Source organism: Cuculus canorus, chromosome 4 (assembly GCF_017976375.1).
Source record: "Cuculus canorus isolate bCucCan1 chromosome 4, bCucCan1.pri, whole genome shotgun sequence".
In the NCBI taxonomy this organism is placed as follows: domain Eukaryota; kingdom Metazoa; phylum Chordata; class Aves; order Cuculiformes; family Cuculidae; genus Cuculus; species Cuculus canorus.
In genome coordinates, this window is record NC_071404.1 from 53,748,259 (window position 1) to 54,021,578 (window position 273,320).

Sequence of the window (273,320 nt, forward strand, 5' to 3'; positions counted from 1 at the left end):
TTTAAGATATGTGCACAAAGAGCCAGAATGGAGCTTCTGGAGGTTTTTTCCATTAGAAGTTTTAGGAAAACATCCCACAAGCTGTCAAGCTCCTATTTATTCAGAGCAGGGTATCGCTGCATTGTGGCTTGATGAACAGAAGTACTGACCTAGGCCCACACCACAGTGAGCTCTTATAATGCACCACATCATGCTGTGGGAATCTTGCTGTGTATTTCCATTAACAATTAAAGCACTGAGGCTGGAGATACGATCAAAAAAGCACTAAACCAAGAACCTCAAACTGATTCTTAAAAGCTGATTTCAGGGGTTTGTCCTGAGTGCTGATCATGCTTCCTGTTGCTTTGACAGTGACTGCACAGATTTATCTGGAAACACTTCAAATGGATCATTATGATTTAGATATCCTTTCTTATTTTAATCTTTTTTTTTCCCGGAATGTGGACAGCCCTCAGTCAAGTTCAGTTTTACATTCTAAATAAATTACAGTGAACATCAAAAACTGAAATAATTCTGAACTTGATCTGTTCTTGCTCTGGTTTTTTTGCTATTGTGCTGCAGTAATAATCACCAGAAACTCGTGGAACACAGCAGAAGTTGTGACAACAGAAACTATAGATTTTCTCTACATCTGATGCAAAATGGATTGTTCAGAAAGTTAAACTGCCCTTGATTTTAGATTTTCTGCCACAGCTGTAAGTTTCTGGTGTCATCTCAGGGACATGGTGTAATGGTTGATAGGAATGGTTGGACTCAATGATCCTAGAGGTCTTTTCCAACCTAGTGATTCTATGATTCTATGATCTTGAGATGTGTTTACAAACTTGGAAAATAATGTGCAGCAAGTTCCAGGCAGCATTCAGAGATTTTGTGGACTGCATGGGGGATAAAAATCTTGCCTCCACACAGTGGCGTATAAAATGTCTTTTCTCCCTTTTCTCCTCCCTTCCTCCAACTAAATGACAGGAATGGAGGGGCCCATTAGTTAACTCAGGTTGCAGTACTCACCCAGCATCACAGCTTTCCGCTCTTCTGGAGCACATCATCTCCTTGTACAGGAGAGCAGTTCTGGACAAGCTGCCAAAGGCAGAGTCTAACCTTTTCCTGTCTTCAAAAGATTCCAATAGCTACAAGCAAAAGACAGCACAAGTTAATTGTCTGGGAGGTGCTTTTCTGTATTTAGGGATATGAAGCAGCCTGATGCCCCACTTAGAGCTAGGCTGTAATATGTACATTATGCAAAGTCTGCAAAAGTTTCCCCATAGACTCATTTAAAAGCAACTGCTATAGAAATTTTTCAGTCATCCATTTACACTTGCTGTTTTTATAATACAGAGGAGTGCTAGCAAATCAGTGAACTTCATTACGCACTACAGGAGAAAACACTTGTGACTGACTTAACCTGTGACCTGCAGCAGTACTTGCCAACATTCCAGCTTGCGTGCGCATGTGGAGAGTGGCATTGTGCCCTCTGGGCTAGATAATACAATGTTATTTGCCAGAAAGACAGGAGCATGACTTACTCCTCACTTCCCTTTCAGGTGTGCAATCATAGAATCATAGAATCACGAGGTTGGAAAGGACCCACTGGATCATCGAGTCCAACCATTCCTAACACTCGCTTAAACTATTTCCCTAAGCACTTCATCAACCCGTTCCTTAAACACCTCCAGGGAAGGCGACTTGACCACCTCCCTGGGCAGCCTGTTCCAGTGCCCGATGACTCTTTCCATGAAGAATTTTTTTCTCATATCCAGCCTGAACCTCCCCTGGCGGAGCTTCAGGCCATTCCCCCTTGTCCTCTCCTCTGTTACTTGGGAGAAGAGGCCAGCTCCTTCCTCTCCACAACCTCCTTTCAAGTAGTTGTAGAGAGTAATAAGGTCTCCCCTCAGCCTCCTCTTCTCCAGGCTGAACAACCCCAGCTCTCTCAGCCGCTCCTCGTAAGACTTGTTCTCCAGCCCCCTCACCAGCTTTGTTGCTCTTCTCTGGACACGCTCCAGAGCTTCAACATCCTTCTTGTGGTGAGGGGCCCAGAACTGAACACAGTACTCAAGGTGCGGTCTCACCAGTGCCAAGTACAGAGGGAGAATAACCTCCCTGGACCTGCTGGTCACACCATTTCTGATACAAGCCTTCTTGGCCACTTGGGCACACTGCTGGCTCATGTTCAGTTGGCTGTCAACTATTACTCCCTGGTCCTTCTCCTCCGTGCAGCTCTCCAGCCACTCGTCCCCCAGTCTGTAGCACTGCATAGGGTTGTTGTGCCCCAAGTGCAGGACCCGGCATTTGGCATTTGGCCTTAAATGGTTAAACCTCATGCCATTGGCCTCAGCCCAGCGGTCCAGCCTGTTCAGATCCTTTGCAGAGCCTCCCTACCCTCCAGCAGATCCACACTTCCACCCAGCTTAGTGTCATCTGGAAACTTGCTGAGGGTGCACTGAATGCCTTCATCCAGGTCATTGATAAAGACATTGAACAGAGCTGGACCCAGTACCGAGCCCTGAGGAACCCCACTTGTAACTGGCCTCCAGCTGGAGTTAACTCCATTGACCACCACTCTCTGGGCCCGGCCATCCAACCAGTTTTCAAACCAGGAGAGTGTGCGCCTGTCCAGGCCAGAGGCTGACAGTTTCTGAAGCAGAATGCTGTGAGAAACTGTGTCAAAGGCTTTACTGAAGTCCAAGACGACTACATCCACAGCCTTTCCCCCATCCAGTCGAGTCATTTGTCATAGAAGGCAATCAGGTTAGTCTGGCAAGATCTGCCTTTCGTAAACCCATGTGGACTGGGCCTGATCACCCGGTTCTCTTGCATGTGCTTCATGATAGCACTCAAGATCACCTGTTCCATGACTTTCCCCGGCACTGACGTCAGACTGACAGGCCCATAGTTCCCTGGATCCTCCCTGCAACTCTTCTTGTAGATGGGCACAACATTAGCCAGTCTCCAGTCTAGTGGAACTTCCCCAGTCAGCCAGGACTGCTGGAAGATGATGGAAAGGGGTTTGGAAAGGACATCCACCAGCTCCTCCAATACTCTTGGGTGGATCCCATCCAGACTCATAGACTTGTGGGTGTCTAGGTGGGCAAGCAAGTCTCTAACCGCCTCCTCTTGGATCATGGGAGCCTCATTCTGCTCCTCTAACTCCTGGGTTTGTACACAGAGGGAACAACTTTCCTTGTTATTAAAGACTGAGGCGAAAAGGCATTAAGTACCTCAGCCTTGTCCTTATCCCCTGTCACTGTCATTCCTTCTGCATCCAATAGGGACTGAGTATTCTCCCTAGTCCTCCTTTTCTTGTTGATGTATTTGTAGAAAGATTTTTTATTATCTTTCACAGACTTAGCCAATTTGATTTCTAGTTGTGCCTTAGCCCTCCTGATTTTTTCCCTGCACGATCTCACCTCCTCCCTGTAGTCAACCCAAGACATCTGTCCCTTCCTCCAAAGCTCACAGACATTCTTCTTTTTGATGCATCTCAAGATCTCCCTGCTCAACCAAGCTGGCTTTTTCCCCCGCCGGCTCCTTTTCTGGAACACAGGGATGGCTTGCTCCCGAGCTGCTAGGATTTCATTTTTTAAGAGTGCCCAGCCCTCGTGGGCTCCCTTGCCCTGAAGGACTGTCTCCTGTGGGACTTTGCCAACCAACCTTCTGAACAGCCCAAAGTCTGCCCTCTGGAAGTTAATGTGCCTGTTTTGCTAATCCCCTTCTTTACCCCACCTAAAACTGAAAACCCTATCATCTCATGATTGCTCAGTCGCAGGCGTCCTCTAACTGTCACATCCCCCACAAGACCTTTTCTATTCACAAAGAGCAGGTCAAGGAGGGCACCCTCCCTTGTTGGTTCACTAACCAGTTGTGTGAGGAAGTTGTCTTCCATGAACTCCAGGAACCTCCTAGACTGCTTCCTTTCTGCTATATGGTACTCCCAGCAGATATCTGGAAGATTGAAGTCACCCACGAGGACAAGAGTTAGAGATCTAGAGACTATTCCCAGCTGTTTATAGAAGAGCTCATCAGCTGCTTCTTCTTGGCTGGGTAGTCTGTAGCAGACTTCCATCACAATGTCTGCCTTCTTGTGGGCTCCTCTGATTTTAACCCATAGGCACTCAGTCCCTTCCTCATTGTAATCCATCTCAAGGGTATCAAAGCACTCTTTTACATAGAGGGCTACCCCGCCTCCATTTCTACCCTTCCTGTCCCACCTGAAGAGTTTATACCCCCCCATATCTGTACTCCAGTTATGTGAGTCATCCCACCACGTTTCTGTGATGGCAATGACATCGTAGTCACCTTGCCCTACAACAGCTTCCAGCTCCTCCTTCTCATTGCCCATGCTGCGTGCATTAGTGTAAATGCACTTCAGCTGGGCTGACAAACCTTCAGCCCTCATAAAGGGAATAGAGTTCATTCCCAATTGACTGGTCCTTGGAATAACTAACTCCACAGTGCCAGTTTCATTCTTGCGGTCCCCAGTTGTACTCGCCCCCACTTGCTCTGTGGTGGGGTACTGGTGGTCCACTCCAGCACACCATATCTCAGTCGCTGGAGTCCCACTTCCAGGCTCATTTCCAAATAGCCTGGTCTCCTCCCCCTCCCTCTTCACATCTAGTTTAAAGGTTTATTTAAGAGCCTAACTAGATTTTTAGAAAGTACTTTAGTCCCCCTTGGAGACAAGCATGTCCCATCCCTAGTAAGAAAGCCTGAGGGTGCATGGCTCACTCCATGATCAAAGAATCCAAAGCCTCTCTCCTCACACCAGGCTCGGAGCCAGGCATTAATCAGCTGTTTGTCCTTGACCTCCTGCTCCATATTTCTTAGTGTTGGGATGGAACTAAACACCACTTGTGCTCCAGAGCCCTCCATCATTCTCCCTAGAGCCCTGAAGTCTCTTTTGATGGCTTTCAGCTTTCTGCGCTGTAAGTCATCACTGCCTATTTGAAATACTAGCGGGGGTAATAATCCGTTTCCTTCACCAAGGAAGGAAGTTTTCTAGTGACATCCTTCACTGATGCCCCCGGTAAGCAGCAGACCTCCCTGTGGAGCGGGTCTGGTCTGAAGATGGGTTACTCCGCTCCTTTTAGAAGAGAATCCCCCCAAGACAATCACTCTCCTCTTTTTATTTACAGAGGATGTTTTTAAGGTCCTCTGAGGATGCCAGAGCCTAGGGAATGTTTGTAGGCTGTGGGAGCCATCTTCTTCTTCCTTAGGGATAGGTTCCACCTGCAGCGGTTCATAATTTATTTTTGAGGGTGATTTGGGGGTTTGTTGTCTGGGTGGAGGGAGCAGGTTTCCCGCGCCGGACAGGGACTTGCTGCCATCCCCCATCTCTTGATCCCCCAGCCTTGCAGTTGGTACGATGGAGCTGCTTAGCCACACTGGCTCCAGCAGCCTGCCGAGTTTGGGAGAGGGCGCTGCTCCAACGATCTATTTCCCTCCCACATTCCCTGATTATCCTTAACCTATTTACTTCCTCAGCTCTGCCACCATGCGAAGGAGTTTCATGGAACAGGTAATCTTGAGTGCTATCATGAAGCACATGCAAGAGAACCGGGTGATCAGGCCCAGTCAACATGGGTTTACAAAAGGCAGATCTTGCCAAACTAACCTGATCACCTTCTATGACAAAATCACTCAACTACTGGATGGGGGAAAGGCTGTGGATGTAGTCTTCTTGGACTTCAGTAAAGCCTTTGACACAGTTTCTCACAGCATTCTGCTTCAGAAACTGTCAGCCTCTGGCCTGGACAGGCGCACACTCTCCTGGTTTGAAAACTGGTTGGATGGCCGGGCCCAGAGAGTGGTGGTCAATGGAGTTAACTCCAGCTGGAGGCCAGTCACAAGTGGAGTTCCTCAGGGCTCAGTACTGGGTCCAGCTCTGTTCAATGTCTTTATCAATGACCTGGATGAAGGCATTGAGTGCACCCTCAGCAAGTTTGCAGATGACACTAAGCTGGGAGGAAGTGTCGACCTGCTGGAGGGTAGGGAGGCTCTGCAAAGGGATCTGAACAGGCTGGACTGCTGGGCCGAGACCAATGGGATGAGGTTTAACAAGGCCAAATGCCGGGTCCTGCACTTGGGGCACAACAACCCTATGCAGCGCTACAGACTGGGGGAAGAATGGCTGGAGAGCTGCACAGAAGAGAAGGACCTGGGGGTGCTGGTTGACAGCCGACTGAACATGAGCCAGCAGTGTGCCCAGGTGGCCAAGAAGGCCAATGGCATCTTGGCTTGTATCAGAAATGGGGTCACCAGCAGGTCCAGGGAGGTTATTCTCCCTCTGTACTCGGCACTGGTGAGACCGCACCTCGAATACTGTGTTCAGTTCTGGGCCCCTCACCACAAGAAGGATGTTGAGGCTCTGGAGCGTGTCCAGAGAAGAGCAACAAAGCTGGTGAGGGGGCTGGAGAACAAGTCTTATGAGGAGCGGCTGAGAGAGCTGGGGTTGTTTAGCCTTGAGAAGAGGAGGCTGAGGGGAGACCTTATTACTCTCTACAACTACCTGAAAGGAGGTTGTGGAGAGGAGGGAGCTGGCCTCTTCTCCCAAGTGACAGGGGACAGGACTAGAGGGAATGGCCTGAAGCTCCGTCAGGGGAGGTTCAGGTTGGATATCAGAAAAAAATTCTTCACAGTAAGAGTCATTGGGTACTGGAACAGGCTGCCCAGGGAGGTGGTCGAGTCGCCTTCCCTGGAGGTGTTTAAGGAACGGGTGGATGAAGTACTTAGGGACATGGTTTAGGGAGTGTTAGGAACGGTTGGACTCGATGATCCAATGGGTCCTTTCCAACCTTGTGTGATTCTGTGATTCTGAGTTCCCCCACACGAGCACAGCTCCCACAAGTGTAGCGGTACCAGAGGCGTGAGCTGCTGTGGGAGGGGGGGCACTGCCTGCAGCCCGGGGTCTGCGGAGCTGCATGGACCCACTGAGGCTCTGTCTGGGTGGCAACATCCATCCTGTTCGCTGCGGCACCCGGAGCAGTTTCATTCTTCTGCCTGGTAGCCACTATGGCCCACGGCCCCGTCTGACCGGCCACCAGCCTCTCCCTGAGCCCTTCCTGCTCACCCTGCCCGCTCCAACTGCCGCTCCAACTGCCGCTTTGTACTAACGTGCCTCGCTCCGGGTTGCTGTGCTCCCAAGGGACCGTTTTAAATCTCCCGCGGTATCCGCCGGGACCGCCCCCTCTCGTCAGGCCCCGCGCGGGACCGTCCGCTGCCTCGTGTCCGCTCCCGGTTGGGTTTTCCAAGGCTTTTCCCGTCTCAGGGAAGTGCCCCACCGCCTCAGATGGCCACCCCACCGCAGTACTCACCGTCCTGCCGCTGGATGTCGCCGAAAAAGCGACATCACCTAAGTATCTTCTTGTTTTCAGCATCCCAGGCAAGAAACTACATTGGGCCACAATATAAACCAAAAGCTGTGGCCAGAGTGCTTCCAGATGTGTAGCAGATGGTTAGATACACAAACCAGATCACTGTCCTAAGCATTGGGCCTGCTTCTTCATGGGAGCTCCTCTGCTGTCCTCAGCTCCTCACCTGTGAGCGGGCTGGGCAGTCCAACAACAGCTTCCTACCATCCCACCTGTACCATGGAATGACTTTTAACAAAGAGATAAAGCTTTCCACTTTCTTTTGGGGGAAACCACCCGAGGGCTTTCAGGGGAAACCACTGCACTGAATGCTAAATCAGGGCTTTCATTTCACTGTGTTGTAACACCTGACTGGAAAGAGTCAGAGTTACGTGAACCCAAATCCTTGAATGGAACATGTCCTTAAACATTCAAACCTCAAGTTCCCAGATGACTCAGTTTATCCCTCAGAGAGTACGAAAGAAAATAGTGATGCTGACAACATAAAGGGTGGCTTGTAAGCTACAAAACTGAACTGTCCTCTGTCAACAAAGAGAAACTTACTGGCCTGTTCCTCTGCACCTCACACTGCTACAGATCGCTGAAATGGTCTCTGCTGCACAGCTCCAAAACCAGAAGGGGGACTAATAGAACTAAAAGTACTGAAGAAAGATGTGCCTCTAAGGCAGAAAAATTGTTCATTTGCAAAGGTATGCAAACAGCAGGTAACAAAGAAGACAGATAAAGAGTTATGAACACTTACTTAAAGAGGAAATTTGGATCCATTCACATACTTTTTCCTTGGAACTATGCAGAACAACTTCAGAAAGCTTCCAAAGAAGAGCTCCAGTAAACTGGAGAAAAATATGTCTTCCTCATGCAGCAGAAAGAACCAACAAACACATGCCTTCTAAAATTCAAAATTGTCTCTGAAGGTCCTAAAGGGGTTCAGAGACAAATCTCTGTCAAAGACCAAGACATAAAATTACCTAAAGCCATACAGCTTTCTTCCAAAACCTGCTTTCAAGCCCTGTTCTCAAAGAGCATTTGTTACAGATCCTGTCGAGGGTGCCTATGACAGCTGCTTTTGCCATATGTGAAGAACAGCTCAGAAAGAGCCTGGAAACAAACAAAAGCCATCAGTGCAAGCAAACCCAGTGATCCCTTGAACAGGACATTGCAAGGCTGCACACTACAAGAATACTGAGGAGGAATTCCCCTCTAGTGTTGCCAACAACTTAATGACACCACGGACAAGCACCATGACACTTATCAAATGCTTTTCCTAATGTTCCTGCTGCTGATCTCCAATTCCATCAGGTACAACTGGCAGTACAGGTGCTGCCAAGTAGCTGCAACAACTCTCAGAAGCCTACAGACAGAAGTGGCGATAGGAGCGTTGGATACTCTGTCTGAAGATTTCTTCACTGTTGAATTCCTATTTCACTCTGATCTGAGACAAAGGCAGAACAATGGAACCAAGTACAGCACAGTACTTAATGGCAAAAGTACCAACAGTAAATGGTTAACCAAGGTACAAGTTGTGGCTGCTACTGCATGGGGAGAGAATCACAGAATCAGAGACTCATAGAATAGTTAGTGTTGGAAAGGACCTTAAAGATCAGAACGGGAAGAAGCATCCAGAGGCGATGTGGTCTAGCCCCACTGCTCAAGCAGGGTCAGTTAGACCTGTCTTTCCAGGGCCATGTGCAGACGGCTTCTGAATAATTCCAAGGATGGAGACTCCACAGCTGCTCTGAGCAAACTGTGGCAGTGCTTGGTCACTCTAAGAGTCAAAAGAGTGTTCTTGATGTTGACCCAGAATCACCTGTGTTCATCTAGTTCAAATTTACTTCCAAATTTACTTTGTGAAAAGCGGTTGGGGTACTACTGCCAGGTGATCGCTGTGGCAGGAGGACCCACAGCCATGGACAATTCTTATTGAGGTGGATTCACTTCCATTGGCTCCACGCCGTTGTCCGGAGGATACACCTCCATGGGTTCCACGTCATTTGTTCCAGTGTGGTCGCGTCTGCGTCTCACACTCACACCGTGCCTCCACAGAAAGGCATGCCAGGCCTCCATCCTCTTCCACCACCTGCTCACAGGCGCAGACTGAACAAGATTGGTTGCAGGAGCACAGGCAATGCGTCTCTTGGCAAGTGACGTGAGGACATCCTTGGCATCCACGGTATTACCTTGTGGACCTAAAGCCAAGGCTGCCTGTTTCAAAGGTGGGCAGCCACTCGCCTGGCTGCTCTGGCTGGTCCCTGGCACGAAGACAGGCTGGACCTCAGTGCTCCTCCCATCTGGACCTGAAGCCGATGCTTTGCGCTTCAGAGCTGATCGGCGACTCTCCTGGCTGCTCTGGCTGGTCCCTGGAAGGGAGCTATTCCTGGGATGCGTGATGGCCCCTGCTGCATTTCCAGGCAATGCTGTCTGTTTCGGAGATGAGCTGCTATTTGCCTTGTTGCTCACTGGCACGGGGGCAGGCTTAGACTCCACTCTCTTCCCCCCAGGACCTGAAGCCAATGCTCTCTGCTTCAAAGGTAAGCAGCCACTCTTCTGACTGCTCTGGCTCTTCCTTGGCAGGAAATAGGTCCTGAGGGACCGGCTGGCCCTTGGGCACAGGGACCGCCTTCCACCAACTCTATGTTCTACCTGCGTGTTCCTTCCACTTACGTCCGGGTGTTATTTGCTACACACGTGTCATTGCTAATTGTGGTGGTGTACATGTTTGGGTGTTGGGTCATACATAGGGTTGTGTGGCGTGTTTAAGCAACTGGTATCTTATCCCCAGTCATCATCAAACCCTTATTCAATTAAGAGCTGTTGTAATCGCTTATTTTTAATAAAATTGGCCTGTTCGAACATATACAAGTCTCAGGAATGATACAAACTCTTAAGAGGGATTTCAAGAGCCTTTCTGGCTTAAATAAAGTAAGGTGGACATCTATTTTCATTCTTGCAAAATTGTCTTGGAGAAGAGGGGGTTTTAATCCCGAGGAAAGCAGTGCGGAGAGCAAACTGGACAAGCTCAATTGCCCTTGCGTGACTGCTCAGTGTTTGCTGTTCTCTAACAAGCTGGACGGTTTCTTTTCGTTCTCATTTTATCTAGATATTGCTGGAAGAGACATTTCCATATCACTATAAGATAAGACATCAACCGAACTGCCCTTTTCCTAATGCATGGAACCAATATTTATTAATCATGTTTATTGCATATTCCCTCAACATTTTTCCATGCTTACCTTATATTGACTCCATTGCTGCTTTGATTCAAGTTTAATTCCTGGACACTGAAAAAAACTGAATTATTTTTCTTGTATTATTGGCCCAGATAACTTTTATATTCCTTTATCAATATCTACATTTCCTAACTGTTACGTTTTATTCATGACTATCATTTTCCCTATTTTATATAACCTATGAACATTGTCACAAACATTTTGATTACTGGACAAGTTTTTAATCAGAAAAGCACTCCTGTGGAACTGCATTTAGTTGTTTTGGTGATCTGATACAGCATTTGTAAGAAACTTCCATTTATCTTTTCCCCTTAACCTTCGAGGTTTTCGTCTTGCTCAGGAATGCGTCAGTTTTGGTTAACGCACAATTCAAAACACCCTGGAGATAACTGGGCAGCAGCCAATATGCTCATCTCTCTACTCATTAAAACTGTGATCACTGCAAGAGAACAATCACCCATTCCAAGTTCTTTTAACTGACCACTGGAACACAAAGCCAATCTCCTCACACGTGCTGCAGACCCACAGTGACACCAGCAAGCATGACCCACATGGTCCTTTGCTGCAAAATGGACATCACCAGTAAAGCTTGTTCAAACACCTTCTGCCATAAAGTGCCGGTTCTGCTAAGTGCTTTGCAAGAAAATTAATACTTGCTTGGACTGCGAGAGGATCCTTGTGGAACCCCAGCAAGATCCCAGCTGCATTTCAAACCATACCTGACACAGAAGCCCAATGTTTAGCAACCTGCTCACAGCGCAGTTCAGTGGCCTGGATTTCCAAACCCTCGGGCTTTCAGTTCCACCAGCTACAACGCTTCCCCCATGCTGAAGTAAGCTTTATTGTCTTTATATCAAGTGCCACAGCGCAATGACACTTCTACGGGAAACCTAAAGATTTAAAAAACTTACTTGGAAACAGAAGGTAAAGCACCATTATGTTGTATGGACTAAGTGTGCCACCAGATGTAACCATAAGCCAGTGTCTTCTATGGGGAACCCACACACAAAAAAAGCAAAATTATGATGTAGAGGTTTTCCTTTGTTGGAAAGAGAGGAGAACCAGAGTGGAGCAGAGGGCCACTCATGTGGAATGCCAGGAGGCAACAGAGTGGCTGTGCAGCAATATCAGTGTGACAACAGCAGTCCCTGCACCGTGCACCTACTAGAGAAAAAGTAGCCACTTAAGCGTGGTCCTCACATGTGATCATTTTTTCTATACCACTTTCTTTGATCAATTCTTCTCCCCGTTCATTTTCTCACAGCCATGCACACCTCATACTACACCACCTTATGCAGGATCCCATGCAGCAGTAAAAGGTTTGTGACTGCACCTTCAGCATCTGAGAAGAGACACAGCTAGATGCAGAGTTCTCAAGGTTACCACTCAATGTTGCACGAGAAGAGAGAAGAAAAAAATTCTCATACCCAATTCCCCTTTCGGGAGGGGAACAGATTTGCCTGATGTCTGATTAGGCAGCCCAGGTTTCATGTCTATTTGGAAGCCTACTTGGCATGAGGCAAGCAGGACAGCCATAGATCAGCAAAGGTAGGACTAGTGCTCCCACAATGTGGGTGTAGATAGACCAAACCACTTCAAGTCGGGGCGTACCCCCACAGAGATGATCCCAGCTTCACTCCCTGCTCTTCCCCTTGGCTCCCAGCACACCTTGTTGTTGTCCTAAGATGAATTTCTACTTATGGCATAGTGAAATTGGAAAAAGTATCAATTTTTACAACCATAGTCTGGAGGAGTATACTTGTGTTGCCTCTTAAGATGAATTCACGATCCAGTAATTCATCTCACGTGAATTGGAGAACTCAGGCTAGCTCTCTTGCACTGACTCACCCCTCCCGCTTTATACGTGGGATATTTTTTTTCCCATTAATTGAGAAAGGCTTACTTTCAATGCACCACGTACATTATACACAAGTTTTGCTGTTGACATCTTTACATTGAACCAGCAGTTAAAATTTACATGACAGGAATAGACAGAACGTTCACCAGTCAGTCCAAACTGTACATCAACTTCAGTTAAATTCTTCCAATTCTTTCCTCTTCCCGTTTCACTCCTTATCTAGGAGGAAATCAAGTATCTTCACACAACATCCACCAGAGAGGTCAAGGTTAGTGACTTTTCTAGTTCTTCAACACTGGTAGGTTCCCAAGGATAAAACACAACCACTTTCTCCTTCTCAGTCATGAGGAAACCATTATCGCTAAATCTGCCTTTTATGCTGCCAACATCCAGAGAAACAAAAGGGGCAACTGCAGTGGTCTGAAGAACAAATCTATAAATGTCATCTTGCTGCAATACAGAGGCCTAGAAGAGAAACAAACAAATAAATAACTAAATAAACAAAAAATATACATGTTAAATAAGAACTCAGTTACACCCAAACTGGGAAAGACCTGCAAGTCAGTAAAACAGACCGAACAATCACATTTGATCAAAATTGCTATTCTCTTCCAAAAATTTCTTGTGGAACAAAAGATCTAACCACAGGATTCATATCTAAGAATCACAAAAAAACCCACAAGTGTTGTTATAGCCTTCCTACAGAACACTATAGAGTGCAGAAAATTGCCATGAAGTGTTGTCACTCTACCACCTTCTTATGAAAATAACCAAATAAACGGTAAAGTAACTTGTGGGTTGTACTGGTACCCCACACTACTGCAGCGAGAGATTTGTGCTTTCGCCAACATACTTCCCTCAACCCATAAATCTGCAGCTACTAAAGTAGCTCGCCTTTCCAATTACATTCAATGGAAATACCCAGAAGCAAAAGATATTAAAAATCACTGTAAGAGGTCACCTCATCTTAATGGGACACCACAGTGAAGTCCCTACACTACATTTAGAAGGCAGTTACGTTGTGAAATATCAAGACAAGGTATAACTATCACTATTAACCATCACTAGTTAATCTCAGAGAGGCTTAAATGCACAAGGATGCACTTTCATGCAGCACTCCCCATTCACCATGATGAAATATTCCACATAATTTTCAAATACCAATTAACTATATAAAAAAACCAAATTATGTTAAGTGCAGAAAACACATCCTGCTTACAAGACACATCACACTTCATTTTAAGAAAAAGTACACATCCTTTACATTTTGCATATTCGGTAAAAACACTAAAGTCTTCATGTTTTTTAAAAGCAACAGTAAGAGTTGCACTTGGATCAGCAATGTATTTGAAACTCTAGTTAGTTTATTAGTAAATATGTATTGATGCACCAGCTTCTCACAAAACAGAATTATTTTCTAAAATCACAGCTGCATACTTTCTTAAAATAACCACTTTGCATTTATCCTTGCTAGCTATCCTTATTAGTTAGCACTGCAGAGACAATACAGCCATGGGAAAAAAGGAGTGAAGTTTCCCAATGATGCTCCAGTTACAGAGCTTTTATTACTGATGATGCCATCTAGAAAAAAACCCAGCATGACTCAGACTCCAGATTGTGCCACCAGCTAAAAAAAAAAAAAAAAACAAAACAAAAAAAAAAAACAAAAAAAAACCAACCCCAGGCTGATTTCTTTTCTTTGTAAACTCAGGAGGCAGACCATGCTGCCCTGAAAGAGATAAGAAGGGAAAATCTGGCCTATTTTCCTTTTGTAAAGCAATTATGCTGGTCCAGATTCAAAGAGATTAAAGACCTTGTTTAGATTAGCTTTAAAGAGCAAAGCTGCAGTTTGGAAGCGAAATGTGAGAACATACAGGTCCCCATCCTGCCAATCTGCTGATAAAGAATTTTGCGATAAGATTTACATGCTAAAAAGTAAGTCGTAATAAAATGAGCACACACACACAGAGAATGCCATGCTTGCTCTCTATATATAGAGCATGCCTGCTAGGAGCGCAAAAAAGCTAAGGAAAAGCAACAAAGGGACTAAATGACAGTGTTATACAACACTGATGCTTTCTGTGCCTGTTCAGAAGACAGACACATTTGCCAGATATTAAGAAACAGTCACTATTATGCAAATCCAAATCCTTAGCTGGAGGGCAGGGATTTGCAGAAGGAGGAAAGGAGCATGCAATTTTTGCATGTTAGCAATGGTACACTGATCTGAGACTCTGAGCACTTCAAGAGGAAATACTGCTGTCAAAAATGCAGTCCACACTCAACTGAACTGGCATGACCCAATACTGACACACAGAGTACTGCTTGCAAGCCAAAACACTTGCCAGGATGTTATTTGCTACCTAGCGTCAAAAAGAATTAAAGGAGCAATGCTACAGCAGTGTAAGTGAAAGACAATGAAAACAATTTAAAGGGAGACTTTGTTATTCAAAACAAAAAATCCACACATACAAAACAAAACAAAACCAAAATAAAGAACACCAAATGACCAGATGTTACTTATATCTAAGTCACAAAGAGAAAAAAAAAAAGCAATTTGAACTCAACAGGAACACTAGAATTCAACAGTTAAGGAGAAAGAACATTCAGTGAAATCAGACATTGCATAGCAGTCAAAGAACTCCGAACAGTAAGACTAAAAAAAACAAATGCAATAATTTAGCATGAATGATGCTTACACTAAGCTGGGTCTTTTCTAGTCCTACAGCATCCTTCAGTGATGAAAGGAAGTGATAGTTCGTAGGACTCTGGAGCCCATCTTCTCCCACGAGATAGAAAGTAATTACGCAGCTCTTCCTGGTACAATTTCTGCATCTTTCCAGCAAGTCATTTATGGACACTTTGTAGATTGGGACAGCACTTTGTGCTTTAACGATGACACCTTCATTAGAAAGGGTGCATACCGGCTCCAAAGAACTCCAGGTGTGCACAACAACCTAGCAAGTATGTCAAGAGAACACAAAGCTTAGGAGAGAAGTTACATCGTGAAAACAACCCAGCATCCTAGGTTTCGGATTGCTGATTGCAAGAGATATTCTCCTGACAGCATCAGCTGATTTCCATCCAGCAAGAAACTCCAAAAAGATTTAAATAATCAATATGACATAATAATTAGATCATGATATAAACCTAACAAGAAATTTGTTTCAAGCACTGAATCTGTTGTTCTTGAACTGCAAGGCTTTGTGATTTCTCCAGGCGCTTTGAGAGGAGGGGATTGCCAATTCCTGGCAAGGGAGTCCTGGGAAAAGGAACTAGTAAATTACTAATTTGTTGACCCTTTTTCCTCCCATCCCTGATTAAGAAAAGTCAAACAAAGGATTTTCTTGAGATTGCTCAGTGTTACCTGATGTAACTCAACTGGGTAATGTTCTGCACCATCATTTTTAAACAGAAGCGAGCTGCATCATCTTTAAACTGATCATGGAAGTTATATTAATGTAGTAAAATATACCCCAAACCATAATTTGGAAGATAGATAGGCGTTTATTGAGATTACAGCATTTGATCTGTTCATGTATCTTAGGTTGGTTTTGACCTTAACAGGGGTCTGCTGTCAGGAAGAGATCTTAGCCCTCCAATAGTTTTAAGTATCCAATTTTCTTGAAGCATGAAATAAAGTATTTAATCAGCACTACTCTGTTGCCAATGCTTCTCTGATGTTACCAGAAAATCTGAATTTAAGCCTGTTACAATAACTCAGATGAGAAACAAATAATTACATTAAATGCAGTCCTACTCTAAGAACTATCTATGCAGAAATCGCAACCATTTTCTACACTGGAGGTCATCTGCTGCCAAAACTCTCTCTAGAGCAGAAATAAGAGCAGATTCTTTAATTAACTACTAACCCTATAGATTTGAAAATTCATTGCAGCCCACCAGAAAGAGCAGTGAGCTAGGAATTAACATAGGCTAACTACTAGTTCCAAAATGACTACTGAGTAATTTCAGGTCCACTATTTTTCTATCCTTCCCACCCTTTTCACATGGGATGCACCTTGCAACAGGACTTGTATCTCACAGGGAAAAATGGCCCCTCACTTTCCTTGGGATCTGGTTGCCATATGATTAACAGCAACAAAACATAAAAAAATTGAAAAGCAAGACTGTGTTCAGCAGAACATCTCGGCAGCCCAAATACTGCCTCAGAAATCATATCAGTTTCTATAGCATTGTAAGAAAACAGTTAAGGCATCAGTTGTAAAATGGTGACATAGAATCATAGAATCATAGGTTGGAAACAAGGTTGGAAAGGACCCACTGGATCATCGAGTCCAACCATTCCTAACACTCCCTTAAACCATGTCCCTAAGCACTCCAGGGAAGGTGACTCAACCACCTCCCTGGGCAGCCTGTTCCAGTGCCCGATGACTCTTTCTGTGAAGAATTTTTTTCTGATATCCAGCCTGAACCTCCCCTGGCGGAGCTTCAGGCCATTCCCCCTTGTCCTGTCCTCAGTCACTTGGGAAAAGAGGCCAGCTCCCTCCTCTCCACAACCTCCTAGGTTGCATAGGTGACCTTGCAATTGAAGTACACCTAGATATTCTGTTGATGTTTCAGAAAATAATCTAGGGGTTTTTTTTTCCCTAAAGCAGTGTAGTTTTGAGTACTGGCAAGCGCAATCCCTTCCTCTACCCACTCCTCCTTTTAGTCAGTTAATCTAGTTCCAACACTTTTATTAAGTAGTAAGGCACAGTTTTTCACACTTTGTTCTATTTAAACATCAATCTCTCTAAGATTTCAGCAGAACAGTTAACTTCCTGCCTGTACCTACAGGCTATAAGCAAGGCAATTAATACCTCATTCTGTGAAGCTGTATGTACACTACTTCTTAGTGGCAACACTATCCTTTATTACTACAGGAATTGTACCTTGTTGTTTGAGCATAGACCTACTGAAGCCTGTCTATACAAAGATGTGCTCATTTCAGCTTCTCATATTCTTGTGGGACAGACAAGGGTGGTGTGAGAGCTGTCACATACCCTCAAAGTCAGCTTGTGGTCCTCATGAAGATCTGAGACACCATAGATGTAAAGCGCGCCTTCATCTTCATAGGCCACAGGCAGCAGTGGTGCAAAGAAATTCTGGGCAAAATAATGGAGCAGTTTCCACTTGCCACCATACTCTGAAAGGGGTTAAAAGGAAGAAAGAGTCAGTTTGAATCCAATATTGCTTTGGCACACGCTCCCTTCCTGTGCTTTCTGATCCTGCTATGGCAATATAATAACCCCGCTCCACCCTTTGCCACCTCTATCAGAAGCAGAGAATGACTGAAGCTACTCTTGTTTTCTTCCAGCCAAGGCTCTGCTCTGGATGCTCTTTCAAGTTTTTTATTGAGCTTCACCAAAAGGTCACATTTTTTAAACACTGGTTCCATCATTGCTAAGCTGTTATTCAATTTTAAAAAGCCTTAAACACAGGAGACATTAACAAAAGTAACACAGCATGCTACATACTAACCAAGCAGCTGGAGCATTCACATTATTGAGAGCCCACATAAACATCTGGATATTGGTGGCATTGCCACAAACTACCACCACTGTAAAGAGACAATAGAGTCTGACTTTTGGTGCTTATGCAAAGCACTCTCTTTCCTTTTCAGTCCTCCTCTCAGTTCTTCCTCAGAAGAACACCAATAACAGTGAAGACCAAAAGAAAACAAGTTCTCAAACTAAAGACAGCTCTGAGTTAGGCAAAATGAATTTGCAAAGAGATGGAGACAATGCTCACTGCATTGGGTTTTGTAGACACATGATGTAGACATATGCCAAAGAGTTCGCTTTGCCTATTTGACGGAAAACTCTACGACATTACTTTTGATACTGATACTCTGCCATTAACAGACCACCAAACATGTCATCTCCAAAAGAATGCAGTTTTGCCAAATGCAACACTGCCATATAACCATTCTGACAAAGAAGATGCTTCCAGTTCTTTCTCTATTCATTTTCCATCTAGCACTGAGTCTCAGCATTTTAACTCTTTACTGCACTATCATCTAGTCACTGGAACGGTACAAAAGAAAAGAAGTAGCAAGTCAGCTGCATCATCTCATAAGGAAAGAAGGATTAGACAGGAGTTTCACTCTTGTTTCTGGCTCTTTATTTCACTCAACAGGTTTAAAGTAAGACAAGGAATGTTGAAAAATATTTTCAGTAATACGTTTTTGTTGCAACTAATGACCTCCCTGTGTTTTGATGTTTGTGTAAAGCTCATAGCACTTTCAAACATTTCATAATTACGAACTTCATTCAGAGTGATGTAGTCTTTAAAGGGTGTGTTTGTAGCTTTCATAGGCAGACCTGAACATGGTCTGCCTGCATTCCTCAGAGACACAAATGAACTTCCTGGACAGCAAAGTGCATTAGCTCCAGCTTAGCACATTGCATATCAACTTGTTTTCAGCAAGCTCACAACCAGCTTGATTGGAGAACAGGCAATAAAATGAGCTCGTATCTGCCTGGAAAACCCATAAAGATTCAGCTATGCTGAGATCAGACTGTTACCAACAAATTTAAGTTAATAGCACTGAAGCAAGCTGAAGAGTTGAAGTGTGAAAGAAAACTTCAGGAGAGGCCGCCAAGTTTCTTCAAAACAGACTGATAAACTGATGAGCATACTCAGATATTGCTGCTGTTCTGTACATAAAGGTAGCCATGTTCTTCCATTCCAAGGACAATGCCTGGCAGAAAACATTGGTGGTCTAAAGAGCAGTTTTGCCAAAACAAAGGAGTGCTAACAAATGACGTTTCAGGGCCTTGAAACTTGGGAAGATGAGAGATTTGGACTAGGGGTGGATTACTCAAAATAGAGTAAACTGTGGGGAAGCATCTGATCTCAAAAATGAAAGCAATGGGCCTTGTATGAAAAGTGGGCACTGCGCCTAGCCTCAGGCTTTGGATGGGGCTGGATTCTCTGAAGTCCTCAGGACTGCCACAAAACTTGGGAATTTCAATTTGCAAGGCAATAGATGCTGCGGGCCACAAAAAGAGCCCACCAAAAGCTAAGTTACCCAATATGGGCTGAGCTTTCAGTGCCCGCTGACTCTACTTTTTACCTCAGCTTAATTTACATAATGAAAATCTAGGCCTCGACTGCCTTAAATACTAAAGTGAATAACGCAATTGAACTAGAGCAGTTTCTGTTACTTAGTGTACCATAAAATGCTATCTTTTTCAAATGGGCCCTACCCTCAATTTCTGCTGTGCCTTGATTTCCAACTGGATTATGTAACTACATTGCAGAGGCTACTGGATGGAAAGAGAGAAGGTTTGCTACCTAGGCAGCAGGTACAGAGATCCTCAAGAAACCTGCGCAGTGGAATAACCAAATCAGACTAAAATTGGCATTATACTTCTGCAGGGAAAAATAAACAGTCAAAAAACCTCGAGCAACAAACAAAAAAGTAAACAAACCACACACAAGTTTGTATCATTTCAAAACTCATTCTAGGGTTCAACTACTACAGTTATTGTTTTAGGATGTTTGCAAACATCACTAGTCTGTTTACCTCAGATCAGCTTTTTATTTCCCTTCCCAAAAAGCCTAAAGCCATTTTGAAAAAAACAGCTCAACTGCTGGAGCAGTTTCACACAGGAAGGGTCTTCCAAAGGTAAATTTTCCAGCAACAGCATCTTGTTAATACAACTATCAAAATAACTTCAGGCAGCATAATAAACGGAAGCTCACTGACAAAAGAAAGCCACATTCTTCAGCTCATCTGTTGTCTTAATTTCCTTTAAGACCACAGTCACATTTCTTGATTTAAAAATAGGCAAGCTGCATATAAAATACTACCCTTGCCCCCAAAACAGGTGTAAGGAATCTGGAGATCGGGTAGCTACTGTGAGAAAACTCTAAGCTTAAGCTTTTCTGTTACAAACATCCAAAAGTAACAGTCAAAAGTTATTTAAAACAGCCCTAGAGTGTTTTTCTCTTCTTCCCCCCACATTTAAATTAATTTTTAAAGAAATACAAGTTCCTTGGGTTTTTGGTTTTTTTTTCTGATAATAACATGGGGTCTGCACTCTCTGTGGCATCAAATTTTAGAACAGGAAACTAAAATTAGGTTTGTAATGAGATTCCAGTACCCTTTTTTCTGACTGTTCCCTGAAGCCTTCTACACTGATAGCAGGAGCAAGAACAAACAGTTCTCCCTGGAACAGATTTTAAAATTAATCACTTCACACCATTAAATGCAACCTGAGAAATAAGCTACTAGTCCTTTCCTCACCTCAGCCTCGCGAATTCACATCTATTATTCTCCATAATAGCCTGTGGTTTCAGCTCACCAGGATCTCTAAATATTGAGCCTGCAATAAAAGCCAGTTATCTGTTCAAGGGAATCTCATGGCAATCAAATAGGATACCTCAAGTTGACACTTGGCATGGGAATGAGGTAAATTGACATGCGTATCGCAGTGCTCTTCACCAAAACACACTGCACAGATGCTAAAGCTTTCAATACGGCACAACCGGCTTCACAACTAGGTGCTAACAAACAAACTTGGTTACAGTAAAAGTTGTTTTGTTCTGAACCGGAGGGAAAAATACCATGGCAGAAGTGACATGCTGCACTCTCATTCAATCCCAAGCAAACATCTTATGGGTAAGTTAAAAGGAGAAACATTTGCGACCTCCCTCCCCACTTCATGAGGAAATACTTCCGCTTTGTGCAGGAAATTATGTAAGCCCTGCCACGGTTTTCTGTGAAATAACAGATGTAAATAAGCAGCACTCATTTGTGATAATGCTGTGCCATCTAACAAGATGCAGAAACGCATTTTTGAAGTGCAAATAAAACTAATTTCTCTGAAGTTTTGCATAATTTCAGTCATTAGCATTTCAAAAATCCCTGTACCACGCTGACTAATTAAATGAATATTAAACCTTTCCTCATTCCGCTGAGGGAACAGAACAAGACAAAGGAACAGCTGTAACTCTGCTGAGCTTCTTTTCTGTAAACTAAATCCAACAACACATGAATAATTCAAGTATTTGATATATCTTCTACAATGACATCACCTCTGTTCTTAAAAAGACATTTATGGTCTCCACAACCACTTCATCTATCAATACACCTGCCTTTACAAAGAGACGTTTTTCCAACCATCTTTTTCTCTTGAGGCACATAAAATCTAAGAGCATCAGCCATAGCTAGAATCATAAAAATGAATATTGGGATATTCCATTTCCTAATAAAAGTCTAGAAAGTTCAGAAAGATAAGCATTACAGTTGGACTCTTGCCTTAACCTTTAAAATAAAATAACCTGTTTCTTCCTCTCATTTGCTTTCCTTTATTGGTTGCAGTTACTTTGCTTGGATGAATAAAGAATAAAAAGGGAGAGGGACAAACATCTCTGAGAAAGGGGGAGAATGGGGCAGGCTAATTTGTTTTGGAATAAGCCCAAATGGCATTTTGTTCTAGGGACAGATTGAGAACTTCATGCTAACTCTTAGCTTTCTCTTGTTCACTTGTATTTCTTCACACATGAAATTCTTACAGATTTTCAAGAACAGAATATGTGAGCGATAACTAAAATTAAGAGAGATTCTACCCAAGTTCTATACAGCTGTCATAGAACAGCTTCTCCTGTTCAAAATAACTTCTAGACAAAATGTTCGGAACATCAAACACAGCCATTTCTCTCATAATGCACATTCTTCCCCTGTTTCTTACTGCCTAAGTGCCTTATCTTTATATATATACGATTAATCCTCTTTTGTGTCCTAAAAGGAAAAAAGAATAATATATAAGGATACATTATGTACATAAATAGCATATCAGCAGAATAGTTTAATGACAAAGAGAGATTCACCTCATCTGACACTGAGTTAGACACCAAATCTCAGCTAGTCATCATCTCCTAAAAAGAGCTTCTCAGAAGGTATGTCGAGAGAGCTGTCACACAAAGTTCTATGAAAATCAAATTCAGCATGGAAAAGATAACTTATCCTACTTATTAGACAGCTAAGGACACAATGAATCACACTCTGGAGATAATCACCTCTACCCCAACTGACTACAGAAGAAAATTTAGATACTTAGCCTTACATATCAGATCCCATCTTGCTCAGAACACGATCACAGTTCTATAGTAGTTTTGTCAGTGCACTACGGCCTACTGGGAGAGGTTTTGATCATTTTACCATGGTGAGCAGAAGGGAGAGGAAAAAAAAAAGCGTAAAAAACATCAAGCAAATTTGTTGGGATTATGGAAAGGATGATTATACATGGGTGCTCCTTCTTACCCTTCCTTATCCCACCAGGTTCCTCTCTGTCCATTCTCACCTCAAGTGGCTGCGTACATGCATGCATCTATACAGCTGAGTCAACAAATATAATCATGGATTTCTAGGACAGGCTCTTTTGGAAACAATTACATAATTATAAAATAATTTCTTTATCTAATTTTAAAAGACTAAAACTTGCAAAAAAAATACAGAATTTCTCTGGGAAAACCCAGATGATAACCTAGAGCCAGTTTTGGGAAGATCCAGCTCTACATAAGAAAAGCAAGGGTAGTTGGACATTTACCTCACGAGGGGGTTGTGCCCTCAATCTTAAATCATCATTGCTTCCTAATAGGCAGATTTGTCTGGCTTAAATGATATTAACTTGGTGGGAGAAATAAGAATACTGCTTAAACAATAAAAGGTATTTTTAAGAAATTAGGAGTTACATACAATTTTGATTTCTCCAAAGTAAACTTTGCTAAAACAAGAGTAAGAGTTGGTGGCTCCTAAATTTGAACGTAACCAGCAAAATTCGCATAGGAAAAGTATTGTTTTGTTCTTTACCCTCTTCCACTTCCACAGACTATTAGGATCATCCTGAAAAACACTTTTCTGGAAAGCATTTCTACAGGATGGACAGAAACATGTTCAAAGCTTGCAAAGTTGCCTGAGAGTGAGCAAAGACATACATATTATTCTGATACCTCCAGATGAGGAAAACAAAACATGAGTGATTGCTAGTGCCTTTTACCAGACTGCCACAAAACTTACCCAAGGAAGCCCATGAAGGTGCCTGCCAAATGTCATTGAGTTGCCAGTACAGAGCTCCCATTGTGTGTCCTTCTCCCTTGATTATTTCACTTTGACTAAAACGATAGAATTCGGTTTCTGTCTTTACACACTGAGCCTGCATTACCTTGGTCAACAAACACACAAAAAAAAATATTTTTGGTGTATTGCATTTTGTATTTTACTTTACTATCAAAGCATGTGTGTACCCTCACTCCTCTCCTTCACCACTTTGTCTTTAAAAAAACATTTTTCAGAGTTTTCCTTTGGCCAAGTACTCAGTAGAAGCCAAACAGCCTGTTATGTTGTTCACACAGTATATTACTAAGCTGGGAAGGTATTAAAAGAAACTCAAAACAAGGTAAAAGGTTATTCTTGAGGACAGCTCAAAAGGTAAGGATAATACTTCTAGTTAACCACTAGAGCCAAGTTTACTCTCCTTATCCATTTTGCTATCCTTAAATAGTTTAACCTGTTAATAAGGCCCCAACAGACTTGAACCCACAGAACCTCTCCAAGCTTTTTGAGTCAGGACCTCACTGCAGAAAGTTCTACCTATTTCCAATTTCCAGCATAACCTATCCTTTTTCTCTTGACATCAATGCCCGAAGTTCTCCAGTTGCTTTGTTTTATATAAAGCTCATTGATAGCAGCCCTTAAACACTAAAAATTTAGTGAATGTGCAATTAATACCATCAAGAATTCTTGGAACACATAAAAAAGTAACCGGACTTTAAACTTACCTAATAACATTAAAAAGTTACTTAGCATCATTTGAAAGAAACAAGCATGAGGTAAGCTACTATAGATGAAGAGCAAAATATACTGATTTAAAAAAAAAACCAAACAAACTCAAAATACATTCTCTAAAATATCAATATCCAAATGCATGACAAAATAAAAGCTACTAATAACCTCATTCACAGAGAGCTGAATTCTCTAGGAACAACCTTGTTTCAAAAGCTCACATATTCCTTGTGGCAAAAATCAAAGCAGTAATCCTACAGGGGCCACGTGAAGAGTGAAACACATCCACTCTGGAACACGGAGTAACAGCATAGCCCTAGGACAATCAGGCACCGGGGAAGGCCAGCACATCCCTATATCCCCAGCCAGCTTCATGAGTGGGTCCAGCTGGAGACAGGGACCAAAGCAGCCCATGCAGCCAGACTTTCTCTCCCAATTAAGCCAGTTTCTGGGAAAGTCTCCAACAAGTATTCCAGCCCTTCCATGACAAAAATTGGAGTCTCTTTCCAATAAACAAGAGACAAGCTAGTTCCAAGTTAAACTGGGCTCACCAGCGCTTCAATGCATTAACTTCCTGAACAACTGAACATTACTTAACGGAACAGGCCCATCTTTAACTGCTGACAGTACCAAACGGAACAAGCACTGACAGCTACTTATATTGAAGCCATCACCATTACCTGAGTGAGGTAAATCGTATCTTTGAAATTCTTTATGGGATCTGAGCTCTGGGGAAGCCTGAAATGATACCCAATCTGCTGAAGCATCTGATCGTTGCCATTTTCATGGTGTTGTCGATGGAGAGAAAAATTGCTTGTGTAGGACCAGTCCTCAGCAGAGGAAACCTTTTAAAAACCACAAAAGTGAGAGATGAGGATGAAAAGGCAAAATGTGTATTTAATGACTGACAGGACATTCAGGGAAGGATATCCATTACAGCCTGCTAAGATGACCCAAAACCTTTAAAATTGCTAGGATATTTCTATACTGCATGAGGCACTCATGGAAGGATTTTGACTAATTAACACTCTTTGATTATACTCCTTATACAAATAAATGAAAATAGACATTGATGTTGAACCCAGAAGAGCAACCTTTGGCTCAGTGACATTTAACTTATTTCTCCTAAACTTCAGTTTGGCCAGGTAACCTCAGAGGTTTGCCTGTGTTCACAGTTAAGTCAGAAACACCCTAGATTAAGATGAAAGAATGTACTGTAATCAAACATATTTAGGTATAAGTTACAGGTAGGGCTATAAACTCTAATCACAGAATCATAGAATAGTTTGGGTTGGAAGGGACCTTAAAAATCACTTAGTTCCAACCCCCTTCAATGGGCAGGGTCACCTCCCACCAGCCCAGGCTGCCCAAAGCCCCATCCAGCCTGACCTTGAACACCTCCAGGGATGGGGCAGCCACAGCTTCCCTGGGCAACCTGTGCCAGTGCCTCACCACTCTCATCGTGAGGAAACTCCTCCTTATGTCTAGTCTAAATCTGCCCCTATTCAGTTTATATCCATTGCCCTTGGTTCTATAACTATGATCCTTCCTAAACAGTCCCTCCCCAGCTTTCTTGTAGCCCCTTCAGGTACCGGAAGGTCGCTATAAGATTTCCTCTGAGCCTTCTCTTCTCCAGGCTGAACAAGCCCAACTCTATAAATAATGTCTATACTTCAAAACCTGCCTCTGACAACAAATTATCATGAAACTGTTTTTTTCAACTAAGGACAATGACACGGCATAGCTCATACAGTTATTATTGTCAAGCTTTCATTGTAATCACAATCTCTATTAAAATTTGTTCCTTTTTGGGCTGGGTTGAATAATTTTCATTGTCATTAATATGGACTAATGTACTGAATATCTCAGCTAATATGCTTTGCCCAGCAAATTGAAAAGAACATTATGAACTTTTTAGTTGTATGCATGAGTATCAACATGATATTCACCTCTCTGAACAAATGGACAAACATCATGAGATGTCTCTGCTTCAACTGGATAAATCAGACAGAACACACAATATCTAAATCTAACAGGAGACAAACCCAAATCCTCTTATATGCAACATGCAAAGAAACAAATTATTTAAGTAAAAATTGGCAGTATATAAAATCAAAACACATTTTAAAATCTGCATTTGTCATGTTTCTTCTGCTTCTAAATGAATGCATGTCCTTAGACATGGCAACAGTAAACTGATGCTAGGCGATCATTGCCAAGCTATGTAATACATAGAATTAATATTAAAATTAAGTCTCACAACAGCCTCTCATCTAAACTTGGTTCTTCATGCAACATCAAGATAAATATATTGAACACTGAGGAGGAAAACTGTCCAACCATGCACACACCTCTATCCCACCTGTGCCATACTTCACCTAACAACGTATTACCTTAACTATACAGTTTGGATGGCTCGCTGCCCTCACTAAATAAAAGCAGAGGGGATAATAAGGTGTGGAAGCCCACCATTACCTTTTCGATTGTACTGAAGGAAGGCCAGGATTGAAATCCATATTCTGAAGCAAAACGAGTTTTAGGATACACTGTCCAGTTCCAGCAGTCACTAGTGTAGTCATAAAAGTGAGTATCACCATAATGGGTATCATAAGGATTCTGGGAGACCCAACCTTCTTTAACTGACTCCAAGCCATTGGTGGGACTGGATGTAATAAAAGGACGGCTCTTATCTTCCTGGGATTAAAAAAAAGCCACAAAGCAAACCCATAATACCATTACAAAGTGATTGGGCTTTATCATCTACGCTCATGGTTCACATTTTGAAGAGGAGGAGGTGTGGAGAAGACACCTTTTCCAAATTTCTGAGTCACCACCCTAGGAAACACTCCTCTCCATGCCCCAAAATTCATCATCTTTACTTGCTAATTAGCTTCTTATTCATGTTCTTGGAGGACAGTTCGGCATGATATTGCTTGCTCTGCTGTTCTGAGAGATTCTTTCCGCAAATCAAGAGGTTTTCTATCTTTAAACCCTTTTAAATTCTTAATGTGTTTAATTCTATTTAAAGTGTGCCTCGTGAAAAATAAACTCAAGGAACATTAATATTGGAGTACTGAGCCTTCTTTATGGAAAATCATTACAGTGTTTTTTACAGGGACAATACCATGATTTTCCCATCTTATTAAGCAGTCATCTAAATATAGCCCTAATAAAGCCAAGGTCCTCTGCTACTAATGCTTGCTTGGTAGCATTGCAGGATATTGTTATTTTGGCTGGCTCTGCACGTTAAGATAGATGAGATTATAAGAAAGGTTGCATTTCAAATTGTTCAGAGTTGCCTTTATTTATAGCCTCAGTAGATTTAGCATACTAAATCCTTTAGCAGGACCCTATAAAGTACTGAAGGAATCCTTTTGCAGGTATAATTGATTTAGCACCGTACTTGTGGAAAGACAGAGATTCAAGTTAGTTACCAGTCACAAGTAACAGCAATTGGCTCCAATACAGCAAAGCACTTAGAAATGTGCTTCATTTTAAGAAACAGTCCCATGCTCTGCCCTCTCTCTATTCTTTTTAATATAAGTAATAATTAAATCACTGAAACAATTTACTACAGGATATCCTGAATTCTCTGAAGTCTTTTCCTCAAACTTAGAAGTCTTTTTAAGCTAGACAGTCCAGTACTGCTAGCAGTAACAGGTTTCCTCAGCTGGCCTGCATTACACAACTTGAAATTATTTCCCAAAATTTAAAAAAAAAAAAAAAAAGGAAGAAAGTAATCCCAAGTTGCTCAAATTGCAAACATTAAAACTTTTAGCCAAGGCATATACCTCTACAGCTTCTTGAGACCACTTACAGTAAGAACTATTTCTTGGATGTTCTTCACATAAAGCGTCACGTAGTCTTTGATATAGACTTCTCTGTCAGCATAAGGTATGGAGAACCAATTGCTTGCGATTGCTGCTTCATTTTCATTGTTACCACTCCACAGAATAATTGACGGATGGGATTTTAAACGCCTTACCTAAAATACAACTTACAGTCCCATAAGTCAAGCAAAATTTAAAAACAATTTCTCTTAAAAAACAATTTTAAAAAATCACTTTATTACTACTTGAATTACAAGTTGACATGCATATAACAAGTTGAGCCTACAGTTTCTGGTTTTACATCCACTGCTCCCTCAGGTGTCCACCAGGCTTAAACTTTTCTAATTCACACTTACAGAGGGGAAAACTTTTAATATGCCGACCACTGCTTGTACACGTGTACCTTCATCCCCATCTGCTCAGCCACACGCAAAGGGCAAATGCTGCACTAACACATGTTGCAACCATCAGAACTCACTTTCAGTAAATGGTCTTAAACATCCTTGAGAAGAGAACAGTTTGGACATGAGGAAGCCCTGTACCTCTGTTTGACTGACTACTCCTGCAAGTAAATTAGAGGATTTAGCAAGGTTACATTTTGTGTCTGCTACATAAAGCTACACTAAAAACACTTCCAAATAAGCACTTCTGAAAAGCTAACTTATACAGTCAGTCAACCAAACCTAGGAAATAGAGCTTCAACACACAGACAAAATACCTGATGAGAAACTTCTGCTCTTACGGATTCTAAATAATTCTGGTCCGTTGGGTAAAGCGCACATGCAAACATAAAATCCTGCCAAATCTACAAGGAAAAGGAAAGAAAATATATAAAAAAATAAATCTGTTATCAAATAATGTCATACTTGAAAAATACAAGGTTGTTGGGATACACAATCCTTTGTTCAGACAAGTTATCTTAAAAGAACCAAGCTATAAAGCATTCTATTTGTTGTCCTTGGAAAGTACCACCTGAACAATCACATCCTCCATGGAGTTCAGTATGTGCATATTCCACTGCAGTTTTCTTCAATATCAGAGTTACAAAATATTTACTCTGAAGAATCAGAACCTGATAGCCTTCATTGATCAGCGGAATATTGCTCAGTAGCTGGAATTCAATACATTTTAATGAAATAATTAGAACCCATGCACTGCTCAAATGCAAACACAGGGCAATTTCCAGCTGAACAGAACAGTTTTATATTTACTACTTTGCAGGTGTAACCCCAAATCCTCAGTATTTATTAAAAAGAGACAGTAATTCTTTTGAAGTGGTATTGAGGACACTTAACAGGTGTTCAAGTGTAATTGGTATCAGAACATTTCCATACTACATGTACAAACTGATCTTAAAAATGAGCAAATCTTACTCAATAAGAGAGGGGGAAACAAAGGAGATCCTCTAACACCACAGTGATCTTTCAAAGAAAGATCAAGTAAATACAAGCAGAGAACAGCAAGCCTTTCAATTCAACAACGAACTCCATTTGTACTTTCAAGGAAAAGAATTATAAAAAAGGAGAAAGGAAGATGAGATGGCCAAGATTTCTTGTTTTACCCATCCTGTTTCTTACACTGCTGTAACTTAAAAATGATAGACACTCATTGTCTATCTCAAATATTAGCAGAAAGATGTCTTGAAGGTGCACATTAACTCAAAGGAGTTTGTAGGAGATGACGCCATACTACATAAACAATACAGGGTCAGACCAGCTCCTCATACAATTGCATTTTTCTTGCAGTGAGAAGATGCTTTTCCATGACTCTCTTCAGCACACATTCCTCAAGAAAACAGAAAATAGGAAACAGGACAGTGAAGGTATTGGATCCAGTAATAATTGTTACACCCCTAGCACGGTACAGCAAAAGCAAAGTTATTGCTGAAGAATCACTTGGAATCCTTCAGTGACTGCGTAGAGTCAAAACTCTATTGAAAGAAACTTTCTTTTGCTATTTCCCTCAGTGAGCCATCACTGTTTTTCCTTAAGCACAGTTTGCCTCTAATGTATTTTTAAGCCTCTGCAAGACCGTCAGAAGAAATAAACCCAGAAGCCTCTAGCACCACCACCCCCAGAATACAGGTCTGATTTTCTGCATCTAGTTGCTATTTTGGCTGCTAAGTAAGGTCTATATCTTGCATCAAGCACTGTACAGGCACAGATCTAAGTGGCCTACTTTGGAGTCCTGTGTCAAAAATGAAAGAACTGTAAGTACTCAGAAGCCCTGAAAATCAGGGCACTCATTCAGGTGACTAAAATAGATGTGACTTTTTTTTCCAAGCACATACAGAGCAGAAGGCAGCAAAGTATCAATTCTGTTTCCCTGTTTTTTATGCTGTAGAGTAAATCCAAGCATACTTCTTGGGATTTTAATTCCAGATGCAACTTGGCCTTCACTCATCCAGTTGCTATTTCATCAAAACTTAATAATATGTGCCTTCAAGCTCATATAATCAAAGGTGCTCATTTCAGATTATCAGTGTTTGCAGCAGGTGTTCCCCTTACAGCCATGTTTATACTCAATTATATCTTCTTCAAATTGGCCCTTCAGATAAGGCCTTCCACACTTGGCTTCAGGCCAAGTTTAAAAAGTTTGAACCAGAGGAACCCCAAACCTTTTGAGCTATTGCTATAACAAAGAAGAAAATATTTCTAAAAGAATAAAAGAATTAAAAAAAAAAAAAATTTATTGCCACACCAGAGAAGAACGTGACTACCTTCTTTGGTGTTTTGATAAATCAGAGGTGGCTCAAAGCACAGACCTCAGAGCAGGAGTTAAATCCTCACTGAGGTCAGATTGCAAGGTCTTTGCTTTCAATCTGGGGCATATACGTAATCACCCAGATTCTTCAGCAGTCCCATTCTCACATAAGTAAGCCCTAAACACAGCCACAGGGCCCCACAGTCTGGCTGCAACAGAAAAAACACTATTTGGTCATGTGAATAATCCTCCTCCCATGTACCAAGTGTTTCACAGCTGTATGACCGAGTGTTGCAAGATACCTACAGTCCAATGAAGTTTTTCTGTTGTGCTCATCATTACAGTATAAACATCATCCTCCTGCTATAAGTGACATCGCTACTACCAGTCCCTCAGCTGTTCATGACTTCCCTCTTTCTTTCCCAAGAGAGTAGGAAATGTAGAACTGGGAGAAAGGTATAGTATATAAAGACAAGAATTCTGGTCTGAAAAGACAGAGAAGATAGGAAGTTAAAACCACAGTCCTGTTGCTCTGATCTGGGAAAATGTAAGTGAGAGGGAGGGAAAGAGATAGTGGGGACAAAAGGAAGGGGAGATGAAGGGAAGCTTCTGGGCAAGTAAGGGAGGCAAGGATGAGTCAGGAACACAGCTGTAGCCTCAGGTACAAGAGAAGATACAACCTGAATTCTAGCATAAAGTTTCCAAAATATAATTTCCAGTTTCAGACAGTCCCAGTAGTCAAGAACCATTCAACAAAAAGAAAAAAAAATAAACTCAGGTTGATCTGACTTCTCAGGTGGTACTTTACCATGTCCTTTGGTAAGATGGCTAGAACTTACGTATTAATTCTCTTATTTTGTTCATTTAGAGTGGACTTTTATTTACAAGTTCTTCTGAGTTTTTAAATAAGTGTTCTGTGTTTATTGCTTTTACCATTATTCCTAGTTCATCACAAATATCATAAAATTCATCTTGTTCATATACTCCTCCTCCCCAAACCCGAAGTGCATTCATGTTAGCATCTGCTGCAGACTTCAAGAGTAGCCATAATCTGTCAAACACAAAATGAAGATTAATACAAGTTTTGTGAAACTGTATCAAGGTTCTACACCACACCACCCCCCAGAAAAACAAACCCAAATGTTCATCATTAGGAGGCAATCTTAGACTTACAATTTTGATAGAAACCAGGCTATTTCGATGCCTTCTAACCCTGCATGCCTGGACAGAGCTCTCAAAAAGCAGTTTATTGTATAGAAGAAGTTACTCAGTCCTGTTAACACTTACGAAATAGATAAACTGACACATGGACGTAAGCACTGTTACAAAACTATTGGCAGAATCAGATTTAGAAATACTACATTTTATTAATCACCAGGTTTATTAATACCAGTTTGGAAGGGACAACAAGGATCATCTGGTCTAACTTTTCTTGGGAAAAGCACAGTCTAGACAAGATGGTCCAGCACCTTATCCAGCTAAATCTTAAAAGTATCCAATGTTGGTGAATCCACCACTTCCCCGGGGAGATTATTCCAATGGCTGATTATTCTCATTGTGGAAAGGTTTCCCTGATTCCTATTTAAACACATTGAGGAATATATATTCTCTTCCTGAATTCTAAAATGCATAGTGAAAAAGGCAAGGGGGATGGACACAGAGAGGGGGAATAGAATGACTGAGACTCAACCTCATTTTAAGGGATTCAAGCTCCACTATTTTTTCTTTAATCATGTTGGCAGCCTCTAAATCGCACGTGAGCACGCAGTGCAGCATGCCCTGTTGTCTCAGCTCCTCGACTACCCAAAGCAAAGCATAGTCAAAGTACAGCATGGCCCCCATTCCATCTGCATCTCTGAAGTGCTGTGTCATTGAAATCCAAAATGCCTGGACCAGAGGAGAAAAAAAGGGAGAGAGGCTACTATGCACTTATGTCTCCCTGCATGAGATAGGTTAGAACGTGGCTAAGTGCACTTCCTTCTGAGTACCAATACACGTGTCCCAGACAATAGGATCAGATAACCTGAGGATCATCCCTAAAAATGAATAAGAGGCCAGTAACCTATGGACAGAAAACCATTGCCTCTTCCCATCACCTGTTGCACTTACATGCCTTGAACATCACTCAAAACTATTAATATTAATTAGGCCTTAATTCTGAGGCCCACAACCCACAACAATTAGCGTCCTATCTTGAAAAGAGTTCCACCTCCAAATGCCATCCTTTGATAGAGGGTGGATATAGAATCAGGAGGAGGTAAACACAATACTTCCTCCTCAAAGAACATCAAAAGTGGCTTACGTGTCATAGGTCACTCTGTCCTGGAAAGAATCTGCTGGAATCCAGTTCGAGCCCTTGATGAAAATGGGTCGGCCATTGATTCTAAAGTAGAAACTCAGACCTGGTGAGCCAGGAATAGGCTCCTGAACAAGTTCTACTGTCCGAAAATAGGCCTGTGAAAACAGGAAACTTAGGTTTAAAGCAGCCAACAATTAATTGAAACAAAATAAATCAAGGAAATCATTACAAAAGGGATTCAACTGAACACTAACAGCTTAGAATTCGTCAAGGAGTAAAAAGACATGGTCTCATCTCTGAATTCCTGTTTGATTAGAGCACACTGTAACAGGGCTAAAAGAATCCTTCCGATAAAGAGAAAAAGATTGTATGCGTGCAGACACAAATGCCAGTTTGGAAGTGAAAGACCCTCTGGCTATCACAGCTGTGTTTGCATAGCATGATCAACAGTAAGGTTTCAGAGAGACCAGGTCAGCTAAATAACCACTAACTCTTTGTAAGTTATTAAAGGTCATTTCAGATCAAAGCACATCTCAAGCAGAAGCCAAACTTTTACAGCTGGTCTTTTAGCCTAATATCTGGTACTGCGTACTGCAGATGCTGAAAAAAAAACCAGCCCTCCTTTATGCTGTAGCTGGAAGAAAAATTCTCAAGAAATCATTCTGGACATTTTGGGGGACTTTTCAGTCAAACCAACAATGCTGCTATGACAGGTATCCTGATTGTGGTGACATAAATGCAATCAATTCCACTGTCATGAGAGAAGTTAGCTGACTCCAATAATACTTTGCACTGACCCCTTATTTGTAGAGGTGTCTTCCCCACCTGCCATGGGGCAGATGTGGAGCAATTGCCACGTTCTTATGCAGCTGCAAAGTGTTACAGAAAACATCTCTTTCAGGGAGGCTCTATACTTCTTTTTCTTCTCCATCCTTGTTTCAGTTCAACTTATCTAGACCAGAAAGAAAACTGTTGCTCGTTGTCATAGGCAGATAACCAGGAAATTAAATAAAGTGAAGGAAAGCTAATAGCAAACTTCAGCCAACTCACACCAAGAAACAAGTTTCGGGCAGGAGGGCAGGAAGCTCCTGTTTTTCTAGACTACCCCAAGATAGCAATCACTCCTCCCTCAAATGACTATTTGCTCTACCTTTTCAAAAGGTCAGCTTATAGAGCACAGCCTGTTCTCTCTCTGCCATGAGCAACAGTTGAGACACGTATCTGTCAGTAAATCAGGCTAAAATTAACCTAGTGAAGAGCAAGTGGTATACCTGTCTTTAAGATAAAATGCAATTCCTTATTTCAAAGATCAGACAAGGATGAAGTTCAAACGGGAAATGACTAATCCCACTGTGGGACTGTTTTTTAAACTTTCAGCTTATCAAAAATCATACAGATAGAATTCCTAGTGGTAGAGAAAACAAAGAAAAATCACTGCTCTTTTTGCTTCCTCTTTGGTGCTTCCTGGCCCAACTGGACAATTATTAAACACCTAGACAGAGACAATACATATGGCAAACTAGATGCGCAAGTGGAGACTGCAGATCACTGCCCTCAGACTAAACCCCTCTACATTATGGCAATGACCAAAACACAGAAACTGAATCAATAAAGAAATGGGGCTTTTCCCAACTTCTGCAGTGTTTTACAATGTTGCCCCAGGGGCAACAGATTAGTGGCAAGTGGGGCTCAGCATCTGTACCAGTAAAATTCCTGGCTAGAGAAAAACTACAAAGGTCAGACCACTGATAGGACATTTCAGATGCCCTGTCCAATATTTCTGTGCATGTACATGTGCTGAGGACAGTGTGCCTTGACTTTTTTCTAACATGATCCCACTGCTCTCTGGGTCAGTTGAATATAGACTAGCACAATGGACTCCACTTTAGAACAAGTCTTACAGCCATTCCTAGAATTCTGCAGATTTAATTAACACGAGGAATTGAAATAAAGGAATAACTAATATTTCATACAGCTTTCATGGTTATCCTAACTACTGAAGGCTACAAAAGAGACACTACATTATGAGTACTGTACTACCAAAACAGTTCTGCCATGATATTAACTACTTGGAGAAAAACTCCTCAGTCTTCAGTGCAGCTCTTTTTTTTCAGCAAAAAACTGAATGGGATTTATAATTGGGACTCCCAAAGTATTTGGGAGGTCCTCTTAATGGATGTCACCAGGCAGGTTAGGACTGTCTCAGAGTGCATTTGTAATGGAGTATTTACATTAGTAACAGAAGTAATGTGATATTGCTTTATTCACGCTCAAGCGGAGCTCATGCAACCGGCCAAATCTGAGGCAGTCTGAGATGCTGAAACACCCAGCCAGGACCACACACACAGCACAAGCAAGAGGAAAAGCTCCTCATCCCCATCTCACATTCCCAGGTCTCCAGGTCCAGTGTCTCTGTTCCCATTCCATTGGTCCCCAGGGGCCCACAGCACTTACTTCTCGTTCCTACAGCTGCTTCCTTCTGCCTTGTGGGGTGAAAGAAGAGCAAGGGGAGACAATAACTTCTGGCATGCTTGGTTATGTGCTTTTTTGGCTATTGAGACCTCAGCCACCTTGAAATCTGTCTGACAGACCTTGCTGCCTGAGGACTGAACCTTTCTCCCAGCCTTGGAGCTCCCAGACAAGGCTCCATAGCCACCACAGACTAATCAGCTGGTTCCATGCACAATTAAGAAACAGATACTATCTTTTTGAGTCACATACAAAGTCTTTGTACCCAGCTCAATGACCTGTGGATCACATTTGGCATTTCTAGATTTAGCAGTAAGAAAAGTAATTAGGGAAGAAGATGCCCAGAGCTGAAATAAGATCACAGAACACCCCAGCAACCTAACAAATTAGCACATAGCATGAAAATAGTGTGAAAACTACGAAGCCAAAAGGAAAGATTTCTGGAAGTCATGCTGAAAGGCCTGTGGAGAAAAGAGGGTGTAGAGGGAAGAAGGGAAAACCAGCTAGAGCTTAAGATCTTCCAAGTACTAAAGTAGCATCATGAAATAAAAAACTCCAATTACAGTGTTGAAAAAATAAGCATACACAAAGATGGGAAAACAGAACTGAAAAGCAAACGTGTCTCAAAAGGCAATGAAAGAGGTAACAAATTCCTTGATGTAGACATGACAAGAAGAAAAGCAACTTATCAATAGCAAACAGGACTGAACAGACCCTCCCTCACCAAAAAACATTTCATTCTGAGATAATTTCTGGCTATGACTTTCACATTCACCTCAGAAACAAACTCTAAACCAAAGCATTCAAACAGAAAACCAAACCAAAACCAACCCTGTCCTGGATGTTGGCTTTATTTCAGTTTGGTTTTTTTGCTGCTGTCAACAGGAACGAGTAGGTACTTCCCTCAGTCAAAGAGGTTCCCAGCAAAGCTAGCTAGAGCCCTGTACGACTCCCACAAATCCATACTGGGAGGCTACCCAGAATTTTTTCCAAAGGCTTAAATAATGTTTTGGACACTATTCTGACATATCAGAAACTATACAGTAGTTCAAGTTAAGGGTAGCAGAATCTGACATAAGACCAAGCTGCATATTCTCACATAGACAGTTCTTCCCCTTTAGTCCTGTCCAAAGTTACATAGAGACACTATGGAGACAAACCACTTGTGAAATGTCCCAATCTTTGTGGTTTTTGCTATTCATGCTAACATGAGAGCAAATTGTGCTGCCACATGAAAAAACTGCCTTTTTCCACTCATACAACTCAGGGCAGGGAATGGGGAGGGTAGCGTCAGAATCTAAGACAGCTTCACAAAATATATGAAGAAAGACTAGACTTTACACTATGAATCCGTAAAGGCTTCATATGTTGGTTAATTTATAACGCTATATGGTACATTTGTTTTTTTCTCCCCTTTCCTCTTAAGGAGGGGAAAAAAGAGGCAGCTCCTAGATATCTTTTGTAGACCATGAAGTCCCTATGATCATATCCCACAGGGCTGTAATAAATATCCTGATGCAACTACCCAACTGAAATCAATATTTTTTCCCTGTCATTGTGCGATTTTCACATAGTTTTCCTATAACCAGTTTTCCCAAACATAATAGGGTTTGTTTCTTTGTTGTGGCTTTTTAATTGTTTCAAAATTAAATCACTAATAATAGCAAAAAGTTATTATTTTGACTTCACAATCAAACTAAGGACTAGCCCTATAAAGAATAGGACTCCAGAAGCTACTGCTTTTCACTGGATTTTTCACATGAAAAAAATGTTACAGCAAATAGCAGTTGTTTTAGATGCCTGGTGATCAGGGTAATTTTTACTGAAGCAATACACATAAGAACCACCCAATAAATGTGTAAATTTACTTGGTTGTTTCCACATCTTGATGGCATAAAAAGCCCAGTCTAATTTACATGATTTTTTTTTCCATGGACAATTGAAAGTTACCTTTTCCAGACTTTTAAGTAAAAACAAACATATAATTATACAGCATGTTGCAGGAACTGTTATGCAAATATCCCTGAATATTACTTCCATGGTCATATTTAAGATGTTATTTCTTCTTCAACCTGAAGCACATCTATCACATTCTCATAAATAAATGTACATTAGCTTTTCAGGAATGCTTCTATCACAGAAATTATTTGAAAATTGAATTAACAAGAAAAATGTCAGTAATAAATCTTCTCATAACCTAAAGAAATCTGTAAAGTTTTTTCATCCATATAAAAACATCAGCATGGTATATCAAGATTAAAAGTGCTTTTGTTAACAAGATAGAACACGTTAAAAGTAATTATCTTTCCCTTTCTAAGGTTTCCAACTAACTATAAGCCATCTTCCAGTCTTAATACAAGATGTCCATACAACCTAAGGCTACCAGAAAACAAGTAAACATATTGTGACATTAAAAAGCCCTCATTTCTCATTAGTATTTTCACATATATATTACAATCCAGAAAAATGTTTAAAAGCTTTAGGTACCCAATATGCAGAGCATGTCCTAACAGCAGCAGTACAATATCAGCTGTAATCAAGCTGAAGGGCTCACCTTTGAAAATTTCTCAATCTGGTATCCCGCCTCCATGATGAAAGTTGTGGTCATGTTGTATCCAGTTTGCTTTCCATGTCCATTTGGCCACCAAGCCTCTACTGTTGAGCTCTTGAACAAAGAAAAAGAGCACTGCATGTAAAAAGAAACATAATGTGCACCTAGGGGCTCAAATATCTAATGAGTTTATGCGGCTCAGCTGAGCCATGGTAACTTGAATCTCTCCAGCTCCAGCTTTGAGGTGAAAATTATTTAAAGAGAGAAGTTTCTTCCACTGAAGTTCCGTCTGTCACTTCCTCTTATGTCCACTGTGGGCTGTGAGCACACTCACATTCTCATTCTATTTCACATTCACGTTCTCACATTCACATACATACGCATATACATGTGCTACCCCTCAGTTGAGGTACACTGACAGAATATTCCTCCAAAACTCAAATATCTGAGTGTCACGAGCAGGCATTGTTCACTAGCCTCTGTATCACACTCCTCTCACAGACCCTTTTACCTATCACATAAAACATTCAATATACAGAGGTGATGCTTTTCAACTGCGACCTTGGTAATATGTGGCCATACTGATTGCTTCACTTACATTAAGCTTTGAAATCAAATTGTAAGTTTAATCTCTCCTTTCAGTGTTTTCTGCTTTTTCTTTTCCTCATCACTTCATTAGCACTCCATACTTTTTACAAACAAAAAAACTACCTCTAGGATGACAGAATTATTTCGATTTTTACTTTTTCTCGTCAAAGAGTAGTGTTTATAGCTTCATTCCAGCAGCCTGCATCTGCTGCTCATTCCAGCAGCCTGCTTCTGCTGCTCAGTCCTGTCACCAACGTTTGCCAGTTGAGTGCACAACACAAAAACCGTGGAAAGCAAGCGATAATGCATGCAAAAAAAACAATGGAGGGATCAGCACTGAACAGAGAGTCATGTAAGGAGCGCCTCAATCTTTTCAAATAAAATGAGGCCAGAGAGCAGCTTAACAATAAGTTTTGCTGTAGCCATACTTTGACACAATCATGAATGTATCTACTAACATTTCAGCTTCTCCAATACAGAACTATCATAACCACTTGTGCAGAAGTACTAATCTCTGTGTTGCACAGATACAAATGGAAGCACAGAATCAGCGTGTGCCTCGACAACAAGGGAGTGTTGTTTGCAGCCGCCTGGTGCAGCTGGAGCATCTCATTGGCCACTAGTGATGTCACCCCCACGCTAACCATGAGCTGATAAGCAAAATGCTGTCATGTGAGCAACACAGCACTTTGTGTGGCAGTTGCAGGAAGACGGCTACATATCTTGGGTGATAACACACCTTTCCAACATCTACTGACTTCACAACATAATCTGAAATCAGCTCCCAACTGCAAATACATTTCTGGTGACGTCTCACTATCTCACGCACCACACAAGTCTGTCGTACAGACTACGGGCTCCATTAGGTTCATCCATACATAAGAACACATCGCAGGGCTTCTTGTGAAATCAGCTGATGTGGATTTGTGCAGCAAAACCTTTTGTGCACAAAGAATAATAAGGCACAGTTGCCTCTGTTCTGAAGGAAGTACTTCCTCGCAAACTTGCAGTCATACCCCACTAACAGATTTCTTCTGAGGTTGGGGGTGGCGCGATAGTTAAACTAAAATAATTTTTGACATTTCACAGTTCAGTGCCTGCTTAATGTAATTATCTCTGAAAAGGCTAAGCATAGACTACTGATGGTTTTAAATGAAGCTGAGTATTTGTAATTATTCATGCAACTTGCACGTCAGATGACACCAGTAGCAAAAATCACGTTTGTATGCTTATATGCTTTTGTGTCAAAGTAAAACAAAGCACATAAGTATGCAAGTCAGTGAGTGTGCATACTAGACCATAAATGCCTTGCTTGCCTTTAACACATGCTTTTTCTCAACTCAAACAACTGACAAGAGAACGTGAGAATACACTCATAATGCATTCAAGCTGGGGAAACAATTGCAGAGTTACACAGTAAGTGAAAATCAGTAGAGCCAGTCAAATATATAAAGGGGTCTGCCCTCAAACCTTATTAACTGTCAGAATCCCCAAATTCCTGCTCTCAGCACATCACTCACCCACAAATCTAACTGTACCCTGTAGCAGTGAAGCAGACGGCAGCTCATGTCACGCTGTTAGCTCCAGTGGGGAATACCATCAGCTGTGGCTGCTGCTGCACCTGCCAAGGCTCCCACCCTGCCGTTGTCAGGTTCATTTCTGCACAGTCAGCTCTACTAGGGCTCTGCCCTCTAAGCAAGAAGCCAAGACAAAGTTCATGTTTCTTTTTACCACGCTGGGCTCACTTAGCTATTTGTAACTCAATTTGTAATTCAAGACCTATTTGTCAACTAAAACAGACACATTGATTTGCTTTACCTCTCAAGTCTATATATCTTTTCTTAATTACACCTGTGTGATAGAACTCAACAGTTTCTAAAAGAAAAAACTACAAAGAAAACACATTCTACAGAAGTAAAATAATGTTGGTGAATTAAGCCTACAACCAGGCAGTTTCCCAACACCCTCTAAAGGTAAACAGACCAATTCTTTCCTCTTTCATCACTGGGGTGTATACCAAATTCATCGTCTTTTGGATTTAGTTCTCTCTTTATTAGAGCATTCTTTACCTCTCTAAAATTCCTCCTGAGTTTTGCTTATCCAAGGCACTACAAGCCAATGTGAGGAAGTACTATTCCACAAAATTTCCTCCAACCTTACTGCCAGCAGAGTTCTTTATAGGGGCCTTTTGCCACTATTTACCTGAAAGAACATCTGCTGAGAGGTTTGAGGAATGTTTCCCCTCTTTCCTGGAGAGCTATGCATATTGTAGTACACTGTAGTCCCAGTCAGACCAGTATGGGAAATAGCGTACCTACAGCCAGCTAAGTTAAGTGACACGAGGTATCCAAAGGTTTTCTACTCAAGTAGCTCATTTAACAGTGGCTGGTGATGATGTGACCTTTTTGTCTTGCAGTAAAGGAAAGAATTCACCGTCTTTTTTGATACCGAGCTAAGTAGCTCCACAAACATCAGTTTTTAGAGAGGAAAAGAACTGTTCTCCTATCCTGTAAGGTGTACAGAGCAGTTGTTAAAGGTCGGGAACACAGTATGAAAGGGTAGGGAGGCATAAAACTGTCATGGAGTCAGAAAGACACACTGGAAACCAGAAGAAATATTTTGCAGTTGGCTAGGGTCACACACACACCTCCTTACCTTGTTGATGTTTACAAGCAGCACAATGCTGCCTTCTCCAGGTTGAAGCTTCACATTGAACGTTTGCTGTGTTTGCAGTTTGGGAATGTTGACAGTCACAAGACCTGCAATTGGCTTGGAGCTGACTACATCAAAAATAGACTCGATTTCAAGACGCCACTGCGAAGCACTCTTTACTAAGTGAAGGGGAAGAAAAAAATGGGAATTTAGGAATTGTGTTTATATACCTATTAGTTGATGCGATCTCTCACTAAAGAAACAATTAAAACGCCTCAGATTAAATTTAACAGTCTCAGGGCTGTGTTTGAACCAGACCTACAAGGTTAATATTCTTGTTTAATGCATTTGATATCTGTGTTTACATTTGCCAACTCAGAAAAGAACAACATTGTATGATTTATGTTTTGTAACACTTTTCATTCAAAAGCCATCCAAAGTCAGAGACCATGACACTAGTCACTTCACTGGGGAGGATGATTTTCCCCACCAACTCCCATAGACATTATATTTGCTTTTAGTCAGCATTCATATGAACATGGCACTGTTTGGGAAAGATCGTAATCACAAGGCAGTACAATCACTTTTGTCAATGAAACAAAACCAGTATTAACAGAAAACGAGCTGAATTCATCCCAGAGTCACTAGACAAAACGGATGGAGTTATGCTGACAATGAAGTGGGTCCATTGTGTCTAGAATTCATGGGCTTTATCTTCCATGTCCCTTCTGACACCAAAGTGTGGTGGAAGAAACAATTTAATGACTTTCCTGAGATCTCTCTCCAGCTATCTCAGACGGTTCTCTCCTGTACACAACTTACTGAATAAGGCAAGCCAGGGTCAAGAGTTCTCAAGATTAACATGTAAATTTCCTACTAATTTCAGCAATTAAATCACCTATCTACAAACACAGCCTGGCTAATCCTATGCTTCAAAGATGAACATCTAAGGAAAAGTAAATAAAACAGAAAACAAGGAAAACTAGAACTAAGACACATTTTGTATACACAAGCTACTAATCACTTACTTTCTCTTTCCATGTACATATTCTAGCTGTCCTTCCTCCAAGAAACAGATCTCCCTCCAAAAGCAAAGAATTAAACTCAGCCCTGATGTGATTTTCACAGTCTTTTGTAGAATGAAGAGCAATGAATATGTTCCTAAGATTATATTACACCTGGCATTATGCAGGCAAGACCAAGTCAGAAATGTTGAAGGGGCTTAAAAAAACACCACAGCACACTTCGCAAGGGTCAGCTGCTACAGTTTGTTTGCCCTCCCCTCCAAGGGCATATAGAAATTCCAACTCACTCTTAACTGCATGAACTGTGAGGTCTAGGCATGGAAAGGAAGAACAATGAATCTTGAACAGACTCAGTGGCCAAAAGGCTTATGACACCAAATCTGATCAGCAACATAACTCCATAGGCAGCTTAAATTCAAGCTCTTATTTACGCTTTTTCAAATGTTATTATGTTTTAATACGAATAAGCTCTGGCTCTGGTTCCAAACCACTCTTTGCTAAATAAAGTTTGCTCTCTCTGCTCATTCAGAGAACAAAACTTTACCTACCAGAAGGTGGAGTTGTGGGAATGTGGGAGGGACCAGAAAAGATTTTTACTGTCACTAAATTTTAGAGAGCACACAGAGTCTGTGCTGGGGCTTTCCATGGAAATTCCAGTCACGTTAATTCTAGCTAAGACCTGCAGCTATTTCAGGAAGCTTTAAAAGCAGCCAGGGAGTGACGTCTTTGTCTTTTATTCATACACAACAAGTCTATTCCCAAGGGCTGAAATTCAACCCAGTGCAGAGGACTCACGTGCTAGCTTTTACTCCACTGAGGACTGGGCTCAACAGGCAGTGAAAGAAAGCATGCGGGTGGTCTGCAATGGGGCATATTACCATTTACAGAAAGTTTCAACAGAAAGCTAACTACTTTTGCTCAGCTGCAATCATCTCCAGGACAAAAGAGAGGAAAATCAAAGACCATGGCAAGGAAGAAACCGGTTAGGTAAGTCAGGTAGCAGGAATGCAGGAGGCTATCCTCTCAAATTGCAGCCTTAACAAATTATCTCTGCATAACATGACTGCTATTCTTGCTCAGACTTCATGTTGTGTCCTGATACTCAGTGCTTTTGAAACTTTGCTCACAGTGCATTTGTTTTCCCAACACAAAACTAAATTCCTGTAACAGCTTTGCCTTTGTTTTAAATCAAGGTGAAACAAAAGTGAAATGTATTTATTGGGAGTCTTGGTGAACACACTTTCCAATAAAAAAGAAATTGTTCCAAGTAGGAGAAAAGGGGCAAACCTCAACTACACTCCATATATTTCTGCAGTTATTCAGGGATCTTCAAGTAAAAAAAGATACAGAATTCAAACATGTTTCATTCCTATTTTTCGTACTGAAGTACTGTTTCAAGACCTAAAAGTGTGTGTTGTGTTAAGAACTACACAGAAAGTAATACTAAAACACAGAACCTTTCCTAACCTAAAGGTTAATTGAGCTTAACAATAAAATGGCTTATATTCCAAAGGTGAAACAACAATAAAAAGTAGTGACAGGACTTACCAAAGAAAGAAGTCGAAGAAAAGTAAATCAGGTGATAATGGTTGTAGGCCTCAATCCTAACATCTTTCCAGATCCCTTGAGTGGGAAAAGAAGGGCCCCAGTCCCAACTAAATGAACACTGCTCCTGGAATATGGAATGATTTTGTTACAGTGGCCTATTTTTCACACAGACATTGATGCTGTGCCAAAAATACAGACTAATTGCTATGTATTATAGAAATAAAATATTGCCATGCCCTGAAAGAATTCATCTAATTTCAATAAACTGAAAGAGCCTATAGTATTTTCTCTCTTATTTCTTGACCAGAACTCTGCTGCTACTACCTATATAATATAAAAAATAAGATTTTCTATGAAAAGGCAATGTACTGCAAAAGTTTATGTTAGTGAGAGAGCAAAACACCATCTAGACCACCACTTAAAAAAAAAACTAGTAAAAGTCAAAAAAAAAAAACAGGCAGCAGGTTACTCTCAATTCGGCTCTGAACTATCTTAGTTTGTAATATGAAAGACAAAATAAGAAGAAAACATTAAAGTATTCTAAAAGAACAATATCCAGTTAATTATCACGGGTATATCTGAAATACTTCATCTCCACAGATTAGTATAAGGAAAGAGATGTGTGCGTCTGGTGCATTTGTGTAGTTCAGCCATGTTCACTGTTTCTTCCCTTTTTATGGCTCTGTTATGTGAAAACAAAGGGAACAAAAACATGGTTGAGAAATAGCTTAGTTCTGGTTCTAACATCAGAATAACTGTCAGAATTATAAAATGCTGCTCAGGCAGAGAAGTACCTACGCTTTTCATTTAGCTGTTTTCAAACCTGGTCAGACCTCTTGTTAACAAATCCCTTGAAGACGTCTATTCAGCTGCCCTCCAAGCTTCACAAAGCCACAAAGCAAATACAATAGATCTCCTTAAAGTCTTGGACAGTGACCTACAGTTCTAAATTTAGAGACTAATAACTTACAGCCGAGGCATACTAATTTTGGCAAGCCACATTGCACAAGTGTGGCCTATCCCTTGCATCGCTGGAGTCTGCACGCCCGCCTATCGAGTTGCAAAAGAGCCTTCCAGGAAGCAAGCACTGTACCTATTTCCAGTGTAAAAACAGGGACAACACATTCTTAGAAAACAAGTCAGACTGAGAGTAATTTTCCCTTTATAAAAAATAAACAAATGAATCACTGACACATCGTCAGATCGCACTAATAATATTGCAGAGGCTGCTATCAGAAATAGTGAGTTGTACGAACAATAGGCTTGTACCGCTGAAGTACATTACCAGTGAAAGGCTTGTCTTTTGCCACAAAATCCTATTAAGATTTGAATACATTTACTGAACTTAATACTGAACCTCAAACACGTAAACAGCTCTCCATTACGTTAAGATGGTAAGCAGCCAGCTTACTTCAGCAAGGCCCTAGCATGTGTTTACTTTTGAATGTGACAGCGCTGCTGTTGTTGCCATATATTTGGAACTAAAAATGTTTCTGGAAATGTCTGGAGCAGCTTCCAAGTACAGTCAAACAAATCCTTTGAGGAAAAGCGCTAGGGCAGTTTCTTACAAATTCAAAGGTATGGTTCAGTAAAACAAAATCATTCCTGGTCATTTTTGTTCTATAAATAAGACTACGGCTGTTTAATTGCCTTCTTCCTTCCAAGATCCTTCCTGCACTGATTTCTAAGAAACAGAGTGGACTCAGAAGAATTAATCAACTTTCTAAAATGTAGTGAAAATAAAAGTAGCAGCAAGTAGTTATAAAGACATTATCTTAATCCTGAAGGATCTTCCCAGTACAACATGAAGTCCATGTTTCTATTAAATTTTAAAGGAAATTATATCCAGGTTTAGATTAACAGGATTCTAATAATTTTTGGAGGAGGCTCTAAAAGAACATTATTAAAAATAAAAACAAGAAAAGCATTTAGGTGGAGACAAACATGTAAAAACACCCAAAGAAGAGAAATTTCAAAATAAGATCACCATTGTCTCCAGCTGCTGCAAAGCTATAAGAAATATCTGAGATGCTGCTCAAATGATAGTTTGCCTTGAGTAAGTTTTAACAGCAATGAAGCCATGTCTTAAAAGAAAATTTCTGAGCTTCATTCATTGTATATTATATTGTTGTTTGGCCTGAATATGTACTAATAAGTCACACTTACAGTGCAGTAATAAGATAAGAACAGGTCCTCTGTTAGATAACACTGCTCGGACATGCCAGAGCTGCCCAGTATAAATAGCACAGCACAAGAGCAACAGCAAACACTCACAAAGCTGCTTGGCTGAGATTTTTACAGCCCTGGCAATATACACTGGTATTTGCAACAGTGAACTCTATGGTCAGCACACATTGCTAAACCCACCCAGTGGATCAAAATGGAATGATTACACATTTCCCAATATTATCCTGCTCTCCTGAGCAGGCAAGTCTCCTTGTTTACTCCTTGATGAAAACAACCTTTTAAACATTCTTATCACCCAGATATGAAGCCTGGCCTTCTTATGGCTTTTATATTATCCACATGCTAGATTACAGGTTTCTGCAAGGGACAGGAGAAGGAGGCTGCAATGAAAAATATGCCCTACTTAAAAAATTGCACTGCAGGTTTGGGAATGCATCTGTGAGGACAGCACGTGGTGCGTTCCTTTTTCCAAGCCTGAAGCCAAAGACAAACAATTCTGTCCTTACCTTTCTGATGAAATTAGCATGGCACTCTCCTTTCTGCACAGGTGGAGGACACGCCGGGGGGATGCTGTATGCTTTGTGACATCTGCTTTGCTCTGCTGCATATGAAACTGCTGATAAGAAACGGACTTCAATAAAATTGACCTCCTTGATCACACTGGTAATATCAAAGCTCTAGGCCAAAAAAACAGAATAAAATCATTACAGTGCTGACATTTATTTATGAGATTTACAGTCACTGTTAGATTGGGATTTTAATACCATACATGTATTATTCAAAGGCATTTGAAGTACGGTCTCAACAGGCTCTAGTTTTGAAGGAAAAAAAAAGTTACTTCTTAAGATGAGAAAAAGAAAATACACAGTCACATTCTACATGCAAGGAGATGTTTATGGACAAACCACTTTCCTCCTACTGAGCCTTCCTTGTAGGTTGCAGCACTCTGTTTGCACACAGAAGGGCTTGAAGGATAATGACAGCAAGAGAATATCTACCCTTCTTCTTCATTCAGAACTCATCTGCATCTTTAGAAAGACACCTTGTTCCAACTCGGAAAGCTGGCATATACAGGAATCCTTCCAACTCACACTGTGCTACCAGCTTATCTCCTGCAAAGCACTGAGCTGCCTTTCGCGTGAATGCTGCAAAGCTGTATTTAATGCCACCTGCATGCTCATCCCCAGAATGTACAGATACATATTCCATCCCAGCATCAAATAAAGTATTTGGGGGCTTCCTCACTGGGTCACCAAATCCTCTTCAATGTAGCTGGACAGAAGGATAAATGTTCCATTTCAAAACTACCCTGTGCTATCAAGATAATATGGTTCCAAAGGCCAATATCCGTTTCCTCTTCACAGTGTTCATTTGCGACCAGCCAAGTCTTGGCAATTGGATTCCAATTTGTGAGCAGCCCAGCTAGCATCACTTACATCTTAGCATTCAGCAAAAAATTACAAAGCAAAGAGCATCCCCCATACATGGCCTTCAGCAGTCCTTCCTGCAGACATTGTTGCCACATGGAACAGGTGAACAAAGCAGAAGTCTGGGTCACAGTAATCCTAGACTCAATCTGATACAGTATGCTCTGGTTTTACAGTGAAGGCCATTTCACGAGCTGCTAAAATCTGAGAGAGAATGAAGTTGCAGAAATAACAGCAAAATAATATCACTTCCCAACTCCACTAAGCCTGCTACTGTCCATCCTTCAGGTATTCTTCAAATAGCAAATAATTACATAAAAGGTTTATGAGATTTCTTATTGCACTGCTGGCAAAAGTAAGTCACAGAGAAATAAAGTGATTTCTCCCAGGTCACACAGACACAGGCTGCAGAATCTAGCTCTCATGTCTCAGGCCAACACCTTTGCAATAAAACTTTCTAGGATGGTAAATGGTGACATACGAAGATGCCAGATTTCCTTCGTAATTCAGTTGCTTCACTAACATTCTTAATTTCATTTTTCCTTTTTTGACTCTTTTAAGAGAAAAGCAAGGACCGTCCCTTATGCTAGTACCCAGAATAGTTTTTTTATTAAAGCTATAAAAGCTATAATTTTATTATTAAATCTATAAAATCAGTTTGAATGTTTTTGCCACTGTCAAGATTGTTTGATGGTCCTTACTGTTGTGTGAAAATAGGCTAATCTCAAAAATGCAAGACAATGTTATCAAAAGTCCACTATTAAAAATCAAAAACCCTATTTAAAAAACCCAAACAAATACAGAAACACACAAAGGCTATGCAACACATGCATTTTCATTTCAGTATTCACATGTAAACCATTCTAATACCAATTAGTAAACAGATTTGCAGCTAATATAACAGATTTAAGCTTACGTTTTCTTGGAGCTGTGACAGATCCCAAGAAGCAAGACTTATATTATTAGCTGAACTGATCCTGTTGCATGGACCCACTCATTTAGAACAAAGCACATTCACCTCTAGATCTGACCATGTTGTTATTGAAAAACTAAGTATGCTTCTCTTTCTAATACTTATCTGACTACACATGCAGTCCTCAGGCCAACACTTTCTGCGTTCAAGCACCTGGTTTTATGTGTACTTGAATATACAGAAAGTGCTCAGCATAAAAGGGCTTTGAAGAAAAGAAAAAGAAGTACCTTCAGAAATAAGCACATTACTTACATATCTGTTGAACATGTTGTCTGTTCTCCCAAGAGTGACATTGTTCATTACGATCTGTGCTACTGTATCTACTCCCTCAAAAACCAAATTCACTTTCTGCCACTTTCTACAAAAGATAACACATAAAAAACTCAATACCTAGAGTTAACAACACGCAGGAGACAGACAATATAAAAATGTGTATCACCATTATCTTTAGCCTCAGTTGCATCAGCTACCTTAAAAAATGTTTGTCTTGGTGTGGCTATACTGTATCTTTAAATAGACAAATTAAGATGACAGATGAAGTAGCTCAAGTCTGCAACACAGCATGTTCACATACCCACCAGATATCAGACAGGCTAGTTTCCAATTAGCCTAAGTATTCCTTATAAGCAATTTTTAACATTTAAAAAAAAAAACAAAACAGAAAAAAGCAACTACGGAAGTGCTCTTTGGCAACAGCTTTGCAGCTGCACATTATTGCTTAATTTATTAGATACAAAAGTATTAAGCAGATTTTGAGCTGATGATTCAACTCACAGCTCTGCACGAAATATGGCACAGAACTTTTTTTGACGTATCTTTACTACATACCTGATGTCAAAAGGACTTTTGAATGTCCTGCTGTAAGTCCAGTTATCCAATGAGATCCACCTGTACATCACATCATTAAATCTATAGTACGGATCCTAATAGCCAACAAAAAGGAATTTACAAGACTTATTAAGCAATAGTGTTACTACATTAAATGCATCATAATATACATTAGATGAGCACTTCTTATTTCAGACAGTCTGCAAATGCAAAATCCACGTTATTTAGTTAATCCCAATATTCCTTTTCACCTTTGAAATAATAGGAGCAAAGAAAGCTTTGGCAATATTTAACTTTATTTACATAGGTCAAAACCTGTTTGCTATAATCATTCATACTCAAACTATATATATTGAACATAGAGGTGTTGGAATGGGTCCAGAGGAGGGCTACAAGGACGATCCCAGGGCTGTAGCACCTCCTGTACCAGGACAGGCAGAGAGACTTGGGGTTGTTCAGCCTGGGGAAGAGAAGGCTCTGAGGAGACCTTATAGTGACCTTCCAGTACCTGGAGGGGCTACAAGAAAGCTGGGGAGGGACTTTTTACAAAGCCTTGTAGTGACAGGACTAGAGGCAATGGGTGTAAACTGGAGAGGGGCAGATTTAGACTAGACATAATGAAGAATTTCTTCATGATGAGGGTGGTGAGGCACTGGCACAGGTTGCCCAGGGAAACTGTGGATGCCCCATCCCTGGAGGTGTTCAAGGCCAGGTTGGATGGGATCTTGGGCAGCCTGGGCTGGTGGGACGTGTCCCTGACCATAGCAGGGGGGGTGGAACTACATGATCTGTAAGGTTCCTTCCAACACAAACTATCCTACGATTCTATAGAGTGCAGGATTTGGTTTTACATAAGAAATGACTGGACTGGAAATTTAAGAAATATCAAGACAGCTTGTGACATAATGAGAGGAACAGAAACATGATCATCTCCATAATGCAGAAAGTTTTAATAGGTTTTTAAAAGGCAAAGAAACAGTATTTTACGCCTCTAGGAACAACAGTGAACAAGTGAACAGTTTAAAATAACCACAAATATAGTTTCTTGTCAACTAATCTTGATGTTGTAAGGCTAGATGAAATTGTTACACTTGGAGGGAGGGAGAAAAAGAAGAAGCAGAAGCAACATAATTGGTTGTATAAAATAAAACAACTACTTTTGAGAATAAAGCTGTGTTTATACTGAACGTGTTCTCTTCCCTTTAGTCACACTAATGCGGAAGAATAAAAGGTACAGCTGGTCTCAGCTATGTCCTCGACCTTTTCTTGCCTTCATGTTGTATTTATCACATTCCAGTGGGTCACAATGTTACTCATCTAGGCTGAAGGAATCAGCTACATGAACCTGACAACCCACCACCTTGCACCTCATACAAAAGCAGCAGAAAGGTACAGTGTTACAGCCCCATGTCAGATAGTTCAGAGTGCCACTATGCGGGTCAGTGACTGACGGATCAGTTCAATCCTGTTCAGCAGCTGCAGAGCTGAACCGACTTCCCAAAACAAAGACCCGGCTTTTCTGGACTCCATGACTCAAACCCAGCTAAGAGAAAACATAGCTGCATTGAGATTCCCTTTGGTGCATGTATTCTACAGGACAAGCACGGCTAACTCGCTGCCCTGAATATCCAGATTCACACTGAAAAAAGTCTGCCCAGCTTTTTATACTCTTCTGGTTGAAGGTCAAATTTTCCCCCTTTTCAGAAATCAGTATAGACAGTAATGACACTTCTGGGTTTGAAATGTTCTGAAAAACATTGTTTCATATCTCATATTTGTTTTACAAATAAAAGAATGGGACTCTGTGTTATAAACACAAACTTATTCACAGAGCGGAGCGAAATGATAACATCTAAGAGACTGTCCTCTGCAGCATAATCCCTTCTGGAGTCCCACAGCAATATAAACATTATTCCTGGAGCCCATACAGAGGGAAAGTTGTTGTCTTGTCTCTACGTGTTATACTTTATCAATCAAATTTCTTACTACAAGGGAATAACAGTCAAAGGTCTTGTTACCTCAGTAAAATTATGACCTCTATATTGGTAATATAGCATTTTCTCTAAAGGTTAAGTCATCATGAGCTTACCAGAACAATTATTGAATTTTAGGATATCCATACCACTACCTTCACTTGCAAAATGTTTTGGGAAATATATCTCAGACTTTTACTAAGATGCAAAATTTAAGGCACATTAAAATGCAAAATTTAGGCTCATAAAAGAAACTCTGCTAAGATTACTGTATTGAGACAAAAATGGCAAGTGTCACATGTCAGAGACCATGAAAATCCGCAATATGTCCCTAAAAAGCATAATTTAACAACTGTCTTGTTTAAAACATTATATAATATTTTATTTTAGGTTATGCTTTAGAAAATATACATGTTAAATTTCAATCATGGTCACTTGTACATATGAGATATTTAACAAAAGGCAGAAGATGCAAGTTGTAAATGCACTATCAACAGCAGACTGTAAAGCCAAAACCAATTTGGTCAGTGGTCAAACAATCAACATCCGTGTCTCATCAAAGATCAAGACTCTGCATAAAAGAAACTTGTACTCTTTCTCAGACAAAAGCATGGATACAGAGATGTTAATGAAGGAAGACTTGATGTCTGGAGAATACAAAACTGGTTGTCTAGCAGCAGAGAGAGAAGTAGGAATGTTTTACCAAAGGCAGAAATTACATCATCAGATGGGCTCTTACAACAGTTTACAAATAGAGCTGCGCGTTTAAATCTCCTCAGAGCCTACTGCAGATCCTTTTTCTTGAAGGGGTTTACTTCTGTGTTAGTCTAAAGCCTTCAAACTTCAAGAACTGCATTGACTACTAAAATACGTGTCATAGAAGGTGCTAATTAGTCCTCCTGACTCCTACCAAAAATGCTATTCCCTCACAGGCATCCACTATTTAGATTGGAAGCTCTTAGTGCTGTGTACCTTTGTATAAAACTTAACAGCTTACTGATATCAGTGCTACATAACCAGTAAAACAGCTTCTATATCACACAGAAAAGCTGTTAAATGCTAATAATGATTAGTCATTTTAAACATGACAAACGCTGCTTGCTGTAAAATCAGTCCCGTAGCACTGTTCAAATAATGTTTTTAAGGCAATTCTCAAGGTTCAGGAAAAAATGCATGGCCACAACAAAGCCCTATAAGAAAGGAAAACGACTTCTCTAATACACTGGTGAGACTATTGACTTTCATTGCTAAATGCAACTGTTGTGTGCTGGAAGATGCAACTATAGAAGTCAAATTGCTTGGATTTATCTGAAACAATTTCATCCCACATTACACCACATTCAAATTAAATTTTTATTTCAGAGACTGGATAAAAAAAAAGACAAATTTAAAACTCTTAAGGGCATTGAAATAGACTGCATGTATATTAAGTATACTTCACGTTTATTAGCTCAACATGTTACTGGAAACAAGTTACAGAGGAGTGGAGTCAACTACAGTTATTTTTAGATCCTACCAAACATGACAGCCTCGCATTTTCCTGCTCCCTGAACTTTGGGGAAAAATCCCGGCCTGCTCGAGCTCCCTGCCTGTTTATTCTCTGTTCCCAACTGCAATCCTCTAAGCAAGCAGCAAATCACATGCTAAGATGAGGTAGAAAGCCCTGCTACAGAGCATCAAAAGGAAGCAATTTCCAGTTCGGATAACAGGACAGCAGCAGGACTTCAAAAGCGCTGGCAGCGCTAAACCAAAGGCGCTGCCAAGCAGCTCGATGGAAGCTCCTCCCTGCAATGATTTTAAGGGGATATTGAAAAGCTACAGTCATATAAGCTGAGAGCTTCTCCCGTTAAGCAAGAAATGGATGAGACATGAGCAGCTCAGAAGTGAGGCTCAAAGCCCTGGTAAGAGAGCTGTGCCAGGCAGACCCTGGCCCCAAGAAGGACCAGCTTCAAGCCCTGCGCAGCCAGGAGCTCAGGGGAGCCCAGCACAAACACCTCAATGACACCAGACAAAGTCATATGGATCCAGGCAGAAGATCAGCATGTAACAGAGAGAACTAAAAAAACCAGATTCCTTTGCCTTATCCTACTTTTGTTACAATCTAATTTGAAATTGTCTTGCACGCTCTTCTCTCAAAAATCAACTCTGCTGATACTTCACAATGTATATTGCAAGAAAATCCTGCGAATGGAACAGATCATAGAATCGTAGAATAGTTTGGGTTGGAGGGGACCTTAAAGATCATCCAGTTCCAGTCATTCCATTCCATCCCCTCCCATTAGACCAGGCTGCCCAAGGCCCCATCCAGCCTGGCTTTTAATACCTCCAGAGATGGGGCATACACAACTTCCCTGGGCAACCTGTGCCAGTGCCTCACCACCCTCATCATGAAGAATTTCTTCCTAATGTCTAGTCTAAATCTTCCCCCTCCAATTTAAAGCCATTGATGACCAAATAAGACTTGCAGGTGATGTTTCATGATTTTCAAGACTTCATGATGTTCAAGACTTGCAGGTGATAGTTTAATGATTTTGCTGTTGCAAACTTCACAGCGGAAGCTAAATAGTTAAGATGCTTATCAATATCCATGCACTCCTTGATATCTCAAGCAATAGCAGTCAGGACATTTATTCAATTTTCAGCAAGCCCAGTTTCACATATTCACAGTTTGATGTCTAGCTGGATTAACAGTAGTGACGAATAGATCATACTCTTGGAATATGAGTTATGAAAGTTCATCCTGAAGTGATTAATTTTCAGTAGTTACTCCAACAAAGCAGTGAACTGAACGTCACCTTATGCTCAAGATGTGTTACAGCTCAACACTGAGCCAAATAGTACTAAAGAATTAATTAACAAGATATAAATGCTCATTGCTTAACATTCTTCGAATGCTCTGCTCTATTTAAAAGGCTACTATAACTTCCATCTATTTTAACTTCACAAGCTTTCAAAAGATAAAGTTGAATGCCTTTCAATATACATCTGAAGTTTAACTCAGCCTTTTGAATGCCTCACACAACTCGGCAGAGCACATATGTTTTAATGGAAAAGAATATGTTTATATTAATCGACTATTTCATCAATGAATGCCATTTAACCTGTTAGAACCATATGAGACCCAACAGAACCATTACCTGGCTTACTCTGAAAAATCTGTTACAACAAAGCGTCTGAGAATACACAACAGCTTATTTTACACAAATGCAGAACAAGCTACAAAAAAATACACACTACTTTAGAGAACCGCAGAACTATCACTTGAGATACGTAAGCTTCTGTCACTTCTAACCAAGAATGACCAAGACCACCGTAACCTCCTGGGTCAAGCACATGCCCTTTCTGGAGCAGAAACTGCATCATTATCCAGCTCCCATATCAGCATCACAGTAGCAGGGCCCCAATAATAGACCTTTAGAAATCAAAGTGATAGCTAATAAGACAAAACAGTCTTTCTGTATGAATGCAAACAGCTGGCAGATGAGAAAATCCAGCTACAATAGCCATATTCATCAGAACTGAAATTTTATAGGAGTCACCTGCCAGCAGAAATAGTGTCACACAGTACTTGGACAGTACATGCTAGAGGACAAATACTTCTATCACAAAATTTTAATGCAAAAGTTACCTGCTGATACATCTTATCAGAACTGTGCATAAAAGAAAATACTACGCTGAGAGTAGTTAAAAACTAAATATTTAGACAAAATGGTTTCTGCAGATGTTTTTCCAGAGAAGTAGAGTTAGCAATAGATTCGCTAGAAGTTTGTAAAATGCCTGTGTTTATGCTTGAGCTTTATTCACTTTATGCAAGTGAATATTACTCTTGTTTATGTGCATCTCTCACATCTTTTTAAATGCTACATGTAAATCGCAGTAAAAGCTACAGTCGTAATGAAATGCTGTTAAAACAACGCAGCTGAACACATACTCTGATGCTATCTCCTGCCCTTAGTGCTTTTATCATAGTTAGTCCAGCATATAAAATATGTTAGTTGAACATGGAAGAAAATAACACATTGAATAATACATCAGTAGGACACTCCAAAGTATCTTCACCAAGAGCGTTTTCTAAGATAACGTTCATTTGGTGAATTCAGAAAGATGTGTTCATCCAATGTATATCTCATAAGCCAAAGAATGAATGCCACACATTGATAAATAGATTGCTTGCAGCCTACTACTGCAATCTAAGCCACATTGAGCAGGCTTAATGTTCAGAAGCTTATTCTTGCTGCTTTCCTTCCCTTCATTTGCAAGATGCCCATTAAGATACGTTGTTGGAGTAGGCCCTCCCAATTTTTGTTCTAAATTTGTTTTGGTTGCTAACTCATGAAAAATTCCCAAGTATACAGAAGCAACACATGCAGTGCTATTTGCCTTTTGCAAATCACACAGAAAGGCAGCACATAGATTTCACTAAGTTGCTGAACATATGGGTCTTGCTATCCAGAATAATTCAGTTCCCAACAGCTTTGTTCTTCTATTTTTCTCTAAACTTCAGGCTGTGTGCATGCTTTTGCATAGACAGGAATATAGGAATATGACTTTAAGCAGCTGTATTTGAAAACATTTGGTCACAGCATTTTCATCACATTGAAGAGATCTCAGGACAAACAGCCGGCAGTGTGCGCTCCCAGCCCAGAAGGCCAACTGTATCCTGGGCTGCAACAGAAGAAGCGTGGCCAGCAGGTCGAGGGAGGTGATTCTGCCTCTCTACTCTGCTCCTGTGGGACCTCATCTGAAGTATTGTGCCCAGTTCTGGAACCCTCAACATAAGATATGGAGCTCTGGAATGGGTCCAAAGGAGGGCTGCAAGGATGATCACAGGGCTGGAGCACCTCCCACACCAGGACAGGCAGAGAGATTTGGGGTTGTTCAGCCTGGAGAAGAGAAGGCTCAGAGGAGACCTTATAGCGACCTTCCAGTACCTGAAGGGGCTACAAGAGAGCAGTGGAGGGACTCTTCACAAAGGCTTGTAGTGATAGGACTAGGGGCAATAGGTATAAACTGGAGAGGGGCAGATTTAGACTAGACATAAGGAAGAATTTCTTCACAATGAGAGTGGTGAGGCACTAGCACAGGTTGCCCAGGGAAGCTGTGGCTGCCCCATCCCTGGAGGTGTTCAAGACCAGGTTGGATGGGGCCTTGGGCAGCCTGGGCTGGTGGAAGGTGTCCCTGTCCATGGCAGGGGGCTTGGAACTGGATGATCTTTAGGGTCCCTTCCAACCGAAACTACTCTATGATTCTACACTTTGCAGCATGAAGCCATGTGTTGCAGTAAAGAATGATGCCATGACTCTCTCCAAATAACCCAGGCTTGCTGCTTTGCAGAATGCCAGAACTGTGGCGGCAGGGGCTGATTACATTTAACACTATCTGTGATAGATTTGAAATCTAAGGCTGCTCCTGTATTTTGGTATGCTCTCCATTCTATCTCTTAAACAAAAATGTGATTTTAAAACAGTTCAGTTATCCTGGTGCAAATTCTTATGTGAAAGCTTCTTTCTGTAAACTGGGCTTTGCTAAACTGAGTAAGAATGGGTTTAATTTGATTAGCTGCACACACCTATACACAGAAACAAGTTAGCTTGTTCTGAGCTTGAAACCAGCCAGACACCAGCTGGGCCTGGTGCCGAGGTCAAGCAACCACGCTAGTGAAGTATTTTGGTTATCTCAGCTCCTCAGCAGAGTGCACTAATTCTACCACCACAAACTTAGCAACAGTTTCTAGTCTACAGCGGGTTCATTCCCAGCTATATCAGCATGTGTTTGGAGCAAGTTCATACTTGTATTCACGTAAACATGTTCAAAGTGTCCACAAGCAACCATCATCGATTTAATTAATCAAGCACCCATCTCCCTATTAGCAAAACTTGTGCTGCTGGCCAACAGGCTGACTAAGCTTTCACACCTCTGTGCAGGCTTGGGATTCTGCCCAGGCACATAAGAGTTCACCTCATTTCCAAACACCATACTGCTGCTTAAAATGGCTAAAATTACAAGTCGGTTTACAGCAATGCAGCTAAACTAGCAATTGCATTTTCTCACTTCGTAAGACCTCTTATGTGAGTCTTTTGTTACGTCATTGTCTTGTGTGAGTCAGTGCATTGGTCACAGTTTCTCCTGAATGGTTAATCATACTTCTTATAGCAACACCTCCCAGCACAGCTGAACATCTGAGACATTCAGTTTATCTTATGCACTTCTGCATGGGAGAAACTGGCACAGTTCTCTTCACTGATCCTCTGTACACAGTCTACCTGCTCATTGCGTTTTTCAAAACTTTAGAAAAGCCATTTTAAAAACTTAATTGCATATGTTCAAAATGCCTTGTCACTTAGTACACAGCTGTTGAAACAACAGACCATCATGGCTCAACTTCTACATTCTTAGAGTATTTACTTTTCTAATGTTGACTATTTCTTTTATTTGACAATGACACTCTTTCGAATCTAATAGTAATGGGATTCCCAACCTAGGCCAACACAGAATAATGCTAAAATTATCCTGCCTGAAGTGGAGTCACTTTCTCCTTCTACTTCTCTAACTTCCATCAGAGCAGAGCAGGAAAATAATTTGACTAAAAAGAATAAAAATTAAAGAATAATAAATATAAAATGCATGCATCCAGAACATCTTTAAATAAATGCCATACAAGAAATGCGACATTGGGCCCACAATAAATACAGATATGTCTGATATACTCAGACAACATATGACAGTACTTCACATTTCCTAGCACAGTGTTGTATTTATCAGTTTTATATATGATTTTATTAACTTCACTACGTTCCATTTCTTTTCCTTGTGCCAGGTACACATTTCACTTTCCACATATTTCCTGTTAAAAGGCATCTTATTCTAATAGTGACCCAGTTAGTGCCATTTTTCATGTCAGATCTGAGTGAGAAGCAGCTTATGATGGTATCGGGTCAAACTTTGCTAACAATCTACAACAGCAGTTTCGACCACTTGTGTCAGAAAGCGGTTGCTATGTTTTCGTAAATCTAAAAACTAGAGGAGGCAATAATAAATAGAATAATGGAATCATAGAATCACTAGGTTGGAAAAGACCGCTTGGATCATCGAGTCCAACCATTCCTATCTGCCACTAAACCATGTCCCTGAACACCTCGTCTACCCATCTTTTCAATACCTCCAGGGATGGTGACTTCACCACCTCCCTGGGCAGCCTCTGCCAGTGCCCAATGACCCTTTCCGTGAAAAATTTCTTCCTGATACCCAGTCCGAATCCCCCCTGGCGCAGCTTGAGGCCATTCCCCCTTGTTGTATCACCTGTCACTTGGGAGAAGAGGCAGCACCCAGAAGCAGCAAAGCTTCCTGGAAGTGTTAAGGCAGGAACTAGTCTTTTAAACGTAACAGTTTTACTCATGTTTCATGAATACCCTTCTCTTAGGCAGCATTGGAATACGCAATTTCAAGCATTCTGATGTGCTCTTACAAGTGTTAAAAAGGGATTTTTAATGGACCGAAATGCCTGAAATCCCCAGACTTATTGCATCAAAAAGTCAAACAGGTCGAGCTTTTCATTCTTTTGAGGTAATATTGTAGGTAAACATGACCTGCACGCCATAATATTGGTGTCAGCCCCTTGGCTCCATGCGAAAACCCTAAAGACACTAAACCACACTTTAGTGGCAGATAGGAATGGTTGGACTCGATGATCTGGGAGGTCTTTTCCAAGACCTGGTGATTTCATGATTCTATGATTCTAAAACCCACAGAACCTCAATAATGCAGAACACAGGCTTGCATTGTGTCCCAGGCCTGTGCCAGGACTGCTCTGCCACAGGCAAACACACCTGAGAAGCTGCAGCTCCAAAACTCCTGGCTGCTGGAGGCGTGAAGGAAACCAAGCCTGACAGCTGTACTAGCGATGCGAGCAAAGCCTGCGACAGTCAGGGCAGCTCCTGAGGCAGAGAAGTGTTTCATGGGTGTGGAAGGACCTTTAACCATGCTTCTCACGCTGAAACTGCACATGCTGGCAAATAAAACTGTTGTTTTGAGTTTTAGAAAGCAAAGCATCCTTCATCAGGCCTGGGCAACATAAGGCAGCGATCTCCATCATCATGTGCAGCGAGACAAGAGCTGGGGACAGAAGGTATGCCTTGCTTACATGTGTATGGATAAATTTTCCCAGGAACCTTACGCATATTCTACTACTTGCCAAGTACTACTACTAGTTTTAATGTTATTATGAACCTGGCAACAGTCAAAACTGTTGCTGATTCGGAGCTGCCTCCAGCTCTGCCTGACCGTGCCTTGAGATGGGGAAAGGCTGCAGAGGGGATTGCAGGAGAAGAGACACCAGTTTAGCACAGACCAGACTGAACACAGGATGCTAACATCTACAAAGAAGGAACAGTGTTTGGGAAAACACCGTCTGAAAGAAAACATGCAGTCAGAGAGATGTTCTGTCCAACTTTCAAAGAACACAATTGCATAGATGAAAGTTAACTCTATCTTAAATCAAAGATATTCCCCTTTTTGCAATAGTAACTGCTGCTGGTATCATTATGAATTATAGAATCATAGAGTAGTTTGGGTTGAAGGGACCTTAAAGATCACCCATTTCCACCCCCCCGCCATGGGCAGGGACATCCCACCAGATCACGCTGCCCAAGGCCCCATCCAACCTGGCCTTGAACACCTCCAGGGATGAGGTATCCACAACTTCCTTTGGCAACTTGTTCCAGTGTCTCATCACTGTCGTGGTGAAGAAATTCTTCCTAATGTCCAGTCTAAATCTGCCCCTCTCCGGTTCATACCCATTCCCCCTGGTCCTACCCCCACAAGCCTTTATGAATAGCCCCTCTCCAGCTTTCCTGTAGCCCCTTCAGGGACTGGAAGGTCACTATAAGATCTCCTCTGAGCCTTCTCTTCTCTCTGTTATGAACTTCCAAACAGTTAAAACTCCTGCTAATCTGGATCTGTACTTTAGTCAGGGCAATCCCCAGCACAATTACAGGATGGGTGGAGAATGGATCTTCAGAGGTAGCTCTGCCTGACCGTGCCTTGAGGATGGGGAAAGGCTGCGAACACAGCGGATTGCAGGAGAAGAGACACCAGTTCGGCACAGATCAGACTGAACACAGGACCTTATCATCTCCAAAGAATGAACAGTGTCTGGAAAAACACCATTTTAAAGAAAACACGCTGTGAGCGGGACATTCTGTCCAACTTTCAAAGAGCAGAGTTGCTCAGATGACAGTTAACTCTAAGCTTAACGCAAAGACGTCCGACTTCGGGCAACAGTAACTGCTGCTGGCACCACCACGAGCTCCGCAACGGGCACAACCGCCGCTGCTTCGGCGCCGGCTGCGGGCGCGGCCGCTCCCGTACCTGGATGCGGGTCCGCAGCGCGGTGTGCACGCAGCCCGGCACCGCGCCCCGCAGCCGCAACGACCCGTCCGCGTTGCGCAGCCGCCAGCTCCCCCGCAGGCTCCGCACCTCCCGGCCCGCAGCCGCCGGCACCAGCACCGCCCGAACCAGCAGCGCCAGAACCAGCAGAGCCGGCAGCCCCATGGCAGCGCCCCTCCCCCGCACGGGCAGACGGGCGAAACGGCGGCGGGGGAGGCGCCTCGGGCGGGGCGGCCGCTGTGGCGGAAGGGAACCAGCGTGGGTGGAGATAGAGAGGGGTTCCGTCTAAGCGATCGTGTTCTTTGAAAGCTGGACGGGATGTCCGACTGGCTGCGTCTTGGCTTTCAGACAGTGTTTTTCATAGAAACAGAGTAGAGTTTGGGTTGGAAGGAACCTTAAAGCCCATCCAGTTCCAACCTCCCACCAGGCCAGGCTGCCCAAGGCCCCATCCAACCTGGCCCTGAACACCTCCAGGGATGGGGCAACCACAACTTCCCTGGACAAACCGTGCCAGTGTCTCACCACCCTCATGGTGAAGAAATTCTTCCTCATGTCTGGTCTAAATCTGCCCCTCTCCATTTCATACCCATTGCCCCTCGTCTTATCACTACAAGCCTTTGTGAATGGTCCCTTCCCAGCTTTTTTTGTAGGCCCTTCAAGTACTGGAAGGTCACTATAAGATCCCTTCTTCTCCAGGTTGAACAACTCCAACTCTCTCTGCCTGTCCTCATAGCATGTCTCTGATCATCTTTGTAGCTCTCCTCTGCACCCGTTCCAACAGTTCCATATCCTTCTTACATTGAGGATTCCAGAACTGGACTCGGTATTCCAGATGAGGTCTCTCAAGAGAGGAATAGAGGGGCAGAATCCCTTCCGTCAACTTGCTGGCCACGCTTCTTTTGATGCGGCCCAGCATACGGTTGGCCCTCTGGGCTGCAAGCACACACTGCCGGCTCATGTCGAGCTTCTCATCGACCAGCACCCCCGAGTCCTTCTCTGCAGGGCTGCTCTCAATCACATCGTCTCCCATCATGTACTGAAAACGGGGATTGGCCTGACCCAGGTGCAGGACCTTACACTCGGCCTTGTTGAACCTCATGAGGTTCTCACAGGCCCAATTCTTCAGTCTGTCCAGGTCCCTCTGGATGACATCCCGTCCTTCCGGTGTGGCAACTACACCACTCAGCTTGGTGTCACCTGCAAACTTGTTGAGGGTGCACTCAATCTCTCTGTCAACATCATTGATAAAGATATTAAACAGCACCGGTCCCAGTACAGACCCCTGAGGGACACCACTCGTCATGGATCTCCATCCGGACTTTGAGCCATTGACCACTACTCTTTGAATATGACCATCCAACCAGTTTCTTATCTACTGAACAGTCCACCCATCAAATCTCTATGTCTCCAATTTAGAGAGAAGGATGTTGTGGAGGACTGTGTCAGAGGCTTTACAGAAGTCTAGATAGATCCCATCCATCGGTTTACCCATGTCCACTGCTGTGGTTACCCCATCATAGATAGCCACTAAGTTGGTCTTACAGTACTTGCCCCTGGTGAAGCCATGCTGGCTGCCATTAATCACCTCCATGTCCCCCATGTGCTTTAGCATAGCTTCTAGGAGGATCTGTTCCATGGTCTTTTCCAGATGCTGTTCATACTTCGGAGATAACATCCTGTGTTCAGTCTGATTTGTGCTGAACTGGTGTCTCTTCTCCTGCAATACCCTCTGTTTGCAGCCTTTCCCCATCTCCAAGGCAAGGTCAGGCAGAGCCAGAGGCAGCTCTGAATCAGCAACAGTTTTGACTGTTGCAAAGTTCATAATGATGTCAGCAGCAGTTACTATTACAAAAAGTGGGATATCTTTGATTTAAGCTAGAGTTAACTTTCGCCTGTGTCATTGTGTTCTATGAAAGTTAGACAGAATGTTCTTCTCACAGCATATTTTCTTTAAAAGGGTGTTTTCCAAGACACTGTTCATCCTTTGGAGATGTTAGCATCCTGTGTTCTGTCTGATCTGTGCCGAACTGGTGTCTTGTCTCCTGCAATCCCCTGTTTGCAGCCTTTCCCCATGTCCAAGGCAAGGTCAGGCAGAGCTGGAGCCACTCCAAATTATCAAGAGTTTCACTGTTGCAAAGTTCATAATAACCTTAGCATTAGTCCTTGGAAAGTAATAGCATATGCATAAGGTTTCTGGGAAAAATTATCCATATGCATGTAAGTGGGACGTACATTCTGTAACTGCCCTAGTCTCACTGCACACAACTGATGGAGATCATTCCTCGTGTTGCCCAGTCCTGATAAAGGGCACTTGCTTTCTAAAACTCCAAGTCTTATTTGCTGGCATTTTCAGTATCAGCAGGGGCATGGAAGGCAACACTGCTACGCACGAGCCTGCCCAGCTCCAGGGAGGATTTGCAGTCACCAAGAGAGTAGCTTTCCCACACCACTGGTGGCTGAAGGCAGCCCAGTATGTCCCCAACAGCGAGCGAGGGTCTCAGGGCTTCCTCTCCACCACTTGCACTAGCCCTGTCTGAGAGGGTCGGCTCTCAGAAGGGCAAAGAGGGTCTCCAGACAGGGCACCCACGACAGCAAAAGTGGGAAAGAAGGGCGAAAATCATGGAGGAGGCATGGTGGCCCATGGGTAATAGGAGCAGTATAGGGTTAGAGATCTTTCAGATGTAGCAAAGTTACTTAGAGCTGTAGAAAACTGCAGTGAGGGGGACAGGAATGAGGAAGGCCTGTGACAAGGCTGGAAACCTTCAGTACTGGCTCCCTCAAGTCATGAGATTTTATATGGCCTCAGACTTCCACCTCCTTTTCCCCATAAAGTCAAAGAAGCGTGTAAAACTGGAACAAACGTCATGAATGTCTCATAAAAAAAGGATTCTGGTTTCTCGTAAAGCAGTCAGTGCTGTCACTGTGGACGTTGCTTATAAAGATTGAGTATGTTAATCTGCAAAGGAGAAGAAGGGCCAGCTCCGAAGAAACAACCTGAAGTGCAGTTTCCAAACCTGACTGCGGCTTTCCTGCCTGCCCTTGCTAGTTTAATCCCTTCATTCACAGGGCAACACCAGGATTTAAAGCTGTAAGTTCTTAAATGGCTCAGTGGAAGAAGAAAAAGGGAATCAAGTAACCCTTTTAGGGGTAGCCAGCCACACTACTTCATGCTTTGTTTCCACAGAAGGACCTCGATAACCCTCAGCAAAGTCTGCCAATGACACCAAACTGTGTCGCATGGTTGACACTGGAGGGATGGGATTCCATCTAGAATGACATTAACAGGCTGGAGAAGTGGGCCTGTGAGAACCTTATGAAGTTCTACAAGGCCAAGCGCAAGGTCCTACACCTTAGTCAGGGCAATCCCAAGCACAATTACAGGATGGGTGGAGAATGGATTAAAAGCAGCCTTGAGGAGAAGGACTTGGGGGTGCTGGTTGATGAGAAGCTCTACATGAGCGGGCAATGTGTGCTTGCAGCCCAGAAAGTCAGCTGTACCCTGGGCTGCATCAGAAGAAGCATGGCCAGCAGGTCAAGGGAGGGTTTGCTTTTCTTCAGATACAAATGAGTTTATTCCTTCACACAGCTCAACATCAAATTGGAAATGCTCGTTTCAGCAGCCACTCCAAGACCTCAGTTTATGGTTTGTAGCATTTGGGGGTGGTTTTGGTGGTGCTGGGTTTTTTGTTGTTTAAAGCATAGTCAATTAAATTAACATTCTATTTGGATTTGTGTAATTTTTACTTTGTTTATGAACTAGCTCAAAATCTTGGTCAGGCAGGTAATTTGCTGTCTCGGAACACACTTAAGTGAGAAGGTGATCTCTGCTTAAAAGCAGAAAATCTTCAAATTCCATTAAAGAAGTAATGCTACCAGTAATGTCACTTATCTTCCTGTTACTATATACCTTTTTTTTTTTCTTTTAATAGAAGTCAGGTTACTGTACACACACAGAATGCGAACTACTAACTGCACATAGGTGTACATCTGATTCTGCATAGAAATGCAACCAGGCAATAGGATTCAAAGAAACCCCAATCAACTGCAGGACTTTATTCAGTTTTTCCGTTTCTGTCCTTATGTTTTCTTATTGTACTTTATTCAGTTTTTCCATTTCTGTCCTTACGTTTTCTTATTGTCTGTAATTATATACTGTAAAATTAGAGGAGGAAAGAATACGTAAAGCACCTTGGGAGGCAAAAAAGTTAATTACTTTAACAACATTATACAATTCATACACCATTCACATAAGAATAAAGTGTGACTGGCATCAAAACATGCTGCTGCTTATGGTATGCAGCACAGAGTGCAATAGTGAACGGCAGACAAGAACAGGGATACCAGAATTTTGTTTTAGCTCCTGGCTTCCATACACCTAATTCAACACACCTTAAGGATCTACCCTAGATACATCTTTAAAACATTACCAAATGTGGTCAATATGCCTTTGTATTTTTGATACAAATCCTTTTGAGCTGACAACCCTTCATTTCAATACAAGCTAAAAACGCCAGTCCTTCCACTGATCTACCACATAAGGTGCACGATATAACCACAGATGTTTTTCTTCCCCTGTGAGAACACAAGGGAAGCACAGTTCCGGGAAATAATGGTTCAAGGAGAGACACAGTAGCTGATCCCCTTTTTGTCACTGAAAAAAGAATCTCTGCTACTAACTTCAAAAAGAGTTGTCTGGGACCCATGCTGTTTGGCAGCAGAAGTCTTGTAGAAATGTAGGTATTGGAACTGGTAGTCTTAAAAATGCACACAAAGTGAGTAACTCACATTCGATATATTGACTAACTGAAATTCAGGTCCCATTTCAGTTCAACTGCCAGCTGTCTTTCAGTGAGACTGGCAAAAAAAAAAGACTATCATAATAGAAGACTGAGATACCCCAACTGGCTTCGCACCATGTAGAATTCAGTCAAAAATGACTACCTGCTCACCTTTAGCAATTAGAAAAAAAGAAAGCAGGAGAGGGACTATTCATAAAGGCTTGTGGTGATAGGACAAAGGGAAACAGGTATAAAATGGAGAGGGGCAGATTTAGGCTTGATTTAAGGGAGAATTTCTTCACCATGAGAGTGGTGAGGCACTGGCACAGGTTGCCCAGGGAAGTTGTGGCTGCCCCATCCCTGGAGGTGTTCAAGGCCAGGTTGGATGGGGCCTTGGGCAGCCTGGGCTGCTGGGAGGTGTCCATGCCCATGACAGCGGGATTGAAACTGGATGATCTTTAAGGTCCCTTCCAACCCTGACTATTCTATAATTCTATGACAACTGAGGCTATAAAATCATTATACATTAATGTATAATGTAGAAAGCCTTGCTCCATTTCTTCTTTCATCTGTCAATGAGTAGTGCTTTCAGGACACTAAACAATTCAGTGCATCTTCCTTAAATTCACTCATTCAACACTAAAAGCATTTAAACACCGTAGTGCTGCCTGAGAGATCCTGCAGGATATTATTTCTGAAGAAGCAGATTTAATGCAACTGAAGAACAACTGAAAGCTGGCTATGTTGGGGTTTTTTTCAATCAAGGTTTTCAGCAAGTCATGTGGCAGCTTCCCATTGAGAAGGAAACTGCATTTCAAGATGTTTACTGCACTTCCGTGTTTTCTTTGCCTTTTAATTTTTCTTCTGAAGACTGACTGGAGCAACACACACACACACATACAAACCTCAACCTAAAAACAATGCTGTAATTAAATATTCCGAGAACACGCTGTTTCCTTGTTCAAGGCTTATAATTAAGTTAAACCATGTCTCATTTTCATGTCTCAGTTTTAGGGTTTGCTTTTTGTTTGTTTGAGGTTATTTTTAAACAGATGACATTTTTACTGTTTACAGAACTACAGTCCTAAAGGTTGTGGTTTTATCTTTTAAAATCTTAAGACACAAAGTGAGATCTTTTGTATGGCTTTCTCTTACTGTGTACTACGTTACATTTCTTTCTGAAATGCCACAAATTTAGAAGTTCACTACATTTCTTACTTTACAATACTGCAAGTAGGTAGTCTTTATCGAGTAAAACAGGAAGCTGAAAGCAAAACCATGTCATTGGCTCTATCAGAATAAATTCAGAGTAGTTCCATTGAAGCTGCCTAAATTCTGCCATGTCAATCCACAAGTCTTTTGTTTCCAGTTCCTACACAATCTCTATCATCGTGACAGGCCACTGCTGTTTTCTCTTTCAAATTCATGTTCAAGGAGTTCACGCAAAGGTTTTAAACAAACAGGTTCTCACAGATTTGGCTGCAGTATTTTAAGATATTACTGCCCCCACCTGTCCACCCTGCACCATTCTTCTGCTGAAGGTTAACACCTCTCTGAAGCAAAACAGAACTTGTGTTACGTGCTCACACCAGTCCATGTCAAGTCTTGCGATCTCTTTTGGTAACCGTACACTACTGCAGATACCACCACCACATAGCATTTGTCAAAGATGCAAAACAACTGAAGATTCATCTGCTTTGCAGAGTTTTGCATAGACACAGCAATATCAATGCAGGCATGTTGGGTAAATACTGGTGTAAAACTGGACTGGTGCTTGCATGACTGGAAATACCTTCAGACAGTTCAGCACATCTGCATGAAAGCCCGACAGCTCCTCAACATAATGTCAGTCCTCTGTTTCATGACTGCCTCTGCAAAACATAGAACCACTATGCAAAATAGTTAACTCTCTGGGGTGGTGTGAAGGCAATACAGGTGCAGGAAGCCCTCCAGCTATGGATTTGTAAAGGGCAGTGAGAAAGAACAGGCATTATTCTCTATTTACCTTTAATGCCATCCAAAAATAACGCTAAAAATAAAATGAGGAAATAAACACTGGTTTTTAGAAGAGGGTGCTATTAATACATCACTAAAAGAGAGCGTTGTACTAGGTTATCATAAGCAAAATACAAAATGACAATCTAAATGGTAGGCCTAAAGTTTCTTTCACCATTACTGTAAAGTCAGTAGGTCATTGCAAGAGGATTTCCTTAGCAAACAAAATTACTCAGCACTAACAATCATGAATAATATAAAGTATGTGAAAAGGAAGTGACGGCTCTGCAGATGCTATATAGAGGGGGGAAAAGCAAAAGTAGGTAATAATAATAAGCAGAAAGGCAGGCAATGCCTTAAGTATACATTTAAACTTCATCAGGTACGCTGGGAAAAAGCCTGTATTTATACCTGTATGTAACATTTTGTTTTGAGATGAGATTAAACCATAGGATTTAGGTTTCAGGTTACCTCCTTTCGTAGTGCAGACACAAAAAACCGTAAGGATCTTAAAAGCTAGGATGACTAGATTTCTAGAGAAAAGTTATTTAGAGGGTGGAATTCTCATAGTTTTTATTCTCTTCAATTTGTAAACAATTTTAAACCAATCCTAATCTATTTGTAAGATTGTGTAACACTGGCCATTGTCATTTACCCTTTGATTCGTGAGCTGCAAACTCAACAGTCTTCAGACTGGGTATGGTGCTGTCCAAGCTCCCCGTGAACTCTCATTAAAACTTACTTAAAATCTATCTAGAATAAAAGCTGTTTCTCTGGCACTTACAGGAAATCAGTAGTATACATGGGGGAAACTGCTTGCTTAGCCTTTCTTAAAGGTCTAAAACTAGAGAGTCATCTGTGACCACAAAATAATCCCTAAATACCCACAATTAAATCCCTCAAAATGTGGGTATCACAGGTAACAAACTGTTCCTCCTGTGACGGAAGTCTGAGAGGCTTCATTGAGTCTTACTAATGCTGAGGCATTCTGCCAGCTGAACGCAGGACATACCAAACAGATTACACTAAATACGAAACTTATCTCCAGCCCTCCTGCTTTAATGAACGCTTTCTGTGCAGGTATTATGAGAATGTCAACGAAAATGTATAGCTGATATATTGGAAGGATAAATTTAAATCTATTTGGAGTTGCCAAAACACCCTAGAGCTGCATTTCTTTTTCAGTCACTCCAAACAAACTGCTGGGGCAGGTCAGGATCTCCGTTTCTCAGACCTTCAGATGGGGTAATGCATTTGGTTTAAGCGCTAGGAAAAACTCTGTCCATTCATTTCTGCAAGCACCAGGGAACAGTCAAAATTGAAAACTGAAATACTGAAATTGCAATTTTCAAAATTGAAAACTGAAAATACTGAAAACTGTGGGTACCTGAGACACATTTTTCCCCTCTTGCAAGGTTAAGCTGTCATGACTAGACATAAGGAGGAACGTCTTCATGATGACATGATGAGGGTGGTGAAGCACTGGCACAGGTTGCCCAGGGAAGCTGTGGCTGCCCCATCCCTGGAGGTGTTCAAGGCCAGGTTGGATGGGCCTTGGGCAGCCTGGGCTGGTGGGAGGTGTCCCTGCCCATGGCAGGGGGGTTTGAACTAGATGATCTTTAAGGTCCCTTCCAACCCAAACCATTCTATGATTCTATGACTCCAGAAGGCCACTAAGCACTTACAAGATTTAAGACACGAAATCATCTTGGAAACTTAAATCTGTCAGTAAAAGTTCTGTTACGTTGCTTCTATCAGAAAATTTTGAATACAGTTTATCGTCAGCGGTCTTACTGACAAATCCAGTCTTAAATGTCTGGAAGTATGCCCTGAGGAATTTTAATCACACCAAAAAGATACTTAAAACTATTTTAAAATACATAATTTAGGTAAATTAGTCTAATGAAGTAGTTCAATGTGCCTAGTAAGTTGTCAACAATTTTTCCTCCACACTCAGTCTGGAAGCCTCCATACCTGGTCACAGCCAGGGAGGTTTCCTTGGAGGACAGAAAGGTATAATAACTACACTTCCTTCTGCTGCCTCCAACTCTGACCATTAACAGTGGGCAGCTCAATGGTGATGTGAGAAAGCTGCTTGTGACTGGGAAGAGTCACCCATTGTTTAGTGAACATCTTGGTGGCAATTTGAACTTGGGGGATTTTTCGAGACCTCTTCTGTTTTGCTGTGTTCTCTTTAATACCAAGGATGCTGATCCACTGTTTATCCTTCCAGCTTCCCAGCAATGACCCATAATCTTGTAACCACAAGCTACGATTACTGCTACTTCCTCTTAGCACAGCTCTTCTAGAAGAGCTTATCAGTTAGCTACAGCTGGCTCAGAAGGTACAGCTGGCTGCCCCCTGCACTGTCCACACCCTAAATTATTCATGATGTATGTGTCAGCATATGCTACACAATAACATCTCTTTAAAAATTCAGCGAGACTGACAACATCAAGCTCTTTCCCGTCACTTTGTCCCCGCATATACGCACTCTAGATTCCTAATTCTAATACATGGCAGTTGTTTCACCTACAGTTATCTAACCTAAAAACTTACAAGCTTCTTAACTTATTTTTTCAGTATTTTTACAAGCTCTCCTCCCAACTAGACGCACTGCAGCAATTAACAGAGCAAAGAGTCTTTTCTAAGTTACCTTCCCCCCTTTCTTCATGCTTTGCCCCTTAAGAGGCATTACTTGCCCTAATAATTGCATAAACTACTGGTTCGTAATTTAGAAGCAGAGTCCCCAGACACTGCCTAGCTAAGTTACATGAAAAAGGTTCCCCATTGTATCAAGGAAGGCAGCAAAAAGAATCAGACAAAAAGAAGTTCAGGTCTCTAAAGGGTGCATGACAAACATTACAGGGTGGCTGTGGGAAGGCAAACAAGGTGAAGAGGTCAACTACAACTTATTTCTGTATTAGGTCTCCTGCCCTGTGAACCAGAGATGTTCCAGCTTCAGTTGAGCAGCAAACAGCAACTTCTCTTTTCATCTTCCTCTTTTTTTTTCCCCTCCTAAAGCACAGCACAGTGCATGTGTATCCAGTGAGGTGCTACATCAGCCACATTAAAAGAAAAGCTGTCAGTTTCACGGTAACAGGCTTTCCAGAAGCCTGTCTTTTCATGCTTTTGTTCCAAGTTGGAATATTTTTCTACATCAGTCATATCAGTATCTGAAAGAATATTTTGTGCAAAAATATGCTTATGGGTTACCAGCATTTTCTTAAAGCTTGAGTTTTCTTCTATAATTTATGGTTAATCTAGGCAGAATGTGTTTTTACTCCTTTCCTGTGAAGGCTATGAAAACTTGCATCCTTTGCACTGAAACTAATTCTGAGCACAGCACATGTGAAATACGAGTGGAAAAAAGCCTAGCTAAATTAAGTAATAGCCACCTGCCTACCTCTGCTCTAATTCAATTGCTTGGGATTATGTGATGATATCTTAAAGTGCAACTTTCAATGAATTCAGAATGGATTCTCAGAAAACATAAATCCTTACCATAAACAAGATTTGGAGATATCCTCATGAAATACAACTCAAACTGTAAAAATGTTAATATCATTTAGTACAGTCAACAACAGAACACTACTCATTTACACAAGAAAGTTCTACCTCTTGTGCTGGTTAGACTCACTGGTTAGTCCCATGGCAGCTTGTTACTGAGCTTAGAAATCATTCCTGAGCAAACCATAAACCCCCCAAACACAGGATATTTATACTACAAATTTGGAGTCAAAGGAGGCACACGCTAGAATACACTGTATGCACTCAAATGCACACTTGGGTTTGCACGTTTCAGTTAACTTCTTTTTGTAGACAAACCATGAAAAACTTGATCTTGCTTTTTACAGCACTACTACTTCCCAATGTAAAACTTCCATCTTCTGAGTGTATGAGAAACCCTTCATTATTTATGCATAGCTATTAAGCATCTCAACTACAGAGAAACAATTGCATCCTAGAGATTTTAGTGTTACTACTATATTTAAAAAAATACCATAATAGTTTGTAAAAATATGCTTATGCAAAGCCACGTTCATTCTGTTTTGGGGGAGTTGTGTTTATTTCTAATACATCTAACAGAAAACTTGCAGAATCACACAGTGGCTTAATACACGGTAACGGCAGGCTACCTTCATAAGCTTATGGGGTAAGATTTTCTACTCATTATAGCATCACTGAAGCAAGAAAGCCTTCTCCAAACAACATGCATCTCACTTGCACCTATTTTAACTGAACTGGCTAACGTATTTCTATATGGTTTGTCCTCTGGCCTTTCAAAAACCAAAAGACCCAAACCTCTCAGAGGTCAGCACTGTGGGTTCTAATAGAAGGAAGCCTCCTGAAACTTGAAGGGGTGAAATCCTCACTGGACTTCACAGTAGGGAGAAAAAAAAGTGAAGAATGGGTAGAGTGGAAGAACACAGGTATACAAAAGCTGAGGAAAACACACAAACAAAAATCGGAAAACTTGTAATTTCCAGTTTGTCAAGGCACATATGTAACAAGACCAGACAGATACGCTTAAGAGGTGCGAGACTTTAACGGACTTCTCTCAGACATAGAGACTAAACAACACTCAGTCTCAAATACTCAATTCCATTCTCCAGCCAGCACTAATCTATTCTATATAAGGATGTATCAGTGCCATGTTCCAGAAGTTGTCTTGTTCTCTGCCAAGTTAATTACCTGAGAAATCCTAGTTGCCAACAGTGCTAATTTCCTCAATGCTCTCCTGAGTAGAGGCAAAATCTAGTACCTTATGAAGAGATCTGGACCTCTTACACCAATAAAAACATCACAAACCTCGCAATAGGGAAAATAATAAAAGTAATGGTGATTATTGAGTAGATACTTCAATTTCTAAGATACTAGTGAATTCATTAACTTTTCTGCATTCACTGTCAGAACAAGATTAATATGATGTCAAGGATCTATAAACCATTTTTAGCAGGAGTATCCTTCCCCAAAGAATTAATAGCTTTATACTAAACAGCACTCTTTGCTACAACACATCTTTGCTATTTACCTTCACCAGTTTGTCAGGAGCAAGGGGTTATAGATTCACACCAAGCTCTACACCAAGTTGCAAACTGCAGTTCCTTGCTTAGATGCCAAGAGGATCTGAGATGCACATTCAGTAAAAAAGTTCTGTTCCAGAAAATCCTCTTCGGGGGGCGGGGGGGAAGGAAGACAGGATTCATAACTACATGAACACGGTTTCTTTTTAGACTGGCATCAAATGCAGCGAGATAAGAAGTGCTGAGGCTTACCTGGCCAGAGGGCAAAACCCGGGCTTAATTTAGAAACAAGCTTCTCTTTTCCTCAGCATAGGCCAAACTGCCAGAATCTAAGAACATCACCAGTCAGGCAGCTGTTCGAGAACACAGGGAACAGCTTAATTTGGGCATTCCCACTAATGAATCATGACATCAGATCCAAGAGACTAAACCTGAATCAAAACTCCCATCCTAGGTTAAAGGCATCTCCAAATTCTGTCCCCATAACACTAATAAGCCAAAGCAGCTGAAGCAAAACCAGCCACCTAGCACTCCATTCCTCCCATGGGGACAAAGTAGTATCACCATCTTCTAAGCAACTGATCATACTCTGAACATATTAAATCTACGACGGGATAATGTACAGTTAATACAAAGAGGAACAAAGTTGAGGTGAAAGGCAGAATTACATAGATGATTTACAAAGCCTGGGATTCCAAGTACAGAGCTGAAATATTTCTGCCTGAAGCTCCTGAAAAAGAAGCAATCTCAACAGCAGTCATTTAAGAAGAGCAAACTACTCTCCTACAGTCAATCAGGTATGACCCCCAGAGCAAAGATCAGATAAAGCTGTTGAAAAACAACATGTTCTGATCAACACAGTGTATGGCTCCTGATGAAGCTTCCTCCCCTCACAAACTAAGCACCCTCACTGTTTTTAGAAGTGAGACTCACCAGCATTCCCAATGGACAGAAAAAAAAGCTGTTTTGGGCAAACAGGGATGTTGACCAGACACCCTTAAAAACATTCTCAAGCATTACTTTACACAGAGCTGTCCTAGCAAATTTAATTTCATTCCTGGCATCTATCTCTGTAAAGACATGGCTTGTCAATTCTTCTACCCTGCGAAAGAGAGCTGCTCTAGAAATAGCTACAGCAGTTACTGCTGCTCACCTGGAAGCTACTCTTCTTTATCCCACAATTGATGCACATACACAAACCGCGTCACCTCATCGCAGTAGAAAAATAGCCAAGAACTTTGAACTATGCCTACAGAAGACCAAGTGTTTGTGTCCAAGTGACATAGGAGGCCAAAGTTACTGCAGCACTACTGAGGACAGTAAATTCAGTTTATGGAAACTGGCTCAACAATCAGCAACACCGACTTACAAATTACTCCATACACACCTGCAAAACTCACCTGCCCACACTCTGAACTGCTACATTTCAACAGGCTAATCTGGACACTTAAAATTCCAACTTATCAGCTATCTTACACCAGATTACTTTGAAGCCAGCTCATTTTACGCTAGATCGCATGAACTGACAGCAATGCATTTTCACTTCACAATAATATGGGCAGCCTGTCTCTACCTACCACCCTTTCTCCTTACACTGTACATTTATCCAGTTTTGTTTTCTTTGTTACCGTGCTTTCTCTGCATTGGTCCTGCACTGTTCCCAATATACAAGACCTCAGCGTTATATTGAAAACACTTTAGCCATAATTAATTCCAACTACTTTTAAAACACGCAACAATTGCCTATAGAGATCAGACTCCAACAGTTGTTCAATTTATGCCCATTCTACATTTATCTTGAAGGCACTGGGTAAAATAGCATACAGTCAATGACACCAAGAGCAGAAAAGAATAAAGCAAATTATTCCACCAAGGAGCAGGTTTTTTCATTTTCAGGTTGGAAGAAACTAGTGTAGTCTGTGTTCTAGTGAAATAATCTCCATACCTTAAGATCTTTTACTGATAATTGGTTATTTATCCCATTCCATTGGTCTAGTGCAGATTTCTTTCATTCAACTCTCTAAAGGAGACTGTTGTCTTAGCCTACTTTTCATGTATAAAACCACAGGCTAACCAGGGAGAGAAACTGAAATTAGATTTTTTTTTTGACATCCAGAGAAATCTTCAACTGAATTCCAACTTCTATGATTTAAGTTCTATTTGAGACTGGCAGACCAAAGATGTCTTTTGAAACACTAGCTACATCTGATGAACCAACAGTATATGCTTCACATGAAGATATGTAAAATATTTTTTATAGCGATGAAGGATTTTAAATAAAATGGCTAGAGAGAACATTTGAGGGGAAGCTGCAGAAAAGAATGTAATAAAAAAAAAAGTTATTTAGAATACTTTTGGCTGTAAATGTTTAAACCATTAATTTTTGTTCCTTTTTGTGTAAGCAATTACCAGATCTAAAAAATTATCTAATCTAACAGGACTGGCCTAGTACCTCTGTACACCTATATACTAACCAGTTGTCTTTGATCGTTTTCCAGACCATAGTAAAGCAATCAGACCTTACTGTTGTGGTCTGCTTGACACTAGACTTCTCTTTCAGAAAAGTTAGAATCTATCATCTTCATACAAAAACTATGGAACAGGGCAACCGAGTGGAATGCTTTTACACACACACGTGAAAAAGCATTTACACTAATTTTCTCAACCAATACAGAAGATGCTCTGTGCATCAGCAGACAGGGAAATTAAGAAAAAAATAACCCCAATCAATGTTACAGATCAAGTCTTCATCTTGAAAAGACTCAAAAATGTCCTTGGAACCACTAAAAGTTTTTCAAGCGGAATTTGAATAAGCTGACTGGAACTGTGCTGTCAAATTCAAATCCCATTTAAAAAGAGCAGGAAATCTTAAAAAAAAAATGTTCCAGAAACAATACTGAAGCATTAAGTTTCTTTTCTTGTTATGTTTGTTAAATCTAAGTACCTTAGCTTGACAATTTGTCCTCTATAAATATCCTCTAATAAAAGCCATTTAAAAAAAGAAAAAAAGAAAGATAATTTTGTTCCGTCTTAGGACTTTTAGGATGGAGCTGGCTCCTGTGTTCTGAGGCCATTACAGTATTTGTCATCCCAAAATAAGTCTTTTAACACAACTGGACAGGACGACTCATTTCAGTGTTTTCCAAAACCTTCCATTTTCACATGAAGTTAAAATTGAAAGCCTTTTTCCTCCTCCATAAATTTCATGGTACTATGATCTACTATGTACTTTTTTAGACTATGGTTTTAGTGGGCAGATTACTCAGAGGTAATAGCTAATCAAGTTTATTTTGGTAAAAGTTCTTGAATTCTTCCATCTTTGTATTAGTTCATGTGAAGCAGCTCCTCACCTTGTTCCCTGCTTGAACAGCACACTCAACTATTACTTCCGCAGGGGGCCTGCACGAAACGCTACTGAGAGTGCTTCAAGGACAACACCTGCCATTTCCCACTTCATAAAGACAAGACTAAGTCTCAGCCTAATCTCCAGCATGCATATATAACATCTACAATTCACCCATCATTCTGCCATCAAAATACATACTTCTAATTACAGAAAATTATCAGAGAAGAACCATTACAGATGTACAAAAGAACTAAGGTGGTCCAAACAAGATTTCCATCTTCCACGCAATATTTTACCACCTTCTCCTTCCATGACCCTCTTTCATCCACACCTCCTGAAGTTTTGTAAAGCCTGGTGTCTTACATCAGGCTTTACAAGACATCTTAGAAAACATCTTTTTAGTTGATCGTGTAAGTGACTCCAGTGGTTAAGACTCCAAGACAAAGTAATAAGCATCCAATTAACACAATTACCAAAAGATGACAGTGACGTAAGTTTGCAAGCTTAGAAATGTAAACTTTTACCTCAGTTGCAATGCTACAGGCAGCTGTATTTTAAGTAGATCCAATTTTCCAGCAAAATGGTGTAAGCAAATCTCTTTGGTTAGCAAAGCAGAAATACTGCAGGAACTGCAACTTCATTAACAAATTTCAGAACATCATTTCAGTGAGGCATGCACTGCTAAAGAAAGCCTGGGTTTCTAAATCTGAAGTCAACTAGAGTTTAAAATAAGTTCACTTTCATAGTTTAGAACCAGAACAAACCATGTCCAAACTACATATTCAAATTTTTATAAAAATTAAGGTTTAACATTTATTTTACATCTAGCTTTCCACATCCATGTGGGGACAAGGAATTGGAATGTACATAACTATAAGCAGTGCAAAAGTGGTGCCAGTGCAAAGTCACACAGATGCACAATAAACTGAGAATACACGACTAGAGAAATGAAGCTACGGATGTTAAGAATGGAGACCAAAAAAAAATCAAAACAAGGAAAAATATGACAGAAAAAAGTAGGAAAGAGGAGAGCCGGATGTTTAATAATGCCCTTGTTGCTGCAAAGATAAACTAATGGCACAAGACAATGTTTCTTGTAGAACAAAAATCCAATAGCAATGAGTCTTTATTCACGTTTAGTCACCTGACATGAGGAAAGTGTCTGTTGCATTAAAATAGTCATCAATGTAAACGGCAGCATGGCTGAATAAGTTCTTTTCAATAGTAACGAACATCCCATATAGTAAAGTCACTTCAACACAGCCTCATGACAATTCCCACATCAAAACAGTACTTTATTTTAGATTTTTTTTGCCTCATCATTACTCCCACATTAAGATCTTTCAGCTGTCAAGTGTACAAGGTGAAGAAAAAGGTTCTCAGTCAGCAAACACAGGTGCATCAGGAAACGTCTCCACAATACACCACTTCAGATCTGCTGGGTCCCAAGTCCATCCTTGAACGCTGGGCTCCCAGCACCATGTGTAGCATACTACTAAGGCTACACTACTATGTTAGCTTATTAATTCTGTATACATCAGGCCGAACAATGTGTCAACCTGCAACAGACTGAGCATTATAACTGAAAATGGCAAAAGATTCACTCTATTGAACTTTACATCATTATTTGATGTTAAACAATGAGGCAAATCCCAACAGTATATACAAAAACCAGCTTTGCTTTTACAAAAGATTTTGTTTCCCATATTGATTAATCCAGGCAGCTAACTCATTGGTTTATGCAACTTTATTGAAGAAAATAAATCAATTACTAGTAGAGCTATTAGTTGATCACTCATCCATTGACAACTTGCATCATTTATTCAGTGCTATATTAAACAGTGTTTTGGAAGACAGATTAACTAATAGCTCCAAGCCTCCTAACAAAATTTAAATGAATTACAAAAATGTTCTTAGACCCTATTCTGGAATACAAGGGATGTTTGACTTCCAATTTCCATTCTCTGTAAAACAAGAACTGGTCATTCCTTTATTGACATGCATAAGATACATCACATTTTCTGTTCTGCTGATGCTATAGATTCAGTACCAATTCTCCAGACACATCAGTTATGAGCAAAAGTATATAATATAACCTCAGTTCTCTAACACTGGAAGGTTTGGAACAAGATGGATGTTGCTACAGCAATGTTACTTCTTTGATGGGAGAAAAATGAACATCCATCTCCCCTCCCCCCTTCAGGTGGTATCTTCAGTATCTGTTAGAGCAGTGAGGAATGTTTTTTTGTTTTTAATCTCATAACCAAGTTAGAATGAAGACATTGGCCACATAATACACATGCTCCATTAAAAAAAATTCTGAATCTTGGGCAATTGTTCTTGTGTAACTACTTTACAGATTCTAAAAGCAGTTATTGTCCAAAGCTGGAAGAACTAAAGTCTCCTCAGATGAGCATGTGCATGAATGGAAGGAGGTAAACAAAAAAAATAAAAAAGATGAGGTCTGATAGGGGAGCAGCCGGATAAGAAAATCAAAAAAGGAACAGTAATTTAAAGTTTATTCCAGCTATAATGCAGGTTATTCTGACTTTAAGGTAGCATCACATGGCATACTTCTGAGTCCATTCCCGAGATATTCTGTTGTACCTGCAATCAAAACCAGGAATTGCATCAGCATTGGCATGAAAATGACAATTTTCTAAACAGTTAATCATTAAGTATCACTTTATCCCCATCTCCCTATTGTCTTCACACTGCAAGAAGTCTCCCTCTATACTAGGATATACTTGATCTGAAAAAAAAAAACAATGAACAAATAGCTCCCTAGACTGACTAGAATATTCTCTAATTTACATGAAACATTTCAAATTCAAGACAAGCAGATTTGCTTCAAGTCTGTTGTGAAAAGCTACCGAAGGGGAAGGAATACAGACCACCTGGGGTGGGAGAGGCAAGGGGAGCTTTTGTTTAAATACTGTCCTTAGGTAAAGATTACAGATTATCACATGCCATAAGCAAAGATAACTTGGTTAATAAAATGGTTGGATACAGAACCGTAGGTTCTTATTTTAACCTAAAACAACAGTAAGCACTTCTTCACACTTAAAAATTTCTTTCCATATGAACATATTGCTCAAACAATTTGTATAACGGACATTAAAATAATATTTAAGTACACTACTTCCACAGGAATTGAGCTGACCATTAGTTTAGACTGAACTCCATGCTTGTCAGTAAGAAGTTAATTTTCAACTACAAAATCAGAACATAATCCCCATACATTTTCCTAGTTTATATGCAGAAGACAGACACTGCTGAATAATAGAAAGCTGAAATTTGGATTGTCTAAATTCACCCACATCTGAGCATAAGGTCTTGCTGCTGGGCATCACTTCTAATCAAAAAAATCTGGGTAAATACTTAACAGAACAATCTGAAAAGTTGACTAAAAACTCAATAATTATTTCATACTATTTTTTTTGTTTTCTTTTCTTTTTTTGGCCATGCAAGAGCAGTATCTGTGAGAAATAGTGACTAGCCAATACATTTCACACTAACCACAGATCAAGCTGTTAAATATCCACGTTCAGTAACTGGTGCATCCATTATCTGTTAGTTAATCCAGTGCCTTAGAGCATGCAGCACCCAAGTGCTGACAAGTTTCCATTTAGTTAAATGCACCATCATGTGCAGATATTCTTACCCTACAGCATAGCGTATTTCTCTGTCCACTCTCTTGCTAACCTATTGTACCTAATTGGACAAGTATATTTACATTAGTATAGATACGAAACAGTCTACTTCATAGAATTCTATTTGTGCAAAATGTTAAAAACTCACAAGGAAAAAGGTCGTTTCAACAGGGATAGGAAAAAAGTTATGAAGACTTTTTCAAGGGGAGCACCGAGATTAAAGGGTCAAGCTGCTATCAAAAGAAAGCACCAAAGTAACAAAACTATATTTTCCTCAATATGAACACCTAACTATATTCTACTTACGCGTGGTAAGCAAAATCTGGGCAGCACATAATTTAAAATATTGCCACAGACGTGAGAAAAAGACAGTCTTCTTCAGGCACAACTTTAAAGATAGTAAGCCCCTTTGTTTTTATATTATGTGCAAACAAGAAGAGGTACTACTTTGACACACAAGTTCTCTCCATCCTGGAATGTTACAGAAGGCTCACTCAGCACAACTGCTGTCTGACAATGCACTCTTCACAAAGTTTGTTAAAATATTAGTCTTAAACAACTCTGTACTTACTTGTCTCTGTCTGTTTTATAGATACGTGCAATCTCTGGCACTAGTGGGTCATCTGGATTTGGATCACATAACAGTGAACAAATGGATAAGAGAACTGTAAAAAAACAAGAATTCTCAATAGCAAAACAGGAACAACCATCTCAACTAATGGAGTAGAGAGCTTTGCCTTAGCACAAAGTCATCAAAGGAGAGAACCTTTTCCTGATATATGATGAAAATAAATTTGTAACCCACTCTATTTAGAAACCGCTGATAGACTTAGAAGTTTGCAAGAACTATTTGCTTCCTATTTCCCGATACTTATAGACATCAATAAGCACAGATGAGAACAGCACTGTCGTTCCTTGCACTGTGACGCACCATAGTAGCCAATAAAAGCACACTATTATGTAGCCTGATGACCAGCATATTCCATGGTTTTAATCACTAAACCTAGAACTTTTTCTTTTTTTTTAAATCAGACTGAATTATTTCTCTGTTGTATGTAAGGTAGCAATACTGTGGGGTCTGCACTGATAAAACTACATATGTGTTGTAAAGTAAGAGAGTAACACTGTTCTGGGTACCAACGAGGATTTTACCCTCTACTCTCAGTGTCTTTGAAAGAAAAACAACACCAACAGCATTAAAATGTAGGGAATCCACATTCAAATCACAAACCTACTCTTTGGACAGGCAGGAATTACAAGTTGTATAGACAAAGGAGCACTTCGATGGATCTTTTGAGGCCACAGTGACCAGTGGCTTTGAGGCAAAACAAAATTTGTTCATCGTGAAAGTATCTGAGAATTAACTGTTATTTACAATAGTAAAACGAGAAAAGCTACAGAGCTTCTGTCGCAGCACTACATCCTGAAGTAAAATCAGTAAGTAATATAATACAATACCAGTACACAGTGGCAGAACGCAACGTGTCAGTTTTCCTCTACTCATCTACAACGAAGATATGCCAATATAACTCTGCATGTAATTGTAGACACGCTCAGCCAAAAAAGTGTGCAGATTTCATTACTAAAAACTGACTTTAAATTAATATGCAAGTGTGTATTTACATGGACAGCTGCAAATAAGCAGTTTCTCAGCCTTAGCTCAAGCACACCACCACAAGTGCCTGTTTCAATCCAAACGCTGGCAGGTTCCTCTGGGACCAAGCTAGTAAGCTGTGCTGAGAATATCAAAATAAATAAGTGGCCAGATGCGGCCTCAAACAGACATGTAGAAAAAGGTGTTAGAAAACACAGGAAGATATAATTATCGAACTGGCAAAACATAGGCTGGAATGAGTAAGGGAAAAATCAAGAGACGAGTAAGAACTCAAGACAATCAACGCTAGAAGGCACAGTATTCAACACAAGATGGAAACATTTGTCCTCCACACAAGTTACCTTTAGAAATAGTTAAAGCAGGAGACCACTGTGATCTTAGAATATCAAGACAAATGCTGCCATTACTGTTAATATTTGGATGATAGATTCTTGTTGTAAATGCAACCTGCAATAAAAAAAAAAAAAAAAAGAGGATTGTGTTTTGGTCTATATTGACAATGATGCCACCCTTTCTCCTCAGTCAAGCTATTAGTCAATTCAATTTACTTTAAAAGAAAAGGATTAAGCAGTTAAATTGCATCACATTCATGGAAATGCACCCAAGCCACTACCTTTCAGTTTCCAATTACCAGGCACTCCATTACAAGCAGAGGGAGGGTTTTAATAACGAGTGCCTCCATCATAAAGACAACACTCAACAGAAGTGCCTGAACCATGATAGCAGTGCTACCACAGAACTAAAAAAACTTCAAACATTATGGTGACTCCAAGCGTGCACTTTCATACTGACTAAAAATTGCAAGACAATACTAGTGGCTGATAAAGCTACAAAAAAGTATATTTTGCAATTATTGCCAAATTCTAACAGATACCATTTTACTGATTTAAGGCACGTGGCAAGTTAGTCCCTATCCAGTTTCACAGTCCTATAGACCAACCCAACTGTAAGACTTCACAGTCCCCTCAGCAAAAACATTACAGTAATGCCAGTGAGTTCCTGTTTAAGAAAAACAGAAATAAACCAAAGACATTCAGAATCCACATATATGAACTCACTCCCAAAGTATATGCTAACACACTCATTCTTGTGGTAGTCAGGGGAACTTCGCTAACCATGACACTGTAAGAACGGGTAAAAGAAGAACGAACTTGGCAATATTACAAAAGAGATGCTAACAGTTTCTGTACTGCACTTGGTTCCTTAAAGAACACTTATTTCACAAATGAGAATGCAATACTTACCTTAGGTGGTTTGAAAGGGTAGTCTGTAGGAAAGTGAATTGTCAAGAAGAATACACCACCTTGATATGGACTGTCATTCTGTCAAAGCAAACAAACAGTTCTCCTATTAACATCTTTAGGACTCAATATCACCAAAGATGTTGGTTTTAACAAATAAAAGGGAGAGCCAAACTGTTTAATCCACCAATATGAAAGAGATGCAATCAAAATTCAATTACTACTTCCTAAGGTAAGCAATGCAGAACAGACACAGGTCACTGTGGATGGACCTCACTGAGCTAACACTTTATCAAAAACAGCTGCTCTGACAATCCACTCAGGACAACTTGGCAAAAGCATCCAAATAACTCTGAGACAGCTCCAAGAAATATAGTTAACAGAGTAGGGGTCCTGTGAGGTTCAAACACCTGAAGTTCTGTGTTTGGAGCTTATGTGTTACAACCACCCAAGCTTACAGTGGCCATGGATGGCTCAAGGGCCTCCCATTCCTAAGTTCTGTCCTTGACTTAGGTATTCCTCAGCCCTGCAGAAAACCTACAAACACAAAACTAATTCTTGTTCCTTGAAAAAAAAAAAACCAAACCCAAACCCACAAAAAAAACCCACAAAACCCAAAACCCCACAACCAACACAAATAAAAACAAACAAAACCACCTCACCCTACCAGCACCAACAAAAAAAAAAAACCTCCACCCTTCCTGTATTAGAAATTTATTGTAATCTAGTATTAAAGTATTTTACATTTCCCTGCTCCAAAGAAACAGTTAAGGGGATAATTAATTCAGGCATTAATAATTAGCAGTAAAGCAGCATCTTGAATTACAAAAGCAAGCAGAGAAAAAATGGAGTGATAGGGATTGCCTAAGTTAGTAGTTATGAGGAGGACAGAAGTTTTTACTTGAAACTACAACTAAATTTCTGAAATAGACTTAATTTCATTGTTTATCCTGAAGACCACAATGCTTTTAATTCCAGACTAAGGGCAAAGGGAAAATTAATTTTCAGCATATACTTCTGAATTATTTGTAAATCTAATTTGCATATTAATTGCAAGAATATTTCACCAATGTGAGGAAATAGCTACATCTTGTTTAAACACCAAAAAATAAAATTCTGCAACACAAGACAAGAGACTTGAACCTGAAAACAGATAGGTTAGACGCTATCCAATCTCTGCTGCAGACCTTGCAGTCAAGACATAACCTCTTACACACTATCCAAGGCCTTGAGAAGCCAGAAAGCCACCCTTTTACTGCATGTATCCTGGGGATAAACTTTACCAATTACAGAAACTTCTCTGAGAACGTGTTAAATTGATGCATGCCCTCCTACATCTAAGAAAATCACAGCCTGTATAATACCATATTGCAGAGCTGGAAGGCCAGCTGATTGCTCCTACAATCCTTGTCTGTTAATTAAAGGCATTAAGCAACACCACAGTAGCACTAGAACTACTAACGCCACACTGCTACCAGGAGACTGCCCCATCTTGAAGTCGGAATGCAGACCTTCTGAGACCACAAAATCCATATGTAAAATAAAGAGCTGTACATTATTAAACCAGAAGGGGAAGCTAAAAATAGTAAAACCAAATTTAAGTTCAAGTGATGTTTAATACCTAGTGACCATACACACACCAGCTATGTAAAATCATACCCAGTGTAGTGCAGAACATTCTGTGCCTTTCAAACATGAATATAGGTATTAAACAATTTTATCTTTTTGAGGCACTTAGTTACAGTCAATAAGGACCAGGTACTTTGGAATGGAGAGTCATTTTTCCAGTCAAGTGAACCTGTAATAAGCACATTTTCCGTAGCCATTTTCTAAAACCTCACATCGCTATATATAAAGCCAGGGCAATTCAGTGTCACTGGTATTTAATTCCTACTCTGGCAGCCTCACCAAAAGCATCACATTGTGGCTGCAAGTCTACTGGCATCCAGTGTTTGTCTTCAAGTTACTAAAGATTGTTTTCTAAACATAGATAACCAGCCCTAAAAACTCTAGATGTCAAGTGTTTGGAGGTAATGACAAACGTCTGCCTTCTTTTACAAGGAAAAGTTGAATTCAGGTTTCAGATGCTTATCATGCACTTAACACACATTTTCCTCCAGTTATAACTGGAACATCACAATTTCAGTAACTTTTCCCCTTCTGTTACTGCAAGAATTCAAGATCTCAGTACATGATACCAGCTCAGTTAAGGATTCCCTGTTGTTTTAAAATCCACACAGAAGCATGGCAACTAATTCCTGACACTGGGGCCAGCTCCTACGACAAAGCTCATGCTCCATTCAAACTCTAGAAAAAAGTTAAACAAAGTTTCTAGACACTAAGCCATAACGCCTAACATTGCTCCAGAGATAATTTCAGCTGAAGTGTATGTCCCCATTAAACATTCCAGCAATTATTTTTTCCCCTCCTTGACTTTCTGTTAGTGTAATGAGTACCTCTAGAACTAAAGCCCAACAAGGGCAGTTAATAAAAAGTAAAACAAAAAAAAACCAAAACCCAATTTCCTCCTGAATAAGAGCTACTAGCTTAATATTACATCACAAGAATTAAAATACTTACAGGTCCCATAATTGTGGCTTGCCAATGAAACACTACAAAAGAAAAACTCCGCATTATTATCTATGCATGATATGCTTTGAGTTAGCAAAGCAAAACATAAAACTTAAGGGTTACTTACTGTCATCTCCAACGGGACCTGCTGAACACTGTGCTGGAGGATCACGGGCTAAGTCACTAAGTTCCTTTAGGGAAAAAAAGAACAGAAAAACCCCAGTTCAGGAGGAATGCTGACGAACTCAGTCATTTTCGCCTTACATCCAGAAAAAAACCTTTAACACAGAAGAATGTGCAATAAAAACTATTAGAACCACTAGATCAGCATAAAAAAATGTCTTTATAAAGGGAACGACCACCAAAACTGGCTATGAAGGTAAACAGCTACAATGACTATGCTTTTCCAAGTACAGATTACTGCTGTAAAGACATCTCTGCTGAAGGACAACCAGAAAAGAGAGCAGGACGCAGAGTCTGAACAGGGCAAAGTCTAATCACTTTCTGACCAAGATTTTCAGTTCTTCAGTCTTAGCTAGAGAAGACTGAAGTACAAAGACAGAAATCTATTGATGAGTGGCCATGAAGCAGAAAGCACTATGCATGCAACATCTGATATCAAAACTCAGAACAGGAAAAAAAAAAAAACACCACAGAAACTCAGTTTAAAAGGCTAGCAAGTGTTGGAATCAGGTAAAACATCTGTATTTATGTTAAAATTCACATTTAAGACAACTATGCCTTTAAAATACTGAATAATTGAGCTGCGGAACCAGCTCCCTCCCTCTCCCATAACAGAGGCAATGAAAACAGAAGCTCTAGATGGAGGATTCCCTGTGCAATATCAAGATTACTGTGATGAAGCAAAGAAGCTCAGCATTAGTTTGCTTAAATGCTCTGCATACTATTTATTTGGACAGCATCTTTTAAAATTAAATTTATACTTTCAATTATGCAACAGATATCTTCCCTTCTTCCCTCCTTGCCTTTGAATCTAAAAACAGCTTCAAGAACTCGTATAAATCTACACTTGTCAGTGCATCTAGAAGCCAGGAGAAAAGGGAAAACCTTCAGTTTCTCTCCCATATATTAACAGCTGCATACAAGTTATTTCGCTGCAAGTCTTTACAAGCTATTAAAACAAGAACTTTCCATCACTTTGTCAGACATTTAAGAAACCCAGACATATCTATCATGCTGGAAACACGTGTATTTGGACCAGACAGCTAACTGTTTTGCCTGGAACAATCCTAACGTATATCCTTTAGGTTTCACAAACTCTGCACTTCATAAAAATTTAGGAAGTGCAAGCTAATATAAGATGAGGAAAAAAAGAATTACGTTCTCTGTAACTTAAATACCTTGTTCTTTGGTAAGGCAGTAGCTCCTGTGAACACTGAGAGGATAATACTACTTCAACATATACAAGTCCATACATTCCAAAAATCCCCAAACCAACATGAAAAAAATAGCAAACACCACCAAGTAAATTTAGTCTCACATTCCCCTCCTCCAACGCTAATTTTGATGAACTTTCCAGCTAACCAGACTTCAGTTTTGCACTGAAATCAGACTTTTGTAAAACAGAATTACACCAGTTTTCGTAAGGAATAACACAATTAAGTTAATATTATGGTTCCTCTCACTGCTGCTGTTAAAGAAGTGCGGACAACAGCTCTTTCCAGATCATCACAGTAAATCTATTTCAAGCACATTTCTTTATACCCTCCAGTTATTATTGGAGGTCCCTGTGCCAGGCTTATTTCTGGCATGAAATATCAATTATTAGGTCCATATTTCTCTCAGCATCCTCTAGAAAAAAATCCAAGATTTCTAATATACTTGGAAAGACAAAGAAGAAATGTAGAAGAAGTTTTAGATAGAAAGCTTTTCTAATTTTCAGGGTGTTTTTTTTTTTTTCCATTTAACAAACACAGTGGGTTTTGTTAATCAGGCTTATTTCTCATCTAAATTTATCTTCCAATTCCAAGAATGATCAATGGTTTCCAAAGTCCAGAGAAAAAAGTTCCACTGGACCTTTTGTCCCTCCAAATAAGTTGTAGCAATGGAATAATTAGAAAGATACAAATGTTACTATTTTAACACAGTTGTGTAGTTATTACTGGATTATTTTACTTAACCAGGGAAGAAGATCAGATACAATTTTTTTTAACTGCAACAGGGACTAAGAAATCTGAAAAGGCTATTTTCATGCAGTTTATGAAAATTATAAAAATGAGAAGCATTAAGACAAGGAAGGACAAGGAAAAAGTCTGCATAAAGTGAACTGTTAGAGGTATGTGCATTAGACTAGAGAGCTCTTCAAAAGGTACTATCATATTCAGAGTAAAAAAGAAATCAGTACCCAACATAAAAATAACGTATTTTAACACAGTAGGAAAATTAGAGCATATAAAAAAAATGCAACTAGGAAAAGCAAATAAGCAGGACTGCAGATGTTAGCAAATATTAAATTTACTAAGTTCTGGTGAAAAATTTGTGAACAAAAAAAATAAACCCCTCCACTAATATTAAGAATAACTTATAAGCTGAAACACACAAGTTGTAATATTCAAGTCTCCAGTGGTTTCAAATTAGACGTTCATATAGAGTTACCCCCTTTTAACCAACTGAACTGTTTTAGAAAGCCAACCAGCAGCAATTCTTATACGCTAAAGGACTAAAGTTTTGTCTGATCCTAATCACTTCAGTAAAAAGTAATTGTGCTAAATGAAGAAGTTTGAAATACAGATAAGGTTAGGAACATAGGCTACACCACTCAGCATTTCAGCCACAGAGCGAGTAATTGACTTAGTACTTTCAGAAAGAAAAAAGCTGAGGTGGCACACATTCTTCTGTTTGCTTCTCTTAGGTACTATGGACAGAAGAGTAAAGTTTGTAGGAAAGCTGTTTGCTTCAGCAGAGCATGAAGTGTTGTGGAAGAACTCAGACAAACACGGAACACACTGGCAAGCTTGGCCTACTCAGAGTAACAACAGGCCCATTTCAACCCCCTGTTAAGTGTGTGACACTTCACATCTACATAAAAGGAGAGAGGCTTGTTGCAATAAGGGATGCTCAACTCTAAAAACTGCCTCCTCCTGAAAGCTACAACTCCACTGAACCCAACAGGCAAACTGGAATAACCGGAAACTAAACAAGCAGAGGCACGTGGATTGCAATATTTGAAGCGCTACTGAAGCATTTCATTCAAGGAAAGGGAGAAGCTTTCTCAAATTATTTTTTTTTTAAGCTTCCCACTCAGCAGCAGGACCAGAAACTGAGCAATCACTCACAACTGTTCTAGAACAGGAAAATATTTAATAGGAAAAGTATTTCTGACTTCAAAACTAAGCTTCATCATTTCCATGAGATGATTAAAAAAAAACATTTAAAAATCGGGTTGTAATTTTTCCCCTGCTTTCACTCATTTCTCACAAAAGGGTAAAGAACACATTAAACGTTACTTTACAAAGCAGAATTTGACTAGCACTTTAGAACTTTAACGTGTTCCCAAGCACTGTTCTGTAAAATTTCTACACATAAGGGCTTTATGCTTCTAATATTCCTCCAGCTACACTATTTACGATCTCCAACTTTGCTTCTTTTTGTTTCCATTCAGTTTCAGTAGTGCTTTGCTTTGTCAAGCAGTACCAAGGTACATCCCAAACTTTCTTAAAAATCCCCTAAGTAGAACCCACACCTTCCTGGAGTCAGCTGCTAGTTTCTCACTTTACAGGTGGCTTAAGGGGAAAAAAAAAAGAAACAACTCCCAAGAAGCACATTCCAAAGACTTTTAGGTAGAAACAATAAGCCAAATTTGGTTCAGAGTGATGTGTTACATGCCTATCCAAAAGGATTAGTCTTGAATTACAACTGTGATTAGTTGCCTCTGGCACTGCCAGAGGTTTCCGGTACAGCTCCAGCATATCATCATTTCTGTGTCCCAGTTTCCAAATATAAAGTTGTGATAGTTCCTACCTCCCCACAGGAATGCTTAGTCACTTCGCATTTCACAGGTTTAAACACTGTTTAAGGAGTAAGCACTACTGTTAGAGAACAATGGCTACGTAGCATATACAAGCAATACATGTACAATTTTGCAACAGAGTTTCAGAAAACTGAGGAATAACTGGAAATAAAGTAACAGTACTGCTCAGTGCAACAGACAGATCTGCTTTAACAACTTCCGTACCCTGCTCCTCTGCCAGTTTCACATTAGGTCTGTTCTCTGATGCAGTTTCATTGGTGAACCAGCCACATTCTTTCTTCCTGTTCTTTTTCTCTACAAATTCATCAAAAAGCTAATAAAATAATACACAAGTATTTTCAAGAAGAAAATGCTTGTAAAATCTAAGTAATCTGCTTGATTTGCATAAACATAATTAACATAGAGAATATGGCTTATGCTTCAAGTGATGACCCAAAACATCAGCACATGAATGCAAACATGCAACTACCACCCTATTATAAACCTCCACAGTGCCTGTTTTTTTCTAAACAGGAAACCTCCCTCAAATAACTCTTTCCTACCATGTATTTAAAAAAATTCCAGAAGTCACTGAAAGGTTGAAGAAAATTTAAAGAACAACAAACGATACGTCATCAAAATATGCACGAGTAAAACAGAGAAGGAAAATATTGAAGGGAACTAGTCCCTTTTCTCATAAGAAGTTTTCAGGTCTCAGCAAATTCAACAAGAAATTACGGCCTGATGCCTACCAAGATGCCCTTCTTACAATGTACCATGTAGAGCAGCATCAGTGTCAGTTCCTTTTCTTCCCATTTGTCAGAATTTATACTCCCTGTGGCACAACGGCCACATTTTTTCTAGTTTAAGCTGGAAATAGCCAGGGCTTATTCTTAATGATAGTAACAGCTGATTTAAATACAGAGTGGCAGAAGACCATTCAACTTCCCTCCACAGGCTAAATTCACAGTTTAGATTTAATAATGGTTTGTAAAGATTTAATAGTGTTTTGCGACACCATTATTCGTTAAAATCATATATTGCAGCTTTCTGATTTGTAGTCAAGAAAGCACAATGGGAAAAAACAAGTTAATTTCCTTTAAGTTTCTAGATAACTTGTTCTACCTTGGAGGGCATGAAAGGTGACTTGCAGTTAAATCAGAAGTTTAAATAAAAAAGAGAAGGAAAAGAGAACATGCTTCAGCCAAAATAAATAAATAAAAAAAATTAATTTGAGTGCTTGTCTAGTGCTGTGTCAAACAGGATATTTCAAACTAAGCATCCAAAAATTCATGACTGAATATAATAATGAGTAGTCTTACTCATTAGCTCACAGCTGAAAACAGCTTTAAAAAAGAAGGAAGGATTGGAAGCAGCTATAAAGGGAGGGGACATTTAAGCCTGTTTTGAAGATTAAGAAGTGTCAACCAGTAAAGAACTACTGCCTCATCCCACACACCTGTATTTGCAACATTTGTTTCAGCATGAATATTAACTACTCCTGGAAGCTGAAAATAACAGTTTGAAAGAACACTGAATGGGGGTTCCTAAGGTGCATAAGAAAGCAATGGCACAATAAACATCACAAGACAAGTATAACCAGGAGAAAATTCCAGCAGAAAATTAGCAGTCTCAAACAAGCTAACCTTTTGACTAACAGTTATAAATGGATATAAACAACATATAATGACAGTACATAATACAGAAAGATATAGGTTCTCACCTTTTAAGAAAGGGATTAGAGCAGTATTCAGAGGAAACACATGAAGAGCAGTCACAGAAAACAGTGAGCACCAAAGAACACAGAACAGTTTTTGAGAAACCCAAAACGTGACCAGGAACGCAACAGTTGTGATCGTCCCTGCCTTGATTATTATTCTTGTTCTATTGTTAATGTTTCTCCTTTCACGAGCCTTTAGTACTTACGTTTTTCAGGCTACACACTTCATATTGTTTGTATAAGGTCTACAAACAATATTATAATGGTGTATTAAAAGACAAACAGAAATATTCATGGTTTAAGCCTCACTCTCAAGGAAGGAAATGCCAGAGTGCTGTGCAACTGTAATTAAGTCACCTTGTGTGATACAAACTACTCAGATGACTACATGCTATCTTTCCAAAGAACCTACCTTTCAGTCCACAAGCCCTTTGTGAATGAGACTATTGTCTACAGCTCTTCTCATCTTGTCTGAAATTTGGAAGGTGTACAGCGTAGGTAATGGTTTTCAGCAAATTTCAGAGTTACCACAGCTAAAATGGCTCTCTATTGTGTTCCAGCCTTTTGCAGAGCTCACCTCAGTAGATGGATTGGTCCAACTATCAGGAGCTCAGTTACCAACTTTGCTTTACCAGTCACTCACTAAAGGCATTCAGAACAAACTTAAGAAAAAATGTGCCAACCACACACCTGCAGTTGTGCTTTGAACTCAAAGGTGCAGCTTGTTTTCCTCAAAGTAATCAAAACCCACAGCAGCTGTCTTACTCAAGATGAAGAAAATCTGACTGCTTCACACACATCAATTCTGAGATACCATAACCATTACCATGCCCGGAAAATAACAGGGCTATTAAACCACATGCTCAATGTAGGATGAGGACCGTGCACATTGACTAAAGCAGGCTGAAGGCAAAAGTGTGACGTGATGCACTGGTTAACTACCTATCCATTCAGTCATAACCAGGTATGTTAATTCTGGCATTTCCAAGGTTCTGAATATTGGACCCTGAAACTTAGCATACTTTTCACTTGGAGGTTTTTCCTGCAAGAACCACACTGATTTCTAGTTCCATAACCCAGGACCAGAATGCAGCCCTTAGCGTAACTGGGCCACAAGAGAAGCAGCACGATGCACCTAGCTAAATGAAACGAGATGAATGGGAAGTTAAGGGACAGATTAATTTCAATACAGACAACCAGAAGTGATGCACCTCCAAAGGTGTCTATACACAAAGTAAGGCACTCTGGCCTCATGGCTACAGCTCAAGAATGAGATTTTGGCATCACAACAGACAATTTCACAGAAATGCTAGCTTAACACTGATTAGATGCTGGGATTGGCAGCATTAAGTGAGCTGCCCTGCAGCTGGTCAAGGATACATTAATGTCCAGCAGAACCTCATCACCAGCATCTGACAGGTCAACCAGAAGCAGCACCTGTATGCACACGGCCCTGGACTCGATGCAAGAGAAGCCTCCTGGAGTTCGCCAAGTCTACTCAAACAACAGCTTTGGGGACTGGCAATGTACAGGAAAAGTTTTTGTAGAAATTGCCAGTGGCCTTAACTGGACATTTAACCACAGTAAGCCTGCTCTTTATGAGTATATGCAAGTATTCTCCATGTTCTCAAGAAAATGTATGGAAAATAGGGTCGTGTAACAAAGTTACCAAATTAATATTCTAACAAGTAACACCACATCTATAGTCACACAGTGTGGTGAAGCCATCATTTAGATGTAGTCTGATATATTATTCTGAAATTTAATTATTCAACCTAATGAACCCTGAAAATCAGCTCTCCTTTTAAAAAAGCTATCTTGCCTTCGACCACTCCTGGGTTTGTGAATCTAAAGGCGTATGTGAAACCTATTGTGACATACCACATCAGTATATTCTATGAATACAACTACATGGGGATAATTACACTAGCTTATCTACAGCTGTTCAATTACCCTGTCATAACACCATATTGTGCATAACTACCCTGCATGATGGTTCTGTGTTTTGAACAACTAGTGGTAGAGATGCAAAACTAAGGGCCTGTCCATAGGACTAGGTACAGTTACACAAAAAATCATCTCACACTGAGCCAACGCTGTTAAAAAAAAGGCTCTTTCTGGAGTGCAGCTGCTCTTACAGTGGAGTTCCACCTCAGCTATCCAGAGAACACCCATGTCCATACAAGGGTCTTTAAAAAGGATGAGGGGGAAAAACAAAAAAAAAGATGACAATGAAGGAACGTGTTTAAAGTGTACTTACGAACTGACTGCAACCTGAATCAGAGGAATGGAAGGGGGGCATTGATTATCTGGGAAATTGTCATTCAGGAGATTCTCCTGTATTACGCAAGGCAAGAAGAAATGAAAATTAAGGCTAAAAGGGGAAATAAAGTTTGCAGTTACCTGATTTACAGAATTAGCTGACATTATTACTCAAATAGGCCACCAAAGGTTGGGAAATACTGCCTTAGAGCAGAACACTCATAGTTAAACAAACCTAAAAGAGCTTTTGCAAGTGCTCTTGGAAGAGACCACAGAAGAGATGAGCACCTAGCCAACCTAACTAAGTTACAGACAAATCTCACTACAAAATTAACTGAGTTTAACACAATCCTCATATCCTCCATCAAGAAGACCTAAAGCACTTTAGCATCTGCACTCAGTTCAGCTTCCAACTCTGGTGTCCAGATGCTTGTGGGAAGGATTAAACATTTGTCTCCTTTTTCACTGGGCCCTAACATTTGAGCAGCAGTCTGCAATCCTCCCATCTTTCTTTCTTAACACCAGAACAAAACCCCATCATAATTACACTGGCAAAAACTGCAGGAGATCTTGAAGATGGTCTAGCATATCAGGCATCTCAAAGGGATGAAATTTAGAACAAAGGCTTCCTTTGTACAAAATTTTAGTACTGAAGTTTACAGTTGATAAGAAGATTGAAAAACGTTTAAATAAAATAAATTCCCCTCTATTAAGCTTTCAGTCCAAAACGCTGCAATGCTCAATTTAGTTCATTTTTCAGTATTAAGCCCTGCCTACACCCAAGTGTTTTATACAGAGTTGCCAAAGGCATAAATACCAATTAAAACTTGTGAATGTAATTTTAACTAATTTTTTTTTTGCAAGGCTTCCCCAACACAACCCATTAATGTATCAGATCAGTGCCCCATAAAAAGCCCACTGAATAAAGTTGGGTTTTTTTTTAAAGAAAGCTCCATTACTTTCCATTTATATTTTGAGGTGTTAAATTCACATTCAAGTTTACAAAACCATCTAGTGAGTGAAAACAACAGCTTAAGCCTCTCTTCTCATAAAGCCAGCTTGACAAAAGCAACTGCACATAAAAATGCACTACTGACTGCAATCATAGGTACATTCCCACTGCTGCTTTCACGTCTTACCCTATTTTTTTTTTCCCTGCATATTATACCAGCAGGTATAATGTCATCACATCAGTCACATGGAAAAATTAAAATGCATGCCTGCAACTCAGCCTTTTCAATGTAAGCTACAGCATCTTAGCCTAAACTATTAACAGAAGTCAGCTTATACTGAGATACCAGACCTAATACTGAAGTACAGACCACATGTTCCAATCTGCCAGCTCTGATGCACAGGGGAGGGACTTACACAGGAACACGAGGCAGGCAGTTAAAGTGGCAAAACCGTAATATTTACAGCAAAGATTTATCAGAGATGGCGTTATCAATGCCCTAATCTGAATTACACAAAAGCTCTACCCTTTCCCACTCCTCCTTACCAGCTGTCACTTGACATCTCAGACAAGGTTAAGAACCTCCATCCTCTCTCTCCTTCAACAGTTCAATCTAGTGGACACGGAGAAAACATATGCGGGTAGGGGAGGATGCCACACTAGAGGTGGCCTCCATAAGAAACAGAGATGCCTTTGCCAAGAGGCAGTTCACTTTTCTGTATTCAACAGCTGCTCCTTACAGCTGTTTACATCCTTCCCCCCCTCCCTCTCCATCCACCCCCGCTTTTTCCCATTAACGTGTGAGCCCAAAGAAAGGCATTAATGCTTCAGAGCTGGTTACAGACTGGGGAAGCAATTGAAGGGAGCTCATTCCGCATAGTTCTATATCAGCTCTTCTGTAGGAGAAATTCACACAGGGAATAACAGTAGAAGCACTGGCTTACTTTCAAAAACGCATCTTTAAAAGCTGGAATAATTGTGAAGAAAATGTTGGCTGGACAACCTTATCACCCTGTACATTATCACTCTCAAATCCTCAACATACTGGAGAACTAAGTTTTTAAGGTATGCAAGGAGTGCCCATCTAATGGAATATTGATCTCTGAAGTTCTGTAAATTACTTAAGTGAGATTAGGATCCCCTTCTCCTCCCATTCCAAAGCTCACATTTAAAGATCTATGCTGACTGGGAACTTGCTTCACAAGCAGGATGCCCAATTAACAGGAGAAATCTTTAAGTTACTGCAGTCCAAACCTTCTAGTGAAGGAAACATGAAATTTCCTGTCTCATAAAAAACCAAACAGTTCTTAAAACACATCCAAGACCTTAATTGTAAATGCTAGACCTGAACAGAGGTATTAAATCTACCCAATTAAGAAGCATTATTTCAATTTTAATTATATTCATTTCATAGTACGTCACTTCTAACTATTCAGACAAGCTAAATCTTGAACAGAATTTAAGTGATGACACTTCCATGGGATGCTGAATAATTTTATTCTGACTTTTAAGAACTCCTGAAGTTCCTCGGTACTAATGCCTCCCTAACTGCATGACTGAAATCTCATGATTTAAAACCAACCGCTGTCTTCTGACCACTGAGTGCCATAGCTGCACACCATTATCTGAGACAGGACTTAAGTCTACCCCCAAATACTCAAAATAGTTAGGGTGAACTGGCTAATGTAAAAAAGGTTATTCAATGCATAGAGAGCATTCACAAAGGTTTAAAGCATTTTAACTAAGCTTACATCAGCTACATTTAACTAGGTAGTTAATCTTAACTTTCTGAGCCTCTAAAGAGACAAATCCAGACTTATTTCTAGACACTCAATCGAACCCTAAGATCACACACAAAACTTCATGTTATTTAACTATTTTGAATAAGCCCAGCAAACTAAATCCAAGACTGCCCACAAAAATAAAGTACTGTAGATTTCACACAGAGAAGACAACTGAATTCCAAGCAGCTTTCCCTTGTTAAGCTAATTCTTTAAAATTTCATACTAAGTTCTAAAGAAGACAGTAGCAGTCTAAAACAAAAGTAATGAGCAGGCTTTACAACACAAACCGAATCACCTCTATAAAAGCTACACCTCTGGTTAAACTCATGTAGATTTCCATGCTGCCTTCATTACTGTATATTACATCCAATCTCTGAAAAATATTATTATGCACATCTGGAGGAGTGGGGTTAAAGTTGCCATTAATCCAGGAACAGCAGTAAAGACTATAGCCTTGAGGAAAATCGTCATTTAGTCTCCACTCCACCACTGTCAAGGGAAGCCTCCTATCCATACTTAAGTAGCGATAAATGGTTTTGCCACATTCCAGGTGCTTTTAGCTTCTAGAATGCCAACTCCACTTAAGATTTTCTAAAAAAATACCCCCAACATAATGATGCTGGCAGACGCTATGCTTAATCAAATGGACATAAAACACAGCAGGCACAAGTTTTCTTAGGGATTTCACAGGCAAGACATTTCATGCATACATCTCCTCTATTAATTCTATTTTTAGCCTGTCAAGATCACCACTTAGGCCTTTCATACTCTCTCACTTAAATAGATGCACACAACAGTGATAAAAATGGATGTATACCAACGATGTAACGTTCCCAAGTTTTCTCAGTTTTATGCATCCTCAATTCTTTACTCCTACATAAATGTTTCCCTACTACTGGATCATCACCATTCGAATGGGAAGTGCCAATGTGCCACAGCAATTACAGGACGTGCCTTTAGCAGGACAACTCAACACTTCAGACCAGGAACATGTGTCATAAGCACATAACATGCATTTAATAAAAGCCCATAAATCAAGAAGAATTTTCCATTGCCTTTATAATAATTATGGAAAAATTTCATCCTTAAGAAAGGAAAGTCAAAATTAAGCTATAGGTTCACATTATTCCATAGTCTACCACCCTTGTGCAAAGCAAGCTGTTTCAATAAAAGCAGAGTTTTGCAAACCAAGTGCAGGCTGCCCTCAGCGTGGGTGGCACAGATGTGATGATGAGCTCCAGCATAACATAATCTTTCTGGGACTGGCTATGTACCTGACAACTACTTCAGTCTAAAGAGAGCTTTGTAAAGGGCGTCCCAGAAGTAGAAAACCTAACATAACACATGAATACTCATGTGCTTTCATTCCCAAGACGAAAATAGAATTTGACAGTTATGTTCTAAGTAGGGGGTGTTGTATTCCAAATGTGTAATACACTTCAGATTAATTTTACACACTCTAATCCAGTTTGAAAGTTTGATTTACTCAATATAATAAAGAACTGTATTTTGCTTGATACGTCAAGTCCACAAAGAGGCAGTCAACCAAACAGGCTGAAAATACCTTCACTGGTGCATCTGGCTTGTCATCTGCTGCATGAGACAATGAATCCTAGCCCTGACAGGTAATACCACAAGTCAGACTAAATCAGCTACATGTGATTACACTATTTTGAGGTCCTGGTCTCTCTTTAGCTTGTTCTAATCTAGTGCCAACAACATACTACAAGGAAGCAAAAAGTTTCAAGGTCTGATCTGTGACCTTATGACTGAAAGACAGGGAATCCCAGCTCACTAGTGAGAACACACCATTCGCTGACTATACCAGCTGCCAATATTAAAATCTAAATTCACTACCACCTCGTTACAAAATTGGCCCTGCTATTTTTGGATTTCAACCTCAAGCCCAGTAAACAATTGTACTGGAAACCATGCTTGAGAAGAAAGCAACTTGCAAGCAATGGTTTCAGCCTAATAAAACATCACTATACAGATTGGCAAGCACAAAACGAAAGCTGTAAACCCTGCAAAAATTTCAAAGAGTAGCTTGTAGCATGGTGTGATTAAACTGACTAAACACAGAACCTTCAAAAATAAACCAAAACAAAAACCCAGAACCCTAACCTCTCTCATCAATCCTAACCTCCAGCAGTGGGTAAAGGAAGACGGTTGCAACTACACTGTACCATAGAGCATAAGAACCAGTACAGGACAAGACGTGACACTGATTCCAGAATCAGGCTGAGTAATTTTAAGGTTATGACCACCAGATGACCATGTAAGCAGGGGTCTGCTTTGGTTTACATTTGTCAGTAAATTCTTACCTGCAGCCTGAATGTGTTTCATAAGCATGAGTCGATGACAAAGCACACAGGGAGTATCCTAGCTGCATTTCAATTCAAGTGATTTATCATCCACTAATACAGGAGAACAAGTTCTGATGGCAGATTCAAAAGGAATTGTTTTGAAACTCTTGCGAGAGGGTAGCTATAATTTGAAGACAATTCATTTAGCTAGCACTAATCCAGAACAGTCTTAAAATTGTCAGGGATAACAGAACTATCCTTTCACTAATAAATGATAAATAACCTCATTTTGACTGAAGTAAGTCCACAAGCACCGCCAAAAGAGATGTGAAAATACAGGAAGGCTAATAGGTAGCAAACTTTATACCCCGTCTATAAAAGGTGTTTTGTGCACCGAAATTTAGGTTGCGATGTCAGGACACACTGACTCTGCCATCTTGGCAGGCTCCGAGATGACCAAGAAACTCCTCTCAGTTCTCGAAATACGTAAGCGTTCCACGTAGCTCGCGTAGGAGCACAGATCAGCAGCGACTTCCCGGTAACGCCACTGCGCTCCCACCGCGTTTGCAATTACATCCCCGCAATTCTCAAACCCGAAGCGCTGCCCGCCCGAGCGCAGCCTCCCGTTGGGAGCCTTCTTCCCTGGGAGAGGTTTAAGAAAACACCAACGAAAAAAAACAAACCAAAGGAAGCCCCAAAACAACAACCCCCCCTCCCTTTCATCACCCCGGCATTTTTTCCGAGTTAGCCGCGAAGTTGCTCCACCCGGGGCCGGTTGTGCAACGGGTGCGCACTCCCGGGCGGCGCGGGGGGCGATCCCGGGGAGCGGAGAGGAGGGCGCGGCGGCCCCGGGTCCGTGCGTGCCGCGCTGCTATTGCAGGAGGCGAAGGATCCCGGAAAGAGCCCGAGCGGGGCGAGCCCGCCGCCATCTTACAATGCGGGAAAGAAGTTGCACGGCACAGCGGAGGGGGACGCGGCCCAGACGCTCTGGGAACAGCCGGGGGGACACCCGGCGGCGCTCACATCGGAGCCTGTGCCCCCCTCCGAGTTGCGGAGCTTCGCCCCAAGGAGCCACCGCCTCGCGGCCTCGCTCCTCCGATCCAGAGGCGAGGGAGAAGGGGGTAAAGGAGAGAGGGAGAAGGGGGTAAAGGAGAGAGGGAGAAGGGGGTAAAGGAGAGAGGGAGAAGGGGGTAAAGGAGAGAGGGAGAAGGGGAAAAGGAGAGAGGGAGAAGGGGAAAAGGAGAGAGGGAGAAGGGGAAAAGGAGAGAGGGAGAAGGGGAAAAGGAGAGAGGGAGAAGGGGAAAAGGAGAGAGGGAGAAGGGGAAAAGGAGAGAGGGAGAAGGGGAAAAGGAGAGAGGGAGAAGGGGAAAAGGAGAGAGGGAGAAGGGGAAAAGGAGAGAGGGAGAAGGGGAAAAGGAGAGAGGGAGAAGGGGAAAAGGAGAGAGGGAGAAGGGGAAAAGGAGGGGGAAGGGTGGTAGAAGGGGAAGGAGAATGGGAGAGGGAGAAGGTGGGAAGGGGTGAGGGAGAAGGTGGGAAGGGAGAAGGGAGGAAGGAGAGAAGAAGGGAGAAAGGGGAGAGGGGGAAGGGAGGAAGGGGAGAGGGGGAAGGAGCGAGGAAGAAGCGGGGAAGGAGCGAGGGGGGAAGAGGGAGATGGAGAGAGGGAAAAAACCCTAACCAGACAAAAAAATAAAAATAAATAACACGCCGGGGGTGGGGGAGGGAACGGGGTGTCGTCGGCGCTCACCTTGTTGATGCGTTTCAGCGCCATTGTGTGCGAACGCCGCCGGGCCCGTCTGCGCCGCGGTGACTCCGCGCTCCGCTCGCGCGAGGGGGGGGCCGGGGAGGGGGCGGGGCGGGGAGCGGCGAGGGCGCAGCCGCGCGCCTCCTTCCCCCGGAAGCCGCCCGCGGGGTGCCCGCCCGCCCGCTCCGCCGCGGAGCGAGGAGAATGGAGTGTACGGGGAGGAAGCGCGGAGGCGCCGCCCGAGAGACACCGAGACACGGAGAGAGGCCGTGAGGGCCCAGACAACCGCGAGCGGCAAAGCCGCCGGCAGCACCTCCCCCCTGTCCAGGCCGTGAGGGGAAAGGGGCGGGGCCCGCGCGCGCGCGGCGGCCCAGCGGTGGTCTCGCGAGAGCCGCGCGCGCGCGGAAAGAGGCGGGCCTCGACCGCAGCGCAGCCGCCCCGACCGTGACGCCGCTGCCGCCCCCCCCAGGGCACGCGCGGCCCCCTGATCGCAGGCTCCGCCCCGTCCTCCCACGAAATGGCGGTGGCGGCCGGATCTCTATCTGTGCACTGATGCCGCGCGCCGGATCCTTCCGCGCGTTAATGATCCGCGATCCACTCGACAGAGGCAGCGGTGCCTGCGGCGCGTCCTGCGCGGTACCGGGCTGAGGGGGGCGACTGTCCCCATCCGCTCTGACCCGGCGCGGCCTGCCCTGAGTGCTGTTCGGGGTGTTGCAATATAAAAATGATATCAGGTGTTGGAGGGTGTCCAGAGGAGGCCACTAAGGTGATGAAGGGTTTAGAGGGGAAGGTGTATGAGGAGAAGCTGAAGTCACTTGGTCTGTTCATCGTGGAGGAGATGGAGGGGTGACCTCATCGCAGTTTACAGCTTTCTCACAAGGGAAGGAGGAGGAGCAGGGGCTGATCTCTTCTCTCTGGTGACCAATGAAAGGACCCAAGGGAACGGCAGGAATGTGCCAAGGGAGGATACTAGGAAAAGGTCTTTTACCCAAAGGGTGGAGGAGCACTGGGTCAGCTGCCCAGGGAAGCGGTCATGCTGCCAAGCTTGACAATCTTAGAATCATGCAATGGTTTGGATTGGAAGGGACGTTAAAAGATCATCTAGCTCCAACCCCCTGCCATGGGCAGGGACACGTCCCGCCAAATCAGACTGCCCAAGGCCCCATCCAACCTGGCCTTGAACACCTCCAGGCGGCCACAACTTCACTGGGCATCCTGCGCCAGTGCCTCACCACTTCATAGTGAAGGAATTCTTCCTAATGTCTAGTCTAAATCTGCCCCTCTCTACTTTTATTGTTCTCCCTTGTCCTATCACCACAAGACATGAAAAGGCCCTCTCCAGCTTTCTTGCAGCCCCTTTCAGGTACTGGAAGGTTGCTGTAAGATCTCCTCGGAGCCTTCTCCAGGCTGAACAAGCCTAACTCTCTCAGCCTGTCAATATCGCAGAACCCTTTAGACAATGCACTCAAACACACAGTGTGAATACTGGCATTGTCCTACACAGGGATAAATGTTGGACTCAATGGTCCTTGTGGGTCCCTTCCAACTCAGGATATTCTGTGAGGTTCCAGCATTGTTCTGCCTCCAGAGAAACAAGCCCAGTACTTCCACAGCCTGATCTGCCGCGGCGCTTGGCGGGGTGTGGACCAAGGAGGGCGTTCGGGTGGGAGAGTGGAGGCCATATTATCACTGTGGCCCCAGCTACAGAGCTAAGGGTCTCCTCTTGCCTGGGAGAGAAGCAGCATCAATCAGGAGTCCAGGCCTGGGGGCGAGAGCCAGACCGTGGAACTTTGCTGTACTGGCATATCAAAACGTAAACTGAACGTCCAGTATAGGGAAAAAACAGCACCAAAGGGGAAATGCAGTAACAGACTGTCAGTGCAGGGGGTGGCAAATAATGTTTTAACTTGCAGTGATACCTTCTGCAACACTTCCAGCCCCTAGGAGGCTTTTTTTTTTCTTTTGCACAGCACGGGTCAACAATTTGCTCTCAGCCAGGCTCATTTTCCTCATAGTAATAAATTGTGTAGATTTATGCATCATTGTGTACATGGGGAAGGACTCCTACTCCACGTCCATGAAGTAACAAGCAAAGAAGCACGGCCAGAGTGCCCTTCTTCTGTAGCAAGGGGATATATTGCATTAATAGACATGGCATTTGCCACCCAGGGAGTACGGATGATAATTAGCTAAATCCTTTGCACTGAACCAAGTTTGCATTTGTTACTATGGCTTTATTGCACTACTGTTGAGCTTTCTTGCTATCTAGGATGTTAATGATTGCTTGTTTGGGGAAAGCAAAGTATTCAGAAAACCTGATTGTGTAACAAAGTTTTCAGTATGAACCTTGAGAATAGCCAGTGGTGAATTAGGGGAGCAATGCTCTTTTTTATTTTAAAAACAGTACTGTAGTAGGACTGCCATAATTTTTCAGCATCCACATCATCTACAGGCTACACAGAAAACAATGCCTTGTACTTGTTAAGTTCAGCTATCCTTCTGTAATCACCTAAACCATTCCTAGCAGACTCCTTATTCAGCCTTCATTTTCTGCTTGTTATTTCAATAGTACTGAACAGAATATTCAGGAAGTATAACCCCCAACTATTTCATTAATGTTTTTATCACCTTAATCAAGAATATTGCTGAAGAACACTTTGTTGTTCTTGCCTGTTCTGGAGTATGGATGCTAACAAACTGCTCCAAATCACTAGTGTCTCTGTCCTCCTGTCGTAGGTACTTCCTGTCACTCTGCCTTGTAGGTTGCTTACAAACTTCCTGAAATTTTACATTCATCTCATGAGATATTGGCACTTAACAGTATTCCAGTTGTACATTTTTAATTACTGTTTGAGATTAATGACCTCTAATATCACTCTATATTAAGAATTTTGATCTGGCTTGCGATTCACATTTTATTGTATAATGAAAAGAATATAGAACAGCACAAACATACTGTTGACAGTGTGTAAATTTCCCTACTAATTTAAGACAACAGGTACTGTTCATCAGGTAAATCAAGTTTTGTCTGTGTGCCTTTCAACAGTTACCTCTTAAAATCAATACCTCTATTAGCATTTGACCTCCAGTAGAATTTAAAATGTGTTTTACAGCTTGTTTATGGCCACTACGCAGAAACAGGTTTGCATATTGTGTTTATCTGTTTAGACAAACACTTTATTACACTCACTGGTCTTTTTTTTTAAACAAGTACAGCAATTTATATACTTACCTTTAAATACACTTAGGAAAAAGAATAAAAAATTATTACTTGTGCGGGACTGAAAAACAAGATGTGTACTCACAGTTCTGTGGCCATTTCTGCAAGTCACAGGACACAGTCCATGTTGGGAAACGTTATACTTCTCACTCTCATCCCTTCTTCCTCAAACTGTGAGGTAAAAATGATGTATTCTCCCCTCAGTGTTCAGAAATAAATAAACTCACACAGCTTCTTCTTATTTCAGTAGGAATACTCAGACAAGTAAGGCCGCTTAACCTTAATATACTGATGTGCCATGCACAAAGAGTTTCTCACCTTCACAATAAGCAGGAGGTGTACTATAATGCCACTTACACAGATACCTCGTAAAGTTACATAAAATGCTAGAGGCTCGGATGAAAGTTACGGAATATGGCTGTTGCAACTCACTGTGAGACTACCCAGTTTACATGGGTTTGCTTCATTTTAATTTGATTTTTGAAGCTAAGCCTCAGAAATAGCTAAGAGAGGTATTACCATGTCCAGTCCTCATATAGTAGTGGAGCAAGGTTAGATTTTCAGACCTTTATTACAAATAATAGCTCAGTAATGTGGCACAGTAGTAAAGAGTTTGTGCAAAAGTACTGGGAACAGACCAGCTGACTTGAACTCCATCTTTGAATTTTGTTTGATTTTTCAAGTATGACATTCCAGAGCCTTCTGCAGCCTCCTCCAAAGGCTGAATTTCCCAGCCCATTTCAGCTGCTTTGTGATGGTGCAGCAGAGCAAGCATGAATAGATACCACCTTGATACATTGTGATAGCACTTCTCAGCATAGAGGGTACCTGAGGGAAAAACAGCCCAGTCTTAGTTTAAAGGTTAGTGTAGCTTGCTTGCACATCCATTTCAGTTTTTCACTTCCACTTGCCTGAGACCAACCATTTTCAAATCCTGAGCATGCTGTTCTACCTGTCTCCAGAAAGGGGGGAGACATGGAGCAACCTGGACATCAAGCAGCGTTCTGTAGAGGACCCTTCGTCTGTCTGAGGGGAAAGAGGGCAACAAGATACCAAAAATTTCCAAAGAGATCTTCCTTTTGAAGAAAGAAAAATATTACTTCAACAAAACCAAGACATTCTTATTATTCCATCTGGTAGATCATTAATAGTTCCTGTTTGGAGGAGACAAAATGCAACAGCTTCTGCTGCTGAAAAACGAAGTGCTAAGAAGATGAACAACAACAACAGCTTCTCCCTGTTTGCATGTATTACCAGGCCTCAATTTTCTCTTCAGCATCCTGTTCAACTTGTTTTTCCTTTAATTATCATGATTCAAGCTTGCAGTCAAATCCCTCTTTAATCTGCTCAAAAATCACCTTATTGGGAACCCTTTTTGATTCAGTGGAGACCACAAAGAAAAAGATCACAGAAGCAAGCTGATAAAATAAGACTGTTCCCTTTTCTTAAACACAACAAATAAAAAGGCTGAATTTGCCAACCAAAGTGCCATGAAAGCAAAACAGGTTTGGGGATGACATTGGGTTCCTCCTGATTCATGTTTTTAAATAGCAAAGACTGTCACAGCCCTCCCTGTGTGGCTGGGGGCTTCTCCCCTTCAAGAACGACGTCACGGTCACAGTACAGCCTTTGTACTGTGCACTCAATTCCCTAGCTGATATCACATCTGGGACCATTATGTCTCCTTCTGTTGTGGAAAAGGAGGTAGCAAAACCCTTTCACATCTGGAGTCCAGCCCAAGCTCAATGTGTTAGGCAGCATCTAGCTTCCTAAGGAACCTTAGACAAAAAGTAAGCTATTCCACAAATTTCCACAAATATTCCAAATTTCCAAGCTATACCACAGATTTCCTTTGCATATTAGTGCCTTTTGTCTCACTGCTAGGTCATGGGGTGAAACACCGAGTCCCTACATTAATGCATATTAAGTTGTTGCGGCTCTATGTAAGGAGTTGTAAGATCTAACATTTAAGTCCACATGAGTCCCAGTGAAAAGCTTGAATGCTTTGCTGAATAACAGCGTGCTAAGGTTCCATGGCTCGCACAAGATCACATGAGATTCACAGGAATATAAAATATTTCAGTAACTCACACCATGATCAACAGAACACCACAAAATTTTCCAGTCTTCAGGATTTCGATAAGCACTTAATTGGGCTTTTTTGTCTCCTGACAATATAGTTTTCTTTCAGTTAAAGAAGATTCTTCACTTCTCATGAAATCTTTACAGAAAATAGCAGCTATTTTACAAGAAGAAAGTTTCTACAACACAAAATTCATTATGTTATTTTCATAGACCTAAACAATGAAATCTCTGAAAATTGCTACAGGATATTTATTAGTATTCATACAGAATATTCTTTTTTTTTTTTTTCCAAAAAACCTACTATTTGATCTAAATACAAAAGCTATTCCTTTCAAGTCAGCAGCAGTTTGTGTCAACAAGAGTATTCATTTTCTATGCTGATTCAGCTCTAAGGATATTGAAGCATGACACTCAAATGAGCACGTGCATGGCGTAATTACGATGCCATTTTTGGAAAACAAGAAGTTTTCCTGTCATCCAGTTACTAACTAACCTTTGCTTTCCTCTTTCATATGAATTCTTTACATTCCTCAATAAACACAGACATACATACATGTCAAAATAGCATCTTAAAATAGGGGGGCAAGGGGCCGAGCAATTAGTCATAGTTGCTAAAATAAGGTAACACCAGCTGAATTCAGCTCTCTGGAGCAAATCACAGTTCTAACAATTTCAATAGGCCAGGTACATCTGTTGGAGAGCTCTTCAATAAGAAGTTTAACAGTGACCTAGTTTACCTTATCCCTTTGGAGGTGGTTGCTTTTCCTTGTTCTACCTGTTTTTTGTCCCCTCAGGCTGCCTTCAGACTGCACGCTAAGTCTGTAGGAGGTACACTGTTACTGAAAATGACCAACCTCTTACAGCGGTATTCAGCACTACTTCATTTGGCCTGTTGTGTTTACTAAGAGAGACATCAAAAGACTCTGAAGAGCTTTCAAGATATGTCTATTTTTTATTACTTTGACGTAATTGATCACTAGTCAGATTTGGACCATCCTAATTCGGTTGCTCCTCCAATGATTGTTCCAGGATGCAAATATACTAACCAAACCACAACCTTTGATGGAGCCAATGTGTTTCACAGGCTCCCTAGTATAGACAAGGCTGTTCAGACTTCACAACACACTGTGCTGATTGAAGTGTAGGCTTCCATTCACCTGGCTTGCTACATGCTGAGTACAATTTTTGTTGTTTGAATGGAGTTACAGGGAATTAGTCAGTCTGAGCTAATCAGGACATGAATGGTGTACTTTATACTGAAGTATAAATCGCTTTTTATCTTAGGAGTTTTCCCCACAGAGATCAGCCATTGTTCCCAGAAGACCAGGGGCATGGATCCTCTCTGAGTTAGGAGCCCTAGTACCATTGACTTCCCAAATGGCCCGCAGCAAACTACTTTTCTTGGCCATTTCCCCTCCTTCTGAGGCAGTCCTGCTGATGAATCATTCTCGTTTGTAGCTAATTAGACATTACACCTCGACAGAGGCAGCAGGTGGATTTTCTGTCACTCTTCACTTAGAGGCTTTTTTTCCCTGTAGGACATTCTCTCTTTTTTTTCCCCCCCATTCTGTTTTATACATAATCATACTATGTTTCCATGGGGAAATTATTACATAGCCTTGTAGACTGAATTGTTTTAATTGTTTGATGCCATATTCACTTAATTTAAAATAATGACTTAGGAAAATAAGAAAGGCCACAGAAATACTTCCGGGTTTTTTTGTTTGTTTGTTTGTTTTGTTTGTCTTTGAACTGACTGGCGTGCCGTGTATCTAGACAATGGATTTAACTAGCCAACTATCATGAGTTACTAGGAGACATTTCACTTTTCTTTTTGTCCTTTTGAGCAACCTCATCTTTGAAGTTTTGACTGATCTGTTCAGTTTTTGCTATGTTCCAGTTAACCATAAGATGTCCAAGAGTATGCTTAGACCTCAAATGTCCAGATAATTACAGCCAAATGTATCTCTTAGAAGGAAGGACTATTATTCTTGTTTGCTGTCATATTGTAACTCAGGAAATACTGTTGATGACTCTAAATGACCAATACTGCAATTAGCCAGTTATTACACTGTTCATCATTATGGCTAGGGGGATGGATCAGGGCAGTATTTCTGAAAGGATGGGTTGTGACACACACGGTAGTCATGAAGCATAGAATCACAGAATCATCACAGAATGGTTTAGGTTGGAGGGACCTTAAAGATCATCCAGTTCTACTACCCCTGCCATGCGCAGAGACACCTACCACAGGACCAGGCTGCTCAAGGTCCCATCCAACCTGGCCTTGAACGCCTCCAGGGATGGGGCAGCCACAACTTCCCTGGGCAACCTGTGCTGGTGCCTCACCACCCTCAAAGTGAAGAATTCCTTCCTAATGTCTAATCTAAATCTTTCACCTTCCAATTTAAAGCCATGGTCAGGTGCTGGCAAGTTGTTGAAAATTTTGCAAATTATAAAGCAAAGGCCACCTACCTTCTGCACTGCTGGCTACTTTGATTCTTCAAGGTCAAGCACACTTTTCAACCTTTCAAGAAATAGTATATACACTTGTCACTTCTACAAGCAATAGACGTTAATTCATTTTTATAAAGACAATGAGAGCTGCAATTATTTTTTTGCTTTAGATAACGGGAGATCATCCTAAAAAAAAAATTGAAAAATACTGACTTAAGGACCTAAGTGTGATTCAAGATACTAATTTTCTCAGTCATAGTGATTTAAATTCAAGTTAACATGGTAAAAGATAATTTCTTAGTCCTTCCTGACTATTTGGTGGCCTATGTTAAATGACTTAATGATATCTGTTTACCTCCCATATTAGAAAAGCAAACACTGCTGTAATTAGACATGGAGGACTCAGACACTTAGAGACTAAATGCTACATTTACCTTTACATCATTCAGGTTATTTGACAGTACCAGCTCACATTGGATAGGCAATTTGAAGGACTGTGTGTGGAATCCATTTCTACTGTTCCCATTTTCTGAATAATTATAATACATCTGTCCCTAAAGCTGTAAAAATGACTCACATAAAAGTGTAAAAAAAAAAGTTAATAAAAATACTGTAATTCTCCTTGGGAAAGCAGTTTAAAACATTCTAAAGCATCTTACTAAATTAACTACATCTACCTATGACAAGACTAATTTTCAATAAAAGACTGCCTGCTCTAAAAAAAGGTGGCACTAGGATCTTTTCTAGTTTCCAAAAGCGCTCTCTTAGCATGTTGCTCAAGATGAATACCTCTTCATTATCATGTATTTATTTTTCATTTAATGTTTACCCTTTACAGTCATTACTTACATTTCCTGTAAAGTAAGTTTTGTAAACTTTGAGGTGATATGTTTATATGCCACTTACTGTATTGGTTGCTTTCTCTGCTGATTCAAAGAGTTAAAAAAGAGACTCATTTTTCTAAAAAAAAAAAAAAAAAAAAAAAAAAATGTATTTACAGACCTTACAGCTCCCTGATTTGGGATAAAGTACAGAATTTATGTAAAATTCTGCAATATCTTGCAAACTAAGTGAGGAATTAACTTACAAATCTTCTAGGAAACTGCCAACTACCTACATCTCGAAATGCACTGTGTTATAGCTGATCTGCAGTGTGGAACACAGGGAGTGCCTGGAAAAAATAGAAAAGAAAAAGCATTAATAAGATAGGCATAAAAGAGACTATATTAATCTTATTTACCTGCTGTAGTACTACTCCGTGTCCTGGCCTTGGAATCAAGATAGCTACTTTCCCTTTGCTTTCATCTCCATCTGTTATAGATATATTTGTTGCCTGAAATTGAAGAGGCATGGTGGTTTGGGGTTTTTTGTTCCTCTTTATTCTGAGATAACTGAGAAGGAGTATGGGTTACTGTCAATGCCCCCTTGGAAAAGGGAAGCAGGCTTAGAAATCTCCACAGCACTGTTGTTATACAGCAGCCTGAGAAGGAATGATAAATTGCTGGTTTACTGCAGTGTCTGTGGGCATCATGACACAGGAAGAACTTAGGAGTGCCATCATATTGCAGAGGTCATATCCTCAGCAGGGGAAGATTATAGTTTTTCCGTGCTATAATTAGCCACTGCTGACGAATGCACATCGCGTCACAGGAATTACTGTTGTGGCGTTCTTACCTTTGCCTTCCAAAATGAAGGAAATATCTTTCAGTGACAACTGTAATGCCAAAGGAGTAAAGTACTAAGGAAAGAAATATACCCTTAGTTACCTGGTCAAGCATATACAGACTTCACTGACAGAAAAGATCAATGCAGTTTAAAAGGGAATGTTGAGCAGTCTCTTGCTGAGACTATATTGACAAATATATAGCTTCTTTTCCCTAGAGTTCCCATCATTAGAAAACAGCTTCTAGTGTTTTGATAGTGGTTTTACTTCTTGTCTGTTCATTTAGCAGTGTGTACTTCCCAGATTATACCGGCTTTGTCCTCTGTAGGTCCTTTAGCATAGGAGAGGATGTATCTGTTTTATATCACTGCAGCTTCCTCCCAGGGGACAATCTGGGGATTTTGCAGCCTGATTTATGGCAACAAACCAAGCAGGACCTGCCACAAATCAGTAACATATCTGGTCTTTTGCAAGCATATTAGTAAATCTCAAGGAAACTTGTTCTGATTTGAGGAAAACAGTTATGGATTAGCAACTCCCTAAAAGCCAATAAAGTTCCAAATTTGTGCAAGTCTGTATGCGACCAGCGATCACATCAGTCTGGATCCTCATGAGCATTACATAACAGATCAGCTACCTAATGTGGATGGAAAGATGTAATGGGTCAAAATTTAAAACTCATTGCAATGATATATATTTACTGTGTACTCTCTTATGCATCATTAGTGTTACCTGACTTACGTTAATTACAGTAGTTTCATGTCACACAGCTTGTTATTTTCTATACTTCAAATAAAGGCAGTTGAAATCACCGACTTAGAGTGGATATTCATAGTTTCATCTTGCGCTATTTTTCCAAATATTATAGTAGCTGTAGGAGCCACTGCTGTTGACCAGTGCTGACCACTGCATAAAAAGACCATTCCAGCTTGGAAATAGAAAGTAACTGAACTTTATCTGGGGTTATCTTGTAAATTAGCACTGAGTGCACCTATTCTTTCTCATTTGGGGTTTTCCTCAAATTTGTTTCATACCCATGATTCATGGGTAGCATTTCCCACTCTCCAGCAGTAGTAGTCAGAAGAAAATAAATGTTAAACCTGTGGCTGAGAAACCAGAGCATGGTATCTTTTCTTGACTAAACAAAACCAGTGTCTCCCGCTCTGTTCTCTCACACGCAAGGCTGCCATTGATTAAATTCTTAGAAATCTTGTCATTTTTCTCTACATTCCTGTTTTCATTCCTTTCACAAATTAATTTGTTACAATCCGTGACAGTAAATAGCATTCTAAACCACGGGGATTTTTAAAATTCAACAATAATACATGCCATTAGTAAGACACTGCAGTCATTGTACTCAGGCAATTACAATAGCACCTGCTTCCAAAACATAATAGTGACATTGTAAAATTCCTGGACATTAGTTAGATTAGAAAGTAACGTCATGCTAATTTAGAAGTAATATTACAATATGAATATCTTGCTATCACGAATTTGCCATATTGGTTCAATTATAAATGTGATTTGTTTCCTAAAGTCATTTTTCTCTTGAACACTCTGCCCACCACAGAATATTAGATATTTTCAATAAACACTAGCAGAAGACACTTCAGGTGCCAATTCTCAGAATCAAGTGAAAACATGACAATCTCAGCTTTCTTCTCAAGGCAATTAAGCCTCTGGGTGTAAAAAGAAATAAAAACCTTACCTGCACAAGTGCAGTTGCAACTTGCTTGCAATGTTCATAAGCATATAATAGAGGAAAGTAACCTATATATAAGGCTGTATGGCTTACGTTTTTAAGCCAGACTCCTTATTTTTGGGGATTCAGGTATTTAATAGTCATGTGTTGACAGTGCTGCATAAGTAATTGATGAAGACATCGCATGAAATGAATCCCAGTTCCTACAGCCCTTCTGGGTGTAATGATTTTGCTTGCGTTTTGGGAAGTGGAAGAGAGAGAGATCCTTGCTACAGCAGGAACAGCAGCTAATCAAGCCCCATTGTGAAGCGATTTGAATACAAAGGGAGAGATTTAGCTTCCTCCTAGAGAGAGGCTTGTGTTTGTTGATCACAGAAGCAAGCTCTTGGGTGACAGGACAGCTTTTAGTTGACAATAGTACTTCTGCCCACTGCAGAGAGTATTCCAGGCACTCAGTAATGAAAATGACAATGCCAAATTCCAAGAAAATGTTTTTAACAACAGGACTCATCCTGTTGATAGAAAAGCTCATTACCATGAAAGAGTGCTGAGCAAATGACTGTGCTACTTAGGCCTGGTTTAGAGATGGAAGGACTGTGTGTCTGCTGCTTCAGGGCCTTTCATCTTTTATTTTTACTGGTGTGTACTTAGTAAAATACAATAAAAAAAAAAAATATAAATGTTCTTTTCCTTTGCAAAGCTTACTGTTCTAGACACACTGGTATTATCTCATTTAACAGCTGAATTAAAGGCATAGGGAAATTAAGAAATTTTGAAGGTTAACAAGAGAAGGAACGCAACGAACTTTTCACCTATGCTCAGTCTGCTGGACCAGGACCAACCAGACTTATGAATGCTGAAGGCAACTCTTATTTCTACTGTAAGCTGGACCAATGCAGCTACGTTGTAATGATATTATTCTTGGCAAAATAAATTCTGCATCTGCACCATGAACTTTTCTGCCATTCTCATCAAAGCATGTATAGAAGCAAGTTAATTAGGCTGGTTCTCTTTTGGGAATTCTGTGTAGAAGCTAGCACTAACTATGTAGATCTCTTCATGGGGGCTCCATGCTTCATCTTACTTGTAATGTTCTTGATAGAAGAAAAATCCTAGTTATAGAGGATACCTACTGCTGAAAGCAATAATCATATTTCAGTATCAGGTTCCGTACAAGTATCTATGCTTGGGCTTTTTGTGCTGTTATTTTTATTAGTGACTCCTATATATTCTAACCAATACCAGAGTTTCAGTGGCCAAATTCAGCATGAAGCATATAAGCAGAGACAATCTTTACTTTTGAACAGTTCACAAACTGAAGTTAAATATGCAAAAATGAATTGTTGCATATTACTCTGCCCCCCCAAAAAGCTAGAAAATTTTCAAGACACCAAACAGATTTGAGGCAAAGTTGAAAAGGATGCTGATAAAATCCTGGAGAAACAAGCTGCCTGTGGAATAAGAACATCTGTGTAGGGTGTTAAACATGTGTAGCAGAAGAAGATTTCACACCTGCTTGGTAAACCTCCTGATGCTGACTGATTTTAAGTTCTCACCCCGTTACATAGTTCCTGAAGACAGACTACTGCATAAACCCCTGTTCTCTTCCACAGGATTGAGCAAGCTTGCAGCTTACATTTTTCCCATTAAGGCAAACAGGAAGCCTGTGGCCAGGCTGGAGAGTGAACACGCATCTCCTTAAGCCCCAGATCAATCTGGATTTCCAAAACCATTTTTTGCCTCTCCTTCAGTTAAGAATCTCATTCATTCTTCATTTTCTTTATAGCTGTTCCATTATCTATGACTTCAGCCTATCATATACCAAACCCACCCATGACTCATGAAACTGATATCTATGCAGACAGGCGAGGCACAGTGAGAACAGTTCCTCTCTGCAACACGTGCAGATTGTCCAACAGAGTGCTGATCAAAGGCAGCACAGCAAGGCTCAGGAGCTTCAGTGAAATGTTAGCGGTGCTCCCAGTATCACAGCTAGCATTCAAAGGAGGCTGGAAGAGCAGAAGAAAGGAAGGAGAAGGAGGGAGGGAAAGAGGCTCTCAACTTCAATGGAAAGCTGTTTGATTCAGAGCTGGAGGACTGACCTTATATATCTTCAACCTTATATATTCTTCCCTCAGAAAGTTTCACAAACAAAGTAACATCATGACATCTGATTTGCAATCTTTGCAGAATAATCAAGCGTTTTGCTCTTTCATTATCTTTTCTAATAGCATTTGCCTACACAAAAGGAATCACCTGTTAGACGTAGTCATTAGAAGCATAAACTTAGGTGAGGCAGGGAACTAAGATACTCTGAGATCACAGGAATAGTCTCACTAGCTAAAGATGATTCATCAGTAAATGTTAAGGTAGGGTCACAGGCTGAAAAGTAATATTCAGGCTAGGAGCACAAACAAGCTGGATTTGTTTGTCTTAAATCTACCTTCCAGTATCTGTTTTTTGGGGTTTTTTTTTGCCTTAGTTCTTTATGGTGATTCTAACTTATGGTTAAGATTGTTGTGAATCGATCATTAAGGCAAACTAGTGAAACAGATCTAGCATTGGGTTTGTATATTCTAGTCAATACAAGGCACACATGACTACCAACTGACCAGTGGGTTCATATGACTTAAGAAATACCTACAATTGTTCTTCCATGGCTTTGCTCAACTCTATTAACTTACTCAAAACTTCTTAATTATCAATCCTGGGCTGACAGGAAAAGCGCAGAGTTGATATGAGCAGATATGGTGTGGTTTCCATACACTGAGGAAGGAAAGAAAACTATGCTGCCATCAAGATCAGGTAAGGAAGAAGATACATCTTTGGGGAAGACTGCACTGCTTCAGCTTTCCTGAAGATGCTCTGTGCTGTATCTATTAGCACCTGATAGATTCACTCACAGTAGCAAAGCATCTTGAACCAAATGGTGTTAGACTTATACCCAAAGGACTATTGCAAGAATGTTAAGATGTGGCTGGATTGTCTAAATTGACCCAGAATGGCTGCGTACCTCCCACTTTACACCTGACTATACAGCGAGAGTTTTCTATGCCAAAATTACCAATCTCGTTGACGTAAAATGAAATACAATTAAAAAATATGCTCAGAGATACAGTTTCTTCTGCACAAAGAAGTGCCAAACATGAGGTGGATGGGCCTCTCCCTGTAATATTAAACCTCTCTGCACTCATGTTATCCCAGTTCAGATGTTATGACACCAGATGATAAACATGTTCACATGGAGAAAACTTTTCAGTCTTTTATGTCAATATTTTTGAGATCATCAATGTGAATCATAAAATGGTTTGGGTTGGAAGGGACCTTAAAGATCATCCAGTTCCAACCACCCTGCCATGGGCAGGGACACCTCCCAGCAGCCCAGGCTGCCCAAGGCCCCATCCAACCTGGCCTTGAACACCTCCAATGGGGCACCCACAGCTTCCCTGGGCAACCTATGCCAGTACCTCACCACTCTCACAGTGAAGAAGAAATTGCTCCTTATGCCTAGTCTAAATCTGCCCCTCTCCAGTTTATACCCAACCCCCCTTGTCCTATCACTACAAGCTTCGGTGAACAGTCCCTCCCCAGCTTTCCTGTAGCCCCTTCAGGTACTGGAAGGTCACTCTAAGGTGTCCCCAGAGCCTTCTCCAGGCTGAAGAACCTCATCTCTCTCAGCCCCTCCTCATCGCAGAGGGGCTCCAGCCCTCAGACCATCACCATGTAACAGGTTGACAGCACACACCCTACAAACCAGAAGGCACGCAATAAAGCCGCAGTTCCCCACCTCCCTGGCTGTACCTTCACAGCGAGGCCTCCCGCGCCACCACAGACCGCCTGGACACTCCCACAGACCGTTCCCTCCCCCCCCCGCCTCAGGACAGCAGCGCGCTCGGGGGAACTCGCTGGCTGCCGCCGGCCCGGCCCGGCCCGGCCAGGCGCGGGCCTCAGCTCGCACTGCCGCTCCCTCCTAGCGGCAACGGCCGGCACCGCCCGCGCGCCGCCTAGCGGCACCTCCGCACTCGGGATCCCGGCCCGCCGCACTGCGCATGCGCAGCTCTCAGCCACCTACCCGCGCACGCTCAGCACAGAACAATGACCGCCCCCTCCCGCAGCCCTGCACATGCGCACCACCACCCATTGCCCGTGGCTCCGCGCATGCGCCGAGCTCTGTCCCGTCGAGTGACCACACCCACCACTTGCAGCCCCGTTGCACTGCGCATGCGCACCCAAGGCCCCACCCCCCCCCCGCAGCTAAAGGCTCCCCGTTGCCGGGATCGTCCCCGCCCCCGCGCATGCGCAGCAGCACACGAAAACCCAGTCCCCCGTTCCCCCCTGGCCGCCCAACCATTCCCTCCCTTTTAGCGGCACCACGCATGCGCAGCACCACACCAATACTGCCCCCTCCTCTGGCCTGGCCCCGCCCCCGCCTGGCCACTTCCCTTCTCCCCCTCGTGCCCGTTCCCCACCCTGCCTGGCGTCCGTTCTGCTCCCTGCGCATGCGCAACACCGCCACAAGCCCCGACCCACGCGGCACCGCGCATGTGCAGTCCCTGCTCACAAAATCAACGCCCCTAATCTGGCCCCACCCCTGCCTGTCGACCATACCGAGTTCCGTCCCCGCTACTCTGCGCATGCGCAGCACTGACCCAAGTTCCCGTCCCCTCTAGTGGCCCCGCCCCTATGCGCCGCGCATGCGCACCCCACTCCAAAGTCCCGCCTGCTCTGGGGCCCCGTACCCCGCCTGTAGGCCTTACCGCTCCGCACCGCCTTCTTGGGCCGCCCCCCTCCGCGGATCTGCGCATGCGTATTCCACACAAAGCCCCGCCCCTTCACGTGGCCCCGCTCCCTCGCCCGCTGCCCCGGCCTAGCGGCTCCGCGCACGCGCGTGTGGCTTCCGGCTCATCCGCCCCGCCTCTCGGCGCACGCGAGGCCCGGCGGGCGCGCGCGCGGCGCGGAGGGGGCCGCGTGTGGCCGCGGCGCACTCCCCTCGCTGCCGGCCGCCATGGTGCTGGAGAGCCTCGCCCGCATCGTTAAGGTCCAGCTGCCCGCCTACCTCAAGCGCCTGCCGCTGCCCGAGAGTGTCGGCGGCTTCATCCGCCTCACAGGTAGCTGGCGGAGTGGGTGGTGCGGGGGGGAACCGGCGGCCTCTTCCCACCTGTGGCCTGCTTCTTCCCGAACCCTTGGACCGTGACCCTCTTTTTCCCGTTCCTCAGCCGTGTTCTACCTTCTTTCCCCCCTCATTCTGTGTGTCCCCCCTCCCTTCCATGTGTCCCCCATCCCGTGTGTCCGTCCCCCCCCATCCCTTGTGTCCCCCATCCCGTGTCCCCCTCCCCATCCCTTGTGTCGTCGCCCCCCCAATCCGTGGTCCCTTGCCTCAGCCCATTTCTTACCCCCCCCAGCCCGTGTTCCCCAGCTTCCCTCCATCCCAGCCCGTGTCCCCCTGCTTCCCTCTCCTCCGCCCGTGTCTCCCTGCCCTTGTCCCCCTTCTCGCGGGGCTGGGTCGGGCGATGCCGGGTACTCCTGCCCCACACCCGTCCCGTGTCGGGCTGCGGTTTCCACCCCTTCTCCAGGCACAGCTCGGCTTCTCCGGGCGGGGCTAGGCAAGGTGCCTGTTACAGTAGGGGGCACCCCAAAGGTTGCATCCCCTGTTTCTGCAGAAAATTGCCTGACAAATCGTTTGAGATGCCCTGGGAGGTAAATTATAACGGTCAGAGTAAAATGTATGGCTCGGCTCGCTTGTACTGTACTCAGAAGACTTCTCTGTGCAAGTACCAGCAAGTCGGAGGCCACGTTCGTTAATTAGCTGAAGGCCTAAAACACTGCCTCTAAATTTGCATAAAGTTTAAAGAGATTTTCTGTACTTCTTAAAAAAAAAAAAGCTGTTTCTGGGAGCCTGCTAGGTACACAAAGTTGGGGGGGCTTATTCATAATTTTTATATATATTTTCTGGATGAAGGAGTGAAAGTATCTATTAATTAATCCTAGCCCTATCACAAAGAGTACAAGAAAGCAAGCCAACTGCTAGCAAATTCTTTAGGTGTTGAGTGTGTTTCAATGCTTTGCAAACTGGAACTGTCTGTGCCGAGGCTCAGCAGTGATAATACAGGCAGAACCTCAAGTAGCGTCAAATGACATTTGTTATCACTGAACTAATCTTAAAGAGGAATGCTCTAATGGAAACTCTGGAAATAGAAAGTCTCCAAAGTGTAGAATTAACCGTATATGTTTATCTTGCAGCACTAACGTATGCCATGTCAACGGTACTTGATAATGATTTCAGTTAGAACAGGCACAATTTATTTAATACTAGGTTTTGAGTACTTTTTCCCATAACATATTTATGCTGCTTTTAAACTTTAAGCCACGTTATATTTCCCTGGACAGTGAAACCCATTTTAAATAAGCCATTCTTCTTTCTCCACAACTACTGTCTCATCTGAGAATGCTGTTAATTATATTTACCGAAAAGAGAAATTTGGCTGCTACAAAGTTGGAAATAAGGGAAATAAGTAAACTCCAGAACGATGCAGCTTCTGATATTCCTAGCATTTGGCAGTTTCCTACTTAAGTCATTCCCTTTTAATCATAAATTGTACTTAAAAGTAAGCTTAGTGATGTTTGAGTTTAATTTCTTCTTGCTTCATTTCTGTAACAGGATTATTTGTGCAGTCTCTATATACTCTACATAGTAGTAATATAATTTATTCTGAAAATGCCTGGTTAGAACATTATCACTGGGGAGAACTGGTTTTCTGTCATGTTATTTACCCCATGACAGGTACTTACTTGAATTTTAAGGGAAGGAACAAGCAAGCAACTGAAACCTTAAATGGAGACCAAACATGTAAAATGTTAGTCCCAATAATATTAAACAAAGGTAAACCAAAGAACTGAGTCAGAAATTGCTTTGAAACCTGGTAGATTTAATACACGTACCTGAAAAAAAATCCACTGCCTCTAGTTCTTAGTGATTTCTTCATCTGGTCTTGTGCTAAACAAGAAAATGGAGGAAAAACCAGCAAAACTGTACAAGATGCTCAAGTTATGGCATAGCGTAGATGCAGCATGGTGAGACTTTTCAAAAGGAAATCATAGGTTGCCACATCTTAAGCACCTAAATTAAACAATGGTCTTCTCTTAGTGCTTAGGAGTTATTGAAAAATCATTGAAACTTCATTTCTCATTGAAAAGCCTTGTACTTATCTGCTGTCAGAACTGTTGTCAGTCTGAAGTTTCATGTGAGAAAAACAGATTACTTCAGCAAGTGCCACCTTTTCTACATTGTTGTTGTCTTAGTTTGTCCTCTCCTAAAGTCAACCCTTTAAGAGCAGGAGGGCCCAATTCTGGGAGTTATTTCGCAGCAGCAACTTACAGGGTCATATCTATGGAATTACCTCTAGTGAAAGACTATTAGACAATAGAGAAGATTATATTATGTGTTGGGTTTGCGTGGCGGGGTTTTGGTAGCAGGGGTCTACAGGGGTGGCTTCTGTGAGAAGCTGCTAGAAGCTTCCCCAATGTCTGACAAGGCCGATGCCAGACAACTCTGAGATGGACCAGCTGCTGGCCAAGGCTGAGCCAGTCAGTGATGGAGGTAGTGCCTCTGGAATAGTGTATTTAAGAAGTGGGGAAAAATATCTGCACAGTAGCAATTTCAGCTGGAGAGAGGACTGGGACTATGTGAGAGAAACAACTCTGCAGACACTGAGGTCAGTGAAGAAAGAGGGGGAGGAAGAAATTCCCCTGCAGCCAGTGATGAAGACCATGGTGAGGCAGGCTGTCTTACAAAGTGCTTGTATAGCTATTTGTGCTCCAGTCCATTACACTGCTTTGTTTCTCATTTTAAAATATTTTTAAACTGTCTTTCATTTCTTATACGAGTGTTTAGATTTACTCTTTTCTCCAGAAATTTAGAAAAATGCTCTCACTTTTATTGCCCCATGGTACTTAAATTGCACTGGAGTATTGTCACAGCATGTTTTTGCTGGAAAAAAACTTTAATACATATAGATCTTATGCCAAGTCCTGATAAACTTCTTAGGCCCAGTAAGTATTTTCTCTCACCAGTGTGTCTAGAACATTTATCAAGGCAGGTGGGTCTGCAGAGGATACTTGAATCTCTTACCTGTACTTCAAAGTTTGTTCCTTGGCTTGGTAAAGCGATTTTCTGTGGGTTGACTTACCTGATCTCAGGGCTCTATTCTTTCTCTTTGTGAATTTTGGAAACTGGTTACAGATCCCCAAGCAAAGAGAAGTCTGAAAAATAACCACAAAAAACCTGAAGGTTTTGCTAGTGCTTATCTAATAATCTGTATAGTTTCTACCAAAAGTTTCTAAAAAAAACCTTGGAACAAAATCAAATGAGGAAAATTTCAAGAAGCTAAAAATCTGAAATAAGTAGTTAAATTGTTTTTAATTCAATTGCTTATAAAAATATAAATTATGTATAAAAGTTATAAACAATTAAAATTAATTCTAAAACATACTAAATATTTTTTCTATACAGAATGTTAACATACCAGCACAGAATATAATGACTGCATGTAATCATGCTCGATTTTGTAGTACACAGTGGTGGTTTATCTCAGGTGAGCAGAGTCCTTGTAATTTTAGGGTTCTTCATTTCTGTGTGTCTGATACTTGTTTTAGATTTGTTTTCTTCTATCCAATTGTCTTGTAGAGCATTAAAATTAAACTTCAGATGAAATTCTAGGAGATTTTTACCTTGGTCACAGTAAAACCCAGGTTTTAATCAGTGTGATCTGTCTTTAAGACTTGCCCACAGTCTTGTTTGCCCTCAGAGCCTTGCTGACTGAGCAGCCCCGTTCCCTACCCTAAGCCTAAGTCATTTGAGAGTAGCTGATGCTGCATCATACTGAAGTGGTGTCAGGAGCCAATCTAAATTCCACCTGTTTTTAGTTTCAGAATGGCTGCGGTTACTGCCTTTCCTGGGTGTGCTGGCCTTGCTCGGTTACCTTGCTGTTCGTCCGTTCCTCCATAAGAAGAAACAACAGAAGGATAGCTTGATTAACCTCAAGATCCAGAAGGAAAATCCAAAAGTAGTGAATGAAATAAACATTGAAGATCTGTGCCTCACTAAAGCTTACTGCAGGTGTTGGCGTTCCAAGACGGTAAGACACTTTGTGTTACTGTAGGATTAGTGACTGATACTTGCATATTTTTATCAGTTCTGCTACATGTTGACCTGTTGATTCTCTCTGGAGGTAGAACATGTTCTTGGTTTTTGAGAATGGCACAGTTCTTATTTTTCTCCACTGTAAACCTATCTACGTGCAGACAGCAACTGTAGAAACTTGTAAGAAGCGCAGTAGGCTTTTTTCTGCAAACACAGATTGACCACGTGTGAGTATATTAAAACCAAGCAAGCCTTGTTTAACATTTGGAAATACATTGCAGCTAATTAGAAGATAACTATTTTGCAGAAACAGTGCTTAGAAAGTTGTTCAAATTAGAATGAAAGTAAGGTTAAGGTTGAACCTGTACTGGTGAGGGAGAGCATATCCGCCTTTAGTCCAGAGCAGCCAGCAGATGACTGGTTTGGGTAATCCATATCCCCCAAATCAACTAGATGTACATGGGTCTTTCATCTGCTCTCAATTTCTTTTGAATGTCCTGACTGCACTCTGGTTTTGTCTTCTCTGGACAAATGCTTTCCTGCTTTAAGAAAAAATCTGCTCTGGACCAAAGAAACCTCTCAACTATTTTCCTTTCAGAGTAATCACTTCAGCAAGGTATTTCAGCCTTTCTTGAAACAGTCCTTTCTGGTTGTAAATGACTGAATCTGTTAAGACCAATTTTACTAGTTCCACAATAAACCTTAAACCATTTGTGGCTGTGATGGTTGCTTCGCTTGCTGTTCTTTCATGGAAGAGGCTTTGTCCCTAGCTTTGTGTCTAAGAACAGCTATTTTAGGACCTCACAAACTTAATTACCTATTAGCAGTGTTTATTTCCTTAGGAGCGTGTCTGATAGTAGACAGGGAGTTTGATGTCGAAATGGAAAGTAGTAGGAGAAACTAGCAACATTACCAAAGTGCTCTTGGCATAGGAGGAAGTCTAAAAATCACCATGCAACTTCTGAACAGAGTTACGCTAACTCTTCATGTATGTTTTCTTCCAGTTCCCTGTCTGTGATGGCTCCCACAACAAGCACAATGAATTAACAGGAGATAACGTGGGTCCACTAATACTCAAGAAGAAAGAAGTATAGCAGATGCTTAATCCACTAAATCATGACTGATAAAAAGTCTTTTTATACTATTGTAGTTGGAAGGGACAGCAGTTTATGATGTGATTTGTATGATTTAGTCTTATGATTGCTGTAGATTTCTTTTTGGAATAAACTGCATTTAGACAGTGCTAAATCTGTCACTGTCTTGATAATTTATTCTGAGAAGAACTATTTCTGCTTTGTAAAACTGTAAAGTAACTATCTCTGTAAATAAGTCATTTATTTAAAAAATAAAATGACTTCTTACAATTAAGCCTATTTTGTATGAGCATTCAATTATAAAACTGTCACTATTTCCAAATGCACTTTTGTTTTGCTCAGACTTGTTTGGCTGAGAAGCCGTGTTTTAATTCTGCTTTCCAGGAAAAAATTTAGGTGCGCTTCAATGGGAGAAAAAGAGTATTAAATTCATCCTTTGTGAATATACCCAAATGTACTATTGAGTGCTGGCAGCACAGCCATGTTAATTACCTGCTAGGATCTGCTTGGTCATGTCTTGCCCCTGGATGACTTTTGTAACCTAATTTGGAAGCCCTGCACAAAGGGATAGATTTGCCCCTAATGCTAATGAAGACCCGGACTGAGGCAGTTGACCAAGTCTTCACAGTCTTGAGGCAAAATCAGGGGAAGCTAAACTTGGCAGGACATGACATGCCTTTTTACTCTTATGGCAACAGAATTGTGTCCTTTGATTATGAATTTGGACAATAGATAAAACACACTACAAATAAACTTGTAAAACATACATTTAGAGAAAGGTGTCTGACTTATGGCAACTATAAGACAAAGTAAATGTACTTGAAGTATGGGTGGCACAAAATTTTATCTCATTTAAAAAGCAAAATGGAAAAGCTGTATCAGTTACTGTTTTGTGGCTGAATTACATCATGAGTGTTTCACAGTTAGTTTTAGACTTCAGTCTAAGTTCACTATTCTGTTCAGCTAGGCTGAAAAAGAGAGCGCAGGCAGTGCATATAATTACATTACTGCCGCATCCCCTGGCCTGCGTGACTCTCTGCTTCCAGATGGCCAATTTCTGTCTTTTCCCTTCCCATATGCTGCCCACTGTAACTGCCCACTGTTCGCCACCAGGAACACGCTGTACTCAGACACTTCTGCTGCAGATGTTCTTGTGAACCTTCTGAAACTGCACACATACTGTTCTCAGCACTCTTGCGCATCATGCCTGCAATTATGTCTGTGGCAGCGGGAATCCTCAGGTTACAGTTTACTGCACATTCTGCTCTAATTTTATTTCCTGCAAATAAGAGATTGGCATGGCATAAAGATTTTACTGGCTTGAATTTATTTAGGTTTTATTCATGAATGATTCCATGTCATTTTGTTAAAAGGGAGGTGGTTTTCAATTTCATGACTTCAACTGCGCAGACTCTTATAAGAAGTTAAATCTTCTCTCTCAAAGTTAACTGCTATTTAAAATCAGCTGAAATTGTCATGATACTTGTTAAAAAAACCAGCCTCATAGGTTCATAGAATCATAGAATGGTTTGGGTTGGAAGGGACCTTAGAGATCATCTAGTTCCATCCCCTTCCATGGGCAGTGAAACTTCCCACCAGCCCAGGCTGCCCAAGGCCCCATCCAACCTAGCCTTGAATGCCTCCAGGGATGGGGCATCCACAGCTTCCCTGGGCAACCTGTGCCAGTGTCTCACCACCCTCATAGTGAAGAAGAAACTGCTCCTTATGCCTAGTCTAAATCTGCCCCTCTCCAGTTTATAGCCGCTGTCCCTCATCCTATCACTACAGCCCCTCCCCAGCTTTCTAGTACCCCCCCCCTTCAGGTACTGGAGTTCTTAGTGCCATTTCTTTTCATGACAAGATGCAAATGTTTCATTCTATCTGGAAGGCAAGGAGAGGAACATTATAAATCATTATTTCATTTTAGATCTGCAGGTCTATGTAATACCTTCCACCTGATTCTTCTTTAGGATTTGATAAAAGCTGAGGGAAAGCAGTCTTGTGAGAAACTTCTTATGGTGGCGAGGAAAGGAAAATAGATTCAATTTCATTTAAATTAGAGAACAAGATGACACTTTTCATCGGTATAGCTATTCAAACGCTCAGAATGGTGGGAGTAATCAAATAAATTGAGAGTGTGCTGATTTTAAGGTAACATGATACATCTGATTTATGAGATGCTGTTGTAATGGTGAACAGGTATTAGGCTATCGTGAACAAGGACTGTTTGTCAGGGGTTTGCTTGCATGCTTAAGGTTGTATTCAAATTTAAAGGGCTATAATCCTCACACATCACACGTCCATTACTGAACAGATTTCAAAATTGGTGTAGTGATCTCTCTACTTCTTATGAAAGTTTATGAATAAATGAACTCTATAAAGCTTCTTCTCCTGAAAGTTTTCATAGAATCATAGTCATAGGATAGTTTGGGTTGGAAGGGACCTTAATCATCCAACCCCCCTGCAATGAGCAGGGACACATCCCACTAGATCAGGCTGCCCAAGGTCCCACCCAACCTGGCCTTGAACGATCCAACATCGCTTTGAAGGTTTTACTCAAGTAGAAGTTTTACTCAAGTAGAATTAGTTTATAGGCAGTCACTGATGAACAGAACCCCATATTCTCTCATCTTATTAATTAGGTTTACAGACATTATGATCTCTTAATACATAGCCTTCTACCAAAACTAATTAAGTCATAGCGTGTCTGTCTCTGCTAGCCATGCAAAGGAGGCAGAACAGGCACACAATACAATGGATGATGTAGTAACCAATAAGCACAGCACCCAAACCATTCATCAGTGTGCAGTTTGAAAGCATCTTCCTTTCTGCTCAGTGGACAAGCATGAACTGAACTACAGTTTCTGCACTCCTCCAGGAAGCAGAAAGGTAAGAAAACCGTCAACATACTTGACAACAGTTAGGGAAAAACCTACCTGGTATTTTTATCACTGTGCTGCAATTGCAGGCTATGAACTGTAAATGTTTCTCAGTGAGCTTTCTTTTTGACTCGGAGAGGAAGGTGTATACAAAAGCACACATACTGAGATGTAATTAATCTATATACAGAGGCATACACGGATACACTGCAAATAATACAGTTTCAGATAGGTTTCTTTTTTCAATGATTTTTGTCCATTTTTGTTGCATACTGAATGTGTAAAAGCTAAAATGTAATTGATTAATTCTTACTAATGCCAAAAATATCTAGACGCATCAAATATATTCTATACAGTGTTCTGTAAAAGGAATAGTAGTGTAGAAATCTGCATGGAGGCATTGCCCACAAGAATTACAGGCACAATCTAACATCCTTACTGAAAAATAACAAAACTTTCAGTTTCTGGGGAATGCTGTACTGCCTCCATGCCTCAGGATGGAGCTGGGAATGACCTACTTGGAGCTAATTACTTGTACAAAATGTAGCAGAATAAGAAACATTTGCTGGTATGTAATACTAAACCCTAACTGATACCAAAGGCAAAGGCAAGAGCAGGATTTTGATCAAACAGAGGAGGTTTACTCCCGGCGTTAGGACAATCAAGCATAAAAGAAAGGAAACTCTTCTTGGAACCTGAAAATCAAATGTGAACTGTATGTTCAGGAGGCATCTATATTAAATAAAATGAAGAAAACCACAACTGAACATTTTGCTCCCCCTGGTGAAAAGTTTTGGCGATATTTGTCATGAGCATCGCCAGTCATTACCATTATGCACAACTTATGCTTCTGGGAAGACTCGCAGGATCTGTGGCTACATACTGAGGGTGCTGGTGCTGTGTCCTGAACACTGCTTCCTTGTGACACCTGCCTTCACGCAGCAGCCTTCCTGAAAGCAGGCTCCTTTCGCTTTGTACCATCCCTCTCAGCACTGCATTTTCAAGGCTGTTCACTTGAAGTTTTCTGCATTAGTCAGAGGTAAAAAATATCCTGGGAAATCTGAGAGGCCTCCACTCTCCACAGGCAATCCAGCCAGTCATCTCTTGGAAAAATGAGCAGTAACTGGCTACATTTTTAGCAAATACTTGGTTTTCTTTCCTGCAGTTATCTGAACACAGATGTGAAGAGGACCTGATCATGACATTTTTCAGCCAGATGAGCATTAACTAAGGAGAAAGCAAACAAATCTTGATTTGAGAAGAGATCTTGTTATTGCCGAGTTCCCCCAAAGGAGCTGAGGAAGAAAGGGACAATTCATTGCCACCCTGGCCTTGCCCTGTTAGCAAACCCCACCTGAGAAGAACTCTCCGCTCTGTCCTACAGTGCCCAGCACCAGAATGTAGCCACTCCCAGTGGCCAAACAGCTGGATTTCCCTCCCTTGACATCACGTTGTGCAAAGGTTGAAGTACTCAGGTTATGAAGCAGCCATCCCAATCCCGTATAACCCTCTCCCAGTCCTTATAGCCTCCCTACAACCCTCAGCCCATTTTCAAATTCAGTCCTTTTTTCTACCATCACCAGCAACACCTGTATTACTAGAGTCTATGGTGGACCCAACTCCTTCTTCAAGCACCCAAGTACCACTTGCTGTTTCTGCCAGGACTAGCGCTGACAGTCCCTTGAGGGCACAAAGGAGTACAGGAGTTGTGAGGAAGAGCAGCAGTAGAAAAAGGGAAGTTTGGAAACCTGAATGAGGAAGTCTAACCTGTGGCAGGACTCGTTCACCGTGTGTCACCAATCTCTCACTCCGATGCTGCATCCTTTGAGTTGTTGAACTTGTCCTCTCATGGCCCAGTTTCAACCATCGAGAAGTTATTCACATTAGTCTCCATTTTCTTCTGATTATATTCCACCTCATGACTCCACTCTATGCCTGAAGAATTCCGATGCTGTCCCTGGCCTCACACCCACACATCGCAAGTAACTGTTGACTGCTGACTTCCCAGTGACTGGCTGCCTGGCCAGTCTATTCACTGTACGTTTAGCTGTTTCATCTCTTAAGATACCATCAACACATAAAAGTATTTTATAAAACTCCAGCAGGGCTACTTTTAAAATAGCAGACATAACTGATGCTCATTTTGTTTTCCTCCAGAAAGGTTACAGACATGCTGTGTTTACTCAAAAGTAGTGTAAGGGCTGAAGGACCATATTCCTGTAGATGTCCATCTTATGAAGGTTCACAGGGCTCTGCCTCTTCTCCAACCTCAGCACCTTCCTCATCCTTACTATTTGTCTGAGCCTTCTGCAAAAGTCTGGGCCCTGCCAAACCAATAACCAGGGCTCCAATTGGAGCGGTGATCAAGATAGCCAAGAAAGCTACTGTCAGTACATCCATTCCATACTTTTCCAGTTGTTCATCTTGATGCCTTCTTGCTGTGTCCAGGGCAAGGGAACCTATTGCAGCCTGTAGGAAAAGAAATATTGCTGAGATGGAACAAGTAACCTTTACCACTGAAAGAGGAAAAGAAGGGACTAATCATCAGCCAACATTTAACATAAAGTTGACATTTTTAATACGCTCAACCCATTTGTTTCTAGGCAGCGTATAGAAAAACAAATGTTATATTACACCTATAAAAACAATTTTCCTCAGCTTCACTTTGAATTTCCTAAACTAATTAATCTGAGTAGTTCCCTCCTGTGAAGAACATCGCTTAGCTGCCATCTTATCCATGTTTCTGGAGAATGCGTGAATGAAATGGGCCAGTGTGTGTGTGTATATATATATATATATACGTATATATATATATATACGTATATATATACATACACATATATATACATATATATATATATATACATGGGCTAGTGTGTGGGCCATACACACACACACATTGGCCCATGTGTATATATATATATATATATATATACACACACATATAAAACCTGCTAAAATGCCACACATAGAATGTATCCTGACAGTAGTTTACTAATAGCAACTTCCAAAAAGCTAGTTTGCAAATCTTGCAACAATCCTTGTCTGTTCTGGTTATTAACTTCTATTTGCACTCATGCTACAGCGGCAAAGTCCAAGTGACTTAAGCATCACTGAAAACAAGGAGCAGAAATGCAGCCAAGCTGAGGCTTCTCCAGCAATACGACTGTCAGACTGTCCCTTACCAAAATGACTATGAACTGAAAACCCATTCTGAGCCTCTGGTGTGACCGTCCCTGCAAACACTTTGTACGGTGCAAGAGGGAAACACTTTTACCTTTGTTTTGAGAGTTCTTTGAATCTGTGTGCAAAGGCACAACAACCTGCAACAGCTGAGAAACAGTTAAACTTCCTATGATGTATGTACAGTTCTTTGTCACACCTTTACGCAGAAATTTCGGTTTTTTTTCATGCATTTTTCAAGCAGACTCAGGGCAGTTTAGAATCTGAACTGTCCCTGTATCACACTCTGCTGTTACTGAGCCTGATCCTCTCCTGGTTTACTGCTGCGCTAGTTATGAGAAGCTGTGTTGAGGACAATAAATTTAGCCTGGAGTGAAAGTGATGTTGGACTACTTACCTGGACAGTGGCTTTAGGAATCCATGCCAATGAGATAAATACTTTCTCCTTGAAATTAAACCCGGCAAAACACACCATCAGGAACGTTGCTATGATTCGCACAACTAGGGCAATCCCTAGTGTAGCAACACAGAGCCCTGCAACAAAGACACACACATCTCAGTACTTCTGTGCATAGATACCTGCGGGGAGTAAGGCTCCCAAAACTGTAGCTTTACACTGGGGTTGGGTTTTGTTTTGGAATTTTTGGAGGTCAGCCATAGTCTGCTTTGCTTTAGATTTCTTTATAGAGATTGGAAGCCAGTAATGAAAGCCAGATAGTCATCTTACCAACAGTTTCAGGCCTAAGAGATGTAACAGATACTTCTGCTCCAATCAAACCAAAAAGAAAAGGCTGAAAGATATCCCATGCAACTGCAATGATTTTTTCTACTTCTCTCTGCAATGAAAACAAAAATAATGAGTAAATTCACAAAAATATGGCAAACATTTAATTAAGCAAAGGACAAAGTGAAAATGTATCATAAGGATTGTCCAGAACTGCTCCTCCTTCTCTGAACTAATACCAAAAGATTGCAAATCAGTTGCATACCCTTCAAAGGTCAGAGTGTGTCTAGCTCTACTAGTAAATAAATGCCTGCTATCTCAAGAAGAGAAATAAAAGTCACTGAGTTTGAACAGTAATGGAGCAGTTTGCAGACAAGAGGAGGAAAACAAAACATAGTCTATTTCCAGTAGCAGGATGTAATTTGAACAGCTTTGCCATGAAGTGTCTAAGCCTTTAGGAAGTGCATGCTTAAACGTGTTCTCCTATTTGTGTCTAAGCATAATTAGAGCCTCAAAACTTTCAATAACAAACTAACTCCATTTGCACTGCACTTAGTCAGAGGCCTGTCTCTATGTGAGCAGAGCAAAGTTAGACTGAACAAGTCTGAAATCCCATACTAATATAAAGTCTTGAACTATCCAGTATGATGTACCATATGAGGGCAAAGCCATCTTTTCTTCTTGCCTTTGAACTTTACACCTAACAATTTTCCTAAAACAACTGCAGCCAGGATAAACAGGTTATCTTCCACTTCAGTGAAAAGGTACATGTGACATATCTAATAGAATTTCTGCTTTAATTTAGTGGGTTCTTCAATAGCAAATGAGCCTTCAGGCTGGAGCGTGTGGAAAATGTAACTACAGTGCTCGGTCACTTAATAATCAATCCAGGACTTAGACACGTCCTGTCCTTGGTGTTCTCTCCAGGACGGATCTTGCAACACCTCTTGTTCTTCAGTCAATGGGAGAGGAGATGACTGCAATACAAAAGCTTCTGTAACTTTAGAGAGAAGGAGGTGAAAATATAGAGACTTCTAAACATTTCTCTTTATTCACCTCATTTCTCCTACTTATCTCTCCCTTTTCTATTTTTGACAAAAAAATAATCCTCTTTACAAATGTGTTATTTCAGTCTCTTCACTGCCCATTTAACTTTTCAAGGAACAGGTACCCGTGGACAGTATTTGCCAAGTGACTTCCACCAGGAACATCACGAGGCAATGGCCTTCGAAAAGGTCAGCAAGTAAACCTTGGTAATATATTGAGTATATAGTCCACCGACATCTTTGCCTGTATCTGATAAAGAGCGAGGGCATTTGAAATCAACATCTCTAACGACAAGAAGCTTCATTCGCTGATCAAAAGAATTTAAACTAAGCATTTACAGACTGCATATACTTCTTCAAGGTCCTTCCTACTGAAAAGATTTAAAAGCTTTTCAAATAGAGAGCTTTACCAGTTGTAATGCTCTTAAGTATTTAAATTCCAAGATGAGTTTTTCTTCTTTTAAAATTGGTCAACGTAATACTTTTCAATAGAAACCATGGTTTCTTTTTCATTAAAACATATTGAAATCTTACTGAAGTCAGGATCTAGATGGGGATAATAATATGGACTCTGCCATATCTGATTCCCTTTCCTTTATCTTCTTTTCCCTATCTCTAACTGCATGTTGCAAGGCTACAGCTGTGCAGAGAAAGATATCTTCTAAATATTAAGTGGAGATGATATCAAGCAGTGAGACATGCCAAGGTACAGAAATGCAGCAGGGAAGCAACAGTAAGAGGCAGCAGGCTTAGTAGCTAAGAGAAAGTGACTGAAAAGTAATCTTTTTTTAATATTTTCTGTAGGGCTTTATATCACTATTTATTGTAGACATCCTGCTCTCTAATTTATCCAGAATACACTGGCTGGGATTTGGGAAAGTTGAGAGAGGATGTTAATCACTGTTTTCCATTTCACCCCAGGAAAAGAGAGGGAACAAAAGCTCAGGGCATTCAGGCCATGCCTAAACTGTGTTTAGACACCTGTTTGTAATTTTTACCATAAAGTGAGTGTGCAAAGTTACAAACACTCACAGAGCTGGGACAGAAAGCTTTGGATTCCTACTCAAGTGCCTTGAGAACTAATCTCCTTTACATGGCTTAAGATGTCTTAGAAAGCCTTGCAAGTGTTTCTCTGTCAGTACGCTAAGCCCTGTATCAGTATTTATTCACATACACGGTAACATTCTGTCATGCTAAATGTTAAGGACAACCAAAATAAATGTAGAATTTTTATTTTTTTTTTTTTAAATCTGTACAACCCCTAAAGTTTCATAAACGCATCATTACCACTTCTGGCAAGCTGTCCATTCAAATGAGTTTTGGAACCGTATGCTTCTTAAGTAAACATTCACCTTTTCGTTAGACCATCCCACGCCTGCAACAAAGGCTAAAACAGCCCTCCTGATCCAGGGAAGCCAAAGTAGATGCTGCCAAACACAGCAAACATCGACAGCCCAAGTAAAAAATATGACCTCTTCCACGGCAGAGACGCCTGCAGCCAGGAAAAGAGACAAACAACAACAAAAAAAGTTCTTTTAGAAATGGAGGAAAAAGGTTACATGTGTTAATTTTGAAAATAGCAATTTGAAAGTAACAATTATCATTAACCATTGTGAAAGAATCAAAGCTCCCAAGTGAGACTTGAGCTACTCAGTTGAGAGCTTTTTTTGGACACTAATCCCTAAGAAATAAAAATTTTATGAATATAATATTTTCTTTCCTCTGTTCCTCCAAAATGTTATCATCAAAAGGCTTTTTGTATCGCTAGGAACGTGATGTTCTACTCTAACAGCCCTACTTCAACTCTGTGATAACAGGATTTTTGACCTGTACAGTCAAGTACTGAAACAATTTATCCAAGTAAAGGTGAACTCCTTAAAAACATCTAGTGGCAACAATAGTCCAACAAACATTTGACAGTCTCCCAAAAGCAACTTCAGATGAAGCCAGGAAAGGAATAACTTAAGAATATCATCCATTAGCAAAGAATCTCCGTTTTATAAGAAGGTTTTTTTTTACTGGCCTTTTACCTGATCGTGGCTTGGGAAATATCGAACGAACATTCCCAGAATCCCCCCAGCTGCTATGCCAACACCAACCTCCAGCACACCATGGAGCACACTGTATAGAGTAGAACCTATTTGGCAAAAGAAAAACAGGTTCGGTAAGCCATAGCAGACCCTTCACACACAAACCATACTGTAGAACTATAGGAGCAATTCCAGGACAGTGTCTGCTTTAAATTACTTGGAGTAAAGGGGTTCAGGAGGGAACATATGTCCCAGAAACATTTATACAGTGCAAGCCCATGCCAATAAAATGTGCCAGAGTAGCCAGAAAAAGAGCCACTGCGAGGTCATTGCCAAACTCATGGAAATTTGAAAGCATTTATGTTGGGCATGTAGGGACCAGACTTGGCAGCTGGGGAAGCAGAAAGGGAAAAATATTCTCTGAAAGCTGATGTGATCCACAATTCAGAGCAGACAATATTACACCACGGCTTTTGATCATGGGTAATTTCCCTCTCGATATTCAAGTTCATACATAAACATTATAAGGAGGTATAATTAAGTTTCAAACCAATCAGTCATAACAGAGCATAGATTCCTCAAAACATCACTGTTGGTTCTGGATTTCACCACGTACAGATTAACCAGCATACCAGAAGAGAAAGCCATCCCAAGGCAAGTGTTGAAGCCTGTAATAGCCAGAATGTCATCAATGCTGCCGGCTGCCATTAGCAAAGTTGGGACACCTTTCTCTACCCCATAGCCCCCAGCCTGTAAAATCAGCATTGAGGGAACCACCACAGCAGGGGAGACTGCACCTAGAACAAAACTGAAAACACACAAGTTCAGCCTCATTTAAAAAGAAAGCATTGAAATAAAAAAATTCAAAATGTTCTGACCTCATTTTTTTCCGAGCATAAATAAACAGAACTTTAGGACCTTTCCTGACTAAATACAAGCAGGGACATTTCTATGTAGATTTGCAATCGGCTTTTACTTCCTGCCCAAACTAATAGTATTAAAAGTAAAGGGCTCCACAAAGTAGACTTGAGTCTACACTGCAGGCCAGTTATGCTCCCTGACACATGCCTTGATTGTCCAATTTACAAACTTGGTCTAGACATGCTTATGACTCAGTGGCCCGGTTCTTTCTTATAAGTGTGTGGCAGAGGAGGAGTTCATCCACCTTGCTTCAGTATACGGGTCTGGATCAAATCCCCCAGTTTAGAAAGAACTAAATGGTAAAGATTTTCTCTTCAAGGACATTATTCTTAGACTGTACTATGTGCATCTCTCTATGGGGAAATTCCAAATTCCAGCATAAAGATGGTCCAAATTGTGGTATCATTTTCTGTCCCTAAAAGCCCTCTGTGTTGTGATTAAAGACTCGGGGATTGCACCGTCTTTGTTCCTTCTTCAAGTGCCCAGATCATAAACACAGAAGAGCAATAACGCAAGTAACAACTCCACAGCCTGAAAACATGACCTTTAAATTAGCCACAGAGCCAGACATGAATAGCAAACAACCACAGGGGCTCATCACAGATTCCTGACTGGCACTAAACAGAGCTCTCTGCTTGGTGCAGAGAACTAATTGCACTTGGATCATTTAACTCTTGTATGAAAACAGGCACCTTTGTCATACAGGAGGAAAGGAAAGAGTACATTACCCTAATATAAATCCCCATTGCCATGGCAAATGCATGAACAAGTAGGCAAGAACAGCAGCTGTGCATGTTTCTGAGGCGCATGGTCCAAAAGAAAGCCGTAAACAGACTGCTTTGAGCTTCTTAAGAGCCTGTAATATAAAAGCACATTCAGACATCTATATCAGTACCTTTGGCTTTATAGAGAGGAAATACATTTATCATCTGATATCGTTTATTAGAAGAATCACCTCTGAGCTGCAGTGCAGGATGACAGCTTTATATGGCTTAAGCCAGAGACAGACTCAAACACAATTGGATTTGCACATAAAATTCCAAGTGTGGCAGTGAAACTTACTTCATTTAGATTCCACAAGGTTCTTGCATGTCACAGGAAGAAGTGGCAGAGAATTGTTTGGCTTTTTATGCAGAGCAAACTAAACGTGGGAAGCTGGACTGGCTGAGATCTATTTGAAAAGGGTGCACTCAGCACAGCTGATTTACACACAGTTACTCAAGGTCATCTGCTCCATCCATAAAAGATTTTGCTATAATCCCACAAATTTCATGAGCGCTCCCCGCCAAAACCATGAACAAATCATGCAAAGTACTGTAGAGCTACATGAACTTGTTGCAAGGAGCCAAGCTTCTCTTTCAGCTGTCTCTCACTTGATATCCAGAGCAGATTAAGCTCCCCTTGGCTCAGCAACTTCTATTCAAAAATTTCTCTAAAACGGAATATTTACTGTTTATTGTAACAGCTGCCTTTAATAGTCACAAACACAACTCTCCTAGGGCAAGTCCCTAATTTTGACATTGAAAAAATAATTCAATGAGTTGCACATCTTACTAGCACAGTTTATCCCCGTGTAATTAGGGCTGAGAATCACCAGAGCCTTTACAGTTTCAATTACACCGGGAACAATGGTAATTGCATGAAAGCACTGCTACACAGAGAGTCCAAATGACAGTTTTGACTGCCACATGGGAGAAAAATGAATCAAAAATGAAGTTCCCTTGGCAAAAAAACTTGTTATGGAGTAGAAAGAAAAGCAATCTCACAGAACTGGGCATCCAACCTATGTGTAACAATACATAGTTCATGTCTATACAAGCTTCAAGGTCTTGGAAAAATGGATGATAATCATCTAGGAAACCAGGCAATTTTTCAAGAACGACAAAACCCTATTCTCCTAAATATCTGAAGCATTGGCAACTCCCTGATTTCCATCTTAAGACAAATCAGTTTAGTTGTTCTGAACTAGCCATACTTGACCTAAGTTTTGTATAAACTTGCAGCCCCTTAAATTTAAGTAGTTAGGGGCCAGTACAGTATAGCTGTATTTGATCCAGCTGAATTTTTATCAAGCAAAACCTTGCCTTCATTAATTTATGGACCATCATGTTCCACAGTGCGGGGAGGAAGGCTAATTTTTGTTCACAAAAGTGTTACGGGCTTTATTGTGATGTGAAGCATTGTTTCTGTAGTGCAGCAGGACTCATCTTTGTAATGAATATGTTTGTATTAAAATGGCAATGATTCAAAAGAAAAACAAAGTGAAAAAGACACACACAGATCTGGATTTTTTGGGTTTGGTTGTGTTTTTTTTGAACTGAACTGTTCAATATTTTTTACAAAAGCAATTTTTTGGAGACTGTTGTATACTTTGTCTCAAACTAATCTCTGGTGCCATACCTTTGGATCCAAGCCAAGTCCGGCTCGGGTCAAGATAATGGAAAGAGCAATATTCCTCAGTGCTGCAGACCAGCGTAGGTTTATCTGGATGATGTCACTAATGAATGGAGTATTTCGGATTAGGAAACCAGCAAGTAGCATCCCTTAAATGAAAGCAAATAAGCTTCTGTCACGTAATTTGCTTTTATTGCACTTAAAGCCTGCATAGAATTCTTAAAAATAAACAACATATTTATGAGAGATAAAGAAACAATTCAAGTTCTGAATTATTAGCCACGTTTTAATGATGGGGACAGAGGCATGGAAAGAAACAAATATGTTTAAAGCAATGAAAGTGACCTAAGGTCACCAATGGAAAAATATGCAGGATATTGACACATAGTTTTAGCATGAGTCAATAGAATTCAGCTTTGTTCTCCAGGTGCAGGTCGCACTTAAAAGCAAAGACACCTCTGCATTCTTAAAGATATTTTCACTGTTAGCTTATCTTAATGTGAAAAGATTGTCTAACATCATGTATTTATCTCAGAAATTGTTAAAACCCCTCAGGTGTAAGGAACGCCAGTGTCACAGGAAGTATTATGTTGAGTTTATTAGGATATATAATCTAATATAGCCAATCATGGACGAATTTAGACATTTAAAATGCTCTGACAATATTACATTTATGCAAAGAGGTGAGAAAAAGCAGAGGAAATCAGGAACTTGCTCTTATCTTCAATTTGAACTACTTGCAAGATCCAACCTTTTGCAAATATTAGCAAAACTGACTAATCAGAGGCTTCCTGCAAAGTCATCAGTACTGTAGTTCTGGAAGGATACAGAAAAGTACAGGAAAGAGTGACTTCAAATATAGATCTGCAGAGATTTATGGTAGGTCCTGGCGATTCAAAGATACATTTTTGTGGCATAATTTTATATTAGCCACATTAAGAAGTGGGACAGCAAAGACAATAAAAAGTAAACAAACACTGTGCTTAGGTTGGTCCTGGCTTAGTGTAAGCTTTGGCTGTGGACTTGATTTGTTCTGGAACACGCTAAACTTTTGGTCATCGTGCTTCCCACTCCCTCCCAGAAAAAAAACAGTGGCATAATTAATCTGCCACTGTATATGACAATTGTATCAGGCTGGGATAATGATTGCATGCTCTTTGCAATGTTTTCTTGAAGTCCAAGTCATTAGAGCCACTCTGACCTAGAAATCTACTTCAAGCAAAAAACTCTACCTCAAAGGATATCTTTGTTCTGCTCCCTGTTGCCTGCTGCAGAAACCTCTCTGCAATGTATATCTAAAATATATCTTGTGACTGCTTCAGGTAGCAATTCCACTCCTTTTTTTTCTCAGGCAGAGGCTTAACATAAGGTGCATTAAGTGCTCAGTGAGCCACACTACACTCAACTGCACTGAGCACAAGTGGATTAAAGGCATGTAGGAGTACAAGATTTGTATTTTTAGTGTAAAAAAGAATATTCAAAGACATTGTCTCTTCTTCTGACTCATAAATTTCTCCAGTTTTCCTCAAAGACTCCGAGCAATGAACTCTGTCCTAAGCAACTCTACAGACCTGTGCTGTCATGATTAAGTTTCTGTTGTTCAGTACTGTCTGACAAGCATTTTCATGCTCAACTCACAACTTTTAGATACGGATGTGTTGTGGTTTAATCCAAGTTGGCAACTAATCACCATACAGCCGCTTGCTCACACACATCCCCAGTGGGATTGGAGAGAAAATCAGAAGGGTAAAGGTGAGAGGACTTGTGGGTTGAGAAAAAACAGTTTAATGATTGAAATAAAATAAAATAATAATAATAGAAATTTTAAGACATGTAGTGAAAAGGAAAATACTGTGTGAGAGAAATAAAACTCAAGAAAAACAAGTGATGCAAATGAAAAACAACTGCTCACCACACTTCAAACATTGCCCAGCCTGTCCATGAGCAGCAATTGCCACCCTCTGGCCAACTCTCCCTATTTTATATATGCTAAGCACAGTACCATATAGTATGGAATATCCCTTTGGCCATTTTGGGTCAACTGTCTTGGCTGTGCCCCCTTCCAGCTTCTTGTGCACTTCCCTACTTGCTGGCAGGGCATGAAAAGCCTAAAAGTCCTTGACTTGGTGTAAGCATTAGTTAGCAAGAACTAAAACATCAGTGCTCCATCAAAGTTACTCTTACACTAAATCTAAACCACACCACTATACAAGCTACTAAGAAATTTATTCCTTGTGGTGAATTTGTTTTCTCATGTTTCAGTTACCCTGAGATAAAGCAAGGTGAAGAAAGAAATTGCTTTGGATTACTAGCAGCAGGGAATTCCTGTTCCATTTTCTTCAGAAAACATTTTCATTGTGCGAGATACACGTGAAAAGGCTCAGCAAAAATTTCCTCATGAATTAATTATTCTAAAGTAACAGGAGATCCAGGTTAAGACTCCTGTTTAGTTATATTAAATTAAAATTTTAAGTAACTGTGACAAAGGGGACTGAAGGAGACTAACCTTTGAATCTGTAGGTATACAGTTCTCTGTTCCTCAATTAATTCAGAGAAGAGCCTCAATAACATACAGGCTATTTCATTTGAGCCAGTTTAGGGAATTTTGCACCTTAATCAGAGAGGACGTAATAAAAGTCACTTGGAAAAGCCACCAATTTTGAGTCTGACACACTTTGTTTCTAATCCAAACATATCTAGCATGCAGATATTATATGATGTTTTGAATAACAAATATGCAAGAAGGAAAGAAGGAAGGATATCTTACCCAGAAGAGCAGGAAGAGGGGGTAGTGTTGGTATTCTAATGAATCCAAAAATTTTACCTCCGATGACAGCAAAAAAATAAAGGAACAGAATTCCAAAAAGGTTTCCACCTGGGAGACACTCGCTCCCAGTGATGGACCAAACCACAGCCCAAACCAGGACCACGATTGCAACTGGAACAAAACAAGAAATATTCATAATTAATCATCTTTTAGGGGCAGCTTTGTTTGCTATTAGATCACATTTGATTTTACTACTAAGGAAAAAAGAATCACGTCTTTCAGAAATAAAATAACTTGCCTTAAAAATTAGTTTAATCATAGCAATGTTTAGTCTTTGATACTCCTTAAACTGATGTTCTGATTTCATAGATGCTAAGATACTTTACAAGTAGTAACAGGAACATCATTAGGGACCAAAGAGTACTGAGTGAGCCTTGAGACACTGTGGAAAGTACTTTACAGGCCCCAAACTTAAAGCAAAGACTCTCACTACCTTATCTTGCATTCGCTCATCTTCCTTCAGCTACTTCAAAACTGCAATAAGAACCTGCTGCTGTGCAGCCAGACACATCTATGAGCCAATGACTTTCGCTCCAGTCTAATTTTTACAAGAATTTAAGTATCATTTTTAGCTGGATGCACATCTTGTGCAATACACTGCTATCCCTGGGAAAAAATGCAAAGGTGGTCATGACTCTGGACAGCCTGAACTAGTACAGATACTTTCCTTGATGCAGCAATCAAAGTGTTAATACACATGAAAAAAAAATAATCCTGACAAATACTATGAAAAAATGAAGTGCAAATATCTTAAAATACGTGAAAATATTGCAAGATACGTGAAAATACTGTGCTGTTTCCAGATTCCTAAATCTGTCCCTACAGTTATCCAACAAGAACAAGCATGCATAGATGCAAAAGCAGGAGACACGGAGAAAGGAAAAAAATGTGTTGAATAAATCCCTTTTCTCCTAATCATAAGAAAATATATTGCACTTTCAGAGTGGATTTTTCTTAATCATATTTGAGGGTGGAAGATAGCAAAGGGAAGATCAGCAGATTTCCACACAAAAACCTAAGAATCCCAAGTGAGAGAGAGAGGTTGTGGAAGCACTCAAATCCACAGAAGTGTCTTTTGTTAGGAAAAAAACCCAAGTATTCTCTTGTGTGAACCTTCAGTGCAGGGTGAATCTTAAGCAGAATGGGTCAGCTACCTTTGCAGTTAGGATTCTTGGCTTTGTAGGCCTGGGGTATTAAGAAATGAAAGAATCACTACAAGGTCTCATATTCGCTGCCTTAATTAAAAAAAAAAAAAGCATCCAGTGCGCCAAAAATGCCACTGTGTTCATAATAATCTTAATGCTCTTACATCAAAACAGACTATCAAGACTAGAAGTAGGAGGTCTTTCTTCTGATGAAAACAATTTGCAATGGAAAAACATACCTAGCATCTTCAATACAAAAGAGAGGATGGAGGAACAAAAACTATACATTCAATTCCATTGTTTTGCCTCATTTTTTCCCTTTTTCTGCTAAAACATTGAAAAGAACGTGTGATGTGTAAAACACAGCTGTTTCCCTTCATTATTTTTAAGGATAATGGACAGGTATAGTTACATCCAAAGAAGCAAGTACTTAATTTCCCATTTTTCAGTTTAATTAATCTCTATCATTCTTACATACCATCTGTCACTATTCGGGCCAGTAAACCCTGAGGAGGACAAGTAAATATTTGCCTCCATGTTCTTGGAGGTATCGGAGACCCTGCTGTTGGTTCTGAAGATTGCTGAGCACAGTGGTTCAAGAGAGCTGTTTCTTCTGTTTGTACATTCCCATCGGTACCTTTGGCATCTACTGCTGGCCCCTCCTGCGTGAAAACAACGAGACCTCTCAGAAATAGCACTGCATACATTTGAAGTAGAGTACAAGACCTAGAGTCACGCTGTCAACAGACAACTCTATTAACTATGCAATCGCTGTAGGATTGGTCCAGCTTTGAGGTATATCTGGGATTTTTGGTTGTGTGTTTGGTTTCACATGGCAGAGAGAGCAGCAGGACATTTGCCTTTTTATCTGCAGCTGACAGGACTCCTGTCCCAACACAAATAGCAACAATATCAGCATGTGTAATGAAGAATCAATATTAATCGGCCAATCCCATCCTGTCTTGTACATAAGCTAAATATTTATCAATATTTTCTACAGTTTGACAGGGTTCTGTTTCCAGACTGGATTCCAGAATACAGTTAGTGATAAGCATCATTCCAGTGAGACAGCGTCTATAACTCCTAAATAACTCCTGTTGCAAAGCCTTAAACAAAAATAGCAAAACCTACTTATGATTAGACAAAGATGAAAGAAACAGAACAGCTGGCCAGTGCAAGCATTACTCACATGATCCATTGCTAGAAGGCTCAAGCTGGTAAGTCAAGGTAGAGATGAAGAAATACTGCCCTGGGAGCTATTTATTTGAAGAACGGTTCCTTAAAGCCATTCCCTTATACCCAATCATCTACTTCTCCATATTCATAGCCAAAGCCCTTTTTGACCATTTTTGGATATGCGCTTCACTTCATTTTAGGATTCTTATTTTTGACCAGTTAATCATCTACCTTCCCTTATGATTATTCACCTTCATGTCAGCTCATTGTCATAGCATGGACATGGAATTCTTGCCTGTACTGTGGTTTGGCCCTCCTCCAGTAATAGTTATATATTTCCCATTATTTTTCTGCCTTGTATCTCTCTCTCTCTCCCCCTATATATATATATATATGTATTACTCAGAGTCACAGTTGGAACACATATCTTGTGAGCTTTCAGCATGGAGCTACTTGGTTATCTACCTTGTGATTCTGTGATCACCAGCTCAGCTTCCCATGTGTATAAAGACATGCCATATGGTACTTATTTTTACAGTCAATACTGTATGTTTACTCTAAAGGGCTTTTTACATTAAGATTTTTATTTTCACTTGCACTTACTGCAAGTCCTTTTTAAAGTCATGGAAGTCAACACTAGAAATACACACAGGGAAGTTTAAAATGGTGGCTTTTTTATTTTTGTTAAATAAAAAAAGGAAGAGATGCATGAACAACTTTCAGCAAGTGGACAGGCACAATTTGAAAGCAAAGAAACAATCTTAAGTCCATTTAATTGTCTTAAAACTTACACTGATATATTTTCCACTTCAAGCTGAAATTGCAGACACTGATTACCACCAATCCAACATACCACAGACTTCTGAAAACTGAACATTTGTTAACTGTAAGAAATTCCCACTAAGGAGGTTTCTCTTTATATTCCCTTCAGACATAGGGATTTCAACAGATGTAGGAAGAAAAAAGAAAGGAAAAGGAGAGTTCCTCTGACTAAAACTGTACTTTGAGATCCTCATTAATTACCTCACTTCTGTCATGCATGGGAATCATACCATTTCTCTCACATACTGATGGCTCAGAATCTTTGTCATTTACAGTATCTTCCTTTAGCATTGTTGCAAACCTAAAGAAAGCAAAAAAGGTAGAAAAGTTAGAGAGAAGCAAATAATACTATTTTCATGATGCAAGGCTTCAGTCATGTTGTTTCCTTCCCCAGAGATCTGGTAAAAAAACGCTCACAGCCCAGTTTTGGAAGTAAATGTATTTTGCATGCCTGTGTATGCTGCACAAAAGACAGAAACTAACAAAAAAACACTATTAGGCTTACAAATCAAGCACTAAAACCAAAACAAAAATAAAAAAAAAAGTTTTAAATCACAGCAATCTGTGCTAAACTGTTATTTTCTCCTTTAAATTATGACTGTAACATATATATGTATAAATCACATGCACATACCTGAAGACAAGGCTTGCTAGTGTCCTCTCGTACAGAAACTGTGTGTGTACATTCTCCACCAACTACATTTTAGTCCTAACAGCATTCTCTTGAAGTCTTTTATACTGCTCTGGCCACGTAAAACACCACTCAAGCGGAGCCAGAACTTTTGAGCCAAGAAACTCCTTCCCTGCTAGATTGTTGATACGAAGTCGAAGAGCTGATTCTCACAATTATTAAGTCTTCAGTTTACAATGCTATGTTTGATATTTGGGAGTGATTGATGTCGTGAGCAACGGCAGTGGCTATTGCAACTTTTGGGTGGTTTTGTTTGATCTATTCTGATATAAAACTGGCTTGAGACATGGCCAAGGCACAGAAGAAGAATACAGAGCCAAAGGTAAATGCTTTCTGTGTGTTCAAAGGTAACAGCTTTGCTTTCTTTCCTTTTTAAATGTAAAGCGTTAAATTAATCAAATTCCAGTACTTTTCTGCATTTTCATTTGTGGGACCAAATATTTTTAACGAATTAAGTGATACTTCTGGGTTTCTTTTTTGTAGGATTATTCATCCTTTCAACGAGGCTGGGAAACCACAAATGCCAATCTATTTACCGGAACAGAAAGTATCAGCAAGCTACGGGTGCCTCCTTTTTCCCCTTCACCACCCACTTCCCCAGAGGAGATGTACTTAATTTTGTAATTCTGGAAGGGGTGTGTGAGGATAATGGACAGAAAGATACTGCTCTCCACCCAGCTTTGCATGGGCAACACCTCAGTTCTTGGGGTCACGTGGCTGTTGACACAAAATATGTTAATACTTCTGAGAAACCCAAGTGCAGCTCGAAACAGCTTCAGCTCCCGAGTTCATAGTAGTGTACAGAAAAGAAATATTGACCAAGCAAAGGAATTGGATGTTCCACTTAGCCAGAATGGTTTCAAGGTGTGAATAAGGAGCGTGATAGTGGACGTGCTGTCCTTATCTATTTTGTGACAGGCCTTCACCCTGTCACGTTATTCATACCACTACTTTCAAGCGAAGCTCAGTTGGATTAACGAGATCAAAGCGAGCAGTTAGTTTTACTCACACTGGGGCGAGGGATTTTAGGTTAGAATCAGAGCATCATGGTTCATGGTAATTGTTAATTTTGGTGGTGGTGGTGATGTTTCTTTTGTGGGTTTATTTTGGTGGTTTTTTTTTTAACTCCACCCCCTTTACTGACAATTGAGAAATCACGGAACAAGTTAGAGCATGCAGACTTCAGTGCCTCCCTGTCAAAATAACGCTTTCCTTATTTTAATAATCTTAATGCTCTTACATCAAAACAGACTATCAAGACTAGAATTAGGAGGTCCGTCTTCTGACGAAAACAATTTACAATGCAAAACTATTTTGAAACAAGGAAGGTTTTTATTAGATCCTCTCATTTTACTTGTTTTTAATTGGTAGAGGAGGAGGAAAAGTGAGAGAGAGCCAAGTTGTGGCTGTGACAGACAGGCAGCGTGTGCTGCGTTATGAGCTTTGCTGACTGCCACCTTCTGCTCTGTACACACACAGTACAGAAAGGAATGGAAATAAAAGACCACAACCATCGCCAGAGCAACCAACATTCAGAGTAAACACATAAAAAGAAGCCAGAACCCAACCCACGCATCATCATCCACAAAAAGACATAAGTAAGCCCTGATGCAACCTGCAAACCACACGTTCCCTTCTCCTGCCGTCTCAGCTGCAGGGCAGGGAGATGCAAAGAGGCAAAGGAGAAAAAACTTATTTACCTGGGGAATGGAAGGGCTCGAAGAGTAGGAACCGCTCCCTGCACAGCTTCTCTGGCTCAGCGAGAAGCGGATTCCTGCGAGCACCAACAGCTCCGTGCCAGCTCTGTCTCCTCCTCCCCTGCCATGGTCCCTCCTCCATAGGCACAGCGTCACTAGACAGCACCAAAACCCTCAGTTTAGAGCTTGAGAAGACCAAAAGGGTCTCCCAGCTGCCTTTCATGTCCCTTGGCACTGCAAACAGGTCACAGGATGAGGGGCTGCGAGCAGGGCTATGGTGCTGTGAAAAAGCCAAACTCAATAATCCATGCCAATTTGATTGTTAAGCAGGTATTCCTTTAATAAACAGTGCTGGGGTACCCATGGGGTAATCCACCTAACGCATCCAACTATTGAAACTGGTTACATGACTTTTATACTGGTTAAGCAAACATATTTATGCATATAGATTTCCAGAAACATACTACATGTCCATTATTTTTTCAGGAATTTATTATCGGTTTATCACTCGCTCTTGTATGGCAATCACAGCTTCTTTGCATCTTCAGTAGCGTCAGATGGTCTTTATCTTATGTCCTTTGTCACTGTGTCCTTTAGGTGAGCTCAGGTCCATCTTTGGTTCCTGCTGTGGGACTGTCCTTTCAATACTTGATTTGTTCCCTGTGTCAACTAGTAAACAAGCTGAACTCCTGCTACAATCACAGTCTTTCTAACTGCAATCTGGCCAAGATTTGATTCTTATTATTCCGATTTTTGCTTAAGCCAATTAATTCCCTCAACACAATGATTTATTCCTTCCTTCAGCTACAATCTGAGCTGTCAAAGAGGCATCAGGGTGGTTTGAGCAATGGACCAGCCCTAAGCCTATCGCATCCAGGAGGATGAGAGCTGTGACGGAAGCAAGACTGTGTCTCTCAGCCACCACTCCACTTCCCACGTCATTTCACTGTAACCTGTACCCATTAAAAGGGTCTCTTGCCCCGCTGCTTCTCCCGCAACTGTGGGAGGAGATCGAGGAAGGAAGTCTAAGAGGAAACAAACCCTCTTATACTGCAGCAGGGCAGATGGAGGTTGAGTTCAATAAAGGATAAGCACCTCCAGATGATTCCATTCCAGGTGCACGCAGAACAAATGCATCGGGGCAGGCGGTAGAATTAAACCAACCAACCAACAAAATGTGTATTTGTGGTGTTCCCATCAAGACATTTCAACTCCTTGAAGAAGACTCATAGAATAGTTTGGGTTGGAAGGGACCCTAAAGATCATCCAGTTACAACCCCCCTGTAATGGGCAGAATCAAGTGTCTCCACATCATCTATAAGTACACATGAGGGAATGAGACAGACCTTCACTCTCAAGCTCATTTTCAAGCTTGCGGAAGCAGAATCAAATGCAACCTTGCTACTGTGCTCCCATGAGCCTTACACAGAATTAAGCTGACTAAAAATCTGAGGGGAAAAAAAAAGCGCTTTGATCAGATTAAATTTTCCAGAAGGACTCTGAATCAGGAGGGAAGTCCCTTTCCTTCTACTCTACAGGAGAAAAGTTCGACCTAGAATCTGAAGAGTCAAATAATCCTCTTTCTGTTATTACTGCAGTGGAAGAAAAAGAAACAGAATTACCCAGCTCCATGAAAACCAACCAGGGAATTAAGAGGTCACAAGAGAATTAAGAAGCATTCTCCTTTAATAATTCCAGCTGGAAAATCTCTAGAGATTAGAACACATTTCAGAGTTGTAATTGTTAACACATCCATGAACAGCATTGCCGATAAGGCAAAAGACAGCAAGCTTCACTATTTTTTATTTTGTTTGGGTTTTTTGGCCCACCAGCTCCTTGGACTACCACTGAAAAAGCCGTATCTTTGTGCTTTTAGTGCAATGGAAAAATCCAATTGTATCCTATTTTCTTGCAGGAGTGCTTTGACAAAAAAACCCATTCAAGTAGCATCTACACAGCATTTCTAAGCTCACTGGTGATTGTGATAACTAATGAAGTTCAAGATGCCATAAATGTAATTAATTTTTTTTCTCAGACTCTTAAGTATATTTTCAGTGCAAATTTCCCATATTACTGTAGAGGGGAGATTGTCTGAAGTAAGCCTTCTGCATGTACTACTGAAGGAGGACTTTGGCCTTCGTATTAAACTCTAAAATCGTTGAAACAGTATTGGTGGAGCAGTTTTGGGCAACTCTGGATTTCTGCCTGAACCTGATCCTGCTTGGCTGCCAGTGTCACTTTACTGAAACACTCGATTCTCCCCTCCCCCGCCAAACAAACTACACAAGATAGGAATGCTCCAACCATGATTAAAGGTAAAAATTAAACCCATAGTGAGCCTGAGAAAGCCAAAATTTTCCCATTTTAAAATTGTAAATGTAACTTTTACAAATAATAAGCCCAATTTTAACTAGAATTATCTTTGACATCAAATAATTTATATCAATGTTTCAGTTAGTATTGAAACCCTTAAACCATAATTTAAAAAACATGGCAGTTACTACAGAAACACACATAAAATATTGTACATTTTCCCCTGTGCTTTGATTACTGATCAATTTATACACAGTAGTGTTTATTCTTTCATTCCTTCCCCCTCATATATATCTATTTAAAATATATGAATATATATGAAATTGCATACAGCTTCATTCACAAACTAGTTACATGGAGCTGTGTGCAGGCTTTTTTACGGTAACCATATTTATAGGCAGTCAGGCCATGTCACTCATGTCAATTTTAGCTGTATGTTAGCAAAAAAATAGTTTTGGGATTCAGGTTATTCATTGCCTTATCTGTCTGGGTCAGGATCTATGTTTTTTTTTCAGAGTACAAGACCTTGTAATAACATATTTTTGATTCTTAAAGCTACCACGTGCTATCAGAATAAAACATCAACACAAACTCTTGTAGAGACAGCCCTTTTCAAAGAAACTCAGCCTTGTGCTTTAGCATGAACGGTATTTGTACTTGAGAATCAAAACCTGGCACCTGGCGTACAGATGTGACAATTTTTGTCCAATATTAGCACATCCTTTTGAAGAGGAATGTATCAGCTCTATCTACAGTGGCAAAATCCACTCCTTTTGTTTGTGTGTTGGAAGTCAAGTGTATTCATGGGGATACACTGGTGTATTTAAGAATATTTCTCCCATATCTACCCCCATCCATACCTACCAGAGTGATGCCCATGCATAATACCTTCTGTACATGGAAGGAAAAGAAAATAAATATGGTAATAAGACTTCCAAGACTATTTTAGGAGCAATCTATACCATTGAAACAGTCCTGGCCTCTATTTCTCCCACTAGGACCACTTCTCTACAAGTTAACATACTCATTTTCTAACAGATTTATTGTAAAAGTATATGTGATTGTCTGTGTTCTGTACATGCTGTAAGCTTTAGTCTTAACCATTAGAGCAAGTGCCTCTACCACATTTCTGCTTCATGAAGACAGTGCCTATAACCGTTATGTATTTAAACAAAGGAACCTTTTGAACTCCAAAAAGTGGCCAGTCCAACTGGCTCCTATCTATTGCCCTACCTTTTGGGTTATGATCTACTGCTTCTCCAGATTCCGACAGCCTAACTTGCCCGAGTTTTGGAAGATGGACATTGCTGTTGCACACCCCACCTGTGCTCATACACTGATTTTTCACTAGATGTGCAGGATGTTTCATATGCCCATACACTATGTATCTAGAGCATGTTTGACTGTCGTGCACCGACTGCCCCTTTGGATCTGTAAGCATTGTCAGGACTGGGATGTATTCTTTTCATTAATTCAGACTGTTTTTTCTACAGCTACTACAGTTCTAAAGCAATTGGCTAATGATAGTAGAAAGCAAGAAGTAATTTGTGAAGCAGAATGTGCTTTCAAGTACACTTTACAACTACTATTTTTTCTAACGTGGAAACATCTATTACCAATAACAAAATGATTCAAAAGTTCAAATCTGCTATTATTTCTCCTTTGTTCTGTTTAAACTGCACTTTGTTCACGATCTGTTTGTCTGATTTAAAAGCAGTCGCTCCATTTTCCCTGGATAGTCTGTCAATGCCAGTAGGAAACCCAATTGTGAATATTTAAATTCCAAACACTTTGCAGGATGAGAATAAAGTTAGTATTTAATTCTTTTCACTAAGATTTTGTACTTTATATAATATTCTTTACCCTCTTAAATGTTAAATTCCTATTTTTTCATGCTTTTGATTTATCATAAAATACAGACACACAAAGTACGTTTTACTCCAGTCTTTCACTGTTCAGGAAAAAGTGAATCAGTAAGAACAATCTAGAAAGAGATTGTATAGCAGTAAAAATGCACCAAATTTGTTCTGAGAGATATCATATGAGTGATCTAAAGCTCTGCAAGCTATCTCAACTGAGAAACATAATTCTCACTTTTTGCCTTTCATAGCATGAATTTCCATTTGCAGGTAGGGTCAATCACAAGCTCCATCCTCCATCGATGATTAGTTTATTACCAGTCATGTAGGCAGACTGAAAGTAGATCAAAAGAAACAGTAATTGAGTAATTATTCATGGCTATCAAATACAGGGAAACAATTTTTTCAAGTCAGAACACTGGTTATACAAACAATATTTTGTTTACAAAATATCCAAATAAATAGATAGTAAATAAGAATATAAAAAAGAATAATAAAATAATAAAAAAGAATAATTAAAAAAAAAGAATAATAAAAAAGAATATTAAAAAACCTAGAAATGAAAGCCTTTCAGCTCACTCAGGGGAGTGCAGCAAAAGTACTATTAGAAGCACTAGGATGAGAATGCATCTTAAGTGTGCAAATTCACATAATTCATATAGAGTACAGATATCTCACCTGCAGGAATAATACCCCACACTGTGATATTATTAGCTCTATTAGCTGAGCAGAATCTGTTCAGTTATTATAAGGGGCCCCAACTGAAAATTTACATGGGAGAAAAGTGAGGTAAGCAGCAGAGCTGTTGACACCCTCTGTATGCCAGTACTGAAGCATATTAGAATATATTGAAAAACAGGAATTCTATCTACATAAGGTTGAAAAGCTATAATAAACAGACTGGAAAAAATCAGTAGCTTTAGAGAAACACTAAAATGTAAGTGAAATCCAGATTACTGATTGATAACAACATTTAAGACTGAATTAATTCGATTAAATTATTCTGTTATGCTCAGCAGGAGTGCTGGACAAGTCCAGGGGAATTTAATCTAGTTTTGGATTCATAGTGAGTTTATGGCATCTGAAATAACCTTGATGTGTCTCATTAGTGTTGGTATTTGCTGTGGTCATTAAGAGTTTGGTCTATGATGGCCTCAGTGAGTCTACTGTTTTCCTTAGGCTGAAAGGGTAGATTCACTCTGAACATTAAGCCCTTTCACCCAAAACCTGCAGCAGTTCTACACAAATATTTGCTCTTGAGTAGTGAAGTAGGTGACGATTGCTAATTCTACCTCCTTAAAACGAGACTTAGTCATGGTGCAAACTTGGAAGAGCAGACAAGGCCACTTCTCCTGTCATACGCGGTGACCTGGGGTCAGTCAGTTTCCTCAGATGGCAACAAACCACCCGCCTATAGCAGCAAATACCCAATGCCCTAACAATCACCGTCAACATCGAGTACTTTTCTATCATAGACTGAACTCAGTAAAAGACCATCAGTGTTTTATTTTTGTAATAATCCAGCTCAAAGGCAACAGAAGTGCTCCTGAAACAAATACTCTCTATTGCGGCGCAGCAAAATAACATGCAATTCTGCGACAGGGAATTTTATATAATTTCATACTTACTTCATCAGAGGCCAAGTACACAAAGAGGTTGGCCACTTCTTCAGCAGTAGCCATCCTACCAGTCTTCTGTCTGGCTAGGAAGTCCTTCAATGCCTAGATACAGAAGAGCATTTGGTATATTAAACCCCGCTCCAATTATTTTAATCCAATAGTCTGACGTGTATAAAGTAATACTGGAAACAGGTCCTAAGTGCTAACTTCCTTTAGTACACTGGGTAAGGAATTTATGCTAGAAAAAGGAATTAGAAGATGAACAGTGGTACAAACTTCAGGTTGAAAAAACAGGAGGAGACTGGACCTAAATCTCTGGTTGCAAAGTAAAGCCAATGTAAGTCCTTCTTCCTTTGGTGACAGATATTCCCAGGCCTTTCAAATAAGGGCTCACAGTAATCTAGTCAGTATAGTTAAGGATCCCAAATAATTTTGAACTGCATAGGCCACAATGCCTTCTATCACGGTTTTCCATTAGTTTGTGGCTGCCACGTGACAAAGTAGAAAATATCTTCTACTTTTGCACCAGATACTTTAACCAACAGTTGCAAATAGTGCCACAGATGATAGACCCTCTGTATTCACTAAGCAGAATACCCTTCTGAGGCATTTTTAAGGCTTCTGTCTTGAATACAAACTGACCGAACTATCAGAGGAAACACTATTGTTACATTATCATTGGTACTCTGAAATAGGGAACATTCTTGAACCTGGGCAGAAATGCTGCTTTGTTTTGATTATGTTTTTAAAGGGAGTTCAATATGTGTACACACGTGATCAAACTAATAAACTACTTTCTCACCTGTTCTGGGTTAGGCTGGGCTTGGATTCTTCCCTGTAAAGACGGTGTGTCAACAGTTCCTAAGCAAAATTTTAAATTCAGTATTAAAAATCGACTACAACAACCATGACAAAAAAAGAAAAAAAGGCAGTTCATTAGTTCAATTTCCATGTCTTAACACTTATGTGTAACTTCATAATATGATTCAGGAAAAAGACTGCAAAACAATAAACATAGCATAGGACTTCAAATTTTGATAAATGGCAAGACTTTTAGATTAGATTCAATACTTTTCAGATGGTCAAACAATGACTAGCCCATCAGCTAGCCCTTGCCTGCTTTTGCCTTCCAGACTACGTCTTTGAAAATAAACATCAAAATTCTGTGTAATGCATATATTTTGTGCGTATGCTGGGTTAACAGACTGAAAATCCAGCTTTACTATAAAAGTAACAACTTTTCCATTTTAAATCTCAGAAGCATTCCAAGTGTGTCCCTTTTTTTTCTTTTTTTTTTTTTTTTTGATTGCTGGTAACTTTCCTTGCCACTTGCAAATCTCTTCTTTGTTCATAATGTCAAACTAAATCAGACCTTCTAGCATCTGCTCCTAGTTTCCAAAATAATGTAAGAACACTTACCAGGACATACGCAGTTGCATCTAATGCCTTGTTCAATGAAATCAGCAGCCACAGACTTCGTTAGACCAATAACTGCTGCCTTTGAAGTACTATAGACACATCTGTTCACAACTCCTAACAGAAGGTCGAGGTGAAAGCAGTGTAGAAACACAAAAAGAAAGCCAAATTTGTTCAATATGCACCTGCTTCTGGACTCCTGAATCTCCTGCAGCACTTGTAGTATCTCCGTAAGGATGGGCTAAGTAGAATGCTGACTGTCAGAATTCTACCCAGGCACACACCTGAGTAAAGCACACAACCTTTCAACGGTATAAGTTTGGGGAGTAGTCTAGAAAAGTTAACAAAACCAAGATTTAGGAAGAGCAGGGCCCCACCTGTCAGTCATCATCAGGTTTCCTTGGCAAGCATAGCTACAGTGCTTATGCAACTGCCATTTCTTCATTGTTTCTCTGAAGAACGTATATAATGGTATCACTGCAAGTAATTCCACTTTAGTTAACACAAACTGGTAAAAAGGATGCTGCAAAACATTCAGGACAGATTCATAAGTTCAAAGGCAAGAAACTTAGCATTTCTGCAATTTTGTGTCTGCGTCCTTGCGCGTATGTATGAGTTGATGTGTTCACTTCTTTTTTAACTGCAGCCTTCCATGGAATTAGCATTGTCTTCTAAATTTAGAGTTGTGCAACGCTTATTTTTCATTCTCATCTCTTTACAGATTTACGTAAGGAACTCTCTAGTAAGCTACTGACCTTTAATACTGGATGCCACAGAAGACATGTTTATAATATTTCCAGATTTCTCTTTAAGCATCTGCAAAAGAATACTTGTGTTATTCAAATGCAAACGATTTTGTCATGTGCAGGTCCAGCAAATAGCCTATAATAACCTGCAGAACTACCCTATATGCAATTGACACACAGGGTAACAAGGTTTATTTGGCATGAACAGGTGCTGATCTCTTTAATGAAGAACCTGAAATTCTCCCTAGGTTCTTTTAAATCATAAATCTGGAATCCTCACATAAGAAGGATACAGAACTGTAGGAACAGGTCCAGAGCAGGGCTACAAAGATGATGGGAGGGCTGGAGCACCTCCCGTATGAGGACAGGCTGAGAGAGTTGGGGTTGTTCAGCCTGGAGAAGAGAAGGCTCAGAGGAGATCTTATAGTGACCTTCCAGTACCTGAAAGGGGTTACAGGAAAACTGGAGAGGGGCTGTTCACAAAGGCTTGTGGGGATAGGACAAGGAGGAATGAGTATAAATTGAAGAGGGGCAGATTTAGACTAGACATAAGGAGCAATTTCTTCTTGATGAGGGTGGTGAGGCACTGGCCCAGGTCGCCCAGGGAAGCTGTGGCTGCCCCATCCCTGGAGGTGTTCAAGGCCAGGTTGGATGGGGCCTTGGGCAGCCTGATCCAGTGGGAGGGGGGTTGGAATTGGATGATCTTTAAGGTCCTTTCCAACACAAACTATTCTATGAGTCTATGATTCTATATCAGGAGTGAAGACTATGAGAAGAAAGGATTTCTTCCTAGACAGCCACCTCTGAATCACTGCCCTCTTCTCACCACAGTCAGTTGCCCTACATAGACATCTGCTCAGACCATCGACCAACACCATAATTCACTGATCTCATTCAAACCCTTCTTGCTTTGGAGAAGACTAAAACACAACACTCTAGCATCTCTGAACTGTAGCTACATTTTTCAGTTGTAATATTTTTATGCATCCCAAGATCCAAGATGCCTGAAGTTGTCAAAAAGACCTTTGAATATGAAGATCAGCTAAGAAAAAAAAAAAAAAGACAAACCAACCAAACAAAAAGGACCTCAAACACAATGAAAAAAGTAGTCGTCATCCAGTCATGGTCACAGCTTCCACTTCTGGCCTTTGCATTTACAGGAATGTAAACACCTTATTCAGTCCACACATTTTGGAACCCTGAACCTAGTTACTACGTCAAACACAGTAAGTGTCGTCAAGCTGTCAGACTGTTCGATTAGACTGTTGTTCTGATATAACTGGCGTGTTGGCATCAGTGGCACTGAATTCCTTCAGAAGATAGTTTCCAGATTTGCATAAAATTCATATTAATATACATATTTTATGAATATTTTGCAGCAATGGTATTAGTGCAGCTGTGTGCTATAGTATAACACAGTAGTACTGTATTACAGTGACTCCCTCGCTGCCCTGCATTTGAAGGATTTCAGTTATAAATTACATAGGGCAACTCCCCTGAGACAATCTTCTCTGCAATATCCTTTACATAAATTGTCTACTTGAGGGATTCCACAATGCAGAAAATGTTTTGGAGTAGGAGTGCTATTATCATAGAATCAGAATAGTTTGGAAAAGACCTTAAAGCCCATCCAGTTCCAATCGCCCTGCCATGGGCAGGGACACCTCCCATCAGCCCAGGCTGCCAAAGGCCCCATCCAACCTGGCCTTGAACACCTCCAGGGATGGGGCATCCACAGCTTCCCTGGGCAACCTGTGCCAGTGCCTCACCACTCTCATAGTGAAGAAATTGCTCCTTATGTCTAGCCTAAATCTGCCCCTCTCCAGTTTATAGCCACTGTCCCTCATCCTATCGCTACAAGCCTTTGTAAACAGCCCCTCCTCAGCTTTCTTGTAGCCCCATCAGACACTGGAATCTAAGGGCCACCCCTATCCAAAGCAGCATCCTTGCCCTTCTGTCTCAAAGTTCGTGCCATCACAGAGGTAACAACTTAGGCCTCTCACACTTTATACACAATGCAGCAGTGACTAAAAATCATGAGCAACAAACCTTTGGAAGGAACGTCTTGATCATTAGATACATGCTGCGAACATTGAGGTTCATAGTGAAGTTCCAGTCTTGCTCTTCACAGTCCAGAATGGTTCCATGATGAACAAACCTAGAATAAGTGTACTAAGTGAATTATTGTCTTTCATCTACATTTCTATGACTTTTCATGCATGTTTTTCCATTGCTATTTCATAATAGTTAAACCTTACAACCCTGAAGGGGAGGGATAAAAACACAAGCAACAGTACTTTTCTTCTCATGAGTTTCAGGGACACAACAGAGATGCTATACAAGCAAAGAAATATTTGGTAGTGGGAAAATGAAAAGAGATAGAGCACTGGCAGACCCTCAACTTTGCTCACTGTTGTGGTGCCAGCATTGCCAAAGCCATCTGTATAGGGCACCCATACGGTTGGGAAAGGATAACAAATTCCAGAGCCATTCTGTCTTGGCCTGGGTAACGCAGCTGTACCCAAACAGTCCAGCGTTGATGCAAATACATGACATTTTGTATTAACGATATAAAATGCATTTAAAACAATAAATAAAATGCATTTAAGTAAATTAAATTACTTCTGAAGGATGGGGAAAACTGGAAAATGGTGAAGGATCAAACAGAAGCTGGTTACCCTGCAATGTTACAGAGGACGTCAATCCTTTCAATCTCCTTGGCCAGATTTTCTATCTGCTCCTTTTTGGTGACATCCAGAACCCGTATTTGAATGCCTAGAAAAACATGGTACTCATTTCAGTGTATTTGGCTAAGGATCAGCAGTGAATTTTTCCAAAGTGCTGAGAACTGCACCTATGATTCAAGTTAGTGGCTTGCCAGAACCGTTCCCTTCTCAGTGGTTCACCACATCATGGAGACTCACTGAGCAAGAGTTCCACTTAAATTCGTACAACAATCAGTAGGAAAGAAATCTTCAGGCCTGAGCATTTGTACAAATGGGAGTATCTAGTGTTGGTGGAATTCATTTCTGAAGACAGGAATTCTACTAGACAGCTATCCTTTTAACGCATTCCACAGCGAGACACTAAGGCAAGATACTAAACCTACTTTTTGTACAGCTGGATGTTAGTTTAGTGATCAGAGCAAAGCATTCCATGCCTTTTAGAGTGATGTTTGACAATTAGCCTGGTGATCTCAAAGGTAAGTGAAATGGGTGCCATTCTGGGAAGCAGAAATCCACTGCTTCTGTGGCACAAGAAAGTCAAAGTTACTCCACGTGCCTGGAATAATGTTCTGTTTGATATGCTGATGTTGCAGTATTTTACATGCTACATCTCTGCCATTCCACAAAAAACAAAGCAATGCCAACATTTAAAGAATTAGTCTGGATATTTTCCATTTCTTTCTGGCCTTTTGAAGTTTGCCCTGTCCTCAAATTATATTTCAGCCAGTCTACAACAACACTCACAAGAACTGAACTAACACCTACTGTAGGTCATTTACCTGGGTATTTCTCCAGTTCTTGCAGCTTAGACTCATTGATGTCTGTAGCAATGACTTTGGCTCCTTCTTTAGCAAAAGCCTGAAGAACACAAGTAAGACAAGCAGTTTATATTTAGATTCTCCAGATCTTATCAGAAATAAAATCTGTTTTCTTCTCATTTCCTTTTTTGGCTTGAAACAAAAGTTGGCTGAAGGGAGCTGATTTCTCACTTTTTATTCTGGGCATGTCAGGATGTACAGGACATCATTTACCACACATCCTTGGGACATACATGAGGCAAGAAAGGTTCAGGATCTCTTCCTTAAAGTAAGGAACCCATAAATAAAGTATAAGAACAGTGATCATGCTAAGATGACTGGGATTATTATTTCACTTATTAGTTGCATGTGCGCTAGCAAGCACGTTACAAAGGTGGACCTAGAATTGTCTGTGTTATTGGATTTAAATGAAGTTATGGAATTTGACATGTAAAGGCACAAGTCAGAAAAAAAGGAACAATAGAGTATAAACTTTATGAAAATCCTTTGCATTCAAATAACTGGATTAGACGATATTAAAAGAACCACAAGTTTTCATTGATGCTTAACTAGAGATATCCCTTCATTCTCGATGCTCCTTTCAAAACCTGCTTTCTCTGCATTGTGATAAATGAACAACTAAGCTAACAAAGTAACCTCCGTGTCAAAAGTATTTTGACATCTTGGACTGTAGCCCCTAATCCTCAAAATAAGTATCTCAAGTGCAGTTTAAGAGGATAGTGGCATTAAACATGCCAGCCTTCTGTGGCTTGTTAGATATTTACAGAGTTAAATCATCAGGAAAATGATCCACTTATTTGACCGAGTGTTTTAATGCAAGTGCCGATATCAGCAGTTTTCTGCACTCTTAACCCTATGCGTGAGAAAACTGCTAGTCTGGCAAAAATCTTACTTACAGAAGCTTTTCCTGGGTTGTTGATTACCTTATGGAGATATGGAGATTATTCTGCTAGTTTCTCTATCTGCTATGGAAGAAGGAAGAAGCAGCACAAAACAAGCAAAAAGGAAATAAGGTTAACCAGAAAGTCAATACATAGGTTGAGTTCTGTTTAACAGTAATTAAATACAATTTGTAAAGGATTTCTCACAGTTGCTCACTGTGAACAATGTTGTAGCTGTGGTGTTAGTGTCACAAAGATTTGGTTATGTCAGCTATTAACAGAGATAAAATAAGACTCTACTGTAGGGGATCTTCACAGTATCCAGCCTTATAAGGAGGATAGAGGGAGTATTTCCTGTTATCTTCTCCCAGAACAAAGCAATAGATATTCGATTAAAGGTACAGAAACTACAACCATATATTGTTAGAAAAGCAGTTGAGGCTGTTCTCAGATCTTGCCCTCATCCTGGACTAACATCACCCATCGGAGCCGAAGACTTTCAGAAATCTAAATGGCACAAAGCATGCGCGATACACTAAAGTGACTTTTATTCCCCTAATTTTTCAATGTTTTGGCTTCATCTGTGGTTTATTAATTTGAAAACTTGTTTGCTGCATGTGTCATTCAACAAGCTAGAATTAGAGACCTAGCTTAGGTACAGGAGAACAAGCATCTTCCTACTTACTATAGCAGCCGCTCGTCCAATCCCCTGTGCTGCGGCAGACAGCAATATGACCTTCCCATCAAGCCGGCCCATACTGCTGACCTGTGCAGACAAAAGATACCACAGAATCTTCACTAGAAAGATAACCCAACAATATTCCCTGGGAATCAGATGCAAACGTATTTAAAAAACTAGACACGATCCAGAGTATCTCTGCCACCAAATCATATCACAGTTTCTGAGGGGGCAGGAGCTGCCTCAACTGTAAGTAAGGACCACGAGATGATCAATGGAGCTCGAAAGCCAAGCTTTACTATAACAGAAACTGGACTTTATTCTTCCTTAAACAGAAGGAAAAAAAAGTCAAGATGAAACAGAAGTACAACAGTTTGAAAGCTAGCATTTCCATTGTTCATTGTGTTCTTGGAAAGCAGGTCTGTCTTCTGTTCTTCTATAAACTCATCAACTTCCTAGACTGCAATAAATTCCACACCATAGCCCGGTCTGGGTGTCTGCTCTGAATTCTTGTAGGAAGCTTCTGGCATAGCAGATTCCCAGCTCCAACAAGGCAGGAGCGCGGTGAGGTCTGCCCTGTCTCTCCCTCTCTTGTGTTGTGTGTTCTCAGGGAGCTACTGAGCTTGGGGAAAGCTGTAGAGAACTTCTACGAGGTTCCACTTTACTTCAGCTGTAGCAGCCAAAAGGCAAAACGCAACCATCTTCTGCCCAAGCACACACTTTGTAATGCTGCGTTACGTTTAAAGAAATGCAGCACGGAAAGTCGCACGCAAACAAGTAAAAGCAAATGCCATCCTCTCACCCCTATGAATTCCAAAGTAGGATTTTTGGTCATTTAAGGAATAAACTACTTACTAGTGTGTTTTTGCTCAGGGAGGTGGTTGAGTCCCCATCCCTGGAGGTATTTAAGAAGACGGGTAGATGAGGTACTCAAGGACATGGTTTAGTGGCAGATGGGAACGATTGGACTCTATGATGTAAGAGGTCTTTTCCAACCTGGTGATTTTACGATTCTATAATTCAAGCGACTGCCCAAAAAGTGTTCCAGAGTGCAGTATCTGGTGTTTGTTAACTGGGTTCCAAATAAGCCAGACAGCAAAGTTTACGGAGCTACGAGTATAGGAAGGCATCCCACAAACCTGAAGTCTTCAAATATAAAGAAGAAACCAACATACAGAGCACTTCACTGAGAAGATAAAGATGCCATAATCTCCCCTACATTAGCAATCAATGCTATCATCTAGAGATGCTCAAATCCATGCTGTGACTCAGATTACTGAGTCAAATTTAGTGTCCTACATCTTAAATCAATTATTCCTTTCTCCGATTTTGAACGGAAATCCTGTTTTCTCAGCAGCTTTCCCAAGAAAAGTTTGAAGCAAAATGAATGTTCTGCTGAAGGTTAGAGATTCAATAAATCAGTCTTCTACTAAAGCAGTCTAACAGAAAAGTTCTTTCCATTCCAATATGAAAAACATTATCTCTCTTGATTTAAAGTCAGGCTGTGTTATGGACTACATTCGAAGACACCAAAATGCTTCACTGTAGGTTCCCTTTCCCAACTGGGACACACACACAGAAAGAAAGAAACAAAGCACAGAACAACAGAACAGTCTCCTAAGCAAATAGTGAGATGTACCTTCCAATTAGGGGAAAGTACAATACCTTAAAAATCACTTTTTGGGTTGGGTAGTAAAAAGACATCTCTTGGGTCGCCTCTGATGGTAGACTATATAATATACCAAGCTTTCCAAAATACAACTCCATAAACACAAAATTCTGGGAAAAGTTCTACTAATCACAGCAAGTCCTAAGCATCTAAAAAATGGGCTTCAAGTACTCACTCAAGGCAGAAGTTCTTTCTTACTGTTTGTTGTCGCATACACCTTTTCAGCGGGGAAAAAAAATCCTGATCAGTCCAAGTACTTCCCCAAATCACCTAATTATTAATTTTTTTGAACATTTGCCAGAACGACTCTATGAAGCATTTAAAAATAAATATTGTAGTTACCCAACAAGAGAGGAGAAGCAGCTTATGTTCCTCGACCTTTGGGCAAAAGGAAGTTTAATACTTCTTTTTTTTGCTGTGCCTATTGGGATTTGTAGTCTAACTGGTAAACGTCTTTACAGAAACGTAATGTCCTGTTGAAAGAATGAGATGCTGCCATCTAGTGAAACTCGGGGTTTTAAAAGTGTGATTTCTCCAGCGCGGGAAGGCACAAGGATCACCAGCGTTAACTGTCTATTCTCCCTAAGGAATTCAAGAAATCAGCAGGATTCTCAAAAAAAAACCCAACAAAAACCAAACCAAACAAAAAAAATACCAAAAAAACCCCCACAAAACAAACAAAAAAACAAACAAAACCAAACAAAAAAAAACATAGAGATTTTTTTCTCCCAGCAGAATCACAGAATGGTCAGGTTTGGAAAGGTCTTCTGGATATAATCTAGCCCAACCCCCTTGCTAAAGCAGGTTCACCTGCAGTGGGTTGCACAGGAACACATTGAGGTGGATTTTGAATATCTCCAGAGAAAGGGATTCCATAGCCTCTCTGGGAAGCCTGTCCTTTACTCTCACAGTAAAGAAGTTTTTTCCATATATTAAGGTGGAACTTCCTGCTCCTCTGTTTGGGAGTGAAGAGTATGGCCCCATTCTTTAAGTGTTTATCAGCACTGATAAGATCTCCTCTCAGTCTTCTCTTTTCCCAGCTAAGCAGACGGAGGTCTCTCAGCCTTTCCTTATACATGAGATAGTCCATTCCTGTCATCATCTTCGTGGCTCTGTTGGACTCTCGCTAGTAGTTCCTGGTCTTTCTTGAGCTGGGAAGCCCAGAAATGGACACAATACTCCAGATGCAGCCTTGCTAGATCAGAGTAGAGGTGGAGGACAACCTCCCCTGACCTGCTAGCCACATCTTTTTTTGACGCACCCCTACATACCGTTGGCTTTCCTGGCTATGAGGAACACGTTGCTGGCTCATGTTTAACCTCCTCACCAGGACTCCCAGGTCCTTCTTTGCACAGCTGCTATCCATGAATTCCTATCCTGTACTGATCCATGGGGTTGTCCCTCCTGAGGTGCAGTATACTTGCCTTTGTTGACCTTCATTAGGTTCCTCTCTACCCGACTTTCCAGCCTGTCCAGGTCTTGACGAATGCAAGTCTTCAAGTGTATCAGCCTCTCCTCCCAGTTTTGCATCGATCAGCAGTGCCTCTTTCACAATACAAGCTGTCAAATTCCAAACTCGGACAATACTTGCATGATAAACTATGGTTTTCTCCTCCCCCTTTTTGTACTGAGTAGTTTAAGTTAGACTGAATATGAGATTGGAAAATTCTATGACAAACTAATTTAGTTATAAGCTCACACCAGACTTAAAGCTACTTGAATCACTCAAAAGAGTTTGGAATCCTGCCTGAACTTCAGTTGGGCACATTTTCCTCAGAAAAGCCATTTCTGTGGGTAAATTGGGACACACATACACAAAGGCCAGCAATATTAAGATCATTCCCAGCTCTCTGTAAGTTACGGTATCTTTTTAAGGCTTTGTAAATCAGCCTCCCAGTAAACGAAATGTTTATGAAGTTTTCTAAAAGCATTTATCCTTCTAACACCTTTTGCCTAGTGAATTCAGACAAACCTCTTACAACAGGTTCCCGATTTTCAACTCGGTCATCAGAAATTTCCACATCTAGAAATGTTTTGTGCAAGAAAAACATTAACAAAAGCCCCTTAAAATCTTTTATATAAGAGATCTATACATACCTTGTTTCCCCCTCCAGGAAGGAAAAAGGCAGCTTAATTCATTTATTTGAATACCAAAATATAAGGACTGAAAAAAGCTGCTAGCCAAAGACATAGGAGGAAATTGCAAAAAGAAGAACCACCAACACCAAAATAAAAACCCCATCACACAAATACCAACTCTTTGCACTCACTAATGTTGGGAAATAAATTGCTCTTACATACCCACAGCTGTGGTAGGAAAGAAGACATTGCAGTGTTGAACTCAGTATTAGTATTTAGAACCTGTGTATTTTTGGCTAGCAATACCCTTAAAAGCTTCCCAAAACACATTCCAGGTAGGAGATTTAGACATACTTCCAATTTCTTAGTAGTTAGAGTAGTTGCCAGTTTTCAGCTACTCACGGCAAATAGACAGTTGTTTCTTTATGAAAGATCTCTGAAGTACCTCAGTCAGGTAAATAATCCTTGTACAAGTCTATCAGTTGCAGTAACTACAGAATACCCAGAACATGTTGATGTAACCATTTCTTTAACAGTCTAAGTCTGGGTAACCCCATACAGAGTGTCTGAGAGACACCTGGCATCATTGAGTTTTATTTTAATAAAACAAGGATGATGCTTTTGATTTTTGTGAGCTATGACTTTCTCATCTCATGATGATGATTTAATTCTTAACAGAGTTGATCTTGGGTTTTGAGTGGCAAATTCAAGTTGGCAGTAGAGTGTGCAAGGGGAGGGAAGGGAGGAGTATCCATCTTTAAGACTTCAAACGTATCCTGAGAGAGAGACTGTAAGAAAGAATTAAACCAAACACCGGTGACTGACTTGTGCAAGAGTAAATTTCTGCACTTGAGTAATTATTGCAAAAAGCTATAGAGGACAGAGAAAAACATAATAATGATGGAAGTGCTGAGATTACTATAAAAAATAGTCTTTAGACACTGAATATTGCAATAAACATCCTTAGATGATAGCGCAAGAAGTGACCAGCAAAAATATTTTTAAATGCTTAAAGTTTATTGTCAAAACAAACTGCCTTTTACAAAACATACAAAAAAGTAGATCTCACAATGGATATAAAACAGGCTAGTAAAATAGTTCATCTTGCAGCCCCAATGACCCAGTTTATCTTCCATTTACTAGAGTAGCAGGAAAGCATCATGTCCCTTGCTTACTACTAAACAGAAGTCCAATACCCAGCTTCAAGTAAGGACTAGATGTATATTTAAAGGTGACACAAAATAAAATTTACTCTTGGCACCAAAACTGGGTGAGCTGCAGGAACACTGTAAGGAGTTTAAGAGGAGATCTTAATTGTGTCCTGTAAATACCAAATTGGTTACGATTTCTGGAAGAGGTTGATGGCTTTTGACCGGAAGCAGTTCTTTTTCACATGGGTAGATTTCTGCCTGTAGCCCCTACACAGGCAGCTTACAATAGAGCACCTTTATTGGGTGGTGCAATCAAGGGCGTTCTCTTTCTCTGGAGTTCTGAACCAACGCTCAACGTGTTCTTCTGAGGGCTCTATTCCTGCAGGTTGCAGACCTATACAGAAGACAAAAACATTAAAGTAATACAAACTTTTGCAGTTAGGCAAGCAATAGTAATACAGCAATTTGAATTAGTGTTTTAAATGTTAACTATCAAAGTTTCCCTTTGAGGAGCTTTGTGCTGTGAGGGACTCTGCATTATTACTAAGTTGGCCATCACAAGAAACAGTGATGAGTCACATTCTTTATGGAAATCTGACATTAACACCTTAAAAACTGGTTAACTCTTCAACATATCTGCTGGGGCCTTCTGCAGGTTTTTTAGAAGCAAGTGTAATGATAAGGGTAGCACCATTAACGTAAGCTAGTGTAGATCACTAGGAGACCTCCCCTGAAGTCACCAGGGCAGAAACAAGAAATTCTGAGTAGGGCTGAGGAACAGAAGTTATCAAAACAGATATCACTGCAGCTGGAGCCTGGCGGGCTGGCAGATTCGATGTCAAAGACTCAGGTCTACCATCTTAATAAGAAGTTTAGAAGAAAGTTAACCAACCATTGACTTTGAATAGTTTTGCCAGAGGTCTGTGCTTAACTAATGTAAAGTTTAAAAGTAAAACATTTTAAAGCATCTGTTATGCAGTAATGATATTCTGCTAATTAATGTTTTCAAGTCAGTCATCAATATTTCCACTGTGGCAAAAGGAAAAAAGCTTGTGTAATCTTCAGGGGGTGAAGGCCTCCTTTAAGTATTTAGGGTCTGTAAAGCATATATAAGCTTCACAGCTCCAGCTGGTCAGCCCTTCAGTCAGCTGACGAAGCATTCAAAAACATTATCTTGTCATGCAAGTCTTGGGTCTGAATATGGAAAGCAGGGGGCATTTACCCTCAACTTGCAGACCACCTGTTATATTTTCTCTCCAGGTCTTTACGGGACATCACTACTGTGCTACATACCTATTAGTTTACTCAAGCCAGAATTATCAAAGAAACTTGTTGGAAAAGGCGGTGGCAGAGATGTCGATGTGTCCCGAGTCACAGTTTCCTGAGAAACGGGTTCCTTTGACGGTGGAGGCATTTGCTCTTTAAGGGAAGAGGACACTGTTGTCTTTGGAGACCTTGGTACTTTCTCTCGAGTGTGTTCACTTAATGATTTTTCTCTCCATTTTAGGGCTCTTTCTTTCCATTTCCTAAGTTCCTCTTTCAGTTGACGCTCATTACTGAAAAGAGCAAAATAACCCAGCATTCAATTAGGAAACAAATGAAGCAATTCCTTTAAATACGGAAAAATTCCCAACAGACAGTTCCTGTATCTTTTGATAACATGACAGACATGTCAATGCAAGACCATATCTGTGTATCTTGCTTTGCTTTCAGATGCACAATTTTTTTAATTTAAGCTAAAATTCCTTCCAACATACAATCTATCTTCTAGTCTTTAAGAAATCCTTATGGAAGAAAGGAATTTAAAGTTCAAAAGTCATATATATACAAAACCAATAAATATAAGCTTTAAATAGTTTATGTGAAAGAATCTAGAAAATCAACCCTACTACTACTAGTCCTAATTACTCACTCCTATAGATTTCCTAGAAATACTAATGACACACATAGGTTAATAGCAACCAACGATGTGACATATTGCTGATCAGCTCTATACTTACCTTAGCAGAAGATCACTTTGCTTCTTCAGGTGCAAGTTCTCTTTCTGTAGCTTAGCTTGTTCAGATTTTAGAACTAGTATTTGCGTGCTCTGCACAATACCACTGCCTCCACCACAAGTAATGGGTGTTTGGGATTGCCAAGGAGCTTCTGTTTCCTGCAGCACTAGAAAAGATTTATACAGCTGCGTGTTATTTGCACAGTGCTGAAAACCAAGTCAATATAATATAATATTTAGTCTATTCCTTTCTATTGCCTTATATGTAAAACCTTACTAGATTACAACTGCCACTACAACAGTTACTCTTTTTTTATAGAGAAATACACCTTATAATATTCACACTGTCAGGGAGTTATTTTGAACCTTAAAAGACTGTTCGCTTTAGAGTTGAAATAGTTACAGTTTTGGGTATGCCAATTATGATTAGAACTAGGTATTCTTATGTGATGTCAGTTAAGGAAATAACAGCAATATGAGCTACTACTGCTGCAGCTTATCCCACCACAACAGCAAACACGGCTAGAGAAAAAACACAGGAACTGCCGATTCTAATGCAGTATACATGCAGCTAAAAGTTTACTTTCCATTTCATCTTCCAAAGCACTCAATCTTCCTAATACTCTTTCAGGCCTGCATCTCAATCTGGACTTTAACCATATAACCTTAAAACTGAATGTTTAACAGGAAAGAATTCCTTGTATTTATCTTGAATTTACCGGTAACGTCTTTTTCTTGGTGTGCTCTTCTGAGTTCTTCTTTGAAGTCTCTTAATTGATGTTCTTTTTGTTCTAGAATAGCTTTATAATTAGCAAGTCTATATGCAGCAAGAAGGCGGAAGGAAAAAAAAACCCTGTCAGTTTGATAACTATTACAGTTGCAAGACAGCTAGTTTGATTTCCAAATGAGCTATGAGATACAAACCCTACCCAACATATATAGGCAAAACTACATAAACTTCTTATCAGTTAGATTTTAGATAAAATGTAGAAACCCAAAAGTTGGACTAGAATTATTCTCTTTGTATCCCTTCTATCCATGGACCTAGTAATTTCAGCTACTGCTTTCCCCTCACTTTCTTTTGACATTTATAGCTGAACACGAGTTGAAAAATTTTGGTGGGTACAAAAGGAAAGAGCTTTGTAATCAACCCAAGACAGATACGGTTTTTACTTTCTCTGGAACCTCGATACAATAAAAACATAGGACATAAAGCCAAATGCTCACTTCTTATTCTGTGGAAGAAAACAGAAATGTAGACGCTAAAACCCAAGTAGCTGAGAATTGTAATGAGGTAAAATTTGAACTCACTTAATTTCAAAACATTTGGATTGTTTCATTCTTTCCATATCGTATTTTACCAATTCTGTTTTGAGATGTTCAATTTCTTCTTTGTACAACATAGCATCTTTATCTAATTTTGCCTGAAAATAAAATAAAAGATCTAGTATGAAGAAAGGCTTGTTGATTAGCAATTACTTTAACAATTGCTTACTTTGTTTCCCTACTATGTTCCACTAGATTTTGTGGGACAAGACTGGAAACAGAAGTTACTTTGGGGTAAGAATGCCCACATTACGAACTAGCACTGTGGTATTAGTTGGTATCCTAATTCTGGTGTATTACACACAATCATGTTTCAGCAAGTTTTGTTAACTTGTTTGCAGATACAGGTCTGGGAATTTTGAACTAGTATGCAACTATATTACATAGAATAAACAGCCCATGCTTCAGTTTCAAAATTTAGACTTTTTTCAGAATGCTTCAGAAACACATTGTGTACAAGTGATAAATTTAGAAGCTAACATCATAACAAGGGTTCTAAATTTTGCCTTTGAAGTCTGCATTAGAATTTTAAACTGCGTACTAAACAGGCAAGTAGATTTTTAATCTAAGAATGTTACATGGAACAATAAATTGATTTTATAGTGCTATGTTTAATCTACAGCAGTTCTCAAGCATGCACACTGTCTCTCTCAGATCAGAAAAGAATGAGAAGAAATATTCTGCACATACCTGGAGACTCTGAATCTCTGTTAAGGCAGTTTTGAGGGACTTCTCTGTCTCATCTAGTTTAACTTGCAGTTGTGTTCCCTCGCTTGCAGCCGATTTTATTCTTATGTCTGCTTGCAACTTGCTTATCCTGTCATCTCTCTCTTTGACTTCTTTTCCTACTTCATTTATTACGTTTTCCAAGTTCTGAATTTTTATTTCCATATCCTGTTGGAATCAGTTAGGATTAAAAATCTAACACTATAAAATTTATGGCAACCCTCGATGTCTACCTCACTGTTGTCACCTTTTTTCTTAAACTTGAGTATTCCAGAATAAAGCGCTTTGAACAAGTGGAACTGTGGCATAAAACTAGGACAGAGAGAAATAAGTGTCCTCAGTTCCCAGAATTAGAGATTGGAAGCTGGAGAAGAATTCTGTTTGACATAGTGAATACCATACGCTTAAAAGAAGCATCAAGAGTATCACAATATTAAAATCAATACTTCAAAACCAAATGGGAATATTTCATATGAATTTCTAAACCGACATATATTTATGTACAGAAAAGAGGTAATTAAAATAATCACATTACAGACAAGAGTTCAAACTTCCACTTTGGGAATAAAAAAAAGCTGAAAAAATGAAGTGCACTGAAGGCCAGCATGTTGTATGGTACAGAATTACAGCTGCCATCAATGTTTGTTTTCTTTTCAGTTTGAAGTACTCTCACTTAGAATACAAGAATCAAAGTTTTCCTTAGAAAAAAATATATTGGTACCTTTCTATCTTGCTCTGCAGCTTTTAATTTGTTATGAAGCCTATAATTTTCTTCTAATGCATGACTGGCAGAAGCACCAGGGGCCAGTTGTTCTTTAAGAGTGTTTAGTTCCTGAAACAACTCTTCACTTTTCTCTTTTCTCTGTTTCAATTCAACATCAGCACTTTTACTGTAACTGGCAGTCCTGGCATCCAGCTCTGAAGAAAGTTCAAGGAGTACCTGAAAAAAAGTAGGGTCGCATAGATAAGTTTTAAATAATTTTTGATTCAGCTAGAAATAAGGCAAGTGAAGAAAGACAGTATCTTGGCCTGTATTCATTGCATATTCTTGTTCAGTATAGCATTTGAAGATGCCCGCTATCGGAAATGGAATCAATAATACTCGTAAGTCTGGTTTCATTTCCAAAAGAGGGAGGCAGGAAACTGTACAAGAAAAGGATAATGCATGGCAAGTTTACCAGTATTTCTGCATTAACTCGGACACTAATAAAGGAGGTATTATTGGAAAGACTTCTTGAAGGTCAGTAACAGAAACAAACTAGTATTCAGAGATTTTTGCTATAACGTGTTCACTGAAACCATTTGAAAGAAAATACACATTGGACTAGTCTAGAAACTCACATGCATAACATGCCAGATAAAGAAAAGCTTTGGACTTATCAGGAAATGACAAAGTTATACTAGATGTGTTTATTTGATAAAAGCTTTGATCTACATCATATGACTGTCAGGAAATTCTTCCTAAAAGCCTGCCAACATATGGAAATCCTGAAGTCAGGAGTGGCTATTGACTCTAAGGAAGAAACTTGTAAAAACTGGTTAAACTTAACAGGACAGAACTGAGTCATATTTGGGAAAGAAGGGTGATGAGCTCTTCATACTTTAGATCAATACTAGTAGAAGGAATAGTGTGAACGCTCCAGGAACTTTTCCAGGATATACTTGTTAGGAATACTGTCCCTTCAAGTAATCTGAAGGTAGCGGATTCTATCCTATAACCTATTTTTGAGCAACATTCAATATATTTAATCAGAGAGATGAGATCTCATGAAACGCTCTTCATAACGCACTTAATGCCATAAAACACTGGTCTTTTTTTTGTCAAAGGGGCAGAAGGTAAGGAGGACAGAAGAGAAAAAAAGCTGAACCACCTCTAGAATAACTTGACTTTCTGAAGTTTGAAAATGTATGAGAATAAGTTACAATCATTTTTTTTAAAAGGCTTAAGTAGTTTTGATAGTCGGCTTGAAGAGAGCAGACAATCTCGTGGGCAAAAAGCCTAGAGAAAGTGATTGCATCAGGCTGCTAAGTTCTGCAAACAAAGCTATATAACAATTTTGTATCTACAGTTTCTAGAATTCAGTCCAAAATGCAAATCCACCCCACCCCCCATGTCTATGAAACCTTTTACAAGGATTGGAACAAGATATGCAGGGAAGTGGTCGAGTTACTATGCCTAAAGGCTTTTAAGGTATGGATGTGGTGCTTAGAGACATGGTTTAGTGGTTAACTTGGCAGTATTAGGTTTATGGTCTAAGTCCATGATCTTAAAAGTCTTTTCCAACCCAAATGATTCCGTGATTCTATCTTACAGTTAAGTATGATTATAGTAAGTGTGACAATAATAATCTTTAGATAGCCTTTTTTGTTTCATTTTCAATCAGATTTGAGGCAGTTACAGAGTCCTTGCACAAAATAAATTTCTGACTGAAGAACGCTTAACTGTACCTTCACTTTCGGAGTCCAGAATCCATGGACTTGCGAAAGCCTTCCATTATCTTTCTTTAACTCTTCTATAAGTTTCTCCACATTGAAGTGAGTTCCCGAACAAGCTTCCCAGAACTGTGTTGTTTCTTTTCTAGCACACTCTTCCTGTTGCAGCTCTGCCTCTATCCAGATGAGCTCACTTTCCATTTCTGATACATCTTTGAGAATGCTCTTTAAAAAAAGAAGGGATTCAAGTTCAAATAGACACATAGCTATCAAAGCAGTAAATACACAGTTTGGTCTCTTAGCTATGAAGATTTGCAAGAAGTCTGTTTTAGCATCTAATTATCATATTAAGGGAATTTCACTATACTTTAATTACAACCCACTGGGAATATGAGAAGACAGCCTACATTCCTGGGGTAGGTTGGAAGGGAAAAGGGGAAAAAATATGCACGTTAGTAGAAGTTTCTTTCATTATTTAAAAAGCCATCTTGATATCAGGTAGTATGTATTTTACACGGCAAATCAGAAAATAATGTTCCCAATGTCTTACAAAGCAATAATTTCACTTTGAGCCACTATATAAACCAGAATCTTCATATATGGAATTAGTAGCACAGAAAAATAAGAATTCTACCTCCCTCTTTAAGTGAGGTCTTAAGAGCTAAAAGCAATGCCATTGGATTAGCACCACCACAGTATCCCATACTTAGAAATATGCAAGTCTTTCTGAATGAAAATTGCTTCAAATGCTACCTCTGCATCCAATTGCAAACTCTGCAGCGCTTCACTGATGTTTAATTCTTGAGAAGATGTTTCATTCTGGTTCAAATAAATCTTCCTGAGACATTGAATCTGAGCTTGTAGCTGATCTTGTTTTCTCTTTTCCTCAAGCAGTTCAATTTCATACTTGTTAACAGTAGAGTAATAGTTGCATTTCTTTGAGCAAACACGACTAAACAGAAACTGTTGGAGAAGAACAGTATTGCTTTAAATTGGTACCCTGCATCTAGGTAAAATTCTGTATTTTATAATGCAATCTATTTACTCTCAAAGTGTGTAGACATCCAGAACGACTAAAACATAGCTAAGAAAATTAAGTTCACACGTGCTTTATAGCAATAGCATAAAAGACTTTCAGCTGGGTCAGCATTTCTAAAGTATGCTATTTTTTTGTAGGGTTCTAAAAAGGCTGAAAAGTCTAAGAGGTGTTAGGCAGTCTTCCAAGAATCTAGGCTTTGAAAAGCAAAGTATTTTTGTTGTATTTATTTTTTGTTGTGTTTACTTTCTCTTAGAGCTGTGAAAACTGCAGATAATATACAAAAATAATGCCTATTTTAAGCTTTATTCCAGCCAAGATCACTACTTATGTCTTAAACATCTTTAACTGTCACAGCTAAAAGAAATTTACAGGAAAAAAGAAAAAACAAAATCTAAGTGGAGTTACAAAATAAAGCTCTTTGAATACTTATTAAACTTTTTAGCTAACGGATATTTACAGAGATGACTGACTCAAGACGACATCCAGTATTTTTGTAAACCAGACATGAACCTCATCCTCATCCTCACCCTACCCTGCTCCCCATCCCATTCCCAACAAAATCACCTTAACATTTCATGGTAAACAAATAAAACCACTTTATGCAGAAGTACAGTAAACGATATGATAATAGGAGTTCTTTCCCAATTCCTCTTCACTTTTTTCTTGATAACTGCAATCTCTGAACTACAAATTGTGGAAGTTTTGAAAAGCTACAGAAGTTATCAAACTGCCTGGACAGTTTTGCAGAATAAACTTGCATCTCCAAGGCATCGTGCGTGTCTCTTTACCCCACACTAAAATACTTAGGGGCCCATAATTTGATTTATGGAATACAGAAAGAAAATTTGTTTTTCCAATTAAAATCAATTATTGTTGATGAAATACTGTGCAAAGCAGCTAGACTACAGTGAAAATCTAAGGTTGATTAACTTAACTAAATAGTTCCAGTTTTTCAGGATTGTAAAGCGTTTACTATCAACATACTTTCCACAAAATATACCTTCACAAAAATCAAAGCTAGAGTATACAGAATCCTAGCTCTCCATATTGAGATCTTATTAAAAAACCTAAACCAAAGCAATATGAAGCATCCACATATTCAGCATTTTAAGTTAGTACCTTCAGTTTGTTCAATAAACTCTGGAGAAGACCATTCCGTTTCTCATTTTCATACTGAAGTCTTCTGACTTGTTTACCTTCTTCTGGCGAAAGCAGAGTCATTATGACAGCTACCAGTGCTTTCTGACTATCCAGGTCATTCCTCAGTTTAAGAGACACTGTAGAGAGACATTCGTACCTCTTCCCTATACTTGGGAATTTCTCAAGGAGTTCCTAAATGCAAGGGAAATAAATTCAGTCGGGCACAATATGGAAAAGAGTGATTATCTATAAACAGAAGCTTAATATAAGCCATCAGACTCCAGGAATAACCCCTACAGTATGACCAGGTTTACAACAGAAAAGTTAGTAAGAGTAAGACTTCAGTTTTGTCTTGTCATAGGAATATGACAAAAAGCTGTGCACCATAGCAGAGAATTTTAGTTTTCCAGAAAAATCCAGAAAAATTGTGGGAGACTTCAACCTTACAGATATCTGCTGGGAGTACAATACAGCAGAAAGGAAGCGGTCTAGGACGTTCCTGGAGAGCGTGGAAGACAAATTCCTCACACAACTGGTGAGTGAACCAACAAGGAAGGGTGCCCTCCTTGACCTGCTCTTTGTGAATAGAGAAGGTCTTGTGGCGGATGTGATGGTTGGAGGACGTCTGGGACTAAGCCATCATGAGATGATAGGGTTTTCAGTTCTAGGTGGGATAAAGAAGGGAATTAGCAAAGCAGGCACATTAAACTTCCAGAGGGCAGACTTTGGACTGTTCAGAAGATTGGTTGGCAAAGTCCCATGGAAGACAGTCCTTCAGGGCAAGGGAGCCCATGAGGGCTGGGCACTGGAGAACAAGTCTTATGAGGAGCGGCTGAGAGAGGTGGGGTTGTTCAGCCTGGAGAAGAGGAGGCTGAGGGGAGACCTTATTACTCTCTACAACTACCTGAGAGGAGGTTGTGGAGAGGAGGGAGCTGGCCTCTTCTCCCAAGTGACTGAGGACAGGACAAGAGGGAATGGCCTGCAGCTCCACCAAGGGAGGTTCAGGCTGGATATCAGAAAAAAATTCTTCACGGAAAGAGTCATCGCGCACTGGAACAGGCTGCCCAGGGAGGTGGTCGAGTCACCGTCCCTGGAGGTGTTTAAGGAACGGGTGGATGAAGTGCTTGGGGACATGGTTTAAGAGAGTGTTAGGAATGGTTGGACTCGATGATCCAGTGGGTTCTTTCCAACCTGGTGATTCCATGATCACATTTCACAAGCTCAAGTTCTTTTTGTGATTTAGATTGCCCAGCCTGTAGATCAGGCCTGAAATGGAATTTTTGCCTGTTTACAAGTTTGCCAGCTATGCTGACCTTAGGATGATCTCTCTGCTTATCCTCTCCCTTACAAGCTGAGTACGCTCTCCCTTTTTCCTCCCCTTCCCAAGTTGATCTACTTGGTCCTTTGTTGAAATACTTAGCTAGGTTATATATTTTAAAGCAAGTACAAAACATCCTAGGCATACTGCCTCCATATTTGGTTCTTAGTTGAAAGAAGCAGGATTCCTGAGTTTAACATTTTGCTCCACAGTAAAAACATTGCAATTAACATATGGTATATGTCCAACAGAAGCAAGTACAAGATACTTAAAAAAAATGGCACAAGAAACAGAGGCAAACAAGGTCCTACCAACAGAGTGTCATTAAAAGAAATCAGTTGATGTTGTTTACTTCTCTCAATATTAGCTACCTACTGCTGATGTAGATAAAGACAGTGTGAATGAAGAAAGCTACACATAATCAATTCTTGCAATTTGGTCCTTCCTTTATCCCTTTTAGCATTAACTGAAAAAGCACTCAAGGTTTTTTCTAGCACATCTAGAATGATGTCCAAATCCGCTGCACAGATGTAAAAAATGCAGTACAAGGGTACTTTAAGTTCCATACATATTCATAGATCTTGGTTTATTTAGGCTTTCAGTGGGTTAGTAGTACTTCTCATATCTGTGGGAAAGTAAACTCAGAATAGTTAATTAATAAAAGATCTAAGGAATGACAGAAGCTTCCTATTTTCAGGAGAGAAGCTATTTAATGAAACTAATTTACTGGAAACTGATTTATTTTTGACAGGAGTAGTGAAAGGAAGGATTTGGGTGTGGGTTGCAAAAACAAAATGGCAAAGCACTTCTACATGACTAGATCTTTTCATTGGGGTGGCTGGACAGCAATGAAATCAAGTGAACTTCTTGGTTGAGACATCTCAATTTAATATTCTTGGAACAGGATGCATGGCCACTGAAAAGCAATAAGCCAACTGATCCCATGGTTTGCAGCATCTTAGCAAGATATACAAACAACTAAATATACACAGAAGCAAGATTTATGCTTCAGAACTAAAGAGTATTAAGGTTAAACATGCATCCTTAAAATAAGCAGAGAGGTAAGCTTACCTTAATTTTCAAGTTTTTCTTCAGGCTGTCATCAAACATCTGCTCTGTATTACCCAGTGAATTCACCTGAATGGACATATCATTCAAACTTCTCTGCTTCTGTTGTTCTAGAGCACTTTCTAGCTTTGCATTTGTTTCAACATACTAGAATTTAAAATATAAATACTTAAGTACCATTTAAGAGATGTGATGAATAACCTAGGTCTGCTACTTGCAATACCAACCATTTCAGAATTTTTTTGCAATTCGGTCTTGAGCTGGTCCCGCTCAGATGTGACATCCTGGAGAAGTTTTTGTAGCTCATCTTTTTCTCGATTAATTGATGAGATTTGTTCTTTATGTTGGGAAGAGTGACTAATTCTTTCAGCCAATAACTGGTCTTTTTCACACGATATGATATTTAGCGCCTCTGTTAACTGTTGAATCTATAGTAAATAGTGGAGAAAAAACAAGAATTAATATTTAGTCCTGGTCTGTATACTGCCCTGTGAAATACTCAAATCAGTTGGCAAATATGAAGAACACAATTTACAATAACTCTAAAACTTGCACTAACAGCAAGAAGTTTAATAATAATTTGTGTTCTAATAACTCAGAAACAGAAATTAAAAGGAAGAGGAATAGCATTATATCTAAAGAACCCTACTGCAGTCAACTTTGTTTCCTATTGCTTAACTGAAAACCAAAAAGGCAGTTAACATATGGCCACATCACAAGAAAAACGAAAGAAATGGAAGACTAGTGTAAGAGATGGGCAATGAATTGTCTTTATATCTGTTCTAATGAACAGAAAAGTAACAGTTAATCAGCTAATCCGATCCCTAATTATACTCCTTGGTCTACAGACAAAGGAAGAATTTTAGAGGTGAAAATGAAGAACTGAAAACTCCAAAACCACTGATTTGGCAAGAGCTGAGCACAAGACTTTCTAAACAACAGGTATAGTTTGAAAGCGCACAAAGAATTCCAAACCCGCTTAGGTTCATGCTGTCTATACAGTGCATTTTAAAGTCTGAATAAAGACATGTACAATTATGTCTATCATATTAAGCCTACACACGTTGGATAAATCATTACAATGGAGCAACCAACCCAGCTGGTTATGAAGTCGAGACAAATTGAGGGTGCTACTTCTAAACACCACTAAAGAAACTTGTACAAAATCCTTTGTTCATGCTTGGTTAACATCCATAAAAAGATGGACTTAAAAATTAAACAGGATTTGTTCTGAGCAAAACTGTAGCACATCAGTGATAGAATATTAGAAGACAGAATTTCCAAATAGCTACTAAAACTTCTCACACCTTGCTTGTTAGGCTGTCCTCCAAAACATCTGACCGCCTCTGAACCTTTAACAAATGTTCTTCTCTTTCTTCAGCTTTGATCTTCTCATTGTTGAAGAGTTCTTGTTGCCACTTCAATTGCTTTTCACTTTCAAGAATCTGGAGTAAAAATAGAGTAACAAGTATGAAAGTTAAGATAGCATGCGAATCTACTTCTCACACACCAGGCTATTCAATATTTCACAGGAGTCTGAATACCCGGCACTGTTGTGAAGATATGACTCATCCACAAGAGAAGTAAAAGGGTCAGAATTTGTCAGCTTTAATTTCAAAGCTTTGGAGCTCTATTGCAAAACATACCATTTAATGATACCCTTGAAAAAAGTGCCAGCTAAGTGCTTTGGTAATGAAATCCATGTATTTTCTCGTTCCTCATTTATTTCTAAACAAAGCAGCCTTAGATAACATTTTCAAAACAATTTACATACATCTTTAAATACCATTACACAAGACAGAACTTTAAGCATGCCAAAACTCTTCAGTCTGGGTATAATGTTAATACGTTTGAGATATTTTTCAAGACAGCTTCAAGAATTAACCATCTTCCTCTAACAAGTGTTTATAGTTACACTTTAATAAAGATAACGCACCTTATCAACACTCTCCTGTAGTTTAATCTCCAGTTTGTTCTTCTCTGACTGGAGACCTCCCAGCATTTCCTGGAGTTGATGTCTCTCCTGTGCTAACAAATCACACTGTTTCTCCAGCTGCTGAAGTTTAATTCTTTCATTTTCAGTCTTCTCTTTCAGTTCTTCTAGCAGCTCGTGCTTTTCCTTAGTTACCAAATTTAAGTTCTCGTTCAACTTCACTACCTATTAAAAAATATTTTAAAAAATTATAAAATCCACACATAATTGCAATAACTCCTCTTTTGTACCTAAATTGCATTACTATGACATCATCTATTGGACCAAGAAATCAGCACAAGTTACCACTGTTAAATGTCTGTTATTATAATAAGTCCTTGAGGGAACACCCACTAAACTATTTTTAAGCATTTATTACCATTTTTACCTTTTCTTTCAGTTTATTTATTCATTTAATTTTTTGTCAGTGTTTTGCAATTTCCCTACTCCATTTGCTAGCACATTCTTCTGGATTATCAGCTTGCTCTTTCTGGTGCTGATGTAGATTTACCATTTCTGTGAAAACTTTTAATGACTGTGGAACAAGGTATTACATCGATGTTCACTCAGTATGACCAAGTTTTGCTTATCAGGGAGTTAAGCATTTGAATTTCTAAGACAAAACTATCAGAATAATCAGTGTGTTAACTTTAGACTAAACTCAGTTGCCGTTCCCCCATGCCTACTTTAAGAACTCTAAAGAAAGACAATTTTTAAGTAGCAAAATGTAAACTATAATAAGATTGGATAATCTTAGTTTGCTTAGCTTTTAAATTAGTTGGTCTATACACACTTGAGATCTAGGGTTTGCTAGAAGTCATGTGAGAGCTTTTACTTTTTGAAATAATTTGCAGAGCTTCTTTTAGGAAAAAAATACTTACCAGACTTCCTTTTAACTTTAAAAATTATCAGCTTAATTTTTTTTAACTACCTATCAGAACAAATTTGTCTGAAATAACGTGACAGCATAAGCACACTTTTCATGCAAATACTTAGAATATTGAAATCACTAATGTGCCAGGAAATAAGATAGCAGAAAAGAGAAACAGGAGAGTTAAGTAGCATCCTTTATGGATTAAGCTTTCTCTTCATCAATCCAGAATGAGCTGAAGTGGTAGGAGAATTAAGCCCTTAGATATCAGTAAACCTGGATTACCTCTACTGTTCAGCACTAAATGAAAAGGCACTGTAGATTAAAAATAACAGGAACTCGCAGACCATTTCCGCAACAGGTGGTACGCAACTGTATCTAAATCCAGAGGAGCAGAGTGACTGAAGGTCAGAAAGGGAATGCAAGAAGAAAAAAAAAAGATACCAAAATCCAAATAAGTAAACTAGCGAACTAAGGTTTTAGTTTATTGCCGCTATGAACAAGTGAAGGAAGAGGAATAAATACTGAGTAGCAGAAGGCTTCATGACTGAAACAATTCAGTGGTAAAACCTGCCTTTAAAACAACTACTTAGGAGATTTTATACATACTTGCTCCTTGCTTTCCTGACAGTCAGCCTCTAACTGATCTCTTTCTGCTTTACAAGCCTCTACCATTTGACGTAGCTCATCTTTCTCCTGATTAAGTAAAGTGATTTTCTCAAGCTGCTGAGAGACATTCTCATTAATTATTAATTCAATTTGGTTTTTTTCTGCCAGTAGCTTGCTATATTCAGAAGAGACACAAGTCAGGTTTTCAGTTGCTTCAGTGAGCTGAAAGAACAAATAAACAACCAGTATTAATATTTCTAATAATCTCTAGCACGGACAGAAGTAATTTAACAATTTGCAAAAAAATCCCGGTGACATTCTAATTAATTACATTTTGTTGTTGTGGTAATCAGGTTCTGGTTTTAGAGTGTTATTGGATCATATTTCACAAGCACTATCTTTACATAGGGGTTGTTATAACTGAATTATTTTACAGAAGATGGCTCCACTGGTTTACTGTCATAAGTAAGTAAAGATAGATATAACATTTTTGCTTAAAAATCAATCAAATTTCATTGCTTCCGTCTCGTTGGTAGACAACAGTGAATGTGTAAAAATCCTCATGCCATTATAATTCCATAAAAATTACTCGGTTACTGTACAAACAGTACATAAGCTTGATTCTAACAAACATTGCTGTCTTCTAAAAGCCACAATAGCTTCAGATATGAAAATAAGTAGATAAGAAATTTATAATAGAGCAGCAACTTAAAGAGAGAACTAAACTGCCTTTTAGTTGCACAAGTATATTCAGTTACATGGGTAAAAGATATTGGAATTTAAGGGTTTAAAATATGGAAAATTCCACTGGTGTCAAAGAGTGGTATCGATTCCAAATAATTTCCCATTGTACAGTACTACGGCAAGTTTAATTACAGTTCAAGAAAAATCCAGTCTCACATACTACAGAGTCTCTCTCCAGAGAAACCGCACCACTAAAGTGACCGTGTAACATCCAATATTGTTAGCACACTTCTTTGGCAGCTGTTGAACAAACAAGGCACAAAACCCAGTGGATCTTCTGCTGTGTGTTGGGAACTGAACTGCCATTTACAACAATGTGCTACACTTCTCATTGGGCCTGCATGTTATAAACCATTAGCCTCATTCCTACCCCTAGGTAACTGTTCTCTCTTCCATTTGCCACCTAATGCCACCACTCAAATTGACAACTATGGGGCACACTAGTTAAGAAAAAGTGTATTAGAGCATACATTAGAGCTTGAAGCTCTACAGTAATAGATTAGCAACTGGTAAAAACTCTAATCGGGCAGTACTACATTCTTGCCCACTTTCTACTAAAGGTCTGGAAGGACAACCAGAGTCTGCTTATAGTCTCCTAACTAGGCTTGTCTTCAGTGTTGGAAAACATATTAAAAGCATTTTTATTTAATTATTACATATTACCTGTATTTTGAGTTCTTTAATGGTTTTCCCCAGAGTCTTTTCAACACTCAGAATCTGAGATTCTTTTTCAGAAATATTTATTTCCAACTTCTTGACAGTGTCCTGGGATTGCTTGAGAGAACTCTGGGTATTTCTCAGTTCTTCATGTGCCAAGATGTTCTATAGAATAAAAGGAAGAAAATCCAAAGAAAATCGAAATATTTTGCAACATTAGTAGGTGTTCTTTGATTAACACACCAGCGTCCCCTGCCCCAAACTACTCCCCTATACATATTTCAATATAGTTTATAAGTATTATTACACTCTTCCCCTTGAAAGGTATGGCCCATTTCTATAAAGGCATAATTCTTACCATTGAAACAGTGTCCTTTATATCCTCTTTGAGTTGGTCTGTCTCAGCCTGGAGAGACTCCTCTTTTTGCTTCAGGTAATCTCTTTCCTGGGTTAGTGTTTTTATTTCTTCCTGACATTCAATAAGCTGCTGAAGAACTGCTTGAATCTCTGAATCCTTGACCTCCATGACCTTGTCTTGCTCTTTTAATTGTTCCGTTTCATTTAATTTCTGCTGAGTCTGACTAAAATCTTCTCTTACCTCAAGGAGTTGTTTGTACTCTGCCGTCTTTTCTTCCAGTTCTTTCATTTTGCTAGAAAGCTTTAGTTTGTAGAGGAAAAGGTCAGACAATTTCATTGTAATGCAAAACTGCATAACGTGTACATGTTCTCACAGATTCTTATATTAGCTTAGAAATAGTGTGAGCTTTTAACATGAGAAAAGTGAAATGATGAACTTCTGTAAGTCCCTGATTATATTCTTGCTCACATTAAATAAGCATTTGTTTCCGAAACTTTCACGTGTTTTTTAATTCACAGTAAAACTCTTACTAAAAGATAACAACACACATTAAACTAACATAGCTTAGGAATTATCAGATCCATAGCTGGAATATGACAATCATATCAATGTGGAAGCCTTGTAAAAAATATCTTCAGTTCCCTCCTTAAATGTGTTTTTCTTCCTTTTCAATTGCCAGTTTACAAAGTGATTCTCTGGTTTGAAAGATGATCTGTTCTAAATAAACAGACTACAGTTCCTGATGAGGAAACTTTGTTGATATGACTTTAGATAGAGTAAATCATAGCAGCATATTTTAAAAAAATATTTGCATAATAAAGATAAAACTAGGAATGGGAAAAGAATTAAAAGGTCAAGTACAGAAAGAACGTGTAGGCTGGAGCAATGCATACATTTCTTTGCCTGCGAACAAAGAGACCACTGAACTGCATAATCCTGTAAACTTATACACCTGGCATTGAATAATAGCACTGAAATTCCTGTAGCACGAGTGGATAATGTTATGTATACTTTTAAGACTACTCCAAAAATAGTACTGTTAAAAACCAAAACAACACCATGAGTGTGTTATCTGTAAAAAAAGGAGCAAGCTGATACTGACCTCGAATTTCACTTCATTCAAAGCTGTTTTAGACTCTTGTGCTGCTTTAGATAAAACATCTATTTGGAGTTTCATTTGTTCATTGTTTTCTGATGCAGCTACATATTTTTGCTCTAGTTCTTCATGGAGCTGTTTAAGTGCTACATATTCCTGATCAGACGTTACATATTTAAGTTGTGCATCTGCTAGATCCTCTTGTGATTTTTTAATTTCTTCAGCCATACATTTAAGCCTAGCTTCATTATCAGCTACTTCAGAAAGCAGCTTTTCTCTTTCCAATTTTAATAAGCGCAGCTCCTCACATTTTTCAAGAATCTGCCAACAGACAAACCATATTAATAGCATTTTCACAATTCATTTAAAATAGGTGCATAATAAAAACACATTCATATGTAGATATAGGAAATTAAGTATAGACAAACAGGGATCACTGTACATTGGGTTTTACTTTGTTAGGAAGGAATAGTCCAGCAAACAGTCCTTCAAAGAGAAGCAAGACAGACAAGCCCCTTCCAAAACCTTGAAGCCTTTCCTCTAACTTTTTAGATGTTCTTTAAATATTTTATTTTTCCTATGTTTTGAGCTAGAACTGTAGTGATGCTCCTAGCTATAATTCATAAGCTGAGTATTTAGATGCATCAATACTTTCTTCATGATGCAGAGCTTATAAAGTTGTTAACATGTAGATTTTGTTTATTAGTGGAAAGATTTGGAACTTTTTGCAAAGCATTCATGAGTCTGAGACTACTTGCCCTGGATAATTTTCACTGCATATACTTAATAGCAAGTATTTTAGGAGAGAGAAATCTAGAAAGTGTTTGTGAACAAACCCTTTGAGACACATTTATAGCAAACAGTCCACCAAGCTCTGACCTGCCAGGAAACTGAGAAGTTTCCTTACAGGTTTTCCAGAATTTGCTAGTTAAATGTCTCACTTCAAGCAGTATTTCTGCTAAGAGGTCTTTAAGTTTTATGTCTGTCCAATTAGACAAAAATTCAGCTTTAGAACAGTAAACCAGGATCAAACACAATTATATATACACAATAGTTATCAACAGTGATCATGGCAAATAGGCAGGCAAATGTTGCACTAGAAATAACTCTGATCATTTGATTCAAGATAACTTTTGGCTTTAAAACTACAAATCCAGTAGTCCTCCATTAATACACTACCAGTCAAGTACAACATAAACCCAAGGGAAAAGTTACATTATTCTTTGTTTACCTCTTTCTGCTGCATCTCAACAGTATTTGGTAAAGACTGAAATTCTACTAGCTCATTTACTTGCTTTTGTAGAAATGCATTCTCTTTCAATGCTTTTTCTAGTTCTCCTTTTAAGTCAGCCACCTTTTTTTCCACTTCCGCAAAAGACAGTAGATCTAGACAATTAACAAGTTTAGATAAATAAGTGTGAGAGAAAAGCATGTTTTAAATTAAGCAGAAGATTAGTAATGCCCTCTGCGTGTCATATAATTCTAGACAACTGTATTTTACAATGGCCAACAAATAAATGATGTAACTACTGGTCTGAATTCGGTCATGTTTTTGAGGTTGACATTCAGTTTTAGATTCCCCCCGCAACAGCCTTCGTTCATGTCTTGATGCAAAATACAAAACATTCTGTAGGCCAGAGTTCTCCAAGTAGTTCAAGAAAGTGCTAAAGCGGTTATGTGCCAGCAGTACCAAATACTATGATTTTTTTTATATTGACAGAAGTTTCAAGTATTTAAGAAAACAAGAAGCAAAGAGTTTTCCCCCATCTCCGCACTATTTTGGGAAAAAAAGGAAGGAGAGGGGGAGGGGAAAAAACCCAACCTTCTACCTGAAACAGTACCTTTTGGAACTTTACCATCCATCATTGAAGTTAGCCTCGCATTTTCTTGAAATACAGACTGCAACTCTTTCTGCAAGTCAGTTTGCATTTTTTTGTAACTGGCTTTTCCTGCTTCTATTTGATTTTTGTAGACTTGAATATCCTTTTGCATTTGCTCGTAGTTATTCAGCAGTTCATTCTTGAGGAAAACAAACACACATGCATTTCACACAAAAGTCTACTTGCTTAACATATAAATATTGCATCTGTCACATTTCCTGTTGTCACTCTGAACTACATTGGCCCCGATAAATACTGCAAAATAAGCCACAATTTAACAAACTGCATTCCTGTCAGAGTCCTATAACAAACCATACCTGATCTTACAGTTCAGGACCATAACTACTTATACTATTTTGTCTTTACTCTTTCAAAGCTTAAAGTAAGCTCCATTCCAGTTTGAGTTCACATCTCATTCTCTTTTGTTCTCTGGTAAAATTAGATTTGGAGGCTTACATCCTAGTAACTGTTCATTGGTGCTCTCCCTCTACTGGTAAACCTAAAACTAGCCCACCCACATAGAGGAAAGAGCCTTTATATTTTCTTTTTATCTTTCTCCTGAACACTCATTTTCCATGAATTCTGTAATAAAAACATTACTTGGAGCACAAGTCATTAGCTTTCTCCAAATACTCTACCACATCTTATTGATTGCCTTCTCTGGTAGTCTGGGAACAGACAGTCCCTTAATAGCATTTTGTACAGCTAAATGCAGTTTAACAAGTACTTGCCATCTTCTCCTTCAGCTCCAAGTTTTCAGTTCTGAGAAAAGCAGATTCTCTTTTGGCATCCAAGGCTATGTTTTCACTATCTGAGAGGGATTTATTCAGCTGCTGAATTTCCTTAATTAGCTTATCAGGATTTCCCTGAAAGACAGATAAATACTCTAAGAAATCAAGAAATGCATATTCATAATAAAGCAGGTGTGTTTGTTGTAATTTTAATGTGGTTAAAGTGTAAATATAGTCTCAGAAACCTTGGCGAGTTTAAAGGGAACAGTATCAGGCTCGATTGAGAGAAAGGATAAAAAGCAGCATTTCCCATAGCTTTACTTCAGTGTATTGCTGAGTGATAATGTAGTAATTAGCATTTTAAGATTTGTAAAAAAAGTCTTCCTAACAACTGCCAGGAAGACTTCAATTATACAAAGCTTACACCTAAATTTAACTCGCCTCCAACAAAACCAAACCCATCTCTCAACCCACCAGAAAACTCAGATTTACCACTGAAATAAATGTGTCCTTTTTTTCTGCTTCTGCTTTCTGCAATTCTTCCACACGATTCTGTAATACTTTTATTTTGTTCTCTTTCTCTTTCAGTTCCTCCAATTTGGAGTTTATTTCTTCCTAAAAGTTAAAGAAAAAAAAGGGAGAAGGAAGATTTTAGTGCTTGGTTTGTTTTTTCAGCTAAAAATTTAACAAAAACCTGCTTTGTACATAGTAAGCGTTCATGGGTTTAAGGCATATTTCTCCTTATAGCTGGGAAGACTAACCAGAGTCAAACGATATGTAGGTTGTCCTCAGTACATATACAGTAGTTCAAGATAGATAAAATAAGCACATTTCATAGAAGTCTTATAGCATATAAATTCATGGACAAGCTCACCTCAAGTTCTCCATTGTACACTTCAGCATTTGAAACAAGACTCTTTAAGTTGGCAATTTCATGCATTAGTTGCACCTGTGGAGCAAATTGAAGCAAAATTGCAGAGGATGTTAGAAGGCACCCACACCAGCAGTTTTAGTTGCCAGCAGCATGAAAAAAAGCAAGGTCTATGTCGTGTTTTCTTTTCTTTACTTTTCTGTTAAGTGGGCAAACCATATACGCATGCATATCTACATAAACAGCTACAAAGCAAGTTGCTACATATTCTTTCAAGGAGATAGATAAGATGCAAAGCTCTGCTTTAGCTTCCAAGTAATTAGAAAGGATTCCAGTACAGTTTAATCTGCAACAGCTGAAGAAGCAAGGGTAACTTTATCAGAGCAATTAATGCAAAAGTCTTACAGATATGACACTTCAAATACTAATCACGTTAAGGAGCTTCTTACAACACTCTAGATATTTGTTATTTAATCTAGTCACTAACAAGAATGAGAAAGTGCTAAAATTCAGGTAAAGCAAGCCATGAACACCACATTCAGAGGCACCTTCTGAAAGGAGCGGCAAGTAGAGTACTAGAATTGAAGAATGCTTTTCTTTTGGTCTTTATTAGAAAACCTTTACAATAAGCACTCATCTACAAGTACTCCTGTACAGTCAGAAGCACAGGTAAGGAGAAAATCCAATCTGTAACTTTAACATCAGTAAAAAGCTTTCAAATGAGGACTATCTGGTGAGTATTTCTATATAGTTAGGAATATAGTAAGAAGAAAATCCAGTCTTAAAATCAGAGCATGATTGTAGAAGATATGGTACAATATTACTGTCAAAGTCTGTTAGTCAGAATAATGACCTTAAATGAGTAAATCATCACAGACATACAAGTAAAAATGAATGTATTTCAACCAATGTATATAAGTAAGGTACATGACCTTTTGCTATTGCTGTAATTTATCTGCTACAGGGGTACCAACGAATGCTTACATTTTATGGACTATCTTCAGATACATATCTGAAAATGTGAATTATTCAAAAAGCAATTCTTGTAATAGAAGCTACTTTAGAACATTGCATCTGTTATTAGACACAAAAGCTTCGTGGGAAAACTAACTGAGGATTTCTTAAATGCTGACTGATAATGAAGACAGCACAATTAGTCTAGCATAAAAAGGGTCTTCTAAAAAGAACCTTAAATGCAAGCTAAATCATAACCTATTATGAATCCATTTTGTTTAAGATCTATAAATCTTTGTAGGGAACACAATGGAAATGAGGGATGATCTTATTAAATTGTAATCTGAAACAGCACAAAGGGATGCAACTTCGGCCTCAACCTTAGTTTCATGGTCAGAGGATATCAGACTAATGTGTACAAGAAACCTGCAGAGAAGGTATCAGGAAAGAAGTGGAATAGTATATCCATGTCACAATATCTCAAGCTTGAGTTCTGTTTGGTTGGTTTGTTTTTTTTTTTTTTCCTTTTCACTGTGATTTATTTCACGACGTAGCCCTTGGGCAGCTAGTACCTAACATAAGTAATACATATTTCAGGGTACAGAAAGAGAGCATAAAACGTTTGGACAAGTAAGGTACGTCTCCACAAAGAGGTGAAGAAAAAGTCAGCATTTCCTGTATCATAAGTTAGCCAGGAGGTAGGTTTACCTTTTTTAACTTCCTGGCACAAAATACAATGTTTCAATGTTTCCACAGACATGACTATTCACACTATTATTTTCTAATATTTTACTACTAAGTTCGATGGATTACCAAAAGCCAAAGCTATCTTGCATTGTAAACCAAGATGTTTTGCACAAGAAATGGGAAATAAGATTTAGCAACCATACTTAAATACGTTTTAGAACCGTTTTAAAGTTTAAGCAACAAACCAAATGTCTCTTGCGGACATCTGGACTGAAATTCAGATCATGCATATATAAAAATACCATATGGATATACAAACATACACGAATATGTTTAACCAGACTTCAGCATGCAACTCTCCAAAGTTTTAAGTCTGAAGTTTACACTTGGAGTAAATACAGTTTAAATCCTGTGTTGATTCATTCTATTGCTCAATGTAGCTTACAACACCATCTGTTTGTGAATGAACATCCAAGTAAACATACGCTGAATAAGCTCCAGAAAACATTTAGGCATAGAGAATTCTCATCTCTGTATTTATTTTTATGCATCTTACCTCATGTTCTTTTTGTGTTTGTTTTTCCAGTGCTTCAAATTCATCTGTTTCCATTTTTTCTTTCAGTTTCTCCTTCATTTCATTTATTTCTAGTTTCAAACGCTCATTTTCCAATACCAGGTTATCAAAGTTAGTTTGCAGAATGTTGACCTCATTTACAGCAATATCCTGAAGAATGAGAAACTTTAGAATTTGTTGCTGGAATGTCAGCCTTATTTCTAGAAAATAGAGAACAGACTTGCCTTTTCTAGTGCTAATGCTTCACAGAGTTGCACAGATTCTTCAAAGTCTTTCTGAGTCTAAAAAAAGAATCACTCTCAGTTAACTGATCTAAAAGATCAAGTATGTTTATTATATTCCTAGTTGCTTGGCTTTCCACAGCTAGTTCTGTTTAAATACGAAATCTTACTGGATCATGTGCCACAAAACCATATTCAACTATCCCACAACTTCAAGGATGACCAAGAGATTTGCTTTCTAACCAGTTAAAATAATTATTCAGACTTGGAGAAGAACATTGGTGTTCTACAGAGGAGTAAGTCTGATCTTACTGAGAAGCATGTAATGTGTATGCTTTTTATTAGACAACTGAAATAGATTACGACATTACCCAATTCATGTTAGGTCCAGCAGTCCATTCTACATCTGACATTTGAATAGGAAACGTCAGATACTGGTTGTCACGTTCAGAATTCTCTAACAAAGCTAAAAACAAAAAAAGATGTATTAAGAAACACAGAGCAGTGGGAGACTTTATACTGGACACGGAATTATTCTCTTAACGAGTTTTATCCCATTGGAAATAATCATTCAGTGGCAAAGATGTAGCACACTGAGTAGGACTTCTGACTCATTATTTTCTCTAATTTCTGTAATTGTCAATGAAAGAACCATTGAACAGTAATCTGCACTATATAAAGAAGCACACTCCTCCTTCCCCCCGAGGAATAGGCTCTGGCAAGCCACATGCAAAGACACCTTGACAGAAGGGTAGGTTATACGACTGCAAGAAGATGAAATTCAGTGACTGTACTGGCCAATTATTCTCTCATCTTCTGTTAGAATTTGTCCCTCACTCCTCTATTAAGTCCTTGAATTTGCCTAGGTCTAGTTGCTCCAAGTAGCAACTTCTCTATTCTTGTTGAGGATTTTGGACTGACACACACCCACCCTTTCCTCCTCCTGCTCCTTTTTTTGCGGGGAACACTATTTGGATGGACAGTCTGTGTTTAAAGAACAATTTAGGCTACTTTTGTGAAAAAAAGGAAGATTGAGGTAAGTGGCATGGCAGAAGCATTTTTAGACCCCTCAAAGCTCTTACTTTTGTTTTAAAAAAGTTAAAAGCTCAATAGCTAGGGGAGGAAGTAATTTTCTTTGGAAAGGGAGTACACTTGCAGAGTTATCCAATGGGAATTTGCTACACCTTACTTTACCTGGGATAATAAGACTCATGCTCCAACTAAAATCAATAAAATGAACCTTATTTCCGGCACAAGAACTACTAGTATCATTGTGCTAAACCCACTTCCCTTCCATGTAGCATTCTTTGTTGACAGAAATATAATTTCCTTATGGGCTACAGGAAATTTTCAAAACAGAGTTCATTGAACGTAATTTGAGTAGCACAGTGCCAACTAAACGTAGCTTTTGTACTGCCAGGAAATTAACTTGCTTTTAATTTAGATTTACTCAAAAGAGATTATTTATCAATTCAAAGCTGCTTTGCAGAGATTTCTCATTTTTTTCTTGAGGATACTTACAATACTCCACTTGTGGTAGTGTCAGAGACCTTTTCTTTTTTTCTGTTTCAGACAGCCTTGGTTTTTCAAAGTCTTCAAAACAGCTCACGTTTGCCTGGTTTATTTTACCAGGAGCCCAAGTAACTCTTCTTCTTATCTTGGCCTTTAAAATAGTATTTACAGAGAAAGCGATACAATAAGTTCATACAGCAGGGACTGGGTGTTGCATTAGGCTAGTTCTACAACAGTATCAGCAGCTAACTAGAAAGTGTTTTGCAGTTTCTTAAAAATTAAACTACAGCATAACAGTTTGAAAGCAAAGATCTTTGCAGTCGATTCACTGCAAGGCAATATTGAATTGATACTCACTCAGAAGGCATTTTAAAAGTTACCCCTTTAAAAACAGGTTAAGTTGTGTGAAAATTGCTTATCAAACTTATTTTCTTAATTGTAAATATAACCCTATTTATTTAATATTGCCTTTTGGAAAGTATTTCAGAGTTCACAAATAAGATCTAGAACAGGTGCTTACTTTAGAATTCTGTTTTGAGGAAAAGGAGGCAGAAGTCACCAGCATCTCAGTTAAGTTTCGTATCCTATCTTCTTGTACTTTTTGAAGGGAATTTTTTTCTTCCAACAGCTGGGCCAATTGGTCTTTTTCCATTGCATGAATTTGAGTCTTCGAGGACACCTTCCATAAAAAAAGGCAGTTTGATTAATATTTTTAAGAGAGTGCAAGCTCCTCCTACAGAACATACACATTACTAATATCTAAAAACAACTACACATATATACTCTTTTACGTCTGGAAGAGCTGCCTTCTATCATTAACAAAGCTGACAATTTAGTTTACAATTTACCTGTAGCCTAAGTAGTTAAAGGTGTCAAAACTCTCAAAAACAATACAGCCTCAGATTTTTCTAGGGACAAAAGAGCATTCTTTCAAGTGTAACACAGTTTAAGATGACCTCACCATGGTGTCAGATGCCTGAAGTTCTGAGAACTATGATTCAACTGTCAAATAACAGCAAGCTACTCTAACGCATGTAGTCTCTTCAAATTTGAAGTACTGAAAATTTATTCTGTTGTAAAGCAACTGCATTACAGTAGCTAGTTTTTTAAAACAAGCTTATCACAAGCTTACAATAATTTATAGTAATTTTAAGTTCACATGGGATTTTCCTGTAAACTCTTCTCTACTTAAGTACTTTCCTCACTACCTACTACCTCAAGACACACTTGTAGATTAAGTTTAGACTGTAAATTACATTCAAAAAGAAGAGGTTGGTTATATTTCCCTTAAACTTTTCCTATGACCTTTTTATTTGCAAGAAAAAAAAATAATGCATCTTTTGATGATTTAATGCACGAAAACTGTATGTTCAGAATTGTGATTTTCCTGTGCTTAGTCTTTTGTAGCCTGTGCTCCAACAAGACTTGCAAGACTGCTCCTCAACTCCATCGAGTTTTGGAGAAAGATGAACACATAAGAGACTACACCGTTTGGTGTTCCTTTTCTAAAATGTTATCTTCTGCCCATACAGGACATAAGTTTCAGTGCTCAAATGAAGATAAAACAGTGGTAAGGAGGGAAGAAAACATTAATTAAGATGTAATCTTTAATTGTAATATAAAAAGTTAGTGGCAGTTAATTAATATTGCCACAAATCAAAAGAAATAAAGTGCACTATAAGATATACATTTCTATTTCTCAAATATTTTAACCCACAGAAGGAAAGCAATTCAGTCAGTCGATCTCATTCAGTATTAGCTTTCACACAGATATGGTTACCATAGCTTTTTCAATTTTTATTCTCAGTAGAAATGAGAGGTATCACTTGAAACAATTTACCTACCCCTCTAGATTTTTGGTTTAAAAGAGAATGTTCCCAAATATCTATCAGTTGTAAGGACAGATTAATGGTAGTAATTTTTACATACTTCCTCCAGTTGCTTTTTCAAATCCAGAATTTCTTTGCGATATCTCTTCAGGAGGGCATCGTCATCAAGTACTTCGTTGACTTTTGGAGTATTCTTCATTCTTTTGGCTGTATTGGCAAACTGGGAGAATATTCGCTCATGAGCAATAGTTAGAGAACAAATGTATCGAGAGATTCTGTCTCATATTTCACAGAGTCAAAGGGAGAGTTTTTTAGATAAAGAACAACTTACAAAGGACACAAATATTTATTTGCTTACTTTTCACATATTCTAAGCTGTGAAAAGCTAGGTTTACTTTGCTTGATATTAATACCTAAAAAGTGAAGCCTAACATTTCAGCAAAAGTATGCCCTATTACTTAATAAAAAGGCTCAAGAAACCACCAAAATGAAAACAATCCTATCTAAAGAATAGTCACACCCTTTCCTGCAGCACCTGTCTAACATATTCTGTTAGCAAAGACTTGCAGTTCTGAGTTTGGAAAAGGCAAATGAGAAAACAGAGGTTATCTACTGCCTACAAGGTGAGAAAAAGACTTAGGTTCCAGCTGCCAGGAAGCTCTAGGTTAGACAACCTAGTACTAGATAGAAACATTCTGTGTACAAAACAAATAATTCAAGTACCAAGTCGTCAGAGGAACTTTAGAGGATTCAAGGGACTACAAATCCAGTAGATTACACTTTTCACCCCTCCAACCTGTCTACAATGAAGTCTTGAGTAAGAATAATGCTTGAAAACAGGTGAGAAGTTTTACCTGAAGAGTACCAAGAGTTACATCAAAAGAAACAGGAGTAATTGTACAAATAATAAGCGTCTTGGCATTTCCTCCAAGGGAGTTCTGCAGAATTCGAGTCAGCTTGCTATCTCTGTAATTTATGAAACTGATGAAAAAGAAAAAAGATTTCATATTTTTGTAGAGAAAAATAGAGTAAATATCTTTTCTAGAGATAACAGGTTATTTGAAAGTTACTAACACAATTTAGGATTTACATAAAAGATGTTGATTTCTTAGTTTAATTACTGACTTCTCTTAAAATGAATATACAAACACAAATGCTTACCCAGAAGGGTCATCACAAAGTTTTTTGATAACTTGACCCAGAATGAACAAGCTCCGGTTTATATTGCAGCCTTCTTTCAGTCGGACACCTAGGTATCACACAGTAATTGTTATTTTTTTTAATTTTTAAAAAATTAAGATACGTTTTCAGACTGTCAAGCTTGTGCTGTGCCAAGAGCCATTATACCAAATTCCACAATGCACTAGGACGCACCACCAGCCAGCCAAAATCCTTTATAATAGCCCAAATGAGTCAAAATAAGATAGTAATCTATCACAAATAAACATTAATAATCCTTATACAGTTAGTAGCTGGGGCCATATTAACTTTAACTTTCTTTGCTGTTTAAATTCTGCAGATGCTAAAATTTACATGTGTAAGTAGAGCAAGCCAGTCTCTTATACAAGGAATAACCCAAAAGTTGTAAGAGACGATATTAACTTATGTTTCTCTCACATCACTTTTTTTACAAAAAAGGCATCTTTGTGTAGCTTCATGCTGTCACTACTAACAGATCACGCTTCCACTTAGCTAAAGATTGAGCCATTCATTCACTCTTCATCCTAACATGCAAGTGATTAGAAGCTTCTGGGGTTTCTTTACTACAGGTGAATCTTTACTGATTCATCCCCATTCTATTAGTTCAGTGTCTGACTGTTGTTGGACTTCGAGAAAGCCGTATTGGTACATAATTGTTTGCACTTCTCTGCATTCAGTGTTTTCCTGAACGGATCCTGCTCTACCAATGGGAAGAGAGATTATTTATAAACAATAAGTAACACAACAATACACAGATAAAATAATTTGAAAAGAGATGGTCATCCAGAGAGCCTCTATTAAACACTCACCTTCGGATCCAGTTTGACTAGCTCTTTCACTGCCTGCCAGATCTACCAAGTTCTGCAAATTCATTAAATATTTCACAGGTTAGTTCTGAGGCACTTTAGTTTTAGCAGAGATTTAGAATTTGGAGGATTTAAGAATTTAGTAAACTAAAGTTACATTTAGAAAAAAGCAAGGGGTCTGTCATTACTGGAAGTAATCCCTAGCCACTACATGCACACCAACCTATTACTTTCAAGGTACCCAAGTACATTGAATAAGTTTGTATGAACTCAATTAATAGCACCCTGAAAAGTATTTCAAACTTACAGCACAATTCCCCCTGCCCTCCATAACTAAAAGATAAAACAGTGTGAACTACAGATTCAAGCTATAGGAAACTTCATAGAATCACAGATCACCTGCTACAATCTTTCATGGAAAAGAAAGCCTACGTGAGATTATCTAGCACCCTGTATGTCAGGTATGATTAGCTGTATGTCTCTCCTTGCCTGTCATTGCATGGATAAGGAAAAGGAAGAAATTAAGTATAAGTGGAAAAGTCTCACTCTGAATCTTGTTAAAAGTCAACTAGAATTTTATAGCACCCCATAACGATTTGCCTAAGCAAGTATGCCTTGCTATAATTGGTGTCTGTTTCAGAAGAGTAACATTTTTTACTATCTCCACCAAAAAGCAACAAGCCATAAAAGCCAAACCCACCCTTCCCCTTCTCTTAGTAAAGGTTACTACGAAGTCAGTTAAAACAGAGAGACAGAGCGAAGTATGTGGGGTGGTGCAAGAGTAGATCCCATAAGGTATGGTAAGAGAAAAGGTGGGCAGTAGTTTGCTCAGATACCACATGAGGAGTATTTACATTTAGATCCCAGAGCCTTTTCACACAAAGCCAGCCAGACAGCTCTTTCCACAATGCATGTGATTGAATAACATCATTCCCAATTCTGAATCAGAGCACTCATGCAAATTTTAGCAAGCTGAAATGCTTTCATATCAAGTTCATTCCTCCAGCTGACTTGAATTCTTTCCTGAGAATGAAGGAAAGGCTGTAGAGAGAAGGCATCAGGAATCAACACCCCCTCCTAGAGATCAGCAGTGTATTTCCCCCAGCTTAGGATATTCCATACACTTACTACTAATCCAAAGAGATAAGAGGGGTTACTTTTGGAAAAAATGACTCTTCTGGTCATTACAACTGTAGGCCACACGTGCTCTTAATAACTAAATTTGAGGATAAGAGAAGCCTTAAGGCTACCCATTTTAGAAAGTATTTCATTGGGCTTGTCAATGGTCAGGAACTTGTCAGTAGGGGAAGCTGTGTTTAGCAAAACACAAAAGCAGTCTGAAAATAGTCCCCTACATTCCTGGAAAGGACATAACACTCCCTAGTCCAGCATGACTAGTCTAAGAACTATTCCGACGTCAGAACTCCCTTTGATATCCTCTGGATAACACCCCAGGAGTCACCCTCTATATAGAAATGTGATTTCCGCTTAAGAGATATATGATAGAAGCATGCTTGTAACACCATTATCAAGTAATATCTCTCAAACAAGTTATCTCTCAAACAAGCAGTAGCAAGTTATCTTCTTAAATGACTGTTTAATAACTTCTTGCAGTACATCTTACCAAGTGGGACACCATCACTGCTCCATCACAGTTTGCATTTACAGGGTCACTTCGTTCTCTGCTTTCAATGATCTAGAAGAGGGTACAATGTTGTTTTTATCACTTCATAAATAATAAAACCCCTCCTAATAGGGAAATGTTTTTTACCATTCTGAAGATAGTATGAGAACGGGAACTGTGTTCATTCATTTTTGTTTCTCCATAATGGCGATTTTCTGTCAAAAAGCAATATTGGAATATTACTGATAAACTGGAGATGACAGACAAAAAGCACAATTTTAAAGCAATTAGGAAACTGGTGTTCTTCAGATATAACCTCAAAGAGGTACACCGTGATTCTAGACACATCTGACTCATCAATGTTTTTAATATAGCAGCTGACACTGGCTAAACAACTTACTTTCTCCTTTTCTGATCCATTCCATAACTTGTTCTGGGGCAACAACCACCTCTTCAATCAGATCTTCTACATATATATTCCTCTTAAGAACAAAAACAACAATAAACTTTACTGAACTCTGAAACTCACTTCAATACATTAAGTTAACTTACAAGCAATTACCAGCAATTATGGTATTTATTCCAGTTTACTCTTTCTTAAATAGGAAGCAACACTGGCTTGAATTCATTGTCAAAGTTAAATAAAATGTACTATTCCTGGAAAACTTAAGGGATTAAGTCTATATTTACAAACATAAGCCAGCAACAGCAAGCCCAGCTTCACCGTTGCTATTCTAGTACATTAAGTCTCTTTCTACTAATTCTGAAGGTAACAATTACATAATTTGGCACAGAAAGTTTTCAACTAGATGTCTCTGAAGATTGCTTTTTTTAACTACTTCTTTTACTCCAAGCAGATGCAATACTTACACTTCATTAACATCCACTTACATTAACATCCTCACGAATTGCCAGAGGTTTCTTTTTCCTTGTGTCACAAAGCAAATCTGTAATGGTTTCATTGTAGATTTCCATGTAAGAAACTCTCAGCAAGAATTCTCTATCTGGAATCTAATGGTCAAAGAGGGAAAAAACAACAACAAAACAAAGAGACTAAGCAATGAACATCTTTTAATGCAAGTATTCTGAACTCATAGGTATGTGCTTGGGTATCATTCTTGAGACTTCTTCCTCCACATTTTCTTTGCACATTATTACCTACCAATACCATATCATTTTTCTTCTGTCCCAACTGTTTGCATCTGCATTAAAGATATATCAATTTTATAGGCTATAAAAGTAACTTGCCTACAGAAATGACACTAATAATCTCTCTCAAACACCCTTTCCATATCTAATTTTCTCCAGCTTAGGCTCTTTTCTCTCTGTGTACCTAGTCTTCTCCACTAGCTTAAGTCTACTTTCCTGCTACTTCTTCCCCTGCCTCCCTAACAGAGAATACTGAGGTGAGGAAAGGCTGTACAATGGTCTAAAGGATTACAGCACTATGGAAATTCTTCTTGGCTTTAGTTATTTTTATAGACCCTGTAAGGTACTCTGTATCTCCTCAAAGGAGCAGTGACCATTTCATGTCACTGATAACAGTTACCTGAAATCCTTAAGGCAGAAGCGAGTGCTCTGCAGAAGATGTTTTAGAAATCACTGTTTTAACTCATACCTTCTCCTTACTTCCTATTAGCACTGAGCAGTTACCCTGCGATTCCTTTGAAAGCCTGAATAAGTTTAGTCACAACCTTCCCAAATTATTTAAAAACATGAGTTTTTTTTAGATTTAAAATAGCAGAATAAAGAACACAAAGCTTCATATTACCTTAGTCTATCACCATCATATTAATGAGCAAGCATCTATTTATACTTGTAATCAAGTCTTAGTATATTTGCAAGTTTAACAGCTCCCCTTACTTCTGTTCTGATTTGATTCCAGTAGAGTCCCATTATCTTTTTTTTAACCACTCATCTTTACAAGGCTAGCAAAGCAACTGCAACATATAGTTAAATATAAAATCATTGCCTTCATAAGCTCCTTGACACTAAAATGAATTTTTCTGCACCAATCAAATATTACGAGTCCTTTCAGTCATTGTGATTTAACAGAATTGCTCACCTCACAAATAATTTTGAAAACATGTTGAACTGCCCGAGGTATAATGCCCGCAGAATCTTCACTTCCCATCATTGTGTAGGTCTTCCCTGAAGCAGTCTGTCCGTAAGCAAAAATTGTGCCTATAAAGACAGTTAAATCTTATTAATTACTTACGAAATACATTGCAAGCAGGATTTAAACAGTTTTAAAACTTACCATTATAACCTTGCACAGCCGACTGTATAATTGGAACAGCTACACCTTCATATAACTGCTGAGTATTGTCACTGGAGTGAAAGACACGATCTTGAAAAAAAAATAAATAAAAGCATGTAAATACATTGTATTGCAAGTTAAAAAGAAGCTGTCATTTTATGCAGTATTGTTGACTTCAAATCGAATACATGAATTGTAGGATAAATTAAACACAAAATACAATTGTGACACCAAGGTAAGCTTTCTCTTTTTTTTTTAAAAAAAAGAAATATTAAATCCAGTGCCAAGAAAGATACAAATAGATGACAAGTCAGTAAAAAAAAAAAAAAAAAAACAAAAAACAGTCAAGCCATTTATTCCTAAAAAACATCTATGGATGGTTTATCTACGAGGATCGTAAGCCTGACAAGACAGGCTACTTGTTAAACTCTTAGCTTGAAGTATGCTGCTATTGAATCCGTAATTTGGGACAAATCTTTCCAGTGGCTACATTCATGTTAACAAGTAGAGCAGATCAGTAGAAATCCACACTTAGGCACTCGTCAGTTTTGGGCTCCCCTACCCCCTTCTACCTAAACACTCTGGACTAGCCCTAGTCTAGCCCATTTAGAAGCTGGATTCTTTTCTATGAATTCCAGTCGTGTTCCAAAATCACTCCACAGCATACTCCAGGAGAGAATGCAATGTCCATCTGGGAGCTGACTTCAAAACCATATTGCTACTGTTTGTTCTGGTTTCAGCTAAGATAGAGATAATTTTTCCCCCAGTAGCTGCCATGTTTTGGCTTTAGAATGAGAATAATATTGATCACACATATTGTTTTAGTTGTTGGCACGCAATGTTTATATTTGGCTAGGATAGCATTAGGTTTCTTCCCAGCAGCTGCTGTTTCTCAGATTTAGTATGAGAAAAGCATTGATAAAACACTCATGTTTTGATTGCTGCTAAAAAAAAAAATAATCAAGGATTTTTCAGTTTCCTATCTTTTGCAGGTGCAGAGCCAGGACAGCTAATCCAAAATGGCTAATTGAATACCATAGCACCATGCTCAGTGTAAAAATGGGAATTTGACAACAGGGTTGCATGGGTAGGCAATTGAGATCTCACATTTGGTGTTCCACTTGCTATCTCTGTGCTTGCTGCGATCTCTGCTCGAGACGAGCTAATCATCAGGCAGTGAGCAGTTGCATTTAAATACATTATTATATATGTATTATTGTTGTTATTGTTTTCTTTTATTGTTCTATCAAAACTGTTTTTTTCTCAGCCCACAACTTTTCCTCTTCTTCTCCTGATTCTCCTCCCTACCCTGCCTCCCAGGAGGACAAAGCAGCTAACTACTCTTTGGCCAGCTAAGAGCTAAACTACAACACTTGATCCTGATTAAACCAGAAGTCCTGGGTGCCCCAATGGCACTCCTTCAAAATTAGAAGATTGGGAAAATAGTTCACAGACATAGTTCGACAGGCTGAGAGAACTGGGGTTGTTCAGCCTAGAGAAGAGAAGGCTCCAAGGAGACCTCATAGTGATCGTCCATCCAGTACCTGAAACGGCTACAGGAAGGGGAGGGGCTTTTACAAAGGCTTGTAGTGATAGGACTAGGGGCAATAGGTATCAGCTGGAGAGGGGCAGATTTAGAGTAGACATAAGGAAGAATTTCTTCACCATGAGAGTGGTGAGGCACTGGCCCAGGGTTCCCCCGGAAGCTGTGGGTGCCCCATCCCTGGAGGTGTTCAAGGCCAGGTTGGACGGGGCCTTGGGCAGCCTGGGCTGGTGGGAGGTGTCCCTGCCCATGGCAGGGGGTTGGAACTGGATGATTTTCAAGATCCCTTCTGACCCCAACTATTCTATTATTCCCTGACACTGCAAAAAGCTAAGCTAAGGCCACAGACACAGGCATTCCTTCAAGCAGTTCAGTAGCAAATGTTCATGTCAACATTGACATAGGCCTATCAACACAAATAAGTTTATCAACATAAATCAATCACTTCAGCGTTCTTACCATAACTGAATACTTTTGTACCATTGACTTCCGAAATTGTATTATCTTCACTTTTCCAGTAGAGGACCTCTTTCTCTTTCTCTTCTTTTTCCCTAAAAGAAAAGACATTCTGTTAAGCTTTATGAGGTTGGGACTCACTCCTGGGATGCGAATCCCTCCCTTAATGTGAGCTCCGGGCTCCCTCCTTCCCCCACCGTCTCAGACATCACACCTTCACAGAATCATACAACAGTTTGGGGTGAAAGGGACGTTAAAGCCCATCCAGTTCCACCCCCCCGCCATGGGCAGGGACACCTCCCACCAGCCCTGGCTGCCCAAGGCCCCATCCAACCTGGCCTTGAACACCTCCAGGGATGGGGCACCCACAGCTTCCGGGGGAACCCTGGGCCAGTGCCTCACCACTTTTGCCCCCGCCTGCCGGTGGCGGCGTCGCTGGGGGCTGAAGGCCAGAGGGGCGAAGCCACACCCGGGGGAGAAGCCCGAGGAGCCCTGGGAGGGCTGTACCTGGCGATGAGCGGCCGCACTCGCACGCAGACCGTGACAGCTCCCTCTTCCGCCATCCCCGCGGCGATCGGAAAACTCACTGCCACCTCCGCTCGCGGCCAAACCGCCGCCCGTATTCGAACTGAGCCCCAGCCCGCTTCCTATTGGCCCGCGCTAGGGAGGACGCATCCTCGATGGAGCGTACCACTCGGCAGCATCTGACGGGGGAAGACAAGGGAGGCGTGGCAAGGGGGACGGTGGGTGAGCGGCCTCTGTTGGTGCCGCGACACCCCTCCTGCTTGTGCCGCGGTGGTAGCGTCCGGGGCTGAGCTCGGAGGGCGGGTAAATGGGGGGTGCAGTGAGAAAGTGGGCAGTGAGCCGTGGCGGAGTCGCTGCGTGCCGAGCTGGGTGCTGGGCAGGGGGCTGGAGAACAAGCCTTAGGAGGAGCGGCTGAGGGAACCGGGGCTGTTCAGCCTGGAGAAGAAGAGGCTGAGGGGACACCTTATCACTGCCTACAACTGCCTGAAAAGAGGTTGTAGCAGGGTGGGTGCTTATCTCTTCTCCCAAGTGACAGGGGACAGGGCAAGGGGGAATGGCCTCAAGCTGCACCAGGGGAGGGTCCGATTGGACATCAGGAAAAATGCCAAGAGAATGCCAAGTTCAAGAGAATGCCAGTTCTCGGGCACTGGCAGAGGCTGCTCAGGGAGGTGGTGGAGTCCCCATCCCTGGAGCTGTTTAAAAGACAGGTAGATGAGGTGCTCAGGGGTCTTGTGGAATTGTAGACTCACTAGGTTTGAAAATACCTTTGAGATCATTGTGTCCAACTGTAGTAGTGGACATAAAAAATCTACAAAACCATATCTCATATGATTTAGTAGTGGACATCTAAAGTCTACTAAACCATAGAATTGTAGAATCATAGAATCGGTAGAATAGTTTGGGTTGGAAGGGACCTTAAAGATCATTTAGTTCCAACCCCCTGCCATGGGCAGGGACACCTCCCACCAGCCCAGGCTGCCCAAGGCCCCATCCAACCTGGCCTTGAACACCTCCAGGGATGGGGCAGCCACAGCTTCCCTGGGCAACCTGTGCCAGTGCCTCACCACTCTCATAGTGAAGAAATTCCTCATTATGTCTGGTCTAAATCTGCCCCTCTTCAGTTTATACGCATTGCCCCTAGTCCTATCACTACCAGCCTTTGTGAACAGTCCCTCCTCAGCTTTCTTGCAGGCCCATTTCTCATATGACCTAGTAGTGGACAGGTATGTTTGGACTCAGTGATCTCAAAGGTCTTTTAAAACCTAGTGATGCTATAATTCCATGAACTGAGGTTTGTTTTATTTTTTGATGGAAGTAAAATTTATATAGGTGCTGAAGTGTGAGTTAGAAAACAATGTGAAGGTTTGGTGGGTGGTAGGTAGTTCCAAGCAGCATTATTTTAGAAAACAGGAGCAAATTGTGTTTGTCTGCTCTCCTAAAAAAAGGCTGCTTCATGGTGTTGTCTTCCAGTGAAAGCAACACAGTCTTTGCCCTGGTGTGGGCAGGTTTGGGGGTCGGGGAAGGAGGGGAAGGTAGCTGCAAAGAAGAGCCTACAACAATCAGAGGGCAAGCTCCAACTGCATTTATTTCAAGCTCAACTAATTAATGAACAATTTCTGAAAACACTATTCCATGTTTAAACTTTTAAAAGAAAAATGTTTCCCCCATATTTTAATCATCCTCCTTTTCATCATCCTCTGCATCCTCTTCCTCTTCTTCCTCTTCCTCTTCCTCAGATGCAGCTAAGGCTTCTTCCTGGGCAGCCTTGAAAGCTAGTTCCTCTTCCAGAGTGGGGTCACTTGTCTCAGTGATTTCTGGCCCACTGGGGTATTCAGCTTGTACTGGTGGAGGTAGTTCAGGACTGTGGTTCTCCAGACTGTATTTGTGGCCCCAGCCAAAGTAGATGTTCTCAAATTTCCTGAGAAACAAAAGTGAAAGATTACACATTCTCCCTACCTCCAACAAAACATCAGTGGAGATACTGTCAGGCTTCATTACTCTGCTGTGCAAAAAGTCAGCCATGCTGGTGCAGATGTCCTATAAAAAGTATTTAAAAGACCGCAACTCTTTTTAACTGCTGTTACTGCAGATTATATAACTTCCACTTAAAAATCTCCAAATGCTGAAATGATGGCAGCTGTACTCTGTCACTGCACCATATTGCAATATGACTCCAGCTTCACGTTAGTAACACTGCCGTTTCAGACACGAACTCCGGTGCCACTTAAAAGCATGTAGAGGTAATGACTTACCACGCACAGTGGAAACAAACGAACATTAGAACCACAGAATGTAGCTATTTTTGCAAAAATGACCATAGACTCAGGAATATAGGTTTTACATCAAAGACTCTGCCCAAATTCTAACTGGACATTTACATCCACTAACTAGCCTTTCAAGGGAGTATTCAGTTTCAGTCTTAAATACATACTCACTATTCCTGTGCACATTTAAGTGTCTTTGTCCATCAGCCTCTGGAATAGTTAAAATTTGGTCAATAAATTAATAATAGAGCAACTTTTACTTTGGTAGACAATTATCTGTGTTTAGCATATGCAGTCTGTGTAGTAACCATGTCAACTACCTACTCACCTGCCAGATGCAAAGGTATATGCTCCAGGCCATCGGTTCGACTGGAGGATTGCAACAGCATGTTCTGGGATCAGGTCTGTAGAAAGCCGAGCTGTCCAAGCAGGGATGTTTTCAATTTCTGGAGGCAGACAAAAACACAGAGTCTATGAATAAACTGACTTATGAGACTCTACAAAATATTTAAGACTGAATATTCAAGCAATGGTTATAATAAGCTTCATGTCAGAAGATCCAGAAGTTAAAAAATATAGGCACTGTATTCAAACAGGTGGTTTGGATGTATGGGTAGGTAGCGCAGGAATGCTATAAGAGCCACGTACAGAAAAGATAACGCTTCTGAAATTCAGTAGTACTTAATGCTGTTTCTTTTGTTGAGGATATTCTATTACTTATGGATAAATTATTTAGTTATATTTCTCCTCGATGAAAGGTAGGACAATAATTTACTATTGACATAAACTAACATTGAGGTTTCCCTGTTCCCGTGATTTCTGCAGTAATCTGCTACAGGATCTGAATTGTTATATATATATCTATGTACATCTGTACATACGTATTTATTTATTTAAATGTGCACACACGTTTTGCATCTAAAATGATGATAGAAAAATAGCTGAATGTCTTTCATATAGTGAGCTGTCTTGAACTTGCAGTAGCCTAACAAGTCTGAGGGATTTTTCCCCCTATTCTCAATGGGATTGTTAACTAATAAACCAAATTACTTCAGTTTTAATGTCAATACTGTTAATCATTTTGCTTTTGATCAGTTTTGTAAAAGAATGAGCTATGTTGCTCCTTGAAGCTTCAGAGTCCTATAACATCAAATATTTATTACCCAAATGCCAGCATTCCTACTGACTCTATCAAAAATTTTATATTCCATGAAGAATACCTTCATCTTCAGAAAGTGGAGTGAGAAGAGAAGGTCCTACTTCTTGCTGTGGTTTGTCTGCCTCCTCTGATTTCTCCTCCTCTTCATCTTCTTCTTCCTCCTCTGATTTTTGAGAAGGATTAAACCAAACACAGCGACCCTATAATTGAAATGGAAAAATAATAACTACATGTAACAATGACTGAAAGAATGTGAGCCAGTTAAAACAACTGGTTCAGGCACACACACAGAGATAAGGGAGAGGGGGAAGAAAAGAAAAATATATACTCCACACTTGGTATATTGTTGGCAGAATATTGTATCTTCTTGGTAGAGTGCTCCCTCTATCCCTCATTCCTCCCTGATCCCTACTTACTATTTCAGAATAACCTTATACCACTGTCATCATCTTTTTGTTATTTTGTAGTCTTCAGTTCCTCACCATGTTGGTTTATATCCTTGCTAGATTACCTGTTACTGCAATCAAAGAGGCTTAATTTATGGACTTTGCCCTTCCTTTTAAAGTCTGGCTTGTTATTTAGGCAGGGGAACATAACACAATGTTATGTTCTTAAGATTCTAATGTTCTAAACATTATGGATTTTATTTTTACAACTATTGTTTAGCTGGTAATAATTTTAAACCTTATTTCCTACAATTTGCTGTCGTTTTACACTATCACTCTTCAATTGATAGGTTGGTCAGCAAGTCATCCAGCAACGATTATTATTACTAATCAGATTAGTAATACCTCTTTCCAGCACTAGCCTGATATCACAAGCTTTTAAGCTTTTTCATTTACATTCTGAAGCCCTAGGAGTACTACAGTGTGAATGGTATCCAAGATCCACATGAGCTATGCCCAAACATACCTGTGGTAGAATACTCTGTGAATGGTGTACCCACAGGGAGAGAGAATCCACCATTTCAGCCACAGAAGGAGGCTGAAAATCAGGATTTTCTTCATATGTATCTCTTCCTCCTTCCTCCTCTTCATCTTCTTCCTCTGCAAACTGGTAAAATCCAATGGGAGAGACCTGGGTTCCTGCTGAGATCCGAGCTATCTGTGCACGCAGGTAATTAGCTTCATTTCCAGGGAAAGGAGGAAAGCTCACAATGGGAGCATCCAGCCTGCCAGTGAAGAACTTCTTGATTTTCCTGGCACAGACAATCTGGGCTGGTGTCACTGGAGGCAACTTCACCCATGGTTTGCCTGGCTCATTACAGACAAAGTAGACATATTTATTAGCCCCTGTCCCATTTTCCTCTTTTGGGATGACTGGTGGCGGCTTATAGGTAGACTTTGGTGGTTCATCTTTTTCTTTCTCCTCATCTGTGTCTTCAAACTCATCCGTCTCTTTCTCTCCTTCCTCAATAACGTCTTCCTCTTCTGTTTCCTCCTCCTCTTCTCCCTCCTGGAACTGTACTTCAGCTATAATATAGTTCATCTCCAGGCCCAAAATTTTGCCCCAGAAGCGACAGGTCTGGATTGGCTGAGCACTAATTAGTTTTTTTAGGGCAAGGAAAATATGATAGGATTCATCTTTGCTCAAGCCAATTCCAGCCTGTTCAAAATAAAAGGCTGTTTCCATCACATTAGGTAGAGGGGTCTCTCCCTAGGAAAGAAGATCTAGAGTTAGAGCTGAATAATAGTACGATTATCTATTTGAAAAATTAAACATGTTATCCACTGAAGGTTATATTTCACTTCCCTGTAGTTCCACTGATTCTGTCAAAGTGCTTTGCAAACATTCATTCAGTACATTTTCCACTATCATTTAGAAAAATTAAAAATGTTATTTTAGAAGTAAAGAAGAGAACACAGGCGAACTGCAGCTTTTAGAATACAGGATTTAAAAATGAAAACTCACTTTAAATTACTGCAAAATAAGGGAAGTCAGAATTCTTACACAGGATCTGCAAAGGACTTCAGTGCTAGCGCGTGTCAGCTGTGTGAGAGGCCTTGATGCCCACAAACAGTGTCGCTGTGTTTCTTTGTGTTCGTGGCAGACACATTTGGGGAAAAAGTAATACATATTTTTCATATTTAGTCATTAGGCCAGCAATATTTATCTGGAGTAAATGTTCTTTTGAACAACATGGCATAAAGCTCCCCGTATTTTTTAAAACACTGGCCCATGTTCTTACTGAAATCCATAGTAACACTTCAGTTTGGTTTTAGTGAAAGCAGAACTAGGGAAATAATGAAGACTTCATTAAGTATTTCCATTCGATTTATCACTCTTTTCATATTTCATGAAGGTAAGGAATTATATCACACAAAGATATTAGAAGTTATACATGGCAGCGTAGGGAATTTGGAAGAAGTAGTGCTAGTTTTGTATGGAGTTTTTTTGGCCCTTCCAGGTTTCTTACATCAAAACGAGACAGACAAGAGCATGAAAAATTCAAAATTCCTTTCTGACATACCCTGCTTCTTTCTATTTTTCCAAATGCTTCTGCATATAAGCAACTGAATACTGAAAAATCCCCCTTTTTAATAAGTGGCTTTTCAGTTCTAGTAGTTCTTCGTTATAACTGTATTTATTTAATTGAAGAAGGACAGATTGGAACCACAGCTGGAGCTGGAAGGATCATCAAATTCTCCATTCTCTGTTTTACAGTAGCAGCTGTGCACAATATTGTCTAACTGGTATGCAGAATTATGGTCACTTCAAGTAAAGAGATGTCACTTATAGATAAATTTGGATACAGTAGTCCATGTTGAACTGGCATATAGGGGATCTTGTAAACTTCACTTTCTGTTCATCATCTCTGGAACATCTATGATTTTAAAGGCTCAGGATATTAGATTTACTACAGGGAAAAACCCCAACTAAATAACCAGATGGCTTTTCTTCTTCAAAACTAGACATGGGATCAATTTAGCTGTGAAAAAGTGTACATAATAGTGTGCCTGCAATTATTTATGTGACCGTGAGAGTTAATAGTACAAGGTAGCTCACAAATTCCTCCCTTTCTTCTTTTCCTTTCCTGCCATACTCCCACCCATTCCCTGGTATATATGATATTTCTTTTTCTCTGATAATAACTCACTATCTCTTCTTCCAGTTCTTCATCTCCTTCTGCATTTGTCTTGAGGAACAACGCTTTACGCACTTCTGCAGCTTCAGTTGTTGGAAGAATCTCATGTTCATCTCGAAGAGTGTCCATTTTTTTCCGAAACTGAGCACACTTCACGTCCTTGCTGATATTCTCAATTATGTCTACTGCATTTGTGGGCTGTTCATCCAGGATCTTTGTTAGCATATTAGCAAGATGATCATATCTGTCATATAAGTGTAAATATTACTGACCTACTATGTGAAAATCTTAGAATACTATGGTTTTAATAACAAAATTAGAAGCTGATCACCTAGAGGTTTGGAGAAATTGTTGGAATAGTCAGATGAAAGGGTATCATGGAGCATTATGGGAAATCAGACTTGAAACTAGCCTGATTATAACATAGTTAGGAGTAGTCCCATCTTCCATATCATAGTCCCATATACCGCACCTGTTTCTGGAGCTGAAGATGAATTTAAACTTGCTTTTAATAAAACCAACTTCCCTTTGAACTCTATAGATTCCCTTAGGAATTTTGATTCTGAAAGACGTTGGACACACACAAGTATGACATAACAATGAATTACTGCATTTATAACATATTCTCCCATCCTACATATACCTGCTTTTATCCTTGCCTTTGCCCTTCTACCAACACTACTCTCTCTACTAACACATCCTACCCTTTCAACTGCATTCCTTTTTCAGACTTACAAGTTCAGGCCAGATGTTGTGCTGCTCTTCAGTAAATAGGCTTTTGCATTCTGGATTGCCAGCATTCGGGATTCAGGATCTGGTATCTGATCATCGTATGGACTGTATCCTGGCTGATAAAGACCATAACCTGGTTCATGTGGCTGGTAGGGGCCATGCCCACGTTCATATGCTTGATAGAGATCTTCTCCTGCATCGGTGTGATAGGCACTTTTTGGTTCTTGTGCTTGGTAAGGGTCTACTTCTGGTGTGTATGACTGATGCATGTTTTGCTTTGCCTCCTGTGCCCGATAAGAGTCTTCTTCCAGCCTGTACCTCTGGGTGACATTTATTTCTGGTACCTGTGGCTTGTGAGAGGCTTGTTCTGCTCCCTGAAGGTGTTCGGTTGGGGTCTGCGATTGATATGGGGCTTGTCCTGGTGCAGGAGCCTGGGCGACACCTCCTGTTCCGTCCTGTGCTTGGTGGGGGTCTCGGTTTGGCTCATCAGACCCTTCTCCTACCCCCAGGTACCCATGGGAAGGCGGTTCCGGTTCTGACTGCTGGGAGTCTTGCTCAGGACTGTGCTGCTCCTGCCCTTCCCGAGGTCCATCCCGGCCCGGGGGCTCCCCGGGAGGCTCGTCCATGGCTTGGCCTGGGGGACGCGGGCGGCGCCGGCTCCGCTGGTCACGCAGCAACCGGTGCAGCGGGGCGGGGCGGGGCGGGGCGCGCGGGGTTGACCTGGCCGCCGTTGCTAGGAACGCGCCGCGGTGCTGGGAAGGGCTCCAAGCCCTATCGCCCGCTTTTTCCCCAAGCTCGGGAAAGGTCGCGGCTTCTTTGGGGTCTGCCGCAAATTGGGGAACAGCAGCCGGCTGGGAGAAGCAGCTTCGCTTCTCTGAAGTCCTACACCCGGTTCGAGACAATCTTCGGCTTCAATACAGGACGGGGGATGACGTGACTAAGAGCAGCCCTGCAGAGAAGGACTCGGGGGTGCTGGTCGATGAGAAGCTCGACATGAGCCGGCAGTGTGTGCTTGCAGCCCAGAAGGCCAACTGTGTCCTGGGCTGCATCAAAAGAAGCGTGGCCAGCAGGTCAACAAAAGTGATTCTGGCCCTCTATTCCTCTCTTGTGAGACCTCACCTGCAGTACTGTGTCCAGTTCTGGAATTCTCAATGTAAGAAGGATATGCAACTGTTGGAACGGGTCCAGAGGAGGCTACGAGGATGATTGGAGGGCTGGAGCACCTTCCCTATGAGGACAGGCTGAGAGAGTTGGTCTAGTTCAGCCTGGAGAAGAGAAGGTTCAAAGGAGACTTTATAGTGACCTTCCAGTCCCTGAAGGGGCTACAGGAAAGCTGGAGAGGGGCTATTCATAAAGGCTTGTGGGGATAGGATGAGGGGGAACGGGTATGAACTGGAGAGGGACAGATTTAGACTGGACATTAGGAAGAATTTCTTCACCATGACAGTGGTGAGACACTGGCACAGGTTCCCCAGGGAAGCTGTGGATGCCCCATCCCTGGAGGTGTTTAAGGCCAGGTTGGATGGGGCCTTGGGCAGCGTGGTCTGGTGGGATGTCCCTGCTCATGGCAGGGGGAGTGGAACTGGATGATCTTTAAGGTCCCTTCCAACTCCAACTATTATATGATTCTAATCTATGAAGTGGAGACCAGCAGCAAGAACACCGCTTAGAATTCTCTTGGCTTTGTATGCCAGTAAGCAGATGAGTATTCTCATACAGAGAGGCTCTGAAGAGCTTCCTATCAGCACAGGAGTGTTCAAGGCCGGAGTGGATGAGGCTTTGAGCAACCTGGTCCAGTGGGAGGTGTCCCTGCTCATAGCAGGGGTACTGGAATGAGATGATCTTTACCCAGGCTCTTCTCCCAGAAGGGTGTTCGAGCCCTGCTTCTCTCCTTGCATCATGACCCACAAACCACAAAGCGCTGTTAGTGCTCTGTCTTAAACATTTGTGGTACGAGACTCTTTCACATCTCAGCTGAGAGCAAATGAATGGATCTTCAAAAGCTTAATTTTGATTTAAAATGACATAAATTACACTAATTTGCCTTCATTGCTTTGCTTGTGTGCAGTAGAAAATGTAGTTTAATCTTCTACATTTTAGTGTTGACATATTATGCTGTTGCTATAATGTACAAAATTTTTTTCTTTTAGGGGATGAACATATTGTAAAAACTGACAATTATTTTCAAAAACTGTCTTCACAGACCCAGGGAAAACAACAAAGTAAGTTCACTTGGAATAAAGATGTTCTGATAGAAAACAGTTTTGTCTTGTGTGTCTGTGTTAAGGAGACAGCTCGCCATAATGTGGCTGACTTCTGTTTGCAACAGTATTCAAACATTAAAATGTGAAGGACAGGAAGAACCTGCTAACTTCTTTTAATTTAATTAACAAGATTTGTTTTACAGAAATATGGTAGCACAGTGCTATCTGGTTTTGTAATCCCCTCAAGTATTATGTGCTACAGTGCTATCTCTTTGAACAGATATTCCAAGTTATGATAATATCACGTGTGTAAAATTTACTCACAGGAATCATCTCTGTAATTGCTCATTATTAAATCAATGAAAAGCTTTTACTGTTTAAGTAAAGTTGAACATGTACCTAGTATTTGAGAAGTCATGAAACGTATAGGGCAGGTGAGATTTGGGGCATAGGGGGAAGGCCTTTTAAGTGTCTGCATGATAGCAAATATATACAGCTGGCTCAAGGCTAACTTCAAAGTGTTCTCTAATAATTCAACAGGGAAAATTGTACTGTCTTGGGGTATCCATGTGAAGAAGTTGGTGCTGTACAAAATCTCAGCAAAATGCCCTATTAAAGTTATAAGTTGTATTAAATAAAGTAGTGCAATACTTGAACTGTAAAATATATTTCTCTGTCATTGATGGACCAGTTAATGCAACTTTTAAAAAATGTTGTTTATTCTGGATATCTATTAGAAGTAACCAGAAAAAAATCTCAGATAGAACATTGCAAATTTCTGTCAAGTTCTAAGAGACTAAATGAGAGATGTATCACTGAGGAATCTGACCTGTTCTGAAACAGCAACAAAACACACATTCCCACAACCTTTAATAGGCAGAGCACTTATATGAAGAATTAAAAAGTTTCTGTGTTGTGTTTCTATGATTCCAACAAGTAAGAAAATATCATTAAAATGTTATTTCTACTGGGTCTCATGCTTGTAGAGGTTTTGTCACGGACTTACTGATCTTTTCAAGGAATGTGTACAAGTTCATTTTGCAGATGTATTTGCAGAAATTACACATTGACTGCAGAGGGTGGTACAGTACTTGCAAATTGTGAATTCCTTTTGTAGGATTTTGTCAGCCTTGTTCAGTGAAGAAAGAGAAAACTAGGGGCACTTGTGTTTTGTAATAATATTCCTCTCTGCCTTTGCAACTACATGTTAGGACACAAGTAAAACGTACAATGGCTCAGGGCAAAGAGTACCTCAGTGCAGAAGGATGTTTCAACAAGGTGCTGTGATGACCTGTTGATACAGAAAAGTAGGAAATGGATATATGCAATATTGCTGCTGAATCTTACTCTAACAAACCCTGTCAGTAGCATCGGTTAATTAGCTGTACAGTAAATAAAGTATTAATGTTTTCTCTGTCCAAAGGAGCTATGTTAGTAGTTTGTATTATCTCAGCTGTGGCAAGGTAGCAATGGGCTTTTGTTCTATGGATGCAAGTCCGGTTTTCAGTAGCCCTTTAACTTTTTTTTAAGCTAGGCTCTTGCCTGTTGCTGATTTCCACGTGGAGATTCAAAGATGGTGTAAAATATTGCACATCAAAGTGGACATCTGTTGCGTTTCTATGCAGTTTCACTGGTGAATTTTGAATATACTTGCACTGGGGAGGAAATGACAGGCAATCTGAACAGAGCTTCCCATTTCAAACGGTAATCCTTCTGTGCTCTGTTGTTTTCCATGCAAACAACTATCAAATTGGGAAGCCCAGATTCAGGTCTTGTGTATGTTCCTACAAGAATGCCTTCATCACCAGACCGAAAGTAGTGCCTGTAACTACTGAGATGAAGCTGCTTTTTACTGTGTAGCAGGCAAGGCAACTTTAACTGAATTCCAACCTGCACTCTAGGAATTGCTATTGCTCTCTTGTGCAAAGCTTGTTCCTGCAAGCAGCTGCCAGGTGTGCTGTTAGCTCACTTAAATGGGAGGCATAATTAATAGATTCTTACTGGATTTGGTATGCCGTAGGTTTCAAACTGCATATCATAGTCAAGACTAAAATGCCTGAGCAAATGATGATGATCTTTAGCTTTTCTTTTATACTATGTTTATGAATTACATACTTATGCTTGCTCTGACTGCTTCTAAATGATGAGGAAAGTTACTTGAGAAATGCAGATTCTGTCCTGTTACCTTTTTTAATTCTCGTGAAAAAAACTGTTATCTACATGACTGCTTTTTAATCTCTTTTTTTTTCTGTTCAGAAGCCAGTTACATTAATTTCTCCTGCAGTTCAAAAAACCCCAAAATGACCACATGCTATTTTTGTGCTGAGTTAAACAGGCAGCAAGTGTTTTAGTTCTTTAACAGAGTTTTCACTTTTACTCTTTAACCCAGAGAGGATCAAAATGTATTTCTGCATCACTTTCAGAATATAGTCTTCTATTTCATTGAAATTCTTCTTTTCATGTCACTTCTAATAGCAATTTCCTGCTAAATATCTAAGTAAGTGCTTGTATATATAAAAGAAAATATTATCTTGTGAATCGTAGATGTTATTTTGCAGGGAGAAATAGATGCTCATGTGAGATCTCCTTAAAATATGGCAGTGACTTTTTATTTGTTAGTTACAAGGTTATGGAGTCAGTGCTGCTGATGTGCCTGTTCCTTCTTCCGTAGGGCTTCATTTTTTTCTCATTTTTGGGTTTTATGCTGAAGTCAAACTGTATTTCTCAGGTGGTCATAGATGTTAGATAAGTGCTGGCAGTTTGAGATGCTTTTCTATGAGGCACTATTATTGGAGTATGAGAGACTGTCATCCTTCTGCAGGGGGCTGATAGAAACGCATATGGTGCTCTGAAGAGAATAATAATCATTTTTGAAGATGTAGTGCTGGCTTTTGCTCTTACTGAAATCAGTGGGAGTTTTGCTACTGACTTCAGTGAAAGCAAGGTTCGGTATTTTGTCATTTCATTACAAATTTTTTTGACATAGCTATGTGCTGAGAGACAAATTGATTTTAGTCCTGACTTGCAGAGCAGAGTTGCTGTGGTTAAGGCTGGGTGTGAGTTTGCATCCTGAGGCGTGAATTCTATATTTTGCATCTTCTGAGTTCAGAAGATCACTGTGAGTTACAGGATAATGTTCAGTAGACATTTAACTATAACTGTGCACTGACAGCAACATTGGTGTGGACCAGAAAAATTTAAGGGTGTAAAACATGTATCACCTGGTAATCTTACTGCTAAACCTATGTTTCTAACAAAGCTTTTGTTCAAAATTTATTACAGTCATAAGGTGGGGATTTTCCTTAGGATATGTGTAGGAAATTGAAGCTGATATTTTTTCAGATACTGGAATGTAATGCCTTTGTGATTATGATTTTTGTTACTGAAGTTGATGGTATATTTCTCTGATTTGGGGCACTGTGTGACTGACTAAAATGTGTAGTGGACACCGTGATTAATGCTTTCTGGGTGCGGTATCTCTAATTTATTCTATTTTTTCTTCATGTTAGTACATCATTTCTTACCCGCCGGTGCCATCAGAGCATGGTGGGGTTTTGTTGCTGTTTATGAGGAGAAAGCTTGTTTTCTGGCAGAGAGAGTGTGGCAGTTGTACATCTTTTCAATACGTGCTGGGTTTGGCCAGCGTCAGCCCACTTCGTGCTGGTGCTCAGAACTGTCCATTTGCCACAAGCCTGTTAGATCACAACTGCAGACTTTGGAGGCTGTGTGGTGTGATATTTGCTAGAGTGTGATGTAAAGCAGTGGCAATCCTTGTTGGCACGTTACACCTATGATATAGAGTTCAAGCAGGCCTATTCTGTTACACGTTTTGTCGACTAGTCAGAGAAATCTGTCTGTGGGATAGTACCTTCTCTTTAAAAGGTCTAGCTCACCTATTTGTGCATTTCTGCACTATTCTCATCAACTGAACCTGTTTCAGTGATTCCTGCTAACTATACGAAATTTTCTGTTCACAGCTCCTGATGACTGGTGTTACAAATTGGGAAAATGGGCTATTGGAGTTCAGGATCTTTGATTGCTGCAACGTTACCTGGTGGGAGTAGCCATGGTGGAATGAGCTTCAAGTGCCCTCCTCTGCTCTGCCTGTTCCAAGCTTGTAAAATCTTCACAGGCTTGTTTCTCCTTGCTGTGCACATAAAGTTCTCTTTTTTTTTTTTCCAGGGGAGAGGAGGATAAGAGAAAGTCAAGGTTTATTTCAATGCAGAAATACTTCGGGAGTTTTGTTTCTGTTAGTATTTGATTAAGTAACAGTTAAAATAGAGTAACAATTTAATTAAGTGAAAAGGACATTAACTTTTTACTTTGCAGATCTGTGACCATTACTGTATTTCTGAGAGTGATAAACTTATATTTATTAGATACTGCTTTCAATTTAAAATGATTATGTGTAATGGTTGATTCTTATGTGAAGCTGAGCAAGTACAATCACCTCAAGAGGATTATAAATTTCAGTAAATTCCTACTTTGCTTTTCTCTAGCTGTATGTTTTATAACACTTCTCATTGTAGAGAGAATGGATTTGATATTTTTTTTCCCTCTAGTCTGCAGCAGCAGTGTAGAACAATGTAAAATGATTCAGCGGTATTTTACAAAACATGAAGAAATGGAGAACCAGGCCTGATATTTTGCCTCTTCAAATGATTAGGAGAAGGACTGTCCATATTTCTTTCCTATCTATCAATCACTTAGAAAATAAATACTTTAAAACCAAAATCCTTCAGCAGTGCAGATAGCTTTGTTTTCATTAGGGGTGCTGGAAATGTCCAGGAGGTTTTGTGGAATTTAAAGGTATACAGGAGAAGTTTCAGGACTTCACTAACATTAGTCATACATGTAGGTTCACACTAAAGTCTTTACAGGAGGAGCTTGCTGTGTTAGACTCAATAAATATGAAATTCTGCTCAAAAATTCGTATTTTATGTTGCAATCTGTCAGAAAATCCATGCTACTGAGGATCCTTTTAAAAAAATACATTTTTTCAGGCTATGTTTTTTCAACAATGTCCAAGAAGGTTGTCCTAAATTATGCTGTTTTGACTGTGTGATGTGTAATAATTAACCTATTTAAGGACAGCAGCATGCGCAGAAACAGTATGTTTAATTTGTATCTACTGAGTTGATAATGCAATTGCATTCTTCACTTGAAATAATACTCAAAGCGTAATGGGAAAGCAAGCCTATGAAGTTTACTTTGTGATGATTTCCAATAAAGAGAAATCCATCTCTAACATTGTTATTTCATGAAATACTCTTAGATCAAACATTTTCTCTGGAAAGAATTTTTATAGTTTAAATACTTTTTCGTTATTAATTAGATACCTAGGTTCAGTCTCCATTATTACAAACACCTTTGTCCCATTTTCTTTCTCCATAATTGTAGAACTTCTTGTAAGCAATCTTATTTTAGGAACAAATATGTTCACTTGAAAACATTTTTTTTTCTTTTCTGTATTCGTCTTTATTTTTTTAAATAAGGTTTCTATTTTCACTTAGTCCCCAAATTTTTTTCTATCTGTGAAAACATGACAAAAACAAAGGAAATATTTGCATCAGCCATCAAAAGACTGTATTTAGGTGAAGTAAACGGGAGTACCTATGAAGTATCTCTGAGATATGTTTCTCTGTATTTTATGTAAGTAACAGTGGATCACTAGATTTTTGGTGCAAGTTTCCATCCTGTTTTACATGTAAATAAATTTCTCATAGAAAATATATTATGAATTTAGATAGTAGAATAGATTCTATTAGCCTGTGTTTTCTTGCAAATTAAATGATCCAAATCAAATGATAAATTTATTTGTATTCCTTTGTCAAAATATGAAAAAAAAAAATGATGTCCATGTAGGAAACTCCAAATGCATCTTAAAAGGTGTCCTTAAGTATGTAAAGCTCAGGGGCGATATAACATTTTAGTTTCAGCTGACTGGAGACAGAATTTTTTCATAGTTAGGTTTAATATACTTAGGGTAAAGTATTTGGAAGTTAAAAAGATGTGACAATCCATGCATTGAGGAAGGATTCCTTAACTGGATGATGGGGAAATTCTGTAACGATATGCTGTAAACTGTACATCTCTTTAGGCTTTTCTCACCCTTCTCAGAACTGAAAGGGGTCACAATTATCTATTTCAGACCCCTAGATTTTAGATCCTTTACTGAAGGAGAAAGCAACTTCCCCCTTTTCCTTCGCTGTCCAAAGAAATAAGTAGGACTTATGTTCTACAGCTGCTGGGAGCATATACCCTTTATACCAGCCAAGGCAGAACTCAGGAGGAGAGAGACTTGAATTCAGCTCCCTTTCCGCTAAGACTCAAATCATATTCCTGCGTCTTGAATACGGGATCTAGGTCTGTATGAGGGGATCTGGGTACACTACAAAATTCTACTATCCATTTTCTAGCTTAATATTCAAAGTTTTTTTTCAATCTTTTATAAAGCAAAACCATGATCTTGGAGCACAGTTATGAGTGATTTCTTAAAAGGTTTTAGTACAGTCAATGAAAAGATGAAAACATTGAGAGCTAATACTTAACAGCCAACAGTAGTTTTCCATGATACTGTAATAAAGGTAAGAAGAAAGTATGGGGAGCAAAAAGTCAAGGTGTTAAAATAATTCACAATAGAGCTTGAGACTTCTCTTTAAAGAATCTAGGTCCAAACACCGTCTGTTGATCAGGTAGTGGTTTGTTCCTGAAGTGACCGTAATTTTATTCAGAGAGCCAAATTACATTGTGTATTTAATGAGTGAAATTCCCTCTACCTCAGTGAGACAATTATGGCTCAAACTCCCGTTTGTTAGGAATCTGCATCATGAGTTTTTCATTAATGAAGATCCACAGAAGGACGTTCTACGTTTATGCATTAAACAAAAAAAAAAAGTGCCTTTTTTGCAGATAAAAGGAAGTGTGAAGCCATGAGAAAAGTGCTTAATGTTTTAAAGAACAAAAATAAAAAGTGACCCTTACTTACATGGTTGCATATTTACAGATTGAAAATAAATAATAAGAGGAAAAATTTGATTTGGTTTAATATGCCTATTTGTGTTGCATTTCCACTCCTCTTGAGAACTCATTGTAATTAATATTTTAGATTGAGTTGTACAAAATACTACCCAGTGTTGTGAGGTGGTACTTTAATCACTGCTTTGAAACAAACATCGAAAACTTGGATGAATAGATTTAGGTTGTTTGTTATATTAAAAAAAGTCATGGCTGTGGAATCTGAGCTAACCAACAGATTTAATTATGTACCATTTGGCTTTGGATTTGCTTTCGCTGAGCCTGAAGACACATCTTGTAAACATTCTTCTTTCTATGGGGATTACGATAGCATCCAGTTGATTTTATTACCAGGTCTATTAATGCTCCACCTGCTAGAAAAGATACCGTTTATCAGCCTGAGATCTTAGAGCCGCTCTAATTTAAAACTTTTAATACATAAACCAGAGTCTGAACGTCACTTAAATGACATAGAGAGCTTGTATTGATCTCAGTATGATGTTTATTTCATTTTTTTTTTTTGCCATGTATTCTTAATCAACCTCTCACTCTGCATATTTATTCAATAATTTTGCAATTGGAAAGTTACCTTTGAATAATTCAAGCTAGTGATGCAACTACTGGATTATTATGAGTCTTTGTTCCTTGATATTTCGTTATGCTATCTTGCTATCTTCTTCCCTTCAAACATCCTCCACCTGTTTTAATTCTAAAGTGAAGGAACAAGAGTGTTTTGAGATGAGAAGATAAGATTGAAGGGTCAAACTGATGGACCTTTCACTAACCAGCAAACTGATTAACTCTCGGGAAAAGGCAAACAGATTTGGCTAATAATATGCCAGGCAACAAGAAAACACCTGGCCTAAAAATCAACAGTTAAAGTTAATACTCATTTAACTTGAGGAGGTATCATGCTTGAAAGAAGTTGATATGGTAGTAACAATAACTGTGTTCCTAAAATAGATTTTCTAAATTACAGCTTTCTGGATGAACAATGATAATAAGAGAGGAAGCTGAGATTTACCTGTGAGGCTTCAGAGATCTAGCGCAGAAAGGTGTACAGTCATTTAATAGGCAAAATCATGGTAAGTTAAAAACAACTGAAAGAAAAGACCTGATCTGTTCTGTAATTTCAGGTTTACACTCTTTCAGTTAGGTAGATTCCTTCCGGCTCTGGCGTTCAAAGAAAGGGAGATGTATACAGGAGGCAAAATCTGTAGCAATTTCTCTAGTTAGGTGCAACACTTTCAGGAGTGCGAGTTTCATTGAGTAATGTATTTGCTTTTGTATACAGGCAGTAAAGTGCAGTAGTAAGATTTAGAAGCAGAGAATTGCTCATTGATGGAAGAATATAATTTACCTGTTGTCAGAAATAATAAAGGGTCCACCATATATATCTTCAACAGCTGCTCCATATATTATTCAGGCACTGAAATCTGTTAAATCGATAGGCACACAAGAGTAAAAACTGAAAGGGAAACATTAGTTTTTGTAGAATTATTTCCTGTGTTTCATCTGAAATGCTGGTCAAACAGAACCTCTTTAACTGCTTTTTCTCCATTATTTTATATATCCTTATGTAAACAACATTTAACAACCTCCCTCCAGCTTCATTTAATTAGGTTTAACAAGTAATCAATCTGAATTAATAGCAGGAGACCTCATGCCTTCCATATATTTTTAAAAGATGTGTTTGTATAATTCTGTGAATATATTTGGCAGTGAAGGGAATCTCCTGTGATGTACTAGTTTCCTGGGAGAAGACTTGGGGCACCCATCATTTTAATTAAGGACTGTTGATTTAGGATTCTGACATTTATAATGAATATAATACTGCATTAGTTTCTATTTATCAAACAGTTGTGCTGATGGAAATTTTTCATTTAATCTATAAGAAGGGCCTTTTACATTCTTTCTTGAAAGATTTTTCCGCTAATTCCTTAGGAGGGTAGAACAAAAAGTACTTTAACAAATGCATAATAATTAAATCATAGAATCATGGAATCGTAGAATCATGGACTAGTTTGTGTAGGAAGGGACCTTAAAGATTATCTAGATCCAACCCCCCTGCCATGGGCACGGACACCTCCCACTAGATTAGGCTGCCCAAGGCCCCATCCAATCTGGCCTTGGACATCTCCAAGGATGGGGCATCCACAGCTTCCCTGGGCAACCTGTGCCAGTGCCTGATCACTCCCATGGTGAAGAAATTCTTCCTTATGTCTGGTCTAAATCTGCCCCTCTCCACTTTATACCCATTGTCCCTAGTCCTATCACTACAAGCCTTTGTAGGCAGTTCCTCCCCAGCTTTCTTGCAGGCCCCCTTCAGGTACTGGAAGGTACCTAAGATCTCCTCTGAGCCTTCTCTTCTCCAGGCTGAACTAGACCAAATCTCTCGGCCTGTCCTCAAAGAAGAGGTCCTGCAGCCCTCCGATCATCTTTGTAGCCCTGCTCTGGACCTGTTCCAGTAGTTCCATATCCTTCTTGTGTTGAGGATTCCAGATCTGGACACAGTACTCCAGGTGAGTCTCACAAGAGAGGAACAGAGGGGCAGAATGCTTTCCCTTGACCTGCTGGTCACGCTTCTTTTGATGCAGGATACGGTTGTCCTTCTGGGCTGCAAGCACACAATGCCGGCTCATGTTGAGCTTCGCATCAAGCTCTTCCCTGTGAGGTGGATGAGGGGAAGTTTGGAGACAAATGGAGCCAGCCCGTGCCATCAGCAAGCATCAGCAAGGAAACTGGTCCACCTGCCCAATTATTTGCCAAACAGGTGAATTGTAGCTGCTGTTCTGACCATCCAGCTCCCCGGGTGATACGTACTTCTCATAACATCACTGTAAAATTGTCATAGTGATTATGACTGTGGCCGAGGAGTGCTGCTAATTATGGCTGATTTAGGCGGGGGGGGCGTATGGCCTGAAAGATACCCAAAAGTGGGAGAAGAAGGGCACTGAGGGCCCCTTTAGCAGGGCTCATTCCTGCCCACCATGCTGCCTGCCTGAGGGACCAGCTGGCCCTTGGGCACAGGGACCGCCTTCCACCTCCCTTCATGAGCCCTGGGCTCAATTCCCCTCCTCATCCAGTAACTGGAGTCCCCTTAACGGGGTGGCATCTGCAATGTTCCTGGAGGGTAAGGGTCCACAGTGACACCCTCCACCCCAACTCCCATCCCACCGATGCCCTGTGAGTGGTACAGCCCCCCATGGTCGACAGTGGCTGGGAGGGGGAGAAGCATCCAGAGGTGAGTTCATACGCATTCCGCCTCGTCCTATCCCCACAAGCCTTTATGAATAGCTCCTCTCCAGCTTTTCTGTAGCCCCTTCAGGGACTGGAAGGTCGCTATAAGATCTCCTCTGAGCCTTCTCTTCTCCGGGCTGAACTAGCCCAACTCTCTCAGCCTGTCCTCGTAGGGAAGGTGCTCCAGCCCTCCGATCATCTTTGTAGCCCTCCTCTGCACCCGCTCCAACAGCTCCATATCCTTCTTATGTTGAGGATTCCAGAACTGGACACAGTACTCCAGGTGAAGTCTCACAAGAGAGGAATAGAGGGCCAGAATCCCTTCCATTGACCTGCTGGCCACGCTTCTTTTGAGGCAGGATACAGTTGGCCTTCTGGGCTGCAAGCACACACTGCCGGCTCATGTCGAGCTTCTCATCGACCAGCACCCCCGAGTCCTTCTCTGCAGGGCTGCTTTCAATCACATCGTCTCCCATCATGTACTGAAAACGGGGATTGGCCTGACCCAGGTGCAGGACCTTACACTCGGCCTTGTTGAACCTCATGAGGTTCTCACAGGCCCAGTTCTTCAGTCTGTCCAGGTCCCTCTGGATGACATCCCGTCCTTCCGGTGTGGCAACTACACCACTCAGCTTGGCGTCACCTGCAAACTTGCTGAGGGTGCACTCAATCTCGCTGCCGATATCATTGATAAAGATATTAAAGAGCACCGGTCCCAGTACGGACCCCTGAGGGACACCACTCATCACGGATCTCCGTCTGGACTTGGAGCCATTGACCACTACCTTTTGAATACGACCATCCAGTCAGTTTCTCATCCACCGTACCGTCCAACCATCAAATCCACCTCTCTCCAATTTAGAGAGAAGGATGTTGTGGGGGACCGTGTCAGAGGCTTTACAGAAGTCCAGACACATTCCACCTGTTGGTTTTCCAGTGTCCACGGATACGGTTACCCCATCCTAGAATGCCTCTAGGTTGGTCAGACAGTACTTGCCCCTGGTGAAGCCGTGCTGGCTGCCATTAATCCTCTCCGTGTGCTCCATGTGCTTTAGTGTAGCTTCGAGGTGGATCTGTTCCGTGATCCTCCCAGGGACAGAGGGGAGGCTGACAGGTCAGTAGTTCTCAGGGTCGTCTTTTCTACCCTTTTTAAAAATGGGCACAATGTTACCCTTCTTCCGATCACCAGCGGCTTCTCCTGGCTGCCACGACTTTTCAAATATCGTGGAGAGTGGCTGGGAATGCGAGAAGAAAGCTAAATGTGGGGAGAAACGGGAACCCTAAAATTTTCTGAGTATGAGGCAGGTTTTCTTCAAAAGCAAAGTCAGTGGAGATGCAACACGCACAGGGGCAGCATCCTTCTTATCAGAAAGGGATGCAGGGAGGACCTCTTGCCCTGTGAGGTGGATGACGGGCCGTTTGGAGACAAATGGAGCCAGCCCCCGCTGTCAGCAAGCATCAGCAAGGAGACTGGTCCGCCTGCCCCATTATTTGCCAAGAAGGTGAATTGCAGCTGCTGCTCTGACCACCCCAGCTCCCCGGGTGATCCCTACTCATCATAACATCACTGTAAAATCGCTATAATACTAAAACCCACCTCCACACCCAACGCTACCCGCCTCCTCCCGGCCTCTGAGGCAAACCGCTCCCGTCACCACTCCTATTGGGCACGCGCAGTTCCGTTTTGGCAAGCGAAGCGAGAACTTTCTCTCTGCCAACTAGCAGAGTTTGACCTAACGGTTTCAGTCGCCCAAGCTTCGCTTAAAGTTCCACAAATTATTATGAAAATCCAAGGCAGCGGTGGGGCACTGGGGAAAACTTTCCTGGGATCAACTGACAAATTGATCTCTGTTTCCCCTCCCAGTCGGGCATGCCCCCTCGTATGCACACGCGTGTTGACTTCTGGTCTCCCGCTAGCCATCGCTGTCTTTCGGTACTCTCATCTTAACTCTATGTTCTACCTGCGTGTTCCTTTCACTTACATCTGGGTGTTATTTGCTATACACGTGTCATTGGTAATTGTGGTGTTGTACGCGTTTGGGTGTTGGGTCATACGTAGGGTTGTGTGGCGTGTTTAAGAAACTAGTACCTTGTCCACAGTCATCATCAAACCGTTATACAATCAAGAGGTGTTGCAATCACTTATTTTTAATAAAATTGGCTTGTTCGAACATATACATGTGTCAAGAATTATACAAAGTGTTGAGAGGGATTTCAAGGGTGTTTCTGGCTTAAATTAAATAAGCTGGATGTCTGTTTTCATTGTTGCAAAATTGTCTTGGAGAAGAGGGGGATTTAATCCCGAGGAAGGCAGCGCGGAGAGCAAACTGGAGAAGCTCAATTGCCCTTGCGTGACTGCTCGGTGTTTGCTGCTCTCTGACAAGCTGGACGGCTTCTTTTCATTCTGACGACATTGTCCAGAAAAGGCTTAAGCAGATTGGTAAGCCGTTCCTCTGAAGTCCTTGGTATTTCCAAATTTCCTTTGTGAAAGGCGGTTGGGGTACTAGTGCCAGGTGATGGCTGTGGCAGGTGGGCCCACTGCCATGGAGAATTCTTATTGAGGTGGATCCACTTCCATTGGCTCCTCGCCGTTGTCCGGAGGATCCACCTCCATGGGCTCCACGTCGTCTTTTGCAGTGTGGTTGTGCCTGCAACTCACACGCACAGCGCGCCTCCACAGAAAGGCACGCCAGGCCTCCATCTTCTTCCACCGTCTGCTCATAGGCGCAGACTTAACAGCATTGCTTACACGAGCACAGGCAATGCGTCTCTTGGCAGGTAACGTGATGACATCCTTGGGATCCACGGGTATTATCTTCTGGACCTAAAGCCAAGGCTGCCCGTTTCAAAGGTGGGCAGCCACTCGCCTGGCTGCTCTGGCTGCTCCCTGGCACGGACTCGGCGCTCCCCCCTTCTGCATCTAAAGCCGACGCTTTGCGCTTCAGAGCTGCTCGGCGACTCTCCTGGCTGCTCTGGCTGGTGCTGGGTAGGGAGCTAGTTCTTGGGATCCGTGATGGCCCCTGCTGCGTTTCCAGCCAATGCTGTCTGTCTCAAAGGAGAGCTGCTACCTCCCTTGTTGCTTCCCTGGCACGGGGGCAGGCTTAGACTCCACTCTTTTCCCTTCTGGACCTGGAGCCGATGCTGTCTGCTTCAATGGTGAGCAGCCAGTCGCCTGCCTGCTCTGGCTGCTCCCTGGCATGGAGACAGGCTTGGACTCCCTGCTGTTCCCTGCTGCACCTGAAGCCAGTGGTGTCTGCTTGAAAGGTGAGCAGCCACTCTTCCGGCTGCTCTGGCTCTTGCTTGGCAGGGAACTCTGCCTGGGATCCACGTGGCTCTTGTCTACACTTAAAGCCAACGCTGGCCGATTCAGAGGGGAGCAGCCACTTGCCTGGCTGCTCCGTGGCGCAGGGACAGGCTTGGCCTCCACGCTCCTCCCTTTTGAACCTGAAGCAAATGCTGTTCGGTTCAAACGAAAGCGGCCACTCGCCTGTCTGCTCCCTGCTGGGTCTACAGTCACGCGCCGCACACCATCGCCCAGAGGAGGACGGCCAATCTCCCTCACGCCATGGGAGGTGGCGTTGCTCCTCTTCCACTGCCGACGACCCTGATGCAGGCTCCTGGGAGGTGCCTTCGTCTTTGGTGGCTGCGGGAAGCGTCTCTGTGCTGTCCCGTGCAAAGGGCCGCGGCCACTTGCCTCACTCCTCTGGCTGCTTGTCCTTCCAGACATGTTCGCCATCCAAAGGCCTCGAAGCTCGGTGAGCTCTGAGCCAGCTGCACCGGACACAGCTTTGCTAGGTCCCGAGCAACAGCCCTTCAGGTGGCTGGGGACAGTACGAGGCCAGTGTGATGTCATAGTGATTGTGACTGTGGCCGAGGGGGGCTGCCAACTATGGCAGGTTTTGGCGGGGGGTGGCATTTGTCCTAAAAGGTATCCAAAGGTGGGAGAAGAAGGGCGCTGAGGGCGCCTTTCGTGGGGCTCGTTCCTGCCCGCCGTGCTGTCAGCCTGAGGGACCGGCTGGCCCTTGGGCACAGGGACCAGCCTTCCACCTCCCCTCGTGAGCCCTGGGCTCAATTCCCCCCCTCATCCCGTGCGTGGAGTCCCCTCAACCGGATGGCAACAGCAATGTTCCTGGAGGGTGAGGGGTCCACAGGGACTCCCCCACGCCCATCCCCCCGGTGCCCGGCCAGTGGTACAGTCCTCCACGCTGGACAGTGGCTGGGAGGGGGAGAGGCATCCAGAGGGGATGCGCTCCAACCCCCCTGCTCAAGCAGGATCAGTTAGACCTGTCCGTCCAGGGCCACGTGCAGATGGCTTCTGAATATTTCCACGGATGGAGACTCCACAGTGGCTCCGAGCAACCTGTGGCAGTGCTTGGTCACTGTAAGAGTCAAAAGGGTGTTCTTGATGTTCACCCAGCATCTCCTGTGTTTCACTTGGTGCCCACTGCTTCTTGCCCCGTCACCGGGCACCGCTGAAAAGAGCCTGGCTGCATCTTCTACACATCGTTCCTTCAGGGATTGACATACGTTGATGACATACGAGCCTTCTTGTCTCCAGGCCAAACAGTCTCAGCTCTCCCAGCCATTCCTCACGGGAGTGGAAGGTTTGGTAAACGTAGGGAGGTGGAACACACCTGTCACAGCAAGGCAGTCAAAAGTTTCCCGAAAGAGCCTCCTGCTCAAAGGTAGAGATTGGGAGGGGTCACAGGACCGCAGACACCATCACCAAAGTGCCAGTAAGAATAAAAAGGCTTCCATCCTCTCTCTCTTTGTTGTTATTTACTGTCCAGTCGTCAAGGTGGGAAGGCTGAGGCGCTGGTTGGGATCTATTTGGGCGCTCCTGCACCACTGTGGGCACCGTCACATGCAGAGGAGCGTGGAGGGCGTGTGAATAAATCTAAATCACAGAATCATAGAATCATAGAATCATAGAATCATAGAATCATAGAGTAGTTTGGGTTGAAGGGACCTTAAAGATCACCCAGTTCCATCGCCCCTGCCATGGGCAGGAACATCCCAACATCCCACTAGACCGCGCTGCCCAAGGCCCCATCTAACGTGGCCTTGAACACCTCCTGGGATGAGGCATCCACAACTTCCCTTGGCAACTTGTTCCAGTGTCTCACCACTGTCGTGGTGAAGAAATTCTTCCTAATGTCCAGTCTACATTTGCCCCTCTCCAGTTCATACGCATTCCCCCTCGTCCTACCCCCACAAGCCTTTATGAGTAGCCCCTCTCCATCCTTCCTGTAGCCCCTTCAGGGACTGGAAGGTCGCTATAAGATCTCCTCTGAGCCTTCTCTTCTCCGGGCTGAACTAGACCAACTCTCTCAGCCTGTCCTCGTAGGGAAGGTGCTCCAGCCCTCCGATCATCTTCGTAGCCCTCCTCTGCACCCGTTCCAACAGCTCCATATCCTTCTTATGTTGAGGATTCCAGAACTGGACACAGTACTCCAGGTGAAGTCTCACAAGAGAGGAATAGAGGGCCGGAATCCCTTCCATTGACCTGCTGGCCACGCTTCTTTTGAGGCAGGATACGGTTGGCCTTCTGGGCTACAAGCACACACTGCCGGCTCATGTCGAGCTTCTCATCGACCAGCACCCCCGAGTCCTTCTCTGCAGGGCTGCTTTCAATCACATCGTCTCCCATCATGTACTGAAAACGGGGATTGGCCTGACCCAGGTGCAGGACCTTACACTCGGCCTTGTTGAACCTCATGAGGTTCTCACAGGCCCAGTTCTTCAGTCTGTCCAGGTCCTTCTGGATGACATCCCGTCCTTCCGGTGTGGCAACTACACCACTCAGCTTGGCGTCACCTGCAAACTTGCTGAGGGTGCACTCAATCTCGCTGCCGATATAATTGATAAAGATATTAAAGAGCACCGGTCCCAGTACGGACCCCTGAGGGACACCACTCATCACGGATCTCCGTCTGGACTTGGAGCCATTGACCACTACCTTTTGAATACGACCATCCAGTCAGTTTCTCATCCACCGTACCGTCCAACCATCAAATCCACCTCTCTCCAATTTAGAGAGAAGGATGTTGTGGGGGACCGTGTCAGAGGCTTTACAGAAGTCCAGACACATTCCACCTGTTGGTTTTCCAGTGTCCACGGATACGGTTACCCCATCCTAGAATGCCTCTAGGTTGGTCAGACAGTACTTGCCCCTGGTGAAGCCATGCTGGCTGCCATTAATCCTCTCCGTGTGCTCCATGTGCTTTAGTGTAGCTTCGAGGTGGATCTGTTCCGTGATCCTCCCAGGGACAGAGGGGAGGCTGACAGGTCAGTAGTTCTCAGGGTCGTCTTTTCTACCCTTTTTAAAAATGGGCACAACTGTTACCCTTCTTCCGATCACCAGCGGCTTCTCCTGGCTGCCACGACTTTTCAAATATCGTGGAGAGTGGCTTGGGAATGCGAGAAGAAAGCTAAATGTGGGGAGAAACGGGAACCCTAAAATTTTCTGAGTATGAGGCAGGTTTTCTTCAAAAGCAAAGTCAGTGGAGATGCAACACGCACAGGGGCAGCATCCTTCTTATCAGAAAGGGATGCAGGGAGGACCTCTTGCCCTGTGAGGTGGGATGACGGGCCGTTTGGAGACAAATGGAGCCAGCCCCCGCTGTCAGCAAGCATCAGCAAGGAGACTGGTCCGCCTGCCCCATTATTTGCCAAGAAGGTGAATTGCAGCTGCTGCTCTGACCACCCCAGCTCCCCGGGTGATCCCTACTCATCATAACATCACTGTAAAATCGCTATAATACTAAAACCCACCTCCACACCCAACGCTACCCGCCTCCTCCCGGCCTCTGAGGCAAACCGCTCCCGTCACCACTCCTATTGGGCACGCGCAGTTCCGTTTTGGCAAGCGAAGCGAGAACTTTCTCTCTGCCAACTAGCAGAGTTTGACCTAACGGTTTCAGTCGCCCAAGCTTCGCTTAAAATTCCACAAATTATTATGAAAATCCAAGGCAGCGGCGGGGCACTGGGGAAAACTTTCCTGGGATCAACTGACAAATTGATCTCTGTTTCCCCTCCCAGTCGGGCATGCCCCCTCATATGCACACGCGTGTTGACTTCTGGTCTCCCGCTAGCCATCGCTGTCTTTCGGTACTCTCATCTTAACTCTATGTTCTACCTGCGTGTTCCTTTCACTTACATCTGGGTGTTATTTCCTATGCACGTGTCATTGGTAATTGTGGTGTTGTACGCGTTTGGGTGTTGGGTCATACGTAGGGTTGTGTGGCGTGTTTAAGAAACTAGTACCTTGTCCACAGTCATCATCAAACCGTTATACAATCAAGAGGTGTTGCAGTCACTTATTTTTAATAAAATTGGCTTGTTCGAACATATACATGTGTCAAGAATTATACAAAGTGTTGAGAGGGATTTCAAGGGTGTTTCTGGCTTAAATTAAATAAGCTGGATGTCTGTTTTCATTGTTGCAAAATTGTCTTGGAGAAGAGGGGGATTTAATCCCGAGGAAGGCAGCGCGGAGAGCAAACTGGAGAAGCTCAATTGCCCTTGCGTGACTGCTCGGTGTTTGCTGCTCTCTGACAAGCTGGACGGCTTCTTTTCATTCTGACGACATTGTCCAGAAAAGGCTTAAGCAGACTGGTAAGCCGTTCCTCTGAAGTCCTTGGTATTTCCAAATTTCCTTTGTGAAAGGCGGTTGGGGTACTAGTGCCAGGTGATCGCTGTGGCAGGTGGGCCCACTGCCATGGAGAATTCTTATTGAGGTGGATCCACTTCCATTGGCTCCTCGCCGTTGTCCGGAGGATCCACCTCCATGGGCTCCACGTCGTCTTTTGCAGTGTGGTTGTGCCTGCAACTCACACGCACAGCGCGCCTCCACAGAAAGGCACGCCAGGCCTCCATCTTCTTCCACCGTCTGCTCATAGGCGCAGACTTAACAGCATTGCTTACACGAGCACAGGCAATGCGTCTCTTGGCAGGTAACGTGATGACATCCTTGGGATCCACGGGTATTATCTTCTGGACCTAAAGCCAAGGCTGCCCGTTTCAAAGGTGGGCAGCCACTCGCCTGGCTGCTCTGGCTGCTCCCTGGCACGGACTCGGCGCTCCCCCCTTCTGCATCTAAAGCCGACGCTTTGCGCTTCAGAGCTGCTCGGCGACTCTCCTGGCTGCTCTGGCTGGTGCTGGGTAGGGAGCTAGTTCTTGGGATCCGTGATGGCCCCTGCTGCGTTTCCAGCCAATGCTGTCTGTCTCAAAGGAGAGCTGCTACCTCCCTTGTTGCTCCCTGGCACGGGGGCAGGCTTAGACTCCACTCTTTTCCCTTCTGGACCTGGAGCCGAGGCTGTCTGCTTCAATGGTGAGCAGCCACGTCGCCTGCCTGCTCTGGCTGCTCCCTGGCATGGAGACAGGCTTGGACTCCCTGCTGTTCCCTGCTGCACCTGAAGCCAGTGGTGTCTGCTTGAAAGGTGAGCAGCCACTCTTCCGGCTGCTCTGGCTCTTGCTTGGCAGGGAACTCTGCCTGGGATCCACGTGGCTCTTGTCTACACTTAAAGCCAACGCTGGCCGATTCAGAGGGGAGCAGCCACTTGCCTGGCTGCTCCGTGGCTGCAGGGACAGGCTTGGCCTCCACGCTCCTCCCTTTTGAACCTGAAGCAAATGCTGTTCGGTTCAAACGAAAGCGGCCACTCGCCTGTCTGCTCCCTGCTGGGTCTACAGTCACGCGCCGCACACCATCGCCCAGAGGAGGACGGCCAATCTCCCTCACGCCATGGGAGGTGGCGTTGCTCCTCTTCCACTGCCGACGACCCTGATTCAGGCTCCTGGGAGGTGCCTTCGACTTTGGTGGCTGCGGGAAGCGTCTCTGTGCTGTCCCGTGCAAAGGGCCGCGGCCACTTGCCTCACTCCTCTGGCTGCTTGTCCTTCCAGACATGTTCGCCATCCAAAGGCCTCGAAGCTCGGTGAGCTCTGAGCCAGCTGCACCGGACACAGCTTTGCTAGGTCCCGAGCAACAGCCCTTCAGGTGGCTGGGGACAGTACGAGGCCAGTGTGATGTCATAGTGATTGTGACTGTGGCCGAGGGGGGCTGCCAACTATGGCAGGTTTTGGCGGGGGGTGGCATTTGTCCTAAAAGGTATCCAAAGGTGGGAGAAGAAGGGCGCTGAGGGCGCCTTTCGTGGGGCTCGTTCCTGCCCGCCATGCTGTCAGCCTGAGGGAACCGGCTGGCCCTTGGGCACAGGGACCACCTTCCACCTCCCCTCGTGAGCCCTGGGCTCAATTCCCCCCCTCATCCCGTGCGTGGAGTCCCCTCAACCGGATGGCAACAGCAATGTTCCTGGAGGGTGAGGGGTCCACAGGGACTCCCCCACGCCCATCCCCCCGGTGCCCGGCCAGTGGTACAGTCCTCCACGCTGGACAGTGGCTGGGAGGGGGAGAGGCATCCAGAGGGGATGCGCTCCAACCCCCCTGCTCAAGCAGGATCAGTTAGACCTGTCCGTCCAGGGCCACGTGCAGATGGCTTCTGAATATTTCCACGGATGGAGACTCCACAGTGGCTCCGAGCAACCTGTGGCAGTGCTTGGTCACTGTAAGAGTCAAAAGGGTGTTCTTGATGTTCACCCAGCATCTCCTGTGTTTCACTTGGTGCCCACTGCTTCTTGCCCCGTCACCGGGCACCGCTGAAAAGAGCCTGGCTGCATCTTCTACACATCGTTCCTTCAGGGATTGACATACGTTGATGACATACGAGCCTTCTTGTCTCCAGGCCAAACAGTCTCAGCTCTCCCAGCCATTCCTCACGGGAGTGGAAGGTTTGGTAAACGTAGGGAGGTGGAACACACCTGTCACAGCAAGGCAGTCAAAAGTTTCCCGAAAGAGCCTCCTGCTCAAAGGTAGAGATTGGGAGGGGTCACAGGACCGCAGACACCATCACCAAAGTGCCAGTAAGAATAAAAAGGCTTCCATCCTCTCTCTCTTTGTTGTTATTTACTGTCCAGTCGTCAAGGTGGGAAGGCTGAGGCGCTGGTTGGGATCTATTTGGGCGCTCCTGCACCACTGTGGGCACCGTCACATGCAGAGGAGCGTGGAGGGCGTGTGAATAAATCTAAATCACAGAATCATAGAATCATAGAATCATAGAATCATAGAATCATAGAATCATAGAGTAGTTTGGGTTGAAGGGACCTTAAAGATCACCCAGTTCCATCGCCCCTGCCATGGGCAGGAACATCCCAACATCCCACTAGACCGCGCTGCCCAAGGCCCCATCTAACGTGGCCTTGAACACCTCCTGGGATGAGGCATCCACAACTTCCCTTGGCAACTTGTTCCAGTGTCTCACCACTGTCATGGTGAAGAAATTCTTCCTAATGTCCAGTCTACATTTGCCCCTCTCCAGTTCATACGCATTCCCCCTCGTCCTACCCCCACAAGCCTTTACGAGTAGCCCCTCTCCATCCTTCCTGTAGCCCCTTCAGGGACTGGAAGGTCGCTATAAGATCTCCTCTGAGCCTTCTCTTCTCCGGGCTGAACTAGACCAACTCTCTCAGCCTGTCCTCGTAGGGAAGGTGCTCCAGCCCTCCGATCATCTTCGTAGCCCTCCTCTGCACCCGTTCCAACAGCTCCGTATCCTTCTTATGTTGAGGATTCCAGAACTGGACACAGTACTCCAGGTGAAGTCTCACAAGAGAGGAATAGAGGGCCGGAATCCCTTCCATTGACCTGCTGGCCACGCTTCTTTTGAGGCAGGATACGGTTGGCCTTCTGGGCTGCAAGCACACACTGCCGGCTCATGTCGAGCTTCTCATCGACCAGCACCCCCGAGTCCTTCTCTGCAGGGCTGCTTTCAATCACATCGTCTCCCATCATGTACTGAAAACGGGGATTGGCCTGACCCAGGTGCAGGACCTTACACTCGGCCTTGTTGAACCTCATGAGGTTCTCACAGGCCCAGTTCTTCAGTCTGTCCAGGTCCCTCTGGATGACATCCCGTCCTTCCGGTGTGGCAACTACACCACTCAGCTTGGCGTCACCTGCAAACTTGCTGAGGGTGCACTCAATCTCGCTGCCGATATAATTGATAAAGATATTAAAGAGCACCGGTCCCAGTACGGACCCCTGAGGGACACCACTCATCACGGATCTCCGTCTGGACTTGGAGCCATTGACCACTACCTTTTGAATACGACCATCCAGTCAGTTTCTCATCCACCGTACCGTCCAACCATCAAATCCACCTCTCTCCAATTTAGAGAGAAGGATGTTGTGGGGGACCGTGTCAGAGGCTTTACAGAAGTCCAGACACATTCCACCTGTTGGTTTTCCAGTGTCCACGGATACGGTTACCCCATCCTAGAATGCCTCTAGGTTGGTCAGACAGTACTTGCCCCTGGTGAAGCCATGCTGGCTGCCATTAATCCTCTCCGTGTGCTCCATGTGCTTTAGTGTAGCTTCGAGGTGGATCTGTTCCGTGATCCTCCCAGGGACAGAGGGGAGGCTGACAGGTCAGTAGTTCTCAGGGTCGTCTTTTCTACCCTTTTTAAAAATGGGCACAACGTTACCCTTCTTCCGATCACCAGCGGCTTCTCCTGGCTGCCACGACTTTTCAAATATCGTGGAGAGTGGTTGGGAATGCGAGAAGAAAGCTAAATGTGGGGAGAAACGGGAACCCTAAAATTTTCTGAGTATGAGGCAGGTTTTCTTCAAAAGCAAAGTCAGTGGAGATGCAACACGCACAGGGGCAGCATCCTTCTTATCAGAAAGGGATGCAGGGAGGACCTCTTGCCCTGTGAGGTGGATGACGGGCCGTTTGGAGACAAATGGAGCCAGCCCCCGCTGTCAGCAAGCATCAGCAAGGAGACTGGTCCGCCTGCCCCATTATTTGCCAAGAAGGTGAATTGCAGCTGCTGCTCTGACCACCCCAGCTCCCCGGGTGATCCCTACTCATCATAACATCACTGTAAAATCGCTATAATACTAAAACCCACCTCCACACCCAACGCTACCCGCCTCCTCCCGGCCTCTGAGGCAAACCGCTCCCGTCACCACTCCTATTGGGCACGCGCAGTTCCGTTTTGGCAAGCGAAGCGAGAACTTTCTCTCTGCCAACTAGCAGAGTTTGACCTAACGGTTTCAGTCGCCCAAGCTTCGCTTAAAATTCCACAAATTATTATGAAAATCCAAGGCAGCGGCGGGGCACTGGGGAAAACTTTCCTGGGATCAACTGACAAATTGATCTCTGTTTCCCCTCCCAGTCGGGCATGCCCCCTCAGTATGCACACGCGTGTTGACTTCTGGTCTCCCGCTAGCCATCGCTGTCTTTCGGTACTTTGATCTTCAACTCTATGTTCTACCTGCGTGTTCCTTTCACTTACATCTGGGTGTTATTTGCTATACACGTGTCATTGGTAATTGTGGTGTTGTACGCGTTTGGGTGTTGGGTCATACGTAGGGTTGTGTGGCGTGTTTAAGAAACTAGTACCTTGTCCACGGTCATCATCAAACCGTTATACAATCAAGAGGTGTTGCAATCACTTATTTTTAATAAAATTGGCTTGTTCGAACATATACATGTGTCAAGAATTATACAAAGTGTTGAGAGGGATTTCAAGGGTGTTTCTGGCTTAAATTAAATAAGCTGGATGTCTGTTTTCATTGTTGCAAAATTGTCTTGGAGAAGAGGGGGATTTAATCCCGAGGAAGGCAGCGCGGAGAGCAAACTGGAGAAGCTCAATTGCCCTTGCGTGACTGCTCGGTGTTTGCTGCTCTCTGACAAGCTGGACGGCTTCTTTTCATTCTGACGACATTGTCCAGAAAAGGCTTAAGCAGACTGGTAAGCCGTTCCTCTGAAGTCCTTGGTATTTCCAAATTTCCTTTGTGAAAGGCGGTTGGGGTACTAGTGCCAGGTGATGGCTGTGGCAGGTGGGCCCACTGCCATGGAGAATTCTTATTGAGGTGGATCCACTTCCATTGGCTCCTCGCCGTTGTCCGGAGGATCCACCTCCATGGGCTCCACGTCGTCTTTTGCAGTGTGGTTGTGCCTGCAACTCACACGCACAGCGCGCCTCCACAGAAAGGCACGCCAGGCCTCCATCTTCTTCCACCGTCTGCTCATAGGCGCAGACTTAACAGCATTGCTTACACGAGCACAGGCAATGCGTCTCTTGGCAGGTAACGTGATGACATCCTTGGGATCCACGGTATTATCTTCTGGACCTAAAGCCAAGGCTGCCCGTTTCAAAGGTGGGCAGCCACTCGCCTGGCTGCTCTGGCTGCTCCCTGGCACGGACTCGGCGCTCCCCCCTTCTGCATCTAAAGCCGACGCTTTGCGCTTCAGAGCTGCTCGGCGACTCTCCTGGCTGCTCTGGCTGGTGCTGGGTAGGGAGCTATTCTTGGGATCCGTGATGGCCCCTGCTGCGTTTCCAGCCAATGCTGTCTGTCTCAAAGGAGAGCTGCTACCTCCCTTGTTGCTCCCTGGCACGGGGGCAGGCTTAGACTCCACTCTTTTCCCTTCTGGACCTGGAGCCGATGCTGTCTGCTTCAATGGTGAGCAGCCAGTCGCCTGCCTGCTCTGGCTGCTCCCTGGCATGGAGACAGGCTTGGACTCCCTGCTGTTCCCTGCTGCACCTGAAGCCAGTGGTGTCTGCTTGAAAGGTGAGCAGCCACTCTTCCGGCTGCTCTGGCTCTTGCTTGGCAGGGAACTCTGCCTGGGATCCACGTGGCTCTTGTCTACACTTAAAGCCAACGCTGGCCGATTCAGAGGGGAGCAGCCACTTGCCTGGCTGCTCCGTGGCGCAGGGACAGGCTTGGCCTCCACGCTCCTCCCTTTTGAACCTGAAGCAAATGCTGTTCGGTTCAAACGAAAGCGGCCACTCGCCTGTCTGCTCCCTGCTGGGTCTACAGTCACGCGCCGCACACCATCGCCCAGAGGAGGACGGCCAATCTCCCTCACGCCATGGGAGGTGGCGTTGCTCCTCTTCCACTGCCGACGACCCTGATGCAGGCTCCTGGGAGGTGCCTTCGTCTTTGGTGGCTGCGGGAAGCGTCTCTGTGCTGTCCCGTGCAAAGGGCCGCGGCCACTTGCCTCACTCCTCTGGCTGCTTGTCCTTCCAGACATGTTCGCCATCCAAAGGCCTCGAAGCTCGGTGAGCTCTGAGCCAGCTGCACCGGACACAGCTTTGCTAGGTCCCGAGCAACAGCCCTTCAGGTGGCTGGGGACAGTACGAGGCCAGTGTGATGTCATAGTGATTGTGACTGTGGCCGAGGGGGGCTGCCAACTATGGCAGGTTTTGGCGGGGGGTGGCATTTGTCCTAAAAGGTATCCAAAGGTGGGAGAAGAAGGGCGCTGAGGGCCCCTTTCGTGGGGCTCGTTCCTGCCCGCCAGTGCTGTCAGCCTGAGGGACCGGCTGGCCCTTGGGCACAGGGACCGCCTTCCACCTCCCCTCGTGAGCCCTGGGCTCAATTCCCCCCCTCATCCCGTGCGTGGAGTCCCCTCAACCGGATGGCAACAGCAATGTTCCTGGAGGGTGAGGGGTCCACAGGGACTCCCCCACGCCCATCCCCCCGGTGCCCGGCCAGTGGTACAGTCCTCCACGCTGGACAGTGGCTGGGAGGGGGAGAGGCATCCAGAGGGGATGCGCTCCAACCCCCCTGCTCAAGCAGGATCAGTTAGACCTGTCCGTCCAGGGCCACGTGCAGATGGCTTCTGAATATTTCCACGGATGGAGACTCCACAGTGGCTCCGAGCAACCTGTGGCAGTGCTTGGTCACTGTAAGAGTCAAAAGGGTGTTCTTGATGTTCACCCAGCATCTCCTGTGTTTCACTTGGTGCCCACTGCTTCTTGCCCCGTCACCGGGCACCGCTGAAAAGAGCCTGGCTGCATCTTCTACACATCGTTCCTTCAGGGATTGACATACGTTGATGACATACGAGCCTTCTTGTCTCCAGGCCAAACAGTCTCAGCTCTCCCAGCCATTCCTCACGGGAGTGGAAGGTTTGGTAAACGTAGGGAGGTGGAACACACCTGTCACAGCAAGGCAGTCAAAAGTTTCCCGAAAGAGCCTCCTGCTCAAAGGTAGAGATTGGGAGGGGTCACAGGACCGCAGACACCATCACCAAAGTGCCAGTAAGAATAAAAAGGCTTCCATCCTCTCTCTCTTTGTTGTTATTTACTGTCCAGTCGTCAAGGTGGGAAGGCTGAGGCGCTGGTTGGGATCTATTTGGGCGCTCCTGCACCACTGTGGGCACCGTCACATGCAGAGGAGCGTGGAAGGCGTGTGAATAAATCTAAATCACAGAATCATAGAATCATAGAATCGTAGAATCATAGAATCATAGAATCATAGAGTAGTTTGGGTTGAAGGGACCTTAAAGATCACCCAGTTCCATCGCCCCTGCCATGGGCAGGAACATCCCAACATCCCACTAGACCGCGCTGCCCAAGGCCCCATCTAACGTGGCCTTGAACACCTCCTGGGATGAGGCATCCACAACTTCCCTTGGCAACTTGTTCCAGTGTCTCACCACTGTCGTGGTGAAGAAATTCTTCCTAATGTCCAGTCTACATTTGCCCCTCTCCAGTTCATACGCATTCCCCCTCGTCCTACCCCCACAAGCCTTTATGAGTAGCCCCTCTCCATCCTTCCTGTAGCCCCTTCAGGGACTGGAAGGTCGCTATAAGATCTCCTCTGAGCCTTCTCTTCTCCGGGCTGAACTAGCCCAACTCTCTCAGCCTGTCCTCGTAGGGAAGGTGCTCCAGCCCTCCGATCATCTTCGTAGCCCTCCTCTGCACCCGTTCCAACAGCTCCATATCCTTCTTATGTTGAGGATTCCAGAACTGGACACAGTACTCCAGGTGAAGTCTCACAAGAGAGGAATAGAGGGCCAGAATCCCTTCCATTGACCTGCTGGCCACGCTTCTTTTGAGGCAGGATACGGTTGGCCTTCTGGGCTGCAAGCACACACTGCCGGCTCATGTCGAGCTTCTCATCGACCAGCACCCCCGAGTCCTTCTCTGCAGGGCTGCTTTCAATCACATCGTCTCCCATCATGTACTGAAAACGGGGATTGGCCTGACCCAGGTGCAGGACCTTACACTCGGCCTTGTTGAACCTCATGAGGTTCTCACAGGCCCAGTTCTTCAGTCTGTCCAGGTCCCTCTGGATGACATCCCGTCCTTCCGGTGTGGCAACTACACCACTCAGCTTGGCGTCACCTGCAAACTTGCTGAGGGTGCACTCAATCTCGCTGCCGATATAATTGATAAAGATATTAAAGAGCACCGGTCCCAGTACGGACCCCTGAGGGACACCACTCATCACGGATCTCCGTCTGGACTTGGAGCCATTGACCACTACCTTTTGAATACGACCATCCAGTCAGTTTCTCATCCACCGTACCGTCCAACCATCAAATCCACCTCTCTCCAATTTAGAGAGAAGGATGTTGTGGGGGACCGTGTCAGAGGCTTTACAGAAGTCCAGACACATTCCACCTGTTGGTTTTCCAGTGTCCACGGATACGGTTACCCCATCCTAGAATGCCTCTAGGTTGGTCAGACAGTACTTGCCCCTGGTGAAGCCATGCTGGCTGCCATTAATCCTCTCCGTGTGCTCCATGTGCTTTAGTGTAGCTTCGAGGTGGATCTGTTCCGTGATCCTCCCAGGGACAGAGGGGAGGCTGACAGGTCAGTAGTTCTCAGGGTCGTCTTTTCTACCCTTTTTAAAAATGGGCACAACGTTACCCTTCTTCCGATCACCAGCGGCTTCTCCTGGCTGCCACGACTTTTCAAATATCGTGGAGAGTGGTTGGGAATGCGAGAAGAAAGCTAAATGTGGGGAGAAACGGGAACCCTAAAATTTTCTGAGTATGAGGCAGGTTTTCTTCAAAAGCAAAGTCAGTGGAGATGCAACACGCACAGGGGCAGCATCCTTCTTATCAGAAAGGGATGCAGGGAGGACCTCTTGCCCTGTGAGGTGGGTGACGGGCCGTTTGGAGACAAATGGAGCCAGCCCCCGCTGTCAGCAAGCATCAGCAAGGAGACTGGTCCGCCTGCCCCATTATTTGCCAAGAAGGTGAATTGCAGCTGCTGCTCTGACCACCCCAGCTCCCCGGGTGATCCCTACTCATCATAACATCACTGTAAAATCGCTATAATACTAAAACCCACCTCCACACCCAACGCTACCCGCCTCCTCCCGGCCTCTGAGGCAAACCGCTCCCGTCACCACTCCTATTGGGCACGCGCAGTTCCGTTTTGGCAAGCGAAGCGAGAACTTTCTCTCTGCCAACTAGCAGAGTTTGACCTAACGGTTTCAGTCGCCCAAGCTTCGCTTAAAATTCCACAAATTATTATGAAAATCCAAGGCAGCGGCGGGGCACTGGGGAAAACTTTCCTGGGATCAACTGACAAATTGATCTCTGTTTCCCCTCCCAGTCGGGCATGCCCCCTCGTATGCACACGCGTGTTGACTTCTGGTCTCCCGCTAGCCATCGCTGTCTTTCGGTACTTTGATCTCAACTCTATGTTCTACCTGCGTGTTCCTTTCACTTACATCTGGGTGTTATTTGCTATACACGTGTCATTGGTAATTGTGGTGTTGTACGCGTTTGGGTGTTGGGTCATACGTAGGGTTGTGTGGCGTGTTTAAGAAACTAGTACCTTGTCCACGGTCATCATCAAACCGTTATACAATCAAGAGGTGTTGCAATCACTTATTTTTAATAAAATTGGCTTGTTCGAACATATACATGTGTCAAGAATTATACAAAGTGTTGAGAGGGATTTCAAGGGTGTTTCTGGCTTAAATTAAATAAGCTGGATGTCTGTTTTCATTGTTGCAAAATTGTCTTGGAGAAGAGGGGGATTTAATCCCGAGGAAGGCAGCGCGGAGAGCAAACTGGAGAAGCTCAATTGCCCTTGCGTGACTGCTCGGTGTTTGCTGCTCTCTGACAAGCTGGACGGCTTCTTTTCATTCTGACGACATTGTCCAGAAAAGGCTTAAGCAGATTGGTAAGCCGTTCCTCTGAAGTCCTTGGTATTTCCAAATTTCCTTTGTGAAAGGCGGTTGGGGTACTAGTGCCAGGTGATCGCTGTGGCAGGTGGGCCCACTGCCATGGAGAATTCTTATTGAGGTGGATCCACTTCCATTGGCTCCTCGCCGTTGTCCGGAGGATCCACCTCCATGGGCTCCACGTCGTCTTTTGCAGTGTGGTTGTGCCTGCAACTCACACGCACAGCGCGCCTCCACAGAAAGGCACGCCAGGCCTCCATCTTCTTCCACCGTCTGCTCATAGGCGCAGACTTAACAGCATTGCTTACACGAGCACAGGCAATGCGTCTCTTGGCAGGTAACGTGATGACATCCTTGGGATCCAGGGTATTATCTTCTGGACCTAAAGCCAAGGCTGCCCGTTTCAAAGGTGGGCAGCCACTCGCCTGGCTGCTCTGGCTGCTCCCTGGCACGGACTCGGCGCTCCCCCCTTCTGCATCTAAAGCCGACGCTTTGCGCTTCAGAGCTGCTCGGCGACTCTCCTGGCTGCTCTGGCTGGTGCTGGGTAGGGAGCTGTTCTTGGGATCCGTGATGGCCCCTGCTGCGTTTCCAGCCAATGCTGTCTGTCTCAAAGGAGAGCTGCTACCTCCCTTGTTGCTCCCTGGCACGGGGGCAGGCTTAGACTCCACTCTTTTCCCTTCTGGACCTGGAGCCGAGGCTGTCTGCTTCAATGGTGAGCAGCCAGTCGCCTGCCTGCTCTGGCTGCTCCCTGGCATGGAGACAGGCTTGGACTCCCTGCTGTTCCCTGCTGCACCTGAAGCCAGTGGTGTCTGCTTGAAAGGTGAGCAGCCACTCTTCCGGCTGCTCTGGCTCTTGCTTGGCAGGGAACTCTGCCTGGGATCCACGTGGCTCTTGTCTACACTTAAAGCCAACGCTGGCCGATTCAGAGGGGAGCAGCCACTTGCCTGGCTGCTCCGTGGCGCAGGGACAGGCTTGGCCTCCACGCTCCTCCCTTTTGAACCTGAAGCAAATGCTGTTCGGTTCAAACGAAAGCGGCCACTCGCCTGTCTGCTCCCTGCTGGGTCTACAGTCACGCGCCGCACACCATCGCCCAGAGGAGGACGGCCAATCTCCCTCACGCCATGGGAGGTGGCGTTGCTCCTCTTCCACTGCCGACGACCCTGATGCAGGCTCCTGGGAGGTGCCTTCGTCTTTGGTGGCTGCGGGAAGCGTCTCTGTGCTGTCCCGTGCAAAGGGCCGCGGCCACTTGCCTCACTCCTCTGGCTGCTTGTCCTTCCAGACATGTTCGCCATCCAAAGGCCTCGAAGCTCGGTGAGCTCTGAGCCAGCTGCACCGGACACAGCTTTGCTAGGTCCCGAGCAACAGCCCTTCAGGTGGCTGGGGACAGTACGAGGCCAGTGTGATGTCATAGTGATTGTGACTGTGGCCGAGGGGGGCTGCCAACTATGGCAGGTTTTGGCGGGGGGTGGCATTTGTCCTAAAAGGTATCCAAAGGTGGGAGAAGAAGGGCGCTGAGGGCGCCTTTCGTGGGGCTCGTTCCTGCCCGCCGTGCTGTCAGCCTGAGGGACCGGCTGGCCCTTGGGCACAGGGACCGCCTTCCACCTCCCCTCGTGAGCCCTGGGCTCAATTCCCCCCCTCATCCCGTGCGTGGAGTCCCCTCAACCGGATGGCAACAGCAATGTTCCTGGAGGGTGAGGGGTCCACAGGGACTCCCCCACGCCCATCCCCCCGGTGCCCGGCCAGTGGTACAGTCCTCCACGCTGGACAGTGGCTGGGAGGGGGAGAGGCATCCAGAGGGGATGCGCTCCAACCCCCCTGCTCAAGCAGGATCAGTTAGACCTGTCCGTCCAGGGCCACGTGCAGATGGCTTCTGAATATTTCCACGGATGGAGACTCCACAGTGGCTCCGAGCAACCTGTGGCAGTGCTTGGTCACTGTAAGAGTCAAAAGGGTGTTCTTGATGTTCACCCAGCATCTCCTGTGTTTCACTTGGTGCCCACTGCTTCTTGCCCCGTCACCGGGCACCGCTGAAAAGAGCCTGGCTGCATCTTCTACACATCGTTCCTTCAGGGATTGACATACGTTGATGACATACGAGCCTTCTTGTCTCCAGGCCAAACAGTCTCAGCTCTCCCAGCCATTCCTCACGGGAGTGGAAGGTTTGGTAAACGTAGGGAGGTGGAACACACCTGTCACAGCAAGGCAGTCAAAAGTTTCCCGAAAGAGCCTCCTGCTCAAAGGTAGAGATTGGGAGGGGTCACAGGACCGCAGACACCATCACCAAAGTGCCAGTAAGAATAAAAAGGCTTCCATCCTCTCTCTCTTTGTTGTTATTTACTGTCCAGTCGTCAAGGTGGGAAGGCTGAGGCGCTGGTTGGGATCTATTTGGGCGCTCCTGCACCACTGTGGGCACCGTCACATGCAGAGGAGCGTGGAGGGCGTGTGAATAAATCTAAATCACAGAATCATAGAATCATAGAATCATAGAATCATAGAATCATAGAATCATAGAGTAGTTTGGGTTGAAGGGACCTTAAAGATCACCCAGTTCCATCGCCCCTGCCATGGGCAGGAACATCCCAACATCCCACTAGACCGCGCTGCCCAAGGCCCCATCTAACGTGGCCTTGAACACCTCCTGGGATGAGGCATCCACAACTTCCCTTGGCAACTTGTTCCAGTGTCTCACCACTGTCGTGGTGAAGAAATTCTTCCTAATGTCCAGTCTACATTTGCCCCTCTCCAGTTCATACGCATTCCCCCTCGTCCTACCCCCACAAGCCTTTATGAGTAGCCCCTCTCCATCCTTCCTGTAGCCCCTTCAGGGACTGGAAGGTCGCTATAAGATCTCCTCTGAGCCTTCTCTTCTCCGGGCTGAACTAGACCAACTCTCTCAGCCTGTCCTCGTAGGGAAGGTGCTCCAGCCCTCCGATCATCTTCGTAGCCCTCCTCTGCACCCGTTCCAACAGCTCCATATCCTTCTTATGTTGAGGATTCCAGAACTGGACACAGTACTCCAGGTGAAGTCTCACAAGAGAGGAATAGAGGGCCAGAATCCCTTCCATTGACCTGCTGGCCACGCTTCTTTTGAGGCAGGATACGGTTGGCCTTCTGGGCTGCAAGCACACACTGCCGGCTCATGTCGAGCTTCTCATCGACCAGCACCCCCGAGTCCTTCTCTGCAGGGCTGCTTTCAATCACATCGTCTCCCATCAGGTACTGAAAACGGGGATTGGCCTGACCCAGGTGCAGGACCTTACACTCGGCCTTGTTGAACCTCATGAGGTTCTCACAGGCCCAGTTCTTCAGTCTGTCCAGGTCCCTCTGGATGACATCCCGTCCTTCCGGTGTGGCAACTACACCACTCAGCTTGGCGTCACCTGCAAACTTGCTGAAGGTGCACTCAATCTCGCTGCCGATATCATTGATAAAGATATTAAAGAGCACCGGTCCCAGTACGGACCCCTGAGGGACACCACTCATCACGGATCTCCGTCTGGACTTGGAGCCATTGACCACTACCTTTTGAATACGACCATCCAGTCAGTTTCTCATCCACCGTACCGTCCAACCATCAAATCCACCTCTCTCCAATTTAGAGAGAAGGATGTTGTGGGGGACCGTGTCAGAGGCTTTACAGAAGTCCAGACACATTCCACCTGTTGGTTTTCCAGTGTCCACGGATACGGTTACCCCATCCTAGAATGCCTCTAGGTTGGTCAGACAGTACTTGCCCCTGGTGAAGCCATGCTGGCTGCCATTAATCCTCTCCGTGTGCTCCATGTGCTTTAGTGTAGCTTCGAGGTGGATCTGTTCCGTGATCCTCCCAGGGACAGAGGGGAGGCTGACAGGTCAGTAGTTCTCAGGGTCGTCTTTTCTACCCTTTTTAAAAATGGGCACAACGTTACCCTTCTTCCGATCACCAGCGGCTTCTCCTGGCTGCCACGACTTTTCAAATATCGTGGAGAGTGGCTGGGAATGCGAGAAGAAAGCTAAATGTGGGGAGAAACGGGAACCCTAAAATTTTCTGAGTATGAGGCAGGTTTTCTTCAAAAGCAAAGTCAGTGGAGATGCAACACGCACAGGGGCAGCATCCTTCTTATCAGAAAGGGATGCAGGGAGGACCTCTTGCCCTGTGAGGTGGGTGACGGGCCGTTTGGAGACAAATGGAGCCAGCCCCCGCTGTCAGCAAGCATCAGCAAGGAGACTGGTCCGCCTGCCCCATTATTTGCCAAGAAGGTGAATTGCAGCTGCTGCTCTGACCACCCCAGCTCCCCGGGTGATCCCTACTCATCATAACATCACTGTAAAATCGCTATAATACTAAAACCCACCTCCACACCCAACGCTACCCGCCTCCTCCCGGCCTCTGAGGCAAACCGCTCCCGTCACCACTCCTATTGGGCACGCGCAGTTCCGTTTTGGCAAGCGAAGCGAGAACTTTCTCTCTGCCAACTAGCAGAGTTTGACCTAACGGTTTCAGTCGCCCAAGCTTCGCTTAAAATTCCACAAATTATTATGAAAATCCAAGGCAGCGGCGGGGCACTGGGGAAAACTTTCCTGGGGTCAACTGACAAATTGATCTCTGTTTCCCCTCCCAGTCGGGCATGCCCCCTCATATGCACACGCGTGTTGACTTCTGGTCTCCCGCTAGCCATCGCTGTCTTTCGGTACTCTCATCTTAACTCTATGTTCTACCTGCGTGTTCCTTTCACTTACATCTGGGTGTTATTTGCTATACACGTGTCATTGGTAATTGTGGTGTTGTACGCGTTTGGGTGTTGGGTCATACGTAGGGTTGTGTGGCGTGTTTAAGAAACTAGTACCTTGTCCACGGTCATCATCAAACCGTTATACAATCAAGAGGTGTTGCAATCACTTATTTTTAATAAAATTGGCTTGTTCGAACATATACATGTGTCAAGAATTATACAAAGTGTTGAGAGGGATTTCAAGGGTGTTTCTGGCTTAAATTAAATAAGCTGGATGTCTGTTTTCATTGTTGCAAAATTGTCTTGGAGAAGAGGGGGATTTAATCCCGAGGAAGGCAGCGCGGAGAGCAAACTGGAGAAGCTCAATTGCCCTTGCGTGACTGCTCGGTGTTTGCTGCTCTCTGACAAGCTGGACGGCTTCTTTTCATTCTGACGACATTGTCCAGAAAAGGCTTAAGCAGATTGGTAAGCCGTTCCTCTGAAGTCCTTGGTATTTCCAAATTTCCTTTGTGAAAGGCGGTTGGGGTACTAGTGCCAGGTGATCGCTGTGGCAGGTGGGCCCACTGCCATGGAGAATTCTTATTGAGGTGGATCCACTTCCATTGGCTCCTCGCCGTTGTCCGGAGGATCCACCTCCATGGGCTCCACGTCGTCTTTTGCAGTGTGGTTGTGCCTGCAACTCACACGCACAGCGCGCCTCCACAGAAAGGCACGCCAGGCCTCCATCTTCTTCCACCGTCTGCTCATAGGCGCAGACTTAACAGCATTGCTTACACGAGCACAGGCAATGCGTCTCTTGGCAGGTAACGTGATGACATCCTTGGGATCCAGGGTATTATCTTCTGGACCTAAAGCCAAGGCTGCCCGTTTCAAAGGTGGGCAGCCACTCGCCTGGCTGCTCTGGCTGCTCCCTGGCACAGACTCGGCGCTCCCCCCTTCTGCATCTAAAGCCGACGCTTTGCGCTTCAGAGCTGCTCGGCGACTCTCCTGGCTGCTCTGGCTGGTGCTGGGTAGGGAGCTGTTCTTGGGATCCGTGATGGCCCCTGCTGCGTTTCCAGCCAATGCTGTCTGTCTCAAAGGAGAGCTGCTACCTCCCTTGTTGCTCCCTGGCACGGGGGCAGGCTTAGACTCCACTCTTTTCCCTTCTGGACCTGGAGCCGAGGCTGTCTGCTTCAATGGTGAGCAGCCAGTCGCCTGCCTGCTCTGGCTGCTGCCTGGCATGGAGACAGGCTTGGACTCCCTGCTGTTCCCTGCTGCACCTGAAGCCAGTGGTGTCTGCTTGAAAGGTGAGCAGCCACTCTTCCGGCTGCTCTGGCTCTTGCTTGGCAGGGAACTCTGCCTGGGATCCACGTGGCTCTTGTCTACGCTTAAAGCCAACGCTGGCCGATTCAGAGGGGAGCAGCCACTTGCCTGGCTGCTCCGTGGCGCAGGGACAGGCTTGGCCTCCACGCTCCTCCCTTTTGAACCTGAAGCAAATGCTGTTCGGTTCAAACGAAAGCGGCCACTCGCCTGTCTGCTCCCTGCTGGGTCTACAGTCACGCGCCGCACACCATCGCCCAGAGGAGGACGGCCAATCTCCCTCACGCCATGGGAGGTGGCGTTGCTCCTCTTCCACTGCCGACGACCCTGATGCAGGCTCCTGGGAGGTGCCTTCGTCTTTGGTGGCTGCGGGAAGCGTCTCTGTGCTGTCCCGTGCAAAGGGCCGCGGCCACTTGCCTCACTCCTCTGGCTGCTTGTCCTTCCAGACATGTTCGCCATCCAAAGGCCTCGAAGCTCGGTGAGCTCTGAGCCAGCTGCACCGGACACAGCTTTGCTAGGTCCCGAGCAACAGCCCTTCAGGTGGCTGGGGACAGTACGAGGCCAGTGTGATGTCATAGTGATTGTGACTGTGGCCGAGGGGGGCTGCCAACTATGGCAGGTTTTGGCGGGGGGTGGCATTTGTCCTAAAAGGTATCCAAAGGTGGGAGAAGAAGGGCGCTGAGGGCGCCTTTCGTGGGGCTCGTTCCTGCCCGCCATGCTGTCAGCCTGAGGGACCGGCTGGCCCTTGGGCACAGGGACCACCTTCCACCTCCCCTCGTGAGCCCTGGGCTCAATTCCCCCCCTCATCCCGTGCGTGGAGTCCCCTCAACCGGATGGCAACAGCAATGTTCCTGGAGGGTGAGGGGTCCACAGGGACTCCCCCACGCCCATCCCCCCGGTGCCCGGCCAGTGGTACAGTCCTCCACGCTGGACAGTGGCTGGGAGGGGGAGAGGCATCCAGAGGGGATGCGCTCCAACCCCCCTGCTCAAGCAGGATCAGTTAGACCTGTCCGTCCAGGGCCACGTGCAGATGGCTTCTGAATATTTCCACGGATGGAGACTCCACAGTGGCTCCGAGCAACCTGTGGCAGTGCTTGGTCACTGTAAGAGTCAAAAGGGTGTTCTTGATGTTCACCCAGCATCTCCTGTGTTTCACTTGGTGCCCACTGCTTCTTGCCCCGTCACCGGGCACCGCTGAAAAGAGCCTGGCTGCATCTTCTACGCATCGTTCCTTCAGGGATTGACATACGTTGATGACATACGAGCCTTCTTGTCTCCAGGCCAAACAGTCTCAGCTCTCCCAGCCATTCCTCACGGGAGTGGAAGGTTTGGTAAACGTAGGGAGGTGGAACACACCTGTCACAGCAAGGCAGTCAAAAGTTTCCCGAAAGAGCCTCCTGCTCAAAGGTAGAGATTGGGAGGGGTCACAGGACCGCAGACACCATCACCAAAGTGCCAGTAAGAATAAAAAGGCTTCCATCCTCTCTCTCTTTGTTGTTATTTACTGTCCAGTCGTCAAGGTGGGAAGGCTGAGGCGCTGGTTGGGATCTATTTGGGCGCTCCTGCACCACTGTGGGCACCGTCACATGCAGAGGAGCGTGGAGGGCGTGTGAATAAATCTATATCACAGAATCATAGAATCATAGAATCATAGAATCATAGAATCATAGAGTAGTTTGGGTTGAAGGGACCTTAAAGATCACCCAGTTCCATCGCCCCTGCCATGGGCAGGGACATCCCACTAGACCGCGCTGCCCAAGGCCCCGTCTAACGTGGCCTTGAACACCTCCTGGGATGAGGCATCCACAACTTCCCTTGGCAACTTGTTCCAGTGTCTCACCACTGTCGTGGTGAAGAAATTCTTCCTAATGTCCAGTCTACATTTGCCCCTCTCCAGTTCATACGCATTCCCCCTCGTCCTACCCCCACAATCCTTTATGAATAGACCCTCTTGCAAATTAAATGATCCAAATGAAATGATAAATTTATTTGTATTCCTTTGTCAAAATATTAAAAGCAAATTATGTCCTTGTAGGAAACTCTAAAGCATCTTAAACGGTGTCCTTAAATATGTAAAGCTCTGGGGGGCGATATCACATTTTAGTTTCAGCTGATTGGAGATAGAATTTTTTCATGCTTAGGTTTAATATACTTAGGGTAAAGTATTTGGAAGTTAAAAAGATGTGACAATCCATGCATTGAGGAAGGATTCCTTAACTGGATGATGGGGAAATTCTGTAACGATATGCTGTAAACTGTACATCTCTTTAGGCTTTTCTCACCTGTCTCAGAACTGAAAGGGGTCACAATTATCTATTTCAGACCCCCAGATTTTAGATCCTTTACTGAAGGAGAAAGCAACTTCCCCCTTTTCCTTCGCTGTCCAAAGAAATAAGTAGGACTTATGTTCTACAGCTGCTGGGAGCATATACCCTTTATACCAGCCAAGGCAGAACTCAGGAGGAGAGAGACTTGAATTCAGCTCCCTTTCCGCTAAGACTCAAATCATATTCCTGCATCTTGAATAAGGGATCTAGGTCTGTATGAGGGGATCTGGGTACACTACAAAATTCTACTATCCATTTCCTAGCTTAATATTCAAAGTTTTTTTTCAATCTTTTATAAAGCAAAACCATGATCTTGGAGCACAGTTATGAGTGATTTCTTAAAAGGTTTTAGTACAGTCAATGAAAAGATGAAAACATTGAGAGCTAATACTTAACAGCCAACAGTAGTTTTCCATGATACTGTAATAAAGGTAAGAAGAAAGTATGGGGAGCAAAAAGTCAAGGTGTTAAAATAATTCACAATAGAGCTTGAGACTTCTCTTTAAAGAATCTAGGTCCAAACACCGTCTGTTGATCAGGTAGTGGTTTGTTCCTGAAGTGACCGTAATTTTATTCAGAGAGCCAAATTACATTGTGTATTTAATGAGTGAAATTCCCTCTACCTCAGTGAGACAATTATGGCTCAAAGTCCAGTTTGTTAGGAATCTGCATCATGAGTTTTTCATTAATGAAGATCCACAGAAGGACGTTCTACGTTTATGCATTAAACAAAAAAAAAAAGTGCCTTTTTTGCAGATAAAAGGAAGTGTGAAGCCATGAGAAAAGTGCTTAATGTTTTAAAGAACAAAAATAAAAAGTGACCCTTACTTACAAGGTTGCATATTTACAGATTGAAAATAAATAATAAGAGGAAAAATTTGATTTGGTTTAATATGCCTATTTGTGTTGCATTTCCACTCCTCTTGAGAACTCATTGTAATTAATATTTTAGATTGAGTTGTACAAAATACTACCCAGTGTTGTGAGGTGGTACTTTAATCACTGCTTTGAAACAAACATCGAAAACTTGGATGAATAGATTTAGGTTGTTTGTTATATTAAAAAAAGTCATGGCTGTGGAATCTGAGCTAACCAACAGATTTAATTATGTACCATTTGGCTTTGGATTTGCTTTCGCTGAGCCTGAAGACACATCTTGTAAACATTCTTCTTTCTATGGGGATTATGATAGCATCCAGTTGATTTTATTACCAGGTCTATTAATGCTCCACCTGCTAGAAAAGATACCGTTTATCAGCCTGAGATCTTAGAGCCGCTCTAATTTAAAACTTTTAATACATAAACCAGAGTCTGAACGTCATTTAAATGACATAGAGAGCTTGTATTGATCTCAGTATGATGTTTATTTCAATTTTTTTTTGCCATGTATTCTTAATCAACCTTTCACTCTGCATATTTATACAATAATTTTGCAATTGGAAAGTTACCTTTGAATAATTCAAGCTAGTGATGCAACTACTGGATTATTGTGAGACTGCTCTCAAAATAAATTGTGTCCAGTTTTGAACTGTATAGCTTATGTTACCTTTCTCTTAATTTGCTTAATACTAAAGCCCAATAAAAATCATGGAAACAGAGGCCTTTAAATAGAAGTATTAATTCTTTGAGTTTTAAATCTCTTAATCTTAAAATTCTTATAGGGTTTCAATCTGCATTATGAAAGCACAGAAATCCAAATATGGTAGGAATCAAGAAACAGTAATGGTAAAACTTGCCAAGTACCTAAAAATTGAGATGTTTGAGTTACTTTTGGGAAACAATGTAATTTCTGAAACTCTGTATCTCTTCCAGAAGTTGCATTTCTTCCCTAAGACATATCTGTTCCTTTTTTCAATTGTGGTGGTAATGTGTTTTTGTTTACTGTAGACACAGATGCATCTTGAATATGCTGAGCTGCATCAAAAGAAGTGTGGCCCACAAGTCAAGGGATGTGTTTCTGCCCCTCTGCTCTGACCTGGTGAGACCACCCCTGGAATACTCCAGAGCATCCATCTCTGGAGCCCTCAGCACAGGAAGGGACATGGACCTATTGGAGTGGGTGCAGAGTAGGGCCACAAAAATGATCAAAGGCCTGGAACACCTCCCTTTTGAAGAGAGACTGAGAGTTGGGGTTGTTCAGCTTGAAGAAGAAAAGACTCTGAGGACACCTTATTGTGGCCTTTAAATACTTAAAGGGGGCTTACAAGAAAGATGGGGAAAAACTTTTTAGCACAGCCTGTGGAATAGGACAAGGGGTAATGGATTTAAACTGAAAGAGGAGAAGTTTAGACTAGATATTAGAAAGAAATTTTTCATGCTGAGGGTGGTGAAACACTGCAACAGGTTGCCCAGAGAGGCAATGACTTTCTAAATGGATACAATTGTAATTATAAGAATCTCAGAACAGTTTTATTATAATCCATGAAACTGCATGCTTTTCCTCACTGAAAATCTCTTGCGGTCTTTGTTCCTTGATATTTCGTTATGCTACCTTGCTGTCTTCTTCCCTTCAAACATCCTCCACCTGTTTTAATTCTAAAGTGAAGGAACAAGAGTGTTTTGAGATGAGAAGATAAGATTGAAGGGTCAAACTGATGGACCTTTCACTAACCAGCAAACTGATTAACTCTCGGGAAAAGGCAAACAGATTTGGCTAATAATATGCCAGGCAACAAGAAAACACCTGGCCTAAAAATCAACAGTTAAAGTTAATACTCATTTAACTTGAGGAGGTATCATGCTTGAAAGAAGTTGATATGGTAGTAACAATAACTGTGTTCCTAAAATAGATTTTCTAAATTACAGCTTTCTGGATGAACAATGATAATAAGAGAGGAAGCTGAGATTTACCTGTGAGGCTTCAGAGATCTAGCGCAGAAAGGTGTATAGTCATTTAATAGGCAAAATCATGGTAAGTTAAAAACAACTGAAAGAAAAGACCTGATCTGTTCTGTAATTTCAGGTTTACACTCTTTCAGTTAGGTAGATTTCTTCCGGCTCTGAGGTTCAAAGAAAGGGAGATGTATACAGGAGGCAAAATCTGTAGCAATTTCTCTAGTTAGGTGCAACACTTTCAGGAGTGCGAGTTTCATTGAGTAATGTATTTGCTTTTGTATACAGGCAGTAAAGTGCAGTAGTAAGATTTAGAAGCAGAGAATTGCTCATTGATGGAAGAATATAATTTATCTGTTGTCAGAAATAATAAAGGGTCCACCATATATATCTTCAACAGCTGCTCCATATATTATTCAGGCACTGAAATCTGTTAAATCGATAGGCACACAAGAGTAAAAACTGAAAGGGAAACATTAGTTTTTGTAGAATTATTTCCTGTGTTTCATCTGAAATGCTGGTCAAACAGAACCTCTTTAACTGCTTTTTCTCCATTATTTTATATATCCTTATGTAAACAACATTTAACAACCTCCCTCCAGCTTCATTTAATTAGGTTTAACAAGTAATCAATCTGAATTAATAGCAGGAGACCTCATGCCTTCCATATATTTTTAAAAGATGTGTTTGTATAATTCTGTGAATATATTTGGCAGTGAAGGGAATCTCCTGTGATGTACTAGTTTCCTGGGAGAAGACTTGGGGCACCCATCATTTTAATTAAGGACTGTTGATTTAGGATTCTGACATTTATAATGAATATAATACTGCATTAGTTTCTATTTATCAAACAGTTGTGCTGATGGAAATTTTTCATTTAATCTATAAGAAGGGCCTTTTACATTCTTTCTTGAAAGATTTTTCCGCTAATTCCTTAGGAGGGTAGAACAAAAAGTACTTTAACAAATGCATAATAATTAAATCATAGAATCATGGAATCGTAGAATCATGGACTAGTTTGTGTAGGAAGGGACCTTAAAGATTATCTAGATCCAACCCCCCTGCCATGGGCACGGACACCTCCCACTAGATTAGGCTGCCCAAGGCCCCATCCAATCTGGCCTTGGACATCTCCAAGGATGGGGCATCCACAGCTTCCCTGGGCAACCTGTGCCAGTGCCTGATCACTCCCATGGTGAAGAAATTCTTCCTTATGTCTGGTCTAAATCTGCCCCTCTCCACTTTATACCCATTGTCCCTAGTCCTATCACTACAAGCCTTTGTAGGCAGTTCCTCCCCAGCTTTCTTGCAGGCCCCCTTCAGGTACTGGAAGGTACCTAAGATCTCCTCTGAGCCTTCTCTTCTCCAGGCTGAACTAGACCAAATCTCTCGGCCTGTCCTCAAAGAAGAGGTCCTGCAGCCCTCTGATCATCTTTGTAGCCCTGCTCTGGACCTGTTCCAGTAGTTCCATATCCTTCTTATGTTGAGGATTCCAGATCTGGACACAGTACTCCAGGTGAGTTTCACAAGAGAGGAACAGAGGGATAGAATCCTTTCCCTTGACCTGCTGGTCACGCTTCTTTTGATGCAGGATACGGTTGTCCTTCTGGGCTGCAAGCACACAATGCCGGCTCATGTTGAGCTTCGCATCAAACTCTTCCCTGTGAGGTGGATGAGGGGAAGTTTGGAGACAAATGGAGCCAGCCCGTGCCATCAGCAAGCATCAGCAAGGAAACTGGTCCTCCTGCCCAATTATTTGCCAAACAGGTGAATTGCAGCTGCTGCTCTGACCACCCCAGCTCCCCGGGTGATCCGTACTTATCATAGCTTCACTGTAAAATCATTATAATACTAAAACCCACCTCCACACCCAACGTTACCCGCCTCCTCCCGGCCTCTGAGGATTAGCGATTAGAGGATAGTGATTGTGACTCTGGCTGAGGGGTGCTGCCAGTTATGTCCGATTTAGGCGGGGGGGGGGAGGCTATGGCATGAAAGTTACCCAAAAGTGGGACAAGAAGGGGGCTGAAGGCCCCTTTTGTGGGGCTCGTTCCAGCCCACTGTGCTGCTTGCCTGGGGGACCTGCTGGCCCTTGGGCACAGGGACCACCTTCCACCTCCCCTCGTGAGCCCTGGGCTCAATTCCCCTCCTCATCCCATAACTGGAGTCCCCTCAACCAGATGGCATCTGCAATGTTCCTGGAGGGTCAGGGGTCCACAGTGACACCCCCCACCCCCATCCCCCTGGTGCCCTGCAAGTGGTACAGTCCTCCACGGTCGACAGTGGCTGGGAGGGGGAGAGGCATTCAGAGGTGAGTTCATACCCATTCCCCCTTGTCCTATCCCCACAAGCCTTTATGAATAGCCCCTCTCCAGGTTTTCTGTAGTCCCTTCAGGGACTGGAAGGTAGCTATAAGATCCCCTCTGAGCCTTCTCTTCTCCAGGCTGAACTTGACCAACTCTCTCAGCCTGTCCTCGTAGGGAAGGTGCTCCAGCCCTCCGATCATCTTTGTAGCCCTCCTCTGCACCCGTTCCAACAGCTCCATATCCTTCTTATGTTGAAGTCTCACAAGAGAGGAATAGAAGGCCAGAATCCCTTCCGTTGACCTGCTGGCCACGCTTCTTTAGATGCGGCCCAGGATACGGTTGGCCTTCTGGGCTGCGCACACTGCCAGCTCATGTCGAGCTTCTCATCAACCAGCACCCCTGAGTCCTTCTCTGCAGGGCTGCTTTCAATCACATCATCTCCCATCATGTACTGAAAACGGGGATTGGCCTGACCCAGGTGCAGGACCTTACACTTGGCCTTGTTGAACCTCATGAGGTTCTCACAGGCCCAATTCTTCAGTCTGTCCAGGTCCCTCCCCTGAGCAGAGCCGGAAATTGAACTTGCCTTCAGCATGCTTCAATTCAGTAAATACTGATGTGATATAAGTAAGAAAATTTAAAACTCTTGATTTTTTAATGCTAAATCTTACTTTGTGACCATTATGTTGTCTCCTCTTATATAAGGGCAATTGTTTTAGTAATTCATTGGGTAACAGTTCAAATGTACCCTAAGCTATGTAAGCAAGATTTTAGTGGTGGTAGATCATGATGACTCTTTAGTTGAACAGCTCATAAACTTTTTTCCTTCCGACTGCTTTCCTTGAATATAAGAAATAGACTGTTTTAATGCTCCTCACAGGGCAGTGGACCATGTAATCTCTAAGAGCACAGAAGAGCACTGAACAATTCTTGATAGGTAAAAATAAGAAAAAAATGTAGTTTGCAGCCAATTGAATGATTACAGATTCCAGGAAGAAAGCTAAGAGCATCACGAACTCTGTCTCAGGAGTGACAGACAGATAACACTTGAAGATCAAAACTTTTAAAGCAGGCTCTGCATCTATAAATTACAGGTGTATGTACAGTTTTGGCTGTGGAGCAAGATGTATGAAAGCTAGAGTTCCAATCTACAAGATGCTAAATGCTCTAGTCTTAATCTGGAACAGCACTCTGGCCATGGCATCATTTGCCTTGAGATGTAATCTCACCATACATGTACTTCACGCTCTCCAAAACAATGTACAATATACAAATGAGTATGGCTCTGAGCCTGAGCCAATAGCACTTGTTTGGGAGTATACTGCCTATGTTTAAAAGCTACATCCACACAGCTATGTATATTACAACCGACTGCATGTAAGCAGAACTGCCCAACGAGCAGGTTTTTACCTGCTCAGCCTATGAAAAATCAGTTAGACAGCCCCTCACTCCCAATAAATTGAGCACAACAGTAATTCCTCTGAAGCAGCATACTGCAATGTTTGCATAATGTACTACCATGAATATAAGTTTTGAGTGTTTCACTAAAGTGGTCATAAAGAACACTGGACCCAACAGGGTCATTCTGCAGTGACTACTTCATTTTGTTTGCACGGGTTTCCCTCTCTCCTTCCTTCCTCTTGTAAATGCATCAGTCAGTCTTTTGGCAGAAAGTGGTTATTCACCAAAAGGACAGGCAAGGTAAAAAATTTATCAATACTTGGTTGCCAGTCTACCCATCCAAATAAAGTCTCGTATTTCCTATATTACCTGGAATCTTGCTCAAACCTTCATCATTGTTTTTGTTATTTCTTATGATGAGACAGAAATGCTGTAGAGAAATCATACTTGTTATCCCTATACACTCTACAGTGTAGTTCATCTTTTCCTACAGAGCAGTGAAGATAGGTCACCTTACTGCTCTTGAGTTGCATACAATGTGTGTGTGCACCTTATTTAGCACAGAATAGCCATTTAGTTGGAGAGATGGAACCATGAAGAAAATTATCCACTCAGAGTCCTGGGGAGGAGGAGGAGATATCCTTGATTTCCTACTCACTAGCAAATTGTGGTCTGATTTTGGCAGGGGTGTAAAACATCTTGATACATAAGATGCCTGTCATCCAGTTTCTCTCTTGCCCTCTCTCCTGTCCCTCCTCTTAAAAATACTCTGAAAAGGAATGTTTTGTTTTTCAGGATGAGTTTCCTGAAGACCTGGTGCATTTTGGTAGTTTGCAGGCACAGAATAAAATGGGACATTACTGAGAAGCAAGGAAGCAAGGAAGATACAAAATGAGTTTTCTCAGTAGAGTGGTAAAATGCCAAATAGTGCTAATGTGCTTTTATCTGCTATCAGCTTTCAGGTCGTTTGTACTTGCCAAAGCAGGTTGTGTAAAGCTAGCAGGATGTTTGATCAAATCTGTGCATTTAGATATGCAACTTATCAGAAGAGCACATACAAACCCAATGTGTCTTTCTTGTCTGTAGACTAGAGTCTTTTTAATCTGTTAGTGCTTTATACTACTCCTATTTATATGTATAGCTGAGTGAAAAAACTGTATTCTATTGCTTGCCACTTTTACACACCTGTGTGGTTTTGGACTCAATGCAAGGTAAAAGGTGTTACTAAGTTGTCAATAATAGTCAATACATATGTAATACTAAAATTAATCAGTGACTTAATCAGATTTGAAAATAACAAGATTCACTCCTATTTACTACACAGTAATTAAAGTATGTATGTCAGGAGAGAGATATAGACATATGTGTGCATACAAAGAAATATCAATATTCAAGCATAAGAAAAGTACAGGTCATGACAGATAGAGACTAGCCTGAACATTTCCCTCTTAAGATTGGTAAGAATACTCACATATAATAAACCAGCATTCCCAACAGGTGATGGTAGGCTCTCAAAGCGTATAGCTTCACCTAAGGCCTTTTTATTTGCTGTGTTAGCAAATGAAACCACACACAAAGGCTTGTGGGGATAGGACCAGGAGGAATGGGTATAAACTGGAGAGGTGCAGATTTAAACTGGACATTAGCAAGAATATCTTCATTATGAGAGTGGTGAGACACTGAAACAGGTTGCCCAGGGAGGTTGTGGATGCCCCATCTGTGGGGGTGTTCAAGGTCAGGTTGGATGGGGCCTTGGTCTAGTGGGACGTCCCTGCCCATGGCAGGAGGAGTGGAACTAGATGATCTTTAAGGTCCCTTCCAACCCTTACTATACTATGATGCTATGACACTATGACACCATGATATGATGGCACCATGATACTATGACACTATGATACTATACTATGATACTATTCCTGAGAGGCATCCTAACTCAGGAAGAGATTACTGGTCTCGACCTGTTGTAATCCAGAAGAGCTCAAAGGGCCTTCTATGTAATTGCTTACTTACATGGTTTCAAGAAAATTTATTTTGTCAGATGTTTGAATACTCTTTTTGATGTTTTAATATTCACTTTGACTGGACTTCGAAGATGTTGCACCAGTAGAACTTTCCACTAGCTGCATCAGATCATCACACTTGGGCCATGATCCAGGTATCAGGTGTTCAGAGGGGCATGGCTGATGGTGAAAATCTTTCTCAAGCAATGATGGGCCTTCTTCCCAGGCACATAGGACTCCAAGAGCACTGAGGGATTGCCTAAGTGCTCTGGATTGCTGCACAGTAACAATGAGTATTCTTTCCCTAGCGTTCATGCTCAAGATGAGTGGTTATCAGTCCTCTTCTTCAGGGAATAAGAAAGTTTCTATTCCAATTATAGCAGTTTCAGGTAGACTGAGGGGCTGCTTTGGTACCCTGGATGACTGCCTCTGTACAACGGGAATTCTGCTATGAAGGCTGTCTTCCACTGGATCAGATAAAAGCCCAAATAAGGGAGAGAATGTGTTTTTACAGGTGCACAAAAAAGTATATGCAAAGAAGCACAGAGTGGTCTATGCTAGTGGGGTGGGAAGAAATCACACCACCATGTGTATGGAATGATTCCTATTTGTCTTGGCTTTCTTTAGTCCTCTGAAGCATTTCACTTCTATTTTTCGAATTTTAGCTTTTAAATATTGCAATGAATCCTTGAGGAAATCTGAATTTACTTGCTTGAAGACAGAAAGGAAGTCTGAAGCAGTAGAAGCAGTTTAAATCTGAGCGTTGGGTCCCATCTAGCCAACGGATTCACTTTTCTTTCTCAGGGTCCTTTTAGCTTTTGGGTATGCCACACCCTGTCTTGTTACAGAATCCACTAAATTATTGAAAACTGAAGCTGAGTGCTTATTACATAATGATCAAAATCTTCTAAGGCTTTTAGTTTTTCTTTTTCTTTGGCTGGTTCTGAAGGAAATAATCTTGTTTGTATTCACTTCATATATCTTTAGTCCCTTTTAACCTTTAGTAGATGCAAGTTCTCTGCAAAGAGTGTGCAGAAGCTGGCCTGTAGACCAAGGAGGTTAAGTAAGCAAAGAAGAATTAATCTTTTTCCCTCACCTCCTTTTCACCTCTTTTCTGTTTGTCAGGATGATAAAGGGATAGACTGGTTTCCACAAGCTCTGCTGCTTCTGAATTTCTAGCCCTTGCCTTTGTGCAATAGGCTGAGCATCTCTTTTCAGATTCTGTTGCTAAATATTATGCATATCATCTTGCAGATAAAGCATGCTGTCTGGCTTTATCATGGAAGGCTTGCTGCTTCTTCAGCACTTAAAATGTTGTCAGCTTTTCATATGAACCTCACAAATTCCTAGGATGAAAACATTCAGTTGAAAACCAGCTATGATATGAAGCAGCAATTGAAGATGAATAGTTGGGGTCCAACTGTAGGTACAGGAGAAACTTTTAGATTCTAGTTCGGGTAATTGTTTTTTTCTTCACTTGCTGACATACTGGAATGATAAACCAGAATTTATACGAAGTATTGTCAGTTGGTTGCCATAGTGAAAAAATACTTGACAGATGATAGCTCCATTGCAGAGGTCTCAGCCTACATTTCAGGGAATGGATACTTAGTGTCAGTACGTGTATAGGTGTGTATGGGGAGAAAGGTTAAATGCCCCATTTTCTGGAGTGCCCACATGCTAATATTCCTCAAAGACTTCCCAAATGGTTGTGAGAAATCATCATGAAGCATGGTGGGCTACTGCTGCCAGTTAACTATGTAGCATTGTTGTAAATGCTGAGTGCATTGTGTGACTTCATTTGGCTGAAGAAGGTGTATTTTTTCTGTCTATATTTTATGCTTCGTGGATAGGCCAACAGAATAAGCAGGTAGCAATTTAAATCTGTGAAGTAGTAATCAAAGGTAAAGATTCCATCTCCTGCATTCCAGAGTATTATTTTTGTGTGAAATGTTGCAGGACAATTTACTAACTCCAGTCCCATTATATGTTAATAAACTTACTTGCTACAAACTTTGTTGATGTAATGTAAACTAATTTCCCCTATGGAAGAACAGCAATAAATATTGACTGAATTAAATTACGGACACAACAATGTAGTGAGAAGGAACGTTTAAGCCAGAAGCTATGAGGTCTGAGAACTAAACTGGAAATTGAAGCAATCTTTCTGTCAGGTATATGTTCCAGTAGCTTGGCCTGCGTTTATTTCCTCAGGTTGAGTGTAAGTATATATCTCAATGGAAGTAATGTTCTGATGAAATGAAGCGGTATCTGTTAGAGTTTGTTACAATCTTTTAGCAGAGACATTGATTATGTTAGGCTAATTGCAAATTACTTAGTGTAGAGAATATTATCTTTCATGAGTTTTGTTCTACAGAAAAGTCAGAGTAGAGGTTTTACATATAAAATCAGCATGAACATTGCACTGGAGAAGAAAGTGGACATGAGATTCCAGTGCAACTTATGTTCTGCTTGAACTGCAGTTTGAAGACTCAAACAGCACGATATAGCAATGTCGATGAGGTGCTTAAGGACTGGAATCCTTCATTTTTGTGGAATAGAGAAGCTACTTGAAAATAAGAATGTACTAGGTAGCCTTGAAGCACTACTGTAATAGGATACAAGTGCCCATTCAAAAGAAAGAAAGAATGGAAATTCTTTAATACAGGAATAGGACAACAGTATACAAAAAGAATCTTTACTTAACTGACTAGAAGTGTCAAAACCATGATGTATAATGTTAGGTTTCATGGGGGTTTATGGTGGCAGCTGAGGTTTACTTTTTTGTCTTTTCCTTCTCTTAACCTCTGCTGGACGTATTTCTGTGCATGATGAGTTAATTATCCATTTCAATTGATTATACTTGCATATAGTGCAAAATTCAGTTATGATAATTTTCTTGGTTTTATAGTAAGACCTAATCATGATTGTCATCCTCTGCAGATGTCTTTGAAACACCATATTGGTATTTAACGCTGGAAAATAAGCTGCAATCTCAGTGAGAGACTGAGGAGTAATTTTTATTTCTGTAGTATTTATAAGTGAGAGTAGTAGTAACAGGGCTGATACTAGGGTGAAAAATTACTGGAATGGGAGGGTAAAGTAAGATAACAAAAGGAATGGCAAAACGGAAATAATCCAGAAAGAAAAGTTTATCAGAGGATTCATGGAATATGGTGGTGAAAACTAAGCCTGGTTTCGTGGAATGCCTGGGGATTCAGTAATTCAATTAGCAGGACCACAGTAATTAAAACTTTGTGCAACCTATAATATTCTACCATCCGAATGGTCCAGCTGAGTAATGAGGCAACTAAAATCTTGGCAAATATAAGGAGCTTTGCTGTCCCATGCAAAGTTGGTAAAGTTAATGGTTTTCACAAGTGAAGTCCTGCAGCCCTTGATGAGAGTCAGCACAAGAGGAATTTCTTTGAGCTACATAATAAGCATTTGGAAAACTTGTCAGATGACTTCATGTATGAAAACTGAAACAAAAATATTATTTTATTCCGTATCTGTTTCTACTATAACTTTAGATTTTTGAACCATGTGAACCTGTGTCACTTAACTTTCTCTCAAATGCACTATATTTCAACTATAAAAAAGTACATGTCCAAAAGACATGGTAACATGAAACAGTCATGAACTGATTTATGAACAGGTAAGTTTGATCATGTTTGATTGTTGAAAAAAAATTGATATTTCATATAAGTCTGAACTGTTCTCACAGAAGAGGACTGGATCTAGTAACATCCATTTTCAGTTCTTTTGTGTCATTCTGGAACTTCAAAAATAACTTGTCAACAATAAGTCACATATTATTGCTGTAGTGTAATGCTGATATTTACAAATGATAGGTCATCTAGAAGAAGATAAAATTAAAATGAGGGAAATACTAAAATTTCTCACACTTGAGCATTCTGTGGAAGGAATTTTGCCCGAGTTCTGCCTTGATCTAATTCCAAACTACTATGCATATTTGCTTTAAAGTGGAAAAAACCCAATCCTTAAATAAATGAATGAACCAGCATGGCACCGAGTCCAAGCACATATATTTTAACAAGCTATTTCTCTCTGTTAGTTTGTCTTTCTGTATCTATTTGTCAGTTCTTCCTTCTTTATCCATGAAGAAAAATCTTTAGCACATATATTCTCTCAGCATAAAAACCTGAAAGAATGCACTTCTGATTATTAATCTTGAACTATTTTGACTAAAACAAGAAAATATGCATGGTTTTAGCAAACTTTAATTTTTGGGGTTTTTTTTGTTGCTTTTTTTTTTCGCATTTGGGATTAGTAGACTCTGTACTCTTTCTTTTTTTTTTTTTTTTTTTTAATTTGTTAAGATTTTTGGGAAAGGTTAAATATCTGTCTCGGCTCTCTCAAGAAAGATTAAATTTCCTTTCATTCTCGTGGTTGTTGACATTGAGGATGTAAAATATTTCCTTTGAGGCCACCTGAGTGACACCGTGTCTAGGAGAAATTTCATGCATGTTTATTAAGGTGCTTTTCTTTTTTGAAGGCAGAAGGAGGGCTGAAATCTTACCTGTATACCTAAAATAATACAGTTCTATTGTGCATTAACAACAACTGTCTATTCCAACTCAAGAGGTAACAGAGTGCTTGAATACCAGCTTTTCTGGAGAGAGGGAAAAGATAATTTTTTTTATTGCTAAATGAAGTGTTAAGTCTTACAGCATATAAGTGTATATTTTGTGATTAGTATAGTCTTTATTTAAGCAACTGTATGATCCTTGTGATTATGTATAAATCTTCAAAATGTGAGTCACTGATGTAACATGCTCTGTCTGAACCTGTAAGCTATTGCACAGTAGCTCCATGACAGCAGATGTGTACAGCCTTGACGACATGTCAGACTTCAGTATCAGGATGGCAGTTTAATTGCTGTTAACTTACTGGAAAGTAGAGAATTGATCGTATTGCAGATTTGCAAAGTTCCTAAGTACTGTTTTCTTATAGCACTCTAGATGAAGCCAAGGGGAATCCCATTTTTTATTTTCAATAGAAAAACTTCTAAATTGAAGTTCAATAGAAAAACTTCTAAATTGAGGTTCAATAGAAAAAGTTCTAAATTGAAGTTCACCCACTCACTTCACACAACAGAAAGCCTAAAAATTCCTGACAGAGTTCATAATCTAAAAATAAGTCTAAAATTGCTAGATCAAAAAAAAATATATATTGGTTTTTCAAAGACTACTCATGAGACTGGTGGAAAATAGTCTTTAGAAAGAGAAAGCACAGAGGCAGACAGATAAGTTCAAAGTCATTCATCTCAGTTCCTTCCAAATATGACCTTTCAGGCTTGAAACAAATACGTTTGATAAATATCCCCTCCACATCACTCTTACAAAACAAAAAATGAGTGCTATTAATGAAAATTTCCACACCAAATAGAGCTGTCTCTGAGATGTTTCTTGCTGTCTCTACTGGGACCTTGGAATGAAGCCCATTTTCAGGTGTATATTTGGGTAAGAGCATGGGGGTGGAGGAGCAGAACACAAGATGACTATTATCCAGTCCTGGATGATCAAGAAGAGAGTGGTTAGATTCCTACCTCTGATTGTAACACCGAGCTTAATGTAGACTAGTGACTCTGTGATCTCACATTCCTGGCAAAGAGAGGAGAGGGGGAAATCTGCAGCACTATGAAGTAGCATATTAATATAATTACGATCCTGTTGCCATTAACAGGATTCTGAATGGATCATAGAGCACTATGATTTAGGTAGTTATAGGTCCTTTACTGAGTACTTGCATGTATTACTTTACTACTTTTTTATCTATCTATCTATCTATCTATCTATCTATCTATCTATCTATCTATCTAATTTTTCTTGCAGTAGTATGTATGTAGTGTTGACTTTAGTCCCTATATTCCCTTTTTAATTTTTGTTTTCAGTTTACTTTACTAGCATAGAAAAGAACGTGATTTACCTGTTGAAATACACACTGATAACTTCTCATGAAAGTCAGCAAGTTCAAGTTATGCATAAGAAAATGTGGTGAGTTCACTTTATTTTCAGCTTTTTTCCTATTGGCTTTGCATCTGCAAATAGCAATCAGTGAAGGATCAGAACCAGTCTTGCCTGTATCTTGACAGGTTCTGTTAGAAGAAGCTGATTAAAAATTCAGCCCAAATATAGTAACTGACCTTACAAAATTAATTACAAATGGTTTCTTCTTTTTTCCTTTTGGATCCTAAAGTAGAACTCGGTTCCAGTTTATATTAATTCGCAAGATTTAGAAGCTTAACCTGTCTTTTAGGATACAAAATTGATCTAGGAATGAAAGAGGATTTATCTTTTCATATATGTGGTATTTTCTATCCACTCGAGCTTAAAACATGGGTGAAATAACATTAATGAGACAGTCTGGCTACTCCAGAAGCAAACAGCCATACATACAAAACCGTCCACAAGGTTCAAGCCTTAAAATGAATATGGATAATATATTGACTTTTTAGTGCAAACTTCCTCACCAAACAACATTACTAGTGAATTCCTGTTGACTTGAAAACTTGAATCTGATTTTCTGTCCTCTAGAAACTAATATTTGTGTAATTGCTAGCACTCATGACAAGGTTCTGTGAATTTGTCACGAAAAAAAATGAGTCAACATAGAACATAATGTTCTACTCATCACTTGATATTGACATGCCGGTCATGCACTGGAAATATTTCTGAGAATCAATATTTGAAACGTTCATTGCCAGAGTGAACAGACAGCATCTGTAGTGGGTGGAATGAGCTAATTTTATTTGAAGATGTCTCAAGGCATAACCTCAAGGCATAACGCTAAGGGTACATCTCTAAGAGCTTGTCACCTTTTATATCTGTATACTGTATAAATCTTAAGGATGGCTATATAGAATATTTATCATATCAGAAATACGTGTGGTTACCTAAACTAATACTCGAACTGTCTCGGAATTACTGAAGAAATTCTTCTGGGAATATAGACCAGTGTCTATATATGTCAGTAATAGCTTCAAATCAATGCGTAAGCTAGTAAAAGACAGGTATTTAGTTTCTTATAATAGATAGCTTAAGTGTCTTCCCTAGTTAGGTCCTGATATTGTTTCTAGAAACAATCTAATGATTTTCTCCCTCAGAGCCAAATTTACTGAAAACCAACCAATGCTGCACTGGTGATCAGGCCTCCTTCTTCAGGTGAGTTCCAGAGATTTCTGCTTATAAGGGTGCTGAAGGGTAAGAGAAGAGGTCATTTCTTTTGTTAACTGAATAAATTCCCTATCTATAACCTGACTTCCAATATGCATAGTTTTTCAAGACTAAAACCTAATTCTTTGAAATACCATAGAGTATAAATTCAAAAGATTGCTTACATTATTGGGAAGGATACTTCACTCACTGCAGGAAATGCTGCATGATATTCCATGGTGTTTGCTCTTTAATAAACATATTTGGAACTGTATGGGAATTCTCTCTCCTTAGAAGTTCTAGAAACAGGCACTGACATAGAATGTGGAATATGCAGGTAACGAATATTCCCAGAATGTTGCAAATAGATTGAAACCTTCTCCTAGTGGAGTCCACATCAATACTTTTTCACCCTGCAGCCAGGAGCCGCTCTGCAGAAGTTACAATAAGATGATGTAATAAGTGAGAGGCAAAATGAAACTGCTACGCTCCTTATGGAGTTTCTTCAGGGAGCAAAAGCTGGAGTATAAGGTTGATTTTCCATAACTGAAATGTACTTTGCAGAACAATGTTGCTTTATGTAATCTGTTTTGTTATATTGTTTTAACCTCTTTTCTGGGTATGATTGTATTTTACAGCAAATTTTAGTTTTTAAATTAAAGGAGCAACAGCAACCTACCGTGTCTGCTGCAGACAGAACTATCGCATAACGGAATCTGTGTTGTTAACTTAAAAATGTGGTAGAAATATTCTATATCCTTGCTTTGAGTGCTGCTTCCATGCCTCTACTCTCTTAATATTTTAGAGAGACATTGGAAATCAAATGTTGTGTGAAAAGTGATTTACTTACTAGTTATACATAGAGATTTTTCTTCGGATAAATCAATTAATCAGCATTTGCATCTCTGCAGAAAGAATAGTGGAGACCTTTGAAAAGATGAGCAAAATAAATGACCAAGTCATAGATGGTCCTTACATTCATATAATTTGTTTTCGGAATACTTTAGAAACACTAAATTTGAATTTCTGGTGTTTTTCTTGAGTAGGGAAATAGATATAACACTATCTTCCATAACAGTGGGAGGATGAAATGTGCTAGGAATTCTGACAGCGATCAAACATGTAGAGTAGTTTGAGTAGAGGGAGCAATGGCTTTAGTTGCATAATAGTATGGTGCGTTCTCTCCCACATCTCTCCCGAGTTCCCACTTTACTTACGTCCACCTTCCTTCCTTATTGCCAAGTGGTTTTATTTTGCAGAGTTGAATTCAATGTGAATAGAAGAACTCCTAATCTGGGAATTTAGGAGGTGTGACTTTTCAAATATGGTGTTCATGAAAAGTAAGTAAGAAAGTAAGTTAGTGAACTGCATAAAGCTAAGAGGCAGGCTTTATGCTATTTTGGATAGTGTAGTAGCAACAGTTTTATAGTTGCTGGATGAGGAGATTTTTCTGAACAGTCTTTGAACACAGATATATCAGTTTAGCTTTTAGACACTGAAGCTAGAAATCATATTTGTGAATTATAAAACTCAACAACAGATGAGTCATAAGGATTAAAGCTAAGATTTTTAAATTATAAAATTTAAAGTAATAGACTGGAGGTTACAACTATAGTGTTCATACACAAATGTGCTGACTGTTTTTCAAAGACAATTTATGCACGGAAAATTATGAATGTTTAAAAAATGTAATTCAATTCACATCAGAATTAATCAGAGAGAATACAGACTGATATTATCTTAATTAAAGTAACTCAGTTACTGACTGATCTAATTTAGTGCGAATCTAAAAAGCTCTTTGAGCACAGGGGCTCATATTCTGGAAGACAGAGTATTTTCTATCTTTATTTAGCAATGACATGTTTCAGTCAAGTTTTCTTGCTGTTTTTTCATGCTAACATAAAACTGCATCTACACAGAACTGGCTCCCAGAAAGAAGAGAGGTGGATGACAGAATCTCTTATGAACACATCTATGGATTGTAGGCTATATTGTATAATTTTGTGGGGAATAGTGAAGCAAAATCCTTTCCATCTCTTTAATTAGAATCAATAGAATAGAAGTAATGTTTGTCTGAGTACATTTAAATGACTTCTTGGTCCAAATGATGACTGGTACAAGGACAAGTCCTGTACAATCAAATTGGGATACTCCAGAAAACAAAAGAAGTTAGTCCTTGCACCTTGACTGTAAGATAACATTAAGACAAGACAGAATTCTCACAGGAGCTCACTGAGTAGATACTGACCAGCAAAAGGCAGCATGTGACTCTTAGAAGCAGTACCATTTAGAGACTGTCGCAAGCTTTTAATGGTTACAAAAGAGAAACAGCTCTACCTTTGAAACCCCAAAGCTTTTAGCTCTCTACCAGTTAGAGAGTAGCTCTCTGGGCTTTTTTTTTTTTGCCTGGGGTAGGGCTAATTATCTTCATGGTAATTTGTATGGTGCTATGTTTTGGATCTCTGCTGAAAGCAGTATTGATAACACAGGGATGTTTTAGTTACTGCTGAGCAGTGCATAGAAAGAGTCAAGGCCTTTTCTGCTTCTCACACAACCCTACCAGTGGCTGGGCTGCAGCTACACAAGATGCTGGGAGGGGGCACAGGTGGGACTGTTGGGACCAAAGGAATATTCCATATCTTGTGACGCTATGCTCAGCAATAAAAAGTGGTGGAAGAAGGAAAGGGACAGACATTCATGGCAGGGGGGTTGGAACTAGATGATCTTTCCAACCCAAGCTATTCTATGATTCTGTGAGTCTATGATTCTATGATTCAGAGTCATGGCGTTTGTCTTCCCAAGTTACTGTTATGCATGATGGAGGCTTGTTTTTCTGGAAATGCTGAACACTTACCTGTGGATGGGAAGTAGTGAGTGAATTCCTTACATTGCTTTGCTTGCATATTGCATACACAGCTTTTTCTTTAGCTGCTAAGCTGTCTTTATCTCAGCCCATGATTTTTGGCACTTTCACCCTTTCCAATTCTCTCCTCAGGGAGGGAGGGAGTGTCTGTGCGTTGCTTAGCTGCCTACCAGGGAAAAACCACAACACTGTCCCAGCGTCAAACTTCATTCTCAAGGGAAATTGATTTAATTTGAAACAGATACTGCATTTTCAATGACAACTTGTAGCATCTTGCATAATCCAGTAATATCAATGGATGGAAATTGAAAGTAAGTTATGAGAATACTATAGTGTGATGTACTAGTACAAGCAAAACCACAAACTCAGAGTCTAACTGACTAGAGAGAGTAGCTTGTTTGGAACTTTTCCAAGTCTTCTATGTTTCTTTGGCTCTAATACGGTGTATACTGAGATAACAGTAGATTAGATGAATCTACGTTCTTTCAGGATTAAATGTTTTGTTAATTCATCAAATTTCAACTTATTTGAAGAATTTTCTTTCTGAACCCAGTATCACTGTTAAGATGACTTTACTTTTTATATCTGTATGTACCACTGACTACTTGAAGATATTTGATTACCCTTTATTCTCAGAGACAGCCCTTGCCACTCTTCTTTAATCCACTTTTCTACGCGTAGATTCAGTCTTCCTTTACCTTGGGATGGATAAAACTAAAAGTCATTGAGACAATTTGTGTAAAGATGCTGATGTGAAATGATGCAAGAGTTATTCCAGCCTCTGCTCCAAGAAATCTCAAAACTGAGTACTTCTAAATTTCAAGGAATATACAGTCTTAGGAGATATTTAAAGTATAAACATGTTTACTGAGATTAACACACACAAGAGAAAAAGTCGACAAGATACTTAATGTACACTTCAGAAAATATTCTAATCTGACGCTTGTTTGATTATGAAACTGTCTTTTTGTGTTTCTAAAAGGCTAAATTGCATGAAGAGAAAACAATTTAAAGAAATTATTTCCTTGAAGCCAACTGCCATATAGTTGTTTGTCAATAGGTATGGTTTACTGCTGGCAGATAGGGTGATAGTAATGTTCTCACAAATATTCGTGAGATGGATGTTGCTAAGCTCAGCCAAAATATTTGGGAATGTTGAAGAAATGCAGTCTTAATATGGACAGAGGCACTTAACAGATTGAGGCACTTAAAGCATGACATTTCCTGCATGGATTTTATACATGACAAGCTTAATATCTGCTATTTTAAGATAGGAAGGAATGAATCTGTGATGTGCCAAAAGTTAGAATGACGTCTTGGGGTACTGGTTAATTAAAAAAAATAGGGTTGTTGCCCTTATGGTTACAATTTGCATTTTGTTCTAATAAGCTTGTTTCTTTCAGGTCTATTGTACTCTGCAAGGAGGTGTCTCAATTTTTAAAAAAAAAGCACACTCAATTAAACAGATCACAGAATCACAGAATCATTGGATTGGAAAAGACCTCCTGGATCATTGAGTCCAACCATTCCTATCAATCACTAAACCACACACCTGAGTATCTCAGCCACCTGTCTTTTAAATACCTCCAGGGATGGTGAGTCCACCCCCTCCCTGGGCAGCCCGTTCCAGCGCCCAGTGACCCTTTCTGTGAAAAATTTTTTCTGGTGTTCAGCCTGACCCTCCTCTGGAGCAGCTTGAGGCCATTCCCCCTTGTCCTGTCCCCTGTCACTTGGGAGAAGAGGCCAGCTCCCTCCTCTCCACAACCTCCTTTCAGGTAGTTGTAGAGAGCAATGAGGTCTCCCCTCAGCCTCCTCTTCTCCAGGCTAAACAACCCCAGTTCCCTCAGACGCTCCTTGTAAGACTTGTTCTCCAGCCCCTTCACCAGCTTTGTTGCTCTTCTCTGCACACGCTCCAGAGCCTCAACATCCTCCTTGTAGCGAGAGGCCCAGAACTGAACACAGAATTCGAGGTGCGGTCTCACCAGTGGCAAGTACAGAGGGAGAATGACCTTCCTGGACCTGCTGGTCACACCATTTCTGGTGTGACCAGCCAAGATGCCGTTGGCCTTCTTGGCCCCCTGGGCACACTGCTGGCTCATGTTTAGTCAGCTGTCAACCAATACCCCCAGGTCCTTCTCCTCCATGCAGTTTCCTAGCCACTCTTCCCCTAGGAGAAGATGTATCAACTTCTATGTTGTGAGAGAAATCAATACTACGATACAAAGACATGAACATTACTTCAATATCATTCAAAATGAAGAGGCAAAAACCACTTTTAGCAGTATAGCCCTTCTAATGTAAGATGATAATTGAACATATACACCAGAAAAGGCTCTGGCCAAAACAATCTTTATTCTAAAGTGTTCTTTATATGGATATGGATGTAAGCTGAAATAGAGTTAAGGCTGAAGGGAGTTAATTCATGAAGAGCCTTCACTAGCGAGCTACTCCAAGTGCTGGAGTTTAGTTACATCACTTGCCACAGTGACTCCAGAGGAAAAACTGCAACATGAAGCTTATTTTCTGTTGTGGCAGTGGTTTGATATTTAGCCTCCTTGGGTAATGTACAAAGGGATGAAATTACTACTAGGTATGATAGATGTGAAAGTTTCTTCCTGTGAAAGTGCCCTGTTTTTATTGTTACTGTTGTTTCCATTTATCATAACAGTAAGAAGAGTCCTTCTAATGATAACTGATTAAATTGTTAATTATTGGAAGATAATTAGCTGGAAGATTTCCAGACTATATTTTTTTCCAGTTTTGATATTCTGGACAGAAAAAAAAAATGGGTTGAACTAGTAGTTTTATAGTATTAGCTATAAACGTGCACACAGAATTCCATGAATTAAAACATTAAATGACAAAAGTGACACAGAAAGCAGAATTAAAGTGAACTAAACTAGGATGTAATTTTAAGTGATATATCTAACTATTCTTTTTCTGCCAGATGACATCTGTATAGTTTTTGAGTCCTATGTTTTAAGTCTTGAACCGTGGAGCAGTTGTATGTATACCACAATGGGGAAACAGTCAACATTGTGTAAAGTCATAGACTAATTGAAAGCACTGACGGAGTAAAAATACCTGCTAAAGCACATGCAACATCAAGGCAAGTTTTGTTACATTTCTAGATCAATCATCCAGCTTAAAAGAGTGGGAAAACTGGGAAAAACACATAGAGAAAGTAATGAGAAGAGTACTGCTTTTGTACCACCGCAGATACTGATGTGTTGACATACTATGGTCTTCAGCAATCTCAGATTCCAAATAGCATTACAACAGTACAACAAGTCAATTTGTGACTTCCTCTTAAATGGAGGAAATTAACAGTTTGGACTTAACCTTGATTTAAGAAAATCTGAACATTTTTTATTACAGAGAGTATCAAAAGTTAAGCATCTACAAGATTTTCAATGAATGAATCCCAATAAATTGTTTGTTTCTCCAAAATATGTGTTTAAGTAATAAATTTGGATCATTTATTTAGTTATTTGATTAATTCTGTATTGTCCTTTCCAAGGACAAGAGTAGGCTACACTTCGAGATGGCCTTGTCATTTATTACTTGCCTAGAATTGAGCCCATATGTTACAGTGTCTAGAAAGGATTTTAGAGTTTGCTCTGATTATTTAGGTTGTTTTTCTTTACAAAACTTATTGAAAAAGTTGTCACACTTCCAGCTGATGATGAGACACTGGCAAATATGTTGATAATATATGCTAGGTTGTTTTCTATTGATATCTTTAACCTTTGTTTCTTCTGCTGTTGAAAAAAGTGAACAGCATATTAAAAGCATCACACACAGGAGGAATTTTTAATGTTGTAACATGCAGACAGGAACTAATCTTGTTAATCATATATAATGCTATGGGGCATCTCACTCAAGTAACGTCTTTCTTTTCAATGAATTATTTTTGCTATATTCAGTTTTTCTGTATGAATTTTTTACAGATTCACTGCCAGTAGCTTTCCAGTAGCACAGGAAAGAGGTTTGTGTGCTTTTTCTTTTTGTAATTACCATTTACTCCCTTGTCTGAAACACTTGACATAGCAACACAAACTGATTTTGTTAGTGAAGTTTCTGTATAAGCAGATTTTGTGACAGTCCTCTAGCCCTCATTCTGTGTTATGACGAGTCTAAAGGCAGGCTTCATTTTTTTCAACTTAAATATTTTGAGTTTTACCTCTTTTAACCATCTAGTTCTGAATTCTTCATCATTTAAATGATAAAGCATTGCAACTAAATTCTGTGTTTTACTGCTGTACTTGGAAGACAGTATATCCTGGAGAAACTTTTGTCAAGTTAATGTATTTGTTCCATCTTTTAGGCTGTTACTTGCCTGGGAATTCTGCAACAAGACCAAGAACAAACCCACTAGTCTTTCAGTCAATGAAAATATATTTTACTTGGAAGCTAGCCTTAAAGTTACCGAAATAAATTATTCTCATGGAGATGCTTTATAAGAGATTCCCCTGTGTGTGGTGACATATAAAGGAATTCTTTTGCTATTTTTCTTTCTAAGAATCTTTTTTTTCAGATAAATTGCTGAACAGCTGTCTTTGATACATGTATTCCTTCAGAATAGTAATGCACCAATATCAACTCCTTGAGCAGGCATTAGCCTGCAGCATACTTACTTCTATCAGGCTATAGACAGTAAAAAATACTTTGTAATTCTTCAGAGACTCTAATCCAGAAGGTAAGGTAGGAAGCAGAGAAGAAAAATACATGCAGAATTTACTATGACTTGGAAAAGGTCAAGTATAGCTATGACTGAAATTTGACGAAGAAGCAAAAGACTAAGAGAAGGGCACAGGCAAAATTTAGCACTCAAGTGTATCAACTGTGTTTGTTCGAAGGAAGTAAGGAGCGTCACTAGCTTCCAAAATGCTTATTTAACACATTTTTCACTCTTTTTTTCCTACAACAAGCGTATTTTTATATTCCAGGACAGCAGGATAAAGTGTCTCCTGGATTCACCATTTCTTTGCTTCTTGTCCTGTGACTACTATTGTTGTGTAAGTGAAAGAGTTTGTCCCATTAAAAGTGATTTCTGCTTCACCAACAGTATCGTCTTTTTCTCCACCCTTCTTGGATGCAAATTATCTGTGATGTCAGGTCTTGCACATCTCATTAAATAAACTCACAAGCCAAGTTGCAGCTCTCCAGTGCTGTAAATGGTACAGGGCAGAATGGGTCTCTGAAACAGAAAACAGTATCTAAGCAGAGGCAGTACAGCAGTCTGCAAAGTGTGTATTTGTACTTGAGTGGAGTGGACTACAGTAAGGTGATGAGGTGGAAAGTAAATGTTTTTTCTTGTAACTCTTGTCAAGTTGGTTTTTTTTTTTTTCAGTAGTAAAACTACTTTCTAGAGAAGTTTGTCAAATGCTCTTCTGGCAGTATTTGCATACTTTTCTTTCCATCTCTTAGGAAAACACATTATCTAGATCTAGCATACCTACCACTACATCCTACTCATTGGGATCACCTTTAACGAGCATACAAGAATATTCTGTGGCAGAAGTCTGGAAATCATTCTTGTCCCCTCTGTAAAGATGTTGAAACTTGATTAGTTTAAACTTTTCCCCTGCTCACTGTATGGCAAGGGCTTCTTTATTTTGAATTCTGGTAAGTGATACAAAATTTGTTTTAATTCTTCCTATGTTATTGTTAGCTACTATTTATGTAAATGTTGCTCCTCTTTCCAGTTTCTCCCAAGTGGGGCAAGCTTATGTTATAACTACCTCTTTTCTCTTGGAAATGAAACCCTGGATTCATACGAAATCTTGGCTTCATATTCCAGGAAATGATGTTACTTATATCCTGTTTCACAAAAGGAAGGATCAGCTCTCTCTAACACTTTCAGAGGAGGACAGTTTCAAGTGCTTTATATGATTATGATCTCAAAGACTGTCCCTTGATGCTTTGTAGATAACAAGTGTCAACAGGAAATTAGATATATCACTTACGGGCAGTCACAAAGCCTTGGATGATTATCTATTTCCTGAACACATGCAGGTGAAGCACTAACTGAATGGTCATGCTTGCAATTGCTCTTAGAGAGGAAAAAAAGCAAGTGTTAGCCCATCAGAAGGTGAGGAGCAGTTGAATTATGAACAGATACTTCCTTTCAAACTGTTAATTCCTGCAGTATTAAGTTACCAGAATGTCTAATGTAGCAATCATGAATTACAAGTTTATTGCAGAATATGCAGCATGCTTGCAGACTTCCAGGCTTTTTTTTACCCCCATGGCACTGGCATTGTGAAGTTCACCTTTGTATCCTGATAGGGACTAACATTGCTCAGAATGTGGGTGGTGTGGTCCCAGACTACTCAAATTTAGGTACCATGTGGTGACTGAGAACTATTCTAATGTGGTAGCAGAGAGTAGAAGGCTGGGAAAAGATCCAATGTTCTAACTTTAGTCAATTATAATAAATGGAAGTAGCCCTTCATTTTCTTGGGAGTTTATTTGCAATACATGACTAGAGCAGAAAAGAAGTGTTAATGTATATATTATGCAAATGCTTATAGAAATAGTACCATGATACAGAAAAGCTCTGATTTAATACTGCAGTTTCATGTGCCTCAAAGGGAAAGTAGAATGTGAATCAAAACTTATAAAGTGCTTAATGCAAATAATTTTCTCTAGCTAATGAAGGGAAATATAGCATACAGTAATTGTGATCAGGCCAGTCACAGGAAGAGACAGACAGTTATTTTAGGTAGGAGCAGTAGGAAAACATAGCTATTAATCAAGCTTTACATCTGAGTTTGATTTAGTTTGATTGTATAGAAACAATATTTCACTCTAATGCTGATTATCAAAATTAGAACACACAATCTGAATTTTTAATGTATTCTTGCCAAAGAAAATTTTAAGTTATGAGGATGGGAGACAGTACGTTCAGAGTGATATTGCATGGTGGAAATGATATAGATTTGTCTTAAAAGTCCAGGTAAGATTTTTTTTATGCAAGTCAGCTAGAATCAAGTAAAAAGATACATGAAGCATAGTCAAGAGAAGGCCTGTAAACAAAATGTGATGAGATGGTATTGAACCGGGATTAATGAGTCCAGATTCCTTGGGGAAGGCTTGCATTGCAGGATAATAAAATGGGGTTTTTTTCTGTTCACTTTTGCTTTAGAGATAAATACTTCACTCTCTGAAATAATGCACAAAATAAAAATGAAGGTATGTCAACACGGTGCAATTCACTGCTTTGCAGAGATATGCTGATGTGGCTGTCAATATGTTATTTAGTTCCTGGCAGCATTGTAGTTGCGAGTTTTGCTGTTTATAATAAAGCCCCTGCCTAGTAGCCAAGGTGGAATATCACTCTGCAGTTATATCAACTAATGAAAAATCCCTAGTGCGTTCAAGCTGGTTTGGGACTACTCTCTTGGCACCGCAGATTCTACTTGAATGAATTTGTAGAACTTCCGTTTGGAGAAAGCAAAGGAAAAACAGGTGAGGTATAAAGGGACAACAAAGTTGTTTATTGAACATAAGCAAATGGTCATATATTTAGATTTGAAGGCATTGTGACAGAGTGGAAGTGGAAGGAGATGTTCGAGAAAGATATTAAGACTAGTTTGGGGCATTTTATGAATTTAAGCAATGTGATGCGTAAGGGAAATGTGGAAGAAACCATAGGATACCTCTTTGAGGGAAAAAAGAGAAAGTATTTTCACAGCAAAGATGAGCACTGATTTGATGATTAAAAAAAAGCTGACAATACACTCCGTAAATGCAATAACTAAGGAGAGAAGCCAGTAGGCAAAGATTTGAATCAACGATAAGCTGAAAATATTAGAAAAATGGGGTTTGGAATAGTAATATGAAGGAGTCTTTGACATATAGGAAAAAAAATGGAGTAAAGTTCCAACAATGAGAGATGGTACTTGAAATATGATAGATTTGTTTTGTAAAAGAATCGTTAGTGCTGTTGAATATGCCTCATAGAAATTATGCTGGTTGTCTGCTCTGTTCATTTTTTTAAAGTAATGCCATATAGGTGTTTTTTATATGATCGGAATAGGAAAAGGAACTTTATAAGCTTAAACTCCCAAAATATATTTTGGAGACATGAACAGCTTTTTGGACACCTTCTCCCCTTTTTTTATAAACAATGAAATTTCTATCACACTTGATTCAAGTAGAAAATAGTGACATTGCATCAAAAATTTTGACTTTTATATTCATTTCTGCTCCAAAACTGATTCTGATTTTTTTCTCAGTATGAGAATGCGGTCTATGAATCTGCAGGTAGCAGTTTTTTCACCTCTCTATTGATTCTTATTTTCATGGATATTAGCTTATTTTCTAATGCAGATGTTCATTCATTTTCATGTGGAAATATCCAATGAGAGGAGCAACATAAAAGAGGTGGAATGTATGTATATGGGCACAAACATGAAACTAGTGGCTATAATACTATTTCATCTATTGGAGAAAGACAAGAAACTTCAGATTTTTGCAAAGGATTGAATTTAATCAGGTTCTTACACTGCAGCAGTATGATTTTTGTGAAGCAGTCAGCCAAGCTGCAGAAGGAGAAGAGAGCAAAGTACAGTTTTGATTATTCATATCGTGGTAAAGTCCTACCCTGTGCATCAATAAGTTGAGATAAGAAGCTAATTACATATGCAAATGTAATTTGTGCATGATCCTGGGTCTTTAAAAGCAACCAGCTGATGCACAGCTGCTACAAGTGTCAGCTGCTCTCAGGATAGTTGTGCTGTGTGTTTGGGATTGGCTGGGCTTGTAAGAGCTGATCCCAGCACGGACAACAAAATGCTGTTCCTTCCTCTTCCATCTCATTAAACATCCCTCATGAAGAGACAGCAGATGAAGTTTCCTGTTGGTGTGGGGAGAATCTATATCTCATACAAAAAAAAAAAAAAGAAAAAAAAAAAGAGAAAAGGCATTGTATGAATTAGGAGAATGGCTCGAGACTTGGTAGCACAGCTACAGCTGAGAGCACCAGCTAGAGTAGTGTGATTGCTAGGTTTCTGCCAGGGAACACAAGTAGTTCCAGCTGAGGTTCAGCCATAGAGAGGAATCTGGCTCTGCACCTCATGGTATAGCACTCCACAACACATCAGTGTACAGGTCCCTCGTTCTGTGGCCTTAGCAGTATGTTAGAATTGCTAACTTGAGTGCTCCCCAATGCCAGTGTACATCTTTCCAGAGGCAAAGCTTTCCAAAATTTCAAATTCACAGCTGGCAGGCAAGAGATAGCTTCTTATTCCAATCTATCCTCATCCATTTTTCTTTACCTACACCCTGCGGCAGGAGCTGTGGGTCTTGCAGCCCTGTTATGCACTCTGCCTCCTCAGCAAATTTAATTTTGTATTTGACCTTAATTCCTAATAGCTCTGGCAGTGGTTGGAAAGACAGAAGTAATGTTAACAGTACTTTGTCAATTCAAACACCAAGTCAGTCCTAATATATCCAGAAACATGTAGTGGCCTGTGCAAAAGGAATTTAATTTTGTTTCTGCTTTCAATTACCCCTAAACAAATACTCCTGGGTATTTTAGTGCACGACCGTGCAAGCTTCTTTATCACCTGCTCAGAGGCCTCAAAAGAATTAAGACTCTTCTTTATTAGTACCCAAGCCCAAATTGTTCAGTAGAAAAGGAATATGCGTTTTGGGGTGAAGATCATGTTACATTGATTGGGAAAATGGGTGACCTAGCTCCCTTCAAAGCTGTCTATCCAAATTATATGATTAGCACATTTTCCTCTGTCATATCAACCTCTGACACATTCCCATGGGTTTCTGTTGCAATACTCACCTGCCAATGGGAAACGGAGGACTCCAAGGCTGAATGCAGTATTCCAGGTGAGGTCTCATTATAGCAAGCAGAGGGGGAGAATCACTTGGCAGCATGGCCAAGTTTATCCATAGTAATTTGGTAGTTTGCTAATTTCAAGGTAAGTTTTAGCACTCACAGAGCTCTATGTTGACATGCCTATGCTATTTTTTCACCTAAGCTCATTTGCTAGCTCCAAGGTGTCTTTCCATCTACTAGTCTTAGGGGAATCCTAACAAGCTATGAAAAATGGTTTTGGACCTAGAGACAGACCACCTGGCTTGCTGTCTCTTTCTTCTGCCAGTACTTGTCCTGCTTCCCCATACTTACTATCTGGTTAGGTGGCAGCACTGGCATTGGTTAGTAGCCCTAAGGGTTCTGGGGTGCAGGAGGTATAGAGAGAAGTGAAGATCACTTCTTTTCTGCCTTGTTGAAGTCACCAGGAGAACTGCTTCATGTGGGTAGCCTCACCTGGCCCATCACTTCTTGATGCTATCCTTAGCCAAATGTTTTTGAAGTTTCAGATGCGAACAAAATAAATGAACACTGTGAATATATTAAAAGACGTTTCTGAATACAAAGCTTCCTTTCTTTAGTGTAAGGCCCTACTGAGTAGAGTTTTTAGGTGAAGGAAAAGCAGTACCTTTGATCTTCAAGGTGTTACTGGCTGCCTTCATTTTTCAATTAATATCCAACAGGTAGGTTTCAGTACTGCAGACAGAAAAAAGCTGCTGACTGGGCTGCTCTGTGAAGTCCTTTGAAGCTGGAACCTTTTCCTGTCCTCCGCTAGTCAGACCTCATCTGGCAGAACCTCTGCAGGAACCTTTCCCTTGTTTTCCTGAAGGGTTGGTGTGTTTAGTTTCTACAGATTTGATCTGTTGTTGTTTTCATTTGCAGATAATTGCATTTCAAGTGTTAACAGATTTGTAGCGTTCAATTGGTGAACAACTATTGATTAAATGATTAGTTTTTTAAATAATCTAAGGCATGTAAATTCAAAGAGTTTGGGTAACGTGGATATTCAAATTGAGTGTGCATTGGAAATACAATTGGTGTGACTGATGCTGGTGTCTCTTTTTGTTTGCATCACAAATGTTGAGGTGAAAAACTTACTGCTGGGTAACTTGGAAATAGTAATTCCAGAGACTAAGTTTCAGAGTACTTATAACAGGCAAGTTTGGTATTTGTTAAATGCAATGATTTGCTTTGGGAAATCCTATTCTAGTTTTAATCCAATATGTGTGTTCCAGTATTATAGATAGGAGAGAGGCAATCCAAACAGCCAATAAGATTATACAATGTGATATATGAACCCATCTGAAACAATTCGAATTTAAATACCCACAGCAACTGCTCATGCACTGCTAAAGAATTATCTGTGAGTGCTCTCAATAAATAATTTTGAATTATGAACGTAGAACCACTTGAACCCGCTTATGAACAGGAAGACTTGCATTATTTAATACAAGAAACTCGCACATTTGTAAACAGTGACTGGTGTATCCTAAGCAATATCTCCTGCATGTTTTGTAGCAATATGTGGAGGTATTCATTAACAAACAGCACACAGTAAGCAGGACTCTAAATTTAAAACTCATCTTGAACTACAGGAAGAAGTACAGCAGATTTAAATTTCTACCTCAGCTACGGCAACTTCAAAAGTCTTGAAATAAATGCAACAAGAACAAGTGTTTCTATAAACTCTGTAGTTCCTGAAGAGAACAGCCTGAAAGGTTTTGAAATTTCTATCAGTGATATAAGAGGTTCTTGTTTACTGCTGTGATAGAAATTCACCAGTATTAAGGCAGGCACATCCACATCCAAAACATGCATGAATATTTTTATCTAGATAACAAAGGGGCAATTTCTAAAAGCTGTGGTTTGTTCTCCTTTTCTATACCAGTTCCTTTTGTATGTTATTTTTGAAAATGTGTATTAGTATTGGCCAATGACCTTCCCTCTATGGATGCATTTAGTTACTAGATGTAAACATGGTGCAAATAACTGGAGCCATACAGTTCTGCCAATGCCTCCTAACCTTAACAAAAAGTCGTCTTTCCTCTCAACATCATGCTTTTATGTGGAAGACTTAAGAAAAAGGTGTTATAAACATCTATTCATTAAATGTTTTGAACACCTGTGTTTAAATGTAGTGATATTTGGTTATTTGTCAGTCTGGCTTTTTTTAAAAAACCCAAATTTTATCAGTTTAGGTGATGTCAAGGGAACAACTAAGAAAACTGATGGTGGACATACTGTCTCCAGAGACCTGAAAGTTGAACTTGTCCTACACCTCACTGCAAAATGGCATTTCAGGAGGCAATGAAGTCTTTTCATCAGACAAACATTTTACAGGCAGACTCCAGTAGATACCTGGGTTAAAGTAGTAGGAACTCTTACACGTGAGGCAGACTTGTGTTACAGAAGATGTTCAAGATCAGATGATCTTTCCTGATGCTGTTGAGTTGTAGCTGTTTTAGAGTAGTATTATGCCTCTCTTAGTAGGAAGCCAACTTTTTATGTCTGTTTTCCTTAATTCGTCTCTCAGCAAAAGTAAAGAATGTGGCTTGAAGGTTGCAGTGTGGAGGTGAGGCTGTTACAGTGCTACACCAGCAACCACACAGAAGCATGTACACTGCATGCAGGCTACTACTTTGAGCGACCCTACTGGCACAAGCTGAGGATGCCCTGACTTCCATTGCCTTCAGTGAGAAGCGTCAGGATGTTTATAATGAATTTTATAGTGACCAGGACAATTACTGAAAACAATTGTCACAGCTTTTGATGTGCTACTGATTTAACTGTGTAACCCTTCATGTTTTTTGAGGCTGAGAAAGAGAAATGGATTTGCACCATTTATCATTCTAATGTTTTGCTAGAGCTGTGATTAAGGGCACAGATTTCTTCATTTCTTGTATAGGAATATCCTGAAATTTCAGAGGAGAACTACTACTAATGGTGAGGGTGTTTTTGACACCCCTCTCAGATTACTTGTCTAGGAGATCATATCCTAAAACGCTTAGAAAAGTGAGATTAATTCACTAATTAAAGACATAGGTGTGAGGAAGCTACCGTTGCTCCCTCAATATTTGTCAACCAAGGATCATAAAAGTTATATGAGGATGATGTTTTATGCATTTGTGATGCTATATTTTTATGTAGAGATTTTTAAGATTTATACTCTACATTTAAAAAACAACATATTTATCTTGCTAGAACCATATGTTCAAACTTGCATTTCTGTATTGATGTTTATCAATACAGATTTTGTAATAGCCACAGTTAGAAATTACAGTTCATTTAACAACTACACATGCTCTGTATGTATGTTCCTCAAAAGCTGTACACGAGCAGAGGACTTTGTAGCATGTGTTT

The 273,320-nt window shown here is 41.3% G+C and overlaps 7 protein-coding genes across 12 annotated transcripts; 1 reads left to right on the top strand and 6 right to left on the bottom strand.

Annotated features, from left to right (window-relative positions):
* Positions 1 to 10,188: 10,188 nt before the first annotated feature.
* MANBA (mannosidase beta) lies at positions 10,189 to 60,879 on the bottom strand. 2 transcript variants are annotated; one of them, XR_008449715.1, is made up of 18 exons: positions 60,666 to 60,879; positions 49,327 to 49,421; positions 48,751 to 48,856; positions 46,605 to 46,775; positions 43,912 to 44,035; positions 41,342 to 41,517; positions 38,102 to 38,212; positions 33,082 to 33,233; positions 31,713 to 31,830; positions 28,795 to 28,881; positions 28,064 to 28,231; positions 26,722 to 26,940; positions 24,927 to 25,091; positions 23,482 to 23,626; positions 17,456 to 17,598; positions 15,149 to 15,406; positions 10,595 to 12,914; positions 10,189 to 10,467 (listed from the first exon to the last, which is right to left on the bottom strand). XR_008449715.1 is itself a non-coding variant. In XM_054065689.1 (17 exons), the coding sequence occupies exons 1-17, from the start codon at positions 60,846 to 60,848 to the stop codon at positions 12,690 to 12,692; spliced, it is 2,646 nt and encodes an 881-aa protein (XP_053921664.1). In that variant the 5' UTR covers positions 60,849 to 60,879; the 3' UTR covers positions 10,189 to 12,689. The 2 variants fall into 2 exon arrangements, 1 of the variants encoding a protein (XP_053921664.1); XM_054065689.1 differs by having other exon boundaries at positions 10,189 to 12,914.
* Positions 60,880 to 78,031: 17,152 nt separating this feature from the next.
* On the bottom strand, positions 78,032 to 99,800 carry UBE2D3 (ubiquitin conjugating enzyme E2 D3). The gene is made up of 7 exons (XM_009571648.2): positions 99,648 to 99,800; positions 85,037 to 85,100; positions 84,919 to 84,950; positions 82,342 to 82,419; positions 81,439 to 81,544; positions 80,054 to 80,147; positions 78,032 to 78,436 (listed from the first exon to the last, which is right to left on the bottom strand). Exons 1-7 carry the CDS (start codon positions 99,669 to 99,671, stop codon positions 78,391 to 78,393), a joined length of 444 nt encoding a protein of 147 aa, XP_009569943.2. The 5' UTR covers positions 99,672 to 99,800; the 3' UTR covers positions 78,032 to 78,390.
* A 15,816-nt stretch (positions 99,801 to 115,616) lies between these two features.
* On the top strand, positions 115,617 to 121,844 carry CISD2 (CDGSH iron sulfur domain 2). Its single transcript, XM_054065213.1, has 3 exons — positions 115,617 to 115,879; positions 119,694 to 119,905; positions 120,915 to 121,844. Exons 1-3 carry the CDS (start codon positions 115,777 to 115,779, stop codon positions 121,002 to 121,004), a joined length of 405 nt encoding a protein of 134 aa, XP_053921188.1. The 5' UTR covers positions 115,617 to 115,776; the 3' UTR covers positions 121,005 to 121,844.
* Positions 121,845 to 124,712: 2,868 nt separating this feature from the next.
* SLC9B2 (solute carrier family 9 member B2) lies at positions 124,713 to 144,888 on the bottom strand. Its single transcript, XM_009571649.2, is given in 13 exon segments — positions 124,713 to 126,352; positions 127,464 to 127,600; positions 127,794 to 127,902; positions 130,189 to 130,232; positions 130,235 to 130,328; positions 130,867 to 130,973; positions 131,499 to 131,674; positions 132,516 to 132,643; positions 134,188 to 134,330; positions 136,949 to 137,119; positions 138,632 to 138,815; positions 140,353 to 140,452; positions 142,543 to 144,888. Coding segments are annotated over 12 exon segments (1,620 nt in total). The 5' UTR covers positions 140,443 to 140,452; positions 142,543 to 144,888; the 3' UTR covers positions 124,713 to 126,115.
* Positions 144,889 to 144,900: 12 nt separating this feature from the next.
* Positions 144,901 to 157,679, bottom strand: BDH2 (3-hydroxybutyrate dehydrogenase 2). 3 transcript variants are annotated; one of them, XM_054065212.1, is made up of 11 exons: positions 157,608 to 157,679; positions 157,441 to 157,482; positions 155,603 to 155,683; positions 153,998 to 154,076; positions 153,171 to 153,267; positions 152,542 to 152,650; positions 150,502 to 150,562; positions 149,750 to 149,863; positions 149,133 to 149,191; positions 148,340 to 148,432; positions 144,901 to 147,045 (listed from the first exon to the last, which is right to left on the bottom strand). In XM_054065212.1, exons 3-11 carry the CDS (start codon positions 155,672 to 155,674, stop codon positions 146,992 to 146,994), a joined length of 738 nt encoding a protein of 245 aa, XP_053921187.1. In that variant the 5' UTR covers positions 155,675 to 155,683; positions 157,441 to 157,482; positions 157,608 to 157,679; the 3' UTR covers positions 144,901 to 146,991. The 3 variants fall into 3 exon arrangements, with proteins under 3 accessions (XP_053921187.1, XP_053921185.1, XP_053921184.1); XM_054065210.1 differs by lacking the exon at positions 157,441 to 157,482 and having other exon boundaries at positions 157,608 to 157,678; XM_054065209.1 differs by lacking the exon at positions 157,608 to 157,679 and having other exon boundaries at positions 157,464 to 157,601.
* Positions 157,680 to 160,358: 2,679 nt separating this feature from the next.
* CENPE (centromere protein E) lies at positions 160,359 to 195,623 on the bottom strand. 3 transcript variants are annotated; one of them, XM_054066357.1, is made up of 40 exons: positions 195,504 to 195,623; positions 195,000 to 195,091; positions 192,998 to 193,087; positions 192,803 to 192,921; positions 191,629 to 191,748; positions 191,138 to 191,219; positions 190,885 to 190,952; positions 190,738 to 190,809; positions 189,117 to 189,168; positions 188,269 to 188,356; positions 187,962 to 188,088; positions 187,208 to 187,327; positions 185,799 to 185,957; positions 185,288 to 185,429; positions 184,138 to 184,232; positions 183,770 to 183,826; positions 183,528 to 183,695; positions 181,334 to 181,408; positions 180,952 to 181,074; positions 180,460 to 180,594; positions 179,690 to 179,867; positions 179,080 to 179,234; positions 177,855 to 178,169; positions 176,753 to 177,052; positions 176,401 to 176,559; positions 174,994 to 175,215; positions 173,478 to 173,699; positions 172,849 to 172,986; positions 171,769 to 171,969; positions 171,545 to 171,688; positions 169,135 to 169,347; positions 167,730 to 167,939; positions 166,992 to 167,201; positions 165,265 to 165,483; positions 164,508 to 164,711; positions 163,803 to 163,915; positions 163,211 to 163,308; positions 162,496 to 162,658; positions 161,789 to 162,051; positions 160,359 to 160,889 (listed from the first exon to the last, which is right to left on the bottom strand). In XM_054066357.1, exons 1-40 carry the CDS (start codon positions 195,557 to 195,559, stop codon positions 160,792 to 160,794), a joined length of 5,865 nt encoding a protein of 1,954 aa, XP_053922332.1. In that variant the 5' UTR covers positions 195,560 to 195,623; the 3' UTR covers positions 160,359 to 160,791. The 3 variants fall into 3 exon arrangements, with proteins under 3 accessions (XP_053922332.1, XP_053922333.1, XP_053922334.1); XM_054066358.1 differs by lacking the exon at positions 181,334 to 181,408; XM_054066359.1 differs by lacking the exon at positions 195,000 to 195,091 and having other exon boundaries at positions 195,504 to 195,589.
* Positions 195,624 to 197,192: 1,569 nt separating this feature from the next.
* Positions 197,193 to 203,394, bottom strand: LOC104068741 (radial spoke head component 4A). The gene is made up of 6 exons (XM_054065562.1): positions 202,765 to 203,394; positions 202,042 to 202,273; positions 199,857 to 200,600; positions 199,006 to 199,144; positions 198,114 to 198,231; positions 197,193 to 197,439 (listed from the first exon to the last, which is right to left on the bottom strand). Exons 1-6 carry the CDS (start codon positions 203,385 to 203,387, stop codon positions 197,193 to 197,195), a joined length of 2,103 nt encoding a protein of 700 aa, XP_053921537.1. The 5' UTR covers positions 203,388 to 203,394.
* Positions 203,395 to 273,320: the final 69,926 nt, after the last annotated feature.

Bases quoted from the DNA above. Each gene is read 5' to 3' on its own strand.
- CENPE (XM_054066357.1), bottom strand. From the start codon at position 195,559: ATGGCGGAAGAGGGAGCTGTCACGGTCTGCGTGCGAGTGCGGCCGCTC. The intron at 181,075-181,333 runs GTGAGCTTGTCC...TTTAACTTTTAG, and splicing joins TGTACAATGGAGAACTTGAG to GAAGAAATAAACTCCAAATT. The intron at 180,595-180,951 runs GTAAATCTGAGT...TCTGTCTTTCAG, and splicing joins AGGACACATTTATTTCAGTG to GGAAATCCTGATAAGCTAAT.
- UBE2D3 (XM_009571648.2), bottom strand. From the start codon at position 99,671: ATGGCGCTGAAACGCATCAACAAG. The intron at 85,101-99,647 runs GTGAGCGCCGAC...TTTTCCCTAAAG, and splicing joins CGCTGAAACGCATCAACAAG to GAACTTAGTGACTTAGCCCG. The intron at 84,951-85,036 runs GTAAGTAACCCT...TTTCTTTTGTAG, and splicing joins AGGTCCCGTTGGAGATGACA to TGTTTCATTGGCAAGCCACA.
- BDH2 (XM_054065209.1), bottom strand. The intron at 150,563-152,541 runs GTTTGTTGCTCA...ATTCTTTTGCAG, and splicing joins TCAAGACGTTCCTTCCAAAG to ATGCTTAAAGAGAAATCTGG. The intron at 148,433-149,132 runs GTGAGAAAGTAG...TTCTGTATCTAG, and splicing joins CCCAGCCTAACCCAGAACAG to GCATTGAAGGACTTCCTAGC.
- LOC104068741 (XM_054065562.1), bottom strand. From the start codon at position 203,387: ATGGACGAGCCTCCCGGGGAGCCCCCGGGCCGGGATGGACCTCGGGAA. The intron at 200,601-202,041 runs GTGAGTTATTAT...CTTCTTTCCTAG, and splicing joins AAGAACTGGAAGAAGAGATA to GGAGAGACCCCTCTACCTAA. The intron at 198,232-199,005 runs GTATTCTTCATG...GTCTGCCTCCAG, and splicing joins TCCACTTTCTGAAGATGAAG to AAATTGAAAACATCCCTGCT.
- MANBA (XM_054065689.1), bottom strand. From the start codon at position 60,848: ATGGGGCTGCCGGCTCTGCTGGTTCTGGCGCTGCTGGTTCGGGCGGTG. The intron at 28,882-31,712 runs GTAAAAGCAATA...TTTTCCTTGTAG, and splicing joins GTGATGAACTAGGAATAATG to ATTTGGCAGGATTTTATGTT. The intron at 28,232-28,794 runs GTATTTTGTCTG...GTTGTATTTTAG, and splicing joins GAGCAGAAGTTTCTCATCAG to GTAAGGCGTTTAAAATCCCA.
- CISD2 (XM_054065213.1), top strand. From the start codon at position 115,777: ATGGTGCTGGAGAGCCTCGCCCGCATCGTTAAGGTCCAGCTGCCCGCC. The intron at 115,880-119,693 runs GTAGCTGGCGGA...ACCTGTTTTTAG, and splicing joins CGGCTTCATCCGCCTCACAG to TTTCAGAATGGCTGCGGTTA. The intron at 119,906-120,914 runs GTAAGACACTTT...GTTTTCTTCCAG, and splicing joins GGTGTTGGCGTTCCAAGACG to TTCCCTGTCTGTGATGGCTC.